Here is a 288358-nt window from a genome sequence, read left to right as displayed (position 1 = left end):
GTTTGTCTGTGTATTCTTTTGCATTTTGTATGCAAACAATGATACCATCTGCAAATAACAATTGTGTCTCTTTCTTTCCAATAATTATATCATTTATTTCTTTTTATTGCATTTTTGAATTGATGAGAGTGTCCAATAATTGCTATAGAGAAGTGATTTGAGTCAAGTTTCTTGTCTGGAGTTTAACGTGACTGCTTCTAAAATCTGACTATAAAGTATGGGTTGGGGAGATTGCTCCTTATTAGGTTAAGGAAGTTGCTTTCTATGGCTATTGCACTGTTTTTTTCCCTTAATTTATGAATGGATATTGACTTTTGCAAAATGTTTTTCTATGTCCATTGAGAGATGCTCACATGTTGTTTTCCATTTTTGTGCTAATGTGCTGAATTATATAAATAGGTTTTTGAATGTTGTTTGGGATAAACTGTTTTATCATGACTTAATCTAAATGCAATTCTGGGTTTGCTAATGTCATAATTTGTTTATCTGTGTCATAGAGAGGAAATAAATTTTATTTCATATATTCTCCTTGTCTAATTTTGACATTGTATGATGGGTAGTTTGCTCTCTTTGTCTATTCACTGAAACAGATTATATCACAGAAGAACTTTGAGTTTCTGATTTTTATTAAAAATTTCTCTATAAAATTGGGTAAGACTCATGTTTTTTGTGGAGAGAAAGTTTTTTTTTTTATTACTGAGTCTTCTTTTTAATAGAACATATATTTGGGAAGACACAATAATATTAATTTTGTTATACTATGGTAAGATATAATGTTCTGTTATCAATTATTTGGAAGTTTTTGAGATCTTCTGTAAAGTAGTATATAATGAACTTTAAAAATGAGACAATAAATCATGCATTCCTCATACTGTGAATATCTGGATATCGGAATACATGTAATGTTGTATTGTGATAGTATGTTATATTGTATTACATTACCTTGTTACCTAAGAGATGTCAACTATGTTAGTAAAATCTTCTTCATCCTTATTTATTTATTTATTTATTTATTTACCACTGGGCCACATCTCCAGACTTTTTTTTTTTAAGTTTTTATTTTGAACCAGGGTCTTGCTAAGTTGCTTAGGACCTCATCAAGTTGCTGAGGCTGGCCTTGAATATGCAATCCTCCTGTTTTTGCCTCTCGGGTGCTGGGAGTACAGGTATGTGCTATCGTGTCCCACCCTCTTTTTCTGTGCTAATTTTGACTTCTTCATCTCTCAGTTTCTAAAATGTGTTAAAATCTTTACAGGAGTATGATATAATTCCAGGATTTTTTTTCCTCATAGATCAGGATTTATGTTATACAAGTTATAGACACACATTTTTTTTTGATAGCTGTGCTTTCAATTGTATTATCAGTATACAGGACTTGCTATGGTTTGGGGTCTCTGGGAAGCAAACAGTAAGATGATGATTGACAGGTAATTGGTAAAGACCGGTGGTGACTCTAAGAGCTCTGGAGCTGGCACAGTCCTTCAGTGTTGCCCTCAGTTAAGGCAAGGGGCCCAGAATTTCTACCCCTGGGCAAATCAACTACTGCACCTGAGCTGCCCTGAAAGGAAGTATGTTTGGGATCAGACAGGTTTTTCTCAGTAAAGACAATCACCCCAGAAGTTCACAGCTGAGGACTGTCATCTGTCAGCACCCCAAGAAGCCAGAAGGTGAGTCCTTCATTAGTGAAGAGGGATCTGTTAGCACATGAAGTATTTATCACAAACCACACTTTCAATTGCTTAAATTTACTTCTTCCTGTAGATTTTGAGAGTGACTTCTATCATTCCAGTCTTAAACTAGATGAAGAAAAAATTATTGTGATAAACTATAGTCCCCACCGTAGCTGATTATCATAAGGGCGTAACTATCCTTATTATCTCCCTTCTCTACTACCCATCATAAATTTCCCTCATCCTGTGGTAGCACTTCTGGTGGCCTTCAAGACTTAGGTGTTGATGTGAATTAGATCTTTATCCCTCCCTGGTTATCATGACCTTTTCAAACCAGTTATTATACTGTCCTATTTACTGTATATTTTAGTATGGGAGTACTAAAAGATATTCAAATGTATCATCTGGCTGCTAAATACATTTCTCTGTCCTCAATGTATAACAGTGTCCTATTCTACTCCTGCCAAGGTCATGGTACATTTTCTTATCTGCCAACCTCTTGGATTGAGTTGTCCAAAGTGCCAAACAGGATCTATAGTTGGGCCCCATTCAAGTCTGGCAGCCTTTTGTATCATCCAGCGTAGGGGTCAGACTAACATCCCCAGACACAGTTTCCAGATACGGAATATGCTGCCCATAGAACCCAAAGAAGTCTACCAGGCATCTCGCCATTTTTTCATGCTGAGAATACAAGTTTCAAGGATTTGTTTTTCACTTGGGAAAGAGAGGTGATTCTCATTATATCATCAAGGCTGGACACTTATAATTTTACTGATGTAGTAGGCCTTGAATCTTCATAGAACTTTTATTTCCAACTATCTAAAGCATATACTTCTTAACAGACTCCAACCAGCATCTACCCTTTGTTCATCTGATTCTATTAGCATGATGTCATCAACACAGTGAACAAAACAAATGTGGTATTCTGTGCGGATGTCTAGATGGTCTACATTTCTTCATACTATATTCTAGTAAAGGGCAAAGGGGTTAACACAGCCCTGAAGCAAACTTGTAATATATCTTGTGGTCTGTTTTAAATAAATGAAAATTCTCACATTTCCTATTATCCTGTGGATGGAAAAATGCATTTTCCAGATCAATGATACATGCCACTTATCTGGTACCATATAAATCTGCTCTAGCAAGGATACCACATCTGCCATTGGTTCTAATATAAGACTGTGTTTTCAGTAGTCCATTCTAATATATATGTCTGGGTTTTGCAAGAAGTAGATTACTGAGTTAAATAGAGACTGGTGGGGACCTGTATCCTTTAACAGACTTTAAAAGTGGCCCTAATTTCACCCATTCATATTGGACAATGATTTCTTTTAAAGTTTGTTATCCAGAGGCAGTGGATGGTAGGGATGAGGCAATCTTACAGGTTTCCACTTGTCCTTTTCCAATAGGAAGTTCTTATTCTATATGCTGAAGACATGCAGAGGATGTGCCACATCACAAGAAGGTCTATTATAACTTACAAATTAGAGGGGTTTGTGGATACAGTGGAACACTTGTGAGCTGGTCTTGGTTATCCCATTCTCTACTCTGGATAGGGACCAGGATGGCCATTTTGATATCAATATCAACTTGGACCCTACATCCAACATTCTTCAAAATGTTTCTATACCTCTTTCTCTTAAAGTATCATTATCCAATAAATGGCAGTATGTCTTCCGTGGTCTGAGTGAAGCCAGAATTGGGGACAGGCAGTTAGCATAGAAACAGGGAATCGATCGGATCAAATTGAGGAAATGGAGGCCATGAAAGTCATCTGCCTCTGGAAGTTGGAGACCGCCCCTGGGAGAATGGAATGTCAAGGATGTCTGCAGCCCACTGATTACCAAATTTTCCTGTTCTCCTCAAGGAGACAAGGAGCTGCTAATTAAAGCCCCCTGGGCCCTTACCTGCCTGAATTACTGTGGCCCTCCCCCTGCCATCTGCTGCTCACCTTTTTGCTATGTCACCAGGAAACACCTGGGCCTAGGCAGAAAGGAGAGATAAGGGTGGGACAACAGAACTAAGGAGACCCTAATCTATAAGAGTTGCAGGGCACAGCTCACTTCTCTGGGATTCTAGAACATCAGTCATGGCCCCCTTCTCCCTCCCGGGAGAAGAGAAAAGTCTGTATTATTATCTTTAAATAAAACCTGCTTAATATGCTTGCCTTGGTGTGCTTCTCTAATGTTCAAACTTCAACATTTGAGGAAGCAGAACTCGTCACCAGTAAACGACGGTATCATGAGGGAGCCATAGCGAGGTACACTCACTGTGATACTGAGGGTTCCTTTGAAATGGTATCTTCTTCAGTCATTGGATTCTGAGTCTGAAAATTAAATATTGAACAAAGGGTTATAATTTATTGTAATGATTTTCTTCCAACATCTGATCATCATCCTCGATTCCTTTTAATTTTATGAATGGACTGGCATTCCAGTTCTCTGCCCAAATTGTTTGTCCACAAAGATGCCAAGTTCTATTAACTATCCCCATAACTTTCTGAAAGTCAAGGCCCCTGAATTTCCCTCCACTATTGTCCCTTATAATAATTATGCTCATAAGGCTTCAGTAAAAAATGCTACCACCTTGCCTCCATTGCTTGGGGTCATGGTGTCCTAGAATTCCCTCTTCTATGTATTAGTGAATCTACTTTTGCAATGGCTTCTTCTACCATCAACTCTGACTTATAAAAGACAGCCTCTGCTGAACTTCATAGTGATACTGATACTTTTCCTACCAGTACATCGCTATTTTGGTAAATGATGTATCCTCCTGGCCCTCCTGAGACACAGTCATCTAATAGTTTTTCTGGTCTTGTCATCTATCCACTCTAACTTGTCTACTTCTCCGGAACTTTTAAATTTTTTCCACCTCATGTCACCAGTCTGGCTATTATTCTTCACTTAACATAGAGCATCATTTTTTCCACGTTGCTAGGAACCACCATACCCATATGTTCACATCTTCTCCTAGGTCCTGGCCAGGATGTTAATACCTATAGCCTAAGAATGCACTCCCATATTGAAAAACTTTCTTTTATATGATTTGTGTACCTTTTTCTTGGTCCAGCAGACTCGGAATCCAGACCTAACTGTACTCCTGAGTTTCTACTGGTACATGCTAGTGGGTTCTGGCAGTTTCATTGAGAGTTAGTCCCTGTCCCCTTCCTAGTAGACCCAGGGATATTAGAACTTAATATGGCCAGATTATGCTCTGACTTAAACCCAGTTATTGGCCTACTTACCTGGTGGGGAGGTAGGCACAGAACCTGGGGAGGTAGGGACAAAACCTAGGGGTGAAGGGGAAGATACATACGTTATCTCTGCATTTTCCCCAAGCAAAGAGGAGTGTGAGCTCTTCACAGGAGGAAATGGGTGGCTTCTGAAGGCTTACAGGGTTTAGAGGAGTCTGGAAATTCAAGATTTTCAGATGTATTCACCTGAATGCCCACAAGTCACCTATCCCAACAAGGGCCCTGACACTTTGGCAGAGCAGACTGCCCTGAGTGAGGAGTTTAGGTTTAGTCTTCTTGGGAGTTTGACTACCCTCACAGTGAAGTGCTGCTCTTGTCCTCATGTACGGGACTAAGGTGGCCTTCTAGCTTTCATATTTTGTTTTTAGTTGCTAATTAGTTGCTCAGCTTTTTGTTATTTTTTTCCAGAGCCGTCAACAGAGTATAACAATAGCTACTGAATTCCACTTTCCTTATACTTGCATTTTCCCATATTTTTAAAACCTGATACATCCCACTAAGGCATCAAATATTGCTTCTTTTGATAAGTATTTTTTTGCATCTGGTATATCTGTTCCTGACTTATAAAACTTTTTTTTTTCTTAAATGTTATATTGTAGGAGTGCTTGCATAGACCAGGAATTATTTCCAATCTTTCTTTTAATGGGTGAATATAATGCATTTGATTTTCCTGCAATTTCTGAGGTGTTTATACTTGGGTCTCTCATCTTGACAGTCTGTCTCCATTTACCCAGTTTTTTTTTTTGTTTGTTTGTTTGCTTATTTTTTATTGGAATTGGTCACATTTTTTTGTTTTGTTTTGCTTTCTCCACCCCATTTTTATTGTTTTGAATGTTAAGCATTCCATTTCTTTTTTCTTTTTGTATTTATAATTTAAAGTAAAAATACAAAGTTACTGTAGTATGCAGTCACATCAATGTTTATAGCAGCTCAATTCTCAATAGCTAGATTGTGGAACCAACCTAGATGCCCTTCGACAATTGACTTGATAAAGAAACTGGGGTATATATACACAATGGAATATTATTCAGCCATAATAGAATAATATTACAGCATTTGCATATAAATGGATGGAATGGAAGAATATCATGCTAAGTGAAATAAGCCAATTCCAAAAAACCAAAGACCGAATGTTTTCCCTGATAAGTAGATGATGATATATAATAGGGGTGGGTGGTGGGGGGTGAGAGAAGAATGGAGGAACTTTCGATTATGTAGAGGGAAATGAGAAGGAGGGGGTAGGAAAAATGGTGGAATGAGACAGACATCATTACCCTATGTACATGTATGATTACACGAATGGTATGAATCGTGTACAACCATAGAAATGAAATGATGTACCCCATTTGTGTACAATGAATCAAAATGCAGTCTGTAAAAAATAAAAAAAAAATAAATAATTTTTAAAATGTAAAGTTAAAACAAATCTAAGACTAATCAATGTCTCTATCATACTACTTGACAAGAGCAATTTACAAAGATTTAATTCTCAATTCTCCCCTCATTGCACCCATTATATCATCACATCATAGTTTGGTGTGACTTTGGTTTGATATAGATCCCCAGCCTTACGTGCATGCTGGGCTCAACCCCACAAACATTTTCCATTCTAACATCCTGGCTTTGAATTTCCTTTTTATTTCTAGGACTTTTTGATTTTTTTCTCTTTATTGCTTTCAATTTCATTCATATGTTTTAAGGAAACGTTTATTTCCTGGCTAATTCAGCATTTAGAGCAGAATGAGGAGTTTCTTATTTCTGCTTGGTCCTCCATATTGATTGAAGGTGCCTCTTAATCTTTGTTCATTTTAATCCTTGAAAGACCATAGAGGATGATCCATGCTGTTCTTCCATTCAATAGTCACTTATTGAACATCTACTGAAGGCTGATGCTAAATCTTGAAATTTGATGCAAAACTCACTTAAGTAAGTCTAGGCAATGTTTATTCTGTGGTTGAGAGGGTGATAAAAGGGTATGCTTTTCCTAAGGGATTTTATAATCATCCAGTTTACTTAAACATTCCTGGGGACAAATGCTGTCCTAAAATGAGTTAGAATTTTCACTCCGTTAGCAATGATAGTAAAGTTTTGATTCTAGTAAGAGGCCTCAGGGAAAGCCTGCATAACTGAAATTCACCAAGAAATTGAAAATTCACTTTAGCCAAGAGACTTCACCTCCCTCTCTACACACCCTCCCCTCTCTTCCACCCTGGTATGCACCAAGCCTTTCAGTAGGTCCTCTTCTCTCTTTCCTCCTTCCTCCACTAGGGATCAGAGGGAGTGACTGTGTTGGAGAAGCCCAGGCTCTGGAAGCTCCCCTGAAGCCCAGTGAGTTGACCCAGCCTGTGAAAAGGCCCGTTCCCCTAGGGCTTTGGTGCAGCCCCACGTGGCCCTCAGGGACCTGTGTTTGATCTGGAATGAAATCAGCTCAGGTGTTGCTTCACTGGCATTTTCTATTTCTCATTGCTCATCATGTTTGTCTCTTTCTCCCAGAGGCCCTCCAGCACTAAGGACCGGCAGGAAATCCCTCTGTCTTGAGTAATACTCTAAGCCTCTCTGGGAACTGCAGCAAGGCAGTAGTAGGAAAACAAAAGACGGTTTCCCAAGGTCTCCTGTCTTCATTCCTTGCACCAGATGCACTTGACCTCTATCAGATTTCCAGAGCTGGCCTTCCACTCCCTGGACACCCTGTCAGGTCTCAGGTGGTGAAACTCATCCGCTTCTCCTTAGAATCTGCTCCAACTGAGCAGGTCTTAGGAAGAGTCTCTGAGAGCTTGTTTTCCATCAGCTCGGTGGCACTACCATCTCCTTCACAGAGCCCAGTAATTGGGGCCTCTTGGGTCCTGAGCTATGAACACTTCTCCACTTATTCTACAAAGATTTTCTTTTTTTCTTTTATAAAACAGATTTGTAGCCCAACTGTTCCTTTGCCATACCCAAGACAGGTGTAAAAAAACTCCATCTCAATTTCCTTCTGGTCTTTGACTAAAGCTTGAAGTTCTTCCTTTGGAGTAGCTCTGACCCAGGTGGCCTAAAGAGATTTAAATTGACCAAGTTAATTACTCCCACATGCCAAGTTGTTTGAAAAAAAGAATGTACATTTTAAACTACGAAATGAAAGGTCATTCTAACTCTCTTTCCACACTTAAATTTGATACTGTGATTAATAATGATGATGATGATGATGATGATATAACAATAGGATAGTAATAGCTAAATATTAACTCTCTGTGTGCCAGACACTTATCAAAGCTTCACCGGCAATCCATCCTCCCAGCAATTATATGAAGTCATTGCTATTAATTTCACCTTTTTATAGATGGGAAAAATGAGACCTAGAGAAGCAAATTATTTTAGCAGAAGCCACACACCTAATGAAGATTGAGACTATAATTTGAGTCCCATAACCTGAATTTGGAACTTACCTTTTGAAAATCCAGCAAATATTTCTTCAGGTCCTGGTCCAGAGTCACCTCGATTCATAAGATGCCATCATTTCTGGCAAGGAGTTCACACAAAAGCAGAACATGAGTCTGACGAGGAGAAGCAGTTAACCCGGCAGAAGTTGTTAAAATATGTCTGGAAGAAGAGGCCGAATGAGCAAAATCAAGGACAAAGAAAACAGTAGAGATCATTCTGGGAATTACAAGAAGTTCCCTGTCATGTGGCTGACTTTCAGCTGCAGGGACAGATAGGAGCAACACAATGCAGGTCCCAGCATGTCAGGATGGTCCCCTGGGAATCTTTGAATATCATCAAGGTATAGAAGTCATCCTTGCAGGCATGGTGGTGTACACCTGTAATCCCAGTGGCTCGGGAGGCTGAGGTAGGAGGTTTACAAGTTCCAAGCCAGCCTCAGCAAGTGAGGCCCTAAGCAACTTGGCAAGATCAAAATACTTGATTCTGTTTCTAAATAAAATATTTTAAAAAAATGGCTTGGTATATAACTCAGTGGGTTCAATTCCCAGTACCTGCCCTCCACAAAGAAAAAGAAAAAGTCATCCTAATTTGTGTCCTATAGAAGAAAGAACTATAGACAGAGTAAATGCAATTAAATCCTGATAGACTTCCACTGTTACTGTTATAGCTTCTACAGGTCAGAAGTTCAAAGTCCTGCCCAGAGATGAATCCTCCTGAAGTCTGAAGACTTTTGAGGGTTCCTTATGTTTCATGGGACACTAAATGGCATTAAGGATAGAATTTTGGATGGCAGCAAAAATTGGAAGAATTTTCACTCAGCAGACTTCTCTTAAAAATGTTATTATAATATGTCATGCTCTATGACAGTTACTAAGGACACTAAGTCAAATGAAAATGGAAGCTACCACTCGAGCAGTGGAAAGATTAATAAGGGATGAAAATATGATACCAAACAAAAGACCATAGTACAATACGTACGGTGGCAAAGAGCACACGTAAAAAGCAAAGAAGCACAGAGTTGGAGGGTAGCAGATCTCTGGGGCTCAAGTTCTGATTCTGCCAGTAATTACTAGGCAAGGAATGTAATTTCTGGGGGCCTCATTTTCCCTATCAGCAAAATGAGAACATTGGATGATATCCAAGTAAGCTCTCAGTTGTAAAATTAAGTGATTAAAAATGCAATCATTTAATGACACCACTGACTTAAAAATACTTGATTTACAAAGTTCAGCATATAGAAATGTAAGCTAAGAGTTGGTTTCTTCTCTGCGACCCCCACTCCCTCTAGAGGACAACTTCCTTTAGTATACTTAAGGAAAAGCTCTCTACCGTGTTTTGAAAGTTCAGAGTTTAAGTCTTAAAATTCCAAGTGGCAGTTTCCTAGGCTAGCCTATGTAATATAATGCTTTTGAGCAAAACTCTTAAGTCTGAATCATCTTGTTCTGACCATGAAAAATAATTTGACCACAAGAAATGATGTCAATGCTTCGCTTTCTTCATCCATAAATGGGAATTGCAATTGGATCCACTTTTTAGTGCTGCTAAGAGCAATTAGTCAGTTAATTCATGTTAAGTGTTTAGAGTAATATTTGGCAAATGACAGACTTTCAATGAAGATGATTTATATCATTTTATAATGAAGTTCAGTGACTCCTCACCCTTTCTCTCCCCTTTTTTTTTTAGGTGTTTATGCAATTAAAGTTGTATCTTGGAAGCCCTAGGGCAACCATTGACAAGATTTTTTAAGTGATATAAATAATAAGTCAACAGAGGAAACAAAATGGAATCATAAAAATGCTCAATTAACCCAAGGGAAGGCTGAAAAAGAGGTAAAAAGAAATAAAGAACAGATGGAAGAAATAGAAAACAGTTAGCAAGATGGTAGATTCTAATCCAACCATATCAATAATCACATTAAAAATGAATGCCTGAGTGCGTCAATTAAATGAGGGAGGCTGTCAGATTGGATCAAAAAGCAAGCCTTAACTATATGCTTCTATCAGAAATCAACTTTAAATGTGAAGACATATCTATAGAAATGCAGACTCACACAGAGGCCCTGTTGCTTCATTACCAACAGGTTTCCACCAAAACTGCAGCCTGTACATGAGTGCACGTGAGATGGATTTCCACGTGCCAAAAACAACATAGAATATATCACAGAAGATGTGTTTTAATAGGGAATGCTTCTGTGGGTGTGTACAGATCATAGAAGAATTTCAAAATGAGCAGCACCACACAGAAAATGAATATGAATTATTCTGTAGGAAAGTCATGCTCTAATGGAAAAAAACAATTGTTCATCACAATACAAAACTTCAGAATATGTAATTGTGAAAGTCATCAGTTTTTGTGGCCCTTCTCCTTGCAATTGCCCATACTCTATCCCTAAACATGCTTTTTCGTATGTTGGATTTACTTTCTTTTTTTATGTTTAGGGGGTTTCCCCACTATTTTAAATTGCCACCATTATTTTTTTTATCTTTTCTTTATTTATTTTTAATCTCTTATTTGCTCTAGTTATCCATGACAGTAGAATTCATTTTTTTTATAATTCTCTATGCTATGTATTTTATCTTCACATCATTTCCAATACTGAAGTTAGAAATCATATAAAGACATTTAGAAATTTCTAATTTATGAATTTTGTTTTTAAAAATGGACCCAATGAAAGTGCACTATCAACACTAATTTTGTGTGCATGTCTTGTGCATGTATGTAAACATGTTTACACCTCCTCAATAGATGAAGAGATGTCCTTTTTGTGCATCTGCATTTGTGAAAGAAAATTTTTCAAGATCCTGAAAAAAAAATATGAAGGCATAGCTAAATTAAAAGTAAAAAGGGAGAGCTAAATTAAAACTAAAAAGGGAGAAATATTCCAGGCAAAAACTAACCCAAAACAAAAGCTGAAATAGTTATTTTGATAATGCTTTTGAGCAAACAAAACAGATTTCAGAAAAAGAAAAATTCTCAAGGATAAAGAGAGACACTATATAATGACAAAGGAATCAATTTTCCAAGAAGGCACAACAATCCCAAATGCTTAAGGGACATAGCATTAGACTGCAAAATGCGTGTTGCAAAACCAAATAGAACTATAAGGAAACCCAAACAGATCTGTAATTATAGCTGGAGACTTCAGCACTCTTCTGTCTGTAGTTAATAGACTATGTAGAGAGAAAAATAAGTGAGGATATAGGGATCCTGAGCAACATTATCAATCAATTAGACCTAATTGACATTTATGGAACATTCTACCTGAAAAAGCAAAATAGACTTTCTTTTTAAAAATGTGTATAGTCATGTGCCAAGATATGTATACCAAGATATACCATATTCAGGATTGCAAACTAAACCTCAACAAATTTAAAAGAATAAGAGTCATGCAAAGTATAGTCTCAGACCATAAAATAATTAAACTAGAAATAAATAAATGGAAGCCACTTAGAAAATCTCAGAATATTTGGAGAAATTTACAAAGAATAAAAACCATATAATCATTAATTGATGTAGAAAATCATTTGATATAATTCAACCTACATTTATGGTGAAAAATCTCAGCAAAGTAGAAACAAGAGAACTTCATGGCAAAATGTAATGGAACATCCACCAAGCTACAAATGTATCACACTTAATGATGAAAAGCTGAATACTTCCCCAATCATCTCTTGACATCATTCTGGAAGTCCTAGCCAGTGCAATAAAGCAAGAAAAAAATATATAAAACACTTACATATCATAGAGAGAAATAAAACATCTGTCTTTACAAATGCCATGTTTGCCTAAACAGAAAATCCCAAAAGAAGTCTCCAAAATATATTTTTTGGATAAAGAAAAGAGATTTTCAAGGTCATGGACTACAAAGTTAATAATTGGAATCCAAAGTTAAAAAGAATATTATTTACCATAACACCAAACAGAACAATATTGAGATTATAAATCTTTAAAAAAAATTGGTATGGGTCAGATTTGTATCCTAAAATCTACAGAACACAGATGAAAGAAAAAGTCCTGAATACATTTAGAGACACCCCATGCTAATAGACTTTAAGGCTCAATATTGTAAAACAATCAATTCTTCCCAATTTAATCAAGATTCAACAAAATCCCAGCATACTCTTTTGTAAACACTACAAAAGTAATTCTATAGTCTATGTGGAAAGGCAAAGGAACTGGAAGAGCCAGAACAATTTTGACACAGAATAGGAAGGTGGAGGATACATTTTCTTTAATAAGGACTTACTATAAAGGTACAGTACATGAAATATAAACAAACAAATCAATGGACAGGCAAAGAAAGGAAATAAGTTGACACAAATAAAATATAGTTGGTGAACTTTTTGTAAAAGTGCAAATGCAATTGAAGGAGAAACTGAAGTGTTTTCAACAAATGGTGTTGAAACAGTTGTAAATCCACAAACACACACACACACACACACACACACAAGTCCTTTCCATATACTGCATCTCTTATACAAAAATTAACCCTAAATAGATTATCTATATAAATATGAAATGAAGAACTATAAAATTTTTAGGAAACACAAGAGAAAATCTGTGTGAATTTGGATTAGCCTAAAGATTTACATTATCAAAAGCATAATAAATTATACCTCAAAATTAAAATGTTTGTTTTGCAAAGGACTGAGCCATAAGTTAGAGAAAACATTTGCAAATCATATTTTTGGCAAAGAACTTCTAACCAGGACAAATAAAGAACTCTCAGAACTCGACAATAAGGAATCAAGCGACCAAACTTAAAAATGGGTAAACTATCTGAACGATATTTAACCAAAAGAAGATACATTGATTGCAAATAAGTCAACCAAGAGATAGTCAATGTGATTAATCACAGGGAAATACAAATTAAGACAACTAGGGGATACTACTACATACCCATTATAATGTATAAGTTAAAAGTGGCCATGGCAAGTGTTGACAAGGATATAAACCACCTGGAACTCTAATACATAGCTACTGGGAATGCAGAATACTACAATTTCATTGGAAAACATTTTGGCAGTTTCTGCAAAGTTAAACATGTATCTGCCATATGATCCATCAATCCCACTTCTGATTATCAACCCAAGAATATGAAAACTTATGTTCCTATAAAAGCACGTATATAAGACTTTAGAGCAGCTTTATTCACAGTCATCAAAACTTGAAAACAATGTATATTTCCAATGAACAGCAACTATAAAAACAAGTGTGGTGCATTCAGACAATGGAATACTATACAACATTCTAAGTAAGAATATAGCATTGATTCACAAACAACGTGGATGAAACCTAAATGCATTTTACTAAATAGAAGAAACTAGACTCTGGGCTGGAGGTGTAGCTCAGTGATAGAGCACATGCCAAGCTCACACAAGGGCCCAGGCTTGATTCCCTGCACTACACACACATGAACACACACACACACACACACACACACACACACACACACATGAAGAAAAACGGTGAACTCCAAATATTACATGTTGAATGATTCCATCTATATAATGCTCTGGGAGTAGGAAAACTCTAAGGAAAATAGAATGGTGGCTTCCATGGGTTACATGGTGAGAGGGGCCATTGTCTATGAAGAGGGAGCCCAAGAAAATTTGGGGGCAGATGGAACTATTCTGTATGCAACTGTGGTGAGAGATACATGGATTTATACATTAGTCCAAAGTCACTAAGTCATTCACCAAAAGTAATGAACTTTACCATATTAACTTTGCTTATTTGTTTGAGGTTGTTGCTTTTTTTCCCCAGGAAATCCATCAAGAAGATGAAGAGGAAAAATAGATTCTAGATCATGACAGATGAATTTAACTTATGAAAAGAGAATTAGATAGCATATATCCTCACAAAAGGAATTGGAAAAAGAGTCAATGACCTAAATAAAGTGTTTTGAATGGGGATACATAAAGAAGGACAAAAGAATATAGAGAAACATTATACTCTAGTTGGTAAATCTGCTTTTTCAGGAGGGTATGAGTTAATAGATCTGCATATATTTTATTAATATCCTGGGGTTGAATAAATGACTAAACACATTTTAGCTAGTGAGAGCTAGGCCTCTTAAAAGCAAAGAAATAAGTTGCAATTTAGAAGAGGTGGAGGACTAGAATGGAACTCATGGTGTTGGATTGATGTCAGATAGCAATAGAAATGAACCAACTTTAAAAATTAGATAAATAAAGGTTAAGAAGATAGGTGATAATGTGAAGAAAAGATAGATGGCTATCTAGATAGATGATAGATGATAATGATGATGAAAACATATATATGCATATATATATATAGAGAGAGAGAGAGAGAAATAGATGGTAAATGGATAAAAAAGAGATGTATATATGCATGTTAGTGTCCAAACATGTATTTCCCAACTTCATACTCTAGAATAAAAGCAGTAATACTCAATATCAATAAGCATACCTAGAACTCAGATCTTACTTTCTTAGTTCCATTTTCTAATAAAAGGAATAAGGACTTCTTAAAGAACTGACTGATTCCAGGTCTAGACAGGAAAAATACAAGATAAACCTATATAACATTCATGTAGTGTCACAAAGTAAGCAATTACTTTTTACAGATGAGGGGCAAAAAAAATTAACATTACAAAATGAAAATAATAATTACTTCAGGCAAGGTCCTGTCAGATGCTACAATTAGCAGCAAAAGCTTACAAAACAACAGGATATTTGCATAGTATCAAATGATCATTCCACAAATATTTAGTATACGGCAAAGGGAAAAATATTCCATTATGGTGGAGAATGCTAGCAGACATGATCTCAACCAAGTGATCAGGGTTGGCATTAGCAGTAATAAAGTACAAGAACATCATATACCACTGATAGGTTGATTTAATAAGAAGGGCACATTATCCCTGCTCTATCGTTCCCAAGAATGCAGAACTTCAATTTAATCAGGAGAAAACATCAAACAAAACCAAGCTAAGAACTTTTCTACCAAGTAACTTATGCATGCTCTCCAAAAGTGTCAAGGCCATGAAAGACAAGGAGGGAAAGGCAGAAGGGCTGTCAAACCTTGGAAGAGACTAAAAATACCTAAATGGAAAATGGTATCCTGGATTACAACCTTGGATAGAAAAGATAATAGGGGGGAGAATGGTTATACTTATGTTGTACTGGTTCTGCTTTTCTGTCTGATAGAGAGGTCCAATCAGCTATTTCTGCATCATTCATCCCACAGATGCATCTCTATACCTCCTGTTCCTCCCTGCTTACTAGGTCCCACTAAGCACCTATCTGCTGAGTGATGCCTACAACTCCCATGCTCTGATCCCTCTCAAAATGATGCTGTTCCCCTACAGAGGTCTCACTGGAAAGGTGAATGTGGGACAAGTCACACTTCTCTGTATTTTCTTTTTATTTATTTAGCGCAAATAATTCTACCAAAAGGGAACACTACTTCTGTTTACCTGGATATTGTTTCATCAGATATGACATGTTTATAGAGTCCTAAGAAGGAATTATGTTTTAAATTATGTTAAGCAGAACTATGCCATTCGTCCCTTGAACAACCCCAACTCACAGCTGCCCTATAAGAACCTCTACTTAAGTTAAATTTATTTATTTTCTGTTTCTAAAATTTATCCCCAAGTCTTTAGGAATATAAGAGAAAGGCTTTATTAGTGAACCTTTTTCAAGGTCCCCAGTCATCTGTCTCCTGAAAACTGTCCAGTGAAAATTGAAAATCATGGTACCTATACCTTGATCCGGGTTTCATTCTTAGTGAAAGTAAGTACTGGAGTTTGTTTTCCTCACATCCAACATTCCAAGAGGTGGGAAATGTGGGAGAGGAAGCAACTATTACCATTTATTTTTTATTCTTCTTGAAACAATAGTTGAAGTCACCAATATTGCTCCCTTGGAAATTTGAGGAGTGAACATGGGATTAAAGCCTGATGTTTTTAGATCATTTTCAGTTCAGTGGCAAAGTGTCCATAATACCAATTTACAGAAAATGATCTGTGACAAACTTAATATGTGATACTAAACCCACCAACAATTCTCAACAACCTGAAATCCTGTACTTCCATTGGATTTCCACGGGAAGCTCATAAAGTAGACATCTATATAAAACATGTACAGTACTGCTCAGCTAGGCCTCTCTTGAAATGTGACTTTGTTCCAAAAGATACTCTTCCCCACCCTGAAGAATAAATGAAAGTGATATTTAAAGGGTGCTAAATAAATGAAAGTGATATTTAAAGGGTGGTTTGAAAATGGGGGCAGGATATCCTCAAACAGGAAAAGTGGAATGATTCTGGAGTTTCAAGCACTCTAAGAAGATGTCCAGAATGCATCTGAGGCTCGCTTGGTGTAGCATGAATACAGGGCTTGTCAATGGACAAAACAATAGGTGTTGGAAAGAAAAACGTCAACAATGGCACCAATGCCAAAATTAACATTTATCATTTTCAAAGTTGTACTTTGGACCTACTACTCTGAACCCCAAAGAGGATGGAGTGAATGCTAGGGTTATTTTATAGAGTGAGCTCCTATTTCTCCCCTCTACTCAGAGGAGAGCTACTAGTACCAGAATTCAAATATTCAGATATTTGTAGATCACGTCTGTAGAACCAGGCTTTGGCTGTTACTTCTCCTGCCCCTTTGTTGTAGCAACAGACACTTCTGTCTGCTTCACTCAGTGGACTTTTGCACACCATTTGTTTAAAAAAAAAAAAAAGAATCCTATTTAAAATACTATATTTATAGCTATCTGTATAGATAGATAGCAAGATCAAAAAAGAGAGATGGGTAGACAGATGGATATGTAGATATAGATAGACAGTATATGTGAGAGAGAGAAAGAGAGTTATTTCTGAATGACTTTCCAATGATCCCCAACTCCTGGAAGTCACAGTTTTTTTGTACTCCCCTCTCCTGTGTTTAAAATGGAATATATTATATATATATATATATATATATATATATATCTTACCATATATATATTATAAAATGGACCTGTTCTTCTTTAAAATAAATAGAATATAGAAAAATTAATGGGGCATCACTTTGTAGATTAGATTAAATAAAAAAGTGACTTCCATCTTGCTTTTACTTTCTCTCTAGCTCTTCTCACTTGCTCACTGAGGGAAGCCAGCTGCCATGTTGTGAGGTGTCCCATAGAGAAACACATGGCAAGGATTTGAGGGTGGCCTCCAGCCAACAGCCATCAAAGGACTGAGACCCTCAGCACAACAACTCATGGAGAGCCAAATCTTGCCAACAGCCATGTGAGTGAGATGGGAAGCAGATCCCTCCCAGTTAAGTCCACAAATGAGACTAGAGCCCCCGCTGATATCTTGACTACAAATTTACAAGAGACCTCTGAGCTAAACTGTGCCTAGATTCCAGATCCATGGAAACCGGAGCTGTTTGTTTTAAGTCACTAAGTTTTGAGGTAATTTATTAACCAGCAGTAAATAATTAGTAAAATAACCTAGAAATTGCATAAATATGTATATATATTTAAATTATATATTTGTTTATTTATTTGTATAAACTATTACAGTCTGGCCTAGAAATCTGGAATCCTGTCATAATATTGTTCTTCTAGGAAAATATGCTGTACGTTCTCCACCTTTTCCTTAAGAACTATTAAAACATCAAAACAATACATTTGTAAGTTTAGAACTTTCTATACTTTAAAAATTTTTGTTATTTTTATTGTTATTCATAGGACCTCAGTTGAAGAATTGTGTGTAATTTGATATCTTTTACATTTTTTATGTATTTTCTAAACTTTCCACAATAAATATATTCCACTTTTTATTTTCCTGGTAAACTCAGATTAATCATTTTATGGACTAACCCAAGTAACTTCTTCACCTGAGCCTTTCCCTCTTCCTAGGCAGGATTTAGCCCTATTCAGATCCCTTTTGACCTTCCCTTTCTCTCAGCCTTGATCCTCTGTATCATAACTTACACTTTTAATCTGTCTTTCCTACTGGACCGTGTGTATATTAATTGTCTTCATGTGCTAGCAAAGTGTTCTCACAGAGCAGGTGTTCAGTAATGGCTGATGAAAGAAGGAATGCATAAACAGAGGAACTTGAGAAAGTACATTAGGCATTAATAGTCATTTCAATGCCTGTAATGAAGACTGGATTATGAGAGACAGAAAAATTTGTTAATAAAAATATCCTACATGTCGTCTTTGCTTAAACCCTTTGGGTGGTTCCTATTCCTTTCGGGAAAGGAGTGAAATCTTTATGGCCTGGCTTCTGCCTATTTCCACAGTGTCTCATCTTTCCCAAACTTCCCCATCTCTTGGTCTCTTTCTGCACTTCACCTACACTGGCCACCAGACACATATTTGCCATATGTCCTCTGCCATTTTGCCAAGGCTGCTGTTTTTCCCAGCCTATAACATTTCCCTCGCCTGCTATAATTTTATTGTGTTCTGCTCACAGCATCTGTAGCCTTCCCCCTATCTGCATGATCAACTTAGTAGTCCGTCTGCTAGTTGACAGCAAACTTCATGAGAGGAGAAAGTGTTGTGTTTCTGCTCACCAGTACTCATGAGTGGATGAATAGCCTTTATAGAAATTTACCTCTGAAATATATTCTCCAGTTGTACGGTGAAAGGCACAGTTCTCCATTACAGGATTTAACATGTAAGTAAGCTATTTGCATGGTTTTTGAGGACAAGTACGGTCTGAAGATAAATGTGATTAATGAGAGTAGCCATGCAGGAATGATTCCACCAAAGCTCTATCTATTGTGCCCCACCATCTGTCTAAGACTCTTGCTTCTCCAATTCTGGGGAACACAAAAGAAGACATTTTGGTTGATAGATTAAGCTCACCTAGAGGACTTAATAAATAATTGTAAATCATACTAAAACACAGAGATTGAGCACTAAGCACTATTCTAAGAGGGTTATGTGCATTGAGTCAATCCTTCCCACAAAATTTTGAGGTAGAAACTGTCACCTGCATTTGACGGGGAAGATGGAGGCATGCACATAAGAGCCAAGGTGACAAAACTAGAAAGCTGCCGACCAGGAATTGGGATTCAAGCAGGCCTGCTTAGTGCCTGTGCTCCTATGCATTGCTAGACACAGGCTTTCTTCTGGGAGAAACCAAGGAGCTTAAAGTTGCAGCAAACTTCTTCCAAGGATAGGAGTCACTCTGTGTGAAAGATTAAGATTTCTGAATGCCTTTCTGACACTCCTATATTTATCTATTCCCTTCTCTCACCCCAAGTACCCTGAGGAGTATATTTTATATTCTGTCATGATTCAGAACACATAGTATGAATTCCAAGTCTTGGTTGAAACACCAGTTCTACCCCTTACTTGTTGTATAAACTTGTGAAAGACTTTCAAACACTCTGTGTGTGTCTGAAAAGGACATCAGTAGTTGTTCCATGTTAGGAGTATTAAATTAATGCATATGTAGGTAGGGTTTAGCACAGAACCTGTCCATAACAGGCACTAAATTAGTGACAACTATTACCGCTGAATAGTTAGCTTTCTGTGGCCTTTATTTTTTCATTCTATAAACCCACTGGTCTGGTTTCTAACACATATCTTTCTAATTTCCATATCCAGTGACAAGATTTTGGTGACATCACACTTTTGAGGACATATCTCTTTCATGAGCATCAGGTTCACTGTGAAGGAATAGATATGTGTTTAATAACAAATAATTTTCACTCACAGTTGTTGGGTTCATATGGCCATTGGTCAACAGGTTTACTGAAAAACAAAGCATAACCCTGGTTTCACAATTTTTTATTTTGAATTTTCAGAAGTACCATTACAATTTAGCAGTAGGATGCTTTCCTCCATCACTGGTGTTGAGTGGTGCAACCCAAATGCCTATGTTCTCACCTCTTCACCACAGCTAGTTGGAGAGGATGCCTGGACCAGTCTTTTTCTGTCCATCATTTTCCAGTTTTCTGATGCATGAACCCTTCCTGGAGCTGGGAAACAGCATCAAAGAAAGGTTGTGCAGCTTATTACTGTGTGTAAAGTACCTTGCCAACCCGGAGTGAAAGAAGCTATACAAATGCAAAGGATTCAGTGTGATTTTATCTGCGGAGTAAGTTCAGGTCAGAACATCAGGCGGGATTTAAGCCATATCTCTTGCTTCCTTTGCTATTGTGGATTAAAGTCTGTCCATTTTAATGTTCCTTAAATGTAATTTTTTTTTTTTCTGGGGATAGCTAGACATGCGATGCTGAGAAGGATTTAATTCATTGTGCTGCCACAGGGATGATGATGTTGGCTCAATTTGGGATGCTAGGAGAAAGCCAGAGGATGCTAAACCCTCCCACGGTTGCAATCCTCACAATGCAATATAATTAAGGGGAAACAGGAGGGCACCTAAGCAAAATGTGAGGCTGCTGGACAGTTTGAGAGAGGGGTCAAAGAAGGTTGAACTTGCAGAACGGCTCCCTAGTGTGGGGCGTTATCTGGCCAGAATGGATGAGGAAGAGAAGAGAGACACAATCATCCAGAGGATTGCCGAGTGCGGTGAACTGCTGGAGGGCAATTCCGAACAAACCACCAAGTATTAAGAAAAAAAAATAAAAGAAAGGAAAAAGGCACCCTGGGATTAATTGTCATTCCACTGGCCTGTGAGGAAACTGATACCAAATATAATTGAATTACTTTGTAATTATTTCTTTTGGAGTATTTAACCTAAGCTAGTCTTTGGAGATGGATTTTCTCTCTCTCTCTCTCTCTCTCCCTTTCTTTTTTCGCTTTGCACTGCAAATGGTTTTGCATTACGGATATTTTTTCTGCTTTACTGTATTATCTTGTGCAAACTACTCTGGTTTGTTTTCCCCCCTCTTCCTTGCCAATGGGGTTGTTTACTTATCGGAATTAAAGTCAGAAGTGAGCGTCTCTTGCCAGCAGGACAGAATTTCTAATAAATATGTAAATAACGCCTCTCTCGGCTGTGGCTGCGGGCGCTGGTGCTGCTCTCACGTGGCCCACCCAGGCCACAGTCTGGAGCTCAGGCAGGCTTGGAGAGGAGGAGAGATTTCCATCAATCTGCAGATCAGAAAGAAATGAAATTAAATTGAACCAGAGAGGGCAAAGGAATAAAGGTGAGGTGGTAAGAAAGGGCATCTGTCCTTGTGGTTGAAGAGACAGGTCATTTTCTTTGGCCTGTGGGTGAAAGCGTCTGAAGGTTGACAAAGCCCATCATAAGAAAGGGGACTTGGAACATTCAGAGTGGATCTAGATAGAGAAAAATAAATGTTTCCATGGCAGGCAGTCCATGATCATTTCAATAATAATCATGGCAACACGGTTATCAATCACCAGCTACACCTATCTAGTGCCCCATTCTGTGTCAGGAGTAATTAACACCATGTGCCAACATTATACCTTGAACTCAAAAAATATTTTGAGTGCATTTATTATCCTTCTGCACAGAAAGAAATAAAATCAAGCTTCTACAGAGGTTAAGGACACACTATTGAATGATGTTTAAGAGCAAGAACTCTAGGATCAGATTGTAAGAGATATTAAATTTTCCTGTGGCACTTACTAGCTCTGGGCCTCATTCTTCTCATTTGTTCATTCAGTAAACATTGAGTAAGCACATACTCTGTGCCATATAGGTTTTAGGATATGGAGATACAGTAGGGAACAAAACTATAGGAACATCCACTATAGTTAACAATAGCAGTACCTATCCCAGTGAGTTGCTCTGAGTATTAAATCAATTGATAATTCCTGCTATGTCCTATTCTTATTCCCGCTATCATTCATCAAAAAGGGCAGACTACGGATTAGAGGACTCTGCAGCTCAGTCTCCAATTGTGAAACAATGTTGTTGTCTCTGGTTATATAGGGCTCCATTCAGATTGTGGGAAAGACCCTGTGTGATGTTCTAATAGTCTTGGATCCACTTGGATCTGGTCAGCAGACTCCAAGAGAGAGCAGTGGTTAAGGTCCGGCATGGCCAACCCAGTGATGAACTGGGGAGGTGTGGAATAGGCAGAGACGTGCGAGCCACTTGTCTTCCTGACACCCTTCCTTTGCTTCTTGGGGTCCTATCTCAAATTCTTAGGAGTCTAGAATTTGTTTTTGGTGATAGTGCCCTGGCTGCAGTTACACGTCATTTATTCTCAGGCCCAAACCGATTCTCTTGAAGAAGATGTAGCTTCAGTTAAATGGCAAAGTCAGCTGTGTTTTCTGTTAGTCTGTCTCTTCATTGATAAAGGAAAATGAACGGGGGTGGGGGGCAGTGGTGGATGTGCCTCCCTTTCTAGTGCTCTGGATCTTCTCCCAGCTTAATGGTTTTTGCAAAATGAGTTCCTGGAAAGGAAATCCAGGAGTTGAGTGGACCAGGGTATCCAAGCACTGTCAGAGTGGCACGCTTGGGTGAGTCTCTCTTCATGATAAAGGAAAGAATTAATTAGAGCCATAAATTATGGATTACTAATCACTGCCACATACTAAGGAAAAGACAGGCAGCTAGGTTTGGTGTCTTAAGGTTTGGTGGTATTTGCATATCTTAGTATAGACTTCTCAGGGGATTCTTGCCTTCCCCCCTTCCCTAAACTTGGGGGTATCTGACTTAAAGGCATTATTGGCTTATCCACTAGAAAACTAAGTGTGCATCAGCTTTAGGCGCCTCAAGGTGTAAATGGTAGGAAGTGCTGGAATCACCAAGCAGAGTGGTTGCTACCATTTGGACTGAGGCCAGAGCTAGAGAGAAAGACAATTTCATTACATATTAAACAGCAACCTCCAAGTGTCAGGAAGCCATGGAAATAAATAACCCATACCCTCTCAAAAGTAAAATTATTCATTTTGATATTAGGCAAGAAGACAAATTTCAGAATGAAATTTCTAATATCATAGAATGTTAAACAGCTATTAAGATGATATTTACATAGAGTTTTTAATGATATGGAAAAATTGTATAACCTTAAGCAGAAAAAGTGGAATAAAAAATTACATTAATATACAAAATGGTCTTAAAAAGGTTTTAAAAGCACAGGGGGCAAGTTTGAAGGAAATAAGCCCAAATTTCAGGATGATAGAGTTAGAAATGTTTTTCTTGCTCTTTCAAAATGTATGCATTTTCCAAATTTTTAAAACATAAGCATGTATTACATTTTAAAGTAATATGAGGGTATGAAAATTTAAACCTCTACCCGCAATAATACTCACATTGATCAAAGGCCACTGATCCTTTCCAAAATACTGGCCATTGAGATTGCTCAGGGCAGAGGTAATGGGCAACTTGGAGAAGACACTTCGTGATCAGTGAATTTTCTTTATTGTTTCTGCTTTCCAGAGTGTTCTTGCTCTTTGGGGATCCAAGTCAGGACATTTAGCTTAGAATTGATGATTAGTGGGAGATTAGCTTTTGAAAAGCTCGTCCTGAGAGCAATGTAAAGAGTATATCAACAGAGTTCCAGATTCAGGAGGTTGGTACAAGCTTATTCGGGCAAGAAAAACTGGTGGTTTAGATGAGTGTGGAGGCAAAGAAACTGAGAGAGACTGGGGAGCTAATCAGGAGCTTAAATCAATAGGTCTTAAGAATGGGTTTCAAAAGGGGAAATGAACAAGAGGGTTAGTTGTCAATGACCCCTCCTTTTCTTCTTGGTTAATGGATAGATACCTTGTAATTTACTAAAAGAAGAATCAGTAGCCTATGACCTTCATTTAGGAGTGGGGTAAAATATTAACTATATCACTGCATACCAGAGTGTCACACACTTAGTGGATTAAAATAACATTTATTATCTCAGTTTGAAAGAATTAGGAATTCAGAAGTGACTGTGCCACTCTGGCTCAGGGTGTCCCATTAGGTAACAATCAAGGGACTGGAGAATCTACTTCCTAACGTTCTCCTGTGACTGTTGGCTGGAGGTCTCACTTCCTTCCCACGTGGGCTTCTCCATAAGAAGCCATTGCCCCTGCTTCATTCAGAGTAAATGATCCAAGAGAGAAGCAGCAGCAAACTGAAATGCTTCTCATACCTAGTCTCCGAATTAATACACTGTCACTAAAAGTGAGTACTTTTATTAAAAGTCACTAAATGCAACCCATAGCAGGTAGAATTAGGCCCCACCTTTAAGGTGTATCAAATAACTTGCAAACATATTTTTAATCACCAAAGAAGGGGGTGCTAGATCAAGCTTAGTTTTTGACCTACTATGTGTGAGGGATCATTGAGAAATGCCAATCTCATGTAAAGATAGGTAGAGAGCTTAAATAAGGAATTAGAAATATGGTTGTGAATCTTCTAGATTTTATGGTGGTGGGAGATTTGAGTATGGATAAGATTGCTTAAGAAAAGTATATACAGTAAGGGAGAAGACAAGAAAAATCATCCAAGGTTAAGAACTCTGTCACTGAATATCTGGATTGAGGAGGATGCCTTTGCAAAGGGGACAAAAAAGGAAAGATGAAAGACAAGAAGGAAAAGCAGAAGGGCATGTCATGAAAGCCAACCATGACCAGGAAGAGCATGAACTGAATGAAGTTTCACCTACTCTGGTACAATACAAGGCTAGAGGTCAAAATGTGGTTGCTGAGTGTTTAGATATAGTTAGATTTTTAAAATCATTTTATTTTGAACTGAACTGACAATTACAGAAAATTTGTACAGCCCCACCCCTGCCAGTATGGAACCAATGTCCTTAACTGGTGGCTTACCCTCCATTCATTTCTTTGGCACAAATGAGCAGCTATGTGTATACTTTTTCACATGAAGGGTAGACGACTATAGATATTATTTTGGACTTTGAGCTTCCATTTGCCAGCAAGCCCTGGAAATCACCATGTATGGGCTTATAGGAATGTTCCTCACTCTCTATTTTTTTTCTCCCAATGTCTGGGTAGCACTCTGTTGAGTGGATTTAGTAGTGAATACAACCACTCTCCTATAAAAAGGGTTGTTTTTTTTTTTTCATTATTTTGCAATTTCAAACAATGCTGCAATGAATAACCTCATGCATTGCGTATGTATTTTTGTATTATTGGAGGTAAATCTTCAGAGTAAATTGCTAGCTTTGGGATTGTAGGTTGAAAAGCAAGCACATAGGTAGTTTCATTAGATATTGAGAAATTATCTTCGAGAGGATATAAGAGGGCCTGTTTTTCCACAAACTTACTAACAGTACATGTTATTATATTTTTAAATGCTTGCCAATCTGGAGGTGATAAAGAACATCTCAGAGCTGTTTTAATTGGTAAATCACTTATTATGAACAACACTGAACATTTTTTCCTTGTTTGAGAAACTTTGTGAATATGTAGTCTAATTCACTAATTTTTCTTTTTGTTTCTTTGGAACAAAAAGAAACCAGAATTTTAGCCACTCATTATAGATTTATTGACTTAGATTATGCCCCTTGTGCCAATGCAAAGTAAATTTCCCATTGATCACTTCTAATCACCCAAAATAGAAATAGCCTGTATTTAGTTCCCAAAGTCCTTCTCCTACCCAAACAGAAATAATCTAGACTTTTCCTAGTTTCTAAGCAGAAGTTCTATCAGTTTGCTAACTTCTACCCAACCATTTCTCACTTGCTAACTAACCTTGGATTTCTGCTCAAATAGATTTCTTGGCTCCACTTAATATGTTATTTTACTTGTGACTCAGAGACATTCTGTTTCCTAGAACAGAATCTCTTAGCAGTCAACTTCCACCTACTACCTACCTAAGAGTTGGCAAAACAAATGTTTAACACAAAATGTGGCCAATAGATTCCATATATGTGTGCGAGCACATGTTTTACAGCAGACCATAGTGTCAGCAACAACCATTGAATTCCAGCTGGACTAATTTCCTGCTGAGAAGTTCTGTGCCAGGTGCTGTGGGTCTTATCAGAGAATTATAACACAGAGCCCCTTCCCTTATGAAACTCATAGTCTCATCAAAAAGCAAATGTAAACACATAAGAGAAGTAGATTACAATAGAAAATTGTCTATAATTAAGGGCCTGTCTCTGGATGGCAGAACACTGACCCTAGGCACAGCTGTCATTCATTCAGAGAAGGGAGGAATCAGTGTGGGCTGGTCATGTGAGGAGTTTTGAGCAAAGCCTGGAAGAAAAGGATGTGGATGTGTAAAGAAAAAGAGAGTAAGGAGAAAGGGAGTCCTTCACTCATTTCACTGAATTGTATTGAACTTAGAACCTACTATGTGCAAAATACTAAATACTGGCTACATACAAAGTGCAAAATTGTTACAACCCTTGACTTTCTCATAAGAAAGTGCATACACACACACACACACACACACACACACACACACACACATTTCTTCATTATTTTAATAAAATACATTTTGGTGCAATATTTACAACCAGATTTATCCAAACAAAGCTTCTCAAATGTTAGAAGTGTTATTACTGGAATATCTATAAAACCTATAGAAAACAATTCCTTTCAATTGTTTACTCTTCAAGAAAACTATTCACAGTTCTCTACTCGTCTTTCCTTTTTTTTCTGTAACAATGCCATTGACTAGTGAATACATTAATTCCTATTTCACTGGTGAAGAACTGAGCTCTAAAAAGTGGGGAAAAAAATTCTTTAACACATGAGGTAGAGAGGGGCACAAACCAGAGTGATAAATCCCTAGCTCATGTTCATTCACCTTTTTGTGATCTGAGAAGTTGACTTTCAAACTTGGATGAGTAGGAAGAGTCTAGAGAATAATTCCCAAGCACCAGTCCTGGTGTCTACAAGCTAGAGCAGGCACAGTCCTGGTTTGGTGGTTCCCCACCTCTGTGATGTAAGCAAGTTCTTTTGCCTATCCGGATCTCCAGCTGCATCTGGCGAATGAGGGGCTTGGACTGGATATTCTCTGATGCCTCTTGGGTGCTGAAAGTCTCTACTCCTAAGCTCCCAGCCAGCTCATGCTCCATTCTGCTCTGCTGAGTCTCAGAATGTTCAGAGGGGCCAAACCCAACAAGGGGAATGCACGTGGGCCAGCTGACCTCTACAAGTATTGTCCACCTCCATACTGGGGACAACAAGTCCCCCCAAGCATGCTTCATTCTCATTTATTCAAGAGCCTTTGATGTAGTCAACGAGGACCGTGAACTGTAGAAAGAATGGTAAGAACATAGTAGAAGCAAGAGTTTAGACCTGTAATGTGGATGTCTTAGGTTGGAAGATTTTGTACTCAAGTAGCAAGAAATGTTATAAAAGAATCACTGGGGAAAGCAAGGTCTCCTAGCCCCTGCTCTGAGCAGCACTGTGAAAACTGAAGTGGAAAAAGTCAAATTTACAGATCATCTAGGGAAGCTGAAATCCGAAGCTGAAATCCAGCAGTAGGATATTAAACACAAAAGAGCTGAAGTTAACATGAAGCGTTATTGGTTTGGGGAGATGGGCTATTTCCCCAAGGTCCATAATTAGAACCAGGAACCTTTTGCATGTAATTAAGAGTAAGAGATTGGTTTAACAACCACAGCTGAACAAGTCTGAAACACTTTTTTTCTAACTAACATTTGGGATTAGGATTTTTTTCTCTCTCTCTCAATTGTGAAATATGAGCATTTCCTGACTATTTAGGAAATTGAGGCTAATTCTACTTCCACAAGCATTTTTGTTGCTAATAATAATAGGATATGTTTTGCATATGTGATGTGAAATCAACAAGGTGCCCTACAGAAGCAAGATGGCCTTTGAGGCACTTTTTCTCCCGTAAGGAAGCTGTCACTGAGCAGCTGATTAATTACTGTAATAATCATAATTTTTAAAAATTAAAAAAAATTCCTCTTCCCATTCATTAAGTACACTGCAAATAGGTGCCAGAGGTAATTATTGTCTAGAAGTACTTCCAAATTATCTTTTCTAATCCAGCCATGCTGACATTTTTGAGAGAAAAAAAGTGTTTTGTCTTTCCTCTTATGATCAGGGTGACATTTGAATATGCAAACAGTGTCAAAGCCTGCCCTGTGGATGTTTGCTGGAGGTATGATTTATGAGGCCAGCCTATTGTATTTGCTATTGCACTATGAGAAAGGTCATTAGGCAAAGAAGCTAGGTCTAGAGCTCATCTTGTGATATTTTAATTGTTGCTCTTGTGCTGACTTCCAGGTATGCTTCATGCTCTGAGCTGTGTGGACACTAGTTCGTCTGTGTTTTGCATATATTCTTTAAAGATGGTGGTGTGGTTTGTGCCAACTTTCAGTCACTCCTAGAAAAGTTCAAGATATTGAGTTTAGGAAAGCCCATGGAAAATCCAAAAATCTCACTTTTTAGTCAACTGATTCAACTTTCTCTCTACAGGAAATAATCACTTCTGAAGTACACAATATATTAGCAGCTCTAAATTTGATGTCATGAAGAAGAGGAACTGTCTTTGGGCAGTCCATCTTGGAGACTGCCTAGATGCCGTGCCCTGGCATAGGATCTAAGTTAAGTGCGACTGGAGTTGAATCACGCAAATGTTTTGGAAAGCCCTCAGCTACCATCTTCTTGAAGTCAGCCTTCCCACAACATGACTCTCCTCTGCAACATCCCCAAAGTAGCTATTCCATCTCTGTGTAAGTATCTCCATTGGCAAGGATTTGCTTCCTGATCTACAAGAAGTCCCACCCTCATCTTGAACAGCTCTACTAAACACTGAAACCTCCCTTCATATAAGCTGAACCTGTCTTATCCCAGCCACACGCTCTACAACCATGTAGAAGAAACTTTCTCCCATATTTCAAAGAGTGCTCAAAGAAAATCCTTTAAGCTCTTAGCTAAACATGTTCTCAGATACAGCATGACTTTGTATCCTCAAATTTATTTATTTAATCATTTTGTTTTGTTTTGTTTTGTTTACCACATAGTGGATATAATGGGACATGGTTACATGGATGTGACTGGTACTGCATACACTTTCTAATGTCTTAGATATTTATCTACCCCTTTAGGGAAGTTTATTGTAAAGGAAAAAACGTAGCATCATTATAGATATAACCATGAATATATTTGTATCTATTATAGTGATTTCAGCTGCAAGGTACAAAAAAGACCAGTTCAAATCAAATCAGTTTAAAAATAAGAAAATGTATTAGTTTACATGATAAGAAATGTAGGGGTGGGGTGGGATTTGGGGATTGTTTGATTTGGTGGTCCACTGATTTCAGAGAGGACCCTGTTTTGTTCTAGATCTGACTATGTAAACTGATAGTTTTAAATCTGATTCCTTTCAGGCTTTTAGAATAGATTCCAGTAGCAAGCATGGTCATTTGCTTTTTCAGACGTGACTGGCAGGAAGAGAAACACTGGCATCTCATCAGTCTCTTAAAAGAATGAGAAAGAATTTCCCCTGGCAACATTTTCATGTAGTATCATTAACCAGAATGGGTTACATACCCACTCAGAGACCTATTGTTGGTAAAATTAATCCAATAACCAGGTTTGAATTCATCAGAGTCTACCCCAGAGCTGGAAATGGAGTTGTGCCTGAGTCTCCTGCACATGGGTGTCTGAGTCAATTCAGACTGCTATGACAAAATAATTTTATACTAGATCATACATAAATAATATGCATTTATTTGTCACATTTCTGAAGACTGGGAAGTCCAAGACCAAGATGCCAGCAGATTTGATTTCTGGTAAGTACTCATTCTGACTTCCATAGTAGTACCTTGTTGCTACATTCTCCAGAAGGGAGGAATGTTGTGCTCACACGTGGAGGAAGAAAGGAAGGGCCAGGAAGCTCTCTGAAGCCTCTTTCATGAGGGTATTAATCTCATTCATGAGGGTAGAGCCTTCATGATTTAATCCCTTCACAAAAGGCCCTACCTCTTAATACTACCACCATGGGGATTAAGCTTCAACATATGAATTTTGGAGGAACATGCATTCAATCCATACCAATGGGTGATTATATAACCGAGACAAGATTAGCATTTTAAGTAGGAGATAGGCACCCAGCATTATATGGTAGACTACTATAATAAAAAAAAACTAAACATTCATGAAGATCAATATTTTATAACTAATAACACCTTTCAATAAAGGACTTCTCAATGAAAGTTCTATTAATTCACATTTGTTGGTATTTAGCCTTATTTTCCTTCTATTTTGATAACAGGAAGGCTTTTTCTCCCAGGGCAGTGAATTTCCACTTATGGGTCTCTGCTGAGCCAAAATCAATTGGGAAGTATATAAGTCATTATCCAACAAGAAAAACAAACTAATTTAGACATTTAAAGGAGAGGGAATTTAATACAGGAAATTGGTCACAAAATTATTGGAGTGGCTTAGTCCTTAGGGAAGATGTTAGCACAAGGATCTCTGTTGACTTCTCTGAACTAGTCATCTTAAATTGTCAGCAGCAGAGCACCAGGCACTGGTTGTGCTACTGAAAAATATGTCATGGGGGTTTGGGGTGTAGAGTGCTTGCATGGCACAGGAGACTCTGGGTTTGATTTCACAAGAAAGGAAAGAAAAGAGTGTTTTTCATGATTTAGATATTAGTTGTCTCCCAAAACCTCATGTGTGAGACAATGCAAGGATTGGAGGTGAAATGATTGGGTTATGAGAGCCTTAACCTAATCAGCACGTTACTTCCCCATAGGGATTAAATGGGTGGTGACTGTAGGTAGGTAGGGTGTAGCTGGAGGAGGTGGGTCATTGGGGGCGTGCCTTTGTGTTATATATTTTGTGAGTTGAGCTTGGTCTCCCTCTGCTTCTTGGTGGCCATGTCCTGACCTGCTTTCTTCCACCACACCCTTCCTCCATTATTTTCATCAGCTGTTTTGCTGCTATGACTAAAAGAATCTTACCAGAATAATTTTAGGAGGAAAAGTTTATTTGAGGGCTCAGGATCTTAGTCCATAGAAGACCAGCTGTATTCTTTGGGGCTCCAAGTGAGGCTAAACATCATGGCAGGAGAATGGCAGAGGGAAACAGCTCACACTGTGATCAGGAAGCCAAGAGAGAGTATTTACTCTCCAGATACAAAATATATACCCCAAAGCCACACTCCAATTCCCACCTCCTCCAGCCACACCCTACACTTCAGTTACCACTCAGTGAATCCCTATCAGGGGATTAAATTACTGATCTGGTTAAGATTCTTACAACCCAATCATTTCTCCTCTGAACCTTACTGCATTGTCTCACACGTGAGCTTTTGGGGAACATCTCACACCCAAACCATAACAACCATGATGTTCTGCCTCACCTTGAGCCACGAGGAACGGAGTTGGTTATCTGTGGATTGAGATCTCTGAAACCATGAGCCCCTAATAAACTTTTCCTCCTCTAATTGTTCTTGTCAAGTCTGTTGGTCACAGCAGTGAAAAAGCTGACTAAAACAAATGTCATGGAAAACAAATTTGATAGGTAGATTCTCAGTGACAGCCATGCATTTTGAGTCCCACAGATTGTTGCCAGAGGTTCTAATTCAGCAACTTCAATGACCAGCATGCTTGGGTACTAGGTAACATGATATTCCATTTTGATCCTTCAGCCCAAGGTGTAACAATGACTTCCTACAATTACTCCCGACAATTATAGGCAATCTTTTTTACACCATTTTTCACTTCTTCAATCTTTGCAATATCTTTTTTATAACTGAGTCCCTGAATTAAATTTCCTCTATTTGACATACCTAGAATGGTTTCTGCTTTTCTGCTTGGATGCTGATACAACTTATAACCATCAGTAAATTAAAACTAAGGATCTACCACCCCAGAAATTCATCTTGCTATCACAAAGCATGCTTAAAATATGGGGCCTAAATTTCCTGCTTTGTAGAAAGTAACTTCTGACTTCTGTCCTTACCACCTCCGTTTTATTTTGGGTTAACTTTGGGGGCCTTGGGGGTGGTTATAAGAAACAGAAATTCACAGAAAACACTTTAACATAGTAAGAAAGGGATTATGCGAGACATTTCTGTCTGTGTGAACTGGAATTGGGTCTAGTAGTTCTATCAGAAGAAATGCGGTTCTAGAAATCAGTTGTTCTTTCTCTTCAAGGGTCACATGATCACTCCCTCGTCCTCTCTTTTCTTCTGTGCATTTATTCTATCCTCCTCCTATTGACTTGCTTATTCTTTTATGTAGTTCTTCATGCTTTTTCTTAATTCATGACTTCTACATTTCCTTTTTCATCTTAGATTAGGTTCCACCTGACCTCTGTTACCCTCAACTCTTTGGGATCCCATAATATTTACCAAACTCTGGAAAGAATGAATCTGATTGGCCCACCATCTCTCTCTGGCAAGAAATGACCTAATTCTTTGACTACCTTGGATACTGTTTGTCTGTGAGTCAGATTCTACCTATGACCAGAGCAGCTACTGTCTGGAGTGAGAGGTAAGGTACTTGTTACATGACCTAAATAAAATCTAATATCTTGTGTCACATTGAGGAGCAGAAACAATGTTGACATGTGCACGACAAACCTCAGAACAGATGGACTCTGACTTTCCCGGCCTCACACTCCCCCGCCACACAGAACCCAGGTTGAATGCTGTGCTTTTGTGATATTTCTTTTCCTTTAATGTTGGCATGTTAACATGTATAAAATGTTATAAAATGGAGGCACATGGGGATTACTTTCTCTGAGCCATTAAACATGATAGGAAGTATCCTGGACCTCATCCCAATAAACATGACCCCGACTGCTGGTATTGGATTTTTATTAGGTAGGTGAAAAAAATAGAACAAAGCAAACAAAAACAAAAACCAGCTAGGAGTGGTGCATGCCCGTGATCTCAGCAGCTGAAGAAGGAGAATGCCAAGTTCAAAGCCAGCCTCAGCAACTTAGTGAGACTCTGTCTCAAAATAAAAACAAACAAACCAAAAAAAAAAAAAAAAAACAACAACATAAAAAGGGTTGGGGATGTGGCTCAGTGGTTAAGTGCCCCTGGGTTCAATCCAGAAGAAGAAGGAGGAGGAGGAGGAGAAGGAGGAAGGAGAAGAGAAGGAGAAGTCACAGGAGGAAGAGGAGGGGGAGTTGTGAGGAGGGAGAGGAAGAGGAGGAGGAGGAAGGAGAAGAGAAAGAGAAGCCTCAGGAGGAGGAGGAGGGGAAGGGGAAGGAGACCTCTTAAATGAAACAGAAAAAAATAACTGATTCTATTTATCCCATTATTTTCAAAAAGTTTCAAAGGACAAAAAGAAATTTAGATTAGCAGGATTGTCCCTTGTCAAATCATCTGGGCCTCCTGCACTCCTTTTCAAGTCTGTTTTTCCTGCCACCTGCTTATTCTCCCAGGGTCCCTCCCTGTCTTCATCCACGTCCCTACCCGCCCCATGCACTGATGGCTCCTTCTTTCCTGATGCCCTTTACTTAACTCTGGTGCCACTGTCTCATCTCCACTCTCGCCTCCCAGTTGCCTTAGCCTTTCTCTCTTTTCCTCTCATTTTATTTTTTCTGCACTTGTCCCCACCCAGTGGTTGGTTTGTGATACAAAGCATTGGTGGGATGCCTAAGAGACCAAGAGTTGTTTCAGTGGATGTGGAGACAATCAACCTGACCCCAAGTCACATTTAAAATACAGTTCCTGGGCCAGGTCAGAGGGGACCCATTTAAAGATACCAGCTGAGACAATGAACTTAAAATTCAAAACCTTGCAGTGCTTGGCTCCCACTTCATATGTTGATTAAGAGGGTCTATGATTTGCTCTTCTCCACACACTCCAAGAATTTTACTTACACAAGTAAAATCAAGTAAAGTTCAAAATCCAAATAAACATCACTAGGCTATTTTCCAGTTCTGCAATCTCTTTCCCTCCAACTCAAGGCTACCCTTAAAAAAAAAAAGCAAAAAAAAAAAAAAAAAAAAACTTCTTGTTTTTCTTTTTCCTACTCAGAAAAATAAAGGCTCTTAGGCTGTTTTCAATATTTGTCTTTGATTTTAATCAATATTTGATTTTTTTTTCTCCCTTAACTTTCTCTCTCTCCTTGCACATTGACATGTCTTGTTCATTATCTCTCTTTCTCTTTTTTTTTTAATCTGAAGAGAAAAGGTGGCTGTTTTTGCCAGTAATGTAAATCCCACTTCCTGGTTATTCAATTGAGATCAATTTCTGCCTGGGAGATTGAACATGCTATATCCACGAGCTGTGCAACATCTGTCAATAGGGATGAGATCTGCAGTCTGTAAAGCAGCAAGCAGCAGCACATGGACCAGCATCCCAGAGAGGCCCACAGGGAAGCCAGCCCTCCCTGCAGCTTCCTAGTCTCCCTCCCAGAGGTACAACTGTTTACATGTTCTGTAGGCCCCAGAAACTGCTCCCAAAATCCCAACATAAAAAGCTGTTAAGTAAATAAAACAAAATGGCTCTGGAAAGGACTCTTGCAGGAGTGACTGTTTACTCAGTTGACTCTGGACTCTGTCACTCCTAAAATGGCAGGTTGGAGCTAAGAGGAAGGACACTGATGGGTGAGGACAAGGTTTGGATCAAGAGTCTCCTCACAGATGGCAAAAATTCTGGACAGTTACAGTTCCATGGACAGAGTAAAGCAGGTCATCCAGCAGACTTGCTTTTGGGTATGTACCCCCGGGGAGCTCTCGACTGGGATTCATGGACAAGTTACTGAAAAGGGAAGCAGACAACTTAAGCACTTAGGCATGTGCTCTTTGTGTCCAAAGATCTCATGTTCATTTATGTCTTCATTCAATTTTATTCATTTAGCACCTACTATGTGCAGACATTCTTCTAGACACTAGAACAATGAACAAAATAGAGATAATCCCTTCCCATATGGCAATTGTATTCTAGTAGAGAAGACAGAAAAATAAATAAATATAAAATATAAATGTGTAATTTCACATGAAAGAGAAAAAAGAAATGAAAGTAAATAGACAATGACAAGGTAGGGCAATTACTGGAGGTGAGTGGAGGAAACGGGCACCTATAGAGAAAAAGCATTATACAAGTAGGAGAAGGAAAGGCAGAGGGCAGAAAGATACTTATTGTGTGCAGAAGCCAGAAGAAATGAATGTAGGTGAGCATGGAGAAGAGTGAGAAAAAAAAAAAAAGCTAGGGAATAGATAAGGCAGAGTCTTAAAGACCCTGGCAAAGAGTTTGGATTTTATATTAGTCAACTTCGTGTTACTATAACAGAATACCTGAGATATCTAACTTATAAAGAAAAAAAAGATTTATTTGGGTCCTCTGGTTTTAGAGTTTTTAATCAAGGATCAAGTGAACCCACGACTTTTGGCTTCTGGCAAGACAGCACATCATGGTAGAAACATGTGGTAAAGTCAAACTACTTTCCTCATGATCCAGAAAGCAAGAACAAGAACAGAGGAGGGTCTTATGATTTCCTTTGAGGGCATGTCCACAGTGATCTAATGACCTCCCACAAGGCCCACCTCTTGAAGATTCCATCAACTCCCAATAGACCACCCTGGGGACCAAACCTTTAACACAAGTAGATAAAGTATGTATAAGATGTCAGCACAGAGCTCTGGGACAATGAGAATGGCAAAGATGATAGTGATGATAGTAAAGGTGATCATGGTGAATATAATTTTCAGATGTGGTCCCAGCTCTGTGACATGCATGGCACCCTATGACAGTGCTGCCCCTGGGCTTCTTTGATGATTAAGTGATAGCATATAAACACTTGAAAGAGTGTTGGGTCGGAGTTATTACAGTCATTATTATGCTCACCAGGGACCAGACTCTTTATGCTCACCATTTCAACCCCTTATTGACCTCTGACTGTATTTTAAATACAAATATTTTAAGCAAAATTATGCTAGCATTAATAAATTTTTGTGGAGAAAGTACTTTTTTCCAGTGAACTCCATTAAACCAATTTAATTCCTTGATCAATGTTCCATATTGCCCAATTTAATCATTTGTAATTTTTCCCATTTTCATTAGCATTATTTCTTTTCCATTTCAATTTTATGGTGAGATTGAAACATCTCTGAAGTTTAAATGATGGAGTCAAAAGGGAGTTTCAATTTGGTGTGGTTAAAATATCCTCTTATGGATCCTGAGGCTCGGGGAGGTTAACTGACTTTTTCAAAGACATGAAGCTAGTAATTGACAGAGGCAAGAGCTCAACCTAAGTCCATCTCATTCTACTACCATAATCTTTCACCATGGTACTTTTCTGGAAAAAAAAAAAAAATAACAAAGACATATATAATATTACCACTACCTACCTACCAGAGTTAGCTTGAGGTTTAACTGATAAAATATGTGAGAAATCACTTTTGTAAATTGTGAAGCACTGTGGCTTTGCTAGTAAGACCAATAAAAATCAGACCCATCTCTGACTTTAGAAAAGCCCAATGAAGGAGTGTACTGCAAGCTAAGTGCATTCAGCTAGATCAATGGGTTTCACTTCTTAGAAATCTTGATTTGTCCAATGTATCACAGGCCTACTACAGCTTATCCCGGAAGCCTCAGAGGACAGAACTGAGATTTGGCCCAAGCGAGGCCTAAGAACCACGATGGACTACAGGGGCAGAGGTGGTCTTTGAGAGGATCTGGGATGTCTGAAACAACTTCAATTAGTCTGTGAAGGCCAATAGAGGCTCACTATCCATAAAAGAGGGTCTACTTCAAAGAATTCAGTATCAAGTCTTCAGGAAGTTGATGGTTCTTGGCATAAGTGCTATTCAGTAGTCTTCTGTGAGTACTTCACATCTTGAGGCCCTCTGCTGGAGGCTAATGGAGGCTTCAGCACAATGAGAAGACAGTATATGAGCCTGGAGAAGCTCATAGCTTCTAAGAGGAAGTAGACATGCCAACAAACAAACAAATAATCCAAAAAACAAGAAACAAAACCAAGCATGACCACACAGTATAGAAGTCCTAGTGGAGGCACAGGGGAGGGACATCTACCCCAACATGAGACTACTTCCTACAGAAAGAAGACCTTGATGTTAATTTTCAAGGACAGGTAGGAGCAATTAAATATACGAAGTGGAGAGGGCACTGAAGTTGCACATGCAAAGATATAGATATGGAAGAATGGTGCTTTCAAAAGAATATCAGTCAAGCTGCTACATTCAAGGACGCAAAACACTGGCAGAAAGGGTATGTTGAAAAGATTCTGATAGCAGCAAGACCTGGGTCCAATCGTCAGAAATTAGACCAGCTGTCAATCATCAGAAATTGAACCTTGAGTCAATTATTTAACTTTCTTCTCCCTTGGTTTTAACCACATAGGGGGATAATACCTCCCTTTAAGGGTTATTGTGAGGAAAATAAAAAATGGTAATAGCAGGGAAAATAAAATAGTCATTACATGCCAGGAATATTCTGAGCATGCTACCTGTGCTAACTCAGTCAATCCTTACAACCATCTTATGGCGGCGGTGGGAGTACCATTATCTTCCCCTGGAAGAAACTGAAGTACACAGAAGTTAGGGAATTTGATCAAGTTTATACAATCAGTAAACAACAGAGCTGAGATTTAAAGTGAGGCATTTGAAATCTGGAATCTATGCTTCAAATTGCCTTGTGTGAGACCAGGAGACAGTTGCTATTGTTGTTCTGAAGAACATCCATGAGATTTGAGGACACTGACATACTAACTTGCCCCACGTGTTCAATTTATTGTTAAGAGAGACACTGAAACATAGAGTCTAACTTTTTAAAGTATTTATTCAACATTTACATAGAGAAGAATAGGAACGCCCTGTTGGGGAGCGTGCAGAAGTAGAACTGAAGGCAGACGCACTCAGCCTCTCTGTAATTGTCCAGGACAACTCAGCTCTGACCCCTAGCTCGCATGATCCACAAAGCAAAAGAAAAGCCAGCTAGTGGAGTGAATCCATTCTTCTCAGAGGATGCGGGTTAACAGGTTGCTGTTGACTGTGATCATCAGTTAGTCATCTTCCTTCCATCCGCATTTGTCACTATCCCAGAAAGGTGTTTGGTTAAATATCATTTTTCCATCTGGTCACATTTCCAGGAGATTCTGAATGCCCCTTAGACACCTGTTGCTGAGGCAGCTGCCCAACTGGCCTACCCGCTAGTACACCCCATAGTTGATTCCCAGCCTGGAAAAGGACAGACAGCATTTGAATCCTGTCCTATCCTATGTCCATGGCACCACATACATCTCCAGTGAGCTGAGAAGTCATCGGATTATATGAAGGAACAGAGTCAAAAGTTGGGAAGTTGGATCAGGGAAAGCAAAGAAGGAAAGATGGAAGTTTGGGACAAAATTCTTTCCTTTTAAACCCTCTGATTATTTTTGGCAGGGCTGTTACAAGCCATTATTTCATATCTCTTTTAGAGTTTTTGAAAGCTTCATATCTGCCTGTCCCACTTGCCCAAAGACAGGCATGCTTGAAGCAACCAGATGACAGAGACCGCTTATGTCCTTCTCAAGGACTGAATGGCAACAATGTCACAGATGTCAGCAAAGCCTAATTGAGTCTGTCTTTCATAATGTGGACTTGACAGCAGCTCCGTCATGGTAGTCAACATGCGTGTGATCGGATTGAGGACAATCGCTTGAATCATGTCTCTCTCTGAATGAAAGGGGATTCAACCTAAAATTAGAAACCTTTGTGTACTGAACAGGCCATAAATTAAAGATTTCTTTTACTTCTGGGCATCAAGAAATTAATTCTCATGTGCACCAGTATTTTCATGCTTATGCTACATTATTAAATAAAAAACCCTATTTTGACTAACTTAACTTATTTAGTTTATTAGTATCAATTTTCTACTAACAAGCATTAGACTGCATATTCGCTGGGGGCAGGGAGTGCTTTGAATTCTCTGTATCCTGAGGGAATGACACATAGTAGATGCTCATTAAATGTTCATTGACTGAGAGGAGGAGTGATTTCTGTTTCTTATTTTACATGCAAGATATTTTTCAAGTGGTTAAGTTGTAATCTTTATAAAATATTGCTATTCAGATTTTTTCCACAAAGCCCTATTTTGCTGTTAGCTGTACTCCACCCTTTTCAATATTTCTGAACGGTAAACAGTCAGAATTTACACGACTGCTTCAAAACTTAGCAATTAAAATCATATTTACTTCCATGGCAACAAAAGCATGTAGACTAAAAGAATTTGGTGATGTAGTCAAAAGGACCTCCTGGGTTGGTTCCACTATCAGCACTTTATAAGTCCACTGAGCATCTTCAGGTGTGAATTCTTCCCGTGTAATTGTCCACTCACGGGCCTGCACACCTGCTGCCCACTGCTCCTTAGCAAAGGGTTAAGGCAGCGTTAGTTCTTGGAGCATTTTGTTTTCCCCAAGATTTCCATTACTGCTATAAATTTTTCATTGTGGCTTTTATGTAAATGTCGCAAGAAAGGCAAGACAGAGAAATTTATTTGTAAGCTTTAGGGGGAAAAATGAGGAATCTGAAACTGTTTATTGAAAATAAATGAATATGGAATGTAGCATGGAGGCCAAAGAAGAAATGAATATTTTGTCTTAAGTACCACACGAATAAACCCCCAGAGTGTCAGGTGGAGGCTAATGGGGACTGTTTCAGGGGTAACCAAGCATGCTCTCTTTCCCCTGGCTGCAAATGGACCAGTTTAAAATCCAAAGTCTCTTCACTGTAAGAAGTCACGGATCCCCATGAAAGTCAATCCTGGCCAGTTGATCAGTAAACTGAATGTGATTCCTGGTTTGCTCCATCATCTAAAGTCTTCACTGTTCTCCTCTTGTCATAGAGGAATGTCGTCATCCTCCTACTTTCAGTCCTCTAGTAAGGTTCCTTGGAAAAGGGGACCAGGTACAATTTACGTCTGTATAACCAAGGATATCACATGTAGGAGGTCATTAATACATAAGGCCCTAGGGAGGAATTTACTGGGAATCTTTGCATCTGAGGTGCTTTGTCAAGCAGTCTGTGATTTAAACTGTAGTTATATTATTACTCAGGTGAGGTGTGAGGCCAAAAGATCAGCTGCCAATGAAAAGACAGCTGGTGACTCACAGATACCAAGAGGAGGGACACACTGTACTATGGAGAGAAACACGGAGAAGGAACAAGGCTGATCAGGAGGCAGAGGAGGAAATGTGAGCAAGAGTTTTAGTTGTGATTTTCTTGGGAAGGCAGGGTAAGGAGGCTAGTTTGAATAACTTCATGGGTTCTGGGCAGATGGTCTGTCCCTAGTTGTCTGGTACCTGGCCCTAGGGTGATGAGGACAGGGGACTAGTGATCAGGAATGTGAGACAGCCTGATAGAAAAGGTGACTGGAGAGTGGCTGTGGGGTAGGGTCACAGGAAGGGGCAGTCCCTCAGGGTCAGATAAGCCCCAAGGTGTCAAAGCATAAGAAAACAAGAGACCTGGTTTGTATTTGGGACATATTCAATCAAAGGTAGACATTAAGCATATTGTATTTTTATATGAAAAAGGTAACTCTCAATATGATTATGAAACTGAGCCATGGTGATATGGAAGAACCAGGAATGGTAACCAGGTCCATATGACTCTAGAGCATAGAGGTTCTAAATCTGACAAGCTATCTCCCACATTTATAGTTCCCAGTTTTGATTGCAATGTATCTTTCTTAACTGTATGCACACAGTTAACATAGTTAACACACACGCACACACACACAGTCACTCACACTCACTCACAAATCAGTACAGAATTTCTAGACAGCAAAAGAGCTATGGCCATAACCTAAACTTCAAATTTTTTGGTGGAATGAAGACTTGAATGAGAGTAAAGGCATTTATCTTTTAACTGATTGTTACCAATACGTTGTGGGTCTTTGAAGAAGTCATGTGGTCCAATATGCAATACAATCCTTTATACCTAGGAAAGGTCAATAAATCCTTGTCAAATTGATTTAGGTCTCAGTTTTCTTACCTGTAACAAGAAGGAGTTAAAATAGGTAAGTTTCAAAGTAATTTTTCATTCTTAAAAATAATGGTCCTCTGATATGTTATAATGCCAAAGCAGTCTAATATTTAGCTTATCTAAAAGATGATTCAACCTAAAATGCATTATTTTGCTAGTTTATCTTCCCTCTCCTGCTCAAAAATCAGCAAAATCTAAACAGCTTGAGTTCACCAGGCCAGAATTCAGAACTACGGTCCTGTCAGGCACCCTGGGCTGTTAGGAATAAGCCTCATGAACAGGTAGGCAACCCAGAGAGCAACCTCATCATGCCCACCCCCAGCCTGCTTCTGCAAGAAACACGGCTACAGATGCGATTACAGAAAATCATTTGGCACTGAGCAGTCCTGTTGAGTCATCACTCTTGTTCTTATGCAAGACTGATATTTTTCTCCTTTTAATTAAAAAAAGAAACATACTGGCATTCCATAAATAACATCATTGGTATTGCAAAGAAAAGCACAGAGGAAGGAGAAACTAGAACAACCTAACCCTCGCATAGCTTGTCCTCAAACTTCCAAGTCCTCTGCTCAACACCCCCATACATTACTGCTGCTGAATGGTCTCCTCTGCCCTCCTCTTGGGGCCCAAGAGGGAGAAAGGAGGGCAAAAGAGGGACTTCTTTCACATCTTGTACTAACAGAAACAGTGGAAAGAAAAGGCCCTTAAAGAAAAGGCACTTAAATGGGAATTTGAACTTTCTCTGTGTTACCACCTTAAGATGGGTATGGAGGGACAGGAAGTGAAATGTTGAGTGTGGACATTATTATTGCTGTTGGGGAGTCAACATGACATAACCCAGTGTAAAAAGTCCTGGAGTTTCCTCTTAACTTTGTCTTGGCTTTTACTGTGTGACCTTGAGTCAAAACCATCACCATGCTGGGCCTTGTTTTCCATACCCACTACACAGAAGACTCATCCTAATTCCTTCCTTTGTTCATTCTAAAACACTCTTTGATCAACTACTGTTTGCAAAGCATTGGGATAAATGCTTTCTTTGAGGAGCACGAGGTCTAGAGGAGATGAAGTCTAGTCTGAGATTTTGTGCACTTTCCAAATGACATAGTGAACCATAGACTGAAACTACTCTCTCCAAAGACTCTGAATGACCTCAAGTCCCTTCCAAATTTCAAAGTCTGGAATTTCTTAGGGCAGTGATTTGCTAATTCTTTTGGGTTTCCAGTAATGCTTTGAAATAGCAACTCCTTAGGTTACCTAACTTTTTTTAAAGGAGTGAACTCTTTCTAATGATAGAGTCATATGCTTAATTCTAGTACTTAAATCAGTCAAAAGTGAAGCTGTCTGTTTGAATCTAAAGCAGAGGACCTGGAGATTCTTGCTGGGGCTATCTCTGGAGCACCTTTCTCTTAATCCTGGGGCACCATAGGACACGGCTAAGGAGCAAACATGCTGTTATCTTTCAAAGAGGCTTGCAGGTTGAACAAAGTTTCCAAAAATACACAGAGCCTGAGAATTTGAAGTAGGGTAATCAGAACATTACTTTCTGTCCTTGCCCCTGCCTTTTGTCTCTCTGGAGGCCAATGTTCTGCATAGGTTGATTACATCACCTCAAAATGAGCCAACAGCTAAGGACCAAATGGTATAGGGCCAGTAGGGAAGCTCGCCAGTTACCTTAGGGAGCAGGTAGCCATTCTTCCAGTTTATCACTCGACTCTCACATGTTAAGAGCAAAGTGACAAAATGAAATATCTGCATTAGTTTTACTGAGAACGTGATCAGGGAGATATTTAATCGTGATGGTCTGAGGTATGAGAACAAACACTTCCTTTATTCTGAGTTCTTTGAGGACAGGATCCACGTCAACTTTATCTTTGCATTTCCCTCAGCTCCCAGGATAAATATATGTACTAAATAGATACTTGGTAAATATTATTGATAGAAGTAAATAAGTGAGTTAATAGACATGTACTCTTTGTTTCAAAAATATTACAGAAAATCACCAAATCCAGAGAACACCCACTCAAAATTTAGAAGAAAAATGATTGTGAATTTATAAAATTGAAACTATGACATATTTATCTTTAAATATCAACATTTAGCATAGAGTCTAGCACGCAGCAGCTCATTTTAGATCAGTGAGATGGCAAGGTGGTTTTTAATGGTACTCTGCATCCTAGCCATCCAACTTGCAGACACACGGTACATTATAATTCCTAGCTTTGACTGGGGCCATATGACCACATCTGACCAATGAGTTGTGGTTTGGAGCAATGTGTATAACTCTTTGGCTGACCAAAGTGGTTGATGTAGAACTCTCTTAAGACTCTTTTCTCTCTGTTAGCCTGACCAGTAATTAACCAGACAGTGACTGCTTCACAAAGCTGGGACCCAGAAAAGGGGTAAGAGTGAACACAAGTGGGAGAAGATTCTTCAGACATTCCTCAACAATCAAGTAGCATGAGTAAGAAATAAACATTTATGGTTTAGACAGCAGTCTTTTTTTTTAATCATGCTATAACCTAGTGTATACTAATGTATGTATTTCTAGGCTACTCTAATAATAAAGCAGAACACCATGGCTTAATAAAACAGAAGTTTACTTTGTGCCCACTTATGGTGGCAAGATGGTGAGGTGGGGTGAAGGCTCACGGGTTCTCAGTGGTTCATCATCCAGGATGATGATCACTTTGACATATTAAACCCATAGTTTTCAAGGTATCTCAGGTGCTTTTCCATCCCCATCACAGTAGAGTCTGATCTCATGAAGGTACCTAATTGCAAAGGGAACAGAGAAATGTATAGCTATGCCCGAGAACAAGAAATGTCTTTTAGTAAACATCAGTCTCTGTCAAAAAGGTGTTCAATAAGTATTTGTTGAATAACTAAATGGTGAACAAATATGAATACAAAAGAATTGCTACCTTGGTAACAAGGTTGTTTTGACTTTGCAGGATTCATTTTATCTCAGTAGACCTGTCTTAAAACAGTAGATGGTACTATTCTACCCTTTGACGTTTCTGTTCCCTAACTTTGTATATGTCTCTCTTTTTCTGAACCCAATCTAAATTGCCATGATTGCCCTATACCAATATTCAATATTCAAAATACTTAAAAACTTATAGACTCTTTACAGTCAGAGTAGACTTTGGCCAGTCACTCAGAATGGAAGCCAATTTAAATATTGGTATACCAATCCTCTCAGCTGAACCTGAGCTCTGTTTCTGAATCTAGCCACAATGCCCACGTGATCTAAATCAAAGGACAGGAGAACATGAAACCTAACATGTGGCCATACTAAATCACACAATTTTAAATTGATTCTATCAAAAATATAAACAATTATAGTTCATTCCCTGCACTCTCCAAGGACAACCTGATTGGTACTCGTGTGGTGCTTACTGGGCCAATGGAGGAAATCTTTCCAGGAAAAGACTTTGGGATGCAGTGTGCAGCAAAAAGGCAGCCATGTGGTGTCATTGGGTGAGGAATTCCTACCTGGAGAGACACTGTATGATGGGGACAATTTTCAAGAAATGTTGTCATAAATCACTAATGAGAACATCGTGCTCAATATTTTTGTGGATAAAGTATATGCAGGTGGATGTGAACAAACTTTACAGTAAACAGAGTGGGTTTTTACAGAAGCTCCTTCAAGAAGACTCAGCATGTGATTATGAGCTCACTGTCAGTGGTGGTAGCTCTGGTGTGGCCTCTTCTATGGAAAAGTATGAACACAGATAGAAAACTCAGAGGTGATTTTCTTGGAAGCTGTCATTTTGGGAAAGTTATGGTGCTAGACTTCCAGGTTCTATTGCCTCAGGGCATATCCTGGGGCAGGTCTTGGTTGTACTTGCATGAGGTAGGTTGAATTACTATGAAATTGATAAATCAACCTGCCTTTTAGCACAAGCCTACATGACTCAAGGAAATTTAACTGGGAGTATAATGAATAAGTCTGAAAGCAAAAGCTTCTGGAGTTGCATGTATGTGTTACATTCACTATGGCCATGTGTTTGTCCTGGGAGAGGTGACCTTCGTGAAAGCATGTGCTTTGATCTTTGATTTCTTCTTGATGGGTCTTCTATCTTGCCTGGTCACTCCTCTGGGTCCTGGACTTCTGCCCCAAAGCACTTGGTGTGTTCTTCAAGAGCATGCTTCTACTTGACTTAGAGATTCTCACATCACCAATTTAGGGGTTGCCCCTAAGTGTCGGGGTCTTAAGCCCCCTTGCCCTTCTCGACCAGCCACAAGGGAAGGGGAGACTCCCCAACAAGGTCAGACCGGGATAGGTAGGGCCGGCTGACCGCCCGCTCCCAGCCCTCCCTCCGGAGGACAATCAGACATGTCAGGGAGACCCGTCACAGCAGGAACTCCTTTATTGAGGAAGTCACACAGCTTTTATGTAGGGTGGGGACTAGGCGGGAACCAATCAGCTTAAAGGTCAGCAAGGCAGGAGGGTTCATGCAGGCGAGAGTCCCATTGGACTATATGGCAAGCACAAGCTGATCACGTTCGTGGAACTGTTGTTAACCAATCCCTGACGGTGGTCCGGTTTATGGTCATTAACTATTGAAACCGCCTTTGAGGCCTTGATCCTGCTCACTCACTAGGAAGTAAGGGGCCAGCCTGAGTTAGTTAACGTGTCATTAGATCCAACACCTAAGGATTCTGGGGCACTGCCACGCACTACCTGGTATCCCAGGACTTCCTTTGAAATGTTGGTGGAAGCCTCCATGACCCTGTAACACTTGCTTTTTGTATGCCTACAAAACATGGGAAGATGTCAGGGTTCACCACTAGTCAGGCCCACTTGAGTGCTTGGTTGAATCGAGGGAAAGAAACCCTGCTGAAACAATTCCCTAAGCAGCCTTGTGGCATCAGGGTTTCCTGGGACTCTCTTCTCAAAACAAAATCTTTCCAATGAGTTTATACTCATTGAGTCTGGAATGGGTGGGATATTGCCAGTTCCTTAGAAGTACTAGTGCAAAGTACTTGGCTTCTTTTTAAAGGTCCTAATCTCTTCAGCAACCACATATGTACTCCTTGGTCCCAAATTTATATTTTCTACTTTTCTGACCAAGCTGAACATTTAAAAAAATCTTCCTGCTCTGCTTTTTGCTCTCCACTATCACCGTAAACCTGGTGAAAAAGAGCCAGGAATACCCACACCAGAGCTTGGAAGGCTATACTACCTTGAAATTGCCCTCATCAGACTAACTATTCTGTTACCTTGAAACACAATCTCACACGATGTCTCAGGGTATAAACAAAATACAGACAAAATATTTCCCAGAATATAAAATGAATGGTCTCTATCTAGTCCAATTTCCAACAGTCATCATTTCTCTCAGAAACTTCAGCAGTCCTACCTCACATTCCTACCAATAGTCTTGTCTTCTGAGCTACCATGAGAGTCATTTATTAAGCTCCACTTAGGGTGGACTAACCTTCTTCTAGCCTACTTCTCCATTTTTTTCCACATTCTTCCTGTAAACTCATTGCAAAGACCTCTAAACCATGTGTTAGGTATAGTCATGGCAATGATTTCATTTCTTGGTAGTTTTTTGTGTTAGTCAACTTTCTGTTATTATGGCAAAATACCTGAGGAAAGCAAATTAAAAGGAAGAAATATTTATTTGGATCATGATTTCAGAGTCCTCAATCCATGACCACTTGTCCTCATTTATTTCAGTCTCTGACAAGGCTGTGGGGAATGCAAGGTGGCAGAAAGCAGTTCACTTTATGGAGGCCAGAAAGCAGAAAGTGGGGATTGGAAGGTGCCACAAACAAAATATACTCCTCATGTGAATACCCCCAATGATCTATTTCCTCCCTATTGGTCCCACTTCCTAAATTTTCAAAATCTTACCAACAACTGATTAAGCTATAAATTCATCAATTCATTAATCACTTTAGGAGGTCAAAGTCCTTATAATCCAATCACCTACAAAGACCTCACCTCTGAACAGTGCTTCATTGGGGGTCAAGTCTTCAACATATGAACTTTGGGGGAACATTTAAGATCCAGACCATAACAGAAGGCAAATAGACATTGCTTAGCACAATGAAATCAGTATAAGAACTGAACAAAATGATTCTAAATTCAGATTCATTCACTTCCTCTTACTCTGTTTCACTGTTGACCTGACACTGAACTCTGCAAGTTTCAGAGTTTATGCATATTCAACAGTCTTTCTTTAGCACCTCTTCTGTGTGTGTTTGTGTTAACCACTGAGGACACACAAATCAGACATAGTGAATCTCTGCTCCATGACAAAATAGGAGCAAAAATTTCAACTCTGAAGTGGATGGACTGATTAAGTAACATAGATCATAGGGCAGTATGTGACAATTAGAAGCATTCAATTAACATTCATTTCCTTCTTCTTTCCTTTATTCTCATCACCACTGTCTCTGGAGACTCAGTTTTTTGAACACTGAGAGTGTCTGAGGAAGACCATGTTGTCTCAAAAAGGATATGCTAGTCCTGGCTTGGAGAGTGCTCCATGTTTTTTTCTTTTGCATGCTTCTTTCTCTCCCCCTTCAGATTACTATTGGCTTCTGAACCTCTTTGGAATTTCAGAGTCTGTTTTCTATTTTTCATCTTCTTTTTTCTCTATTTCATCATGAACAATTTCCTCAGGATGATTTTCCAGTTTACTCATGCTCCCTTCAGCTTCATCTAGTCTGCTCTTTGACCAACACACCGTGTGTCCCTGTTACTCTAAGACTGGCTCTGTTGTTTTCAGCCTGATTCTGGAGGATCCTTGTTTCTTTCCTTAAGCAGGAAGTATAAAAGTCAGACTCAAGTCCAAATTAAGTAGAACAAAACACCCATCTGACTAGATGTTTTAAAAAAATTCTTTGATGATAGTTTAGAAGATGGACCAGAGATATTTGGGGAATCCTACTGATGTACTTGATGAGGGACTGGACTAAATTATTAAATATGTTTAGTTAGCATCTCTGAATATCTATCTGTTGCACTCATATCTTAAATGTATACCTAGGAGGGTGGGTAACTCAACACATGTGAGTCTGATCCAGGTACAATGTTTTGAAGAAATGAGAACTTTGGAACCAACATGTGAGAGAAGGACTTCAGCAGGCTAGCTTAACTTCCCTGAGTGCCAGTTTACTCATCTGCAAAATGGAAATAAGTATATCCAGTTCCTAGTGTGTCCTTGACCTATGTCTAGCTTTCCATTTGCTCCCCCTTTATCATGGTGGAAACACAATCTTGCACCTCCATCCCCTTAAACTCATTTATATCTTAGACTTTTGTCCTTGCCATACACTCTGCCTAGAAGATGCTTTCCAGATTCTGCCAGGGCTGGACGCTCTTCCTCAGTTCTTGTAGACAACAAGTTAGATCCTGTTTTCTATTCATTCTGCCACTCTCTGTCTTATCATTGGACTTTTCAATGTATTGTCACTTAAATTCCTAATAAGGTTTCTTTTTGTCATTTGCTTCTTATATGTCTTATAGCTTTCTTGTCTATTTCCTTCATGATTATATTCTTTTTTATTTGTTGAATTTTATAGCAAAATATTTTAATTCACATCCCTTTAATTTGAGGCTTTTAAATATCATTACTTCTTTGTGGGTCACACAGGTGTTACATTTGACATGCAAAATTGATGCTACTCTGGTGTGAATCTAGAACAACCTAACTTCAATAACATACAGAATGCTGCTCCTGGGGTTGGGGAGTTTACTCAGTGGTAGAGCACTTGCCTAGCACACACAAGGCCCTGGGATCAATCCTTGACTCTGAAGGAAAAAAAAAAAAAGTGAAAGAATCTCCTCTAAGAAAAACAAGGAAACAAAATGTTGCTCCTATATAACACCAATCCCATCCCTCCTCAGTTACTGATGTCACAAAGTTACACATGCACATATTGTGTGTTCAATAACATATATAAACAATTGGAAGTTTTTACTAAGTTAGTCTCTTAAATAATGTAGAAAACAGAAGTAGCACTAGTTTTTAGAATTCTCAAGGATCTACCTTTCCAGAGGTCTGTCTATCTTTATTCAGTTATGAGTTCCTATTTAATGTCCTTCAATTTGCTCTGAAGGACTCCCTTAAAAAGGTCAGGACCAGTGATGACCAACACCCTCTATGTTTGTTTACCTGGTACTTTTTTTTTTGCATATGTGTGTCCCTCCAAAATTCCTGTTGAAATTTCAATACCAATGCAATGATATTGAGAGGTAGGGCCTTCAGGAGATGGTTAGACCATGAAATTGACTTTCTGCATAGGATGTGTGCCATTAGAGAATAGCCCCTGGCTAGCATGCACAAGTCCCTGGTTCCATCCTCAGCAACACATCTCACACACACACACACACACAAACACAGTATATTTATTATGCTGGGTTTAGTGGTGCATGCCTATAATCCTTGCGACTTGTGAGACTGAGGAAGGAGATTCACAAGTTCAAGATCAGCCTATGTAAACTTAGTGAGTTCATCTGTCAAATTAAAACAAAAAGTGGTGAGGATATACCTGAGTGGTATAGCACTTGTCTAGCATGTGTAATAGGCTGGTTTCAATAGCAGGTACAAAAAAAAAAAAATCCAAGAAAGGAAGGAAGGCAGGGTAAGTAGGCGTGAGAGAGTGAGTTCAAGTCTTCTGTCCTTTTACCATAAGAGGGTATGTGAGTCAGTTACATGTTAGAAGGAGAAAGCAAGCCCTCTCCATACACAAAATCTTCTGACATCTTGACCTTGGACTTGACAGATCCAGAACTGTGAGAAGTCAATGTCTGTTGTTAAAAGTCATTCAGTCTAAGGCATTTTAATATAGCAGCATGAAGGGATAGCTACATCTGGGAATGCCACCATTTGTCTCTCTTGGACACTTTGCTGGCCATAGGATTCTTGGCTGACAGGTTTGTCCTTTATCACTTTGAGTGTATCAACCCACTGCCTTCCAGGTTCCAGGGTGTTTGATGAGAAATCTGATAAGGACCTTAAGGGGAAATTATGAGGAAAGCTCCCTTCCTCTCAGTCCCATAGATATTAATAACATGCCCAGTGGTGTCCTGGGGAACAGAGCATTTTGTTATAGTGTCACAATATGTGTAAAGTGCTACCATCCTTTTGACACAAGTCATTCTGAGTTGAAAGGAAAAGGAATTGAATAGCTTGAGTGTAGACATAATGAGTTCTTTAAAAACCAAAAGTTATTATAGATTTTCAGACTCAAAATGAAAAGCCCATTGAAGCATCCTAAGGGTTTTAATTTCTAAACAAGTAAATATCAGTCTCCATAAACCACTGGAGCAAAAAACTTCTGGAGCCCTTTCTTATTATTAAAGTAGAAAATGACCTAAAGGCCAAAAAGTGAGACAACCACTGTGAGTTCCACCCAGCTGTGACTAAGCCATTTGTTGCTCTGACCTCACAAGGAGTCAGTGTGAGGGAATTTCAAACACCACTTATATAAAGCCCTGGGTTTTTATCCATAAGCACAGGGAGCACTTAGTGGTGACCCATTGAATGCACAGTTAACTTGTTGGTGGTTTGGTGGTTCTGGTTTTGGTCTTCTGATATTGGTTTTTGATTTGGGGTTTTTATTGCTGTTGTTATAGAGGTTATTTATTTGTTTGTCTTTTATTTCTTCTTTCTTTATTTTTTTGGCTAACATCCCTAGCTGGTATTGCTGCTTAGGATGTGGAGTGAGAGTAGTCCAAGCAGTGAGGCTATGAAAAGGTGGCAGGGTCTCTTGGAGAGCTCTTCCACTGAGAATTCCCTCACATGCAAACACAGGGTTGTGAGGGACATCTAGGAGGGCAACTATACCTAGCTGAAACTGGCCTGCCATATCCTCATGGGAATAGAGGTGGTCATAAAAGTCCTGAAAAAGATAGAGCTGAACTGATATCCAAAGTGGATATAATGAAGGCTGTGGAAAACCCAAATATGATTTGACTATTTCATGTTGTTGCAACCTTTTAAAAAGTCTACCTTGTAATGGAGCATAGAGATGGGGGAGAGCTAGTGTACCAAATCCCAGAGGCCATTGGTATGTAGGAGGAGGAGGGTTGGCAGAGCATATGAACTGTGTACTACTGCCATGAGAAGGGCATCGTGTACAAAGACCTGAAGCCCAAGAACATCCTGGAAGATGCTGGAGAAACATCAAACTCTGCCATTTTGTCCTGGGTGGCAAGTTTACAGCTGGGCAGAAATTGGACACAATCTGCAGTACTCTCCCATACTGTGCCCCAGAACTCTATTGGTGGGAAGAATATGAGCTTCATGGTGGATGTCTGCAGCCTAGGTGTCCTTCTGTATTTCACGGTCATAGGGTATCCCCATTCAATGGAATCACTTTTATGCTGCTGAAGGAGCAAGGTATGACATTCCCTCTCATATTTCTTCCAAAGTGGGCAGCATTATCAATCAGCTATTGACCATCTACCCCATGCAGGTGCACATGGTAGACCAAATCATGGGGTACCCATGGCTGAACCAGAAAAAGTATTCACCAACTCATTCTAGCAAGCCACTTCCCAACCAACCAGATCCCTCAATAATGAGGCTCATATTTGACATGGGTTATAGACCAAGCAATACCTAGGTAACTTTGATAACCAGAAAATTTGATGAGGTGACGGCTATGTATCTGATGGTCTAGCACCAGAAAACCAGGGGGCAGGCTGCATAGTCTTAAGTTAAGTCTGTGTATCTGGAGGTTGTCCTTGCTCATCCCCCTCAGATTCTTCCAATCTCACACTCTACTCAAAGAGGAATGCCAATGAACCTACCTTTCATGCCTTCCCTTTTTTCCCCATGAGCATCAACTCCCTTTGGAAGACAAGCAGTCTTGGCAGAAGGACAGAAGAAAAGCCAGTCTGCCTGCCATTTCCCTCTGCAGCCTGCAAGCAAGGACTCCTGCTCCCAGCATAGGTCCTCAGCATGTCTTTGCACCCACTGCCTAGACCCTGGAAGAACAGCAGTGGATGGAAGGCAGAGAGCACCAAGTCCTCCCAGAGTACATTAGAAGAAAACTCCCTCTCCACCGAGCAACTCCATGGTGGGACAGCAGCCTGTACCTGTGAAACAGCAAGGATTGGAAGCGGGTGACTAGGAGGATTGTCATCAGTATTCTCTGAATATGTTTTGTATGCTGGTCCAAAAGACGGACAGAAGTAGGTTCAAAAGTGAATTGGCTGAAATGAAAGGAGGGCAGACATGTCTTCCCTCCTTTCATTTCTGGAATGAGAAACAAAGTGGCTTAAATAAAAGCGGACAAGTAAGACACAAGCAAAACTGAAAAGGCAGGTCAACAGTTCATGCAGGCCTCACTTATGTGGAACAGCTGATGCAGAGAGTGCCACCCACTGAGGACTTCCCCACATGGATTCCAGGTAGGAGGGCATCCTGAACCACCTGGAGAAGGGACCCCACTGCCCCACCAGGAAGAAATATTAGAGGTGTTTTACCTGGGACACTCTCCTCTGCCCTGCTCTTCTCAGTCCTTTCTCCCATGTTTCTGGTATAGAAGAGATGATTCTTAATAAATTTTTATTTCTCACAAATCATATGATAAAAATGATGCATGTGTATGTATGCACATACAATTACATAAAATTGGAACTGTCCAAAAATACTGAGGATGAATGGAAGTTGGAATCCTTGTAGTTGCCCAGGACATAGCCAGCCACAAGGAAGGTAGACACAAAAGGCTACAGAGGGAGGTAAGCAGAGAAGACTTCAAAGAACAGGTGCCATTTGAGCTGGTAGAGAAAGTTAAACTATGCATTGACAGTCAGAAATAGTAATAATGGGAAGGAGTGTCTAAACAGTAATGCCAAAACAGAAGATTATTTTTATGCCTTTCTTGTGGCATTTATTCTCTTCTTATACTCAGCTTTCAGAGTTGTCTTATCCACTCCGCTAGATTGTGCAATCCTTAAGGACAGGGAAGAACTTCATTCTCCCCATTCCTTTTGTTCTCTGCAAGGACCTATAAATTATAGGTATCTAGTATATTGGTTGGATAATAAAAGGTGGAATCACTCAACAGTGAATGAAGCAAATTTAAAATACGATAGCACAGTTACAGCAGGGGAAGAACCATACTTAAAAAATCTATACTTTCAGAAGTCAACCTTAGAAATCTATGCACCTAAGGCAGATGCAGGCTTTGAAAAATGAAGTCCTAGCTCTTACAAGTAACCACTATTGAAGGAGCTTCCTTCCTACCACCTGTAACTACTTCTTATCCTTTGGATATCCAACCCCATCATACTGGTCCCATGAACACTTGTCTTCCTGGGACATTTGCCTACCTTATGTGTCTCTGGTCAATTCTATTCCCCATCTCTATTCCTACAAATGCTAGGCCTCACTGCTCTGTCTTCTCCTGTCCTTTTTCTTCTTTTTTCTGAACTTCCTACTGATCCATTTATTTTTGGCTACTTCCGGTAGCTAGATCTACTCTTTATTCAACTTGGCCCAGCTACCTGATTCTTATGGTATTTCTAAAAGAATAAATTAGAACTTAGTAAAATAGGATTAAGAGGTTGCAATTATTTCTTCTCTCAAAAAGTCTTTGACTAAATTATACACTAAGTGACTTTTTTTTCTTTCTAAAAACATTGCAGAACCAAAGAAAATTTTTTTCTTCAAAGCTAGGAAAATGGCATAGATCCAGGAATGAAAGGACTGAAATAAATCTGTGATGGAATGTTAATAGTAGGATCATCAAGATATTAGTCTCTTTATGATTCTTATTTAAAATTTTAGCCCATGAAGTAGAAGAGGAAATATCTAGTTAAATCTCCAAGTTTGCAGATAATGAAAAATTTCTTCATATGGGGAAATATTACTTCTATGATGTACTTTGGAACATTAGAAGAAGCCAAAAGGAAGTCAGAAAGTGGAGGTACATTTCAACATAACCAAGAGTAAGGTAATTAATTACTTTAAGGGGAAAATCCATGTATATTTAAAGGACACTGGGATCTGAGTGATCATAAGAACTTGATGAATGGATCCAAGTGACAATAGTTTCCATTCCCAGAAGAGACCCTATGTCCACTAGAGGCAAGAAGATGTAATAAGGAAACATAGTCACACCCTTGTACAAACCATAAATCTTCCCCCATAGAATCGTGGATTCAGCTCAGGCTCCCTAACCTGTCCTCATTTTTATAAACCATGAAGTAACACTGCAAAACTCCAGAGAAAACAACTAAGATTACCTAACAGGGTGCAATATATGAAAATGAATCAGAAAGGTTAGAACCATCTGGAAAGAAAAGAGTTGAGAGGGGATGTGTTCTGAATCCTTTAAATGATTACAGTGTGAAAAATGGTGTGTCACATAAAGTACCCACTGACTGTAAAGTACATATATGTACAGTAGGAACTAACGCCTGAATCTTAAAAAGTGAAATTGGAACCAATAAAAGAGTCAGTACTTGTCAATATTTGATTCTTCATTATTTATATTCCTAGAAACTTACTGGGTACTCGCCATATGCCAAGCATTCACCTAGGCTCTCAGGGTATTCAGATAATTAAGATGAGACTCTGTCCTTGATGGCACTTATGCTGAAGAGAGAGGGTTATAGAAAAATAGGCATAACATGGTATTAGGAGCATGTGGTGGTAAGAGAGAGGTCAGTAGGTTTCATAGTGAAGGTGATACTTGACCTGAACTTTGAAGAGTATGATTACATCATCAGGGAAGGAGCACAGGAACACTTCAGACACAGAAGAAAAGCATAAGAAAAAAGGAGATAGAGACTGGTGATCTGTTAATGGACATGGAATTAAAGTTGGACCTGCAAGCAGCCTCCAGTCCAGGCCTGAGGAGTCTCTGGAAACAACACCAAAGGATTGATAAATGAAAGAGCTGTTGGTGTTTATAAGCAGTGAATAGCATGATTGGTTTGGCGTTTTAGAAATGAAGCTCAGCATTGGTTACCCTGTGGGAGTAATGCAGTCTAGAATAAGAAATACCTATGTTCAAAACATTTTTATGAATTAATAAATAATAGAAAATTAGAAGAATCTAGGAGAGTCCGACTCTTTTGAGGTCAACAACATCAGAACACTAGGACAGAATAACAAATGGGTCGATTTTATTATTGCACACACCAGTCAGGGTCTGAGCATTTGTAAGGGCCCAGTTGTCTACATCACTTGGCCACCTAGAAAAAAGCCTGCTTGGGCTGAGTGTGGGACTAGAAGCCCACATACAAAGGAAAAGCATTGCCTTTTTCGCATTGAACCTCTGTGAGCCTGAGTGACCTTTGCCCTGACAATGTTACCTATGAGATTTCACATGGGTATGTGGAAACTCTTCAGAACCTGTCAGAGCTGTGGCAAATATAAAAGCAACAGAACAAAGTTAGTGAGAAAGAATCTACCATGTGACAGAAAGGCTGGCACAGGGGTCCAGAGTAAAATCATTTGGCTATGAACTCAGCACCAATGTTGAACCAATCCATGTGGTCAGGGTTCAGTGTATCCTAGGTCTATGTTTGCTAATGTTTACAAAAACAGGTAGTTCACATGCATGGTAAGATGGAAGCCAAAGAAAACCCAAGGACTTTCATTCTGCTGAAGAAGAGAAGAACATTTAAGTGTGTTTACACTCAGACGGGGGGTGGGAAGTAGAAGTGAGATGATTTGAGAGGAAAATGTAATATAAGAAGTAGAGCCAAGATCAATGATGGATTGTGGAACACAAATGAGATCCAGGTGGAATGAGTGGGAAACTCTTTCCAAAGATAAAATATTTGCTTGTGACTAACCTACCTTGTGAGTAATTTTTTTTCTGTACATAGCTCACAAAATGTTTTCACCTTGTGTATTTCATTTTTAACATTTTATTATAATTCCTATTTTACAGATAGAAAAACTTGAACTCTGGGACATCTAGATTAGTCAGTTTTTCTATTGCTATAACAATATACCTGTACTTGGGTAATTTCTAAACAGGTTTACTTAGCTCATGTTTCCAGAGGTTCAAGGGTATGACACAATCACCAGCTCGCTCCAGTTAAGACCTCATGACAGGTGGTGTCGCTATGGTGGGGGCATGTGAAAGAGCAAAAGATCACATTAGAAGACAGAAAGTCAAAGAGTGACTGGGATCCTCTCAAAGACAATACCCACAAAGACCTAAGGACCTCCCACTAGGCTCCACTCTTCAAGGTCAATCACCTATTAACATTGCAACGCTGAGGACCCAGCTCCTAACACAGGAAACCCTGGGAGCAAACAAAACAATATCCAGAACATACCAAGGTCAATGGCTTGGCCAAGTTTACATAACTAATTAGCAGGGGCCTAACCTTTAAAGAGCAGATCTTCTGAATCCTGTTTTTGTACTCTTTCCTCTGCACTCACTCTGTTGTGGTACAAAGTAAGTACCTTTGAATTCTCATGTTACTGGGAACTTCAGAATTCAGACTTCAATGGGTATCACTGTTAAGATGTCTGAGCATGAATAAGGGCCCTGTAATTGAAGGGGCCTCCTGTTCCTTGAGCTGAGAGCAGTTGGAAGACGTCAGTTGGTTTTCAGGTGGCAGAAAGTCAGAACGAATTGCTTCATAGCACCTTGAAATTTCTGAAGGATAAAAGTATTATTTCAATGTCCTAAAAATTGTGGGTTTAGACCTACAATTCAAAGTGAGTTGTCTCACTTGGAAAAAGTATATTACTAATCTCCGAGAACATTGATTAGTCACTTTTCTACTACCCTGGAGACAGGGAAAAGACATTTTATCAGTGGAGGAACTGGAGCAAGCAGAAAAGGTAGGTGATCCAGCGTCCCTTAGAAGGTCTTTGGCAGGAATAACAATTTATCATTTAATCTCACATAATACCTGAATCTTTGTCTGTAGAGTCTATTCACATCACTTCTCATGCTATGTATGAGCAGTTTGGAATACTACCTATCATTGAGTGTATGTAGATAGGGAACAATGACTAACAGTTTGTGATGATTGTCCCTTTAGAGGACCAGGGGTAGCCCTACAATGATAGCCAATGAATAAAAAAATCAATTGTTATCAGCAGATGCATCTTAATGGGGCTATAAAATGATACTGTTTTAAGCAAAGGCAGCACTAATTTCCTCTTATTTTGCTATAATAGACTCAATGATACCATCTGCCCTACTAAGGGGTATCCTTTACTGCTGATGGCTCTCCACATTGAGAAAGGGGACATTTAGAAATCACTTTGACCAGTCACTGCTCTGTCCACACATACATACTTAAAGCTTTTGGTGCATTTAAATTGCTTTTTGCAGCAGTCGAAGGGATCAATAGCTCTTAGACTCTTTAAGGGACGAATAATATACAAGATGGACATTTTAAGCTCTTTAGAAAATATATTCATGAGGTCATCCAGGTTCCCTTGGTATCCAACTTTGCTAGTGACATTTATTAATGTTTTTGCAGCAAACAGGAGGTAGAGTTCTCCAAAGGCTCTCATCTCTGCTCTTCCAGAAAATATTGATTTTTTTTTTACAAGAATTGCAGTATGGTTGGGGGGGGTTGGTAAAAAAAGAAATGCTCAAAGCAAAAAAGAAATCTTACAAAAGAATAACTTAGCTCAAAGCCGGCTTGACAAAGTAATTCTATCTAAATAGCTTTGTGCCACTTGATAGAGACAATTTCTCCTGATTTTCTCTTTGAACAATTTCACAGTCTTCGGGAGAGTTTGCTTTAAGAATATTATGTTCTTAATGGTAATGCAGGACTTTCCACTACATCTTTGCCATGGTGAGAGAGGAGAGCTTTACATTAATGTGGATTTGGAAAGCGATTTAAAATTCCAATTAATTAAGGTTAATTAATTAGATGTTTGGTAAAACACTCTGAGATACTAGACTGGGGGAAAATAACTGCTTCTTGATGACTGCTTTAAAAAAAAAAAAGCCTGAATCCATTAGAAAACTTAGTCTGACTCACAGAGGTCTAAAAATATTTGGGTATGTGATTCAGTTTGAACAAAGTCAGATACTGGAATTTCTTTCTCCAAAAGAGAAAAAATAATTAATTAATTATGTTCCTTTTTTGTTAAACAATTATCTCATAAGGCTTCAGAAAATACAATGCTGAGTATGTTTGGATGATTCAGGTATGAGATATGGAGGATTAAAGAAGGGGTGCACACGTATGCAATGATCTATGCATCTTAAAGACAACTAAGTTGCAGGCCCTGTGTGGGGTGAGGAAACAGCAGAGGAAAAAATAGGCCCTTTTCTCAATTCCACTTGGCTTATAGACCTGAACTGATACTGCAACAGGTGGCTTACACAGTCCACAAAGTGGCAGTCACTGTCATTATCAGAGCCCACACAGATTGGGAAAATGTGTGTGTCCAGTACACCACGTGAAGACTGGGTAAGCTTGTGCCTGGAGTATTTGGAAGTCCTTGGTTAAACTGTTGTGACTGCTCCCTTCACTCTCTACCTTCCACCTGATCTTTTGCTGATATTGTATCCGTGCTATGGAAGATCTTCTTTCTCCTCAAGGAAACTCTACACCTCTAAATCTTTTAAAGCCACCATCCATTATTCATAATAACCCCTCAGTGAGGGTCCCTCTCTGCTTCAACCCTGGAAGTTCTATCCATCTGCAAGAGAAGGCAATGGTCCCACCCACAGACACACACCTGTGTTAGCCAGTGCTCAGGGAAAGGGGTGGAGGAGCAGTGTTGCCTAGGTACACCAGTGAGTCTTCTGTTTCTGAACTATTTGTATCCATTAAGTTCCAGTTTAAATGCCAGCTGTCTAGGTATCCATCTATGGTCCAGTTGCTCAAAGAAGACCCTCACAGTTTCTCATTATCACATATCTTTGCTAACTGGTCTCATACTCCTTGATACAGGGTAGAATATTTTTTTCTATTTTATTTAAGACTTTATTCCCAATTGGAATATGGGCTCAGTAAATATAGACACTATAATTGTCTTGCTCCTTACTCTATCCTCTCTGCCTGGCATAATGCTTTGTACCTAGAGGTCAATTAATAATACATACCAAATTAATAAAACTCTAGTATATTGCAAAGATAAAGACTTTTCTGGCAAATATGGGGGAAAAGCCAAAGAGTGCTTATAGATATCTCAACCCACAGAAACTTAACCCGAACCAAAATGTATCAGGGCCATTCCAGTCCTGTGAAAATGATACTCCAAACCCAAGTCGGGGTCACAGTTGTGACCCATATTCTTCCCACTTGCCATTGAGAATATACTTTTTCTAGAAAGATTGAGAAGTTCTGTGCAGAATACACCAACTATAAAAATGCCACCTAGTTTCAAATGATCATTCCCAGCCTGCCCCATTATTTTTCCTGTGGTGCCAGCTTTGAGATTATTTTGTACTTTGTAAATCATGTAGAATGATCCAAGGATTTGACCACCTCCCTGACTCCCCACCCCTGCTGCCACCCCAGGCAGAACGTTCGAATAATAGATTTTCTTCCTTGGACTCAACTTGTGAAAGAATTATCACACAGTACTTTCTTACCACATTCTGTACTCTCTTGGAAAAATGGTGAGAGGATTGAGTTGCTATTTTGTGATCAATAGAAATAAACCAGTTTCCCATTGCCCCCAACTACAATTTCTCCAAAGGGAAATAATCATGTTTTTTCATTTTGTTTTATTGGCGGGGGGAGGGGGTGCTGTTTCTTTTACCCAGCTAAAAAGAAGGAAGAAGAGTACAAGGAAGAATTATGAATTTTTACTTTCAAAAAAGATTTCTTTGCATTGTTCTAGACCAAAAGCTACTCTCTCTACTTTTAAAAGTTCTAGAGAGAGGAACCATAAAATTCTCTGATGTGTTATTCCTTTCATTGTTCAAGGCACTTTCCTTTTCTCTAGTTTGAAATCCTAATTAGGAATCTGCTACATTTCTTCCATTCAATGTGTATTTTGAGGTGATTGATGTTCTGGTGCTGGACACCAACAAACTTCAGCGTGGAATTATAAGAACTGCTAGTATCCAAAGGAAGACAAAAACCCCTGGACAGGGTGCTGCAGGATGGTGGCTTTCCATGAGGATCTAGAAAGCTCCAGGGAGGAACAACATGAAAGAATGTAAGACATCAGAGAACCTATTTTCACCCAAAGCCTTCAAATTTCCTGCACAGGCAAAGAAGATGGGAAAACTCAGGAGGGAGGCTTGCTCAAAGCTCTAAGAGAGGAAGGTTTATATTGCTTCTAAGAATTAAAGATTCTGTCAAATATCTCTGCTGGGCAAAGAAAACCCCTTGGTAAGAGGCAAGGATTCAGAAAGACAGCCACCACAGACATCAAACAAAAGAGCCAGCCTTCCTTTGGGCTAAGATGGAGCCCCACTTGGGTATCATTATCCCCTTCCTGCCTGTAGGGCCCTCTCTCTTTGATACCATTCCACTGACTCAAAGGCAAGCTGGGAAAGTAAAAATCTTCCTGTAGAAAGGACAGTTTTTAGAACATGAAATGTTGATCACAGTCTCCCCTCTTCTTGATTGATTTCCTCCTGAATAATCTGGCATTCTTATTTCTTGGACACAGATTGTATATCTGCTCAAAACCAATATAAGTCTTACTTTTGAAATTGCCACAAAATTCCAATACCTGTAGACCCTTGACCACCTGTTATCCTCACCCAATAGAAGAAATGATTCTTGGGGAGGAGTCTTTGTCTTGCAGTGGGTCAGTAAACAGATGCAACTGCAAGATAAGCAGCAACATTTTATGCACTGTGCAGCATTCGGAGCCAGTTCAATATGCGTCTGCCTCTAAAGAGCTTATAATCTAATTATCACCACAAAATAAATAGATAAGCAAAATACTCCAAGGGGTGGCACATGGCTATATGAAAGGGGTATCCGACAAGTCATAGAAGCATAAGTACCTCTGAGATTTGAGGGAAAGTGATAACAAAGTTTGGAGGTCAAGAAAGCCCACATCAAAAAGAGAACTGAGCTGGTCATTAGAGTATGGTGGGTTGGATTTGTGCAAGTTGAAGTCCAGGCAGGTGTAGTCAGGGGGTGGCACCCCAGGGGTGAGGGAAGGGAGCAGAGACAGAATGGAGTTAAAGTAACACAGCCAAGGTACAGATCCATTCCTTTGTGGAATGTCCCTGGGAGGCCCTGGTTCTGCCTGTTTATTACCATCCCTTGAAGTACTCCTTTATTTTATTAGTTCCCATATAAATTATTTATTTGAGAGATCACTGATGCTGACCAGCTCTGATTAGTAATGTCTTCTCTGGGAAGTGCTGCTGGAGGGACTTGAGTCTCCGGAGGCTGCCAAAACATTGAAAATCAATTTTCATTCCTTTTGTGTGCGCGCGCCTGTGTGTGCAGGTCTTAGAGAATGGGGGCTGCTCAGATGGTGGCTGCCCTTTCTAGTGGGTCTCCATCAGATCTACAAATTAGATTTCTGGGGGCAACATTAGGGAAGTCGCCTGGGGACACTACTACTGGTGTTGTTTGTTATAAAGCAAGTCATAATAACTTGACTGGGAGCAGAACATTAAAAGGTCGCCTCATTTTATCTCTAATATGCTTCTTTTGAAAAAAGTCACCTTGCAGCCACATTTGGAGAACAATTTGTTAGTGTATTTACCTTCTCCTGGTCATTCAGGCTGAGCTTAGCAGTCAAGAGAGCATCACTTTGCAGGGAGTTTCAAAAAGCTCATAAAAGCTTCCCACAATTGCTTTTACTTCCTTTACCAACAAATGCCTCCCTTAACTACTCAACTTCTGGTGTTTTCTTTGGTGTTCCAAGGGGCTGCTCTGCCTATAATTGATGATAACCAACAGTTTCTAATGACTCAGTCCTTTTAAGGAAATCAGAACTGTAATAGTTAAAAAGGTGCAAAGCAGATATGTAACTTGATGGGAGGAAAATAGACATTAAATGAAGCTGGGAGAGGATTTTATTCACTTTGCTAAATATTCTTCCATGTATTTGGCATGCTTCCTTTGTGCTTTTTCAAATATGACTCAATTTACAAAATTAAACATTAGTCACCAGCTCTCGTGTCGAGGTTGAGATACCACGTCAAATTCACCAATCCAGTGGCAGATTTGCCCACTTGGAAAATAGTTAATATCAATACATGTGCAGCAATTGACCCTCTGGAATGAAGACTCAGCTCATAATTATTTAATAATCAGGTATCCTTGAGCCTTCGGTGTCCTGGATTCATGTATAGGTATCCATAGCTTGACAATTCATCTGAACAATTCTACTGTCTTCTGAATTCCATTTCATCTCACAAAATTTTGTGGAGCACCCGCTACATGCTTAGCATGAAAATACCTAATAATGCTTAGGAAGCTGCCATCAGAAAGGTTTAACTCTTTTTCTAGAGTTTTCTCTACAGATGATGGGCAGGGATCCAGCTTGGGGTTTTAACAGAAACTTGAATTCTCTCCCGTGTTACAGACTGCACCACCCTAGAGGTGAATCTGGAGATCTACAGTTCACTTGGTTCTCTGATTCCAGTGAGACCTAGAGTCAAGATCCAAGAGAAGGCAGTCTCTCCTCACCCCACACAGAGGTGTGGCTGCCTTGAACTGAGTTGCTCAGGGACAACAAGAATACCAGTGCCCAGTGCACTTCCACCTGTCCCTCCTCTGAGTTCGCCTTGATGAACCTGCTGGATTAGGTACTTCTTCTAACTTCCCTCCATATGAACCTTGAAACTAAAAACTACCACTGTTTCAGTTGGAATTACTTTTGATTTCAGCAAATTCACAAAAACCGAAGGGGGTTATAATTTTTCTTGTGTAAAAACAAGTGCAGAGAGGGATCCGATGACTCAAAGACACAGCAAGGACCGAATGCTATGTGCTCCTGCACCATCACCTCAGTGAGTATTTGCCATCTTCATGGTTGCAAAGTACCTCTCCACTTCCCAGATGCAATTCCTAGAACAGGGCAGACGCACAGGAGCCGGTCCAAAATACATAAGAGCCAGATGAATCCGTCCCTCTCCCTAAGACCTTTCCCAGAAGTTTCATCTGGGGATTTCCATTTACATCGCAAAGCTGTTCCATTTGGATACTCCTGAGTGCAAGAAGGAGCTGGGAAATAAGGGGACTCACTTGCATCCTAAACAAAGTCAAGGTTGCATTACTAAAGAAAATGGAGAGAAGTATTGGCAGACAACATACTGTATCAGCCATATGCAGCAAGAATCCTTTTCTTTCTTTGGATAGAAACTACAGCATGAAAATTAATATATATTGCATAGGCTACAAATGAGAAATAATCACGTTTCTTATAATGCCATCTACCAGCCTCCCCTCCCTTGCTTTGCCTCTGCTGGCCTTGCAAAAATTGTACAGTTGGTATTTACTGTGGCCAAACCTAATTCATTCATTTATGAAGCTATCTCAGGCACCAGCAGAAGTCATAAACTATTCATCTCCAGAATGTTTATACTGGAGAAGGTCACAGTATTGAGTGTGTGTATACCCCAAGGCCCCTGCTCTCTGTTTGGACCCCTTGTGGCCTGGGCCTGCTATTTTCCTTTAAACAGTGAAACGAGATGTACACAGCTCAAAATACATATTGGTGTTTTCCCACAAGCTCCAGAGAACCCCAATCAGAGGTTTGCACCCCTTCTGATTCCTGGTTTTCCTCTCCATCTTTCTACTGCTTTTGATTATATGCCAGTTTCCAGTGATTAAAACAGTTTTGCTTTCCTTCACCATTTTCTACACTGTGGAAATCTCTGAGATCTTAACTTCAAAATGCAGAAGAGAAATTTCAGTTCCTCAGTCTTTCATTCTGAAATCCTCAATGGGGAGGAAGACCAAAGAAGAGAAGTGCCAGTTTTTTTGAGGAAAAGTGGACCTGAATCCCCTCCGTAACCCATGCCTTTGCTCATCTGCTCTTTGGAATGATTTGCAGCTGAAAGATAGGTATGGGGTCCAGAACTCAAAGGTAACTAAGTTATTACACTCATGCTGTCAGGTGGGCTTGGGGGTGGAGATTGCCCATGCAGCAAAAATATTAACAGAGCAAAAATAATAATAGATTCTTTCTGTGGAAGTTTAAAGTATTATCACATAGAAATGGCATGTAGCTCAATCGTAGAGTGCTTGCTTGTCTAGCATGCCTAAGACACTGCTTCTGATCCCCAGCACTGCAAAAGGAAGTAAATTTTAAAAATAATTAATAAAGAATAAAATATTAGCATATTAAATCAGAGCAATACCTTTCATAAATATAACTGAACCAATGTAACCAGAGGACAGTGAAGTTTAATACAGTTAACTGACTATCCCAAGCACCCAAAACCAGGTCACAGCTGATATTTACTCTCCACTCAGTCTCTAGTTTCCTAAAGCAGAATCTACTTTCTCCTGCTTTCCACTCCCCAGCCCAATAGGTTTGGTCTCCTGTCATGTCTGTCCCTCCTGGCTCCCCCTGCTGCCCTTCCTCTGCTGCTGCTGGCTTTGGTCATCCCTCCCCATGCTCCCTAGTGCTTCCAGCTGCCCCCCCATCCTGCTACAACTTCCGGGCCTCCACTTCCTGGAGGAAGAGGGTGAGAGGGAGGCCTCTCTCCTCTTCACTGCACAGAGGCCCACTTGCTTGACCTGTAATCACTCAGTACCATCAATGTCATGCTGTGCTACAAAACAGACCGTTTTACCCAAGGTTGACGGGAATCCTGGCAGAGCAAGTTCAGATATTCTGCCTAGTATAGGTCTGCAGTTACCTCCAAAGCAAGGGGTTTGCTGCTGTCCTCCTTATGGGGACCTGCAGACCCCATAGCCCTCCTCACCCAATCTAGTCCATCCTCCATTCCAGTCACAAGCAAAGAAGCCAACAGAACTCTACTCCTGAGGAAATCTCTCAGCACTCTCCTCAGCCTGAACACATAGGGACAATCTCTCTGGCCCCAGGAAGAATACACTTTTACTTGATGTAGTTTTATGCAGACAACTGAATGTCCACATTTTTAGATGCAATCCAAGGCTGTGCCTTTTATAACAAAACAAACAAACAAACAAACAAAAAAATGGAAGCTGTGTTTCTAAACAAAATGGTGAATTTTCCCCTGAGGTAAGTGCTGTGATCCCTAGAATGGGGGGGTGGAAAGCATCTATATTTAGTTCCTTATTTAATAGTAAGTTCCCCTTCACTGCATCTGCCTGGGAGTGGTGACTGCATTCAGAGTCCTAGATTCCAATTCAAGCACTGTCACCAGTAGTGTGATTTGGAACAAATGTTCCCCTATCTCTGGCTCTTGTTTGTGAGAGTAGAAAAATATGGGTAGTGATTTCTATGGCTACTTGTAGCATTCAAATTCTACAATTTTATTCAAAACTTGGTCATAATTGAAAAATCAAAAATAAAAATGATCAAGATTCCTGGGTTTCAAAGAATATTCCTGGCTTGGGAATAAAGCTGAATTTGCCTATGAGTCCCCTCAGGCAGAAGGGCAGGATTAGAGGGTTGCTACTCAGTTGAACACAGAGCTATTTCAGCAACCTTGGACTCCAGCGGAGAAGCCCAGCAAGCGGGCTTCTAATGTCCTCTGCTGACCCCATGGAGAGTTGGCTTTGCTCCCCGGGGGATGGGTGGGGGGATATTGAAGAGCTGACACCTTATGGGTCGCACAAGCAGGAATTTTATTATTATTGGTTTTGCAATTTGTTCTCATTTTGCTGTCATTTGCCTTAGTGGCTGAGGATCTCTACATTAAGATTTCCATTCCGTTCCCTGGGGCTCCCATGTTTTATGAAGATCGCTGGTGTTTGCCGTCTTTATTGAAGTTAGTGTACAGCCCCTGGCTGCTGTGTTGAGCATAATCAAATGTCATTTATGAAGTCCTCCTGCCACCGAGGAATGAGGGAGAGCTGTGCAGCCCGTGCCCGAGCAACTCGAAGAGACAGACAGCTGCAGCCGCGGATGGGCAGGTGCTGATAAATTACGAGGCTGAGGCTTGATTATGTCTGACCCTGGCCTGCCTGTTGTGAGTTATAGGTCACTTACGTCTGTTCTAATGAGTTTCTTCTGGGTGGGAGCGTCAGGTGCTGCCTGACAACTGAGCCACACTGCTCTTCCCGTGTCTTTCGCCTACAATAAGCTGACCAAGGGAGGCCGCGCAGACGGGAGGAAGGAGGCAGATTCTGAACAGAGCTTGGTCACTCTTTCGCTGTGGTACCCTGACAATCTCATTTCTAGTTAAGTTTTGATTAAATGATCACTAAGAATCTTCTCTTCTTTGTTTCCTTGATGTAACATTTTGCTCTGCTGCACTCTGAGCGCCTGGTTCCTGACTTATGTGACGCCCTTCTTTTAAACTCACTTTTTGACTCTAGTATGGTGAATTCTGTAATTTCAGTATTTGATCTTGGAATGATTGCTACCTACTTAGTAATGTTTCCTCCAAGCTCCTTCCCCTCTGGCTTCTGATACTCCTGTTCCCTTAAATGTTCTTACTGGGGTTACTAATGGCTTTCATATTGCAAAATCCGACAGGCACAGTTTGGTTCCTTCCCTTCCTTGATATCTCAGCAGAGCCTGGGACAGATAACCACCCTGTTTTCTTGGGTATATTTGCTCTGATAATGCCACATGCTCCTTTCTTTCCTCTCACTTCACTGGCTGCTCCTTCTCTGTGCGACCTTTAAATGACAACTGCATCCCACCAACTCCCACACTTATCCCATTCATATCTTCTCTGAACTTCAGATCCTTACAGACAACAATCTGTGCTAACATCTCCGTTTACATGTCCCACAGATTCCTCAATTTTTTAAATTTTTTATGGTCCTTCCACCTAAAATTCGCTCCTTTCCAGAGTACCCCTAATAGGCAAATGACATCTTTATTCACCCTTTGCCCACACTAGAAACCTGGGGCCATACTTAACATCTCCTTTTCCCTCATGCAATACAATTCAAGTCCTTTTGTTCGTATCTCCAAGATGTATTCCAAATAAACCACCTACTTCCCCTCTATCCTTATATACACACCTAGTCCAATGCACACTTCTGAAGTTCCATTAAGGTGTGCCTGATTGTCTACTTATTCCTGACCCTAATCCCTTCTCTTTACAGTAATTAATGTCATTTCTAAGCACAAATCCCTCACTCTCTTAAAGTCTCTTAATGGGTTTCCACTGCTGTAAGGATGAAAATCCCCAATATTCTACATAGCTACCAAGGCTGTGCAGGATGTGGTGATTTCCTTTGGGAACACCTCTGATCTTCTTTAAATTCTTCAAATTTGCTATGCTATTCGTAGCCTCACAGACTTGAAAGAAGATCTTCTCTCTACCCAGAACATTCTTCTGACAAATTTTGTTCCACTTCCAAATGAGTTTTCCTTGCAAACCCTCCATCTATAGCACGTGTTTGTTTCCCTTATTCTCCTTTGTAACACCCTGTAATGTTCCTCCCCCTAAAATTATACATTACTATGCTTATTTAATTAATATTAGTCTTCCTATCTAGACTGTAAGCTCCATGAAGGCAGCTTCTCTCATCCACTTCTGATACGTTTTTCTATAGCTGTTATTTTAACAGGCTCAATGTTTGTCAAATGAGTTAACCAATCCCAATTTCTGTTCCTTGTTTCACTAGCTCCCTACTTGCTAAGACTCAGAAACTCTTGCTCTCATTTGTGTTGAATGAACTTAATTCACATCTTTTAGCAGGATGCTAAATTGGAAGTTTTATCTGAGTTACAATGACATTGGACACCAGGTTCAAGTTCATAATCAAGATGCAAACTTTCAGAGGAAAGATAAGAACCATTGTTGTGATCTTTGACCACCCCCTACCCCCTGCTCACATTAAGGATATAGAAGTCTCAACAGAATAGAGATGGGGAAGAGCTCTGTGTGAGGCTATCTGGGGACAGTGGTGCTATGAGTATCTCCTCTCAACCATCACCTAACTTCATGAGAAAGGGGAGATGTGAGAATGCTCCATGGGCTCGATATGTGGGTGTGGCTCTGGGGCTCTGCAGTGGACCTGTGGAGCTTACTTTCATTTGGAAATCTGGAGAACAAAAGATAAGGTGACTAGATGTTCTGGTGATACGACTAAGAATGATTCTCCCCTGTTGACATGCTCCAAGTTTGGCAGATCAAAGGATACCAATGAGAGAATCAGAATGAGCATTAATAAAATGCTTTTACAAATAGTTCACCTGAAAATGCTCGAGACCTCAGTAGAATGTGCAGGTGGGTGGTGGATTTTTAAGGATAGGGAGGAATAAAGTCGGGACAAAGACATCCATCCAGATTAAGGAAATGGAAGACAAGAGATCATCAATGATGAGAAATCTCTAAACAACATTTAAAAGAGCCTCTTGAAAGGAGGACATGGATATAAACACCTCTCAGGCTGTCAAGCCCAACAGCACCTGTGGAGGAAGAACTTCTCTGCTCCTTTGCCCATCCCCATGTCCCTGCCCCCTCCCATGTCATATACTCCGTTTCAACCCAGGAGGGTCAGACAGAAATAGAGAAGAAACCAACCACTCCATCCTTCCTCATGACTCATCTGCACCATGCCCCTAGCAGTAGAGGAAGTAGAAAAGAAAACGTACCCTTCTGATGAATCTGGAGACTGTGGTTATTACACAGGAATGGTTATTTTTGATTCCCATAATGAGTCTGTATTTGCAATTATAAGTAAGAATGAGGCTTTGTCTTTCCTGGAATTGGCCAGAAAAGATGTGCAGTTTACCCAAGTTTGTACACATGGGAGGGGAAGGGTCACTACCACTGAGAGGATATGAAAGGATGTGAAAGATAAATATGAAAGTGCTTTCTGATCAAATCCCATGAGTCCTGTTTATTCACAGTAACAGTTATATCTATGATGTTGTGAAGAAATGGGGGAAAAGGTATTTTATGCTTAAGAGAGGCTTATGATATTTGAAGTATATTAAGTTAACCGCTGCAGCAAATAATCTTTCAAGAATGTGCAACACAAATGCACACAAAAGTTTTATTTCTTGCTAGCTGGATGAACAGCTGGCATTTATCTACGACCCAGACTAAAGGAAGTTCGCCATTTTTAAAACATGGATGCTACTTATGGATGTTCTCCTTGCTGCCACCTAGAAGATGACATGCACAAGCCATGGGAAGTTTTCAGAGGCCAAGCCTGAAAGTGGCACACATTGCCTCTGTCACCTTTCCCTGGCTGGACCTCCATCAAATAGATACATGTCCCAGCAAAAGAGGTTTGTTACACAGGCTGTCTGCCCAGGAAGAAGAGGAAGACGCTGACTTCGGTGAGCAGTTTCTGCTGCATGGAGTTTCATAAAACTGTAATTATATGTTACACTGATGCTCATAGCCCTCATCAGCCTATGGATATGAACGAGATTACATTAATATTTATGTCCAAATTTGCAAAGACGTCTGTATCAACTGATTGACTACAGTCCTCAATGCTCCCCATTAAATCTTATGCAGGTTATTTGGGGGAGCTCCAGCAAATAAATAATAATACATAATTCCAATAAATTCATCCTACTCTGGCTTCCTTATAGCAGCAACAAAACTAATACCAATAACCTACAAAGACTTGCTGAGAATTTTCTACATGCTAGCCACTGTTCTTAGCACTTTATGCATGCTTGCTAACTTAATCTTCAATTATTAGACCTGTTTTTCAGATGAGATAAGGCCAGAGAGGTCAGGTAACTTGCCTAAGGTTGCAGAGCAAAGGAGTGGGAGAGAAGAATTAAAGTCCACTTATCTGACTCCGAAGCCTATCTGCTGAGCCTCTATATTCTCCATCCTGCCAGTCCTTGGTTGCCAATATATTTTTTTAAAGAAGTCAGATGTGTATAATAAGATGCCACACTGTTCTGGGGCAGCCACAACAAAAATAACACCTACTGGGTCATCAAAAATTTCTTTCTCACAGTTTGGGAAGCTAGGAAGTCCAAGATCAAGGTTCTGACAAGATTCAGTTTCTGGTGAGGGCTTTCTTCCTCGCTTTCAGACAGATACCTCCTAGTCATTCCTGCACATGGCACAGAGCGCAAGATCTCCAGGATGCCTCCCTCCCTCTTTTATAAAGACAGCTGGTTCTATCAGATCCGGGCCCAGCTTATGACTTCACTTAACCTCCATGGCCTCTTTAAAGGTTGAGTCTCCAAACCGGTCACATGTGGGTTAAGGCTGCAGCATATAACTTGGGGGGAGACACAATTCAGTCCCTAAGCAGGTATTCTCTTCTGATCTTTCCCAAGGCATATATCCTAGAGGTGTCTGAGATCCAGAAATAAAAAGAGAGCCCCTCTTCTAAATTCGGCTCTCTCCTTTACTGCCTGGACCCTAGAAACAAACCTCATGCCCAAAAGTTTACAAAGTTTCCCATGAAAGCAATCCCTGCAGTTCTCTCTACTCCAAAGATCAATTCCAATTCAGTATCTCCATGTTAAGACAGGAAAAGCAAGCACCCCTCTCCCTGGTTTTGTTCTCATCTTTTCCCGTCTTTCCCCAGCTGTTATCTCCCAAATAGAGTCCCCATCCCCACTCCAGGTATGTTAATTCATGCAAAGAGGACAAAGGAGAGATGGCCAGTCTTTCTATACTCCTAGTTTTCCCTGTGGCTGGGTTGGTTCCGTCAGCCACCAGAGGTTCCAGAGGACCTCTCTTCCACGTACAGCCAGGCTGACCCGGAGAAGTGGGTGGAGTTAGGTATACAGCTTGTCAGTCATCCCAGGGCTACAAATAAGCTGAACACTGGATTCATCCCTTGGAGAGGAAATGGGGATTTACTAACTGGGTGACCCAAAACAGAAAGAGACAGGCTATCTCCGACCATCAAATGAAGCTGTCATGATGCAGACAGGCTTCAGGGAAAATGGTGTGTGTTATCTAGGCCGCATAGCCATTATGTATGACAGCTGCATGTCCTGAATTTTCTAGGTCAGCCCCAATTTCAAACGTTCTATCACCTTGTCAGACCATGTATCCCAATTTCACGTCTGGAAAATGTGGCCACCAAATCTTTAGGACACTAGATCAGCATATTAACTCAGAGGGTGGAACCAACCCTAATAGTATTGATGAATATGTTTCAGAAAAATAAATTTGTGTTCAGAGGCAAAATTGAAGCTTATAAACTGAAACCACCAAAGCCTCTAGAAAGAGGAAAATAACGATTTGAGAGTCAGTCTGAGTTTGTTGTAAAGCCAGATATGGTGGGATGCTCTTCCCCAGAAAAGGGTGTGAGGAAGCTCAGGGAAGAACAGCTTCCGAGCCTGTGGTGGGCACAGGAGGGGCTACCTGAGGGACTGGGCAGGGCAACTGGCTCTAGATACAGATCCTGGAAGGGAGACAAGGGCTCCATTATCACTCAAAGCTGCACTAATTGAAATCTAAGAGAGGCCAGATATCAGAACATCATGATTTAGTAGCCGTCCCAGGGAGAGGTGAACAGAAATAAAGAAATTGGTCTCTAAAGCACTCAGAATAATATGCCATTGTTGTCTGCCTGACCTGTATGAGATTATGCTTGAATGTCTGTGGTTTATAAAACACCCCTGTACTTGTTTGTCAAGTCTGGTTTTGTTTTATTTTCCTAATCAACTTCAAATTTTATTTTTGCTGAGTAAAAGGAGATCCTCTTGTTCTTCTGATTGGTCAGAATGTAGACAGGGCTTGGACCCCGAAAAAGAAAGTTTGTGGTGTGCCAGTGAGTGTGACAGACACGGGGATGGGGGTAGCAGAACTTAGGTGGAGCAAGTTTGTGTATGCGTGTGTGTGTGGGGGGGGTGTATGTTGCACACTGGAGACAGGGACCCAGGATGGGACTACGTGTGGAAAAGGGCCAAGGACATTGGGGATGCTAATCCCTTCCAGTTCCATCCCCACCCCCATTCTCCTCCAACTTTTCTGAGCAATGCATCTTAAAGCTCTTTAAAATTAAGTGATTTACTAGAATCAGCGATCTTTGGGCACATTGATCAATCTTGTGTTTAGGTAAATATAAACATAAAGTTCTCAGAGGACATGATCATTTTCTTTGATGTTAAATTTTCCATACAAGGAAAAATCACCACCAAGGACAATGTCTCGATTTCTGAGTAAGAATCTGCTTCATGTTGTCCACTACCAGTACTTCCTGCTTTAGGCAAAACCCATGGCCAGGCCTGTATAAGTCTGTAGAAAGCATTTATGCAATTTAGAAAAAAATGCCTTTAGCTCCAGGTGCACAGTCCGGTGCCAGGGTGGCAGACTCAGGAGTGAAGTGCAGACCCCGTGTGCAGCACTGCCTTGCCAGGCCCCTTGGTAGCCATGTGCCTCAGCTCTGCTCTCTGCCTCATTGTGGTCGGGACTGTCAACTGCTCACCATGCCTTAGGCATTTGTAACAAAATTTGCCATATCTGAAGTAATTTAAAACAGAATTAGAAAACCACCTCCTTAGAGATATATGCTTTCCAGGCAGAGCACCCACAGGTTGAAATGTGTCACACAAAGGTCAGCTGTTTATTACAACCTCAGAGCCATGAAGATGGTTGACAATTTTAGAGTGACTACGGGCAAGCCATTTCACATGGATGCTACAGGGACATCAGGGATAAGCAGGGAAATTTTTGCCTTCTAGAATCAGAGCAGTTTTGTACAGGTGATAAGGGATCCATGCTTAAAAAGCCAATAAAAATGCAAAGCTGTAGAAGTTTAAGTGCCAAATGAGTGGAGCTGAGATATGCTGCAGAAGTTCAGAGAAGGAAAAGAACATTATGAGCCAGAGGAATCACAGAAGTATTCATAGAGAATTAAAATATGTAAAACAGAGAAAGGGAGGGAAAGAGTGATGTGTTTGTGACAACAGAGCAAACACTGTCTAGTTCCAGGTGCGGGGGCAGTGAAGTGCAAGGAAGATGATAGGAACAGAGCCTGAAGGTCCAAGTGAAGACCTGGGACCATGTCAGTGTGCTCAGAGAAAAAAGAAAGTGATGAATATTGCATATGCACATCTCAGAAGTAAATATTTAAAAGACAATGCTTGTTTAGAAAGCCAGCTTGATGAACTGAGAAGATCAGAAACAGTAAGAGAGCAAACCCAAGTTCAAGTTCAAAGTCTGACTCCACTCCTGATTCATTACATGACCATGGGCAGGTCATTTAATGCCTGTAAAACTTCATTTTCTCATTTGTAAAAACAGAAATTAAAACACCAGTTCTTCAAGATAATTACCAAGATTGAATGACATAGAGAATATGTGTACATAGTAGGCATTCGATAACCAGGACCTCACGGGACTATCAGTTTCAGATACTTCTAAGCATGAATGACATGAAATTAAAATAATGCATTTTACCTTGACTCATAAGACTATTGCAAAAATCAATGACTTGTATGTGCATAACCAATTATGAATTGTAATGCAAGATGAACTCTTGCCAGTGTTCTTGGTTATAGACAACAGACAGAAATTCTGGTTATCCTAGGCAGAAACAAAGCTCATTATAAGGGTATCAGGTCCCTTTGTATGGGACCGCTGTGTCCCAGCACACTCACCAGCATGCCACTGAAGGAGACTTTGGCCTTTAAGCAGCTGCTACACCAAAAGTCTCTCACTGGTCCTTTGCATTTTTCTCTAAACACTTAAAAGTCCCTGGTAGTAGCATTTCATTGAATAAACTTAAATTATATGTCCATTCCCTAACTGCAAGGGGTGGGAATATAAAATATCCTCCTACTTTATCTTTTGTACTAAGAGGCAGATAGAAAACAGAGCTCCTCTCCCCATACCTTGAGATTCCTCCAAAATAGAAAAGGAATACAGATGACAAAATAATGAAGTACAAGTGTCCAAGATGCAATATCAATAAAAATCTATTAAATGCATGTGCACAAGTCTAATAAGAAATTTGCAAGACCTGAAGAAGAAAACTACAGAACTTCCCTCAGGGAAGTAAAGGAAGTTGAAAATAAATGATGAGGCCTATCATGATTCTGAAAGAGAAGCATCAATATTGTGAAGGTGTCAGTCCTCTCCAGATCTACAAATTCACTGAAGTTCCTATCAGAATCAGAGTTTTGTTTGTGCATTTGTTTAAAGTTTGGACAAAGTGAGATAAGTCATCCCTCTATATCCATGATGGATGGATTCCTGGACCCCCTGTGGGTACCAAAATCTTCAGATGCTCAAGTTCCTTTTAAAAATGATGTAGTCTTTGCTTATAACATAAACACATCCTCCCATATACATTAAATCAACTCTAGATTACTTATAATAACTACTATACTATAAATAGTTGTTATACTCTATTATATAAATTTATTATCTATTATATATATTTATTATATATATTGTTTAGGTAATGAGAACAAGGAAAAAAGTGCATACATGTTCAATACAGATGCATTCAAAATTTTTTTCACTTATAACTGGCTGAATTCACAAATGTATAATCCACAAACATGGATGACTGTATATAAAATAAAACTATATATGCAAAAAAGCAAAGAAATTTCTGAAGAAAGGAAACCATTGGGTATATATGCCACATCAGATATCAAAACATACTATAAACCTAAGATCACATGAGATGGCATTGACCCGGAAGTAGAAAGGCATTCAATGGAACAAAATACAACTCAGAATTACTATACAAAATGACATTCAGTATAAATAAGAAGGTGTTTCAGATCAGCAAGGAAACAGGGATCAGGGAACTTTTTCTTCTCAGGACTAGGTTACAAATGTTTCAGGCTTTGTGGTCCAAATAGTCTCTATTGCAACTACTCAACTCTGCCTTTGTATTATGAGTGCAGGCACAGAACACACTAAACAAATAACTGTTCCAATAAAACTTTATTCACTAAAACAGGTACTGAGCAGAATTTGCCCTGTGGATCACAGTTTCCCAGCACTTTGTATAGACTATTCAATAAATGGAGTTGAAATCAATAGCTATTCCTTGGTAAAAATATAAATCTAGACTCTTATACCAGGCACAAAAATAGAATCCATTTAGATCAAAACACTAAATGTAGAAATGAAAACTACCAAAGTATCAGAAAAATGTAGGAAACAAAGAAATATGAAAAAATGATAGATGTGACTAAATAATACTCTAAATTTCTATATTCAAAAGATAATGCACAATGACAAAACACCAGGAAACATTAAGAGAAAATAATTTGCAATGATCATATAAAACAAAAGGTTAATATCCAAAACACATGGCTTACAACTACATATTGATAAGAAAAAGCTAAATGAAACAATAAACATGTAAAAATATGAAAATAGCGAATTCACACACGTCAAATAATGGAGAAAGGTAAAAAAATGTCATCCAACCCCAGCAGTAATAAGAGAAAGGCAAAAAGAAAAGATGTGATTCTTCTTATCAGATTAAAAAAAAATAAAACTATCAATGTGGATAGGGACACAAAAATATGGACCCTCGTGTGCCCTGTTTGTGAAAGAATGAGTTGCTGAACAAATTTCCATAGGCGATGGTATCTAATACGATTTTAAATGCATACCCTTTAACATAATAACACTGCTCTTGAGGATCAGTTCTAAAAAAATACTTACATATGTGTACCAAGATTTCTTTTTGTATGTTTGCTAACTGATGTTTGTTTGCATTGGTGAAACAATTGGAAACACCAATTGGCAGATCAAAAGGGGAATGACTAAGGATGAAATAGATCTTTATTTGCTGATATAAGATAGGCCTTATTTATAAGATATAAACCTAAGAAAAGTAGCAAAGTGAAAAACAATACAAATAAGCGTATTTTAACATAGAATGAATCCATTAGAAAAGTTTTCACATATGTAGAAATAGAGGAAATCAACTCTTAAACAACATTCCTGTGGTAGTGGTTACCTGGGGGAAAGATGGCACACCAGGAGGTGGACAGTAGGGTTTCATCTCTGTGTGTCTGTCAGTGATGCTACTTCCAGGAACCTGCCATGGAGCGGGACTCATCTCTAGAAGGCAGATGTGCATGCAAGCCCCTTGCTTCTTCACATTCCCAGATACCTCTTCCTCACATTAACCAATGTGTCTTCTCTTTTATAGCTGAATTCGCAGGCATTTTAAGGAAATATTTTCATGTTTTAATTTTGCTCATCACTGGTGCCAGTTGAATTGTTTCACCCCAAAATGATGTGACCTCTGAAAATAGGGATCCTGCCATTGGAATCAAGTTATGATGAGGTCATAGATAATTAGGGTTAGCACTACAGGAAAAAGGAGGACACTTAACACACAGACACAGAGAAGACACATCGATAGAAGGGGAACACTAATGCTGCCACAAGTCAGGGAGTTCCTAGGATTGCCAGCACCTACCAGAAGCCTTGAGGGTCAGTGGACAGATTCTTCCTCAGAGCCCTACAAGGAATCAACTCTGCTGACACCTTGATTTCAGAAGAAATATGAGTGGTCGAAAAAAATATATGAAAAAATGTTCAACACCTGTAGCAATTAGAGAAATGCCAATCAAAACTGCACTAAGCATGATATTTTCTAGCTCTATCCATTTACCAACAAATGTCATAATTTCATTCTTCTTTAAGGCTGAGCAATATTCCATCATATGTACATGCAACATTTTTATAACTAATTTAAAAAAATACACTGAGATTTCATCTTACCCCAGTCAGAATGGCAATTATCAAGAACACAAGTAACAATAAATGTTGGTGAGGATGTGGGGGAAAAGGTACACTCATACATTGCTGGTAGGACTGCAATTTGGTGCAACCACTCTGGAAGGCAGTATGGAGATTTCTTAGACAAATTGGAATGGAACCACCATTTGACCCAGTTATCTCACTCCTCAGTTTTTAACCAAAGGACTTAAAATCAGCATACTACAGTGACACAGCCACATCAATGTTTATAGCGGCTCAATTTACAATAGCCAAGTTATGGAACCAACACAAGTGACCTACAACAGATAAATGGATAAAGAAAATGTGGTATATATACACAACGGAATAACACTCAACCTTAAAGAACAATTAAATATGGCATTTGCCAGTTAATGGATAGTGGAAGAATATCATGCTAAGTGAAATAAGCCAATCCTAAAAAAGCACATGCAGAATGTCCTCTTTGATATGTGGATGCTAGTCCACAAAAAGGGAGAAGAAAATTAGAAGTTCATTGAACTAGACAAAGGGGAATGAAGGGAAGGGAGGGGAGTTGGGAATTTAAAAGAAAGTAGAATGAACTGGACCTATCTTTCCTATCATTTTATTGAATATGCAACCAATGTAATTCTGCATTATCTAGAACCGCAATAATGGGATCCGAATTGGAAAAAGTAATTCTTATTCTATATATGTATAATATGTCAAAATACACTCTGTTGTCATGTTTATATTTATAAAGAACAAATAAAAAGATTTCTGACCTCACAAGCTGTGAGAGTAAAATGTCCATATTTTGTGATGACTTGGTATAGCAGTCCTGGGAAATTAATACAACAGTGTTTACTGACAGCTTTGTGTGTGTGTGTGTGTGTGTGTGTGTGTGAGCGCGTGTGTATGTATATGTATGTGTGTGTAGGAAGATAATGGTAGAGGGTAGTGAAGGGAGGGTAACGGGTATGGGGGAAGGAATGTTAGTAGAGTGAAACAGACATTACCTCATATATGTATGACTGCATGACTGATGTGATCCTGTAATATGTATAATCAGAAAAATGAGAGATTATATTCCATTTATGTACAATCTATCAAAATGAATAAATGCATTCTACTGTCAAAAAATTTAAATTAAATATAAAAAAGAAGATAAAGGCAACCAAAAAGGTGTGACAATTGACAAAAATTAAAGTGTAGCACTTCCCTATCATGAGCAGGGTTCAAACAGGTGGTGACCACCAGTTAGGGTATTATATGGGAGATTCCTGTGCTAAAGGGTGGCCCCAAATGACTGACTCAAACCATAGTAGTCTCTGAGTCTCTGTGTCAACATAACATTGTGCTTAAGAGCAACGATTTGGAATGGGGGAAAAAAAATTGGAATAGAATCCTAGTTTCACTGTATATTAGATACTTGACCTTGAACAATTCCTTAATTGCTAAGAGACAAAAATAATAATGCTTCTTTAATGAGTCAGCATTCTTCAATGGAAGCAATTGATAATTGCTGAAATTTTAAAGATAAAGGAAATATATTAAACTATTGAGTAGCTTACAGGAAGCACCAGTGCTGTCGCTAATGTCTCTAGAAATTACTCGTAGTTGCTTTTGCTGCTGTTAGGACCACATCATACTAAAAATGTTTTTTTGCTCACTTTTTCTTTTTCTTGTCAATATATGATGTGAACTTGTCTGATTGGTGGAACCTAGGACATGAGACCATACCCAAGTTGCTAGAAAAACTAGAAAACTAACAAATAATAATAACTATAAGTTTTTAGCATTTACTATATGTCAGACACTTTTCTGCATTTCTATATATTAACTCACGTAATTCTCACAAGACCTCTGAAGTTAGCCTATATCCCACATATTCACTGTTGAGGAAATGGAGGCAAAGAAAATTCAAGGAATTTAGCCCAAGTACCCAGACAGAGGTACAGAGCTGGAATGAAACCCTAAATTGTCTGGTTCCAGATTGTGACATCTTTGGGAATGTTTTCTGCTCAGCACCTGGTATTTTCAGTGGGTACAGAAAAGATCAGGTCCACTAGAAAGAGCAATGGATTCTTCAAATATAACAAGGGGATTCAGATTCTGAATGACCATATTTAAAACAAGAAGACAGAAACTGTCCATTAGTACCTACCACCTTATAGATCTGTCATGTGTTAAAACAAAGTAATGCACAGATGATGACAAGTTGAAGTAAAACCTCCATCAGTGGGAATTACATCACTATGCCATTTGTTTGGGGGGGTGGGCTATGGGGAAGTGAATCCAGGGGTGCTTAACCGCTGTACCACATCCCCAGCCCTGGTGTTTTTTTGTTCATTTGTTTTTGTATTTTATTTAGAGATAAGGTCTCACTGAGTTACTTGGGGTCTCGCTAAGTTGCTGAGGCTGGCTTTGAACTCACGATCCTCCTGCCTCAGTCTCCCAAGCCTCTGGGATTACAGGCATGCACCACCGCACCTACCTACCATGTCATTCTAGACTTTAACCTCCCACCTCTGACCTGCTTGTGCCCATTTTTTCTTGTCCTAGTTCTATTCTACCATTCACACACTCTGTGACCCCAGGTAAGTGACTTCCCCTGTCAGAGTCTCAGTCTCCCCACCTGTAAAATGGAGTTGAGTTTAAAAAGGGGGAATGATTTTGAATTATATTATTTTTGAAGTCCTTACAATTTTTCCAGCTCAGATCCTCCAGTCCTTGATGCCCCACCCCTTCCTGGGGATTTCTGGAAGTCTTATGATCTGAACTTACAATTTCACTCCAGGTTACATGCTACCTTGTATTGTTCTATAATTGTTTCTCATTGTTTTCTCCCCAAAATGGGTTGCATGAAACAGCATTCCAGAACATACAGTGTTTATATGGAAGGTAGATTGATTTTATATATAGATTAGGTGCAGCAGCCCCTATATGTACACACACACATCTGATGTGATGTTCTGATGCTCAGTCTAGGTGGTGCAGTAGCAGACTATTTGGTTGTGAGAGAGAAGTATCTACCCTCAGTTGCCTCAGAAAAGTCCTGGAGATCCTGCAAGATGGCAGACCCCTTGCCCTTCATCACCATATGGGACCTGCATTCTGGCCTCTGAAGTAGCTTCTGAGAGCTCTGTCCCAGCATCCTCCTCCAAGTTGGTCAACCACAAGAGGTCCTTTAGTCCTTTCCAGACGTGATCCTCGTAGTGATTATATTTTACACCTTGGTCACTACAACTTATAACTTTAAAGATGTTACTTCAAAGACAAACAAAAAGGAAAAAGGAACTTTCCTATGCCTTCATCTTGAATCCCAAAGGTTTCTGTTCAGCACCTTTCAACTTGCATTTCAACTACATCCACTTGCATTTACTTTCATTCTGTGTTGCATAGAGAGATCTTCAAAGGCTCTGTATTCACTTTTCATATTCGGAAAAATATCCATCTTTTTTACATATCATTAAATAATTATCAGGGTGAATTCTCGCACCTAGTCACTACCCTCTAGATCCACAATGATAGCCCTTTTACCCATAAGAAAAAGGAGGTTCAGAGAGTAACACTGTTAGCCTTCTAAGTAGGATGTGGTCTGATCAGGTTAAGAGGCTGGATTTTCAGTCTCCCTACACAGTGCATCACCTGCCCTCCCCATCTGCTGTCTGACATGGTGGAAGGGTAGGGACAGGTCCTTGCGGCTGACCAATGTGTGGTCTGTACTCAGTTGGTTACTCTGCAAGACACCTGGTTTCAACCAGCTCTAAGGTCTGCCTCACAGCTGGTTCCTCAGTGCTGCCCCATAATCCTGTAATGGCCTCTAGATCCAGGTGTCCCCTCAGTGGTACCTCCCCAGTCTCAAATGGGACCTTATGTTATTCTGATGAAAACCCAAGCCACCAGCCAACTAGTGCCCTTTCTTCCCATTTGCTTGCTTCCTCTGTGCCTAGTAGCTCCTCATTCCTTCTGGTATGCTGTCTAAGCACAGTTCATTAATGTATCAGGCCTCACCTCCTTTTACCTCATACATGTCGCTCCATCAGTTTCCTCTCTCTCTTGTTCATTCAGTTCCTCTTTTATAATGGTTCTTTCTTCTCAGTACATTAACACCCTCAGGTCTCCTGCATTAGGACAGGAACAAAAAATAAAATAAAACAGCACAAATATAAATAAATATATATATACTTTCTTGCCCAATCTTCCTTCCTCCCTTTCCCTTTATAACCTTAAAAGTGTTATCTATACCTTTTGTTTCTAATTTCTTATAATTTGACATTTCTCCCATTCATCATTCATCTTCTTATAATATGGGTTTCATCTGTACCCCCTGATATGGATCTTTCATCAGACACCAAAGCCTTCCATGTCACTAAACACTCCCTCCATTCTTGGAGGCACTAAGCCCTACAGAATCCTTCCTCACTAAAACTCTCTCCCCCTTTGACTTCTGCTGACATCACTTTTTCCTTCTACCCTCTGGCACTCTGGTCTCCTGTGAACTTCATCCTCATCCATCCTTCTTCTTTCTTTACACTCATTAAGTGGTCTTATCTACAACCATCTAGGATGGATGAATCCAAAATCTGTATTTGCAGTTCAGATTTCTTCCCTGAGACCCCTATAGCCACCTGCTATTCTGGTATCTCCACTTGAAAATTCTTCAAACATTATATTCAAAATATCCTAGAAAGAATGAATTAGTTTGTCTTTGTTACTGCCCTGGTCAAGTGCTGCTCTGATTACACTCACAATCTTGGTGAATGGCACTGCCTTATGAAGAATTTCCTAAAGCAGGATCTTTGAATTCTTCTTTCCTTTCATCCCTGCATATAAACAATTGAAGTCTTATGTCCTACCTCTTAAATATCTTTTTAATATATCTGCCTTCCTGTCTCAAACATCTGTTACTGCTTTATTCTGGATCCCATATGGATTATAGAAATAGCCTCCTAACTCATCTTCCAACCTCCTGTTTGGCCCCTTTCCAATACACCCTCCTCCCTGTGGACAGAGTAATCTGTCCAAAACGTAAATCTGATTCTGTCATTCACCCCTATTAAAATTGTTCAATTGCTCCCCTTAGTTTTTAAGATAAAGTTCAAACTCCTTAGCTTAGCACATAAAGTTCTTTGTGATCTGGCCTCTGAATAATTCTCTAGTGTCTTCCTTCCCTACCACTACTAATACTCCTCTACTTTCAAATCCCTTATGCTAGCAATATTGAAGTACATGCAATTCCTGAAACTTATCATCTTAGTTCATTTAGGCCGCTGTACTAGAATGCATGTGTTGGGGTAATATGTAAAGAACAGAAATTTATTTCCCACATCTCTGGAGTCTGAGATAGTTTTCTGGTGAGGGATACTGTTCACTTCCAAGATGGCCCCTTGATGCTGCTTCTTCTGGAGAGGATGAATGTGATGTCTTCAGATGACTGAAGACACAGGCAAGCAAAACCTAACCCTGCATGAAAACTCTCTTGTAAGTACCTTAATTCCTTTCATAAAAGAGGAGATCTCATAACCTGTCTCTTAAAGGCCTCATCTCTTATTTCCATCACATTGGCCATTATTCAACAACTGAATTTTTTGAAAGGGATGCATTCAAACCACTGCACCTATCATGCTAATTAGTGTTTCCATGATGATGAACCTCTGTCTCCCATGGGTGAAAGGAAGGCCTTTTCATCCTGCCCCAATCTTTCATTTACTCGGGATGCTCCACTCCATTTTTTAATTCCACTTAATGGCCACTTCCTCTAAGCTGTTCTACCTGATGCTTCAATGATACTTACATTTACTTTTTCTCTATTCTTATAGAACCCCTAGACTATTTTTACCTGAAAGAATGGGTCGATCAATGATTGAATAAATTTCTTTACTCTTATTCATCTTATATTTCCATCACCTAATATAATCATAGGCACATACTCAATGTTTGTCAAACTGATTTTTACCTGAGAACTGCTTTTGTGTAATTAATCAAAATTATAGTGTACCTTCACACATTTCCGTTGAATCTAGACTAACAGCAAATGTAATCCATCTTAAAGAGTATTGTGGTCGAACCTGGCATGGATCTACAGTTATACATGGTATGGATTTCTTCTGCCTACCTCTAATAAAAATACAGAATTGTCGGAATAAGCACCAGAGCTCTTGAAGATGATATTCCAATATGGTAAGGAGTCAACTAATGTAGAATAGTGGAAGTTTATTGACAGGGCCCTCATGTTACCTCTCTACGCATGCTGAGATTCTTGACTGCATGGATTTGGGGATCCAGGCAATGTGGGACAGTAAAGCCTTTCAATAAAAACACAATATGCCAGGCAGCTGAAAATCCTACCTGCAATTTCTTCTCTTCCTTCTTCGATCCCTGGGAAATATGTCAGTGGATGCTGTCAGATAAGAACAAGCCATTGATCTACAAGGCGTGAGGGAAGGCTAGAATATTGATGTCACAGATTCTCTCTATGTATAAACTGCTCCTTAGTAAATGAGGTGCCTTGGGAATTCAGGCTTCTTGGACTAATAAACACCTAAAGGAGTAAAAGTCACCTGCATACTCTACCTTCTCTCTACAGGCCAGCACCTTCACAACCAACAGTAACTTGAACCCAGAAATCAATGTTTATATTAATAAAGCCTTTTCCTTCCCTCACCTTAAATTTAATTCTTTTCCTCTACATGTGTGTTTTCTTAGTGCACAATTGAATGTGAGACATTATTGGGTAGTAAAATAAAACTAGACTGATTTGAAAGACAGCCCAGGTGACTAAATATTCCCTTCCCTTTTTTCTTCATGTTGGTTTATCCATAAATTAACTGATGATTGGAACCAAGTCAGGAATTCCACCTTTTTTTTAGGGGAGGGTGGATAAGAAATTAGTGGGTTTTTTTTCATTTTTGGTTGGTATATGATAATTGCACATATCTACTGAGTGGACTAGATTGGGAATTCTTAACCACTGGCCCATGAATGGGACCCAGGGTTCTATTAAGTCCTAGATATTCAGTGCAAACTTTCATACATCCATTCATTTTTTCCACCAAGAAGAACCATAGATTTTGCCAGATTCACAAATAAGCACAGGATTCCACAAAGTTATAAAAATAAGAGTTGCTCTAGATCTCAGCACTTATGTTTATTTGGGGCAAAGTATGCCTCAATAATAAGATTATAGTTTGATCTGAAATATTCTCCAAGGAATCATATGTTGAAGCCCTGGTCTTCAATGCATCAATTTTCAGAGTTGGGTTCTTGGAAAGTGATTGAATCATGAGGGCTCTGACCTCATCAATGGATTAATCCATTGGTGGGTTCACAGTCTATGTATGGAGTTATTGGGAGACGGTGGAAACCCTGGGAGGTAGAACCTATTTGGAGGAAGTAGTTTACCATGGGCATGCCCTAAAGGGTATATCTTATCTGTGGCCTTTCCTCTCTTTCTGCTTCCTGACCAATACAGGGTGAGCAGCTTTGCTCTGCTACACCCTTTTACCATGATTGTCTGCCTTCTTATAGGCCCAGAAACAATACAGCAAGTCATTCAGGCACTGAAATCTCTAAAACCATGAGCCAAAATAAAACTTTCCTCCTATAGGTTGTCTTTCTCAGGTATTTTGTCACTGAGAAGTCAAGTTGACTAACTGACTAACATATATAGAAAATGCTAAAATTGAGGGAAAGAAGCTGAAGTTAACAGTTTTAGATTCAAATCCTAACTCTTCTACTAACTCCCTGATCTATTTCTTCATCTACGGAAATGGCATTAATAAAACCTATTACACATGTTATGGAGATAAAGAGAAATAGTGCACATAAATAAATGTAGCTAGTATGTAAGAAATGCTCAAGGACCACTTGTTCCATGCTTATCTAAAGAAGCAGAACAGAGAGACACTACTACTTCATCTTCCATCCCAGACCTGTTGCCATCTAAATTGATACTTCCTCTAGCTTGGTCATGGACTGGCAGTATTTGGCACTGTTTTTCTTCAGGAAAGTGAGTCATAAAATAAACCTCTGTGATTAATATGTTTCTGTACAAATGGAGATTTACTTGAGCTAATAGAAACATTATGTCTCATAAGAAAGGGAATGGGTATAGCTAATATGGTCTAAGCTTTGACTTGAATGAAAAGAGAGACTATCTCCCCAAACCTCATGCTGACACCTCAAAGACATGGAAATCCCAGGGAATTATTCAGGACAGTGCACTGGAGGGTGTAGTGGATAAAGCTATCACAGAAGAAGCAGCGTGAGACTGACAAGAAGCTTCTTGCACACTTAGCTTGCATGATGAAAGACTTGGCAGACCTAGACATTTAGCATCAGCCCATAACAAAACCAAGACCTGTTGTGTGCATGTCACTAGAAGGCAGTCAACTTCATAGCCACACCCTCCTCTTTCTTACATCTCTTTCAACCTGTGTACGACTTTTTTGTGTGTGAAATATCTTCTCCTTCAAAGAGGTTCTTGATATTCAGCCAATATTCATTCAATAAAAAATAAGCCTCCATAATGTATTAAGGAATATATACTTTTAAATATATGCATTTTAAATTACATCAGTCTTTAAGGCTTTAGTACCTTCCATTTGTAGATGAGGAAATGAAGGTCATGAAGACAGTAAAAAATGGAACGAGTTTGAATCTAGATGTCCCCGAATCAAAAACTTTTAAACTAAATCATGAGCCCTCAAGACATGGTAATGAATGAAATATGGTCTTTGCTTTCTTGGAGCAAGGTGAGACACAATCCTGTGATGACAACACACGTTGAATGTGCTTTCCATGTTGAAGGGAAGCATGGGAGGCTTTGAGAGAATCCATGTAGCTAGAATTGGTGGATGGAGGAAGGGTGCGTGCAAAGTATAAAGTTTACAAAAGAATTTTTTGAGGAGTGAGTCTTTGAGGATGGAGAGGAATTAGTCCAGAGGAAGCAGACTATTCCACATAGAATGATGAGCATACAGAAAGGCACAGAGGCAAGAACAAGACATCAGGAAACCCAGAAGCATATGTCACTTAGACGTAAATGTTCCTGACAGTGTGAATTGTGAAAAGCCCTATGTTCTCTGAGGAGTCCTGAGAGATGGGAGGCTGCCCTTCTGCCAAGAATGAACTTGTGATCTCAGCTCTAGTGCTCTGGAAAGAGATAAGGGCTTTGGGGACCCCAGAAACTGTTTTTTTCTCTCCCCTTCTCTAACCCAGACATCCCAATCTCAGCACAAAAGGTTATAATTTCCCTGGGAAGAAATTGTACTGACCTCGGGTTTTCACAAAGAGTGTGATATTTCTGCTTGGCTGCACAGCTTGCTGGAGCACGGCTAAAATATCCAATGAGCAAGATGTCCCCAAAGCAAGCAGCTGAATAGGAGGGCCAAACAGAAGTTTGCCTGTAGTGTATTCACTTTAAGTAAGAAAGGTAAGGTAACTGTTTGGGAGAAGTTACATATGCTCCAGAGTCTGGTTGCATATGGCGACTCAACTCCAGTGATGGCCACTCTCCCACTGTGCTCCCAGCAGGAGGGAGCAGTCACTACACAGCTGATAACAGAAACAAGGAGTGATTCTACGGCCCGAAACATCACTCAGGGAAAGGGTCCAGGTTTTCATTCTATCTCATCAATTAGATTGGCCAAGAATTGGCAGGCTTTCACTTACCCCCTTTTAAAAAAAAGAAAATATTTCTCATTTCAATGCTGCAAATTTAACTGTCGTGACTTTTAAGTTTTTGATTGCTGATGGTTATCAACAAAAAATAATGCACAGACATGGTCCTTGACTTACAGGAGTTGTAGAAATTAAACTTGACATTAACATTATTGATTAGACTTATTCAGAGCTTGAACTGATAAATCCAAATAAGCCAGAAAAAGTATTTTGCACTACATGTTTTGGTCTGAATATTCATGGAAGAGATGCCCCTAACCAAACCCATATTTACTGAAGACATAGTTATTTAAGTTAACTCCTTGGGTTTAATGAATGCTTCTTTTAAAAACAAAAATTTTATAAGAAGAGAGACACAGATTACCAATTCCTCTTAAGAATATCTTACTCAATTTACTGCTCCCTCAAAAAAATTGATGGCATAGTAACAAAGGGGACCTCCTAATGCAAAATGGGAAATACTTCAAAGCAATTTTGGAGCCTGGGATTTACTTAAGTGAGGAACCAATCATGAAGAGAATAGAAAAATGATACCCAACTACTATTAAGAACTTCCTATGCACAGACACTGGGTTTGGGGAATCTGGATAAAGGATCCCACTTCAATCTCATTGCTGTTCTGTGAAGCAAATGAGAAATGAAGCACTTAGCTGGCAGGAGATAAGATGCTATAGAAAATGAAACACCTTATTTCCTTCAACAATAAAAGATGTGTTCTACCTGGCAATGTCCAATTTCTGATTAAGTGAAAAAGGGGAAAAGAGAAGAAGGAAGAAAAGAGGCAGAGAAGACATAGATGAAAGCATATAGGAGGTTTAGTCAAGAGCTCATTCACTCAGAGTAGAATAGATTTCTTATTTAGTCAATCCACTCATTCAACAAAAATTTATTTAACATCTATGCACTGTATAGACAATACAAAATGTCTGACGTTTGTGTTTGTCCCTTCTGGAATGTCTCATAGTGCCAGCAAACATTCAGAATGCTTCTAAACGGTTCCTTAGTTTGGTAATACATACTCTCACCACGTGGTTACAAATTATTAGAACAGGAATGGAAACTTATTCCAAGCATCCATCTGATGAGCAACCTATGCTACAACTCAGAATGAAAGTTCAACCAAATCAGAATGCAGAAATATTAAACAGAAAGATCAGAAGCTATGATGCAGTAAAGCCATAAATAAGCAGAAGCCATGAGTAAGAGAGAAGATGCAATCAATCCATAGAGAGGAGTAAAGACAGAGGTAGGCTGAGGCACACAGTGATCATTACAGCAGAGTAGAGAGTAGGGAACAGCAGAGGATTCTCTGGCTATCAAGGGTGTGATACCTGGTTGTCTTAGCTACAGCATATCCTAAAGTATGTTCTTGTTCTTGGTGTTTAGCTAAGTGGCTCTTGATATGATTTTCTGTCTTCCTACCTTTCTTAATACAGAGACTAAAATCCCTATAAATTATCATAATTAAAGGTAACAAAGATCTGCTTTTCTTGTAATCATAATGAACCAAAATAGTACAATCTGCAATGCAGAAGAAACTATCTGAAGTACATATGTAAATAAGACATACACATAAAGCAACTCACTAACTAATGGATTAGATCAGAAATGTATTCATAGGCAAGAAGGATCAAATATTTTATGAAACAATTAGGAGCATAAAGAAAGATGAAAAATTCAAGCTTGCAATTAATAAATGTTTGCATTCTTCAAAAAGAATTGATGAACCTCCCTAATAGGAATAATTCACCTCTTTGTCTACTTTTGTATTGAATCCTAAAAATGAAAAAGAACACCATAAGCCTGAGCCTCCTTTATTTATTTATTTCTCTATTGTCCCTCTGTTCCGAAACTTAGAACAGATCAAAATAATTTTAAATGAAAAAGTTAACAGCACCAGCTCAACTCTGAAGCAAACTTTTCTGTAATAAAAGTGCATTCAGATGTTCTAGTCTGGCTTCTAGATGTGGGTGAGGAGACTCCTCACCTGTCACACTAGTGTATCCTCTCATCCTAAAACATCAATGCTGGAGTATTGCAAAGCGGAAATCCTAGAGTGCTCAGACCTCCTGACGGGTGAAGATAAAATGTCCCCACTTATGTAGTGATGCCTGTCTCAACTCTTCCACAAGCACAGCTGCCCTGCCCTAAGGACTCTGCATGAAGACCACCACCCCTCAGCCCAGCCCTTCTGGACTACTGATGGACTTATGACCACACAGAATTATGTGGTTATGTGCATAAAACCACAAAGTCAATGTACTCTCCCTATGTCTATTTCCCTAAGGTTTTTACCCAGTTCCTGCCACTTCCTTCAATGGCAGCTTTTTATTGGCAACAAGAAAATGATTAATAACCTAATAGGAAAAACTGATTATTCAAAAACTGTTTATCAAGGACTTCTGTTTCTGGCAACCATGGGAAAACTGGAATCATATTTAAACTTCTGCCTTAACCAACAGAAAAATAGACAAAGTGTATGAAAAAAATGAATGTCAGTCATTGAAACAAAAGGAACATCATAATTTATAAATATGTAAGGTGAAAGATATAAGGTGGTCCCTATGTCTGCACAAGATTACTGCACCAAAGCAACTTGCAGACTACTACATGGGCAAAGGGAATGCAGTCAGAATCAAAAGTTTCCCAAATTTGAAGAATGATACAAGCACAAATATAACTAGTTTAAAGAAACTCAAGTGGAAAAAAAAAAAAAAGAATCACACCAAGTTGTATCATGATGAAATTTCTGAAGAGTGATGAAGAATTCACAAGAAGTTGGAGAGAAAAAAACATTGCATTATCCTCGAATTAACAAAGATGAGAGTTACAATAGACTCATCATCAGAAACTATATATAAAAAAGGTGATGGGATAACATGTGTTACATTTTGGGAGAAATAAACTCTTTACCTAGAGTTCTATATCCAGGAAAATGTGCTTCAAAATCAAAGTGAAATAAACACTATAGACAATCAAAAGCTGATGCAATTTAATGTCAGCTGACTTGCACCATAATAAAAAGGAGGTTTTTAAGCAGGAAGAAAATTATATCAGAAGCAAATTTCAATCTACAGAAAAAAATGAATAGCACCGATATGTGAAAATATGGGACTAAATATGAAAATATTTCATTTTATTTTCTGATCTAACAGATAATTTGTAATTTAAAGAAAATATAATAATAATGTTATATGAGGCTTTTATCATAAATAAAAGTAAAATGAATAAAAAAAATAGTAGAAAATACAGGAAGGAAAGGAAAGGCAACTACATTTCTAAAAATTTCTTAGACCATACATGTGTTATTTAACATTCCTTAAGTATAGATTGTGATGTGGTGTTAAAACTGTATATTGAAACTCCAAAGTGATCAATAAAATATTAAGGATAACAAGCTCAAAGTGGTCATAAAATGAAACTATTTTTTAATTCAATTATCCAAAGGGGAAGAAAAGAAGAAAAAAAGGAACAGAGAACAAATAGAAAAGGAACAGCAATATGGTAGATTGACGGTCAATTATAATGATAATTACACTAAATATAAATGAGTCAAACACTTCAATTAAGAGGCAGAAATTGTAAGAATTGGTCAAAAAGCAGTACCCAATTATATGCTGTCTATAATTAACCTGCCTGATGTATAGACATAGAATAAAATTAGAAGGATTGGGCTATGGGTGCTGAGCATGCCCAATGTGTATGAGGCCCTGAGATCAATCCACAATACAGCACACACAACAAAAAATTAAGGAAAAGGATGAAAAAGGTATATTGTACAAACACAAATGAAAAGAAATTTGGGCTACCGCATTAATTCAGATACATAGATTTCAGAACCAGAATATAACCAGGGAAAAGAAAGGATAGTAATAATGATAACAGGGTCAAGTTCATCATAAAGGCATAATTTTTCTAACTGTTCATATGTATAACAACCAGCAATTCATAAAATATAAAGCAAAAATTGAGAGTGCTGAAAGAAGAACTACATAAATTCACAATTATTATTAGAAATTTCAGCACTCTTCTTCCCATAATTGATAAAAAAAAAGGCTGGTTACACACACACAAACAAACACACAATATAATAAGGAAAGAGGAGGCTTAAAATACAATGTCAACAAACATGATCAAGCCTAGCATGGTGGCACACACCTGTAATTTCAGCAGCTTGGGAGACTGAGGCAGGAGGGTCATGAATTCAAAGCCAGCCTCAGCAACTTAGTGATGCCCTAAGCAACTTAACAAGACCCTGTCTCAAAAATTAAAAAGGGCTTGGGATGTGGTTCAGTGGTTGAGTAACTGTGTATTCAATTCTTGGTTATTAAAACAAAACAAAACAACCAAATATGACCAATTGGCATTTATGGTGTTTTCCCCTCAATTACTGTAAAATTATTCTTTTTTTCCAAATATGCATGAAACATACACCAAATTGATTATATTTTGATCCATGAAACAATCATTGTACAATTTAAGAAAATTAAAATCTTCAACTACAGTAGAATACAAGTGGAAGTGAATAAAAAAGAGTGACCTAGATAGTCATAAAATATTTGGAAACAAAAATTACAGTTCTAAATAACACATGGGTAAAGGAAGAGATCAAAGGAAAAATTGTAATATATCTTGGATTATGAAAAATGAAAGGGAAATATCAAAATTTGTGGGTGAAACTTTGTGCAAAAGAAAAATAATTCTCAACCTTCTGGAACATACTTTCTGCTAGATTAACACAAATTCATTTTTCATTTGATCATCTTTTTCCATGTCTATCTATGGTAAATCACAATTAACTAGAATGTTTTATCAGTGGACTATTAATTAGCTTAATGATCAAATTGACTAAAAAGAAAAAAAATAAAAAGAATTCTCAAATCTATTATTGAAATTTCTATGTTAAAAACTAGACAAAGAAGAAAGCATTGAATCCAAAGTATCAGAATATTAAAAATAAAAACAATGAGAGCAAAAATAAGGGAAATCAAAAACAGGACAGCAATAGAGAAAATCAAAGGATTATAGGCTAATTCTTTGAAAAGATCCATAATATTGATACATCTCAAGTCTTAAACTATCCAATAGGATAGCCACTCACCACATGGGGTTATTGAGCAATTAATGTAGTCAGTAGAAAATAAAATATGCTGTAGGTGTAAAGTACATGCAACATTTTAAAGATTTCTAGAAAAAAAAAGACAGGAGAAAACTTTAGTTAAACAAAGATATCTTGGAACACAAAAGACACATACCACTATGAGAAAAAATGATAAATAGGACATTAACCAAATTTTAAAAGTTTCCTCTTCAAATTTTTGCTGTTAAAAGAAAATTTCTAAAAATATATAAAAATGTAAAGGTAGGAGAAATATTTGCAAACTATAACTGATAAAAGAGTTAAATTCAAAACAATAATAAAAGACAACCCAAGGTTAAAATGGACAGAAAAAAAAATCATTTCACCAAAAAAGATATATGAGTACATGTAAGCACATTAAAAGATGCTTAGTACTATTAGTGAAGAAAAGAAATGGAAGTTAAAACCACAATGAACTACCATAGCACATCCACTGGAAAGGCCAAACTGAAAAGATGGAAAACACAAAGTGCCAGGGAGGATATAGACCAACTAAAGCATTCACACATTGGCCATGGGCATACATTCCAGGGCAGCCTCCTTAAAGACAATTCATTAGTGTCCTGTAAAGTCAAGAACACACTTATGAACCCAGTCAACCACTCCATTCCTTGATTCATCCCAAAGGAAGGGATATAGCTACAGTTGAAAAGGTTGGGTTTATTACTCTTTGCAGTAAGGGGGAGCACATACCTTGGGAACCTTGGGGTGTCTCAGAAAAAGAGCATTAGACTGGAACTACTATGGGATTTGGGTGTTTGATGTGACAGTTAGCCTAAGGAAGTATCAGTTATCTCTAGATTGGGGCTGTCAAACAGTGACAGCATTTTATGACTAGATATTTTAATAGATCTTCTCTTTAGGGAGGATAGGCATGCAGGCAGCTGTAATTAGTAAATAAATTGTAGAGTCATTCATTATTATCAAGAGGTGCCATTTAGTATTTTGTGACACACTGACATTATTTTTGTGTTTAGACAGCATTATGAAGTGGATTTGCTTTATCTCATTATATCATGGTCTCAGAATAGCTTTATCTGAGGTGTATATTTTGAGAGATTGTTTACATCTAGTAGGATAATCATACAAACAGAAGCCATGAGTGCAGGCCAACTTTCAAATGTCAGGGGATGCTCTGTTTTGTTTTGTTCTTTGGGTATTTGTTTTTTTCTTTTCCACTTCAGTCAAAAACTGGAAGCAACTCAAATGCCCATCAACTGGAGAAAGAATAAAAATATCATGGTGTGGGAGTGAATTTGGAGGTGTGTGCAGAGAGTCAGCATCATGATTGTGACAACAGGTATGACCATAAACATTGGTATGTAGTCATCGGTCACCAACTTGGACTCTTAAAGTTCATGAGTCTTACTATATGTAAAGTTGACCTCTATCATCCTGATTTTTTTAACGAATTTTACCCTTGTTTTGGATTAGGAACAGTCTAGTTTTGAGAAACATTACCACCTCCTCTCTCTAGAGTCAAATAAAAACACTTTCACCTTTTCTAATTAGTTAGTGAACCTTCCCCAAGAGTAGACAGAAGTTTTCTAAAATGCAGAAGTGGGGTATAATTTCTTAGTAGATCATCACAATTAGCCACTGGGTAAGTGCATGCCTCGCTACTTTTTTCTCCCCAGTATTGACCCTGTCTGAGGTTCTACCATTCCTACATCATACTCACACTGAATGCTATCCTGGGAAATGACTTCCCCTCCCTTGACCTCAGTTCTTACCACCCAGGGAAATGGTGGATATGAGGGTTTCTCAGGAACTGTGCATGACTGCACCTACCTGTACTCCCAGAAACTCAGGAGGCTGAGGCAGAAGGGTCGAAAGTTCAAAGTCAGCCTTGGTAATTTAGTGAGACCCTGTCTCAAAATTAAAAAATACAAAGGACTGGAGAGGGAGCTCAACTATAGAACACACCCTGTGTTCAATTCCCAGTACAAAAAAAAAAAAAACAAGGATTTCTTGGGTATTCCCAATTCAGAAATGTTTACTAGGTGAGTTATACTTCCAAAGTTCACTTAGGGTTAGAATCTGCCTCTGGCTCTCAGAGTGGTTGGGGTGTATGAGTGCCTGAAGCTATTGCTGGTGATGAGGACAGAGCAAGAACAAAGGTGGATGCTACAGAACTGGCAAATTATTTTGTCTATTTAAAGCAGCAACAGTCTGAATGATTTATGAGGATTCTTGAAAGCATATAATGCTTATTAATTTAATAAAAATGGTTATTGCTTATAATGGAATCTACCTAATAAAAATAAGATGGAAATATCCCCAAAGTAATAATTTGATGTCAGCTATGATTCTTCTAATATTAACTTCTCTGCCCCAAGCTCCACTGAGTTTCTAACACTAGTGCTACATTTTGACCTCACAGAGCTCCACACTTTGGAGGGTCCCTCTCTGTACCACACCTCTGACTGTTCCCCAGTCATGGGGGACAACGGGACAGATCCACCCATAATCTGTGTGTCCTTCTACCCAATTCATCTACACCACATGCAGAGCACTCACCCTACCCTGCCCAGTAAGCTTGGCGGTCACCTCTAGCACCTGGTTACGCCTCTTCCCAGGTCTTTCTATTCCACACACTTCAAGTTGAAGGGAAGAAAGGGGTTTGGTGGCAAAGATTAGACAGAGCTTGGCTGGGCATGGTATGGCATTCACATGAACGCTCCTAAAGGCCCTGAGGGGTAAGTCAAAGTCAAAATGATGAGCATGATAGGCCAGGGGTCAGACCTCCCCATGACCCATGCTACCACTCAGGACAATAGTCTGAGAATTCTGAGTCTCAGAAACCTAAACGTCAACCTGATCATCAGGTTACTACTTTAGTATAGTTGTCAATATAAACATTTAGAACCACATTACTTAACAGGTTGTTAGCTCACTTTAGAATGTTTAAACAAATGGACATGATGAGCCTCCGTTTCTTACTTTTGCCCTGGGGTTCCTGAATGCTAGGAGCAGGCTTGTCCAGAACCCACCAACAGGTTGAAGCGTGCTGGTTCCCTAGGAGGCAGTCTCCCTCCCACTGTGCTAAGGAGGGATTGTCTGAGTGCATTTTGTGCACTGAATCCTTCCCTGTTCTTGGCTGGAAGAATTTAGATCATGGTCCTCCATGCTCTGAGTCCCTCCCATTTATCATTCCACTTAATTTAAAACAAACTAATAAGTGGAAGGATTCTCATTATAAACTCCGATTGGTGGTATATTTAATATATGTTGACCTTAATTTGCTACCACAGAGATTAGTTTAGGAGAAAGCCAAGTCTGGCATGAAGGGGAGGTACTTTTAAATGAGTTTAAAGAAACTGTTAAAAGTAATTTTGAACTGAACTAGTAAAATTGCTAGCCAGGGAAGGGGGCAAATCAAACAGAAAATAAGCAGATAATGAAGTACTTGGAGAACTTACCAGATAAAACATTACCCAGAAATAGAAAAAATGTGAGGAAAAAAATGAAGGCAAGGCTAATTTATCCATATAAGGCCAGTCTTGATCAGTTCTCAGGCTTTCTGCTGGGGGTGGTGTGTGTGTGTACGCATGCAAAGGAAGAAAGTCCCATCGTAAGCTCCTTGCACTTTGTAACCAGGCACTTTGTCCCAGTGGTCATCATATTTTCATTCATTTTTCTCCCTGGGAAAAAATATCTCAGAAGACACTCACAAACTTCCTTGAACTTGAGGTATCATCCATTTTCCTTTGAAATCCATGAGGTTAAGCAGGGAGTGTAGAAAAGTCTCACTACAGCAGGGAGAGTTTATGATTAACTTTGAGGTTGACAGGTGTTCAGAAAGCCCCATAATCTTGACATTTTAAGGTCAAAATACACTTATTGGAAGGAGGTATGTGGAATTTAAGAAAGTATCCATAGTGAGTCACCTTATTTCCCCTGAGTCATTTACAAGATCCACGGTGGGTTTCTAAAACACTTAAGCCTTCCACAGAGACCCACTTAGCCTGAGAAGACCAGTGTGGGAAGCCCACAGACTGAGGCAGAACCCAGTGAGGTGGATCAGAGAGAGTATAAATAAAGCCTCAATGGCTGCAAAACCTTGTGTTCAACTCACCTCATGGTACATTTAAAAATTAAAACACATTTCATCAAAATCAACTTTAGCTTAATGGATGTAAGATTCTGTGGATGGTACCAATCCATTCAATATTGAGGAAGAGCACCAGGCTGGGATGGGGAGATTCTATCCCAGTCAGTTGAGAAGATCCCTCCTCTTCAGACTGTTAAAGATGAGCATGGAAACACAGAACATAAAGAGATAGAATGACCCATGATCCATATCAACACCATCCAGGGGAAAAGGAGCTCTGGAGGGTGAAAGAAGAATTTGATCCATCTGGCAGGTTGTTATACTTTGGATCTGGAATGTCCCCAAAAGTTCAAGTGTTGGAAGCAAGGTCTCCAATGCAGCAAGATTCAGAGGTGGGGTTTTTAGGCAATGGTTGGATTATGAGAACTCTGACCTCATCCATTTGGTGAGGTCATTGCTCCATGGATTAATCTATTGATAACTGAATAGATTCCTGGAAGACAGGACCTAGTGGGAGGATGTAGGTCATTAGGGCGTGTGCCCTGTAAGGGTTTATCTTCTCCCCAGCTCCTTCCTCACTCTTTCTCTTTTCTGGCTACCATGAGCTGAGAAATTTTCTTCTACTCTGTCACTTCATCATGATTTTCTGCCTCACCTCAGCCCAGAGCAATGGAGTTGGCAAACCATGAACTGAGACCTTTGAAACCATGAGCCCCAAATAAACTTTTCCTCCTCTAAGTTATTCATCAGGTATTTTGCTCAAAGTAATAAAAAGGGTACATCCCTGTGGTGGGTATGTACAGAAGCACTAGACAATGTTAAACCTTTAAGCCACATAGACATATCATCATTCTGAGTCTAAGTGCCATGATAACACTTCTGGTTACTGGTGGCTTCCCATCTTCCAGCTGGTCTAGAGAAAGAGATTGCTAGCCAGAAAACGCAAGTGTAGCATCCTACTCCTCACTGTGTGCTAATAAAAATTCTACTCTTAGGCCTTATTCTCTTGTAAATTTACTCTGACTCTACCATTTACTAACTGGGTATCCTTGGACCTGTTACTTTCCTCTAAATATCAGTTTGTTCATTTGTAAAATGGAAAATACAACCCCACCCTTCTCCTGTGCTTGTTGTGAGGGTTTAGCCATTAGTACTTAGTGCAGTGCTGAATATCTAGTGCCATCCAATAAATGTCAAGTAGTATTATTGCTATATTCCTTTCCTTACATTCTCTCTTCTGCCTGCCCCTCATTTCTCCACCCATCTGCACTCTTTCCCATTTATTTTCATCTACCCAGAGAGCCAGCCAGTCGGCTAATCATTCAGTTTCTTAGTGGTCATTTACCATAAAGAAAAGAAGCATCAGGGACCAGGCACAGAGCAGAACACTGACACTTCGAAGACCATTTCCCCAAGAGTCCACTGTCTCGCCAGCACTAGACGCCCCCATCCTCTATCATTGTGAAGGACACAGCACAGGTAGAGCTGGATTGACACTTTGATATTACTATTGATATTGATATGGGACTTCCTGAAGAACTCAAGGATGCTGACAAAATTAAGTCTCTGAACCTGTAAAGCTGAGAGATAATCTCTAAACCTTGATGAATTTACCAAAGTCTCATTAGTCTCCTAGTGGTCAGGCTTCCCTTGTTAACATGGTCTCCCTTGTAGACACCACTCCACAGTTAATGAGTTCTGGGTATTCCAACTATGCACAATGATTCAATGTGTTCACACATGATAAGATTCTAGATATACTAAAATATTTGGTGTTGGTACCCTTGAGTCAGTCTGTACAAATCCTATAGTGCCATATTTAAATGGGTCTCATAATATACTGTATTATTCCCCTTGAGTAAATTAGTCCTTAGAAATATTTTTGTTCCTCTCTCCCAAGAGTATTGAAACCTTAAAACAGCAGATATTCATTAAAATGTATCATTGGGATAGAGTGAGAGCACTTGCCTTCCTACAAAAATATTAGCATATTTCCTTGAAGAAAAGTTTCCACTGGTCACCACCTTTACTCTTATTCCTAGAACCTCTGAAGAAGGGTTTTCCATGACTACAAATGGATTTGAAAAACTCACAAAATAAAACTGTCTGTCTCTATGGAGAACCAGGATGACATGACAGATAATTAGGATGACCTGCTTCTCTGAGATGGGATGCTTAGCCATATTGAGGACTTAAAGGCCCCAGCCCTTCTTTATCCTCTAGTGAATTTCTTCTCTGCAAATAACCAGCACTGTCAGCTGACAGTGACTTTCACCTTGAATCCTTCAAAGTCACCTTTCTTTGAAAATTCCTTTGCTCTGATGCAGAATAGCAATAGCTTTGCCATCTTGGCTGCAGTTTGCAGGGTATGTTTAGGTGGAGGTGACTTGAACCCCAGAAGAACTGACCTGTCCAACAAGACCAAGCTTTTGAATATGGATGTGCCTCACCTAATGTCTTTCCTGGTGTGCAATTTCTCATTTCCCACTTTATAGTAGATTCTGAGATATTTGAGGGAAGAGAGTCTAGAGCAAAGTGAGAAAAATGCCTCTTTCCTGGTATGTTACACTGAAATATTTTTGTGTTGATGTGCAATGATGTTTCGTGTAAGAGGAAAAAAGGGCTGAACAGAGAAATGGTCTAGCAAAGAGGCAAGTTACCCAATCTATTTCCTGAGACTTGAGCTGATGGCTACTGAATTTCAAGAGTATTATAACTTGTAATCCACAAATGCTCCCTTTGAATAGTTTCAGAAGTCTGTTTTAAAATGTGCCTTTCAGAGTGAATATAGGAAATTCTCCCTTAATTTTCCTTCCCAAGAAGTAATAATTTACTCAACCTTCCCATAGTTTTTATTTACATATTTACTAGTTACCAAATTGCAGGAGTTATAGGAAAAGAAAAACAGTTTCCCAAGAATGTCAACAAAGACCTCAGGATATCTTCTGAAAGACAGAGGAGCATAAAAGAACAACACCTGCAGCTGATGCGGCCAAAGTATCTGCCCCTGGGGTCTGTTCCTAAAATTGGATTTAAGATGATCCCCTGACCAGTTTCCCAATCCTTTTTCTCACTCGCTCAGCCTCCCTCTGTAAGTGACAAACAAGAGATTGCCAGCGTGTCATTTCCTATCTTAGTATGTGTTAGAGTACCTCACTCCACCAAAATAGCACTGGACTCATGGAGCTTAGATGACTAAAAGTGGCATGCAGCAAATCAAGCAAAGAATTGGCATTATTCAGGCATCCATTCCATGGACAAGCCATCAGCACGAAGGGCTTAGTGCGCCAAGAGAGGCGCTAGGTGCTATAAATAGGGCCAGTCATCAGTTCCCTTCATTCTTTTCTCCTTACCTTTTCTTTTTCTTCCTACTCTTTTGTCCCAATCATGGTCACAATAGCTCACAATTGCTAAATATAGTGTGTGTTGAACACATGCTGAACCCTGAATGTACTATCTTATCTAGCTCTTCTCTATCCTTATAAACACTACCATTTTCTTCATTGTTATGATTTGGATGTGAAGTGTCCCCTGAAAAGCTCATGTGTTGGAAACATAATATCCAATGAAGAAATAATCAGAAGTAAGATAATTAGATTATGAGAGCTATGAGCTCATCTGTGGATTCATCCATTTAATAGGTTAATAATTCGAATGGACTACGAGGTAAAAAGTATAGGTAGGTGGGGCATTGCTGGAGGAAGTAGATCACTGGGGTGTGCCCTGGGATACTATACCTTGTCCCTGGCTCCATGCCCTTTCTTTCTTTCTCTCTCCTTCCTGGCTGACTTGAACTGAACAGCTTTCCATCACCATGCCCTTCCACTATGATGTTCTGCCTCACCCCAGACCCAGAACAAGGCAGTCAACCGACCATGGACTGAGACCTTTGAAACCATGAGCCAAAATAAACTTTTTCTCCTCCAACTTGTTCTTGTTAGGTATTTTGATCATAGCAAGGACAAACTGACTAGCACTCTCATCAGCAGCAGCAAAACTCATTGAGAGGTTTATTAGCTCATGCATTTAGGTGGAAGAGTTAGAATTTGAAACCAGGTGGTCTGGTGCAAAGGTCAGACACTGAACCACCCTTCTGTGCCTCAGCTTCATTCAGCATGTTTGGTCATGAGCAAACTGGAGCATTTTGATTATTCCAGAAGATGCAGTCTGGTTTAAAGCATCAGGTTTTGCTGTTATAAGCTGGAGGGAAAGAAGTTGCAACTTGAAAAAAATGTGATTTAGCAATAAAGGCTTCTTGAAGGCAAAGCTTACTTAAACTTACCATTCTCTTATCTTTTGGATCAGAATAAATTATGAGAAACGAAACATTTATATTTACATTTTCAGAGTTATTTGGGCCGTCATTCCTAAAGTAGAAAATAGATTACTGGAACTTTCTAGACACATTAAATTAGTGGTGAATGAATTCCTGGTGTTAGCTGTCTCCAGCTCTCTCCTTCCACAGGCCACACAGGGAATTACTCCCTTGGCCCATTAATCCACCACTTTTCCTCATTCATCTTCTTGCACTTTGTTGACTGAAAATTCTTTAAAAAATAGTATGGCTTCCTCTAAGTGCCAGCTCACAGATCAGTTGTTAGAGGCTGCCTCTAATGCTGGTCCAAGAAGAACTGGCAAGGCAAAAGAACGCAGGGCTCCATTCCCCATGTCAGTTATGGGTGGAGGAGGTGTGCATTTGCTGACTGCACAGAGGATAAGCTGCCTCCCCAGAACGAAGAGAGAGCAGAAAGTAGGGCAATAAACACAGGCTTGAAAAGGTAGGCTGGGTGGCATGGGGTGAGTAGCTTTGGGAGTCAGACCAACATGGGTTGAACTCTCTCTAAATCATAAATTAGCTCTGTGACTTTGGATAAATAAATGATTGGAGCTTTCTGAGGCTTAGTTTTTCATAATTAAAAAGAGTCACTTTATATCTACAAAGGAAGGCATGCAACAAAAGTGGCTATTTTTAATTTTATTTTAAACCCCATTGCCTGATTTTTTAAACTTATAATCTCATTTTATTTTTCTCTATGGAACACTAAACTACTCCCTCTGTTGTAGTCAAACTGGACCACTCGAGGTCTTTACTATATTTTTGCTTTCTCTAGAACATTCTTTCACCACATGAAATTCACAACTACTGTCATGTAAATCCCAGATAGTCTAAGAAACTTTCCCTCAAATATTCAAGCCCACCTCCTCTGTAAGCCTCAAAAGCACACAAGATTCTTTGTACTCCAGCCCCTGTCCACTTCCTAGCCTCATCTTCTGCCATAGAATCTCCCAATTTAGGTTTCTGAGATGCCCACTTATAATCCCAAAAGTCACCATATTGCTCTATGTCTAATTTTTTAAATAGATTTCTTTGTATAAATTGCTTGTCCACCTGGTGAATTCCTGCTCATTCTATAAAATCCTACAGTGGCATCACTCGCTTGACATGAAGTGTCCCCTATCCTCTTCTCTGATCCACCAACATTCCTCAGCCGTATCTCTGTATTAATTTGGCAATTTCTACATTTGTCATGGTTGCCCCTATCATGCAATTTATCCACATATGTCCACATAGCCACATGTCCCTAAGGTAGGAACTATGTGGTGTATATTTTGCATACCTGGCTCCAGCACAATGGTTGGCAGGTACAAAGGTGCTTGAAAACATTTGAAGTCTTAAGCTATCTTAACATATCTGAAACACTATTTTGCATTCGATTATACATTCTGTTAATCTGTTGTTCCTATCTGTCTAGACTGCTCAACAGATTGTAAGTACTTTGGAGACAGAAGGGGCCTTGGTTTCCTTTTGTATCTCCTAGAGCGCTGAGCATTTACTCGATAATTATCTGTCGGATGGGATGATGCAATATTGAAGAGAGTGGGAATAGATTTGCATCAAGAAATGAGTGGATCCCTACAAGCTCACAGTCATGGGTGACCCTTATAAATTCTGAAAAAGCACATAGGGTTGACCACACCTGTCCTTCCAAGAGGACCTAGAGATTATTGATAAGGTATAATTCAAACTCACAGGTAAATCAGGAATAGAGAGAAAACCTAAGTTCTACAGTTTAATTCAATTGCTCTAAACCTCTCCCTAGCTTCCTCATAAAGGCCATTGTGTCCTCCGCTATGGGAAAGTATTTGACTTTCAGCAATTACACATGTTTTGCAAGTGCTAATAGTTCTGTGGTGGAAAAAGAAGGCAGAAGGGGAAAAAGAAAAACAAAGAAAAGTGAGAGAGAAAGGGGGGAGGTGCTTTGAAGGGATTTTATCTAATTTCATTTTAATTAGATCCTTTTTCTAACTGAGTTTCTAATTTTTCAATTAGCAATTAGCAGCTGCAACTCATTCTGAGCATCACGAGGTGCCAAAGACACTAATTACACCACAGGAGTAGGAGGCTGGAAATGAGAAATAAAATTATCCATGAATGTTATTAGAAGAAAGGAATGATTACTCTCCGTAATAATATACTGATGTGAGCCTAATTAGATTGAAGGATTCAGAGGGAAAAAAATGAGATTTAAAAATGGATCACATTTAGATGCCTTGGGGTCATAATTTTGCTATAAATATTGCTTTAGAACATCTCACTTGAAAACAGGTTTGCAAGCCTGATAATGTTTATGTCGGGTTGTTCGGCAATGACCCACGTCCCTGCCACACAATAACCCAAAACATCAATGACTTCTGAAATACCAATAGTCTTCCCGTAAAACGTGTATCTGAGGTTGCAAAAATAAACACACCCACATGCACAGATATAAACAAGGCAGTGAAAATCGTACCCAGGCACAGGGAAATACCAAAGCAAAGATGCCATTTTTGGCATTGTCTGTCAGAGGTGGAGTTTTGAGCCATGTAAGGGAAAGCAGTGTAACTGTGGCTTCCAATCTGTTGGTTCAATTATTTTCCTCCCTCCTATGACAGTGCTAAGCCTGTGATTCGGTTTCAGGATAGAGAGATGCAAGCTCATGGCTCCTCTGTATTGAGAAGCTACTGTTCTTTGAAAAACACTCCAGTCCAGAAGAGGATCGCTTTCTATTAATTAGAGCAGCCACACAGACCATCCATATTTTTTTCAGAGAAAGGCTAATTTTCTGGCTCTAGACCCACGGAATCAAAACTATTGCATTGATCCCCAAGAGTGATTCCTAATTAGTTGCAGAGTAATCTCCTAGATTCTTGGGAAGCCAGAGTGCTCACCTTGGCTTTAGTGAACTCTGACAGAGCCCCAGCCCTGCCCCTCCTCAAGTGCCACCTAGTGATTCAACCATTCGGAACATTCTCAGAACCTCTGCGACAGTAGAATATTATTGCCCTCCTTCCGGTCCTTAGGGAAAATGTAAGAAGCTTTTGAAGGCGAGCAGAAACTTCACTGAGCAAGTTAATATCCAAGTATCCACCTCTTCTTCTAATAAACTTCCTGAAGATCTTCCCTCAGTTCTCTTGTCTCTTCTCATTTTCTCCACAGAGTTCTCCTCAGCTCTAATGGCTTTCCTCTTTCTTAATGATTTCAACATGCCTTGATCCATCTCTTGAACTCTAACCTAGCAATTTCTACCACATAAAAGGCATTTTTACCATAGGTCTCATCAGCACCTCAAAATCAACCTAAGCAGTATCATATTTATCATGCATCCCATCAGCGCCCCAAAGTGCCCTCAGCTGGTGTTCTAGATGTCCGTTGATGGCTTACCCACCCTCTTAGGAACACTCACTCCAATCCTCAATGAAGTCTTCAGGTCTTCCCTCTTTCTTTCATCCTATTCATCTCTTGGCATTTCAACCAGTCCTGCTACTTCTGCCCCATTCTCCCCAGTGCCTCCTTTACCACATCCAATTCACCAGTGTAGGCATCTCTATTTTTCACCTTACCTTACTAAACGGTTTCCCCTGTGACCGATGTCTTTTACCTGATACCTGCAGCTTTGCATTTCCTCAAAACTGCAGCATCTTTTCCTTCCCCACTGGAATTAGTCAGCCTCCATGTTGTTTTTTCAGCCCATACTTTGTATATAATTTCCTCTTCTGGGTTACTATCATTTGCTATAGTCAGACTAATTTGGGGGATGGATGCTTTGCTTGTGCTGTACCTTTGAATTAATGTCTTTCATATCTATTTCCAGAAAGTCAAATCCTACCTGTTCTGAAAGATCCAATCCAAATGAGAGTAATATTCCAAATCTTACTCTCCATGCATATAAGGCTGTTAATTTTCAAGGAAAGTTCACATCCATATGGTTTATATAAGCCTCAGGATAACTCAAGGGAGGCAACAAGGATGGACATTATTAGTCGTCTTTTGCAGAGGAGGAAACTGAGACCTAAGTGGCATTGTTGAATTGCATGATATTCATGGTGGATCCAATGGACAAAGACCTGCTGATTAGTTCTTCCCCTTGGCTCTAGCAGTTCTCAGAGCGAACTTGCTTGTGCTCTCTGTTCACTTGGATAGAGCCTTGCAGTCAAACAACTGCTCTCCTGATGGAAACTGGAAAAATTGATGAGTTCCCGTTCCTTGGGTAGCCTATCTGTCTTTATATATCTCAGCACATTTGCCACTAATTATATTTCTCTTTATAATCTAGGCTCTCCAGTTAAGTAACATAATTGATCACTCTTGAAAAATATCACTAATTCCAAAATGGCCCAGAAGTATTTTGTCATGCTGTTTCCTTCTTCATTTCTCCACCCCTGGTGTTATAATTATTAAGGTGCCACATGCATTAGAGAAAAAAAAAAAAAACACAGAATGTAGGGTCTAGAAATGCATGCTTGTGTTAAAGGAAAGGAGTTAAGGAATAAATTGGGCATTTTCTTTTCTTTGTAAGAAAAAAGCAAAAACTAATTTCAAATATGAAATAACAAAAAGATAGAAATTCTTATTATTTTGAAGTTTTCAAAGGATTGCATGGTATCTGCAAAGAAGAGAAAATGGGGTGCAGCCCTTACTCTGCAGACTAATCACTGTCTTTGGTTGTCTCTATCATTGCCAAAAGATGATGACAACTCTGCTAACAGACAGTAAGTCAGGTTCATGTTGGACTTTCTCCCAGCCCAGAATATTCTGCTATAGCTCATCTCTTCTGTTTCACTCAGGAAGGCAACATTAAGGAAGAAACACCCCTGACACTCAAAGCAGGGGGACTGCAGGTAGGGGAAGACATGAAGGTCACTGTCCTGTGAGGCTGGGAAGAATGCAAAACAACACTGCAAGTTGATGTGTGCTGCTCTGTCATTTTGTCCCCACTCATTTGGGCAGAGAGTTGCATACAGTAGAGAGGAAAGAACCAAGAATGAAAACCCTCAGGATCTCTCTGCCATGATGTTCTCCTTTTCTTCCCTTAGATCTTAGTCTTTTTCTCAAAAGTTCTCTTCTGGATCTCTATGTCCTGTTCTTGGAGATGATCTTTTTTAAATCCAATTTGGGATTCTGAATGACTCCTATATTTGAATTTCCATTCCCAAGATTTGGAAAATTTTCTAATATCATTTCACTGAAAGAGTCATACACACCTTTATCTTGTTTCTCGCTGCCTACCTAAATGCCAATAATCCTTAGATTTGTTATCTTAATATTGTCCCAGCTTTCTTGAATAATCTGTCTCTTATTGTCTTTATTACCGACTGAATTTTAGGAACTATATTTCTTGTCTTTGAGGCTTGACAATCTTTCTTCTGCATGGTCTAATCTATTAGTGATACTTGTCATTGATTTTTTAATTTGATTTATTGATTCTTTTGTTTCCAGGTTATCTGTCTGGTTCTTATTCTGAATATCTACCTCTTTATCAAAATGATCCTTCACCTCCTATATTTTCCAAGTTCATCCTTCAGATCTTCCTTTAGTTCCTTGATGAATTTAATCATCAACTTCTAAAATTTTTGGCATTTTGTCTACTTCAACAACTGAACTATCAGTTTTAGGGAAGTTAGATAGAATTTTGAAGGCATTTGATTTTCTTGCTTTCTCATGTTTCCTGTATGTCTATGTTCAGATTTGCCAGTTTGCTGGAATCTTTCTCCCAGTGTTGTCTGGAGGACTCTTTAGTAGGCTGCTTTTACTTTACAATTTGTTCCAAGCCAGGGGGCTATCTCTGTGTCAAAGCATCCAGACACCATTCTCTTGGTGTTCTGATCAATCTCTTACCCACCTTTAAGGGGAGTTGATATTACTTGTAACTGCAAATACATCTACAGCAGGGAGTGCAGATCTGGTCCCAAGACACACCAGTTTGCTATGCTGTATTTAATTCTGTTTTCTGCTCAAATTACAGATCTGTCTGATGGTGAAATCTGAAGTTCTTGAGATCTTTATGATTCCTCTTTTTCTTTGTTTCCCCAAAATTCTGGGAGGGAGTTTCCCTTTCCCCACTGATTAGCTATACACCTGGTATTGTTGTACAATACTACTCTTTATTTTTTTCCCCAGACTCTTATTTTTCTAAAAACCACCATTCCCGTGCTTCTGTTGATTGCTGCTTCTCTGAGTTGGAATCCAAGCTCTGCTTGTCCAGAAACTGGACAAGTGTTGATCCAATTCAAATGGGAAGCAGTCCATATGCAGTGGCTGTTATGCATCTGCTATCTTTCTACCTAAATGTCCTGTTCTTACTTAGATGTCTTGATCTACATGAGCTATTAGGTCTAAGTGAGAACTAGGGAATCACACTCAAATCAGCAATATTAATAGAACACAGTCAAAATAAAGACAGAAATATAGGCAGAATGCCTATGGTGCCTACCATGTGTCAAGACATGCTATAGGCCCACCTTTCATCCTTCACTCAACCATCTCAGCACAAATTAGGAATCTTCTTGTTGATCCCATTGTCATAGCTGAGAAATTGAGGACCTTGCTAATAAATGACAGATCTAGAGTTCAAACCCAAGTCTGTTTGATGACAAAGCTTACAGATTTCCATTGGACTTCCCTGTCCCCACTCCTCTGCACTGTCACCTTGTCCATTCCCCCAGAGTCATGGAAAGAGCAAGGCTCTGCAGTCATACAGAACGTGGTTCCATCCTAGCTCTACCACTTACACACAAGGGATCACACATTTCTATCTTGATCTTAAGAAACAAGTTAAATAAAATAGTCTTTAGTGCATTACAGTGAAAAGATGAGGAAATTGCTTTTACTAACAGACTGCCCCACCCCCATTCTTCCACCTTGTATCTGAAAGGAAGAGCCACCCAATGGAAAGAACATGAAATTTTACATTAAAAAATAAATAAATAAATAAAAATTTAAAAACTAGGCCTGAATTCCACTTATGCCACTCAGTAGCTATATGCTATGGAACTATTTTATTTTTAAAATTTGAAGCATCATGAAAATATTTGAAGTATTGTATAAATATTTCATTTGTACCTAGACACATATGCCTGTGTATATAGACACAATGGATATGTGTGGAGCTGTGTTTTGCATGACATGCCTGAGAGAGAACCTGACTCTTTCCCATGCTGGGACGCTCTGCTCTTCTTTCAAGCCCTGTCTGTTTTCATCCAAGTAGGAAAATGCCTTGGAAGCCTCTAGTAAGATCAAGAGACAATCGCTAGTTAATGCAAAAAAAAAAAAAAAAAGCTAAATGGCTCTTCATGTTCCTCTGGTTTCTGGGCAGGGGTAGAGGAGGAAGAAGTCTTTAATCTTCTGAGCTGTGCCATAATAGGCAGCCTGGAGGAGCTCTCTGACTTGGAGCATGTTCTGTGATCTTGTAGGATAAAAAGTCCTGTCAGAATGGGAGCAGGGATGATTTGGTAAGTCAGGAATGGAGCAGAGCAAGGGGTATACCCAACAGGACAGGGAAAACCAGGTTGAGTTCTTCCCCCTGCTATTAATTTCTATGTCTATTCAATATTCTGAAATTGGGAAAGTCTGTAACCCTCCAGAAAGCCTATTCAACTGCTGGAGGAGAGTTAGCATCCCAGGGTGAGGGTAGTTCTGGAACTCAGGATCTTCCTCCTCCTCCTCCTCTCTCTGCCTCTTATTTTCTCGATGTCAATTGCTTAAGGGGAGGGATATTGGCCCTATGTCTCAAGTCACCAGAGAAGGACAGGAAAGGCTAAAAGAAGGGGGAGGTAGGAGGAAGCCTGAGGTCTCTCTGTCTCATCAGTCTTTCCTAGTCCTGGGCTAAGGCAGAAGGCAGGGCTTGCTGGGCTTGTGACGGCACTCCAGGCCCGGAGCTCGGGTGGCAGCTGTCCCTGGCAGACCAGACTTTTGAACATCTCATCAGAGCCTTCCTCCTCTCACAGCCTCCACCCCGAAGCTAACACCCTTTTGTCTCCAGCTGGTTCTTGGCCCCCTGCTGTTCTCATTTGTGATTTTATTTTCCCCCAATGAGGGGGGAGCTGCTCAGGGCTGGGCTCTTGTCCAACTAGTCCAGCACGATCTCTCTCTTCCTGGGCCTCTGCTTCTCTTCTGAGGCCTCTCTCTGGGTCTGCCTTTCCTCTCTCCATCTGTGCTGTACGCCTGCTGCGTGGGCCCTGCAGGGCTGGAGCTGGCCAGGCAGGGCAGCCAGCAAGCCGGCAAAGCCTCCGCAGTGGAGAGCTGGGAATCCAGACTGCCCCGGTTTCTCTGCCAGTCCATGTTGAAGAGACAAAACACCTAGAGAGGTTTACAAACATTCAAGAGAGGAAACAGCGAATGCACAGCAAGAAAGAGCTTTGTCCAGCCAGCACTTTTACCAGCAATAAATCTGCTTTAAAAATGTATAAGGGAATAATGAAAAAAAATCGGGCAAATTGCTCTGGTGGAAACCCATTTCTCCCATGTTCAGCCATTTCCCTGCATCAGCTCTTCGCCCTCCCACGGAGAGCCGCCAGCCATGTAAGACAACAGTGTGAACAAAACTCATCCCAGGCCCAAACCCACATCTCCTGCAGGGCACAGACGGCTGCAGGCCTGGCTGGCAGATTGGCTAATGTGGCCGGCAGGGTCCACTGGGTTTCGGGTTTTCTGCTGACTCTTGCAAATGTGTTTCAGCTGGAAAAATCTCAGCCCTATATGCCTCCATGTTGAGCCTACAGGGGAGACTATGACAGATGAACCCCAAGAGTCTCTTCCTCCCTGATTCTGAGGATAGTGGAGGGTCCAGAGTGAACAGTCAGGTTGCCAGGAAATGTCCACTGATCCACAAGGAACAGAGCCTGGCATGTTCTTTCTGCCACTGGATGCACAAAGGTTAAAAGAGTCTACTTTTGAAAATAGCCCTGCATTGTTCTCCAGATGTCTTATCACTAGCTATGCAATTGTGGAGTTTCAGGTCCTTATAAAATAAAGGAGGCATACAATGGCCAACGCTTTTCACTTGTCTCTGACTACAGAGCCCTGGGGCTAATTTCCCTAGACAGGGGTCCTGCTCATCTGCTTCATGGGAAGCCATTTTCCCACTTTGTGATCATTTGGACATCTCTAAGAAGTTCAAGAAAGCCTCCAGAGAAGATTCAGCATCTCAGCTTCCTCATACATCCCTTTGGGGATCAGGACCCACCACCATCTGTGGGAAATTCTTGCTGATTGTTTTGGGAGTTTGCGTCTCAGTGACCATGCTTGGCCCTGGCCCTGATCTCAAGGCCACACAAGCACACAGCAGCCTGGAGGCAAATGTGTGACCCCAAAGAGAGTAATTATGTCCTCGCCAATAAATACACAATCACTGGAACAATTAGTGCTCACCTCTCTGGAATGTGCATCTCACCTCAGGACAGTCTTGCTTTCCCACTTTGTCAATACATTGACAGGTTATAAATAAGTGGTTTTACAGGATGAGATTCGAACTATCTTGAACTAACTATGCGTGACAAGAATACACCATCCCTTGCCTGCCAGGAGGTTGCTTCCATTCTGATGCAAAAGATGCTCAACCTCACAGCGGCCTCAGAGTAATAGGGACCACTGATATTGGGAAATACATATTTGGTCTTCAGGACCCTCCTGTTTTCCCAACCCACAGCTCCTCATACCCACAGAATGTCTACAGCGAAGAGTGTCATTCTGTATGCTAATGATTGACAGATGGTTGGTAGAACCTAGGTCACTTTAGGACAAATGCTGCTCATCAGAAAGACCAAGGCTTTATTAGAGGTTGTGAATTCCAACCTCACCCCCCCACATCTCCAGGGAGGGGAGAGGGGCTGAAGGTTAAGTTGATCACCAGTAGGCAATGATGTAACCAAGCATTCCTAATGCAGTCCTAAGATTCCTTCATAAGGGGAGGGGAAGGTAGGGTTTGGGGTGTTTCGGATCACAGAGCACATGGAGGTGCCTAGAGGGTGGCCCATGGAAGGACAGGGCATGGAAGCTTCCTCCTCTTTCCCACCTGCCTCCTCCTAGCATCTCTTCCATCTGGCTGTTCACCTGTATCCTTTGTAATATCCTTTATGATAAATTGGTAGATACAAGAATGCATTTCCCTGAGTCTTATGAGATACTGCAGCAAATTAGTGGAATCTGAGCTGTCTTAAAATCCAATTTATAGCCAGTGAATTTGAAGTTTAGGACATGATACGGTGGCTAATGTCTGAAGAGGAAGGAAGTCTGTGGAACTGAGCCCTTGTAGAAGGAAGAGGAATCCCCTTTACTTTTCCTCAGTTCTTAACTGAGCTCTTGGGCTACACACACCTAATTAATATGATGGTGATGAACCAGAGAAAAACATACACATTTTATTAAATTTACATGTACATGAGGATCTTCCTAAGAAAGCGAAATCTGAAGAAGTTACCAAAGCACACTCCTTTTATAGTAGTTAGACACAGTATAATTTTGTGAAGGAATGACATGGTAGATGGCTCGGTGGACTGAGGAGTCAATTCTAGTGATGTGACTAAAAGATATGTGGGGAAGGGAGTAGAAACTGGTGGAAGACAAGGGTTAATTCAGAGTGTTTATTCAGGTTTATTGTTATCCCAATCACCAGTCTCTGGTAATCAAGGCTATTTTCCAGTCTTAGTATGTGAAGGACATCCCCCTTGAAAGAATCTTCCTGGCTTGCTCTAGGTAAGGAAGACAGGACAAACTGGCCCTTCTGGAAGCTTCAGCTCCTCAAGTGATTTCAGCTTTGAATAATTAATACACCATTTCAGCATATTTTGAGACAGCACATCTTAACTTCTTCACCCTCAATCTGTGTAATCTGATGCTTTCTCCAGGTAGTGTAAGAACTGAATTGAATTATCGGACACCCAGTTGGTGTCTGCTACAGATCATGTGTAGGGGGAACCTACCCACATCTTGATGAGCAGAAGCTAAATAAGCTTTAGGAGAGTAGGGGAAAGACAGTATGCTTTTTTCCTATAACTCATAGACCTACTTAAGGGCTAAGGACATTCCTACTGGTGACTCTTGACAAGGAAAACAAATAAGGAAAAGAAACAGATAAAAGAAGAAAATGATGAGAAATTATTGGGAGCCAGTAATGATTCTGTGGGGAGGAAAGGGATTTTACATTAGGTAAAGAAAGAAGTGGCAAGAGACAAAAAGAGGGAATGTGACACAATGCTACTTTAGATGGTCCCTCTTTGTGGCGCTTGTTGCCCACTCATTAAATCAATACAAATAGATTGAACATCAATTATAGTAAGGCCCTCTAGAAATCCTCAGGGGTAAAATATGGAGATGAAAAAGACACAAAGTTTCTGCTCTCAAGTTGTATACAGTTGCACTGGGACTAAATTATGGCACAAATACTGATAATGTAAATTGGACATTACTGTGGTACTGACTTGGTCAGGATGAGAAGTTTCACGGTAGAGCTAGAATTTGAACACCATCTAAGCCAAATGTGGGTGCCCCTTCCTGACACCATGCACTTTTTCCTTTCTAGGGATTCAGGGTAACACATGATTCTTGATCTCAGAGGATTTGTGATACAAAATGAAAGATGATTTGATAAAACGTAAAAGTGCTTCCAGAGCTTCTAGGTGCAAAGCATGTCCCATAGCAGGGCCACCATGATACATTTCATTCATCCCCACAGAGTATTCAACATCTATTTCTGGCCTCTCCCTCAACTGTTCTATGTTTAAAGCATTCCCTTTCCCAGGAAAAGCCATAGATTATATCTATGACTGTGTGTTTATCTCTGCAATAAATTCTATTGCTCTCTGGGTTATGCCTCAGAGCCTCCCAGTTAGGCACACAGCAGGGTATTACTGTTGAAGGACTGTTAATTACTGATGATGCACATGCCACATCATCAAGTGAGGAAATAGAAGAAGGTACCGCCCAAGGAACTGAGGAGTGAATACAACAAAAGGACCCAGCATAGAATAAGTAAATCCCATCAGATGTGACTCTGGGACCAAATCCCAGGCCTGTCACTTCTTAGCTGTGTTGTCTTAGGCAAGTCAATTTACATCCTAGGAAACTAACTCCTTTTCTACAATAACAATGCTGATGGATTTCATTTAGTTCTCAATGTGGGGGTCTCCAAGTCTGTTATAATACAGAGGAATTGGCCCTCTCCTCAGCTAACCAAATCAGGACCACATATGAACCGGGACTTCTATATTTACAGCAGGACCACTGAATGAACCTAACAAAGAGTGGCATCTGTGAACCACAGACCCAATCCTCGTGCTGCAAAATGCTCCTGCCTGTTACAATGAGAACATTAAAATTTCCTGATGACAGTGTGGAAACATGATGAGGTCTCCCTTCTGAAAGGCAGCACATAATGATGACAGGGAATCTTGCACTTGTGAACTTGGTCATTTCATGACCTTCTTGGAGAAGGAGTTGGGAGGTGGGGCAGGACCAGAAGTGGCACTAGGATTTCTTTGTCCAGCTTGGCTGCAAAGCCACCTGTGACCTGGATTGAATGTCAGTGCACCAGGCCACCCAATTAGTCTCCACCAGCCCCATAAACTTGGGACTGCCAAGTCTCAGGTGAAAGGTTTCTGAGAAAGAGAGCGGAAAAAATATCTTCTTTGCTCCTGCAAGGAATTCTCCATCTCCAGGATGATATTCCTTCCCAAGAAACAAGAATTACTAGCTGCCACTAATGACCTCCAGACCAACACAAACCCATTTCCCCTTGAAATTAACCTTCTATTCTGAATCTAAACAATGTCTAATTAGCCCCAAAAGCTGGTGAGCTAACTGGAAGAGAAGTCTGTAGGAAATTAAAACAAGGGGATAGCTTTACCCATGAAAAGAGAAAAAAAGAAGAAATAGCAAAAGCCATCCTCCAATTATCCTCCTCCTAACCTCCGCCCCCTGGTTCTTTATCCTGAATCTTCATCTGTCTTCCTCACCACAAACCTTGTAAAGGAGACCACTTTTCAGACAAATATTTTCCCCATCTCATTTGACACTGAGAAGGCAGGGAAAATATTGCCCATCACGATAAATATCAGTATAATATTCCAATTTTCCAGCATTTGACAGCAATCAAGGGAAGAGTAATGTGTTCCCTCTGTGACTAAATCATTTAGAGACCAAGGTATTCTGTCTCATTCTCATTAGGAAAAAAAATATTCCAATAATCTCATTATCCCAGTGTGAATAACAGTAAAAGGCACCAAGACTAATGACTTCCTCCTCGCTTGCCTCCACGAATGCCAGCCTGGCTGTGCTTTTATGGGATCTGCTCTGGTAATAGGGTTTCCTTCAGCAGTGACCCAGCAGCATCTGCCACACTGGAAGCCCTGCTTAACACATCCTGCTTTGTCTGAAGCCAGGTTTACATACACCCCTGGACTCCAAAGATTCTTTTTATAGTTTAAAAAAAAAAAAAAAAAAAAAAACCCTAACTCCAATGGAACAAGAATGTGTCATGGCATGTTAAACTTTATGGAAATTCTTCTGGAGAATAACATAATTTCATGGTACATTACCCTGAAATGACCTAGTACTTGAACAATTAATTTTTAAGGTGTAGCATTGACTTCCCCTTGCTGTATTTAACCCGGATCTGAAATTGTCAACAATGCCAAGGGTGGGACAATGAGTTGGAAGAAGAGCAAGAGCCTGAAAATTATTCCCCATCTACTGTGTTTTCTTTTATCACACATAATGTTCCCCTCTTTGGTTCAAAATGAAAAGAGAAATGAACAGTTACTTTAATTAGGAACACTTCACAGGCAGCACAGCCCAGCAGGGAAACGGTACAGTCCTGGAGAAATAAACTCTACTTCTTACCACTGCCACTGATTTTCTGTATAATCTTGGACAAACTTCTTTTCCTCTCTGGGCCTAAGGTGGGGAAAAGAGGAATTTGACTTATTATGTACTTAAAAGGAATTCCGCAGTGGTAAATGAATAGACTTAAAATATGTCCTCTGACCTCTTTAAAATAAAAGCACAGGATTTCTTCTAATTTTTTCCCTGTCCTTTCTATCCTATTTTTCTTTCTACCTACTTGCTTTGTACACCCTTCCCCCTCCTCATATGCACAGATAAGTGGAGAATTTGTATGCAAGAGCACCTTCTCACAGCTCCCATGAGACACTTTAAATCCATAGGAAATGGCCATAGAATGGTTAAGTTGGAAGGAATCTTATAAAACATCTATGTGAATTCTTTCCATTTTGGGAAAAATAAGACTCAAAAAGGAAAGGTTTTTCCCAAGGTCACAGAGTTGTTTATTGGTAGAACCACCAATTCCTGGTCAGGCACGCTTTTCTCCATACCAAGCTGTGCCCCCACCATTACGCTCTGAAAGCAATGCTGGACGTAACATACACAAACATCAGAATAAAAGGGTTTTAGGATTGGAAAAGCTTTACGAGTCACTGAGACTATCCTGCTGGGTGAGTGACCACCTGTCCATGTTGCCTGGGACTGAGGAGGTGTTAGAGACACAAAACCTAAAACCAGGAGAACCCTGGGCAAACAGGTGATCATCCCAACCCACGCCCAAGGGATGCTTAAATTTATTCTCCAACCCTCAGCATCCTAAAATGAATCTCTTTAGCATAAGAGCATTTATGACATTCTCATTTAGTAAATTGCATTGCTGGAACTGTCAAATATAACTATGGGCCTTTACTCTGTCCTTTGGGGTCACACTGAACAATACAGATGGATAGATCTGTCGAAACCGACTAGACCACAGCCATTGTAAGATAAGTCCTCTCTCCCAGAATCTGAGAATTCAGCAGAGTTGCATGCTGTACAGACATAGCAAAACATTTTAAAAATATTTTTCTCTCTCCTAGACTTTGATGAGAATGATCTCTCTTCCTGGCTACTTATAAAAAGCATTAAGTGACTGCAGAGCAAGGTTTGACTTTGTTTTGCTTTTTACTTATCTGAGATCTCAGTGTCCCAGATCCCATTCTAGGACAGAATACCTTTTAGGAACTGGTCTCAGGGTGATCAGATAGCACAGGGAAAGATTTCCGAGGACACAGAACAACTAGAACTGTAACATTCTGTGCAAACTTTCTGGGACCCAAATGACATTTCCAGGCACATATAACTGATAAAACAGCAACTCCTCCTGGATAAGAATGATGTGCCTTAGCACTCTGATTGGATGACTGACTATTGCAACTTCACCATTGATTCCCTTGGAAACCGTCTTGATTGGCTATTAGGTCTAAGCAAGGGATTGATGATTATCTTCTTCCCATAGGATAAAAGGTGACTTTCCAGGGCATGAAGGTAGAAAACCAAGTACACACACACACACACACACACACACAGAATTCCAAGAAGGCAAAATTTTGATCGGGTCTTTTCTCCTTCCAATTCTCAACTTTTCCCCCACCTTGCTCACTTTTGCAGGGAACGGTATCTTTCGGCTACCCAAAGCTTCCCTGTTCTCTGATTAGATACTCTTTCTTCTAAATGCCACAGGTTCCAAGTCAGCACCACCATCAATAAGTAAATAAATAATTCAATTTGAAGGGAAAACAATTCAGACTGATTCTGTGATGGTGGTTCCAAAGAAAGCAATTCAATGGTCTGATTTAAGAAATTTATACTAAGGCGATAATATAAGATTTAACTTTCCTCAGTGTTTTTCTTCCTAAAGGAGGAGCTCATTAATTGATGTTAAAAGTGTATGAAGAGAAAAGGAGCCTTATGAAACCCTGCCTGCTCTGGTTCACTGTTCCCCTTTCATCTTGTTCCCTTATTGATTTTTCATTTTGGTACTGAACTGGAATACAGGCACATATAAAACTGGCAGCACACATGGATACTTCTTTTTAAAAAAATCTTTGTCACATATAGCCAGTTACCTTGTAGGTGAATCCTCAATTTGCATGATTGAAGTTTTCTTAATCTGAATATATATGTATATGCATACATACACATATATATTTTTGCAGTAATACCACAAAGTGATGCTGTGTTCTTCTCAGTGAAGTATGTCAGGAAGTCCAAAATGTCTATTTATACTATTATAGATGTTAACTTTTTTCTTTTGATTAAAATGAAACTTACCAGGTATCTCCACTGCAAAGTTAATTAGTATATATTTTGTGCTTTTTAATTAACAAGTAATGTGTGGGGAGATACTTTGAGAGTACATAAGTATCTTATTCCTATTCAAATTTTAACTTAATGGTTTTAATATCCATTGATGATTATTACCTGAATCATTAATATTGTGGTGGCTGAGAAATGAAATGGTGATTTTTTTTTTTTTTTTTTTTCTGTTACTGGGAATTGAACTTAGGAGCACTTAATTACTGAGTCACATTCCCAGCCCTTTTTATATTTTATTTTGAGACAGGATCTCACTAAGGGCCTTGCTAAATTGCCGAGGCTGGCTTTAAACTTGCAATCCTCCTGCCTCAGTCTCCCAAGCCCCTGGGATTACAGGCATGCTCCACCACACCCAGCTTAATGATGATTTTTTAATGCCTATAATTACTTCCACATTTACTCTACTACTCTAAGGTAAAATTGCTCACTTTTGCTCACTTTTGCAGGGAACGGTATCTTTCAGCTACCCAAAGCTTCCCTGTTCTCTGATTAGATACGCTGCTACTCTAAGATAAAATTTTCCTTTCTCTCTCGTTTATCCCTTCATTTATATTAATATGGAATCATGAATTCTTGTTTTATTGAATGGTTCAGAACCCACTATTTATTTTTATGTTCAAATTGCCCTAGATTTGGCCAGTAGAAGTTCAGTCTCAGATCTGTTTTTTATATCCAGATCAATATTTGTCCTCTTATGTTCCAGCACATGAAGATATTATAGACTAATCTTGTAATTTGCAAGATCCAACTTTAGTATCAAAAATTTCTTTAAAACTTCCTGGTATCTTTTAGTGTATAACAACACCATTTAGAAAGCAAGGTCTGGGTGTGTCCACTACTCCTGGCATGTCATTGAGTGGGCAAAGCTAGGAAATGTATGTGTGTGTGCATGCACACACACATATTTACCTAATTCTATATCTGTATATGTGTATTTTTAGATAGATATATAGGTAGGTAGATGGATAGACAGACATAAAATCATGAGTGGCAACCAATACCTCAAATTCCAAGACAAAATGATAGAATTTATTATAGCCTCCCCTCTTCTCATGTTTGTACCTCTCTTCTTTAACAGTGAAAAACTGTGAACTTATTTGTTCACTGTTATGGTTTAGATATTAGGTGTCCCTCAAAAGCTCACGTGTGAGACAATGCAAGAACATTCAAAGGTGGAATGATTGAGTTATGAGAATCTTAACACAGTCAGTGAATTAATCCCCTCATGGGTATTAACTGAGTGGTAACTAAAGGCAGGTAAGGTGTGGTTGGAGGAGGTAAACATTGGGGGCATGCCTTTGGGGATACATGTTTTGTATATATTTATATATTTTATGTATTTTTATGTATTTATACATTTTGTAACTGGCAAGTGAAGTCTTCCTTTTTCTGCTTCCTGGTATGATGTCCTGGGTTGCTTTCCTCTGCCACACTCTTCCATCATGATGGTCTGCCTCACCTTGAGCCCTGAGGAATGGAGTCAACTGTCTATGGACTGAGACTTCTGAAACTATGATCCTCTGAAACCATTAACCTCCTCTAAAATTGTTCTTGTAAGGTCCTTTGATCCCAGCAGCAAAAAAGCTGACTAAAACATTCACTCTTCCTTCATTTAACGAATCTCAGATTCTCTCTTGACTACAGCAAAATCGGTCCTAACCCTACAAATTGCCTACATGGCCATATCTCTGACTGAATTCTAGGCTATAATCCCATAAGACACATCAAACAGCTGGTCAGTTCCTCACACAAACACTACATTGCTATCCCTTTTGTGTTAACAGTGAATAGTCCTTCAGAGAAAATTAAATGTAAAGATATTTTATATTTACTCAGTTTGGTTCTATGTAGTGCTTTTCATTTCTTCTTGAAAATTGGGCTTCCCTGTGATAGCCAAGTAAATATCCTACATCATTTCTGTAGTTCAGGTTTGCTAAAGAGGAATTATCTCTGTTCTTATGTATATTAAAAAAAATAGAAAAGACAATTTTACTCAATATAGAATTTTAGGTTGAAATTTGGGGGCTATTTTCTTTTGCAGGATTTAAAAGATTTTGTTCCATTGTCTTTTCCCTTCATTATTTCTGATACGAAGTCAGTCATCCCTCTTGTGGTTACACAGGTCATGCTGTGCCATGTTGATTTGACTGCTTTTAAGGTTTAATTTTATATATGTTACTCATTAGTTTGATTATTAGATATTTGTCTCATTTTATTTATTCTACTGGGGTTTTTCTGAACTTTTAGGATCCATGAATTGATAACTTCTATCAATTTTGAAAAATTCTAGGCCATTAATTATTTTAAATATTTCTTTCACCCTATTATCTTTTTCTCTTCTCATTTTAAGACACCAAGTATATACATCCTTCACCTTTTGATGAAGGTCTCAGACACTGTTTGTAGTTAGTTTTTTCTCCATTTTGTTATTTTTGATATTTAACTTGGATAAGTTTCTTGATCTATATTCCAATTCACTGAAAATTTCTTCTTATGTTTCCAGACAGCTATTCAGGTCAATGAATGACTTCTTTACTTCTCTTGCTATATCTCTCATTTCTAACATTTCCATGTGGTTCCTTTTTACACTTCTCATTTATCTACTGAAATATTTAACATATTTATAATAGTTCACTTAAAGCCCTTGTCTGCTAATTCCAATATCTGAACCATCTGTGGTTCTATTTTTTTTAAATAGAGTTTACATTTTCTAGCTTGTTCCTATATTTTATAATTTTTATTGTATGCTAGGCATTAGATGTAAAAAGACAATTACAACTAAAGGTGATGATATTTATCCCCAAGAAAAGACATACCTCTTCTATGCAAGACTGATAAGAGTTTGGGAACAGAGTGAATATATTCTCCACTTGAGCTGGACCTGGGATTTGGGGAAGTTTTAGTTTTACTCAGATTTCCAATTATTTCAATAATTCTGATGGTAGAATTAGGTCTTTTCCTTTAGCAGGTTTCAGAATCTGTGTACTTCTTATAATCTATCGATGTCAGTAGGCACTATATTTCCAAGTGACAGAATATCTCTCTCCTTACAGTTTTTTGAGTCACTGGAGACTTTGGGATATTTTGCTTTTGTTTTTGTCTTCTCTTTAACTCTGCTGTTGTTTCCCAGTATCTTGGAAGAACTATCCATGCTACAGTTCTGTCCTCAGACTTCACTGGACCACTCCACTGAAAGTGGCAGAAGTCCATTTCAAAGTAAGGATATTCATGTCACCTCTAAGTCCCTGTGCCCAGCTAAGCCCTGATCTGCTAAGAGGGAAATCTCTGTCAGTTTTTCTGCCTTGCTCCCAACTTCTAGAATACTGCCCTGATGCATTCAGTTAAGGTCCATGGGCTCATGTTAGTGAGTGTGTGTACAAACTGCTTCTATCATTGAGATTCTTCAAAACTCTGACCTGTCATGTCAGACCACACGCAGTCATGGAAAGTTCATTAAGAGTCAGATCAGTTTCTCATTATAGTGGGTTTATTCCTTTTTCCAACATGCCTCTAGCAATTAATTCAGTCATGAGATTCTTCTCTCCTAGAAAGGACTCATTTTTTTCCAGATTTTGTTCATTTAGTTTACATCAAAGTCACAAATCTCTGATGGGTTTGAAAAATAGACAAAAACACTATCATTTCACAGGTTACCCAGTTTTTCCTCATTGTTAAGATGAAAACATTTGTCTCCTTTACCAGTCCTATTTTGTTACTCTTACCTCCCTTGGCTTCTACAGCTCTAATCTCATTGTCTTCTCTGGTTTTTAGGTTTCTTTTCTTTTTTTTTTTTTTTTTACTAAATCCCCTTCATATCAAAACTTCAAAGTTTACAACTTGTGAGATGCATATTTAGTCTTGATATTTCACTGTCCATTTGTACTTTTTTTAATTTGAAGATGCCTTTCCCATGTTCCTGAATAAAAATTTTGGCAGTCTCTTGGAAAATAAATAGAACAAAAGAATAATGAAAGTCATAGAAGTCTCAATTTGGAAATTTCTTTATTTTCCCCCTTTAAAGGGGAGAAAAAACATTTTAATACGAAAATAGTACAAAAGTTGTTTACTGGTGTTTTATACTGTAAAGCTCTTCTACAAATCAAAATGGAAAAAGCAATTATATATGTGACAGTGATCATAGACTACAGCACAGACATTTCATCCAGCATTTGACTGACAAATTTTAATATAACAGTATGACAATATTTATTGCACAGTTATGATCTAATGCATAACTGAAAATAGAAAGACATATATTCCATGTCCGTATACTCTTAAAAGCAATATCTGAGTTTAGATGAGTCTGTAGGAAGTATCTTCTCTTAAACTAGCAGAAAAAAATGGGTATTGACAGCTGTTAGATTGGCTTTTTTTTCCAACTTACCACTATGAATTTCAACGTGAAATTCTCATGAGTATGCCAATACATTAACATTTAATAGTATGGCTGTACACATATACATTCCATTAAATAAATAGGGGGAATTAAAAATATACTTTCAAGTTAAAATAAATTTTATAAAAAATGCATTTAAAAATCCAAAAGGTATAAAATAATGAAATTTTAAAATTTTAAGATATATAACTGAAATTCCATAGAAATATGCCTGCAAATGTGAATCAGTGACAGTCCACACTTGTGATAGTTGGGTGGGAAGACATTCCCCAGTGAGAGCACCTAGCCTGACTCCTATAAATGGAGAATTTCTGAATATAAAATATAATAATCTGTTATAATGTCTGTTAAGTCACCATCTTTATCACACTTAGGGCTAATGGAAATGTCCTAATTTCAATCTTCATTTAAATGTATACTTCCTCAAAGGTGTAAGACCCCTTTTTCCTCCTTACACCCCAAAAAGGGCATGACTGAAAGATGCTGATTATCTTTAAGACAGGAAGTGTATTTCTTTTCCCTCTTTCTCTTTCTCTCTCTCCCTCTCTCTCTCCTGCCTCCTAATTGTCATGATTAGACCTACTATAGTTGAATTGGGGCAGGAGGAAAGAAAAGAATAATGTAAAAGGTATCTCCTGATTGGCCACAAGTTATTTCAGTTATTCAGAATTTAAAGCTGAGTCTTCCTCTCATGAGTAAATTAGTGGGGTTTTATTTGGAACCTTCAACTAGGACTCTCTGTCATAAGGTTTTACTTTAGTTTGTATCTGGAATGTTCCTCAAAGGCCCATGTGTTAAAGGCTTAGTCCCCAGGTTGGTGCTATTGAGAAGTGGAACTTTAAGAAGTAGGGTCTCATGGGAGGTTTTTAGGTCACTGGGGATGTATCCTCAAAGCAGACTGTGGGACCCCCATCCCTTTCTCTTTCTCTCTTGCTCCTCACCATGAGCTCAACAGTTTGGCTCTACCACACTCTCACCATGCTATCGTACCATAGGCCCAAAGCAATGGGCCCAACTGATCGTGAACTGAAACTTCCAAAACTGTGAGCCAAAATAAACCTTTCTTTTTATAAGTGGATTATCTTAAGTATTGGTGTCAATAAAGGAAAGATGACTAACCCTGTTGTCTTGGTCAAGATAACTTTTTAGATAACATCATGCTAATGTCTCACCACGGGTGCCATATCCCTTCTCCAGAACCATGTACCTTGGATACACCATCAGGAGGGAATACAGTTTTCTCCCACACTATTTCCACAGACCAGTTCAGCCAGCCTCTTTCACTTAATGATTCCTCAGGCATGTGTTGGCAACCAGTCAATAGTTCTCCCACTCTAAGTACAAGGTTTCCATATCAAGCTCTTCAAGCAATCTCCTTTGAAGCTCCTCCCGTGAGAGTTGTATGAGAAATAATATAAATCACAGAACCAATTTTTCCCAAAGAAGTCCTCATCATAAATTTTTCTATCAATCTCTACAGATCGTTTCATATTTTCCTTGTTGACATAAGAGCTAGCAAAATATTCTCAGACACTAACATTTAAATTTCTGCCTGGTGATCTATCTGCTACTTTATTTGTAATTTTTTTTATATCTATTGTATCTTGATGTTTCAGAGAAAATTTTTAATTTGGCATGCTATTTCATCTTCCTTTCCCTGCCCATTAAATATTGGTATTCCACAGGTTTCTGTCCTCAGGTCAATTATTTCTTCACTGAACACACTTGCTTTCTCTGAGCACTTTTTCCATTCTCATGGCAACAATTATGTACATGCAAATTGCTTCTAAATCCTTATGTCCAGTTCCATTCCCTCACCTGAGTCCCTGACTTCTAATTGCAACTACTCACTGAATAACAACCCTCTGGGAGCTCACCGAACTTTGAATTTAACAAATCCCAAGTAAGCTTACAATTTTCTTCATTCTCTCTTTCTAACTTGCACACTATATGCCTTTAACTCTGCTCTTATCACTTCTTGGAATGTCCTTGCCTTCCCCTCACATTTCATTTCTTACTGTGCCTGAACAAACCTACTCATCTTCTAGCTTAGATGGCAACTTATCATTTCCCACACCAAGAAAATTGATTTGTTTCCAACTCTGGATCACTCAGACTTTCCTTCCCTCCACTCCTTCATTGCCTTCTACATATTCATCCAAGCACCTATCTATGTCTGTATCACCTGAGAGGTCCCCAAAAGCAAGGATCACATTATACTCATCTCTGTATTCCCAGTGCCCAGGAAAGTCCTGGTACATAGTATGATCTCACTACATGTCTGTTATATGTTCATTTGGGTGTATATACATTATATCATTTGATTCTTATGACATAATGAAACAAAAAATTATTATTGTCCCCTAATTCCAGATAAGGTGCTAGAGACAAGTTCTTAGGTAGGAAAGAAGTGGAGCCAGTACTTTATAAATATATATTTTACTCAGCCTGGTCCTCTTCTAATGTTTCTCATTCCTGGGGTGTTCATTTCTATAGAAGCCTTATGTTGCCTGGCTTTTCAAACACCCCTAAAGAGCTTCCATTCAAGTTCCTACTGTACAGGTCTTTCTGTTGCAGTACTAGGGGTCAAATCCAGGACCTCACACATGCTAGGCAAGCATCCTAGCACTAAACTGTATCCACAACCCCACCAGCTTTTTAGATTAAAGCTGTATGAGGATTCTCCCTCTATTCCTCTTGCCTCCTCCCAATTTCCTTCTAAAAAAAAAAAAAAAAAAAAAGGCCTAAAATGCAGCAATTAATTCCTTTAACAAATAGTTATATCATGGCTTTCTACTTCGTTTCCTCAAGATATCCACATAAGCTGTTTACAACACCAGTACAATGCCAGCTCTATGCTTCTCTGCCTCCTTTATTTACACAAGCAAGTCATCTACCACTTGGCCTGCTGTTAAAAGGGCATTACAGAGCCATGCATCTCCCCAAGAGTCAAGTGTTGTGATGAGAGATGCCACAGGCTTTCTCCCAGGCCTGGCCTCTGACTCATAGCTCAGACATTGAGCTTTGTCTTATTAAAATTTTTTGATCCCAACTGGGGATTTCCTCAGCTTCATCTGCTAATATATTTGGCACATGCCTTACAGAAGCTGAGACAGAGCTTGCAGGCAGGTAATTTATCCTAGGAAGTGATTTCAGGAAACAGGAGAAAGGGAACAGGAAAAGTAAAATTGGGAAGGGTGAAAAGCCAGAACAAGGAAGTATTACTGTCCTGGTCACTCCTTTAAATAATTGGGCATCCATTTCCTGGACACCCGCTTAAGAGCTGGTAGAGAACACACTTCAGAAATGCCCACCTCAGGGAAAGAAGTAGAGACCATTTATCTCATGCCCCCATTTCTTACTGGTCAAAGATAGTTCCAGAAGTGACTTCCGCCTGCTTCTAAGCTGTCTATGTGGATGACAATGAATTTCTGCAGCATCCTCACAATGGTGTTGGATGCCTGAGGCAGAAAGCAAACAAGGAGATGATAGGTTGCACCTCTGTGAAACTGGCTGCCCTAGTAGGGGTGAGAGCGGGCTGAGCGGATGTGAGACGGTGCATAAGAAAAGTCCCGAGAGGAACCATTTGCACATGTGGAGTGATGTGGGGAGAAAATATAAGGTTCTGAGACATGGGAACTCATGGCAAAGGAGGCCTGTCCTTCACTGGAACTTAACCCATGAAATTCCCATCATCAGCACAAAAGTAAAGAGCAAAAGAGGGATTTGCAGGCCATAGGATTAGCATCACCTCTACTGACAGCCTCTCCACTCTCCACCCTGTTGCTTGGAATCCTGTGAGAAGTCTTAGGGGAGCTCCAGTCAAAGGCATGCGCCCTTCTCCAGAGGCTCCCGTGCTATTTTCCTGTTCTGAAGACCTGGACTGGGAAGATCTATATTCCTTCCTTCCCTATTACTTTATTTCCTTGTTCTGCTTACTTTCTCCTAGTCCCTCTAAAGCTCTCTAAATCATACAGGGTACTTTGCTCAGTAGAGGACAGGGCCTGCTCCAACGTCCATTCTAACAGAGGAGCCAGGAAGCAATGAGAAACACTGTCACAACTCCTTCACCACTCATCAAAAGATTCCCTGCCTCCAGATAAAAAATAGAAAGGGCTAGGGTGTAGCTCAGTGGTAGAGTGTCTCTGAGTTCAATGCCCAGAACAAAAAAAAAAAAAAAAAAAAAAAAAAAAATCCCTATCTTATCCAAAGAGGTAAAAGAGAAATTATTCCGTTTCATTCCCTGTGTTCATGACCCTTATAAAAGTTCCTCTATGAAATCAGGAAGGAAAAAGAAGAGAGGGAAAAAAATAACGGATGTGACCAATATAAGCAAAGCAAGAACATTGACAACTGGGCGCCAGTTATTCATCTCTTAATGGATACAACATAATCACTATCCTCCATGAATAATTATAATATCTGCTTAAATTGACTGCTACTGTATTATTACAAAATCTTCTGTGAATTGGCTGAAATGAACCTCTGCCAAAACCCCTGCACAGTCCTTCTCCTTCTCAATCATGTTTCCCTCTTAGCACACTATTCATAGCATTAGGGAGCCCCAGTCACTTTCTGACATTTCCCCTTCAACCTACATACTCAATGAATTGTTTTTATCATTCCATTTGCCTTTGAGTCATTTATCTTATTCAAGTTTTATCTATTTCTCCACTAATGCACTATGCTGGTCTTAACTCTGAATGTCAGTAGCATCTGGGTTTCATCTATACTTTTGATTCATGTTTCCAGGTTAAGCTCTATCTTGACACTATACTTTTCTTCACTGGTTCAACTCATATATCAAATCTCCCTTCTGATTTCAACCTAAACTACCTCATGTCATCACCTGGTCCCTCAGGAAGAATATGAAAATCAGACACCATTCTCTCTCTGCAGAGAGGTATACCTCATAAAAAGGTAAAATACAAAGAGAGCAACCAGTGGACACTACTGAGATTAGTGGGTAAAACTTTTTTGAAATAGAGGATACCTGCAAAGTCTGAAATAGCTCTTGTTAAATGTGGATTATTTACAAAGAAAAATAACACCTTTACAACAGAAAAGCATGGTCAACATGACCCTAACCAAGAGACCAAGGTCAAGTTCACCAGTTAAAAGGTATATTAACATCACAGGTTCTTGTCATGATCAACTAAGAATGGCATACCATGTCTGTGGTGCTTTTCCCCAAAATGAGTCTCAATCTAATGATGAGAAAATGTCAAACAAAATAAGGAATATTTTACAAAATGTGATTTTGCTTAGAAAGTAGAACAGCTTTATTTTGGATCCGGGCCATCCAGATTTCTAATGCAGTGAAGAGAGGAGGAGTAAATTAGTGAATAGAATGCAAATAAGAATTAACATCTTAAGAGAGACAATTTTAATGTGAGAGAGAAGAGAGCTGGAATATCAATGAGGATCCAAGAATCAAAAAATCCTTATCCCAGCTACTAAGGAATCTAAGGCAGGAGGATCAGAAGTTCAAGGCCAGCTTGGGCAATTTAGCAAGACCCTGTCTCAAAAGTTAAAAAGAATTAAAAATGGCTGAGGATGTAATTCAGTGTGAAGTGCTTGCCTCATGAGTTTGATCCCCAGAACTTCAAAGAAAGAAAAAAGAAAAAGGAGAAGGAGGAGGAGGTGGTGGAGAAGGAAAGAAGAAGGAAAGAAAAGAAAAAAAGAGAGCCAACAATAAAGAAAGCTCCCCAATGGAACAAAATCTGAGGGTTGAGTATGATCTTAATGTAGGAGAAACAGTTCCAAGTCCCACACCCCCAGGACCATACATCTAAAGAGAACAGGGCAAGCAAGATTGGGGTCACAGTACCAAACCCATTCCACCCTCTGTCTAGGGCAAAAACCATTTGACTGGTTTTTTGAGATGGCTTAGACTTGACTCCAAAGAATTTCATCTTCCAATGATTTTGGAAATGTACTTTTTGAATTGGTAGAAAGTTATACTGACATATCTATGAATAGAAGTCCAAAAGAGTAATCAAGACACAATTTGGAAACATATCAGGGACATCTGCTTCTCATAATGGCAGACTAGGTTATTTGGACTAATGTTCTAACATAAAACAAATAAAATGTTGATTAAAATATTTTGAAAATATTTTTTAAAGTGTGAAAGTACTGAAATGATATGGACTTAATACCAGGCTTGAATAGAGGAAAAGTTGATAACACAGAGCATTAAGTTGGCATTCCATGCCGTTTTCACCCTGAATATATCAAGAGGAAATGATTACAAATCTGATCTAAGGTTTTGATGGATTCTCTAAGAGAAACTGAAAATTCAAATCTTAACCAAGTAAAGAGTCCTGTAGAGCAGACTCCTTTTAATACATATGCAAACACAAACACACAGGAAGACATACATTCACATATAAGAACACACACACATACATGCAATACACGCATGTACACACATACATATCAAATCCAGGAAAGCACTATTCCCACCCCTTCACAGTACAGGCTCCTTAAAAATAAATCCTGCACATCCTGATGGGGAAAGTGGGAAGAGGACAAAATGGCAATGAGAAAGAGATAGAAAGTTGCCATAAAACAAATTCTGACAGTCCAATGGAAAAGGCTCAGATTTGCAAGATCAGAGTAGTGCACAAAGTGTCAAGTTTGATCATAGTCCCCCGGGTACCTGAAATGACAAACTCAGGTCAACTCTGAAGGAAGGCATCTTTGTTCTGGGCTTTAAGAAGCTACACATATCCTAGGGTCACAGGTAGCACAGGAAAGTTTTCCCATTACTTAAGGAAACAGGTAATGGACATGAGAACCAATGGGAACAACAGGAGCAGAAAATGATAGCCGATGATTGCAAATGCCAAAACCATTAGAAATGAAAACTTAAACCCTTCTAATTATTCTTTAAATAAAATAAAAATGACAGCATTTGAGGAGAGTGGTTTAAATCTAGCATGAAGGAACTTGGAAGTCTTCATAAGAAGGTGAACAATCTGGAAAACATCAATTCTTCTTGATCACTCTAAGAATTTAGGGCACAGAGCAAATGGATGACCCCTGTATTGAAAATACACACTGGCAGACACAAATAACTGTACCTTACCACAGCAGAAGCCCCTAGGGATGAAACCCTCCACAGGAACTCATGCTAGAGTAGAAAAACCTAAACTCTATTTTATTGATGGCTGGAGACTCAGTGTGGATAAGGTTGAAGGTTTAAAACTCCTGAGGGGCTCCATTTTAGGGGTATACTCACACCGTTGTGAGTTTTACCTCTAAAAGGTCTACCAGGCTCTCACGGTGAAAATCAGAGAAAAGTCCTTATGTTTCCGTGGAATGGAAGAAGCACAATTTTGAAATATGCCCAGAGCATTCTGTTCTTAACAAGGGCTGCCCTCAGAAGACACGATTTTATCAGATCCTGACCGACCAATCTGATACAGTCAGAAGAAACAGAGCAAGCCTCAGACACATGTCAAAATGGCAGAAATGTTAGAATTATTAGAATTTGATACCCTGGTTCTTGAATTATCTAAAAGATAATTAAAGATATTAATCAATTTTAGCTTTAGCTAGTATGTATGTTGTAAATTCTAAGATCCCTAATTAAAAAAAAAAAAACACCTAAGTGATGTTTTTAACACCTAGACTTACAGAAGAGAAAAAATACGATGATGTTCAATGCAAGATTCAGCAAAAAAAAAAAAATTAAAATTAAAAAATAAAAGGGCAGGGGTGATGAACCAGAATAAGTATAGCACATAGAAACACAAAATAAGATGCTGAATTTAAATGTATATGCTCCAGGAATGATGTTAGGCATAAATGAACAGAATATTTTAAATTAAAAAACCTTCAAAAAGTCTAGGGCTTTGTGTTAGTTTAAAAAATGTCTAAAGCATAAAAATACAAAAATAATTTTTAGAAAGTATTGAAAACTTTGAAAATAGAAAGCTCATAAGAAAAAAGAAAGCTCATGCTATCATATTAAATCTCAGTGATAATGGACTTTCAGGTGAAAACTATTGCTGGAAATAAACATGGATACATTATACTGGTAAAAGTTATACTTAGGCAGGAAATTATTAAGATTTACATTGCACTCACCTAATACCTTGGTCTCCAAATAAATAAAGCAGAAATTTACAACTATAAGGAATTAATAGAATAAGAACAAAACAATGAAAAAAATTAACAAAATTATAAAATAGATATATGATGAAAACTCCACACAACAACTACAGAATATATGTTATTTTTAATATACATAGAACAATTTTAAGTTAATTATATACTGGGGCATATAGTAAAATGAGGAAGTTTTAAAGAAACAATCTTTGCACCGTATGCTCTCTGATCATGATAAAATTAAGCCAAAAATCAATAACGAAAAGCTCTGTTTTTGAAAACTAAGAAATACACTTCAAGCAGATCAAAAACTAAAACATAAAAGAAAATGTTAAGTATTTTAAGTGAAAAATAATTGTATTATGACCTGGGATGAAACTAATGGAATATACATAAAAATTTGTAATCATAGTTACTTACATTAGAAAAGTAAAAGGACTGAAAATCAATAACTAAGTAAGCATCCTTCATAAGTTAGCATAAAAATGCCAAAATAAACCCAAACAGCATAGACCAAAAGAATTAATAAAAACAGTGCTACCATTTAATTTTAAAAATATAAAAGACTGAAGAAACTCTTTGTACATTCTTGTAAGAGGATGTCTGAGACATATTATTTAGAAAGAATTAGAAATAGTGCATGCATTCTGCTACTGTTTGTGCAAAAAATAATGTATATGGAGAGACAGAAAGGAAGACAGAGATATGGTCATAGAGAAGAGAGACTAAGAAATTAAGTGAAGCTGCTTTCTGTGATAGGTGATGGAGATCATGAATGGGAGGGAATTTTCACTGCTATACTTTTGCAATTTCTTAAGTCATAAACAAATGGATCACATCTTTACAAACTAAATAAAACTTTTTTCAAATATCAAATCAGTTTCCCAAAATAAAAAGTAACACAGTAGGCTCATCCCCGAATGTTGGATCAAAATGCAAGAAGATACCTTTGCCTCCTGGTTTACTGATCTCATGTAGATAAAGCAGTAGCTTATGGTGATGGAAAGGGAGGTGATAATGATAGAGGTGGTGGTGATGGTGGGAGTTGGGTGATAGTGGCAGTGGTGGTGGTCCTGGAGTGGTGGTGGTGGTGGATTGGCAGGGATTGCGATAATGCTCTTGGGACTGCTCTCATAAGGTATAAAAGTTCTACTGGGCATATTTGCTGGGCACAAATGAGCTGATTTATTAATATAGGCCAAAAATATGAGAACATATAATGCATCACTCCAATTTAAGTCACCAATGATGTTCTCCCATCTTCCCTTTGCATTCTTTTAAAATTTTTACCCATATTTTTATTGTGGTTTTTTAAAAAATGATATCTACCATCTTAAAATTTTTAAGTGTAGAGAACATTAGTTTCAACTACAAGCACAATGTTGTACTGCAGATCTGTAGAACTTTTCATCATGCATAACTGAAACTATATGCACTGCAAGCAACTCTTCATTCTGCTTTTCTCCTAGCCCCTGGAAGCCACCACACTATTTTCTGCTTCTGAGTTTAACAACTTTAGATATCTCATATGAGTGGAATCATGCAGTATTTGTCCCTTTGTGACAGGCTTATTTCACTTAGCGTAATGTCCTTAAGTTTCATCCATGTTGTTGCATATGACAAGATACCTCGTTTTCAAGGCTGAATAATATTTCATTGTGTGTATATGCCATATTTTCTTTAGTCATTCATCTTTAGATGGACATCTGAGTTGCTTCCACATCTTGGTTATTGTGAATAATGCTGCAATGAATATAGGACTGCAAATACCTCTCAGGCCCTGATTTCAATTCTTTTGGATAAATACTCATAGGTAAGAACACTGGGCCATCTCATAGTTACATTTTTCATTTTTTGAGGCACCTCCATACTGTTTTCCATCGCAACTACACCATTTCACATTCCCATCAACAATGCACAAGTTTTCCATTTCTTCACATCCTCACCTGCACTTGTTACTTTTTCCCCCCAATAATAACCATCCTAACATGTGTGAGAAGATATAGAATTATGCTTTTGATCTGAACTTCCCTGATGATTAGTAATGTTGAGTATTTTTTCCTATACCTGTTGGCCACTTATATGTCTTCTTTGGAGGAATTTCTATACAAATCCTTTATCCTTTTTTGCTATTGAGTTTTGGAAAGTTCTTTATATATTTTTGGATACCCCTTACCAGATTCATAGTCTGCAAATATTTTCTCCCATTCTGTAGACTGCATTTTAACTTGGCTGATTGTATCCTTTGCTATGCAGATGGCTTCATGGTCAATTTAGACCCACAAAATTCAGTCTGCTCATTAGTTCCCACCTGGGATTGTATTGACTATCAAAGGGTTAAAGAATAACCAATCCCTCAGGAAGTGGTCACATAATTTAAAAGGTCTGAGAAGATATTAGCTCTAAGACACTACTTGCAATTGTTATTTGGACCATAGAATCTCAGAGCAGTTACCAAAAGGGAAGTTAGTCCTTTTATGCCTTAAGAAACATCTACTACGTGTTTGCAAAAGACCAAGTATATTTTGTTGTTAAAGGCATCCTGAATATATGCTTTAGTCAGCTTTTTTGCTGCTGTGCCTAAAGGATGGCAAGAACAATTTTAAAGGAGGAAAAGTTTATTTGAGGGCTCACAGTTTCAGAGTTCTTAGTCCACAGAAGGCTGGTTCAAGGTGAGGCAAGACGTCATGGCAGAAGAATGTGGCAGAGGGAAACAGCTCACATAATGATCAGAAAGCTGAGAGAGAGACTCCACTCTCCAGATACAAAATATATACCCCAAAGCCTTGCCCCCAATTCCCACCTCCTCCAGCCACAGCCCACCACTCAATTAATCTCATCAGGTGATTAACTCACTGATTGGGTTAAGGCTGTCACAAGGCAATCATTTCTCCTCTGAACCTTCTTGCATGGTCTCACACATGAGCTTTTGGGGGACACCTCACAGCCAAACCATAACAACATAGGACGCTAGAGATGAAGGTCCTGATGATTCTGCAGTGAGGACATGGTGATCACATTGCCATGGAGTGAAATACTTAGTAACCTCAAGAGAAAAGCCAAGAACCTTGCCTAGGCCACTGGGCTTTGCTGTTCCTTCTCCCCCTGCATGTCCACTGGCTCCGGGTCAGAGGTGAGGTGACTGATTGAATTTGCATCTCCAGAGAAGAGATTACCTCCTGAAGAGAAGCATTACCCCTGCATCACCAGCCAGCAGCTTCAGTCTCCCTCTAATCATGCTCCTTAGTTGATTCAAACCGAGGGGGCTGATTACTCAAAGGCTCTAAAAATGGCGGGTGAAAAACAGAGCCCTTCAGATCACATTATCCACATTCAATCAATTGTTTTTGCTCTACATTTCCCACAATTTCCATTTAGGCAACAACATGGGGGCTCTCTGATTATCTTGCTGAATTCTATGGTAAACTCAAAAGATTCTCAGAATCAGTTTGTCTTAATTCACTTTATTTAAAGAGGAATGCTGAGCCTGCACTCCAAGTGATGGTTTCAAGGGGGAAAAAACAACCATAAGTACTGAACAAACAATCAGAAGCAAAGAAGAAAGAGAAGGGAGGAAGGAAGAAAGAAGAGAGGTAGGACAGGACAGGACACGGAAAGTTGAAGCCCTGGGACTCACTGCCTTTAAACAAGTGTTGGTCAGAAGAAATCGTAATGCCCTTCTCTAATTTGAAGGCAAAATGAGCACCCTGTGAAAAAGCAAAACTGAAGAGGTCCTGTCTGCTGAGGTCTAAGTTCTCTCAAAACTAATGGTAAGTGACATTCACTGCTCCAGGAGAACCTTTTTATTATTAATAACATTATTGTTATTCCAACTTACGCCAGGTCCCTTTTTTAACATCACAAGACTCTCTGAAAGTGACTTCTGTCTGCTTAAATCCTTTCTGTCCCCTTTCCATTTCCTTTGCATTATAATACGCAAGCTAACAATACTCTAATTTTCCCCAATTGAAATGTACCATCTCCCCTCTCCAAAAAATAGCCTATTGTGATTATTGAGTAGGCCTGGGTACTTTGTGCTTCATCTTTTCTGTAACTAGACAGGCTTTTTTAGTCTTATGATAACTGAAACATTTGAACAATCATTGTCCTACAGAGGAGCTGATCTTGGAGCAATTGTGCTTTGTACCACTCCATCCCCTTTGGGAGCAAGATCATTTTTAAAATAATGACTTCTCCAGCAGTTTATTACCAGCCTGGAGTCATTTTCACACCTCAGAAGTGAAGGCTTAATGAGCAGAGAAATTAAAGAGTAAAACTCTGCTAGTATCTTCTTAAATGGCAGCATTTTGGCAGCTGGGTAGAAGATGCACTTCCAAAGAGGAGAGGCATCACATTCCTCTTGTTCTCCAAGTGACCTTTAGGTAATGAACTTCTAAGTGTCCTCCCCCCTGTGCCACAATGCCACCTCCTTCTTTTCCACCCTGGAGGAGACATCTGGCTAGAAGATAATAGCAAATAATAATCAGGTTGGCAAGTTACATTCTGCTAGTGGCCCCAAACACAGTAATTGCTCAGTAAAATCTTCCCGATTGAGTGGTATCCTCACAGCCCGAGACCCCCACCATCACAGAAACTCCCTAGCAAAAGTTGCCCATTCCTAAGGATCCTTTTGTTCTTTCAACCCTTTCCTAACTCTCTTTTGTGTTCCTAGGATTCTTGGTTCTTATGTTTGTTATTTACATATGTTATTGTGAATATTGGGGTCTATGTAGGTGTCTATCTTTCCAGTAGGTCAGAGTTCTATGAGGACAATGACCAAGCAGTATCCATGTTCTATATACTGCTTAACAAAAGTAAAAATTTCATAAATACCTGATAAGTAAAAAATATGATTATAATAATTACAATAATTCTTTTTTAAATAAGTGAGAACATCAGAGTTCATATCATTTGATCAAAGTAGAGTGGTAAAAACCAACAAGTAGATTCAAAGATTGACTGAATTCTGCACATGGTTAGCTTAAGGAAGAGTTGTAATCCACATTCGAACTCTTGACTAAAACTTTCCACATCCTTATTGCAATCCAGGTTCCCTGGAGAGCTTTCATACAAGTCCCTTCATTTTCCTACCTGGAAGGATCAAAGATCTCATGTTTGGATGCTCTTTCCTTCATAACTACTGTACTGTTTTTGGCTAAGAAATATACTGAGAGTGTGATCAGATTTGCCCAGAGCAAGCAAGTCAAATGAATGACATAGTAGAAATCAGTCTCTTTCAGTTGCTGCCGAGCCAGCATCTGCCAACCTGACTGTATATTTTGCTTGGTTGGATTTTGGACTCTTATTGATGTTCGGAATGTTTTTCTCTATTGTTGTTAATATTGATAGTGAGAGTGCTAGATTTTGATTTCCAATGTTTTTATTCCTTGTTTCTTTGTGATTAGAAAAAAACACAGAGGAAAGAAGGAGGAAACAAGGAGAAAGTGGCCAATAGGAGGTGAGTAGGCACAAGAGGTAAGGAGAGGAAATAGAGATAGATGCATCCTGCCAGAAAAGCCTTCGGAGAGGAGATCACAACAAGATGACCAGTACCCAATACTATTAACAGACCCAGGGAGCATTTTTAACCAATCTCAGGTTCCACAAGTTGTTTGTTGAATGGAACTTATTGTCATCAGAGGTAGGAGATTCACTCCTTCTCTGCAGTAGATATGAGAGATGAGGCAATTTGCTTTAGAAAAGCCAATGGAATTAAGCTGGTGTTTACTGCTTCATAAAAAAATAGTGGACAAATTACCTAGCTAGGCCATATTGGGTAGAATTGTTAGTTAAAAGTGACAAGCAGGCCTGTAATTTACACTGCACTTTGGAAATTTAAGCTGGGAGGCTCAGAGCTCTCAGACGGGCATTGTAAAGCTGCTTTTGTACTTCTGGCTCATTCTGTGCTGGGAATCATTTAGCCATTGACTTTAACTGCTAATACAGTTCCATCAAATACGAAGTATAAATCAAAATTACTGGATCATTCAAAATCTGTCCTCAGAGTTGTTTATATGTATTTTTTCCACCATTACTTCAGTATAGTTACAAGAGAAGCTGCTAAATTATGATATATTGTGCATGCTTTGTTGCCATCTTACTAGAGCCTCTTGCAAATAAGATGTAATCCATGACAAATTATTTTTCTAGTTATACAAAACATAAATAATGATAATAAAAAGGGAATCAAACTGATGAAGGATAGAGAGAGAGGGGAGAGATGTTTCAAATAAATAAATAGCTCTGCTTCTGGTCCTGGCTGTCCAAAATAGGTCAGAAGATAAAAGAGGAATTTTAAAACTAACTTCACCATATAGGGACCTAAACTCCTTTCTGTCTAGTCTCACCTACTAGTGAAAAATAGAAGGCCCTCACTAGTCACATACATAACCTCTCATTTAAAACTGTTAACCCATGCTTGACCTTGTTTTTATTTATATTTTTAACCTCTTTTATACTTTTCAATTGTTTTAATTTGTCCTTTTTAGTTATGCATGACAGTAGAATGTATTTTGATAATCATATATGTATATATACACATATATATATACATATATATATCATACATGGAGTATCATTTCCCATTCTTGTGGTTGAACATGATGTGGAGTTACACTGGTCATATATTCATATATGATTATAGAATAATTAGTTTCAATTCATCCTACTGTCTTTACCATTCCCATCCCTCCTTGGTCTTGTTTTTAAAATCTGCATTCATTCTTTGTAAAAATCATTCTACCCAAAGAAATATTCAGTATATACGAATCATCATGGATCAAGCAAACAACAGTGGGAGAAGCCCAACTCCTTGAACTCCTTGGTATCCATAGTATGTCAATAGGCCTCAGGTAGTTTTTAAAAAAAAAGTCACTGGAATATTCAATCTGAGCAAATCTGCTATCCTGTCTGAATCTTTGTTTTATGACTTTTTAAATTGTGGTTCAATGAGTAAATAAATTATCATTAAATTTATTCACAGTAGAATAAGAAATATGGCATGGCGAAATTGCTTATGTCCCATCAATGCCTCTCTGCCTGCCTTTATTTTGCCTTCTAAAATGTCCAGCCATCCAGCCTATAGAATTATGAAAGTCACCTGCAAACATTAACAGCATCTTGTTAATTGAAGGCCCTATTTATCCCCTACTTCAGTTGTTATTTTCTCCATGTATCATTTTTTGCAACTCTCTGTGATCTTGAAAGATAAAGAAAGCAACAAATCCAAAAAACTCCCATCTCAAGTCATCACAGTCATTAATCTTGCATTAACACACCAAATCAAAAAATTTGAGAAGAGGCACTTTTCAAATTATACTTTGCATCATACTATAATGCAAACATAAAGCTAATAGATGAGGTATTAACTGAACTCTCTAATAGTAGCATCCGCAAGGACCATTAAAATTATATCACAATAACAAGATATGTTGTTTTACAGATTCCAAAACTCAGGAACATCTTTTTTTGAAAGAAGTTTCATAAACCATTACAAGTGTTGTAAATTTGGAATGTCACTGCTGTATCCTCTTAGGCATCAATAATCAGCCACTAACACAAGATGTTGGCTCTCCAGGGCCCCAGATCAAATCAGCAAAGCAGTTTAGAAATCTACAGAGAGAAAAGAGGCTTTGCAATTAAGAGTCTTCTGCCCATTTATAGAATCAAATTTTCCAGGAACACAGCTTAGTATAAACTACGTTTCATGAACATTTCAACATAATATAACGAACACAAGCATTTCAATGAAGCAGAGAGCAGAGCAATTTGTACTAGCAGATGGTTCACCCTGGGATCAGAGCAATTATCTTCTTACTCCACACACAGGGGTAGCCAAGATTCAACAGTTGACTCTTCAAAACAACTTAGCGATAGAAGCAAATTTCTGAAATATTGAAACAAGCTGGGTTTGTATCCTCCCCTCTCCACAAGGAAGTTCTAGAGAATGTTTCTAAGAGTACAAGATTATTTCTGAGTTGGTCACCCTGCTGAGTTATCTCAGAAAACTGATCTCAGAAGATGTGGGGACTTAGACTCCTCTCCAGTATGCTACCCTGGAACATTTAGACCTCTGTTTCTTTGATTATTTACCTAAGAATATGATATCTTCCCTCACTACTGTATCATACTGGATCTATGGACAGATCAAAGATCTACTAAAATAACAATTACCAAATCAAAGTTTCAACTTCAGATGGTAAGAAGAAACAAATTTTGATATTATTTTCTGATTTGCAACTACAGACCATGGAACCAGCATACCTAAACCTTGAATGATGCTGAATATAGTCTTCTCGGGGAAAAGGGTTGAATGAAGAAAGTCAATTTATAACCTTCGTCTAAATTAAAATACTAGTTCAAGTCACCTGGGTTATGAATACTTCCATCAGTTTCCTTGAGTTGTGGTGTAAACATTCAGAAACTTTGGATATTTGCTTGACTGAGGCAGAAGTAACAATAATGTTAATATGGAATTAAACATATTATGTTATGGGCTCGCTACATGCCTAAGTTTTTTTGTTTTTTGTTTTTTGTTTTTTTAAGTTAGAAGTAAAATAAAACAAGTAAAAATAGTTGGTGGTAGAAGATTGGACATGGGGGGGAAATTATAAATCAGGCCACATACAATTTGACATTCATAAGGAGACACCCACCTTGAAAACACTTGAAACAAAGTTGTTTTCATAGAATTTATAGCTAGGGAAGAACAAAATAAATTTAAGAAGATAAGAAACAGAAAACCAAGTAGAAGGACGTGTAGCATGAAAGCTGCCTAGATTGCATGGAAGATTCATACAATCCAGTTAAAAACTAGACATGCAAGCTTCCTCCATTAGAAGAATGTTTTAGTCAACTTTTTTGTTGCTGTGACTAAAACCCCCAACCAGAACAATTGTAGAGAAATGGTAAGAAGAAACAAATTTTGATATTATTTTCTGATTTGCAACCACAGACCACAGATCAGACAGAGAGATCATTTGACCTTTTCACATATAACTTTCATTTAAGTTGTAGTAACTTAGTCCAAGATTATAAGGACATTATAAGTTTATTTACGGGCTCACAGTTTCAGAGTTCTCAGTCCATAGATCGCCAGCTCCATTCCTTCGGCAGCTCTCTTCCTCAGGGCCTGAGGTGAGGCAGAACATCATGGTAGAAGAGTGTGGTGGAAGAAGCAGCTCACTTGATGATCAGGAAGCAAAGAGAGAGAGCAATTCCACTTGCTAGGTGCAAATACATACCCCAAAACCACACCTCCAATGCCTACCTCCTCCAGCCACACCCCACCTGCCTTCAGTTACCCCCAAAATAATTCCATCAGGTGATTTATTTATTGGGTTGAGGCTGTCATAATCCAAATCATTTCTTCTCTGAACCTTCTTGCATTGTCTCACATATGAGCTTTTGGGGAACACCTCAAATCCAAACCATAACAAAGAGAAAGAGGTGGTCTATAGTTTGGAGCAGAGAGGAAAAAGTCATGGAAGAATAAAGAGAAAAAACAGAGACTACCCAGAAACCTCTTTATTTTTTTTCACACTAGGGTTTAAAACTAGGTTCTTGAGTGTGCTAACCACACACTCTTGAGTTACATCCCCAGCCTTACCCTGACATTTGGAGCGTTATATTTAGCAGAGTCTTTTTGGATGTAATGACTCCTGAAGTCTATAAATCACTACCAGGTATGAACTTCTGCCCTGGGATGAGCATAGTAGCTTCGCATGCACCATGGATGACTGAGCAAGCTGTAAGTGCAATGGCTATTAGGAAGAAGGTATCAGAGAAGTACTCAGGGAAAAGTTTACACAGGGATGAAGAGGGTCCTGGCTTCAGAACTCTCTGGCCTTGTAGATTGAATGACTTTTATCACCCAGACAGGATAGATTGCTGAAGCAGTTTTACCCTCTGATGTCTACCTAAAGATCAACTGCAGAATCTGAGATCTCTAAGTTCATTCTGGTCCTACCAAGAAAAATAAGAAAAAGAATAAGAGCAATAATTAAAAGCAAATGATTATTTAAAAACACTTAAACACAAAATGTCAAGCATTGTGCTAATCATTTTGAAGAATTTTAATTTAATTCTCATCACATTCTTTCAGAGAGGTCTCATTAGTCCCACTACCATGTGAGGAAATAGGGTATTACTTTATCCTTTGGATTGTAGATTAAAAACCTGACTATCCTTTTGATACATTTTTATTATTTGAGTCAAAGATCACTCTGTTGCTATTAGATCAGACAGAGATCATTTGACCTTTTCACGTATAACTTTCATTTAAGCTGTAGTAACTTAGTTCAAGATTATAAGGACAAGAAACTACACACTGAGAAATAGGGGTGAAGTAATGGAATGAAGAAGAGAAGGAAAAAGAGGAAAGAGGCTGTCCAAACAGCTCTGATAATTGTAACTAACTGATAAATTAAGTGTGTCCCCTGGAGGGTGAGCTTTTTGATCCTATCAGTTGTAATGACAATAATAAAGAAAACAACATCGGCAATGACAAAGACACATTTGTAGTAGAGGGTTTGCTATGGCTTTGTTCTAAGAGCTCAATGTATATCATTTAATAAATTAACTCATTCAAGAGAATTAGTGAACCACTGTCATATGGATATCACTTGTTTTCCACTTTTTAAAATTTTGATTCATTGTACACAAATGGGGTACAACTATCATTTCTCTGGTTGTACATGAAGTAGAGTCATACCATTTGTGTAATCATACATGTACATAGGGTAATGATGTTTGTCTCATTCTAGTATCTTTCCTTCCCCCGGCCCCTCCCCAACCCCTCATTTAACCTCTACAAAATCCATCATTTCTATGTTGTTTTATCTGGATGGTCACAGCCATGAAGAATTTATAATCAAATACTAGTAATTTAGGCTTTAGAACAAATATTTTAGTGGTTATAGGTATCTGAAATATATTTGAAATATCTTTCACATTAGAATTTTATCAATTTTGTTTATTTTTTCGAAGAACCAACTATTTATTTTGTCAATTTTTTGTATTGTTTCCTTTGTTTCAATTTCGTTGATTTCAGCTCTGAGTTTAACTATTTCCTGTCTTCTACTACTTTTGGTGTTGGTCTGTTCTTCTTTTTCTAGGGCTTTGAGCTGTAGTGTTAGGTCGTTTATTTGTTGAGTTTTACTTCTTTTATTAAATGCGCTCCATGAAATAAATTTTCCTCTAAGTACTGCTTTCATAGTGTCCCAGAGATTTTGATATGATGTTTCTTTGTTCTCATTTACCTCTAAGAATTTTTAAATTTCCTTCCTAATATCTTTTGTTATCCATTCATCATATAATAGCATATTGTTTAATCTCCAGGTGTTGGAGTAGTTTCTGTTTTTTACTCTTTCATTTATTCTAACTTCAATCCATTATGATCTGATAGAATACAAGGTAGTGTCTCTATCTTCTTGTATTTGCTAACATTAGCTTTGTGGCATAATATGTGATCTATTTTAGAGAAGGATCCATGTGCTGCTGAGAAGAAAGTGTATTCGCTCTTGGTTGGATGGTATATTCTATAAATGTCTGTTAAGTCTAAATTATTGATTGTGTTATTGAGATCTATGGTTTCTTTGTTCAATTTTTGTTTGGAAGATCTGTCCAGTGGTGAGAGAGGCGTGTTAAAATCACCTAGTATTATTGTGTTATGGTCTATTTGGTTTCTAAAATTGAGAAGGATTTGTTTGACATACATGGATGAGCCACTGTTTGGGGCATAGATGTTTATGATTGTTATATCTTGCTGATTTATGCTTCCCTTAAGCAGTATGAAATGTCCTTTTTTATCCCTTCTGACTAACTTTGGTTTGAAGTCCACATTATCTGAAATGAGGATGGATACTCCAGCTTTTTTGCAGAGTCCATGTGCATGGTATGTTTTTCCCCATCCTTTCACCTTTAGTCTATGGGTATCTGTTTCTATGAGGTGAGTCTCTTGCAGGCAACATATTGTTGGATCTTTCTTTTTAATCCAACCTGCCAGTCTATGTCTTTTGATTGATGAATTCAGGCCATTAACATTCAGGGTTATTATTGAGATATGTTTTGTATTCTCGGTCATTTGGTTAATTTTTTAAATTTTATTTATTTATTTTTTTCACAACTTGGTTCCTCCTTTATTTGACAGTTCCTTTAGGATAATTCCTCCCTTTGCTGATTTGCTTCTTTGTTTTTTATCTCTTCCTCATGGAATATTTTGCTGAGAATGTTCTGTAATGCTGGCTTTCTTTTTGTAAATTCTTTTAGCTTTTGTTTATCATGGAATGATTTTATTTCATCATCAAATTTGAAGATAAGTTTTGCTGGGTATAAGATTCTTGGTTGGCATCCATTTTCTTTCAGAGCTTGAAAAATGTTGTTCCAGGCCCTTCTAGCTTTTAGGGTCTGGATTGAAAAATCTGCTGATATCCGTATTGGTTTCCCGCTGAATGTAATTTGGTTCTTTTCTCTCACAGCCTTTAAAATTCTGTCTTTATTTTGTATGTTAGGTATTTTCATTATAATGTGACTTGGTGTGGGTCTGTTGTAATTTTGTGTATTTGGAGTCCTATAAGCCTCTTGAACTTGATTTTCCATTTCATTCTTCAGATTTGGGAAAATTTCTGATATTATTTCATTGAATAGATTGCTCACTCCTTTGGTTTGTTTCTCTAAGCCTTCCTCAATCCCAATAATTCTTAAATTTGGTCTTTTCATGATATCCCATAGTTCTTGGAGATTCTGTTCATGATTTCTTACCATCTTCTCTGTTTGTTCAACTTTGTGTTCAAGGTTAAATATTTTGTCTTCAATGTCTGAGGTTCTGTCTTCCAGGTGTTCTATCCTATTGGTTATGCTTTCTATGGAGTTCTTAATTTGGTTTATTGTTTCCTTTATTTCAAGGATTTTTGTTTGTTTTTTTTTTCAATATCTCTAACTCTTTATTGAAATGATCTTTTGCTTCCTGTATTTGTTCTTTTAACTGTCGATTGGTGTGATCATTCAATGCCTGCATTTGCTCTTTCATCTCATCATTCAATGCCTGCATTTGCTCTTTCATCTCATCGTTTGCTTCCCTGATCATTTTAATTATGTACATTCTGAACTCCTTTCTTTCATTGCTTCTGCCATGCTGTCGTTGGGTTTTAGATTTTTTGGCTACTCCACTAAAAAAAAAAAAAAAAAAAAATCTGTCCTTTCATTTCTCAGTTGAGCTAGAGATACACAAATCACTTTAATGATACAAGACCAGAAATCTTGAATTTGGACCTGCCCTGTGTTTTACTCAATTCATTATTTAAAGAAATCCCTATAGCTAGTCTAAAAGTGTTCAGGTGGGTCTGGTATAAAATGAAGTAATGTCATCTTACTTAATGTTTTCAAAAGCGTCAAGCATTGGGTTTTATATTTTCAATTCACTAACCCTCATCCTCATAATGATATTGGTAAAAAGTACAACAGATGCATCACAGCTGGTCTACAAACTTCAACATCTCAGCCACTTCTTGGCACTGCTGCCAGTGTTTTCTGCTGAATACCAATCCTGACTGGTTAGTGCTGTACAACTCAGGCTCGAAGTCTTTAATTCACTACCTGGTTCTCAATTTTCAAATTATAATTCCACACAGTAGTGGATAGTTAGGCATTTAAAGTTCATTATTGTCTTATTTTCCAGGAGCATAACTTGTAGGTTATAAGACTTTCCCCTAATTAGTTAGCCTGCAAAGAGTCATTTCTTTCCTAAGTTTTATCCAACAGTATCATTTTTTTATGATTGAGTCGTAAAATCTTTGGAAGAAGATTTTATAATAGGAAACGACAAATCGTAGTTCCAGTTCAACCATCTGCCTTTAATAAATACATGTTGCTTTCCCCTTGCAGACTCTGGCATTTTCTTCCTGTGACCCAATGCCAATCAAGAAAGAGAAAAAAAAAAAAAAGAGGAAGGGAGGATGATAATTAAAGAGAGACTTTGTAAATTGGCACTGTGAAAAACAGTCATCAATGAAGCACAATTATGTCTGAGAAATGACGCTAAGTCAGAACGCTGCTTTCAGGCATGTTTTTTCTAATATTTACTACTGTCATTATTAATGACTGTCACATCTGAAGTCAAGGTAGCCTTTTTGGGATCATGGACAGGGACACACACATTCTCTTGAACAAGGAGGAGACTCCTCATTTCTTATGGCAACATGGAATATTGAGAGTTTTGAATGACAGTTTCATGCCTTCATCTTCATTTGAGGGGGGCATCTGACTTGTTCCTGCTTCTGGGATTTCAAAACTCATTGAAGATTGATATTGGGCCCAGGACACTCGACGCCTTCAGGCACACCAAGGACAAATGGTTCGGGAGGGCCATACTGTAAGCCAGAAGAGGAAATAAAGGGGCAAGAGCTGAAATGTGCCAAGCAGGCAAGTTAGAAGATAAAATATAGACTAGGTTATGAAAGAACTTAGTTTGGCTACACTGTTCCTGAGGAAATTTAAATTGAGGGATGGAGAGAAAGATATAAATAAAGATATGGATATATAGAGAAAATTATTATTTTTATGTCAAATAGAAAAGCTTAATGGATATGAGAATGAGTCGAGGAAACACACTTCTTGCTTTTCAGATTTCATCTCTTTATGTCTATCTATTAAAATTTTGTCTCTAATCATCTTCTAATTTTGAAAAATGGATCACAATGTTATGCTTGTTGGATAGAAGTAAGTGAAGCATTGTGACTTGAAGATATTTGTTCGGAAATTGCTATTACTTCTCACCATAAAGTTTAGAATTTTTTCATCCAAAATCAAAGAACATTCATTCAAATGTTCCTGGTTCCACCAAGTAAAGCAATTCATCTGCTTTGCTCCCTGCTGAATCTCTACCACATAAAGAGTATCTGCCAGATATTCAATACATATTTGTTAAATAAATGAACCTTTCTTTCTTGGAACAAAGGAAGCTGTGTAGATTTCTTATTTCTATTACTTGAATACAGTCTATAGTAAAACATTGAATCCATAACTTGGACCTCATAGATGCTCAGTTAATATATTTTCAATGGAATTCAAAATTTAGACTCAATTCTCTGCAATGACCAGGTGCACCAAAGAATTTTTAGTCCATAGCTTTTTTCTTGCTTTCACATAGCTCACTTCTAGAATGGCCCAGGCGTCTGTCACCCACTTTTCTAAATAATAACAGTCAATATTTATTATTGAGCACTGAACTAACAGCTTTCTTTTCCTTATCAATTTTATTATTGCTTTAGGGACTAATATTACTATCCCCATTGTGCAACTAACAAAACCCAAGCTTGCCCCAGATCACATACACCGAAACACCAAAGTGGGGCCTGAAACCAGCTCTGCCAATTGGGGACAAAAAGAATTTTGAAATCAGCATCTGAACTAAATATATATTTATATATATATATGTATATATCCTCAATGAACATGAGAGAACTTTAAATTGTCAAAATTTAAAGCAAATATCTTTAGTTTTCCAAACTCACATGTGCTCAGGACATTTTTCAGAAAAGTTTTGGTTTTTTTTTTTTTGTCCCAGTCAATTTAACTTATTCAGATAATTTCATTACATAAAAAGAGGAGAGCTACCTTACACATTTCTCAATTAAATGGTATTTATTTGTTCTTCACATTGTTCTAGGTTTTATTTATTCACAAGCATGCATCTCACACAACCCAAGTAATAATTTTACCTACTGTCACCTGTTTGGAGCTCCGATTTCCAATGGAGGAAAAAGAAATAAATCTTTAAAGCCTTCTGAAATGAGATCTTTATTTACAAAGTTATGTTGCTGCATAACTGCTTCAGACAGATTTGTATTCAATGTATTTGGAGCCTTACATGCAATTCTTACTCCTGCCTTTGATCCCTCTTCTCCTAAAATGTATACACTTATTCTCTGCTTACTTTAAGATTTCAATTCTGCCTTGGAGATACTGTCCTGATAGTCTGAGTCATTGGTCCTTTTCTCAATAAAGTATAGAAGATGGATAGCTTTAGCACTTTGCTTCGGTTCTTATAAATCTAATAAATGGTTTCATCCATATTGCCTCTCCCGGAATCCTTCACATCGCCTTGGTTGGTTTTTGTTACAGATAAGAAAGGGGAACATTTGCCAGCCTTGATATTGATGAGCTGAAGCAGCTACTCTAATAATTCTACATCTATACAACTTTATTCTTATTGTTCAACAAGCAATGAGTGGCATTCCCTAAGTGAAAAACAATGTGGCCAAAGCAATAAAGAACCAGATATTGTCAGGCCACTTGGTGGCTAAGTTATGCTGGGCCAACCAATTCTGGGTGGTTCCTGAGGGTTAGAAGTGAGCTCCTGGCAAGTACTTCAGAATCCTGGGGGCAGCTATTTTCTTCAGTCAGATAAGGAGATTAGATAAACTTTCTGAACTTGTCCAGTTTCTTTGTTGAAAAACAAGGAGACAGCTTCATCAGAATGAGCTTCCTATAAATAACCAAGTTTCTAAAATTAGGAGCTGCAGTATGTTTCAAAAGAATAAAGAAATCACAAGAACTAGACCTCGGGCAGGAAATATTTGCTTCGCTTTAGCCTAGATCTCACTCATTTTATATTTTGTTTCAGTATACATTTTGGAAAACTAATTTCTTTTACCAAGCTCCCCATCAGGACTCTTCACAGATGAAACCAACAACAACCAAAAAAACAAAAAGAAAGAAAGAAAGAAAGAAAAAAAGCCACTATTTTTCAGTACGCAAGATTGAGTTAGGTCACTTTAAACCTGAAAGTTTGGGTTTTATTTATTTATTTACTAAGGGCGATTGAGAAAAAAAAAAAAAGCAAAAAGAAAATAAAAGAAAACTATTTGTCACCCTGCCTGGATTGGTTTAATTATCCTGAGATAATTTACAAATTGAATTGTGTTAGAAAATGCAGTCCTGCCAGGGGTTCAACAGAACTCTCACTGCTAATGTGGTTGCTATTTGTGTTGGTACTTTTTCTGATCATGACCTCTGAGATTTTCAGAGTCCTCAAAGACATTTCTTATATCCCTTATGTTAAAAAATAAAATAAAATAAACCTTATCAGGGTCCACCCGGTACACAGTGAGGACAGTATCTTTTTGCTGTACTGAATTATCAGGTCAGCTTACTCTTTATGGGAGCCCTGTACGCTCACATTTGCCACTTGGTTTCTCACTGACAACAGTGGTGCAGGCCCAGCTGTTCCCAGCAGCTGTTCAGTGTAGAACTGCCTGAGCTGAAATGCCTTCCAGCTGATGCTGGTCCCCGGGAGCACCCAGAGACAATCACCAAGTCTGGGAATGGAGGGAGGGCAGTTCCAAAGGGAAAAACACCTAAAGCCAAAGCCCCAGAGAAGTCAGGAAACCACTTCCATCCTGCCTCTGCCTCCTCTCCTAGAGGAAAAAATAACTCTGTAAACCTGTTCATTTCCAGCCTGCCCTCCCGAGGGCTTCACCTTTATAATGAGCTAGACTAGAGGAGGAGATTCCATTCCGCTCCAAATGAATTATCATTATAATAGGCATCTAGGCTGCCCATCAAAGATCCCAGAACTGGGGTAGCACAAAAGTGGAGGGGGTAGGAAGGAGGAGGGGGAGGAAAAATTTACATACAGAGATAAGCATGGACACTCATTAAGAGAACAGGCCTTCACTTCAAAAAGACATGAACTCGGCACAGGTCTCCTGCCTGTTAAATATGTACAGTGTGTGCTTATTTGATGATGAAAATCAGAGGATGGCTATTTGAATGGAAATGAATTTTAATAAGTGTTTGAGGCAGAAGAAGCAGCAACCCTCCATTCTCCCCTCTATCACCAGGCACCTTCTTGACCATCATTACCACCGAGGAAAGAATGCGGGCATGCTAATCATCCGGAGAGGAATGCTCTCTCTCCTCCTCAGTCTTTGTGGGTGTTCATTAACCTTGTGGGCTCCTCAGCCAGCGCAGCACTGCTGTCCCAGGAAAATTTCCATATCCCCTAAGAAAAGCAGGGTGTGAGTTAGTGCTCAGGGATCCTCCTTTTGAAAAAAGTAGGAGAAAGCTCCCTTAGGAATGAAAGGCGAAGACTATTAGCGTTTAGTACTTGCATTGCACTATTTAAAAATTTGCAAAATTTTGCACTTAGTTTGCACTTTTATAAAATTAAGTTTAATATGGTTATTTAGTACTCATTATTCATCCTGACAGAGAGACAAAAGAATTGTTCTCATATTGTAAATCCTAATCTCCACCTCCAGTGTGAAATAAAAACCTCAACAAAAACCCTTGGATTATTTATCCCTTCTTGTCATTTCAGTATACCTGAGAACTCAAACATTTTGGTGACCTTAAAAGAGATCATGAAATCTGTCCCTTTATTCCAAACCAAGCTGACCTGGAAATGACAACAGAATAATTTTTTTTTAATATTTTTTTAGTTGTCAAAGGATATTTTATTTTATTGATTTATATACGTGCTGCTGAGTATCAAACCCAGGGCCCCACACATGCCAGGCAAGCACTCGACCACTGAACCACATCCCCAGTCCTGACAATAGAATAATTTTTAAAATGCTTTCAAAGAAGTGCGGCTTGAAAATGGCAGGGTACATTCTGGAAACCACAGATTCTCTAGCAACTCTCTTTTCCCAGCCTCCACACTAATTCGTGTGGCTGGCTTTTTCCCTGCCCTCTGTGCACAAGTCCTAAGTTTGTGAGGTTACTGACCCTAAGCTAGTCTGTGCTCATTAAACCTGACCTTACAGAAGCTGCCATCCCACACAAACCTTGTGGCAAAAACCCCGGAACAGATTGTTTTTATCCCACTGCCATCTCTAACGGGCCATTAAAGTCAGTAAATCTCTTATAGTTTATTTTATACTAAACCAGGTTTTTGGTTTTTTTTTTTTTTTTCATTTTTAGAATGGAAAGAAAGCAAATGCTCCTATTGCCTAGTAATAGAATATCTAATAGCTTTAATATCAACAAATAACTATTGTCTTCAGCAGGACCTTTGACCTCTGTGTAACCTACATGTCATGGTGTTAGAGATAATGTCACTACACCCCCCACCGCTGCCGGCCACTCTCAACTGAGCATTGGAGAGAGAAGGGATCAAGGATATTCTAGCAAGATTTTCCCTCTCTAAATCCTAAAGTAAGTATTGCATTCTTAAAATCATTTGCAAATGAATGTCTATGGATATGCATGTCGACCCTATCTTTTATAGTTGAGGTTTTTCATAGGTGGATTAAGACTTAATCACTGAGATTTTACATTGCAGTTCTTATCCTGTTTTTACTAAACCTCAAATTAATATGTAATGAAACAGAAATTAACAAGCACATAGGGATACACACACACACACACACACACACACACACACACACACAAATCCATTGTCCCCCCCCACGCTGGGTAACATAAATTAACTTCTGTATTCCTTTTTTGCCAGAAGGGTATGTTTTTTTTTTTTTTTTTTTTTTCCTTAATTTAGGAGTTTAATTAAGTTGTTCTCTCCTACCTTCCCTTTCTCTTGAGCAACTCTTACCAGCAGCCCTGCCCTTTGAGTTTCAGTGGTGGGTAGAACAGAATACCAAGAAGCTGGGGGTAGACAGGAAAAGGTCTCTCAGCCTTTTCCTCCCATTATGCCCCTGTTCAGCCGCCCAGGCAGTGACAGCCTAACAAGGTGCTAATGGGCCATACGTTCTAGCCCAGTTCACAGCAGGTTGTTCCAAATGGGTTGAGGAGGTTGATTTGCATTCGAAATCTTCCCTCTCTCACTTGCTTTTTTGTTTGGCCCCTTGATTTCTACTCCCCAGACACCCTTCCAGGTTGACTTAGAGTGGAACAAAATCACATCGGTTCAGAATTTGAATTGCCTGAGTTTGGATTTTCAATGTGTCCCATTATTTCATCAAGTTGTGGTGGGGGAGGAGCCGAGGGAAAGAATAGAGAGCAAAGAGATTTTAAAATGAAAGGGAGAGATGATGACAGATGGATGCAAATGTTCCTTTTAAGTGGAGAGCAGCAGCTGATGTCAGGGCATGAAATTAAATTAGTACATCTGTGGCTGGATGCGTGTCATTCAGCTTCGCATTTCCTACTGCAGAGGAGTTTGGTTACCTCCTCATTAAGTGGCTCCCTTTCACAAGCCAAGGAATCCTTCGCTGCGCTCATGGGAGGCCCTCGTCACAAAGCAGGATTGCTGGAGAAACAAGGTGCACAGGGGCAGCCCCGGAACCCGGTGAACCCCTCACCTGGGAGGGAGGAGTGGCTCTTCCCTGAAACTCCAGGTCCTAAGGTCAAAGGGGGCGAAGGGAAGTGCAGTGGAAGTCAGCACCCCGTTTTCCAAGGAGACAGTGTTTACCAGTGGCCTGCGGTGTGCTGGCAAGTGACCAATCTGCCTCTGAAAACCCTAACCCACCGTGTGCCCAGAGTTCTAGGGACTCATAAATATTTACAGTCATTTCCACAGAGTAACAGGACGGGGCTGTCTCTTCAGAATCAGTCTTGAGGGGTGTTCCCCATAAAGAACCAGGAGCAAGCTTCCACTTCTTAGAAAGTCGCTGTCCTCCAGCTTCGTGCCATGGCAGGTTGGTTCACAGCTCTGTCAAGCCCTGTCTCTCCCCTTCACTTTGCCCTCTCCCCTCTCACTGCCCAAAAGCCCAAGGCCTTGGCCAGTTGTCCCCCAATCAGGAAGGCCTGAGTCACTGGCTCAATGGTCATAGCTTTGCTTTATAGAAGCCACATGGACTGGGGAACATAATTATTCAGAAACAATTACTTGAAACTTAAAAAAGAATGTTAAAAGCTAAACTTAATTCCTTAATATTTGCAAGGGATCCAGGATTCACCCCTGCCCATCAGTTGTGGCAGGATTCTGAGAGTGGTTCCCTCCACAAAATGTCTGAGAATCCATGGGTGGGATCACTGTCATGGCCAGATGTTTGTGTCCCTATCAAAATTCATATGTAGGGCTGGGGTTGTGGTTCAGTGGTAGGTAGTGTGCTTGCCTAGTACGTGTGAGGCCCTGGGTTCCACCCTCAGCACCACATAAAAATAAAATAAAAGAATTATGTCCACCTGCAATTAAAAAATATATTTTAAAAAATTAATATGTGAAGTTGGACGAGGTGATGCATGACTATAATCCCAGCTGCTCAGGAGGCTGAGGCGGGGCAATGACTAGTTGGAGATGCCAGTCTCACCAACTTAGGGAGACTCTGTCTCAAAATAAAAGAATAAAAAGGGGTGGGGGCTTAGTTCAGTGGTAGAGTGTTCCTGGGTTTAATTTTTTAAAATCATATATTGAAATCCTAACCCCCAAGGTGATGTTATTAGGAGGTGGAGTCATGGAATGTGATTAGGTCATGAGGGTGGAGCCCACATGAATAGGTTTAGTGCCCTTATAAAAGGGACCTGAGAGATGTTCACTCTCTTTCTGCTACATGTGATTCAGGAGGTCAGCAGTTTAGAGCTCAGAAGAGGGTCCTCACTAGCCCTGACCACACTGGCACCCTGATCTCAGACTTCATATAACTGCTTGTGGAGTTTAAGCCACCCAGTTTATGGCACTTTTACAGAGCAGCCCAAGTTAAGACAATCACAAAGTTGAGTTGTGTTGCTGTTTTTAAAAGAAATTACCCATTGTAAACTTAAATCCACCTTTTTTTTTTTTTTTTTTTAAGGAAAAACAGTATCATCATGTTCATGATTCCTTATCAAGGTGAAAGAGCTAGCAAAGTCACTCTAAACTCTATGGACCTTGAAAGTAAAGCTAGAAAAGCCCACAGCAAGCAGACGTATGATGAGGAAAAAGTCATGTCGCTTCCTACAGACTCTAGCATTTTATGAAAAAGACCTTCTTCAAGGAGTGTTCACCTATGCAGTTACATAAGCTTGGGAGGAGGAAGCCATTGTGGTAGCACACATCTGTAATCCCAGCGACTCAAAGGATCCCAAGTTCAAGGCCAGCCTCAGCAACTTATGGAGACCTTGCCTAAAAATAAGATAAAAAGTTCTGGAGAGGTACCTACAGGGTAGAGTGCCCTTTGGTTCAATCCCCAGTACCAAGGAAAACCTTGGGAGGAGGCCTAGGTGTTGCTGTTCACATCATCTGCTTAGATTAGCACACACTGCAATGTGGTCTTTCTTCAGGCAGTTTTCAAGTTGTCTTTTTAGATTTTTTTTTTTTTTTTTTTTTGCACTAGAAATACAGGACAAAGGTGAGGAATGCATAATGTCCAGACAAGGAAAAGAAGAGAGAGAATATGTCTCCTGAAAATCCGTCAGTGTGAGATATTCTTCCCAGAGACTCCTTCACCTTACATTTGTTTCATATTATCCCTCACAGTCCAGGCAAACTCCTCATAGCATTTTGCCCACAAAATCAGCACCACACTGCTTGGTTTCCCCTTCAGACATGATTAGGCAGCCAGTCCACATTTAACTCCTGTTGTTAATCCTTTTCCAGCCAACTCCTTCATTCCCTAAAGCATTTCTGATGTGGTTCTTGGAACCGTCTCCAATATGCTAGGATGGAAGGAGCTGCCCCAAGCAAAATGCACTATCTGTGCCAGGAAGGTGTTTGCATTATTCTCCATCAATCCCTCTCTCTAAAGAAATTGGATAAGAAAGCTTGTCTTATTCCATTGTTGCCACTGTCCCATAACAAGAATCTCTGGAGTGCTTCTCAGCATGGAAAAATCAAGCCCGAGTTAGAAAAGTAAAATTGCATTGTTTCAGTAGTCAAGCCTAGATGGACATAACACTGAAGAGTATGTAAGGTGAGTCTTTGGTTCTTTCTCATTTCCCCTTCTTGCTAGCAATGCCAGTATGGTGATTGCTTTTAGGGTCAACTTGACTGGGTTAAGGGTTACCCAGATAGCTAGAAAAATATTATTTCTGGGAATGTCTGAAAGAGCATTTCCAGAAGAGAGTGGCATTTTAATCAATGGACTTAGTAAGAAATACCCACACACATCTATGGAAGGAAACACCATCCAATCAGTTAAGGGTCAAGATAGAACAAAAAAGGAGAGGAAAGAGAAATTCAATCTTTCTTCTGGAACTGGGACACTTCTTCTCTTCCCCTTAACATTGGAACTCCAGGTTCTCCAACCTTCAGACCCCATGACTTGCACCTCTGTCCCCAGTGTCTCAATCTTTTGGTCTGGACTGATATTCCCCAACTTGCATACAATGTATTTTGGGACTTCTGAGACTCCACATCTTCTTAAACCAACTCACATAATAATGTCTCTCCTATCTATCAATCTGTCTATCTATCTATCTCTAATTGGTCTGTTTCTCTGGGGAACCCTGTACCCATAGACTCCCATAAGTAAGCCCCACCTCTTTTACCATCTCTTCCTTCTGGGAGTATTTTTTCTGGATTTCTCCCCCATTAGAGTAGAACTTTCCTCTAGTTGATGTCCATATTTCTTAATTCACAAAACAACAGTTTATATCATTGCCCCACTTGATGTGACAAAGAAATTAGAGTTTAATAGGTAACTGTGATAGAACTATTAAGTTGTATTTTAGAAGTAGTAACTTTGTTGATTCATCTTTTTACAGTACATAAAGAAACCCTACTCCCCACCCTGCCCCAATAGGGCTTAGATAACTATTTGCTGGTTTCATTTTGTTAATATGAGATGGACCCCTCTAATTTCCTTTATCTCAAGTCAAACTATACCTATAGACATCAAGATTCATTTAAAAGCAAAACATCTCTGGGATGGACATTGGGCAACACTTTAGATTACTATTTCTCAAACTTTATTATATATATGAATATTGCCAACAATGTAGGTTTTGGTTAACTAGGACTGAGAAGGAGATTGAGATTCTCCTCTGAGGTGATATGCTTTTGTTTTGTGTTTCTATACTCAAATACCTGAGGCTGTGTACTTTACACAGAAAAGAGGTTTATTTATCTCAGAGTTCTAGAGATGGCAGGAGTGCACACAAGAACAAGAGGTCATATTCTCAGGGAAGAAGCAAGAGGGTAAGAAGAGATCAGGCTCACTATTTTATAAGTATCAGATCATGTTGGCACTAATCCATTCTGGCAAGAGTTAACCTACTCCATGAGACCTGCATGAATTCCTTCCCAAGGATAGTCTTGACCCAGTTACCTCCCCACTGCCTCCAACTTTTTAAATGTCCCACCATTTTTCAATACTGCTACATTTGAGACCAAACTTCTAGGATGTGAACCTTGAAGCAACAAACTATATCTAATTCATAGCACCTATACCTTTGGCACATGGACTCTCTTGAATAGACTGATCCTAGAGGGCAAGGGTGCAATTTGGGATGGGAGAAAGATAAGATGGGATTATTTCTAGAAAATCCTCTATAAAAAAGTAAGGTTGACATTAACTCAAACATAAAATGGGGCAGATTATTCAAATCCCCTTAGATAGGGCCTATGTCATTGATTTCTTTTTTTATTATGCATCCTTCATTCAGTGTATATTTCTAGTTCATTTGTTTATTCAACAAATATTTATCACATCCTTCCTGTGCTCCATGGGCATCATAAGTAACTGAGGAAGAACATGATCAAGGTTGGCATCATTCTTGTAAACACAGAGTTGAGAGGATACATAAAAAAGCTGTGTAACAGAATAATAATGATTACTTCCCATCTCACAACCAGATATACGCAAAACAGTGATCATATTAAGTATTCTTAAAGAAAAACCACCTGGTTTCTGGATTAAATTGCTGTTTTCATTTCAGATCAATCTGAATGATCACTAGGTGGAATTTCATCATTAGTTTCATCCTCATAACTGCTCCCAGATCAAAGCTATAGAAAATACCCTCCAAAGAAGCTGAGTCTACTTTAGAATTTATTTACGTATGTACGAATTCATTCATTCAAAACCAATTGTTGCATGCCTACTATGTACTAGATGGTGCTCGGGTCTTGGGTCCAGAGAGGAAAGAACATAATTACTGTGTTCAAAGAGTTCACATAGAGGATTTTAATTTGAATACAATCTGGCAATAAAGTAGGACTGTTTTCATACTTAACCACGGTGTGAAACTATAAGCTCCACCAACTCTAAGGAGAGTTTCTGGATCAACTGAGGTTAGAGTTCATGGTTGGAGAAGATCTCAAGAATTTTGCAGGCATTTTACATCATGGCCAGACAGGTTTATCCCAGGAATGCAGAGTTAGCTTACCAAATGAAAATCAATGTAAGACATTATATTAATAAAATACCTGGGAAAATACCATATGACCATGATAATAGGTGTAAAATCATTAGACAAACTCTAACACCCTTTTATAATTCAAGTGAATTCTTAACAAACTAAAAATAGAAGAGAAATTTCTCCATCTGATAATGGGCATCAGAGGAAAATACACAAGTGATATAATAATGACAAAAGATTGAATGTTTTGTTTCCTAATATCAAGCACAAGAAAACGATGTCCACTCTTGCTATTTCTAGTCAACATTGTACTGAAGATTATAGTCATAGAAATCAGACAATTAAAAGGAATAAAACTATACAGATCAGGCAGGAAAAATAATCTATGTAGAAAACATTAAGGAACACACATACACATATACATACACACAGTATTTATCAAAAATTTATAAAGTTTGCAAGATACGCATTAAAAAACCATAAAACATAATTGAAAGAAGTTAAAGAAGACAAAGATAAATGGAAAGACAGCCCATGTTTATGGATTAGAGACATAAATTATTAACATGGCAAGTTTCTTAATTAATCTGCAGACTCTATGCAATTCCTATCCAAATCTCACTTTTTTTTTTTTTTTACAAAAATTGACAAACTGACCCTAAAATCTTCAAGAGACCCAGAATAGGCAAAACAATCTTGAAAAAGAAAATTGAAGTTGGAGGTCTCATATCTTCTGATTTCAACACTATAAACAAAACCACAAAATAAAACAAAGCTATAATAACCAAGACATTGCGGTACTGACATAAGAGAAAAAGAAACATGTTTAGCAATAGGATAAAATTGAGAGCCAAAAATAAAACCTTCAATTTATGGTAAACTGATTTGTTATAAGAAAGCCAAGACAATTCAGTGGGAAAAGAACAATCTTTCAAAGAATGGTGCTAAGACAGTTGCATATCCACATGCAGAAGAAGGAAGCTGAACCTCTGCCTCACCTGGTGTACAAAAATTATCTCCAAATGGATCAAACACCTAAGTGCAAAAGCCAAAATTATAAATCTATTGGAGGAAAACAAACATAAACTCTCCTGACTTTGGATTAGGCAATGATTTATTGAACATGATACCAAAACACAATAAAAAAAATTATAAAAAAAATAAATAAATTGGACTTCATCAAAACTGAAAATTTTGTGTTTTATAGAACAGGCTCAAGAAAGTGGAAAGCCAGCCCACAGAATGAGAGAAAATATTTGCAAATCATATATCTATTAAGGGACTTGTATCTAGAACATATAAAGAATTCACAACTAGCAATAAAAGGCAAATAACACCATTTTAAAGTGGGCAATGAATTAGAATAGAAATTTCTGTAAAGAAGGTATACAAGTTGACAATAAGCACTTAAACTATGTTCAGTGCCATTAAGTATTATGGAAATAAAATCAAAACTATAGTCAGATACCACATAACTCCCATTGGGATGGCTAAATCATAAAAAGGTAAGAGTTGCAAAAATATAGAGAAACTGGAACCCTAAGATATTACTAGTAAAAATGTAAAAGAGTACAACTACTTTGAAAAATAGTTCATTAGGTCCTGAGTTAAACAAAGAGTTATATGTTCAAAAAGCACATATCCACGATCCAGCATTTATCCAAGAGAATTGAAAATATATGTCTACGGAAAATCTTGTACATGAATGTTCATAATAGCACTGCAGTCCACCCTCCATACATGCAAATTCTGAAAGCATGAATTCAACCTATCATGGTTCAAGTATATTTGGAAAAGATTTTCCAAAAATTTTCAAAAGGCCACATTTGAATTTTTCATGTTCTGAACAGTACTTTGAATCCATGTGAATGAAGTAGTGTGTAGGCATACCATGCTGTAGCCTCCTACCATGTCACAGATCCTAAGATTCTCTCCAGAAACCATTGTGGTAGTTTTTTTGCTTTTTTTCTCTCCAATCTCATTCATGTACTACTTACAGTGGTTGCATCTGTACTGAATACATGCAAAGTTTTCCTGTCATTATTCCCTTAACAATACAGTATAACAACTATTTACATAGCATTTACATTGTATTAGGTATTATATATACAGATGATTTAAAGTACATGGGAGGATGTATATAGATTATATGCAAATATTATATCTTTTTATATAGGAGACTTGAGCATCTGTGGATTTGGGTATCCTGGTCAGAGGTGGGAGGGGGACCAATGCCCTGTGGATATTGAGAGGTGGCTCTATTCTTAATAGCCAAAAAAAGTAGAAACAACCCAAATGTTCATCAACTAATGAGCAGATAAATAAAACATGGTAAATCCCTACAATGGAATATTAATCCACTACGAACGGGAGAGAATTAGTGATACAAGCTACAACATCAATGAGCTTTTATGTTGTACGGAATTTAAATTCACCTCAAGGAAGGAGCAGAAGCAACAAGCAGAAGCCAACAAACCTGGACTCCTTTCTCACCCACACTCTCTGGATAGGCAGAAAAATTCAACGTCAATTTCCCCACAAAAAAAATCTCTGTTTAAAAAAACACTTTTTCTGCTTTTGTTTCTAATTAAAATGCCACTTTTGAGTCATTTAGAAAGGGTCAGGTTGGATGTTGGCTCTTAAACCTTTGACAGCTACTGTAATTGCCCAGAGAGATTCAATAACAGTGATGGCCCTCCCAAATTTAATTTTGAAGTTTCTGCCAGGCCATTATTAACATGTAACCAGAGTACAGAAATCAAAGGACATAAGAGATGAGGAGAAAACCAATCTTATCTACCTCTGGACTGTCATCTCTCCCCTGGGCCAGGACAGTTCCTTCTAAGTGGCTATTCCCCAGTGCAGAGGGATGAACTCTGAGATCTGACCCCTAGTTCTGCCACTAACTAATTACATGGTCTCAGGCAAGTTATTAAGCATGTTTGCCATTCAAAAAAGTGGGGATACAGGCATCTTTCTTTCTCTGTCCTGGCAACATTTAGACAAAATTGTTTTATGGATAATTACTGTAGAATGAGGCAGGTCTAGGACAGACATGAGCACAGGTTGTACCAGGGTGAGGTAGGTTAGTTAGCTAGGAACAGGTGGGCAGAAGGAAAGGACAATGAAGGACAGACATTAGTCCTGTACACCAAGAAAAATCCAGGAACCATAAAAATGAAACTGTAGGGAATCTTATCTCAACAGGCAAGCATTGGGAAATGAGATCCGGAATGCCTAGCCTTCCCCAGGCTGCAGAGAACTATAATCCCTCGAGGGAATTATTACTTAAAATCCTGGGACCCTAACTAAAACAGATAAGTATCAGAAAAGCGGGGTCTGGTACATCCAGGCCCCCAGCTACAGCTAATTATAACCCCTCAAGGGGCACTGTGGTTTCCAGATAAGTGCCACCATTTATCTCTTGCCACCAACTATGTCACAACCACCCTGTCAACAAGGATATCCAGGCCCTCATAAAGGAAGTTGCTGGGGGCTACCCAAAGGGTAATAAACCAATTTAGGAGAGACAGGGAAATCAAGGCAAGAACAAAGGACACAGTTTCCTTCAAAACTCCAGCCCTGTAAGCACCACACTGTCCTCTCTTCAAAGCGGTGTGTGTCATCCCTATGCCGTTCAGCACCCTCTCCCCTAACTCTATTAAACTTTGCTTCCTACTCTGTGTTTCACTCGAATTCTGTATGACAAAATCACAAGGATCAGCACCCCAGGGCTGTGGTAGCTAGCCCAGCTCAACCTGGCAGGCTCCCCAGCTCCATAACACCAGTAGCACCCTGAAAGAGCAGGGTGCTCAATGGAGCTCAGGGTGAGGTCAGAAAAGCTTCCTGCACACAGATAAATATGGACTCAAATAAAATGATTCATCACCTAGAGTTGTTCACTTTTTAAAAATCTAGAAGCATGTTTAGACAGTGCTTTTAATTGTTTGAGTCGCAACTATCACGGTGGCAATGGAACCTCTTCCGTAGTCATTTAAACACAGTTGGTCCCTTCTTTTAACCCTTATTACAAACACTCTTCATTCCACAGATGAGACTACTGAGGCTACCATGCTCAGGTAACTAGCTTAAACTTGACTTGATTGATCAGTAAGAGAGATAGACCTAAAAATATTGCTGTCCAACTACGTGTCCACATTCTGTCTACCAGAGCAGTGCCTCTGAGATCTGATGATGATCAAAATTTGAGTGCCTCAAAGTTTTGAGGATCAACAGATATATTACGCACTGCTTCATCCTACTATCCCTCTATTCCATTATTAGGAACTTTTGAAAATTTTATCTTTCTCGTATTTTTACAGGTACATTATAATTATACGGAATGGTGGGATTCATTATTACATATTCATACATGCACATGATATAACAAATTCACTTGGCCAATATTACCCAGTATTCACTGTTGCATCTTGAAGGCTTTCTCCAGCTCTTCTTTTCCTAGGGAATCCCCTGGATCAAGCCCAGAAAGCAGCGTGAATAGTGGGTAAGCACTTGAGTTTGGAGCCATTTTGGAGCTGAAATCTTTGTTGACTATATGACCTTAAACAACTTACTTTACTTGTTGTGCCTTTATTTACTCAACTATGCAATGGAAATAATGTCTCCTTTAAAGGATTGTTATAAAGATGAAATAAGCAAGTAATGTAAGACAATTACCAAAGGTTAGGCACAGGACAAGGGTGCAAAAAGTTTTATTTTATATTACACTACCCAATCCTCTTAGAAGAAAAACAAAAGAAATCAAAGGAGACAAAAATCCAAACCATTTGAACTGTCGCCCATAAGGATCTCATTTAGTGGCTGCTCTTCCCTCATGACCTTCCATCCAGCACTTGAACACTGCCTTTAATGATCCCTATGTCTTCTGTGACTTTCATTTCCAAAGGAACCCAGAACTGCAAGTGAAAGCCTACGCTACTTCAAAACTGGAAATCCAGATGCTAATGAGAATCCAATTTGATGGTCTTTTATTATTTAATGATCACCTACTATATGTTACTCACTGAGAAATAAAGCAATGTAGGCAGGCCCACAGTGCCTGCCCTGGAGGAACTCATGTTTCATCAGAGAGGGTTAGATAAAGCCATAAGTGATTATAATACAAGGTGCAATAGGAGAGTCCCCTAAGATCGAAGGAAAGTGCTCTAAAGGTCCAGGATTAGAAAAGATACTTCCATTTTGATAAAGACTTTATGAAGGAAGAGAATTCACAAGACTTTAAAAGTTGGGTAGAGCAAGAGGAGATGTCAAGAGAACATTCCACGTGCACGGAATAAGGAAGAAATGGGATGGAGAGGTGAGATCCTGATGGGAGAACATCAAGGAATCAACTTCAATTCCACTAAAGCAGGAGATAGAAATAGTCACATAGTGGAAGGTAAAGCAAGAGGCGGTTTGTGTGGAAGTTTAAATGCTGGGAGTGTAGTAAGGGTGAAAGCTAACTCAATTTGAACATAAAGAGCCCATGAAGCATTTTGTTAGGGATAATATCTTTGGAGTTTTGATCAGAGTCCATTAATCAAGGGCTAAATAATAATGCTCATGGCTTGGGGAGGTGACAAGGTTTAAATTAGTCCAAATCAGTAAACATCAAACTAAATTTAGTAGACGCAAGATTCATTCTAGTTCTCCTCTCCTTTCAATCAGAAAATCTATTGTTCCTGAATCTGAGTGTCTCTAACCTGCAAAAATGGGCCTAGAGTCTTGTGCAGACTCAGCCAACTGTGAATCTGTCAATTTCCTTTTCCTTCCCAAAGTCCAGCAAAAGGAGTCACCTTGTGACCGGGGTGGAGGAAGTCCCCCAGGTGGAGACCAGAGGACAAGGGCTTCTGACCACTAGCTATTTACTTGCACCTGGGAAACTTAGAATTCCATAGCTTATGCCAGCCAACCTGACACTCCCTGCTAACAGCCGCCTAAGGACCCCCCTCCCTCTCATCTTTTTTAATACCTCTCTTTAGAGGCTCATTTTCTCATTTGGACTGACCAGCCACCATTACTTGGCATTCAGGAAGCGTGCTTCTCCCTCATCACCTCCGCTGTGTGGAGCCTGGAGGGACGCAGGGTGTTGAAGCCTTTTAATTTTTTCCTCTCTCCCCTTCTCCTACTGCTGGGCTTTTCTTCTTGATAAGACCCTTCTAGCAGCTTCATCAGAGCCATTGTTAACAGAAGAGGAGACTTCTCACAATGGCCACCTGACGACCTTCCCCTTTCTGCAGACAAATCAGTCCTTACAAAAAGGCCTCATTATTGCTCTTGCCTCGTTATTCTGAATGTACTGGCTTAAGGTCCCATATTCAGTCCCCTCAGGGAAGGGAGAAAGGAAGAAGGAAAGAAAAATCTGGTTTCTTGTCTTCAGTTTTTTAAAACTATGAAATTCCACCTTTATGTCTACCTATAAAGTACCAATTTACAAAAACAATAAATGAGGGTGGGAGGCCAGTGGAGTAGAGGAGAGGGAGGCTACAGGAGGTGAGGGAGAAGGAAGTGCTAGGGAACAGACTGGAACTAATTGTATTTCATGAATGTGTGGTTATCAAATTGAACCGCTCTCTTATGTATAGCTATCATGCACTAATAAAGCACACACACAAAAATAAAAGCAGTTATCAGAAAATTTTACCAAAGAGAAAGTTTTCAGAAAAAAAATTTTTTAAATAAAATAAAAAACTATGCTGGGTGGAAAAAAGACTCTCATTCTTCACTAATGGGATTAGAGAGACAAAACTTCTGTACCTCTTACCCTCACACACCATCTTGCAAAGTCCTTTATAGACCCAGAGGTTAACTGTGCTTCTCTGGGGGTCCTCCCTCATCCAACTCAGGGTGTTTCATCTCCTCAGAAATCAAAATGCACTGACCTCTGCTTCCCTCCAGCATCTTACTACATCTCAAAATCGAAGAACCCTCCTTTCTGCTCTGCGCTCCTCCCGTCTAATTTCCCTTCTCTTCTGTTCTCACACCTGCAGGTTAGCTGCCATCATTCCATGGGTTCATTCACAAATTCATGGGTTAGGTGTCCCTTGTGGTTTGGCACTGTCATAAGCAAGGTGGGGAATGAATTCTCTCTCGACCTGCTCTGGCTCACATTCCTATAGATCAGAAATCCACTTCATGGCTAAAGACTGACTCCTGCACAAACCCTGAGTCTCTCAGGCAGCAGTAACCCCACCTGATTTGCTGTGATGTTCCCCAGACACTGTCAGAGGAAGTATTCAATCTAAAGCTGCTCATTAGGGAAGATTTAATTCTGGATTTCCTAACCTGACTCCCCCGCAAATTTTAAGACTATAATGTCCAATGAATTCATTTCTTACTCTATCTTTGGCTGCCTCTCGGAAAAGGAAATAAACCGTTTGAAGTCAAAGTGAGAAGTGAACATACAGATCCTAACCTGTCAAAGTGACCCCACCACTCCCCAACACACACACACACACACACACACACACACACACACACACAACCACACTGCCTTGGGAATAAAAAAGGTGTGGGGAGAGAAAGGGAGACAGATTTACTGTTATAACTGAATAATATTTTGGAGGAAGACCAATTACTGCAGGTTTTGCTAATCTTGATGTCTCAAGCAGAAGATCTGAAGGACAACCAGATCAATTTAAATGCAAGCTTAAAGGCACTAGTTTTAGTAAATGAGCAGGGAAAGCCAACAAAACCTTGACAGTGAAGTCACACCCCTCTTTTTGCTTCCCTTCCTCCCAGGCATCTAGAGAAGGAAGCAGAGCTAATGCTCAAGCGCCTGCTCCACCATGGAAAGAGGAGGCTCTGTGTACCTGAGACCCTCTCTGTAGGAACTGGTTCTCTTCCTGGTTTCTCTCCTTTCTAAACTTTGAGTTCTGTTAATAGCCTTTTTTTCATAGTGAGGGGTCAACCTCACGAACTTCCTTCATCTTGGCTCATTTCAGGGTGTTGGAGTCATTGAGCAGGTGATACTTTGCTTTGGTCTACTGAAGACTAATACCCAAATGCTAAAGGAAGAATTAATAGCAGGGATTTCTCTTAAATCAAATGGGTCTCTTATGGTTTGAGTCTAAAAATGGACCCCCTAAAGCTCACATGTTGGGCACTGAAGCAATGTTAATATATAAGTTATATATTAAAAACAAAAGTGAACATTTTTTTCTCATTCATATTAATATTGGTTATCAATAGGGTAATGGAGTAGCAGAGATCTGGTGAGATGCTGATATTCTCTGACTGTGTGCTTTACATAGACAGAGGGTCTCCACAGAGAAGGTGGTGGTGACATTTACAGCCCAACTGTGACTGGCAGCCCAACTGGTACATGTATAGTGGACACGGAAATGACTTAACTGTAGCTAACTCTCTAACTCTGTGTTATAAGAATCACAGTTCAAGAACCACCCATCTGTACAGCTAGTAGTGATGGTTATACCACCTTGTGGATGTACTTAAGGACAGTGAGCTATTCGCTTGCAAAAGATTAAAATAAAATATATTGTGTATATTTTACCACACACACACACAAAAAAGAATCACTCACCTTTAACCCAGAAGGTATATCAGCAGCACAACGCAACACCAGAGGGTAGGATGAAACTGATAGTAAATCCAGGGGTGGGAACATGGACTGGAAAGAAAGGAGGCTGGCCTGTGAGTCATGTCAAATTTTTAAAAGTATCAACTGCTCTTCAGATTACATGTAGCCCCTTGTATGACTTAGATATGAGGTGTCCCCTAAAACTCATATGTGAGACAATGCAAGACAGTTCAGAGATAAAAGATTGGGTTATGAGAGCCTTAACCTAAACAGTGAATTAATCCAGTTGAATGGATTAACTGGGCGGTATAGGCAGGTAGGACATGGTTGGTGGAGGTAGTCATTGGGGACGTGCCTTTGGAGTGTATTGTCCCTGGTGAGGAGTCTCTCTCTGCTTCCTGATTATCCTGTTCTGAGCTGCTTTCCTTTGCCATATCCTTCTTCCTGGATGTTCTGTCTCACCTCAGGCCCCAAGGAATGGAGTCTGTTGTCTATGGACAACTACCTTTGAAACTGTGAGCCCTGAATGAATAAACTTTTCTTCCTCTAAAATTGCTCTTGCCAAGTATTTTGGTCACAGTGGCAAAAAGCTGACTAAAACACCCCTCTTATATATGGGGAATAGAAAACTAACAAGCAGGAGAAAAGATGTCGCTACAGTTTAGGAAGGTAATGAAGGAGATAAAATAGAGTCTGCCTGTAATCTGTGAGCAGTCAACCCAACTAAGACAACCTTCCCTATGAGGTCCCATCTCTTGGACCACATTTCTCATTACCTGGTTGAAGTTGAGTGGGACTTCCAGTCCCAGCTTTTGGCTATGAATCCTTCTTTCCAGGAGACCAGCCTCACCAGGAAGAACAAGAACTCCTGGGTGCCTCTCCTCTTTGGCAGCCCTCCCATTACCACTAACTGCTGCTGTGTTGCTGGCACCCCTAGGGGTAATTCCCTGCCCAGCACCTGCAGAGTCTCTGGCGACAGCTTGTGGAGGAAAGCAGTTCTTTGAGGGAGAGCAAAACAGGCCCAGCACAATTCTGGGCCTACCCTCCAGTGATTTTCCTTATTCCACTGCTCCTTGATTCAGAAAGTGGGGGAAGTGGGAAGGGTGGGAGGGAAAGTACTAGCTCTCAGAGGTCATTGCAGAGTAGGGTCCTTTGTGTCCTGTACATTGGTGTGTATGCCCAGGAATTCAGTGTGCTTAACAAGAGCTTCCTAATCCTCTTCATTTATTTTCCAGTGAAGCTCAAGAGTGCACAATCAATAGACATTCTAGAAACTAATCTGGACATACAAGTCTCCAGGGTGCAGAGGCAAACTAGATGCTAACAGCAACAGTGGTAGGAGCTGCTTGTAGCTCATTGATGCTGTTTCTTCTTCCCAAGTCTGTGATGGGACTGTACTTCCTGTCAGCCTTGTACTTAGGTGTGACCAGCAATCGAGTTCTGACATATGTGATGTATGAAGAAATGACAGTTGCCACTTTTTAGGCCCATAAAATCTTCCACTTTTTCACCCTTCATATGCCAGGTGAATAAAAATTTCAAGACTCTGGAGGAACTATAAAATGGGACACTATACAGAGAAAAAAAAGTGCTCATTGGTCTGTGGCATGAATGAGAAATAAACTTTCATTGTATTAAGGTGCTGTGATTTTGGATTTGTTTATTAGAACAGCAAGTCTGACTTGGTCTTACTAGTGCAGTGACCTTTGTTGTTCTCTTTCCAACACAGCATACCCATAAAAGAAGCAGTGATGCATGTAATAAATAAAAAGAAGAAAATAAGGAGTAAAAGTCATATTTTTTCATATAAAAGCTATCCCCTGCTTAATGATACAAAACTCTTCTAGGAAGCTGACCATACCTGGAATGATTGCTAAGCAAATCCCACCTCTGTAATGATCGCCATTGTAACACCAGTTAGATTTTCTTCTGAAGAAGCTTAAGGACATAAGGAATATTTTATGAATCAAAATTATAAAAACAAAACTGAATAATTTATCATAATGAAAAACTATTATAAATCATATATATGGAAATTATCAGTAACATTATGCATGATTCTCCATTGCAAAAAGAAGTATCTGAATTACATCCACTGTTAAACATTATTCCACTGCCAGAATTTCACAGTAACAGCCTAATCAGGAAGGGTCTGCCTTTTTGTCCGATGGGGGCAATAGGGCAATATGCTAGTAGGTCATTCTGATGGGTATGCTTGCTATGGGTTGGTGTGGCCTAGAGGACTTCTGAGACCTCTTTAAACACTGAGTTCATGTTGTAAGAAAAGAGTCACATGATTTTGCATAATCTCCAAATTCTTTTAAGTTTAGAAGTGTCACTTTTGGGGTCCTTGGAGTGATTGTGTCACTTATTTTGTGAAAATTCCCAATTCTAAATAATAATTTTTTAAAAAGCACACTCACCAAAAAAAAAAAAAAAAAAAAAAGAACCATATTTGCATTTGATAAGGTCTTCTTTGCAGTTCCCTGATGCTCTTTTGGAAAATAAAATTATATTGACTTTGCATTACCCATGTTCTTACTAACTCAGGGATAAATGGAGGATGGAAAGAATCTGAATTCTTTCATGCTAAAAAGCTATCAGCATTTCAAAAGCAGGAAGGTCATTCTGCAACTTCCCTGGATATCTGGGAGGGAAAAATGTATTTGAAATAAAGTAAGTGGTTAAGAACTAGTGTTAATTGAAGATCAATCAGAAGTTAACCTACATTACATCTGAAATTATAGTGCTAATTGATAGAAAGCTAGATTCAATTTAAAAGCAGATGGTTCACATGCAGATTTTCACAACTCAAATAATATAAAAGAATATTTACCCTGCCATATTTGTTTATTCCTTTAATAGCCAGAAATGGACCCCTTCAAAGATATACACATAAAGAAGGAACCTTTCTCCTTAGTTTTATTGGTTTAATTTCAGTGAGCACCTTTGCTTGGGATAGAGGTAGGCTAGAGGAAGGCTTTAAGCTGTGAGTAGAAGCATACATATTACCAAACATAAATTGCCAGCAGGCTCTCTGTTTAACTGCTGTTGCACATAAAATCTCTGGTCCCAGCAAGGAGAAATTTGCAGGCTGGTTGCATTCATCACCAGGAAAAGCCCTGGATTTTCTGCTGCTGTTGTATTTGGTGACTTGTTTTAATTAGGGACTAGGACATTGATCAGATTTAGCCTACCAAGCATGAATTCAGGCTTAAGGTCTTATTTCTATCACCATCACTTAAAAAAAATAATTTCTGCAATTCTTCAGTTGCATGAAAACTTTGACACAGAGTTCAGTGAATCCAAAATACCTGATTGGGTTTGTCCATGTAAACCCAAGATATTTGATAAAATCAAGAAAATTATTGTTCTAGTGAAAAAGTAGATCTAAATGTAGTTAGAATGTAACCAGAATCCTAGGCCAGGAGGGACTGAGTTTGGAGGGTCCCAACAGACCATGACTGGCCCACTCACCACAATCAGAAAAAGTAATGGTGAAGGAAGAAAAATTATTTTGGTCTACCTCTATCAATAAGATAGGGAAACCAAGGGGTCCTCAGATCTATCTTTAGGAAGCAAACAAGAGGTTTGTTGTTAAATAGGACAAGTAACAACAAAACAAGGAGGCAAGAAATATGCATAATCAAGCAATCTTGGTCAGACTATAGTCAGGTTATTATCTCAGGATAGCTGTATGGAGACTTTTTGATAAGAAAGTTGCTGCCGCCTGGGGGTATTTTTACCCCTTGTCACAGGACATTTATCAATAATCCCTGTTGTTGCTGGAATCTAAGGTGACAGCAGAAGAGAATGACTCAGAGAAAAGGACAAGTCAGAACAGCAAGCTGGAGCTAGGGCAGGTTTAGGGCAATAACTGGAGATTTGTAAGTGCTGTTACCATGGTCTGGAACATGATGCTATAAAAGCTGGCAGCTGACAATCTATTGATTATGATGTCCCTGCAATTCTTGAAAATATTCTAGTTACTTTCATCTTGGTGTCTTCAGTCTTTGAAAGGCAGGGGAATGGAATTCCCAGCTTTGGATGGACACTCCTTTAATGATCAACATGTCCACATCCAGAGCTGAGCAGGAATGGGACTCAAAGGTAGTGAGGGAGGCAGATACAAAATGGAGACAGAGATGCCAAGTTTCTATCTCCCTTTTAGTTATCCATTGGATATCTGCAGGACTAAGGGGAGAGTCTGTGCACTTAACCAAAGCAACTTCTAAGTCTCTATTTAAAAAAGAGCCCAAAGTCCATCCTTTAGCTGAAGCAAAGGGCTATGAAGAATTTATTCTGAAGGCACCTTATCTACAGCAAAACTTGAGATAAGACAGTGTTTTTTGAAATGTCACTATTCAACAACCTAAAGAGCCTGTGGCATAATTCCTAGGTGCATCTTTCTAATAGTGACTAAATTTAGTGTCCTCTAAACAGTTGCTGTGTTTCTGCTCTCCATCCCAAAACACACACAAAAAATGAGGAAAAGTCACAAATTTTAGATGCAAAGATTGAACCCTTCCCTTAACAGATACATCCACTGTTTAATGGAACCTATTATTTTGGAAGCAAATCCTTTAGTTCTTAAGATGGTATTAAGGATAACAGACTTGCATTTCAGAAAACCCTGGGTCCACGTGTGGTCTCGAATTGAAAACAAGAAGAAGGTGTGGAAAAACAAGGAGGCTTTAAAAAGAAAGGGTCTTACTAGATGATGAAAGGAATATTCTGCAATGAATGGACAATGAGAAATAAAACCTGCACTACCTATAAAGCACAGCTGAACACTGCCTGCTCTTTATGAAGTCCTTCTGAGTGTTGAAATATGTGATTTCAGATGGCAGAGCCTGGGTTGATCCTGGCATACTAAAGAACAGTGGAGGGGTCTTGAGGACATAGGACCTGGTCTTGGTCCCCAATAACCAGCCACATGTGACATTGACCAAGGTCCTCTTTCTCTCTGGGCCTTACTCCTTCATCTATAGAATAAGAAAATTATTCAGGTCAGAGTTGCCCAAAACAAGTTGGCCAGAACTTTATCCACAGGGTGGTGAGAGTATGCAGTGAAAAAAAAAAAAAAAAAAAAATTAAAAAAGGATTAAATTAAAGATTCTAGAGTCAAAGAACCTAGAAAACCACTCGGTGAAAGAAAGTCAGACAGGTGTTTTTGCTGTGGGAACTTGCAGGTCTCCTGACACTCAGGGTCATATAACACTGGCTTTTTCTGATTGGTGCATTTATTTACTTTGTTATGTCCTACCTGCCTGCCTTCTCCAATTTCTCATCTCTAGGAAAACTGGGACCTGGCTGCCTTTGTTAGAGTTCAGGAAATGGTAGCACAAAGCATGGCGTGTTGGGGTGCTGAGTCCTATGAAGGAGACTGGATGGCCCCCGAAGCAAGTCCTCTGACCTTCCATAACTTTTTCCTCCCAAATTGCGTCACAGAAACCAGGATTCCTCTTCCCCGAGGTGGGTAACAGACATTAGAACCCCACTCTCCCGAACTGAGCCTAGAAAGTTCACTGTCTCTTCTTCAAAGACCCTCATTCTGGACAGAACCTGCCCAGAACCTTCCCAGAGGAAGAAAGGCTACACAGAGAGGCCAAAAAGAATCTAAATAGACAGGACTTCCTGGGTCCCCCTCAGTCTATTAACATTGGATCATACCATTTTCTCCCAACATTTCTACCCAGTTGTCTGTTCTCCCTCAAACCTAAGCACAAACAGAGTTTTCCCTCAGTCTTTGGTCTTTGTTTCTGAAGGCTCTGTGCAAGTAAAACTTTGATTTAAAATTTTGCTATGCTTCTCTCTTGTTAATCTGTCTTTTGTTACAGGAGTGTGGGCTGTGATCCTTCCAATGAATGAGGAATGGTATCACCCCTTTCCATCGCTACTCCTTGAAAAGGCAGTCGAATGTTAACCAGACTGGCTTCCTGTGTGTGTGGCCTCTACAATTGCTCAGGTTCCCATGTTGAAAAGGGTCCTACACTGGGCTTAATGCTCTGTTCTTGCCATCTTGATTTCCCTAATAATTTTTGAACAAGGGTTTCCAGGGTTTCATTTCTCACTGGGGTCCACAAATTGTGTAGCCTGTCCTGATGCTATCCAAGAGCACAGAATCTAGAGACAGATTGCCTGACTTTAAAATCCAGTTCAGTCACTTACAACCTGTTGGTTGTCGGTTTCCACCTGTGCTTAGTGGGAATGATAATAATAATACAAGTTCATAGAGTTCTTGCAAAGTTTAAATGAATTATATAAGCAGAACAATTTGAATATGTTCTGGTACATTGGAAGTACCTAGATATCAGGGACCATCACCCAACACCGGAATAATGTTTTGTATGGAATAGCACTCCATAAATATTTATCAAATTAATGAGTACATGTCACAAAGTTTATGAAAACCTTTCCAAAAGAAAAATATAATATATACTTGACAGACATTATGTCATTTTGACTGCAGAAATTGTGCCTTCGCCAAATCCAAAACACATGTAGACAATGAAGTTGTCTTTTCCAGACCTTTGTACTAACCATCCTGTATTTCCCCCTGGAAATAGCTAATACAACCAGTTCCTTTCCTTTCCTTTCCTTTCCTTGCCTTTCCTCTCCTCTCCTCTCCTCTCCTCTCCTCTCATCTCCTTTTCTCTTCTCTTCTTATCCTTCCTTTCTTCTCTTTCTCTTTCTTTTTCTTTAAATAATAGAAATGTTTTTTCTCACAATTGTGAAGCTAGATACTCATGATCAAGGTGTTGGCAGGGCTGCTTTCTTCTGTGACTTCCTCTTTGGCTATGGCTACCCTCTCCTATTGTTTCCTCACGTGATCTTCTGCAGGTGTGAGTCTGGGTCCTAACTTCCTCTTCTTAAAGGGACACCAGTCAGATTGGTTTAGGTCTCTCCCGTGATCTCACTTAATGTTTCAGTCAACTTTTTTCATTGCTGCGACCAAAAGACCTGACAAGAATAATTCTAAGGAGGAAAGTTTATTTGGGGCCTCATCATTTCAGAGGTCTTGGTTTGTAGATGGTAGACTCCATTCATCAGGGCTCAGGTAAGGCTGAACATCATGGAAGAAGAGTGTGTCAGAGGAAAGCAGCTCACATGATGATCAGTAAGCACAGGGAGAAAGATTTATTCAACAAGGACAAAATACAAAGTAAAACTTGTATTTTACTTTGTGGCTGGAAAGGTGGGCCCCCAAGGACCCACCTTTCCAACCAAAGCATATCCACCTTCAGTTACCACTCAGTTAATCCCTATTAGGGGACTAATTCACTGATTGGGTTAAGGTTCTCATAACCTTACATCCAAACCATAACACTTAACAAAATCACCTCTTTAAAGACCCTTCTTCTAATTACAGTCATGTTCTGGGGTTCTGGGGATAGGACTTCAATATTTGCTTTTGCAGGGACACAATTTAAGCCGCAGTAGTCACTACACTCTTTGAAAGCTTCCTGGTCTGAACTGGACAATCCAGAGTGAATAAAGATTTAACCTGAAGTCTGAAGAGACCTTGGCTTTGCACATCTACCCAAAATTGAGCTACAATTAGATGTGCTTGCATGTCTTCCCCTTAGAGAGATCAGAAAGGACTCCCAGAATGGGTATCCTTCTTCCCCAAATCTGAGGTGTGATGGTGTGCTAGACCGACACAAGCAAGGACTCGGTAGATAGCTCCCCCTCAGAATCAAGACAAGAAAACTCTGTGCTCCATCTCTTAGCAACTGATTTCCAAGAGAATGCAAGCGCTACTGATGATATCCATAGCCAACCATCATGAAGCACAGGCTTTCTGTCAGGGATAAGACAATACAAGGATTTGGGGAATACATCTCAACTGTACCATTTGACAGTATTCCATCAATAGCCTCTACCCTAGAAGAGAGTCAAGAAAAAACCTGCTGCATGAATCTGTGCTCATCAGAGGTTGGGCTGGACAACATCCTCCCTGCTCTCCTCAGTGTACATGGCTGAGCAAGTCACTGCTATACACCCTGTAGATATGAAGGAACTGAGGCCAGCCCTGTACACACCTGCAGGCTCGCTGTGTGCCTGGCCCTGGGCTGCAGAGGGGAGAAGAAGAAGAAAACAGAGCTGAAGAACAGACATAAAAGATGGATTACAGGGTTCCCAAACATTGGAACTTTCACAGGGCTTGGTCATAGCTGTTTTTGCCCAGACTATCTTGGCTAGATTTTGGGGAACAGTGATTATCTCTTTTTCCCCCCAGATTTCATTTTTCATCCTTGCCCAACACTTTCCCAACATGCTACAGACTAACAGTAGAGACATTAAAAGTCAGATGGTCAAGGTTTTGTCAAGACACACCTGGCGATAGGTTAAGGGAGATCCAAAACCTGCTGTGTGAGTCCAAAGTTAATAGTCAACCCAAGGGCTAAATGGTTAATCCATTTAACCCATTAGTGTTGCTCTGGAGGGATAACTAACCTCTCTGAGACTTCTTCTCATCATGTGCAAACTGTACAACCAGTTTCTTAAGTGTATTTAGATATTGTATGTAAAATGAGAAAATAAACTTATTCTTCTATTTTTGCACAAATGGTAATACATATTTAGCAAAAGGTAAACAGTTGCCCTTCGGCATCCTCAAGGGATGAATTCCTGGATGCTTAAGTTCTGGATATAAAATGGCACATAGTTTCGCATAGATAGAGCCTATGCGCATCCTCCTGTATACCTAAAATCAGTTCTAGATTAAGAGATCAAGTGCAATGTGAATGTTGCGAACTAGTCACCAGACTATAATTTTAGTGAAAACCGACAGAACAAGAAAACCTCTCTATATATTCAGTACAGACGCAACCATCATAGGCCTAACAACAAGGCATGTGAACCACATAGACACAAGGCAAATAGGGCACAAATAACAAGTACTGTAAAGACTTAGAATGTGTGAAAAAGTCAGAGGCTACAGCAGGTGTCTGCAGGTTACACCATTCACGAGGCCTCAGCACAGTGTTCAGCACAAGGGAAATTCAAATTCTGCTTTTTTGGAATTTTCTGGAATTTTTCCCCTAAATATTTTCAATCCATGGTTGGTTAGATCACATATGTAAAACCCAAGAATATGGATGACCAATTACAGATAGTATGTACATTTCTATACTATATACACACATGTATAATATATATGTATACACAAACGTATACATATATATCCATATATATGTATGTATGGTGTTTTTGGTTAGTATATCTTAAAGATAGTTGTAAGACCCTTGATAATCTATTTTGTAGGTATTGTACAACATTATTCAAGTGGACCACAATTCACTTAAGAAGTTCCCACTAAAGGATATTCATATTATTTCCAATCTTTCATTATGGATAATGTGGCCACATAAATGTATCATTAGTATGAATACAACTATAGAATAAATTTCAAGAAATGGAATTGCAGAGTCAAGGATATACTGTGTATTTGTTATTTTTATATATTGTCAAATTACTTACCACACTATGACGGAGATATCTAACATACCTCTACCAATTCAGCATATCCTCAAATTCTCAAATAATATTTAAAACACACATTAATGCACTTTTAACTTGGATTTATCTCATTTTGAATAAAATAGAGTATCATTTCCTATGTTTAAGGGAGTCACCTGTATTTCTTTTTATTTTCTGTGTGTGCGTGTATGTGTGTGTGTGTGTGTGTGTGTGTGAGGAAGAGGGAGAAAGAATTCCCTGTTCATATCAGTTTTGTATTGAGTTGAACTACTTAAAGATAAATTGTGACTTTATTATTAAGTTATAGGAATTCTTTATATACTTGGGAAACAAGCCTTTGTGAAATCAATTGAGAATAGCTTACCAGTTTATTGCCTGTTTTGTTTTTTTTTTTTTTTACTTATTTGTAATAGTATATTACAAGCACAAGTTTTCATTTTCATGAAGTCAAATTAAGTGTCCACTCACATAACCATTTTGCTACACTGTTTACTTGAGCTTGTCATGTTGACTGTACTAATAGCTCTCATGAGATTTCACTGTACTCTTCTGAATAAGAAAGATACTTATTACCCAGTTTACAGAAGAGAAAACTGAAGTTGAGAGTGTAGAAGTAACTAGTCGTTCAATTATTAAGGGCATTTCTATGATCTAAACCCAGATCCTTTTTATTACAGCCTACATTTTTATCCTCTTTGCTTTTTGCCTACTCAAATACCTGTGCAGTTCACAAGAGTTAAGCCAGTTTGTATTTTTGTTTTATTACAGCACCTTACACAGGGCTATGCACAGACTTTCACTGATTAATGAATTGTTCTCTCTCTCTCTCCTCTCTCTCTCCCTCTCCCTCTCTCTCTCCCTCTTCCTCTCCCTCTCTCTCTCCCTCTTGCTCTCTCTCTCTTCCTCTCCCTCTCTCTCTCCCTCTTGCTCTCTCTCTCACTTCTTCTCTCTCTCTTTCCCTGTCCCTCTCCCTCTCTCTCTCCCTCTCTCTCCCTCTTTCCTCTCCCTGTTTAATGTAGCTTTTATGGGCAACTTGTGCTAACTTCCTTTCAAGCCTCTTATATTGATTTTTTAGAAAATCCACAAAGTCCCCAGATAAGAGAGAATACACAGGAAGACAAACATCAGACACAAAATAGCTAAAGGACATTTGCTTTTAGAATAGTCTGGAGTGGCTTCATTTGGCCAGATAAATGTTTTCACTTTAAAAGGGGAAGTAAAGACTCTAGCTGAACACAGACCCCCAGGTCCTCCGGTAATCAGGAGCTCACCTCTAGAACGCCAGGGGCCAAGCAGGGAGCCAGCGTCATTTCCCCCTGCAAGCAAGCCGGTGTGGCGCGGGATCAGGAGGCCTCCCTTCCCTGCTAGTCCATTTCTGGGATAGCAAGCATGGGGTTTCCCATCTGCCCTTCACAGAGCCACCCTGCCCCCACATACTTGGGCACTTCCCGCTGCTGCTGCCGCCGCCTGTAGCTCTCTGACATGCCACCAAGCCTCCCAGAAGCAGATGCGGCTCACTGTGCCTGTGAAATTAGCAAGCGGGTAAAGGGCGCTACAGCAAGCCACCGCTGCTGCGCTGCTCCCTGCCATCCATTAAAAAACGGAAGCCCCAAAATCAGATCGGTTAAGGTTTCACTTAACTTTGGCCTGCACAATAAACCTATTGACTGAGGCCACCTACAAGAGAGAAGGAGGGTCGGTTTTCGGAGCATCTACGCTCAGTGCTTCATTTAAAAATAAAAGATGGTTGTCAACATCCTGCACTCCCTTAAAAAAATGGGCCTGACAGTTACCAAAAGCCACTCTGTCATAAAATCCTGTGTTCTCTCCAAGGCCAACTCCCTCTTCCCCATGCCCTTTGTCGCTCTTCCCTCCTTCCTGGTGCCATTGAGATGCTGTGGAGCACAGAAAACCCACCTGGTTGGGCTTCAGAAACACCTGGGGAGCTCTTTATGTGAATCCTCCAACCTCAGAGCAAAGCCACTCACTGAAGCAGAATGTTATGACGGGGGGCAGTGCTGGGGTTTGCGGGGTGATGGCAGCAGTACTTCATGATTTGTTATTTTCCTAATTTGGGTATGGTTTTGGTTTGGTCTGGGTTTTTAAATGATTTTAATACAAATCAATGAAGAAGAGTCAAAAACAAGGAATCGCTGCTGTAGAAAACTCTTTGATGCTAGAATGAACAAGTGCATTCGGTGATTTTAAAAGTTCTCTACACTGAAAAGCTGGTATTTGGTGGTTAGTACAAAATAGACAAAGCCCATAAGGTACAGAGATTGAAGTGTGTTCAGTCTGGGTTTGGATCTTTTTTCCATCACCAAACCTCTCAACCTCTCAAATCCTCTCCTTCTCCAACTGCAAAATGGGCATAGCAACTGTCCTGACCTTATAAGGTCATTTTTTTTTTTTTTTTTTTTTTTTTTGGCGGTGCTGGGGATTTGAACCCAGGGCCTTGTGCTTGCAAGGCAAGCAGTCTACCAACTGAGCTATATCCCCAGCCCTCATAAGGTCATTTTGAGCTTTACCTGATACAGCACATACAGAGGGCCCAGAATATAGTAAGCAGTCAACAAATATTAGTTCTTGTCAAATGACATCAAATTGACTAACTCACTGCTTAAATTGCTAATTTAAAAGGATTTTAAAACAGGTAAGCAAGTGCCACATCTGTACTGGTTGTTTTTGTCTTTCACCAGTGATCTGTTTTCACTCACAGCACTTCTGACATCAAATATGCAAGACTTTTATCTTAGACCAATCAGTTCTCTCCCTCTCTGGACACCAGCTGGGTCTCATTCAAGCCAATTCAATTCAAACACTACCAGGAGTTGGTACAGACAGCACAGGTTGAGGCTCCAATCTCATAAGACAGCCCCACCTCGGGTGCCAGTTTCAAGTCCCAGGTTGCCACCTGGAGTTTTGACCAACTGGATATAAACGGGGGAGGGTGGTCCACAGTCCCTCTGCAGGTTCCATAATTTGTAGAATGGCTCCCCAAACCCAGGAAAACATTTACTTAACTAGTTTATTAAGAAGAATATCATAAAGGATAGAAATGAACAGCTAAATGAAGAGAGATGCACAGGGTGAATTCTGGCAGGGTCCCAAGCTCAGGAGCTTCTCTCCCCTTGGAGTTGGGGCAACACCCTCCCAGCACATGGAAATGTTCTCCAACCCAAAGACTACTGAAGGTGGTCATTTAGGGTTTTAGGGAGGCATATCCAAGTGAATCATTGGCTACAAGTGATTGAATGCCATCTCCAGCTCCCTCTCCTCTCTGGAAGTTAAAGAGTAGGGCTGAAACTACATGGTTATTTCCTCTGGCAACCAGTCCCCAAGCGAAAGCTATGGAGGAGGGGCCCTGAAGAGTCACCTCAGTAGCATAAAGTCAGATGATCAGAGGGGCCTTGTTATGAATAATGAAAGATACTCTTATTACCCCTATCACTCAGGGAATTACAGAAGTTTTAAGAGCTCTGTGCCAAGAACCCTGGACAAAGACCAAACATTTGCTTCTTACCATATTACAAGTGATTACCCAGACTTTCCATTGGAAGCTCATATGCTGCTCTTCCTGATCCATCTCAAGGGAGAGAGGGCAGTGTCTGGCCAGCAGTGGCCAGCTAGATGGGGCAACTTGCAGCTAATGTTCCGGATAGATCACTAAAGGTAGGTCCCCAGTCCTCTGGAGCTGTAAGCACTCCAAATGCAGAACTGTAATTCAGCACACGCTGGAATGAAGAGTTAAGGGTAGAGAGGATTTTATATTCTGTTTGTAACCTCCTGGGCATCCTCCTTCTCCCTCTTCAGCCCTTTGTATGTTTACTAATCAGAGCCCAAAAAGGAACAGGGGAAGCAATTTGGTATTATGATTATAACTGTTTATGCTTCTTAATATTATCATCATCATCCGGATCATTTCTGTTGTTATTCTTACTTAATGTCTAAATGGCCCACGGGGCTCTCAAGATTTACACAGTGGAGATGCCAGTTAAAGCTGTGCCTGTGCCTGAGGTCGGGCCTCTGGGCTGGCAGAGGCGGCACTGACAGACACCCTCCTTTACTCCCTGCACTGTCAGCTTCTGCAGACAGCTACTCATTCTTCATGCCAGCCCTTCCCAGAGACAATCTCTAAGTCATTTTTCCAGGGACTTGAGGGAATTGCAAATTTATCCTCCTGCCACTAGATGGCAGGCAACACGACATGCATTTTCCAAGTAAGATATTAACGGCAGTCATAAAAGATCCCCCTCTGTCTCCAAGCATTTATTCCCTATAATAAAATCAGTAAATCTCAAGCTCATTTTCGATTTCGAGCCCAGCTTCCTCTGTCTGAGAGCACCCCAGGTTTGACTGCTACAATGTCTGCCCTTCAGGGATTCATAATCACAACGCTGATAATGGCAAACCCATGTGTCTACAGCATGTGATGGTTTACAAAGCTGTAGGGTAGGTAAAGCTCTTTTGCATGCAGGATCTTATTTGACAAGTGAATGTACATACATACCAAACCCAGCCATAATGCGACTTCATTATATTGATGAACAATGCATACACAATTTCCTGCTGATCCAATTGCATCCTCTTTGTATGGAAACAGTTGCTACATAAGATCTTGGAGCCAATGGCAGTATTTTAAGGTACTCAACAAGTGCTAGGCATCACTTTAGCTCAGTCTCTCTGGAATGTGAAGCTGCTTCACCATGGAGAAGCAGGCAGCTGAAAGGCCAAAGAGATCACTGCTGGGCACCATGGGTACAGCATCTCAGGGTTTGACCCACACCACAGGGGTCCAGACTGTTCTGTGCTCAAAAAAAAAAAAAAGCTACATTTTGTCATTTGCATACAGCCAGCATGAGTTAAGTCACCCTTGCACTTGAAGAATAAATTAGTTCATTCAAGAAGAGAATTAATCAGCCCAGCATGATAGCACACACCTGTGATCCCAGCTATTCAGGAGGCTGAGGTTAAAGGATCACAAGTTTGCGGCCAGCCTAAACAACACAGGGAGACCCTGTCTCAAAATAAAATTAATTTTTAAAAAACGACTGGGGATGTAACTTGGTGATGGAGTGCTTGCCTAGCGTGTGCAAAGCCCTGGGTTCAAGTCTGAGCACTGCAAAAAAAAAAAAAAAATTAATTAAATTAATTTTTAAAAAATTTTAAAGAAAGAGAACTAATCCTATATATAGGTAAGTGTGTGGTGTTGCAGAGGTATTATTTTAAGGGACTGAGAATGGGTAAGAGAACTGAAAATCCACATGTCCGAGAGTATTTTTCCTTTGTCTCACAGTTTTATGACTCCATTTGCACAGGACTGATTCCCTTTAATAACCACTGAGGGTTTTTTACCCAGTCTGAAGTTCAAAGCCTACCTCCACATAGGCAGAAAATGATATACTGCAGAACTCATTGTTTTCTGGTGTGAACTGCAAATGACACACGTTTGTATTTCACGCAATCAACACACAAGCTGAAAACATATTGGCTAGGAGAGCGAGTATGTCCATCAGTGGAATATTCCCATTAGTGCAGCTTATTTAACTGTGGAAAAGAATCATTGTATTCTAATAATTAAATACAGCCAGTGAATGTTATGACTTCCACATTAGAAACCCTGCTATTTATAAATTGCATATGTTTTACTATAAGGCTGGAGGAAAATGAATTGTGCATGATTTTCCCCCCCAAAAAAAAAAATTCTAATTGCAGGTGGAGGTTTTTGAAATCCATGACTGCTCCTCTAGAATGATCCTCAATCAAGTTCCTTTTTCTCCAACTAGCCACTGAGATGACCCTGTTCAATCTCCTCAGGTCACCCTCTGTCCTGGACCTCCCCATCCTGGCCTCAGGTATCTTTGGCAATGTGATTTGCTGCTTCAGAATGCAAGTTGCATTTGCAGAATGGACAGAGCAAAATCTCACCAGTTTCATTTCATCTGCGCCCGGAGCAGACTTTATAAAGCAATAAAGACTGAATGTCTAAGGACTTAAAAGAAATGTGCTATGTTATCATCATCAATTTATGAAACTCCCACAAGGAAGCAGACATGATACAAAACATACAAATTGTACGGTTGCTGCCTCCGGAAGTTTCAATGGCAAAGAACAAAAGGTTGAAATTGGATATTACTTTCTCTCTTACCTCCTCTTCCCTCGCCCTCTTTATTCTTTCTCTTTTCTCTTTTGCCTTGGAGTTGATGGGTCCCCCCTGGCGATGAGAGCTGGGAGGAGGCTCTGAATGCAATCTTTTGGAAGCTACTGAGGTGTAACCCAGTAGGGAACACTGGGAAGAGGCTAGGACAGCAAGAGGCAAGTGGTAAGGAGTGTGTGTGTGTGTGTGTGTGTGTGTGTGTGTGTGTTTTGGAGAAAAAGGTAAAAGTTAAGTAAAAGTTTTTGTTTTTGTTTTTTTTTAAAGGAAAAAGGTAGAAATATAAACTAGTGATGTGCACTGTGGTATGATGCACCTTCCTCCTACCACCTTGTCACCAGCCCATCCATCACATGACCATCCCATCCTTTGGTCACAAGGATGCTGTCAGGATCTACCCGCCTGCTTCCAGGCAGGACTGACAGCCTATTCCCTGCATGAACACTACTCTGTAATGTGTGCCAGGCACTATGGAATGAGGCTAACTGGGACGTGTTCTCAGAGGACTGAGCAAAGTGCACTGGGAACAAAGCACTCTGTCCTGACTATTGGGAACAGCGTTGGAAGTAAGGAGACATCTTACAAGAGTCTGAAGGAGAAAAAAGGAATCTGGCAGAACTGGGGGCAGAAAAGGACATGCACACAGGACAGAAGCAGACAACGGCATAGCCGTGATGGTAGATTGTGATGGAGAACACCCGAAGTTGGAGTTGTGGAGTTGGTCACTTTATGTCCTACAACTAGCTAAGTCATTTTGATTGCAGGTGATGATAACCAGACTGGGGCTTGAATTGGGAGACAGTGTATTGTTTTCAAGGAAAATCATTGTAGAGGTACTGAGATATTGCAGGGAATACATGAACAGAGATGAAGCAAGGCTTCAGGAGCAACAGGAAGCAGGGACCACATAGTGTCAGCAATTCAGGAATCCACATGTCAGAGGTTTTTGCTCCCTCTCTCTCTGCATATTCTCTCTCCTCTCTCTGCATGGTGTGTATGTATGTTGTTTAGAGACCTTCTCCTTTGCTTTTCATGTCCATAAGATGAAAAATATGACTGCCAAGAATACCTCAGCTTTCAATCTTAGATCCAGGAACCCAAAAAAGGACTGACTTCTTCCCAATTTCAGTGTCAAAGTGCCCAGGGAAGAATTCAGATTGACCCAGGTTGCCTCAGGTGTCTACTGAGGAACAATCTGCTATGACCATGGGGTATTGAGATGTTCGAACCAGCTTGATTCAGATGCCAGTTCATCGCCAGTATATCTGGGCACCGAAGGACAGGTATTTTAATGTGACTGCCCTGAGGCATCCTGAAGACAGATAAGGGAAAAGTGCTGAGCAGACAGTTTCAAGATGCCTACTACACCAGACTCCACTCAAAGCAATAGAGAAATATTGCCATCTCTAAGGAGGCAATGACATGGTCTGACCCAATCTGTTCCCAAGAGAAAAGCGATAATCCTGCTTGGAATTCATTATCGCGTCTAATAACTTTATTGTCAGAAAGTGTTTCTTTATATCTGACCTGCTGTAATCTAAACTCCCTTTAGAGAACATGAAATATTCACCTCATGACTACAGACTCAAAGACAACCACTAAGTGTTCCTAAAATTTGTCCCCTTTAATCAAACACTGACAACAGAACTGCCGCTAGCAAGCGTTCTGATGGTTCTAGGGTTTTAATAGTGAATAAGATCAAGTTTATGCTGACAAGGAGTTTGAAGTCTGGAATCTAGGAAGACAGGAAGGAAAAATCAAACTCCTTCCAATTAGCATCAGAGAATTTGACTACGTCGATCTGCTCACGTTTAAAGATTTAGTTCTGAGAGGATGAAAAAGCCACACCTTCCATCCTGTCCCCATCCCCAACCTCCAGTAGCTTATGTGCTATAGGGTTAAGGCCAAAGTGCTGGTGCTGGACCTGAGGACCCCTCTCCCACCCACGGGCTGGTTCGGGTTTCACTAGGAAGCTCTCTTCAGCTCAGACTGCTCAGTCCTGCAGAGGGGGAAGCAGAGGGTTGCAGTAGGAGTTAGTCCACCAGACTCGGTGATGTCCTCTGTGATTGTTCCTGGGTCCAGAAGAAGATGGTACCGAGTCTACACTGCCACATTTCAGCAGCCCGAAAACCAGGATAGGTTGGTTCCCAGCCACAGGAAGGGAAAGAGACTGTAAGTACTCCTGGGAACTGGACACGGGCTTCGAACTTCCATGACAGATCAGGTCACAGGAATTAGGCTGAAGCTACCATTGCCGAAAGCCAGAAGAGCCTTGAGTGTATACGGGTGGCACATGCATGAGCATCTGGTGCCTCCGCTGATGCTGATGACTCTGCCATCCCTAGGGGTGACACAGGCCCTGGAGAGACAAGGAGAAACGGCCCTCAGCACCGCACCCCCACCGCCAACCCCAAACTCCCAGCAGCGTTGAAATCAAAATCTGCACGCTTTGGAGGGGTGGGGAATGGAAGCAGCGGTTGGCATTATTTTCCCACGCTAATCGGAGTCTGGAAGCTTGGCTCCCAGGAGGCGGAGGCGGAGGCCACTCGGGCCTCGGCGTGGGTTTGGGCGCCGCCCCCTGCCCTTGGCCTCGCTCAAAATGAGCGGCGCGCGCCCTCTTGTGGCCCCAGGGCCGCCGCCGTCTCAGGAAGCAGCTGGACACCACGTACAAATGGACTCCGCGTAGTTAAGCTGTCAGGTCTAATGTATTTATTTGACTCTCAGCTGTTAAAATGATTTCTCTACAGCAGCGCGGTTATTTACGACTATTGTCAGTACAAGGCGATGAGAAGGCAGCCGCAGAACAAAACAACAACCGCTGAAGGGAAGGTCCTGTGTGGGAGGGCCGGGGGCTCGGTCTCAGCCTTCCCCCGGCTGCAGCCGCTCTGTATTTACTTAGTCTGCCCTGGTGGCTTCAGAGCTCACTCATCCATAATGCAAAACCGACTGCCCTCAGCCCTCAGCCCACAGGCAGCCCCTACCAGTGCCCATGTGTGCCAGGGAGCTCTGCCCAAGGACGCCCCCAGCTCCCTTGAACACTGACCATTTTCCTTCCGATTTTCTAGGGGTCAGGCTGGTGTCTTCCTGAATCTGATACAGGTAAATCCCTAGACAGGTGGACTTGAGACTCAGGATGCCCTGTGGTTTTTTCTTTTCCTTCTTTCTAGGGTCATGTTTCCCAAAGCAGGGCTTCTGGAGACCAGTATCCACATCTCCTGGAAATTTGTCAAAATTGTATATTCTTAGCTCCCACCCCAGACTTCAAAATGGAAATGCTGATGGTGGGACCCTGTGCTCTGTGCTAGAGGAAGCTCCCTAAGGAATTCTGAGTCCCTGCTCTAAGGATTGGAGCATCAGGATAGACCTTGAAGTACATTTCCAGAGGGAAATGGCCCCAAGCTCCCTGTCCCTGGTTCCTCCACTTTCTTCTTTTAAAGGCTCCTGGAGGCCAGCTGCATCACAACCTCCCCTGGAGCTGATTTGGACAAAGGTCTGCTGTGACCTGCACACCCCTGGAACAGGTACAATTGAGAGTCAGGATGGGGTTAATGGCACAAGTGTTACAATCCATCTGTGTGTAGGTTCAGGTAACTCCACTTTCTGGCCATGTGACCTTGGGGAAATGACTTAATCTCTATAAAATCAATGTGACAATGATGGTTTTATGGGTTATTGTAAGGATTCGATGAGTTCATACAGTGGAGTCCTAAGAAGAATAGCCAGGTAGTGTTAATAAATTCTGTTTTTATATTTTGTAAGATTGGCTTTCATGTCCATTTGTCCAAGTCTCAGGCATCCCTTGGAGCCATGGGTCATGGATAGATCACCTGTTGTCAGTAGCTCTGTGTTTATATATGGCCTCTACTGTTTATAACCTATAGCACTTGGAGCAAACCACTTAGCTTCTCTGTGTCTCATCTAAAAATCAATATCTACCTCAAGTTTTCATATAAATTATCCTACTTACTCCCTACACAAGCTTTTGTGCTAGGAAGAACAGATCTATTATGATGCCCTTTGTAGCAAAGAAACAACCAGGACTCAGAGAGACCAAGTCATGTGCCAAAGGTCACACAGCAAAGAGGTGGTGGAATCAAGACAGGAATCCATTTCCTCTGAGTCCAGCTCTCTAATGAATTTTTATGAGATAATTCATGTGTGAACACTAGACAAATGATGGTTATTATTGTTGTAATTTTGGAAGAGCAATCAGAAGAAAAGCATCCCATTTTCTGAATATGAATACAGGAAATTAAAATAACAAACCATAAAGTCCTTCTGGAAAAAAAGAAATCAATAATACCAGAAAGAAAGAAAACAACAATAAAAAAAAAAAAAAAAACAGTACAACATTCTGCTACCAAGATTGAGAGTAAATCGCAAAAATAAATGGAGAAGCGACACCAACATTTTCCCCTTCTTGGGAGACGTGTCTGTGTTCATGAAAGGCATAGAATTGACAGCAGGAACTGACTGTCTATTTATCCCAGGGACAGGCGCAGCCTCGTCTGTTTAGCATTTATATAGTGCTTGTCTCCTCACTGCGCCAAGATGCCAGTGAGAAACACCCGGTCAGCACAGTTCAGCCCGGCTGAGAGGCAGCGAGGGTCCCTGACCACAACACTAGGGTCTCCCAGCCCCTTCCTACCTGTTCCTGAGTGAGGAAGAGACCTGGGGTCTTTGGAACCCCTGAAGGTTTGCCTCTGCTGCTCATTAACAGAGGACTCACAGGGAAGGAGCCCAAAGGGGGAACCCTGCTCAAAACACTGCTACTGAGGAGTTTTTCAACAGGTAGTTTCGCCTGGGTGGCGACTGAAAGAAACCTACAACCTTGCTCCGGTGAACTGCCCTTAAGCTTTGCTTCTGCCCTGCCCATTTTTTCCCCACAGACCTTCCATAGACTCCCATCCTCCTTAGATATTCTCAATTTCTCTGCCTAACTTCCAGCCCTCCTCTTCCTATCTACTTTTATTTCCCTGGGCTCCCAACTGTGTTCCTCATGATGGATTGGGGAGACCAGGAGATGGAGATGAAGACCTGGACCTGAGTTCCACATCTATCGTATGAAGTGTACAGTCGTGACTGAGCAAGTCTCCCAACTTTTCTACAACTTAGTTGCATCATGGTGCAGGGGTCTTGTGAAGCTGGAAACTTGTCAAACACCTGTAATGTGCTTTCACTGGAATGTTTTTCTTTTCTTTTTTTTTTTTTTTTTTTGTTTTTTTTTAAACCTTTCTCAGGAGCTTCTGGAATCCATTTGCCCTGGAGGAGGATGAGACTTGTTTTGTTTTGTTTTATTTTGTTTAAACAGAGGAAATGCAGAGAGAGTTACCAGTCAGCTATTGGCTAGAGAAAAGAATTTGCATCCAAATAAGTGATGTTGTCTTGCAATGTGATTTTCTGAATCTTTTGATGTTGCCTTTTTGCCTAGCTGCAATTAGGCCCGAAGTTCCAGCTCATGGAATTCTCCTGTTGCCTGGAGAAGGCAGCCCACTGGCCCATGGTAGCTAAGCCCTGAGTCTCAGTGAGGAAGGGAGTTTTAGAGAGGAGCAGAAGTGATGGGGGGAAAGAAAGCTCAGAGAGGGACCAAGATGGAGAGGGAAGGCAGGCTTAACTCAGAAGGAATCTGTGCCTTTGCCCTGGTTTTCTCACTTAGCAGTGGGAGCTCTGTCCTTGCAGATGACTCACGGTCTCCCCCTGGTTATATCCACATCAGTGCAGACTCATCACCACAATGTCATAGGCTCAATCACACCTGTGGTTCAGCTTCTCTAGTCCTGCTTTGAGCTTCAGTGACTTAAATGCCACCCAGAAGTTATCACAGCACTGCTCTCAGTGTGACCAGTGAAACAGGAAAGGCCACTGAGCCAACTCCACAGGTCTGCCATGGGGCTCACTGTGACAAGGAGATGGGAAGACATGGCACAGACAGAGACAGAGGGCTCTGCCAGGCAAGCAGGCCAGGATGGGTAGGGGGGGGAGTTGGCTAGCAAGGGCTGCTGACCTTCATGAAACCAAGAATGTGACACTCGCTGAAGGCTTCATCACCAGGAGCCACCAAAGCATCCAGAAACAGAGGGACTTGAGGACATTATAAATGCTTCTTCACTGTGCCATCCTAAAACCCAGTAAATCCCCCAATTCCCACCTGCCATACCCCAGGCACCATCTCAGAAAAGAACAGGAAAGAATAGGAGAGAGAGAATATTATCCCCAAATTCTGAGCATTACCTCAGGGAATGTTGAAATTAACAGAATGAACCAAGTTTTAAACCATGGTAGATTAAACATTAATCTCTTCGCCACCACTCAGGGGATATGGGAGCTTGTAAGGAAGATCAGATAAGACATAGACCACATTTGCTGAATATATGAGTCATAGATAAGAAGTCAGGATTCATCAGGCAGCTCCGCCTGTCCCCTCCAGGGGCTAAATTTATCCTCACCTCTCTGCTCCTGCAGCTCTACTGCACCTGGAGAATTTCCATCCCGTCTGTCAAACTCTCCCTCATACTCATGTCCTCCAAGAGGTGTCCCTAAGTCCTCAGGCCCTCAAGTGCCCCTCTTCATTTATTCAGCCTATGTGTCCATTTGTGGATCCCAGATCAAATGCTCCTACGGATCAACACTAGAGCTACAAATGTGGCTAAGGGACAAGGCAGATGTCAGAATGTGCAGATTAAGAGACAGGTCTGTAGAGTCTCAAAGCACCCAGAGACTTCGGTCACTAGCCCTTGGGTACATACAGTTGCTGCTCCTTTGCATGGAGTTGATTCTTGCTAACCCTGGCTGAATGAGTGAGAGACAATTTAGTCTTAGATTCCTGTCCATTCTCTTTCCCTGTTTGCTCTCCAGACACAGGAAAACCAGGCTGCAGCAGCAGGTGCTTCCACCAGGGCAGGAGACACGAGCCTGGCAGCTGTCTCTCAGGTTCCACTGGGCACCCCTAAGCGAACACCTGCAGATACTTCTCTTTGCTTCCTACGGTCACACAGTATGTGATGCTGTTGTACAGGGAGATGTCAGAGCATAAAATAACAGGTTCGGTGTTTGGAGCCTCTCCTTCTGCCTTTCAGCCAAGGACTTTTTTTTTTTCCCCAGCCCTAATGAGAATGATCCCTTTCACATGCTGACTCATCCTTAGGGGGAAAAAAATCTTTTATTTTCTGTTCTTCTTTATTCCTGTAGTCACTCAGTAGGTCTCTTGTGATTCTCCAGCCTGCTGTTTGAATAAGATTCTATCCTCCTCAGTGTGTACTCTATCTTCCAGTTCATGAACATTCCAGTTATTCCACTAGACAGTGCCTGGCATTGAGTAAGCCCATAATGAATATTTATTGAATAATCAGGCACACTTTGCCTGTATTTAATATGTCAGGTCTAAATTATCCCACCTAGAATCCAAATAACTTCACGCTCAACCCCCTAATCTCTTCTGTACTTTCTTTTTCTTTGTACCAGGGATTGAACTCAGGGGCACTGGACCACTGAGCCACATCCCCAGCCCTATTTTGTATTTTATTTAGACACAGGGTCTCACTGAGTTGCTTAGTGCCTCACTTTTGTTCAGGCTGGCTTTGAACTCGCAGTCCTCCAGCCTTGCCTGGGATTACAGGTGAGCACCACGGCACCTGACTTTCTCTTTTTTTCTGGAGTCAATACTTTCAATCCAGGGCTCCAGGAACTTTGTTGCTGTCCGTCAAGGCCAGCATGATTCTGATCTCAGGTGGGGACTCTCCTGCCCTGGCATCCTCTGTATTTGCCCCATTCCACTGCCTTCTTCAACCCGGAGCCACTTGATGAGTGTCCACTTTCAGCCCATCCATCCCATAGTATTTCATGTATTATTTGCTTGCCATTTCATGTCCTTCTCAAATCCTCTCACTCCTGCCATAGTGAAAGTCCCCTGAAGCCGGACACTTTTTTTTTTTTTTTGGTACTGGAGATTTAACCCAGGGGACACTTTTCCACTACTACATATCAGGGAAATTTTTAGCCTCTCTTTTAATTCTCTTTTAAACCCCTATCCCCCTCCTGCCGTCATTCTGCAGTACAGGAGAACCAACATTCACTGACACCTAATAACTAGCACAGCATCAGGTCCACGACTCGTGCTCAAGAAACACTGCCAGATCAGTGACTTCTTTCTCTTGCTAACACCTGTGGCCAGTTCCGAGTGAATTTTCCAAGTATCTCCTTCCTCTCTGGGCTGGACCGGGACGTTTAGGGATTATAAGTGGCAGAGGGATAAGTTTAACAGACCATTTAGAAAGACTTCTCCATCTACTCTGACCTAATCGGATTACCCTCCAAACACCAGTAGAAAAAGCCTAGGGAAGGAAGAGGAAAAGAGGACTGTGCTGGGGACTCTGATCTGATGACACCAAAGCAGACAGTGTCCTTTGCTTCTTGCAGTGCTCATTTTTTGGCATTTCTAGCACCAACCTGCACAGGAGGAAGTGAGCATTTAGCAGAAAGGCTGTCGTTCTGACAAAGAACTTGCGGTCAGGGCCAACTCTGTCTGTGCTCCATGCCAGGCGCACCAGGGCGGTCAGTGGTGTGGACGAGGGGGCTGGGGATGAAAGAAACTGACTTGGCCCTGACACTCAATCTTTAAGCTGGAGGGAAAAAACTGCCCTGTGTTAAAATGACCTAAGAATATTCTTAACATAAAGTCTCAACTCCATTTACATTGTTGGCATTTACATTTTTTTCACAATTCCAGAGATTTAATTTAAAACTCCTACTCTGAAACTGGGGGAGAGAATGTGGACATGCACAGTCAAGTGACACATTCCTGAAATTCAGTGAAATTGGTCTTCAGGACCCTTAACTTCATTCTCCCTCTCTCTCTCTCTCTCTCTCTCTCTCTCTTTCTCTCTGTCCATCATCAGTTCACATCCTTCCTGTCACATCACATGCAGGGGCAAATGCCTGGTAATGCATCGCCCCTCTGGGGAATTTTTCTTTAACAGAGCTCATGTTTCCTACATGAAAGAAAGGAACTGGTGGTGGGAGTTGAGGCATCAGCCAGGCAGACAGAGGCAGACTCTTTGGAGATATGAAGTTCTTCTATGAACCTTAAATCTCAGGTCCCTTCAGTCACCTTCTTTCCTGCCCAACAGCAGGATTGCAAGAGACTCATGGGGTAGGACAGCTCTTAGGGCTCAGATTTGGAACTTGCTGGATATTTTCATTCCTCGTGTCCTAAATCTACAGATGTCCACATGCAAAGCTAGGTGAGTCATATAGAATGCTCAACAAGGAGGGTGGTGCAGATATCAAAAGACGGAGAAATAACAGACATGTTAAGAACAGTTATAGCAGCTTTACATCCACAGATCAGTCAGGTGCTCTCTGTATTACTCTTTAAGCAGATGTTGCTAACCTAATTCTCTTAAATCCAGTAGAAAGGTATCATTAGTCTCCATTCACAAATGAGGAAACTGAGGCTCAGAAAGCTTATATAACTTGCCCAAGTTCACATCCAGCAGTCAGTAGGTGCACTATAATTGTTACTGGTCTACTGCTTAGAAATTCTCCATTGTAGACTATGTCCAAAGGGATTATAAGACAGAAACTCTGCTGAAGGCTCCATTCTGCCTCGATGGTGCCATTCCACCCAGAGGGCTCCATTCTACCTACAGGATGCCATTCTGCCTAGATGGTACCATTCTACCCAGAGTGTACCATTCTACCCAGAGGGCTCCATTCTACCCAGAGGGCTCCATTCTTCCCAGAAGGCTCCATTCCACCCAAAAGACTCCATTCCACCCAGAGGGCTCCATTCTACGCAGAAGTCTCCATTCTACCCAGAGGGCTCCATTCTACCCAGAAGGCTCCATTCTACACAGAAGGCTCCATTCTACCCAGAGGGCTCCATTCTACCCAGAAGGCTCCATTCTACCCAGAGGGCTCCATTCTTCCCCAAAGGCTCCATTCTACCCAGAAGGCTCCATTCTACCCAGAGGGCTCCATTCTACCCAGAGGGCTCCATTCTACCCAGAAGGCTCCATTCTACCCAGAGGGCTCCATTCTTCCCCAAAGGCTCCATTCTACCCAGAGGGCTCCATTCTACCCAGAAGGCTCCATTCTACCCAGAGGGCTCCATTCTACCCAGAAGGCTCCATTCCACACAGAGGGCTCCATTTTTCCTGGAAGGGTCCATTATACCTAGAGGGCTCCTTCCCCGCCCCGCCCAAGGCTCCATTCTACCCAGAGGGCTCCATTCTTCCCAGAAGGTTCCATTCTACCCAGAGGGCTCCATTCTTCCCAGAAGGTGCCATTCTGTCCAGAGGGTGCCATTCTGCCTCAATGGTGCCATTCTACACAGAGGGCTCCATTCTTCCCAAAAGGTTCCGTTCTACCCAGAGGGCACCATTATACCTAGAGGGCTCTTTTCCACCTAGAGGGCTCCATTCTGCCAAGGGTGTGTGTTGCAAGAACTGGAAAGTGGGAGATTGGTACCCACCCTGGCAACCTGTGGCTTTGTTCCCCTCCTGCATTCCTCTCCTAGAAGCTAGAGGATTGGAACACATACACAGCTTCTTCCCACCAAGGGAACAGTGTCACAGATGACTTTTTGTTAAAGTGGGTATATATTTTTAGAAATGTTCTGGAGTATCAGTGCATCAAAGACTGGGTCAGACAGAGCCTGGGGCTGTGGGAGGAGAGGAGTCCCGGCACTCCAAAGAAAGCTGGAGCAGCAGCTTCAAAAAGTGTTTTGATATTTTTCCCCTGATTTTGATCTTAAAAATGTCTGGAGCCCCAGACAGCACGGCAGCTTTGGCCATCAGGGCCTCTCACCACCAGGACCTCACTGCGATGCTGCAAAGGCTTCTTCTACTTAACAGAACTCTTTTGTGTGATGGAAGCGAGTGAGAGCCTGAGAGACGGGAAGTGCTGGGGTTGACAGAGACAGCCGCTGCTGTGGCAAGGCTTCTGAAGTGTCAGCAGTAAAACATAGTGGAGACAGGAGAAAGGCTGAGGCACCCGTGTCATCCGGGAAGCTTGCTCCTTCGGCTGGCCCTGACACCTAAGGGGTTCCAGCCTGATGTCAGAGCCATTTTTTTGTTGTTGTTGTTGTTTTTGTTTTTTCTTTTTCTTGTCCTGAACCAAGAAAGCAGACAACACAGTCACTCAGCTAGCTCCTGATCTCTCAATCCTCCATCTTTGACCAGTGACAAGATGGCATTGACGAGTTCCCAAAGGCATCAGACTCCTCTTGGGTGACATGTTTTGTTTCTATTTCTTGCTTCCTCTTTTCTGAGCAGTGTTTTGAGTGGAGACAACAGAAATAGACATTGTGATTATCCAGCCATTATTTGATCATGTGGCCCCCATCTGAGTGACACCAAAAAGACATGATACTAAGTGTGTGGGCTTGCTGGTTATCCCTTGCCAAGGAGAACACAGCCTGGGATCTCAGTCAGCCATGTCAGTCACCCCACCATGCAGTTTCCCAGGTGGTGGCTTAGGTGTACCACCATCCCCAATCTCTCCTGCCCTGCCTGTCCCTCCCGCCCCAAGACAAACCCACATACATATGCCTGAAATATCAGATCTAAACTCTTATTCAAATGGTTTTGTAGTGCAACAGGAAAATAAAGTTGTATTTAGAAGAGACTGAAAAGGAAACTCTCACTAAAATATTAAAAACGAATAGATCTGGATGGAAAATAGAAAATGATTTTCTCTTCTATTAATTTTATGTTTGTTCTAAATTTTTTTATCATGAGACTATATTACTTTTAAATGGAGATACTTAGTTTTTTTTTTTTTAATATGGAAAATCTAATAAGAGTACCACATTAAGACCTTATCAAATGTCTCCTATTTGAGAACTACCAGAAAAATTCTCTGGTGATAAGGGTCATGTGCCCCTGGGTGAGTGGAAATGTACAGAGATTTGTAGAAGGACCACAATACTGGATTTGTTTTTCAAAACAAATTTCCTGGACTTCAGTTTCTTTATCTGTGAAATGAAAGTGTTGCCTTAACTCATTGTGAAGATCGGTTGCAATGTATCTAACTACAGTTCCATCAGCTTTCCATGTCCTGGGCATTTTTCCCTCTATCTCCCCTGTTCTGTCTCCTCTGCTTGGAGCTCCCATACATACTAGCTAAGACCACTAGGTTAAAACATCACAGCTTTATCAGAACTATGAGCAAGGGAAGGGAACCTAGGGCCCACTGGAAAGGGTGCTATAGATCTAAAGGAGGTACCCAGAACTCATCCAGGCTATTTGTCTGCCTCTCTTTAACAATCAGTCCATAACATGCCAACACCTATATTTCCCCTCCTCCCACCACTCAAGTATCCAAGCAGGAGGATAGTTCACAAAATTGTTATAAACAGACCTTTTAATAATCTAGGAAGACGAGCGGGTAGTGATAAAATCATGGTCTTTGGAATTAGTCAGACCTGGCTTTGAATCCCAACTTCACCTGTTCTGAGCAGTATGATATTCAGGATATTATGCAACCTCTCTTGTCCTTTGTTTTCTTTAACTGAAAATATAGAGACTGAACCTCACTTCTTTGTTGTGGGCGTATTTGAAAAAATAAAGCGTTTGGCACGTGCCAAGTGTTAGACATCGTCCCTCCTCCTGATAATGTAATTCCCTCTTGGTTCCTCAAAATACCATTTCATTTTCTCCTAACTTCAGGAAATATTGATAAACAATGCACAGTCTCCCAGGAAAAAGACCTTTATTTTTCCCAAGTTCAAGTCCCATAGATCAATATCAACTATCAGAATTGACATTCAACTTGTGCAACCCCAGAGCTCCTGATCTGCTACTTAGTTTCTTCTCTCTCTAAACTGTACACACACACACACACACACACACACACACACACACACCCTTCAATGATATCCACTCCTCACTAGCACAAGGTGGACTAAATATCTAACGATATGCCCTGACCTTTTACCACCAGCTAAATGTCTTCAGATGTTGCCACTTTGATTATAATCCCTGCCTTCTCTTCCTATTATCTCAGATGCCAACCCCAGGAGACACATTAAATACATAATGCATTTTGACTTGCATCTGGGCTATGCTGTCTGGTGTGGGGAGGTTACAGCAGAAGCATATGCCTGCTTCTTAAAATTCAATTATTCAAATTCAATTTCTTCTCTTGCTCCCAGTCCTCACCAGCGTGTAGTCTGGGACTTTTCATCAGATCACTCAAACTGCCAGCACTGGGGCCAGAAGTTTTTCACTTCTGTTCAATTTGATTCTGCAGACATCTGCTGCTGCTGGTGGTGGTTATTGTGGTTGTTGTCATTATGCACTTTCCAGGGTTCTGGAAGGCCAAAGACGTAGATGACAGAGTAGTAACTCTAAGGAAGTTTATGTTTGGGTAGATAAAGAGACTTATATGTATTTAACCCCAATAGTGTGTGACAAAGGCAATTTTAGCATAACTGATAAAGCAATACAAGAGTGCAAAGGAGAAAGCAATTAATTATTTCTGCTATGGGAGTAAGGGATCAGTTAGATAAGATCTGCTATCTACAATTTGGGTGGCAAAGCACTGTATACTCACAGGAACTAGAGATTAGAGTCAACCAAACTGAAGCATTGTGAAACTCAGGAGGTGCCCAGGTTTGGTAAGAATAGAACCACTGCCCACATATATCTGCTGCCCTTTCTCAGTGGTGCTCCTCAGTTCGTGCTGGCCCCTTTACCTCTGTGCACGTCGTCCCCACTCCTCTTCACCATCTGAAACTGTCTCCATCCTTCAAAGCTCCAATAACATCTCCTTGGTGGAGTCCTCATCCCTAACAGAATTAATTATGCCTCCCTCATCATTTGGGATTTCATTTTTGCTACTTGCTCCAATACCATTTTTTGGCTCCACACTAATACTTTCTATCACCGACAGCTTTGTGTTTTAGTGTATGTAATCTTAATGTGAAAAGCCCATTTGACTCACATTTGTAGCCCTTTTCAGCAACTCACAAGTGCATAGTGTGTAATAGACAGTAGATAAATGTTCTTTGCATTGAAAAATCAGTGACAAATACAAACCCAATAGAAAATATATAAGAGATACTAAGCATGTTTTGGGCCAAATTACAATAGGGAAATATTTACTGCCTTTCTGAACTATAAAGCCTTTATCCAATTGCTTGTTCAAAATCCCCTTGGGTGTATCAGAGGCAGCTCACATGAGCTTCTCAGGATCTGCCAAATGTCCTGACAGGTCTCTTCTAGCCTTTTCTATGCTACAAAATGCACCCCAATCCATGAGAATGTGCTACAGAAACCTAGAAGTTATTTGTGAAGCCACTGTCCCTCACTCATCCCCTTACATTCTCTTCTTTTGACTTTCCAAATGTCTCCCAGTCTCCATCTCTAAAGCCACTACCCCATTCCACAGGGCCATCCTCTCTTACCTGGAGTACCATGATAGTCCGCCAGGAGTCTTGCATCCCTACTGGCCCCTCCAATCCATTCCAAAGTACAGGATGCTTCTCATGGCCCACTCCTTACAATCCTTCAGTGATGCCCCAAAACTCAGGGGTAAAGACTGAACCTTTGCCACTAATTTCAAGGTCTTGCATGGTCTTGTTTAGCCATTGGCAAATTTCCTCTGTGAAAGGATAATGTTCAGTATTTTAGGCTTTGAGCTGCCTTTGGTAGAGTGTCTGTTGCAAAAACTCAACTCTGCCATTGGAGCTCAAAATCAGCTATAGACAATACAAAAATAAACATGCATGCCTGTATTCCAATACAACTTTATTCATAAAAAGTCAGCAGGTGGAATCTGGCTCAGGGGCCACAGTTTGCTGTTCCCTGATCTAGACTATGATGACCACTCCTACTTCATCTCTTCCCATGTTCCCTCTGTTCTCTGTACTCCAGCCACAGTGTCTTCAGGTTCCAGGATTTTGCCATGCCCACTATTGCCACAGGACTTTGTTCAGGCTGATCCTCCTCTGTATGCAAAGCTTCTACTCTCTTTCTCCTTTCCTTCTTCATTTTTTCTCTTTCTTCAAATCTCCCCTAGATATGACTTCTTTTGGGGAATCTTTCTTGATGCTGCAGCTGATTCAAGTCCTCAGCTCAGTACTCTACAAATGTCCTTCCCTTGTCCTTCACAAGACTCATAGCACTTTGCAAATCCTTATGCATTATGGGATTCCTTAACCCCTCCCACTGAGCTGGAAGTTCCAGGAAGGCAGGTCCTACTTTACTCACCATTCAGACCCAGTGCCTTCCTGACATGGTGTCTGCACACAGAGGGCATTGTTGGTGGATGAATAAAGGGATGAAAGAATTCCAAAGACAGAACGCATGGATACTAATAGGAATGGGAAGGCTAGATGGGAGTCTGACTATCCTTGCCATATTAAGTGAAAAATTATAAGTTGTTACAAACTTTTCCTGAAACAAGCTGTCACTATATCTCCAAACTCTAAAAAGTGTACATACCATTTTGTTGTTTGTTGGTTATTTTGTTTTTGTGGTGCTGGGGATTGAACCTGGGGCCTTGGACTTCTGAGGCAAGTGCTCCACTACTGAGTTGTCTCCCCAGCCCTGGACATAACATTTGTCTTAACAGTCATACTTTTTGGAATTTCCTCTATTTCCACATTATGTATATAAAGACTTATGATCTGAGATTTTCATCATATCACAATAACGAATTAATTGTAAAAGACATTGTAAGCCATCCAAAAGTCCCAAAAGTTATAGGAGTAAAGTTAAATAAATTTATCCATTGAAGGCATTTACTATAGAGATGTTAGTAATACTCATTTTTTTTTCTGTTGCTGTTTATTTGCTTTGTTTTGTTTTGTGATGCTGAGAATCAAACCCAGGGATTCCTGCATGCTAGGCAAGTGGTCTACCACTGAACTACATCCCAACTCAGCAGCAATAATCTTTTAAAATCATGTTTATGCAGCAGAGAGGATCTGTGGGGCAGTGGAACTATTCTGCAAGATGCTATAATAGTGAATCCATGTTACTATAAATTCGTTGGAACCTATGGAATGTATGCCACCAAGAGGGAATCATAATGAATGATAATGACGCATCAATGCAGGTTTATCAACTGCAACAAACATAGCACTCTGTGGGGGACGCTGAAAGTGGAGGAAGCCATACACATGTGTAAGCAGGGCTCGTACTGGGAATCTCTGTACCTCGAACGGCTCTTAAAAATCTATTATATATATATATAAATAAATAATGTATTTGATGACTTGAAAAAAATGATCACAACATATCATTCAGTAAAGGCTGGCTCCATAATTTGCAAGATACAATGGAAAATGAACATGTGGAAACCCTAAGGAGGATAAAAATACCTTTCCTTTCTTCAAAGGCCTTTCATTCGACTTGGCATGGCATTTTTCTTTGCTATTTAATGTTGTTCGAAGTAAACAAAAGTTGAAAATTTAAATTATTAGTATGAATTGTACCATTCGTCTCTCTATTGTGCAATGCAAGCTTTAAATGCAAATAAAACCATTTAACTCGTTTGCAGAACCAGCAAAATTATGCAGTTTCTATTTTGAAGTTCTTACACATATATGTATTTCTCTCTGGCTAGAACTATGGAAATGATGTACAAAATGAACTCAACTGTTTTTATTTAACTTCCTGATACACACACAATCTAGCAGCACATTCTACTTTGGGCCCACTGATGCATAAGGAAGAACCGAAGGCAGAAGGAACAGCAGGTTGCCATTCTTTCCCTGTCCTTCTATGTCTTCATTTCCCGTGACTAGCTAACACAGGGGAGCACCATGAGTAAGAAAAGGTAGGATAAGTTCCCTCTGTATTTCATATTTTTGAAAACACCACTGTCTTTCTGCATTAGGAGCAAGTTCTAGTTCAAAGGGAAAATGTGTCCTCTTGGGGTTTCAGCTTTCAGATGTGGATGTAAACTGCCTATATTGTACTCACTCTCAGCCTCAGGAAAGTGCCTTCACTGTGAACCCAACAGAATCCCATGCTCCCGGAGCACTGTGAATACCCTATGCAAACAGGACAGTGAGAACAAGTCACTCATACTGCATATACCACCTGTGCTCACACATGTCCCCTTGGACTTCACTTAGAAAATGCAAGTTCAAAGATAAAACATAATAATAATAATAACAACTTCAGGTTGGCAACAACAGAGTATTAAACCCAGCACACAGGGTGCATGCTCATGAAGCCAGCCCTGCATTAAGTGAAAAATAATGACAGCTGATTTCGGCTTTACTTTGAAAACACACACACACACACACACACACACACACACACACACACACAGGAATCTAAAAATGATTGGAAGGATATACATTGAAATATCATTATGGGCTATTTCCAAGTTTTATGAATGGCTTCTATTTTTTGATTGATGTTCTTCTGTGTTTTCTACAGAAAAACTGTCTATTCATAATAATACAAAATAGTACGTTTGCTGGGTGCAGTGGTGCACGCCTGTAATCCCAGCGGCTCAGGAGTCTGAGGCAGGAGGATCGCAAGTTCAAAGCCAGCCTCAGCAATTTAGCAAGGCACTAAGCAACTCAGTGAGACCCTGTTTCTAAATAGAATACAAAATAGGACTAGAGATGTGACTCAGTGGTTAAGTGCCCCTGAGTTCAATTCCCAATACCAAAAAGTATGTTTATATGACTCTTGCTTAGGAAGTCATCCCTTTTTGCAGTCAGGGTGAGAAGAATGTCAGATGGGATGGCATTGCGGCCCTCCTCAGCTGCATCCTCAAGGAGGGAATGGATTCCATTCGACTGTTGGAAGTGCTCCTTTTCCCTGTCCCCACCAGGAGGGGGAGACAGAGTGCCAGATGGCAGAATGGCTTTGTAGTCTGTTGACGATAGCTTCATCTATTGTTGGGACAGTTGAAGCACTCAAAATTGTGTCACCTTCTAGTCTTTGCCAATAATGTCATCATTTGATATGGGAACGATGCATACTATTAAAATGGTAATTTGATTTTTAAATAGGCTTCAGCAGCCAGCTTACTTGACTGAAGTATTTATCTTGCTTTCCCAAAACCTTTCTTCTGGAGCCACGGTGAGAGAGCTGCATGGATTAAGTTCAAGTGTGTGTTACATCTTCCCCATCTTTCTAGTTTTTTTTCTTCTTCTGTTTTGATGGATGGAATGGGTTTGGCATATATTGCTGGCCTAGAGGAAGTCAGGAAGTGAATCCTGGGTGTTCAGATTTTTCTACCTGTCACGCTGCCGTATTCATCATTTGTGTCTGAGGCACTTCACATAGACTGCAATATAGTAGGTGCTCAGTAAACACCTGCTCCATGAATGAACAATGGTAATGGGCTGCACAAGTGAATGAAGTGCATAATTCACTCAGGTACCTGTTCAGAATTTCTCTCTCACTGACCCAGAGCTAGAACTGAATTTTTAAAAGGACACAACAAAAAATTATGTGTATGATGGTATTGAACAATCAGAACAAATACTTAGCTCAAAAATTTTCTATGAAGGTGCTTAGAACTCTATCAAAAGAGATTCATGCCTTTGGGTTAAATCCTTTCTGGAGTCTCCTTTGAAATTTCAGAAATCCACAGGAGAAAACAACATCTTAATCCTTCCTTGTCCAGCACTTTTTAGCTTATTATTAAACTAGTGTTTGTGTGGGAAATGAAAACCAGGGGTCGGTGACTCTGCCTGGGTGAGGGGGGGTCAGGTAACCTCCCAGATAGAGCCACACTGAACACACACACACACACACACACACACACACACACACATCTAGAAGGATCATAGGGCCATGTAATGTGTGCTAAGGGAGACAGAAAAGAGAAAGGGAAAGTTAATAAGGAGCCAAGCAAGGGAAGAGAAATGTGGAAGAAAAGGGAGATTAAATAAATGTAAATGAATTTTGCCAATTTCAATTTTTTTCCTTGTGCTGCTCTACTTCCTGCTAGTTGCCTCTGGTGATGCCCCTGCTGCGGGTCATTCAACCAGACCTGGGCTGTGTTAGTCAGCTTTTTAGTTGCTATGATTAAAAGATCTAACCAGAACAATTTTAGTGGGGGAAAGTTTATTTGAGGGCTCATGGTTTCAGAGGTCTCAGTCTATAGATGGTCAGCTCCATTCCTCGAGACTTGAGGTGAGACTGAGTATCATGGTGGGAGAGTGTCATAGAGGGAAGCAGCTCACAGACTGATCAGACAGCAGAGAGAGAGAGACCCCACTCATCAGATACAAAATATGTCCCCGAAAGGCATGCCTCCAATGCCCACCTCCTCTATCCACACCCTGCCCACCTTCAGTTATCACTCAATCCCGTCAGGGGATTAATTCACTGCTTGGGTTAAGGCTCTTATAACCCAATCATTTCTCCTCTAAAGCTTCTTGTCTTGTCTCACACATAAGCTTTAGGTGGACATCCAAACCATAACACTGGCTTCTTTTTTTTTTTTTTTAATTCATTTTTATTGTAAACAAATGGGATACATCTTGTTTCTCTGTTTGTACATGAAGTAGAGGCATACCATTTGTGCAATCATACATTTACCTAGGGTAATAGTTTTTGATTCATTCTGTTATTTTTTTTCTCCCCCCTCTACCCCTCTCACCCCTCTTATCCTGCATCCCAGTTACTCCATGTTTAGTGTCTGGGAGGATGGAGAAGGAGTTAATAATGGGGTGGTTAAGAGATTTAAACACTTGTAGAGATCAAACCCAGACCATCAAACTGGAGCTGTGGCAAATGGGCAAGGCATTCAAAGAGGTTACCATGTTCCAGATGTGTGACTCAGAATGAAATGGGGGAGAAGGGCACAGGATAGAACTGAACAGCATGAAATGGATTGGAGTCAAAGGGTGTTGTTGAATTTTTCAAGGAGAAGGTATAATTTCAGCCCTGTCACTGTGATCCCTTCCACTAGTTGAAACAGTCAAGCATCTCTGAGAATAAATCTGAGAGAAGAATCAAACATTTAAAGGGGGAAAAAGATGAATGAACTGTCTATAAGATTTAGGTTCAGGAAACTTTAGATTATTAATGGATATTGGCTATGTGGAGATTCAGTAATGTTTCTGTCCTTTAATTTGTGTTTGTTTAATGCAGAAATTGGCTAGGCAGCCTTACCAAGGCTTTGTGATAAAGAGAAGTTTGAATTCCAAGAAACAGGTCACCCATCTCTTCTTGCTCGCGTCCTGCCAAGCCTTGTTCAGATTCCAAAGTTGTAAGAGATGGGGAAAAATTTAAAAAGGAGGATTAAAAAAATGATGTCATTTTCTTCCTTGTTTAATCATGAAAAAGCTGTGTTACTATTCTTCCTTTGTACATTGTGAGTCTTCAGGGAGGAGTAAGGAATTTTCGACTTGCTTACCCAAGTCATTATCAGAGTAGATTAGAGCGAGGCACCTTGCATGCAAATGGACCGACTTGACTAAAAAAAATAAATTGGAGTTTAGATGGCAACAAACAAACCAGATTGAAGGCTATTTTCAATGCCCTGTCCTTGCACCAATGGAGCTGAAACTAGGACAGGGTGGTTGAATTGTTTAGTTCCATTCTCTATCCTTCAGGACTTACTATGCACCTCTCTTCCCTCCCCTTCCCCCCTCCAACAGACATGTGTGCCCAACACACACACTCTGGCTACATAAAGCTAATGGTTACCATTACTCCAAAGACATCCTGTGATCAAATAACTCTGCCTGTGTCTTCAGAGCACAGGCATGCATCATAGGATACTTGCTGGAACAAGACATCTCTTAATCACAGATTTTTTACCTGTGTGTCTTTCAGAAAATACCCTTGGGTGTTAGTTTTCTGGATGCATTATTTCAGTCTCACCAACTGCTTTCTCTATCCCCCTAACCCTAACTCGTCCATTTCTCTGAAATTGCTGATGGCAAAGACATAAAGTTAATGAAGTTCTCCTGTGAGTTTTCCTGCCTTGTCTCTCTACCATTTTCCCATTCTTAGTGTCCCCCTTCAGTTGGGTGCCTCCCATCAAAGCCTGCTCTGGAAAGGACTCATGCTTCTTGCTTATATTTTAGTGTGATTGTGTTTCATCTCAAACATTGGGGCTTTGAGCCTAGTGAGAAGTCTTCTCTGTGTACACCACAAGGGCCTCTGATGTGCCAGTGGTGAGATGGAGGGTGAGGTTCTCTGCGACTCTGAATCCTACCTCCCCAGAGAGTGCTTCTCAAAGTGTGTCAGTGGACTCTGCATGTCAACCTCCCCAAGGGCGCTGATGAGCATGCAGTTGGCTCAACTGCTTCTCTCAAAAGCCACCAAGTAAGATAGGTCAGGGTGAGCCCAGGAATCTGTCCTTACATAAAGTACCCCAATGATTCTGAAGCCCAAAATAATCCTATGGAGCTGATTCTAAGGACAATAAGCTAAATCTGTGCTAGTCCAGCTCCTTAACTTCCTCCAAGGTCATCCAGCCCCACTTTCACATTTTCTAAATACGAAACCAGCTCTGAGTCACTGCATGACTCACCAAAGATCACACAAGTGGTAGTCCAAGAGAGAGCATTTGAAAGCACACTTTTGATTCCCAAACCTGGACTTGGCCCCCTGCACCTCAAAATGAGTTTAGGAAAAGGTTGATACAAACCAAGAACCTACTTATAATAAGGAGCTGAAAATTGCCTAAAAACAGAACATCCTCAGACACACTTCAAATGACATGTCCAAGTGATGTTCACACAAAGATTTCTTAGACCTGACCTGGAGACTTCAAGCAAAAAGTCTAACTTTCCACCCACTGTTGAGAAACTCTACAGAAGTCCTCCAACTCCTGTTCTGATTTCTTTGGTTGAGCATATTACATCAGGACTAAATCCTTGAGTCTCTTGATTTCTTTTGAGAGGTAGGGAGTAAGTATAGTGGAGATTGAACCCAGGACACTTTACCACTGAGCTACATCCCCAGCCCTTTTTTTTAAATTTATTTATTTAAATTTTGAGACAGATTCTCCCTAAGCTGCTGAGGCTGGCCTTAAACTTGAAACCTCCTACCTCAGCCCTCCCCAGTCACTGGGATTGCAGGCATGTGCCACTGCACCTAGCTAAGCCTCCTGACTTTTAAAAAATCTTTACCTTCATCTCTGTAAATATATATGATCAAGAAAGTGGAAAATAGCTACTAAAACATAATCAAGACTGGGTAAAGAAGCAACATGAGCTTCCTAGGTACAGAGTCAATGTTACAGACCTCAAAGTCCCTGAAAGAGACTTGTTTCAAACCAGGAAGAAATAGAAGAGAAGAAGATATTGGGAACAAAAGTCACTTCTGTGACAACTTGTGATGGGATGACCTGCATATAGACACCAGGATGCTGGCCTCTTATGGGAAGGAAGTCAACCCCTTTCTGAGGTCAACTTGCCGATCTACCCCTCTGAAGGACTTCACAGGAACTTCCAGTGACTCTGGTGTGAGGAAATGCATTTTAAATCCGGGTCTTCCAACTTGAAGAAAGTCAACCCTTTTATGAAACTGGAACCCGACCTGGGGAAAATCCACCTAAGGAGAATGGGAAACAGGAACAGGAGAGCAGAAACCAAACTGAAATGACACTCACAGAGGGCAAGTTGAGAAAAATCAAAGGCCATCTCATTTACCAACGTGAAACTGTATTAGGGAGCAGGTTTATGGGTTTTGTTTTGTTTTGTGTAACATGTAGAGAGTGTTTTCCACCTCAAAAGATTTTACTCCTTGCTAGTTCTAACCATTCCCCAGGGAGCACCTTCCTTTGACTTAATAAGTTTCCTCAGTTGTAATGAACTGTAAAAGAGACTTACGGACTCTTCCCCACTTATAAAACCATCACAGATTAAAAGCCATTGGACGCCTCTTGGATTCTTTAGCCAGAAAAAAGTGGACCAAGATTTCCAGCATGGAGCAGACTTTAACGTTCAACTCAGGAGCACTGGTCTTCTGGGTAGCAGGAAGGATTAAAATCAGACCAGACGAACACCTCACTGATGTTGCTCCTGTATATGAGAAATTCTGACATAGCCCACGAACCCTTGGGAAAAAACCTTGCAATCATTAAAAAAGTTCTCATCTCAAGGATGGGTTCTCTTTGAGATAATATTAGCTTACCCAATCTGTCCTTTCAAAGACAAAAAATGTGGCCCATTTATACATGTTGAGTTAGAAATTTCATACAGGTTTTAGTAAGCTCTGGAAGTTGTCTACCAGAGTGTGGGTTCCACAGATATTTCTTCAAAGACCACAAAGGCTTATTTCTCTTCAAAAATCTCAGCTGATCTCTCACAGCTGGCCTCAGGAGCAGGCAGAACGCTCTGGATCTTTCATCTGGGTAAGGCTGGCAGAAGGAAGAACATTCATTCTTTGTAGGCAGATTGTGAGAATCAGTTCCTTCTGGTCCCAAAAAACCTATATAGTGCACAATAGATATCTGCTATTGAAAGGAGTTGAGTATTTATTACAGGACTTCATGAGTTTGGGAGACAATGCAATTTCTTGAATCAATGGAAGCTATGAGAAAATACTACTTAAGCTGAAAATGTATTCGCATTCACAGACTCACCCTCCATGTTTAAATTATTCTAAAAAACAAGAACAATCGCCACCCATCCTACCACTTCATATTGATTCTAACAGGTGATTACTGGTGTCCCCATAATATTAAGTATTTAGGAGAAGGTCAAATGATTTAACTGAACATCTGAATGCCCAGTATACCATATGTTGCCCCAATTCCAGATATTTACAATGATCTGGATAAGAAGCTACATTTCTTTTTCCATTTTTCTCCCCAAATTCCATAAAATGACACATAGTGAAAGTATATTTAAAAACTTACAAATATAAAATGAAGTCATTTTTGGGATCTCCTGGCCCTTAAAACTTGATGTGAACCCTTTTAGAAATACTTTGAGTAAGAAACATCTTTTTGACTATAAATCAGTAAAGCTGTATATTTCCCCACCACCACCTTTTCCACTTTGAATGCTACAGAAGCAGCTTAGGAAAACACGTGTGTATAACAATAAATGATATTACAATGTGGCTTTGAAATGAGAATTGGTAGTGTGGGGCAGGGGAGAAACAGATGGAAAAGAAATATACCCAGAGAGAATGATTTTTGTTTAAATAAGTTCATAATATGTGAATTGCAGGATGGGAACTGACAGGGGAAGTAGAGGATCATTGTTTGAAAAGCATCAATATAAACACAGATGCAAAAGAAATCGGCTTGGGAGACCGAAAAGCCTAGCTTGAATAATGTTGCTATACCAATAAAAATCATAAAAAGAGGAAAATATATGGAGTGGGTGATTATTTCTGTGATGCTTGAAGATGTACATATCCACTGACATCCAGGGGAAAGGAAAATGTGCCTTAGCTATTCCTTAGTTGGCTATTTTTGCTACAGTTCATAATTCTTCCAGGTTTCACCAAATCACGACCTGTCTATCTACCCAGCTGTATGCTAAGCAAACCTCTCCTAGAATGAAAGGAGCTGTATATGAGTCAGCCTTGGGAAATATAAAATATGGAGATGTGAAGCACGCACAGGTTCAACCCAGCTCCCAGCCCTTGCTGACATTCATGCTACTTAATGAGAACTAGGAAATGTTTAGGGCAGACACAGGATGGGAAGTTGTCCTGGATCACACTCACTGACCAGCCTGTCCTATGGTGCTCTGGGGAGCTGCTCACTTTCCCATCCCTCTCTTGCTTCACTACTAGAAAGACTGTTATCCTGAGGGCGGGGGGGGGGGTATTTGTGGTTACATAGTAATATTTATCAAATATATCAATAGATACACATAGTCACTTTTTATTATTCCACTGGCCTATCTGAAAGTATTTTGATTGAATCCATAAAAGGTAACCATGGATGATGATAATAGCCAGGTGGTATGAAGAATAATATATCTGCCAGGAATTGCAGAAATTGCATTATCTACATCATCTTGTTGGTTTCTCACAATGGCCTATGAAGGGGGCCAATTACCACCATTTTGCAGATAGGGAAAATGAGGCTCAGAGAAGTTTAATAAACTGACCAGAGTGGCAAGACTCTTAAGGAGAGTCCAACATAGGTCTCCCAAAGTTCATGCTGGTGGTCTTGATTCTGTAGAAATGATTGATCTTACATACACGACATTATTTGAGAGTTGTAGGCAAAGTTCATTCTAATCTCAATCTCCCTTTCAGAAATTCCTGAAATGTCATCGTTAATAATTTAACATTTTGTATTAAGCATTTCTCTCTCCTTATAGGGCTTATCTTGCAAGGAACTAATGTCTTAGGAAAAAATTAAAATATGTCCATCTACTTTCCTCTGTGACAATTAAGACCCCAAAAGCCTGGGAGATGGAAAGAATGGTGGATGCATTAAAGAGGGAGAGGAGGCAAGAGAAGGGACCCAAAGCAACCTTTACCTCCTTGTGATCTTGTTATGGGTAAGCCAGGTAAGGAGGAAAGCTAAGTGCACTGGGAAAGATTATAATTATATATAAAGCATTTCAAATATAAGACATTGTCATGACCAATAGCAGGGAGCTAAGTGTTCCTCCCTGGAGGCTTTCAAGGTGAGGGAGGGACCTGTCTTCATTGAATTGAAGAGCATCTTGCCAGAGGACAGAAGATGGACAAGATGATCTCTAGAAGGGGCCTCCCAGGCTGCTATCCAACGCCCTGGTGCTGAACTGATTGGCAATCCATTTGTAGCTTTCTGAGATAGATGCATCATGTTTCATCTCCCATCTGTTATCCGGGACAGAGGAAGCAGCTCTTCTCTGTGAGAAGGGTCACTGTGGAAAAGCAATTCTCCTGTGATAAGAGCCAGGAGCAAGAACAAGCAGGAATGCAGGGGTAAGCTCCTTGTGTTGATAATCAAAAGGGGGAGACACTTCATAAAAAAATGACAGGCGATCATCTTTTCAGTGGGGTGATAACACATCTGGTTGATCTGATGTGTGGCCATCCTGGCAGTGTTATCTGAAGAGAATCAACTGTACTCAGAGACTCACATGGTGCTTGGGTGAAGCTGCTTTCTTCTTCTGGATCAAAATATTTTATTTACCAGTTGCCATTTGTAGTTTAAACAAAATGATGGAATTTTATTTTAAATCATTTTTGGGGGGTCAGCTTGTGTAAAAACCCTTAGAATGTGCTATTCTCAGTCCCAAACACATAGACTTATTTTTTTAAGTGAAGCCAGAGAATTGCAATGAAAAACAAACCAGAGAAACATTTTTCCTCCATTATACAGGAAACTTGCTGGAAATCGAAAGTCCCTCTGAGGGGTCCACTCATTCCTGACAATAGACAAGATGACTAAGCTCCACAGCTGACTGCCATTTGTAGTTTAAACAAAATGATGGAATTTTATTTTAAATCATTTTTGGGGGGTCAGCTTGTGTAAAAACCCTTAGAATGTGCTATTCTCAGTCCCAAACACATAGACTTATTTTTTTAAGTGAAGCCAGAGAATTGCAATGAAAAACAAACCAGAGAAACATTTTTCCTCCATTATACAGGAAACTTGCTGGAAATCGAAAGTCCCTCTGAGGGGTCCACTCATTCCTGACAATAGACAAGATGACTAAGCTCCACAGCTGACTGCATTTCACTTCATGGAAACCTCAGGAACTTCCTTTTGCCTCCCTGCCTCTATGTCATTGGTCCAGGCTACCCTCCTTTGGGGTGAACATCAGATGACTCCATATTTCCTGGCATGCCCAACCTTGGTTCTGACATGATGATAGTGGCAGAGTAACACTTTGAGATGTTACCTGGCTTATTATTTTCTTCATTCTCTTGTGATCAGCCATATTCCAGCTGTTGACAAGAGACCACCTTAAACTCTGGAGCGAGAGAACAAAGATGTCAAACTGCCAGCTTCTAAGATAAAGGGTTGAGGTGTCCAGTGTAAATAGAAAATATAATAGAAGGAATTTGCTTATATGGAACCCTCTCTGCCTTGGAGGAGAGTGGTAGGGGAATCTAGGAAATGGAGATGTGGTTCCATGATGTTTTGTGCACTTACCATACTCAGACAATTTGCAAGAGAGAAACAGAACAAGAACCACTGATTTTCTGAGGTCAGATAGAAATGATCTATGACTTTCTGGGCCCACCTGGAGCTACAGTCTCCAGCATTCCTTCAGTGACTGCTGCATCTCTGGGCAGGTAAACAACAAAGTGGGTATGTTGGGGCAGAGTGAGGATCCCTGACTGCCTCATAATATTTTCAAGGTCACAGAAAGACTCACATCTAAGTGATCTCCAAGCACATGGGCAGGGTGAGAAAGGGTGAGGAAGGTCTGATGGATGCACAGGAGCTTGAGGGTTAGAACAAAGAGGATGAAAAGTGACCCTATGATCCTGGATGATAGAGGTTACAGCAAATCCAGAAATACATCAGTGATACAGTTGATAGAGAATGGGATGATTGAACACCTTGTGATGGCGGAGACATTCATGTTACATCTCTAAGAATTACAGTCTAGGACCAAACCAGGAGAATCCTGAGAAATGGATGGTTCCTCTCCAGAAGACACCATGGTGGCGGACCATTGTAAAACCACCCTCTTCCCCAGCTTAAAAAAAAAAAAATCATTCAGAACATAACCGAATCCTAATCATATTTGCCTACGAAGATATTGCTTAGAACTAAATATTCCTGAAAATGACTAGTTACTCTCATCAAGTGGAATGAGGGTTTCAATTCAGGAAATTCCTTCTCCTTTTAGGAAAAGGAAGAAACTTAATTTTGTTCACCTGAACCCGTGTTGGTGTAAATTCATATCCCATGGATATGCTCCATTCCATGGAGACACTAATGCTACATTTTGTTAAGAAACAACATAAATAAGGATTTCCCTTCAGAATCATTTGTACATCCATCATTAGTGCTAAGCTCAGCACTTTTCTGTGCCCTGAAGGAATCTGTTGCTCAAATAAACTCTTCCATTCTGAGCTGGGATTGCTGCAGGAGATGAAAATTCCAACCTGAGTTTGGCTAGCTGCAAGGCACCATTCCATTAGGATTCTTTCCCCAATTAATTATGCAAATGGTTATTGATTATTAATTAGAACATTTAGTGATGTTATTAAGAACTTGGAAGATAAATCTTTTTGACTTATATTTAACTGGTAGATTGTATAAGCAATAAAGAGTACATGAGCAATAGCTGCATAATTACATTTTATGAATAGCAGAAACCTGTAAGGGATGTGGAGAGATTTAATTGACATTTAACAAGATAACTTCAGCAAATTAATTAGGAATTATCTGCTAAAATATGAATTAACTTCTAATAATATTTTAACCAGCAATTCTAGGATGTCAGTGCCTTCTTATGGTTGCTAAAATACCTAAATAAAATATCCTGCTAGTTAAGACGATAGCACTAATTTGTCTCCCAAAAAAATCAATCAAGTTTTATTGAGATATGTTGTGTACCCAGGATATATTGGAGGATGAAAAGAAATATAGCAAACAGCTCCAGCCATGATGAGAGTCACAGCAGTTAGGAAAAACTCAGCATGAGAAACTGGTAGGAGCAGGAACTTTAGTCTGATTGAAAAACCTGATTCCTTTTACCTAAGTCTCAATTTCCTCATCTGTAAATTGGGGAATGATAAGATATAGCTCAAAGTTTGTTGTACGAATAAATGCCTACCTTAGTGCTTGGTGCTTAAGATCCTTCAATAAATATCATTTTTGTTTTCATCTTACTGTGTGCATCTGAGAAGAAAATGGAATCAGCAAATGCAGTTTATACCATGCCAAAAGAGATATTCTCTGTGGTGTTGTGTTGTGGGAAGCAATCATAACAATCTAATGCCCATTAGAGAAGCAATGGTCAGATACCCAAAGATGGTATAGAGTAGCGTGCACTGTTAACCAGAGCAAGGCTCATTCTAGGGGGTTAATACAAAGAGGTGCCTGGGGATTTTACAAAAGATCCGCTATGATCCACATACATTACAGATGGATGCATACAATATAAACACTACATGCTGCCCGTGTATATTTATAAATGTCAAAAAGTCTTAGACAATTACTCCTTAAGCACTTACCCACACTACCAGGGCACCTGGGAAGGGCCAGGATTGACCTTCCTGACTGTTCAAAGGGGACCTTAGCTTTGTCCAAGTTTGCTTTTAAAGGAGCTGTCAATTATACCACCTGTGTAATTAACCTTTAAACTATAGAAAATAAATGGGATGAGAGTGCAGATTAGCACAAGGGCGGTTTGCAGTGCTGTCAAGGATGGTAGATCGCCAGCAGGGAGCAGGAGAGGTCAAGAGCAAGAACGTGCATTGAGTCCTGTGCCTGCCACACCCGCCCTTACCATACACCTGCTGGGTGTGCCAAGAGAGGCAGGAAGCCAAGGAAACCCAGTACAAATGCAGGACAGAGAGCATGGGAAAATGATTGACTAGGCCAAAAGGGGACATAACACAGAGAGCAGACAGAGGAATTTGCATCTGGGGAGGAGGCAGTGAGAGGTCTCTGTGTGGTCTGTGGCAGGGGAAGGATAAGACCTAAGGAGCATTTTTAAAGATTGATTTGACAGAAGAGAAATGGAAATCTTCAGAAGGTGGTTGAAGGCATCAGATATGCAGTATTAATACCAGAACTGTGGAAACCGAGAAAGGTAAATCTGAGAGCCATTTGGAAGTACACCATGGTAGGAGCTGATGAGGGGAGGGGTGAGTTCAACGTGATTTCAGACTGTCTAACAGAGGAACCTGGAGGGTCAGGGAGTCCTGCCTCAGACAGAAACATGTTTCAAGGCAGTCAGCAACTTCAGTGATTAAAATAAAAGTATTTGCCTTTAACATGTCACGTTCTATACATCTTGGTGGAAATATCCTGTTGTTGAGTTGTGTGCATGTGGAGGATACTCTGTTTGCTTTCTGAGAGACCTCAGCCCAAACCAGAGAACTGGAGAGACTGTACAAACTCCCCAGTGACAAGAAAGAAATGAGATTGAAGAAGAGTCCAGAACTGCAGGAGGGACACTCACTGACTTCATTCACTCAACCTCCACATCCCAGGCTCCACCATCAGATGCTATTAACCAGGTCCACATGCTTCTAAAAGAACATATACACACATTAGAGAGGACTTTTTTTTTTTAAGAAATAACTTTTTTTGTTAATTACTAACTTGTTTATTGCAGTGCTGAGGACCAAACCCAGGGTCGTGTGCATGCTAAGCAAACCACATCCGTAGTATGAGAAATGACTTTTAAAACTGAAAGGAGGCTGAAAGGACTGCTGGTCAGTCAAGAAACATAGCCATGGACATTATCAATGAAAAATGACTCTGCCTAGCAATCTGCATTCCACTCTGCTTTTCTGTTTAAATACACCAAGAACTCTGACCCAGAAATAGCTGCTGTCCCCACTGTCCCGGCTCCTGTGGGAAAGTCCTTCTCCTCTGCCTCTGAAGTTTGCTGACCAAATGGCCATGGTTTAAATCTAAAGCTGCCCAGTGTGTTCACTCACTGGCTCAGCATGGTCGCCCAGCTCAGAAATAATGACCTCCACCAGTTCTGGGCATTTCTATTCAACAAAGCATTCTCTCTCTTTTTTTATCCATTTTGATTTCACACATTTATAACAAAAAATAATCTTTTCCCCTCCAGTTTTTTTTTTTTTTTCATTTATGAAGAAGGTAGAAAGTATATGATTGACAGGAAGCAACAGATGCCTAATGAAAGTAACGGACCCTTAACTAGTCGCCCACCACTGTGCTAAGAATTGTATCTGCATCATTTACCATTTATAACTATCCCCATTATAATTACTTATAATTATTCCTATTGTGGAGATAAGGACATAGAAGCTTTCAAATGAAACAAACAACCAGGATAGAGCAGGAGCAGTACGGAAGTGAGGTCACGTGACACCTGCATCCACCCTCAATCACTGCACTAGATCTAAGAAGGATTGGGGTTTCATTATTTTTTTAATTTAGATCAGGGGTTTTCCCAAATAAACGAAGATGATAGGATGATATACCAGATACCTATGAGGAGATTTACTGTAAGGAATTGGCTCATGCAACTACGGAGGCTGAGAAGTTCCCAGACCTGCAGTTGAAGAGCGATGGAGTAAGTTCCAGGATGAATGCCAGCTGGTTCAAGAGCTGGGGAAAGTCAGTGTTTAGTTTGAACTGGAAGGCAGGAAATGGACAACGCCCCATCCCAAAGGCAGGCTGGCAGGAGACCAGAAAGGGTCGGCCCCTTTGTTCTGTTCAGGCCTTCACCTGATTGCAAGAGTCCCACACACATGAGGGAGGGCAATCTGCTTTACTGGGTCTCCAAATTCAAGTATTAATCTCATTCAGAAACACCCAGAATAAAGCATGACCAAATGTCTAGGCTCCCCCATGGCCTAATCAAGTTGACACAGTAAAATTAATCATCCCACCTGCTAGTTCTCTAGAATTGCCTTCATGGATAGAGGTTGTGAAGGGCTGTTTTGCTTTGTTTGGTTTCCTTCCTTTGAATTTCTCTTTGTGAAAAGGAAGGTGGTCAGGGGACAATAGAGAAGAAACACATGCTGCCCACAATTGGTCACCTGGTCCCAAAGCAGTCTGGCAGATTTCACAGGATCTTCTCTCAGGCTGGTGCAGGGCAGATTTCTTTATTAGATGGGAAACTGGGTTTAGAGAGTCAAGAATTTTTCAACTCTTAGATTCTGCACGCTGAAGTAAGTTTGCTCTCTCTGGGCCCTTTTCTCTCTCATGGTGTTGAAGAAAGCTTCAGAGCTCAGTGAGGATGAGGCATTAGTTATGGCCATTCAATTTTTCCTCCACACTAAAAGGGTGTTGTCTTAAGGGTAAAATAGAGAGCAGCATCTAAGAACATAGTCTTTTAGGCTGAGAATGTAGCTCAGTGGTAGAGTGCTTGCCTAGCAATGCAAGACCCTGGCTTCAAGATCCAGTGGGGGGAAAAAATACTGGTGGGGGGAAAAAATCAGTCTTTGTTATCAGTCATAACTGGAGCTAAATTTCAGCTCTGTCAAATACTAGGTATATTTTCTTGGTCATCCCTGAGAGACTCACAGGATGGTTGAAAAGATAAATACATTAATGTATAAACAGTACTTACAATTGTGCCTTCCAGGAGGTTAGCATCCATTCAGTGTGTTCTTACTGATGCTGTTTTAGCAGAAGGCAAACCCATTTCACCTGTATCAGTCATTGTCCACATTCAATTATCAGGCCAGGAGGTCCTTTGTCGCCACCTAGTGGCCTTTAATCACACTACATTACATAGGCAGCTTACCCAAATTCAATGTAAATACTGGCAAACTTTAGTGCCTAAATGAAAGAGGAGGCAGAGAACCACCGCAACTACCACATCACTCCCTGAAGTTTAATTTTCAGCTTCCTGCTCCTTGGTGACAGGAGCTGCTTCATCAAAAAAGCATCAGTGCATTCACGCCGATATAAAGAACATCTTTTGTTATAAATTGGAAAGTTTATTGTATTTTAAGAATCTACAAGGGTATTAAAATGTACGGAAAGGTGAGTAGAGGGTTAACCATGTGTTCTGATTAAATGGAGCACAGGGCAGTGCAGTGCAGTAGAAAAAACTTCAGTGACTCTGATTATCTGGAGCCCCATACAGGGTTCCCAATAAAATCCAGGTCAAAGTGCCTTAGGCACATTGTGTTGAAGGTTTCAGCAAACTCGAGCAGAGAGCAAGCTTCAAACTCACCTCACCTCCCTTCCTCCCTGGCTCCAAAACTCCACAGAGACATCGTTTAGGAAAAAATGGTTAGGCAGTCTCCTTCCATTTCTCCAAATGTCAAAGTGAAGTCCAACAGAAAGCAATTAACAGATGTCTACCCAGCAGAGAGTGTGGGAGTTCCAGGCAGAAATGAGTGCAGGCATATCTTAGCATATCACAGGGTGGCCCCATTTACTCCCCATTACCCAGCTAAAAATAGCCTCTCTGCTTCCTTAGCTTTCTGTCTTTATTAGCATCAGTCCCAACAGGTTAGCTCTTTCCCCTTGAAAGCTTCCTTAAACAAGTGGCAAGTGAGAAAAACTAAATTCGGACTCTGCTCAGGTGCACATTCCTCCAGGGAATTTCTAGCTACTCCCTGCAGGTGAACTACCACCAAATATTCCCCAAAATTTTACCCCAGAACCCACCCAGACCGTCCCAATCCCAGTGGCAGAAAAGCAATCAAACTGTTCCTGGGGACAGATGGGGATGGGATGGGGGTTGTAGAGAAGAGATTATATGTGGTTAGTTAGCCAGATCTTATTTGTGACATTAAATGAGCAAATCATAAAGCATTTAAAATGATTAATTTCTCACTGGGTCTGTCAGTGAACTGTCACCAACTGACAGTTCTGTCATAAGTGTCATTTATAATGTCACAAGTCTATCCCCCATCAATGTCATTAAACAATTATACTTGGTTTAGAAAAAGAAAGGGGGAGGACAGGGGAGGCTTGCAAAGCCATGTGCAATGTTGAAGCAATTATATACTTTGCTGTTCCTGGGTGGTAATCCCCACCAACAATTAAATCTTACTTGATTTGTTCATTTAGGCAAATTATCAATTATTTGGAGGCGTCAGCCTGGGTAATTTTTTCCTCTCCGCTGGCAGCAGCCACCGTACCCTGCCAGGATTGTTATCAATGGGATGGAGACAGAGTTTTGATAATTAGCCCTCTCTGCACCCGAGCCCACAGTTCTACTCTCCCTTTCTGTGCTTGATCTGGGGTGTTTTCTTTGTCAGCACTTGGCATACGGGTGAGACCACTAATTCTGTGAGCTGTTTAAATAAAGATTGCTCTTCTAATGAGTGTGCCTTTTTTTCCTCCCTTCCTTTTTAAGATTTGAATAAATGCAACCTGTTATGGCATTTTTCCCTCCCTCCCTCCCGTCCTCTCTTGGTTTTACCTTCCGTTTTCTTCTTGTCGTGCTGGGCCACTTTGTTAGACTCCCACTCATTCCCCCAGGTATCCTGTCCATGAGAGGAGAGCTGTTTCAACGGATATGTTCACCAGAGTGCAAGTGATCTTTTTGGATTACTCTGTAGGACAAGAGGAAAACATGCATAGGGGTCTAGGGAGGAGGGTAGAGAAAGTGAGGAGATACCCAGAGCTTATGAGGTGAGAACAGGAAGAACTGGGTTCTCTTGAAGCCTAAGAAGTGATTCCCTTCTGGATTAGGGGTCTACAATCAGACTTGGGAAAGAGAATTTTTTTTTTTTTTTCAAAAGCATCAGGGAGTAAAGCCAGGGAAGGCCTGAGCATTTATCCAAAAAATAGTCTGTCCTAGAGAATGTGGTCTAAGCTATTGTCATTAGGCCTTGAATCCTCCTATGGATCTGACCCATTCTGGTGCAAACTGTACTCAGTTCATTTTTATGACTTTGGCTTCTTGATGGGTGGACCTCTGTTGTTTTTGCCTGCCAGTATCTTTCCTCTGTTAAAGAAGATGCCTATCTTTCCTAACAGAAAGAGCGGGAGGAACAGGTGAGGAGAGGAGGCAGCGGAATGCTCTCAGATTGTGTTCTTTGGGTGGAGCCGACCCCACTTCTGGCTCCAGGGATAAGCACCTGGCCAAGGCATGGTCAGTGAGCACATTCTGTCCCCCTGGACATGGTCATTAGTCCAGAGAAGGAAGTTGACCCAAAGTGAGGCAGTGACAGCTCACCCTGAACTTTTCATGGTACTGAAGAGATAAAGCCTGAGTCTAGAAGTAGGAGACTCTCTTGCCATCCTGGGGGGAAAGGGTCCCTAAGAAAGAAGACAGGTCCCACAAAAGCAGGGCAAGAGACAGGAGTCACTGACACACCTGCTCCAGGGTGACTTAGCAAGTGTGACCCTGGACTCTTCACTTAGATTCACTGATAAACATCATTTGCACCCATACTTAGTAAAGATGAATTTAAATTACCTGCTACTGGAAGAAGCCTGACTAATCCAGAGTCTTCTCTTTTCTCAGCTCTTCAGTTCTTCCAGTTGGTCTAAGTCTGTTTCCATCTTCTGATTAGTCCTACAGTGTGATGGTTTCTAATTTGTTGCTTTGTTGTAGCATAACTGTGGTTGGTAAACTGTCCAAACTCTCTCTGCACCTCCACCTATTTATTGACCCAATGGCAGTGAAGATTCAGGATGAGGAACTGCCATTCAGCTTTTATAAATCCTACACTGGCATTTAACACTTTCTCACTAACTGGCTGCACTGAAGCCAACTCTGAATTTAATTCTGAGAGTGACTGAGGCACATGTATATATTACACAAATGTGCCTAAGGATTTTAGCAAATAATTACATGAAGGAAGGAAGTGAGGAAGGAGAGATAAAGAAAAAGGGGGGGGAGAAGAAAGATGGCAGAACAGGGCATGGGAACACCTGTCCCTTGCTTCCACATCCTATGTGAACACAATATCATGATGTCGTGATGTCACATTGTCCCTTCCTAGAACCACAAGTGCTCAAAAGTTTTTGAGCTGGTATGTTAAAGACGATGGGAATCTGACCTACTCTACCATCTTCAGCACCACTCAGCTTGAAGTTACCTTGTTCTCAAGTTCTCACTCTTATTTTTTCAAATATTCTTTCCCTGCTTAGCACCGTTGATTAACTCTCCATCTCTATCCCTGCTTCCCCCACTTCTCGAACTTTCTGTCTCTGTCCACACCACATCACCTCCTTCCCTTCCCACCAGTGTCTCTTCTGCTCTGCCTCAGGCTCCAGGGATCAACAAGATGGCATTATAAAACCTCTCACTGATACTCAGCATAGAGAGGCTTGCTGGTGCACACTCAAAGGGGAGCGGAAGCAAGCACCCAGGGCTGGAGTGGGTTGTTTATCACACCTGGCATAGCATTTGGACAGAGTCTATTTGCTGCCAAAGAGAAGCCTGGCAAAGGAGGAGAACGGAGTCCATTAGGTGCCTGCTTTGTCCACAGCACCACTGCTGCCAATAGTGTTCCGCTGAATTGACAGGCTTTCTGGCTGAATTGATTGGTTCTTCTTGTCATCTGGTACATTCAGAAACAGTTTTCCCTTGAGCTTTTTAGCTTGCAAAAGATAAATACACACTGACCTGAAATAATGGACCAGAATAAACAAATGTGTTTTCTGGCCACTTTTGTCAAAAAGAATTAGAGAGAGAGGGTAAAAAATGTAAGGATAAAATGGGAGATCTCACACACACACACACACACACACACACACAGAGAGAGAGAGAGAGAGAGAGAGAGAGAGATTGCTTGGAGAGAGATGGCACCCAGTGGAAAACCTGCCTGGACCACTCCAGCCGTGATGTGCTAAGAGCCAGGTTTACCCAGCCCAGGCAGCTAGAGTGGGGACCAGGTGTTTCTGGAACATTGAAATGATTCTGTGTTTGATATCAGAACTAATGCTGGGGATGGGAGAATCTAAATTACATTTAAAAGGAATCTACCTTTTTATCTTTTAACCTTAGGCCTTCCCCAGCCATGCAGAAAAATCAATCTTGGCTAATCCACTGACCAAGAAAAAGGGAAGAGAACAGGTGAAAGTGTTGCATTAAACATTCACTTTATGTTTAAAGAGGTATCTGAGAGAAGGTGATGTCAGACCTCACCAGCTCAATGGACGGAATTTAGAGACTTCTTATCCACATTCCAGGGCTGGTCATTAGCCAGGAAGACAGAAGATAGAGTTCCATTACATTTTCCCACACAGATCTTAAACCAACCACATAGCAAGGTTTTGCTGAGGTTTTGGTTTCCCGCCATCTCTTTGCTGAGAACTGGAAAAGATGATTTCTTCTCTATCCTTGATAAAATAAAGCCAACCACATGAACATTATGTAAGCATTAGATGGAAAAGTTGAGATGGGTTTATTGCCACCTATTAAAGAATAAAGAATATGCATAGTCATTGCCCCTAGTTATGTCACAGAGCTACAAAAACCCTTGGAATTTTATAAGTGACAGGAGTGTCCTATTATTCACATGATTCCCCTTTTGACCTCATCTGAGTTTATGCTAACAGGACAACCATCATGGGCACTCAGAAAGTCTCAAAGGAGGGGCTGGCATGCCAGAAAGAAGAAACGCAAGATTTAGAGTATAGATCCGCTACCCCAAATGCCAGAGAGAGAGGAGGGACTGGATATTGAGTTTAACTTCATGACCAATGCTGTAATCAGTCATGCAACCTGATGAAACCCCACAAGTGAACAATCATTGACAGTGAACATATCAATGACCAGGAGGGTAGTGTACCCTGACTCCACAGATGGATGCTCCTGTCTTGGTGACCATCCTAGACCATATTCCATGTATCTCTTTGCTTGGCTTTCCATTTTCATCCTTTATAATAAGAGTAATTATAAGCATGGGCTTTTTTAAGATCTGTGTGATTCTAGTAAATAATCAAACCCTGAAAGTGTAGGAAACTCTGAATTCGTTGTTGATGAAGAAGAAATGTGGTAGCTTGGAACCTTACTTGTGACTGGCATCTGTAGATAGGGCAGCCTTGTTGGGGACCTTACCCTTTACCTTCTCCAATCTAAGAGTAACTCTAGGCAGTTGGTGTCAGGATTGAACTGAATTCCAGGATGCCCAACTGGTGTTAGAGAATTGGTGCTGGAATGTGCTACCTATTGAGCATTCTCAAGTAGAGAAACCACATGCAGGGTAGTGACATGTGATCTCTGAGCTCTACAGAGACTGTCATCACCTTATATTTCCATAGCAATAGGATAATCAGTAGACAATCATTTGAGCTAAGAAATGAAATTTCTACAACTGGAGATTAAAAGTGCCAGGGATGAAGTTCACACTATCATTCTACAGTAGGGTGACTCTTCAAACATCTCAAAAGCATAGTTTTCTTTGCAATTACCTCTTTATAGTGTGACTAATACCCCTCCAACACACACACATCTGGCAATTACTCCAACCTCAAATTTATTTTCGGTCAGAGCACTTATTACCACTTAGCATGAGCTGTATTTTCTGAGACCTCAGGAAGTAAAGAATGACAGAGCCTCCCAGATACAAAGAAAACAGCAGATGTGACTGTAGCAATCAATGAGGATGACCACAAATACTTCGTACCTTTCTTTTTTTATTGTAGTAAAATATAAGTAGTACCCTATGCCTGTAATTGTAGCTTCTCAGGAGGCTGAGGCAGGAAGATCATATGTTCTAGGCCATGGTGAGCAAGTTAGTGAGAACCTGCTTCAAAATAAAATACAAAAAGGTCTGGGAGTGTTGCTTAGTGGTAGAGCACACCTGGATTCAATTCCCACTACGCTCCCCCCACACCACCACACACTAACACACTCATAGCATAAAATTTATTATTCTAACCATTTTTAAGAGTACAGTTCTATAGCATTAAATGCATTGATATTATTCTGGCACCACCATCTGTATCCTGAACTTCTTCATCTTCCCAAACTGAAACTCTGTATCCATTAAACACTAACTCCCTATTCCTCCGGCAACCATCATTCTGTTTTCTGTATCTAAGGATCTGACTTCTCTAGATGTCTCATAAGTAGAATCACATGTCTTTTTGTGATCAGCTTCTTTCACTTAACGTGATGCCTTCAAGGTATATTCATGCTGTAATATGTATCAGAATTTCCTTCCTCTCCAAGGCTGGGTCAGGTTCCATCATATGTATATATATACCACACTTGGTTTTCCCGTTCATCTGCCAATGGACATTCCAGTTGCTTCCCCTTTTTGGCTATTGTAATTAATGCTATGAATGTGGGTGTGGCATACAAATGTCTGAGACGCTTTTAAATCTGCTGGGTATATACCCAGAAGCAGAATGACTAGATCACCTGGTAATTATATTCTGTTTAATTTTTTGAGAAATGGCCATACTATTTCCCCGGAGTTACATCTTTTTTTTCCTTTTTAAAAAAAAGTATACATTTTTTTTGTGTGTTTCAAATTGGTAATGCATTCACACAGTAAAAATATTAAGATTAATAGCAGAATACCTACCTTCTACTCCTGTCTGTAAGTCATTTGTTTCCCCTCCTGGAGGCGACCAGCATTATTACTTAACACTGTTCTACTGTAGCACCCAAGTCACCCAAACAACAAAACAAGTTCAAAATCCAGGCTGAGCCTGGCTTTCCTAACAAAAAGGCCTTCAAACTATCCACTGTCTGCTCAGACAAAGGGTTAATGGCAAGCAGAATTCCGAAATGCACTGTATACATTGAATAACAAATACCCTTTTAAGACAAGCATTATAAAAGCACCAACAAGTTATTATCCAAAATGCATGAAGTATCTTTTTTTTTTTTTTTTTTTTTTTAGCCCTTAATACTCCACTGAAAGCATTACCTAATGCCCACTCCAAAAGATTAGATCCCTTTGAAAGAAAAGAGTCAACATGCATAACACATCACAGTACCATCCTGCACTTTTCCATTTGGGTTCGCAGTTAGACATTCCCTCGTTTAAGGGAAAGAACATTTACAAAATGGCTCTTGGGGCTTAATTGGTATTTCTTTCTTTTGCCTGCCGGTATAATCCAGGAGAGGAGACTGCTAAGCAATTTAAGAACATTAGCATTGTTCCTAAATACCTACGACCAAGGTTAGTGAATGCAACTGGAAAAGCCCAAAGAGCACCTACGGAGATAAGCCAGTATTTGAAGCAGAACACATGATTCTAATGAACTTGGGCCCGCCTCACAGAAGAAGAATCTAGCTAAGTACATTAGGGCCAACAGAGCAGACAGCAGACGCGAGGCAGTTACCTAAACGCAAGATGCTGTTCTTGGTAAGTTGTGAAATGCTACAAATAGATCCGGGTGGGTTTGAAGCCCTAAGTCACAACAGGGTGCTAATTATGATTTCCATACTGTTGATGGCAGAGAGATTCCCCAGCAGATGCACTCCAGCTGTCCTCCTGAATGTCCCCCTTGTCCCTCTCATGGTGGAGACCCTTGCTTGGTTTCCTCCTCTTGCTGTGCAACTGAATTAATTTGTTTGGAGATTGGAGAAGGAATTTTGGTAAGAAAAGAGTGTATGACAGGTGAGTACCAGACAGAAATAATTTTGCATGTTTTTTTTTTTTAACTTCAATATGATTGTTACCTAAAGGATGACATGTATAGGGTTGGGGTGATTCCATTTTACATCTACATTCAAAATGAACACTAGGAAATATAAATATTATAGATTTTAAGCAAATCATATTTGTGACTCTGAGGTGTGTACTCAAACTACCTGATTTCCCTGGCAATGTTCTGTAGGGAAGAGGACTACAGTGACCATCCACCCAGAGCTGGGCTGAACTTCACAGGCTAGGGACAAAGTTCTTTATAAAACTGCCCTCACTTCAGATACCCGTTTCAAATTCTGGAGTTCCCAGGCTTTCCTCGCTTCTGGACAACTGGCTATGAATTCAGAAGTCTGCACTCTCCATTCATGTTCCATAATTGGTTAGAACAAATCAATAAACTCAGTAAAACACTATACTTATGATTGTAGTTGTATTCTAGCAAAAGAATAGGAATCAATCAGAACCAACCAAAGGGAGAAACACACACAGCCATGTGGGAGAAGGTCCCAAATGCCAAGCTTCCTTTGTCCTCTCCCTGTGGAATCAGGAGGCATCATGGGTGACAAGACAGAGTATTGCCGAACCAGAAGCTCAGCTGAGCTTCTGTGCCTACAGATTTTACTAGGCCTTCATTATATAAGCATGATTGATTAAACCATGAGCCACATGCCTCAACCTGCAGCTCCCTCCCTTCCCTAGAGACTGAGCTGATAATCAAGGTGACTCGAAGCCCCAACAGTCTAAGCTCATGGTTGATCTTTCTGGCAAGGCCAGACTCCATTCTGAGATCTTCCTTAATATTAACTACTTAGGGTCCCAACAAGAGTCACCCTATAACTACACCCTATCAGGGAGTAAGTACCACAAATGGCAAAGATGCTTCTACTCCATAGGAAGTTTGAAGGGTCTAGACTACATCCCAGGAACTGGAGACAAAACCCTGCTTTTTTTTTTTTTTTTTTTTTTTTTTTTTTTTTTAATTATACAGGGTCTAAGATGGATAGAGGACAGTAAAGGGCGAATAGACTAGGATAGAAGATGATAAGGTCACCAGGAAGTAAAAATTCAAGAACTAGTTGGATTTCGTTATACCATTTCAAGCAAATTACATAATCATCTTGGGTTTCATGTTTTCTCTTTAATTCTCTTCATTACTATTTATAATAATAATTGCTGGTACCATTTAATGAGTGTTTACTATGCACAGAAGCTGCACCAAGATCTTTACCTATTTCATCTCATTTATTCTTTACGATACACTCATGGATTTTGTCATTTTATCATCTCTATTTTATAAAAATGGAGAGGTGGCTGAGATGGCAGGAGATTAAATAAGCGGAGGAGCTGGCTCCCCATGTAGCCGTGAGTCCAAGGTTCCCATTCTTTTTTTTTTTTTTGTGGTGCTGGTGATCGAACCCAGGGCCTTGTGCTTGCAAGGCAAACACTCTACCGACTGAGCTATCTCCCCAGCCCAAGATTCCCATTCTCAACGCTACGCTGACAACCTTTTGCTTGGTTTAGAGGCATATTGGGGAAAATAAAGGAGACTGAAACAAATTCTTATAATCTGAAAGGGAAGAGCCTTATAATTCAAGGTTATAAGACGACCATTATTATTATGTCACTGATTATTACTGTTAATAGCATTATTTTTATACTTCACATGAATCTGCCTACTTATTACAAAAACGGTTTCTACTTACCATACGAATCCCTTTTATAAGAGCTCTTGCAGGGAGAAGGCAAGTCTTCAAATTAGATTAAGCAAAATCGTTCCCCAAGCATTTATTGTTATACCTGGTCCTATGTGCCATGGTACTTGCAACTTGGAAGAGACAGAAAGATGAGTGAGATACAGACCCTGCCGTAAGACAAGTATGCACAGAATAACTCCACACCACATGGCCTGAAATGCTGAGGTCAGGGGAAGGATGGCTTATAAGCCTCAAGGGACCAAGAAGAATTTTGTATTTAGAAGTAGTTGGATGGAAAGAAGATGGGGTTTCCTCCAGACAGGAGTCTAGTAGCAAGATCAAGAGGTTCAATTCAGAATTTCCAAAGGACAGAGAACGTGTCCATGTCCTAGTGGCAGCACGTTATCGTAGCATGAGCTCAGAATTCAAAATCAAAATTGGGGCCTCATTAATTAGCTTGATGATGTTGTGCAGAATTCTAGCTCCTCCAGCACCACTTGACCCTTTTAAAGTAAAGAAGGTAAACATCTGTAGCCCTGATGGTTTTATTGGGGTTGAGTGAGGAATCTACTGAAACACTTTTTCCAAGAACTAAGCAACATTAAACAAATATGAGTCTTTCTAATTTTTTTCTTGTTTGTCCAGATTACAGGAAATCTGCAGAGTTATGATAGATAATACTGATGAGAAAGGAATATTGGAACCACCCCCAGGAGGGAAAGACATTAAAGCCAGGAGCCAGGGGGAGAAGGCTGGGCTTTGTCCAGAGAAGCTGGAAGCCTTGCTTTGTGTTGTCTTGCCTTTATTTATTTTATCAAAGGTGATGATGGTATCCTTGGTACTTCATATTTCAAGAACAGCAAACTTAAAAGTAAAATTGTTCTTCTGGATGGAAGTGTCAGTGAGGATAAGAATGGAATGTGATCTGAATTTGTCTTCAAAGAAGATTATTTGAGTAGGTTTATCTTTTCTGTAGTAACATCTTGGAAAATGAACAAAATCTAAAGACACCTCAGTTCTCCACTGCCCCATCTAGAAGCCAGAGCCGGTGCAGAACGGTCTGGGAAGGTCCCCACCCTCCTGGAACATTGAAGCATGTCTGTCAATAATCCTGGCCGTCTGCTGTGTCATCTCTCCAACCTCGACTTACCTTCTATGATCCTCAGAAACCGAAAGGAGGAGAAATGGGACTCTCGTTTGACATCAGCCAAAGTTGGAGAGAGAGTGGAGAAGAACAGCTGTCACTTTAAAGTGTCCAAAATATTCTTGTACAATTAATTTTCCAATAAACAGAGATTTCTAAGAGATTTACCTTAACTAAGTTTGAAGAAATTTAATCAAACCATTGTAATTAGCTCTATAATAATTTAGGTATGCTTTGATATTATGAAGCTAAAACCTTAATACCTTTATTTTTAATACCAGGATTAAATATTTTAAATTAGTTCATTATAAAATTTTCAAACATACCAAAACATAGAGAAAATAGCATAATGAATTTTTGTGCACTCCTCACTTAAATTCAACAATTGTGAAGATTTCACCATACTGACTACATCTATCCTTTTTTTCCTCACGTTTTCTGATGACATAGCTTTCAATTTATGTATATATACTTCAGTAGCTTTTAGAAATTTTAGGAAGACTTTCTGGATATGAGTTCTGCACATTTTCTTAAGTTTATATAGAGGTACATTTTTGTAGTTCTTACAAAGAAAGTTGTCTCCGCCTTTAAAACCTTGAACGAGTTATTACTGATTTCTTCCAGTTCATTTTGTATGCTTCTGTCTCACTAAGTTCTATTATTGTTTGTAGCAGTTTCTTTCACTGGTCGAGTTCTCCAAATAGGTAATATCTTCATTATTGTTGCACTTGTACAAATTCTGCAATTTTGTTTTTGCATTTTTCTTTTGTCCCAAGTATCTCTAAAAAAGGGTTTTCATCATTTGTTCACTATTTCTGGTTTAAATGCTATTTTTAGGCTCAACAGTATTGATTTATTACTTCTATTTTCTAAAATAAACTGAGACTTTACTGTGTTTTAGTATACAGAAAAAGTTAGTAAATGACCCAATCGTGCTTGAAAAGGAAGAATATGCTTTACTATTGGAATTCAGTGTTCAGTATACAGCTCTACAGACTACCTTCTGTTTTTTTTTAGCACTTTTATATTCTTGATACTTTAATCTTGAAAGAGGTATGTTTAAACTCCTTATTCATGGCTGCCCGTCCCATAATTTCATTTTATAAAAGTTGCAGTTTTAACTTCTGCATAGTTATTAGTGATTATTGTATCTTTACTGTGAGTTGTACTCTTTAGATTTATAAAGTGGCCTTTATCGCTTTCAATATTTGTTGGCCTAAATCTGTATTTTTCTGTTATTCAGATCCTGTCCTCTGCTTTCTCTCTCTGTTTTTTCTTTGCATTGGTACATCATTAGATATATCTTTCTTCTTAGCCTTTCTGACTCACTTCCCTCTTGGTGTGTTGTACATAAGAGTATAGAGTTGGGTTTTCATTAAAATCAAAAAGATTTTTCTTTTATAGGTACATAATAAAGACTATTGACACTCATGGATATAATTTTTCCTCAGTTTTGTCATGTTGTTTTATTGTTGTTTTTTAATTAAAACATGTAAAATGACTGATAGTCTATTGTTTGATGCACAGGAAAATATCAATTTCATGTTTTAATTAAGTATGTACATACTTCCATATATATGACTTTTTATGTCCGTAAACATACCCAATGCACATGCAAAGTCCTTTACTTTGTGATTTGTTTTATTTTTGTTTCTTTTGACATTGAGAAAGGTTTCTGTTTGGGTTCTAGAGGTCATCACTATTTAATACCTTAATCTCTCTATTTAATGCTCCTCATATAATATCTCAACTAACATTTCTTCTCTCCTCTTTTCCTCCTGCCATTTAGGCTGATGCTAGTATCGCCTTAGTGATGCAGTTGAGGAGGGCCCAAGCTCGCCACTTCTATTGTCAGCCTAAGCAGTGTGGTCTAACCTTCACCTTGAATACACCTGGCAACCTGTCAAAATTACTGCTCTTTCTGTTACCTTTCCCTCTTGCTTTCCAAGCTGAAGTCATTATTAGACTCTTTTCTATCCTTGCCTCCAATCTTAAGTTTTTGGTGTGTGTGTGTGTGTGTGTGTGTGTGTGTGTGTGTGTTACACGTGGTCTTGAGAACACCTACCAGCACTCAAGGGTTTAGAGATGTTTCCACTTACTATTTAAAAATATATGTCGTACACATTTTCCAACATTATTCTAATTTCTATTTGATTTCAGGAGGAGTTTTAGAAAGATTCATAAACTGCACTGTCACCAGGATCTCACCGGTAGCAGAATTCAGAATCAATTATATTTTGATAGAATGTGAAAGAATGAAGCTTCCACAAATCCCTCATAAATTCTTACAGTCGTAGAACATCAGTTCTCTAAGAATCTTAAAGATCACAGAATCCAATAATAGGAAAGACAATTAAAAATGACCTTTGCAAAGCCAGTTTGGAAAGTAGCAGAACCAAGCAATAAATACAGCTTTCACAGAGTCTTGGCATTAGATGGGGGTCCCAAGGTCATGTGGTTCATCTTCCTACCCAGTGCAGAAGTCTCCAGAGAGGCAGCACAGATACCCCCTTGAATACCTTAAAGGCCTGAGATGCCACACTTAACCAGTGCCATGTATGGGGAACACAGGCTCACCTTTCACTTTTTTCACCTTGAAAAGTGCAGGCTTAGAAAGACAAAGATGAACGGTCACAAGCACCCTAGCTTTAGTTTTTGCTTTCTTGGAACCACCTCGAGGTTGACTCACAGTCTGAGCTGGAAACAATCTGCAAGTTCATCTAGTCTCATGTGATTCATTAGTCTCTGCTTAAACATGCCTGGCAGCTCATTCTATCATTAATTATTCTGGAGTTCTTCCTTAAGTTAGATGATGCACATGAGAATATTTGTGAATTCTGCCATATTAGATAAATCTAAGAGACTGGTAGATTTTTTTATATTGAATGAAATTTCCTCCCCTGTAACTTCTCGACATTTTTCTTGGTTCTGCCTTCTGAAACTATGCAGAGTAAGTCTTGTCACTCTAGTACTTTATAGTCCTTGAAGTGTTGGAAGACAGCTCTTGGGCCCCTGCCTCCCGGGGAGGGCTTGAGGCATTGTCTCCAGTACAATCTTTTTAATCTCCTTGGAGTAGTACTCGAGCTTATCAATGTTTCTCTTCAAATGCCAGAAATAAACAGAATGGAACTGCATATTCTTTGTCTCAGCATCACCCTCTGTCAGCACAGCGTAAGATGACATTAGTCATTTTGATGTCTATTATTATGTCTGATTTATATTCAACTCGGAGTCAACTAATAACATTTAATTTTTCTCACAAACCCCTAGTAAGCGGTTTTCACACTTTGCAAGAGCGAGTGGTTGACATTTTTGGTCCCAGATGAAGCAGTGACATCAACTGGCTCAGCGCTCCCCTGGCCTGTTGAACCTGGACGCTTCCGGTCATCAAGGTTCTCCCTGATGTGCTCTGTAGCTCTCTCGGGATTTCATCCTACCTGCCTACATTTGTTCTATTTCCCTTGGATAGAGAGGTCAAAAGAAAAATCTGGGTTAAACACTCCTCTTTCCTTACTCTTAACAGTTTCCTGTCATTTGGTACCACGGCTGTTTCTTCTACCTCTGAGCAGGAGAACATCTAGTGCTACCCAGGTAGTGCTACACGCCCTCCTTGGGCTTCTGTTTACTTTTAAGGAGAAGGGAGTGGGGGTGAATTAGAAAAAAACGTAAGCTCAGATGATCTGTATCAACCAGAAGATATCTGCTATCAGCAAATGTTGGCCTACTTCCCCCTCCCATTTATTAAGCAGAGCAATATCCTCTAACACCCTGCATTTCCTTATCTATGACATAGAAATATTTAGTAACAACCTGCATTTCCCTGGACGCTTCTAATAACATAACGGATTTTTTTCACTCCCCTTATTTTTTTTAAATTTTTCTTTTAATTTTTTACAGACTGCATTTTGATTCATTGTACACAAATGGGGTACATCATTTTGTTTCTATGGTTGTACACGATGTAGATTCATACCATTTGTGTAATCATACATGTACATAGGGTAAAGATGTCTGTCTCATTCCACCATTTTTTATATCCCCCTCCCTCTCATTTCCTTCTACATAATCTAAAGTTCCCCCATTCTTCTCTCCCTCCCAACCCCCCCAACCCCCATTATATACCACTTACCAGGGAAAACATTTGACCTTTGGCTTTTGGGATTGACTTATTTCACTCAGCATGCTATTCTCCGATTCCATCCACTTATTTGCAAATGCCATAATATTATTATTCTTTATGGCTGAATATTCCATTGTGTATATATACCACATACAGGCAATTAATAAATATATGAAAAAGTGTTCAACATCTCTAGAATTAGAGAAATGCAAATTAAAACAACTCTAAGATTTCATCTTACTCCAATTAGAATGGCTATTATCAAGAACACAAACAATAATAGATGTTGGCGTGGATGTGGGGGAAAAGGCACACTATCACATTGCTGGTGGGGTTGCAAATTGGTGCAGCCACTCTGGAAAGCAGTGTGGAGAATCCTCAGAAAACTTGGAATGAACCCACTATTTGACCCAGAAATCCCACTCCTCCGTTTATACCCAAAGGACTTAAAATCAGCAGACTACAGTAACACAGCCCCTTATTTATTATGTAGACCTCCTCTGTTGAGGCTATGCATTCAAGAAAATATTTGTGGTGCTATAGCTTGAGGCCAAGAGGTGGAAACCCTCAGCCCCAGTGTGCATTTTCAAAGGCTGACTGGCCAGTTTGCATCGAGGGTCAACACCACCTCTGGTGAGAGGCTGGAAAATAAGCATACCTCAAAACAAACCCTTGGAAAGAAAAGGTTGATTTTTAAGTTCACACTATGATTTTTCCTGAAAATGCCCAAGTCCTTGGTCATAGCATGTTGATAGGGGAGAATAAGGGCTGCGAGGTGGAAAAGAAGAACCGAGGCTCAGAGATGAGAAGGAGGTTGTAACATGTACGGGTCTGTTAAGCTGTTCTTATGGCTCCCATTCAATGTCAGCATTGTGGTGAATTTCATAAGGCCACCAACTGTTACCAAGCACTATAGGAAGGTGTTTTCATTTCACAGAGCCATCTCTGTGCCCATCACCAATCTCATCCATTCCCCTATTCTCTTAGATACCATTTCCCTGGGTTTTATCAATCCCTTCTTTTTCAATATTATTTTATGACATCTATTCTATTTCTAAACACTATTCTCTCTCTGCATGTGTTTAATGTTACACATATAGAATTACATTTTATGGTTCTCTTTCACTGCTTTGTGTATCCAGTTTTACATTATTAGATTTATCTATGTTGCTGTATTTTGTAATAGTTTATTTATTTTTATTGATATATAGTATTCCATTCATTCAACAATATATTTACTCATTCTATTATGGCTGGACATTTGGGTTCTTTCTAGTACTTTGTTATCACAAAGATCACCAAGAATGCTAGTGTGAGTCTTCTTAGGCAAGTCTGATGGTGGTAGGTACCAAAGTTTATTTAGGTATACATTAAGTAATAGGATTGCTATTTTAAAAGCAATATGGATTTTTACTTAAATAAGAAAATATCGTTTAAAAAATATGGGGACCAATCTTCATTTACATGCTGTGTTTGAGAGTTCTGGCTGATTTACAGTCTTATCAAGCTTGATATGGTTAGACCTTTTAATTTTTGTCCATCTATTGAATGTAAATAATTTAATTATGATTTTGATTAGTATTTTTCCAGTAAAGAGGTTGAATCTTTTTTTCTAATTTGGTACTTCTGAGAAGTGATTGCCCATTTTCCAATTGGAATTTTTTGTCTTCTTGCAATTTACTCATTTTTATAGATATTTGGGTTGTCCTTAAGATGTTCTTTATAGATTCTAGATACTAATGGCTTGACAAATTATGTATTTTACAAACATCTTCACCCAATTTTTATCTTCTCTCCTTAATTACCCTTATGGTTCACTTTGGAGTTGAAATATTTGAATTTTATTCTAGTTTCATTGGTTTGTCTGTGAATGAGATATCCCCTAAGTCTGTGCCTTGCCTATTCATTTACATAACAACTTTTCTTCCTCCTCCTCCTCCTCCTCCTCCTCCTCCTCCTCCTCTTCTTCTTCTTCTTCTTCTTCTTCTTCTCCTCCTCCTTCTCCTCCTCTGTCTCCTTCTCCTTCTCTTTCTTCTCCTCCTTGGTATTGGACATTGAACACAGGGGTGCTTTACCACTAAACTACATCCTCAACCCTTTTCATTTTTTTAATTTGAGTCAAGTTCTCCCTAATTTGCTGAGGGTCTCACTGAGTTGCTGAGGCTGTCCTTGAGTTAGAATTCCTCCTGTTTCAGCTTCCTGGGTCTCTGGATAGTCTCTGTGTAGGTGTGTGCCACCACACCCAGTCATAACAGCTTATTTTTAATGAGCAATTTTTAAAACTTTAATATCTGATTTGTCAGTTACTTTATTTCACAATTATTTTAAATGTCTAAGAAATATGTTAATCTCAAACAGCAAGGATCTCTTCCTAGAGTTTCTCAAAAATCCTTATAATTTTAGCTTTAAAAGTGAAATGTTTTGTATGGTAAGGTAAGAGTTTCAAGTTTATTTATTTATTTTTTTCCCATAAAGATATCCAGTTGTCCTGGGCAATAATTGAAGAAAATTGCCTTTCCCATTAAATTGCCTTGGTTGAGCCAGGCCCAGTGCCTCAGACCTCTAATCCCAGGTGTTTGGGAGGCTGAGGCAAGAGGATCACAAGTTCAAGGCCAGACTCAGCAACTTAGTGAGACCATAAGTAACTTAGTGAGACCCTGTCTCAAAATAAAAAAAATAAAAAGGGCTGGGGATGTGGTTCAGTGGCTAAGCACCCCTGAGTTCAATCCCAGGGGGCAGGGAACTCAGTTGACTCCATAATTGCCAACCACAGGTATCTTTTTGTTTATTTTTCCCCCATTTTTGAAAATTTATTTTTAAGTGACACATAAAAACACAAAAACCATAGCATATTTATGGAGCATGATGGACTTTTTAAATATATATGTTGTATAATGTTTAAATAAACATATCTATCTCCTAAAATGTTAATCGTTTGTTTAAGATGAAAACATTGAAAATTCTTTCTTCTACCTTTTTGAAATGTGTTGTGCATTGTTATTTTCCATAGTCACCCTGCTGTGTGCCAGCACACCAGGACTTCTGGCTCCTGTCTGACTGTGACTTAGTAGTATTGACTCCTTCCTTCTCTCCCAGCCTCTGGCAACCACCATTGTACTCTCAGCTTCTACCAGATCGACGTTTTCATATTCCACCTATGAGTAAGTGGGTATATTTTTGAATTCTCTATTTTGTGCTGGTAGTTTTCATCCAATATATCTTCAAACATTTTTTTCTGCTCTACTTTCTGTCTCTTCTTCTGAGTGTCCAATTACATGTATATTAGATTGCTTAACACTGCCAAACAGGTCTCTGAAGTTCTGTTCCTTTTTATTCAATATTTTTCATCTAATTGTTGAGTTGTGTAATTTCTGTTGTTCTTGCTTTATGTTTACTGACTCTCTTCTGCCATCTCAAATCTGCTGTTAAACTCATTCAGTGAGTTTTTCACTTCAGTTATGGCTCTTTGTAGCTTCTGATTTTCCATTTTGTTTTTTTTTTAAATTTTCCTGATTATATCTCCCATCTGTTCATTATAACTATATCTTCTTCTAAGTCCCTGGATGTGTTCAAAATAGCTACTTTAAAATCTCAGTCTCCTAATTGCAACATCTGCATTACCATGAAGTTGAGATCTATCAACTTATTTCATTCCTAGTTATGATTCACATTTTTCTATTTTTAGCATGCCTATTGATCACTGATTGATAATGGGCATTATGAAAGATGTACAAAGGCTGAATTCTATTATTTTCCCTGAAGAATGATTTTCATTAGCAAAGCTGAACTAAAACCAAATTTTGATTCTTCTGCATGGGACAAAAGCTTAAATCTCTCTTCACTTCTTCCATCTTCCACTGTTTATTTGTGTGTGTGTATGTGTGTGTGTGTGTATGTGTGTGTGTGCATGTCTGTGTGCATTCCACATGTTGCTTCACATTCTGAGGTTTTCCTTATGCAAAGACAACTAAGGGTCAGCCAAGGATTTGGGTAGATTTTTTTGTGCAGATTTTGAGGTTCACCCCTCCATGGATCCCTACCTTCTAGGATTTCTTGCCTAATTTTCCACCATTTTTCTCAGTCCCAAACCCTGTTCTTTAGCACATCAAGGCAATAAGACCCTAGGATTCTGCCCAATGGGACCTGCCACAGTGGAGAGTACCACAGACCAAAATGTACCCTTCACAGTTCACCTTTCAAGTGTTGACTCCCCATTAGTCTCTTTCTGCTTTCAGCAATTCCCCCAAAAGTTGGATAACTCTAAAAATATTTTACACATTTTGTAATTATCTTAGGCAAGAATAGGTTAGCCAAGCTACTCTGCTATTACCAGAAACCAGAACAAATGATGTATTTTTGAAATTACATTTTCTCAGTGTTTGTGACTGGGTACAGGAATACAATTAATGTCTATTGATTTGGGTCCCATATCTTTGCTTAATGCTCTTCTTTATTTGAATAAATTGGAACATCACAGGTTTTCTACATAACAATAATTGTGAAAATCACATTTCTCTTTGTTTCTTTCTAATTTTTCTACCTTTTATTATGTTTTCCTACCTTTCAGCTCTGGCTAGGGCATTCAGAGCAATGTTATATAGAAATAATAAGAATGAACACCTTAGTCTTATCCATTTAATTAAGAATACTTTCAACAATTCACCAGTAAATATCATAGTTACTTTAAGTTTCCTGTGGATTTCACTGAATTGCTAAAGAAATTGCCTTCTTTTTCTAGTTTTATTCTAAGAGTTTTGTTTAAAAATAGATATGTGTACAACTCCATAAAACACTTCTGTATCTATTTAAATAACTATATGATTTTCAATTTATTCTATGTCTATGTGTTGAATTATTGTAACTGATAGTCTAGTGTTGACCAATCTTTCATTACAGTGATCTAACCAAAGATCTGGTCACTGTATCTTTTTTAATGTATCACTGGAAGTTTTTTGCTAATATCTTATTCAGAAATTTTGCAACTATGTCCCTAACAGATATTAACCTACAATAATAATTTCTCTTATTTTTATCCAGTTTTTGGTATCAACATTTCGGTAATATCAGCTAGGTATAGTAACACACACATATCCCAGTTATTCAGAAGCTAGGGTGGGAGGATCACTTGAGTCCAGGACTTTGAGACCAGCCTGAGAAACATAGTGAGACCCCATCTCAAACAGAATAAAAACCCACTAACAAATGACAACAATATAAACACACAAAATTTTTTGATAATATCAGAAATAAGTTGAAGCATTGTTCCCTTTTTACTCTGTTCTCTAATACTTTAGGTAAATATCAATGTTTATTTCTTCTTTGAATGATGCAATTTAGCAGAAAAGTAAGAAAAAACTTCAGGGACTTGAAGAATTTTTTATGGGTAGATCTTATTATCTATCCAAAATTTTTCCTGTTATAGAACTAATCAACTTTTTGTTTCTTTTTGATGATTCAGATTCTATAACTTATTTGGGTTCTTTTTTTTTTTTTTTTTTTTTTGTCCATTTCATCTATTTTCAACTTTACTGGCATAAAGTTGATCATAACATCCTTTATTTCCTTTTTATCTCTGTGACATTCATAGACTTGCCTTCTTTTCTATTTTTAATATTGATGATTTCAGTCTCTCTCTAGGATTGGTGAAACCTGCCATAGGTTTGTCAATTGTATTAGTCTTTTTAAGGAACACATTTTTAATGACTGTATCCTTATTACTTGTTTTACTGATATCTGTGCTTATCATTATCATTTTCCTTAGTCTTTCCTTTGGGCCTATTTTGTTGCCTTTTTTCTAACTTCTCAAATTGGATGCTGATTTTATTAATTTAATTTCTGATCATGTTTTTCTTCTCTAACATAAGCATTAAAGATTTAAGGTTTTCTTCTAAGTACATTTTTAGATGAATTCTATGAATATTCTCAAACCCCATACTCACTCTCCTGGTCTTTACTTCACCGATCCCTTCTCCCTGTCTTCTTTCTTAATGCCTCTTTTTCTCAATCTCTGCAGGTTGGAGTTCCCCCAGTACTCAGTCCTGGGATTGCTTCTTTATCTTCACATACTCCCTTAGCGGTTCAACCATGCACCTTGGTCTTATATCACCAATATGCTGGGAATTCCAAAACCTTTGTCTCTAGCCTAGACCCCTGTCTTGAAATCCAAGTCATATATACACCCAAGTTTTTTCTACTTAGATATCTAAAAGAACTTCCCTAAATTAGTATACTGATGCTAGTTCACTTGTCATTCAGAAAATAGCAACTCCACTTCTTTCAAGGCTGAGAGGGTATGTTTTCCCTCTCCATTATGTTGGTTGGATTTTACCACAATACTTGATTTCCCAATGGAGTGTTCTAGAATGTCACATGAGCAAATCTTAAAATGTGTCCATGCGATGTGCCTGTTTGCTTGGCATTTGTCATTGCCTTGGGTAGCTCACTGGTTCCACAATAAAAGTGGTACATGGAACAAAACTACCCTGGCTGGAGCTTGACACAGAGTCATCAAGACAAACCTATAGGCACAGTCTGCAGCAGAGCAGCCAGGCTGTCCTACAGATTTGTGACCAAGATCATAATGTTTATTATTATATGCCACTGAATTTGGTGGTGGTTTATTATGCAGTGATAGCTGACTGTTACAGAAATTTATACCCAGAAATGAGTGCTTATGTTAGCAAAATCCTAAAATATATGGGCCTGGCTCAAGGAATCTGTTAAATGAAGCTGAAGAGATGTCCGGCTGTGCTGTGTGATGGCAAAACATTTGGTAAAATGTCTCTTGTGATACTCTGGAGGAAAGAAAATGTACCTAATGAACAGGTCAAGTTGAGTAAGGGATTTTGAAACAAGATGTAGTAATGTGAACTGGTTCCTGCTGAATATATGTAATAAGATATTACAAGAGAGGGAATGAATTCTGAAAAGAACTGGCATGAGTACAAACAGAATTAAGAGAAAATACAGAGTCAAAAAATTCCAGAACTTACAAATGAAACATTTTCTAACATTCCAGAAGGCTAAGGATCATTGGTTTCCCTATCCCCTATTCTTCCCTTTTTAAAATAGAAGTGGGTATTGTGGTTGTGTTGTCCTTGATCAATGTTGGATTAATGTTGGGTGTATAATGGACAATGAACTTGTTACTTTTAATATATAGGTCTCTAGATCAAAGGGTACATATATGAGGTTTTGGAATTTGAGCTATGTTATAACTTATGAAATTTGGGGAGATCATGGGAAGGTGTGAGTACATTTCACATATGGGAGGGATCTTAATATTTATAATAACAGATCAGACTGGAAGAGTTTGGATTACTGGTTAGCAGAGACTCTACCCTCTCTCTTCTCATCTTGGTGTGAAATATGCCAGGATGGTAGAACTTGACAGCTCGCACTTCTCCCATCATCATAAGAACAAGTCCTGGGTTCACCCTAGGTGAACAAGACACATGAAGAAGAGCTGAAGAAGGTGCATTGGTGAACACAGTGGGTTGTATGGGGGCTGAGCTACTTGCTCTTCAACTTATTTGCCCTTTGGTGATGCTTGGACTCAATCTTGGCTACACTATTTTCTTTTTGTGATTATTTCTGCTAGGCCCACCCAACACTACGACTTGGTCTGATTGAAATCAACTAATTATGAGCAGTTCTATACATATGGCCATTTGGTATTTCATGTTCCAGTGGTGCATATCAACTAGGGCCCAGTGACATGCCAGGAACTAATTTTTCTTTTCAAAAGGTATATAATGCTTTCTGTAGATAGCATTGCCCACTTTCATAATCTCTGGGATATGTATCATGATTCTCTCCTTGAACTTACCATAAACCCCAAACTGCATCTTTTCCTATCACTGACACATCCAACACCAAGGTCTGCTAGATCATAGGGTCAAGAGGCAACACTATTCACATAAAGCATGGCTCTACCTTCTCCAGCCTGTGTCCAGAGTTGACATCCTTCTACATCTCCTGGACCTGTCATAAAGAGGTATTCCTAAGTGTAGAATGTATATATGCAATTCTAGATATCAGATAATCCTACGAAGAATTGTGCTTCCTTATTTGCAGTTGATGTGCAAGATACAGAATTTTTTTTTTTTTTTTACTTTGAGGAAGACTCCTGATGCACTCCTGATCACTGACCCCCTAAAACTTCTTGTGAAGTGGTAGTCTCTTTATCTTCATAGAGGTTATCTCCTATCCCCTGAAGCACATTGTCTAATTAAGACCTCCAGCAGGGTAGTCACTTTTGCTTACATTGTCTAATCAGCATGATGTCACAGATGTATGGGATCAATATGATATCCTGTGATGTGTACAGATGGTACAGATCTCTTCAGATTATATTATCAGCAAGCATGGAAGAGTTAATATATCCCAAGATAAAACTGAAAGGATTTTTTTTTTCATTTTGTGTGAATGTAGATAATTCCTGGTCCTCTTTCCTGATTAGTAAAAATGAATTTGCCAAGTTAGTGGCTATAATACCATATCAAGCATGACAGATGCCACCAGGGCTATTACTTGGTGGAGCTTGAGGTAGTCTACAGTTGTTTTCAGGAATTCGTCTGGTTTCTTAAGGATCTATAAGCAAATTAAATGGAAGTAAAATACAAGTCACCAGTCCTGTGTCCTTTAGATCTTTAAGGATGGTACTAAATCTCTGCCACTCCAATCTAGAATGTGATCTTGTTCTTGGCTGTGGGTGAGGGACAGTTTCCAAACCTTTTATTTGGCATTCTACACAACAGAAGCTCTTACCCTACAGGTCAAGGAGACAGTGTGTTGGTAGCTCCAACTCCCAAGTACTTCCATCCCAGTTATTCACTTAGGGACTCAAGAAATGGACACATGGTAAGCCATATTTAATCCTGTGTTCATTTATTTCCTGGTCCCTGTGTGCCCTCATTTTTATATGAGGGTCAGGATAATACTCTGTATCTCTGAATATCAATGTTGCCTCAGACTCTGTCCAATGTTATAAAAATGTTTGGGTGTTCCCCTTTTCTCCCTGTATAGTCATTCAAATAAATGGACAAATGTCCCTTTTGAAAAAAATTCCAAGAAGAATATTCAATATGTTATACTTATGCAGGAACCATACTCCAGCAGACTTGGCCAATCCTTCACTCAATAACTTCTGGTCTAAAAATTAGCTCAGGTCTAGACACCAAGCAAGGGATCATGGCATTTTATCTGTGAATTGACCTCAGCCTCCTACTTTTCCATTCTTGCCCCATTTTGGTTGTATTCATTCAGAAACATCTACTTTGACATCCTATCTATCTTGCCCACCAGATTCCAGGTACAATTAACCCTTTCCTTAACTAACCATAAGTCAATGCCCAGTGGCTGCCCCTCTAATCTCACCAGTCTTTATAGAATCAAGGCTCTCAAACTCTCAATGTTAAGAACTTGAATCTTATTTTCATTACTTTTGCCCATTATTTCTATCACATCAATATGTCAAGTTTTGTAATAGCCACTCTTATAAAGGAGTGCTATATTTGAAATTGTCGATGATACTACCCCCACATTGGATCACATTCTTGATGACCTTCATGAACAGTGTTCTCTTGGTCTTTCCATGAAACCTTCTGGTTGGGCTGCTGTCTTCTAATAATACATCCAATCCATCATAGTCACTTCCCTGAGCCTGAGCTTGAGCCTTCTAATTATTCCTGCTCTGTTAGTCAACTTTCTATAGCTGTGACAAAATACCTGAGAAACTCAACTTATAAGGAGGAAAGACTTCTTTTGTCTCACAATTTCAGAGGTTTCAGTACAAGGCCAGTTGGCCCTGTCACTCTGGGCCCATGAGGGGCACAGCATCATGGTGGTAAGTGCAAGGTGATGCAAAGCTCCTCACCTCATGGCCACCAGGCAGAGAGAGAGAGAGAGAGAGAGAGAGAGAGAGAGAGAGAGAGAGAGAGAGGAAGAGCAGCTGGGTTGAGATATTGCTATCCCTTTCAAAGGCACACTCCCAGTGACCTAACATCCTTCCACTGGGCCCTATTTCCTAAAAGTTATACCACCTCCCAAGAGCTCCATCAGCTGAACATCAAGCCTTCAATGCATGGTAGGGGACATTTAAGAGTCAAAACATAACACCATCATTTACAGCAACTCAGTCATTTTTATTTTGCTCAGAATGGACTTTGCTTTCTATAGGTTTCTAGGATTTATTCTAGCAATGAGCTTTTCCCAAAATCTAAAATCTTTTCAAGAGTATAAAACTATATCCTGATTCAGTACACCAAGTCAGTGAATGCTTCCTGTCCCTGAAACACCTTCAATATTCATTTTCCTGTGGACTCCTCTGATTTCCATAGAGGCTGACTAATTCTTGCATTTCCTATGGAATGTGGTCTCTTTCTTTCCTTCTGAGGTTCAATACTTCCTCTTATGGGTTATTTTGAAATTTAACTCATCTGGCAACTGGAAAAAGAGGCACATAAAATATACGTTATGACACAGTGTTGAAATTAGTGCAAGTATGTATAAAGGTGGGCATGTATTGCCTTGTGGGATGAATCCTCTATGGTGTCTTCCCAAATAAGGGAAATGTTAACTCTTATTAGAGAGGGGTGGGCAACCTCTGCAGAGTATAAGAATTCAAAGGAGTCTACAGAAAAACAATCCATGTGAATGCACCCAATTGTTTCTGAAATCATATTTCAGGATTCAAAGTTTTCCCAGGAAGGGCCAAGTTTTAATACTACACCTTTGGCTGAGCACTTGCTATTGGAAGCTCTGAGCACTCGCTATTAGAAGATCCAAGACACTAACTATCAGTTCCTGTGTTTATTCTTCAGCTATATCTAAGCATCCATCAATTTCAGGAGAAAATGAGCTATTTTTAAGCAAACAAAACAGCACTCTGGCCAACACATTTAATTTTTAGTTATTTGTTAACTACCCTCAGTTTCTCCTTGTCTCACTGGTGGAGGTCAAGGGCACTTGTGTGTATTGTTCCCTTATATCTTTCCAGTTTCCAAGTCATCACACAAGGAAGGGCATCCCCATTCACTGAGATGTTTTCCAAAGTCACAATGAGTGAAAGTTTTATCAGCTGGGATGCCATCTTATGCTAACAATTGTCTGTGAACCACATACCATAGCCAGATGGTGGTCAGGAATTCATTCTCTAAATCCCATCTTATCAATTGCTTTCTTGAACCACTTCCAGCAACAACCACGTCACTTTGGCATTTCAAAGAAACAAATGTCAAGACAGTGTTAAGAAAAGCAAGAGATTCGTTGAGAGATAATAACTAGGAAAGGAAAAGGAGCAAAGAAGCAGGAGTAAACAGGGTGGGCTTTGGATCATAATGCAAGTCAATTAGCCCTGAAAATAGAGAGGGAAAGAAAACAGGCGGGAAGAAGGAAGGAGTGGATAGGAAGAACTGCAGGGACTGAAGTATAGTTCCTTAAAAGTTTTGGTCTGCCCCAATGTTATGGTTTGGACCTGAAATGTCCCTCAAAAGCTTATGACTTGAAGGCTTGGTTCCTAGTGCATTGATGTTCAGAAGTTGAATTTTGTGAAGTTATTGAATCATGAGGGATACGATTTCATCAGTAGAGTAATCCACTCAATAGATTAATAATTTGAATTTACTATAAGAAGAGGTAGAAATTGCAAGCAGGTGAGGATGGCTGATGGAAGTAGGTCACCAGATGAATACCTTTGGGGACTACATCTTGTCCCTGGTCCCTTCCCCTGTCCTTGCTCTCTTGCGGTCCCTCTCTCTCTCTCTCTCTCTCTCTGTCTCTCTCTCCCTCCTCCTAGATGCCATGAGTTGAGCGGCTTTCCTCCATAGCACTATTCGTCATGATGTTCTGCCTTACCCCTGGCCCAGAGCAAGGGAGCCTGCCAACCATGGACTGAAACCTCCAAAACCATGAGCCAAAACAAACCTTTCTTTATTTAAGTTGTTTGCGTCAGAGATTTTGTTTACAGTAATGAAAAGCTGACTAACATACCCATGTTAGGCAGAAATGGCTGTTTCGTTTTGTCCCCCAACATATATACCCTTGTGCTTAGTAATGGGCTGCAGTTGCTGGAGGAGTGGGGTTTCTAACTTAATACTATGTAAGAACCCCAAAACACTGAGGCTGGAGACCATCAACTTAGGTCACTCATGGGAGATTTTCTTTCTTGATCTAAGTTATGTGCCTTCATGACTACCACAATCCTCTAACCCAGAACAGGCCAAGAGGGCTTTCCAGCTCATTAAAGTCAGTGAAATAAAAAATACATCAAGCTTGCTACTTTTATTAAAGGCCTACTGTGTGTCAAACAGTCTATTAGTTTAATGATACAAAAAAAGTGGAGGATATAGGTCACTGGGGCATGACCTTGGGTACCATATCTTCCTCTTCCTTACTCTCTCTCTCTCTCTCTCTCTCTCTCTCTCTCTCTCTCTCTCCTCTTTCACCATGATTAATACATTATCTGTCTTGCTGCTCAAATTCTACAGAGGACTAAGACACACATAAAACATGAATTATGGCACAATGTCGAAATTAGTACAAGTATGTTTAAAGGTCTCCAGGAGCACAGATGAGGTATCCATTCCTTCTGCCTTGGCCAGTCAGGGAAATTTTCATAGAGATGAGGCCATTAAAGGAAGAGCAGAAGTTTGACTGGCAGTTCACAGGGCCAGGACACTCTGGGCAGAGGGAACTGTGTTCTGGGAGTGCCTAGCACAGTCAGTTGGGCATGGTAGAAGTCTGCTAGGTATTGATATAATCATGGTACTTAAAGTGGAAATCCTTAAGTTGCCAAGCATAAAAACTAACTTAAATAAAAGGAGAGTCTTTAAGGGATCCCAGGAATCTCATTTTATCCAAAACTATATCTATCTATATCTATCTATATATATATATATATATATATATATATATATATATATATATATATATACTGGGATCTCATTAGAATTACAAGTGAGTGTTGAAAAAGTTTCCTAATTGAGGCACTTGTTCTCTGCAACCCGATGACTCACAGCAGTTACACACTTCTGCCTTCCACTGTGCATCCACTTCCTCCTCTTTGCAAATTAGACCCACCACTTATCCACTGTCCATTTCTCAGTTGCAGTCACCTCCCTCTCCTATTCTACACAAGCTTGTTGCGCCAGCACCAGATTCTACATGCCTATGTCTCTCAGGGATGTCTGCAACTTCACTTTGACATGCATTAAAAAATAAGACATATTGATGGGTCCTAGAAAGATGGCTAGGTGGATAGATATGTACTAAAAGAAAAGAAGTGCAATGTTAACTACAGAATCTAGCCCGTGGGTTTGTAGATATTTAAGCTGTGACTCTTTCAATTGTTCTAAGTGTTTGAATTTTTTTCATCATGAAATGTTGGTAAAAGAACAAATTGTCAAAAGGGAGAATCTGATTGGCGCAGGTTATCTCTATACCGGGCTAGGTGAGACTGAGGTTAGGTGAAGAGTTGTGGACTACCCTTCTGTTGGAGGTATGTTCCTGGATCAATCAGCCATGGCCATAGTGACTAGAAGTCATGTGATACATAAGGTTGCTTCCTCAAGGGAACTGTATAGAAGGTTGATGCTGAAACACACCTCCATACCAGGTTTAATGGTAATAAGGGAGCAATAAACAGTGGAATTAGATTTTTACCATACTCAGGATGAGAATGCTGTGTTTGTGTATGTAGAACTTTGGGAGCCAAGGGAAGAAGAAAGACTATTCAGTCATTCTAAGTGCCTTCCCCTCCTTTTGATTACCAATTCTGCCTTTCTCTCCACCACAAATTCCATCACCCAGAGGGAATGCAGCCCGGGTCTCAGCAACAGGCAGATTGCTTTTATCTGCCAGGACGTAGTGAACCTTGATTTAAGGATCCCTTAGGTAAGGGATGGAGTGAGATAGAAGCAAGGCCAGGGTGAGGAGAGAGGGTGGCAAGAGGAAAGGGAAACATGTAGGGGAAAACAATTTCCATCCACTGACAAAATATAGATGGTGAACTCAGAAGTTTTCCACCATAATAAACAAGAAGAAGATGTGCAAGAAGTGGACATATAACTTTATGACCTGTGAAATTGAATTGCCTCTTACGGATTTTTACCTTTTGGTGGACAATGAGGAACTTTGTCATCTCAGGCAAGGATGGGTCATAAAAGCCACTGGAAAGGCGAGGAATCAGGCCTGTCTGATTAGAGTCCAGGAGGCCTTGGTTTCCAAGCCAGGCTTTATATATTTGAGCTTTATCCACTGTAAGTCGTGAGCTTTGTGAATTACGGTGCTTTTCAGTGGCGTCTCACTCAGTGCCATAAACACCAGGGAGAGGCAAGGCCACCCTCTTAAATCAGTATCTTGGGAGAGAAAGCAAGCCAGACACAGAAGCTGGGCAAAGAAGACAGCTGGGGAGTTCCCCCCAGCCATGGCAGCAGCCCCCAGGACTTTAATATTTGAGGTCCCACTGAACAGAGGGTCCTTCACTCACCTATAACCTGCCATGGGCTATATTTGGTAATGCAGCTTACCAAATGAACCCAGCTGACCTTATCAAAAAAGGAAGCATATCATCCCCTTCCCATCTTCTATCATAACTAGGAAAAGGATGAGGTGAGGCGAGGTAGTCAGGTAAGACGGGTCCTAGGCAGTGACTGTGATGAGAATTTCAGGCTCTGAGTTATTCTGTTCACTTACTCTCATGCCTACATATTTTTGAAGGCTTCACCTCTTCCACATGCCCTTGACCTCATCTCTCTCCCTGCCAAGACTTGTCCTAGTCTCTCACTTAGATTAATAACTATTCAACTATCTTTCCTGGATCCAAAATGGCTTCCTCAGACCATATCCTGTGAGTGAGCTGTTAGCAGGAGATGTTTGAAAGGAAACTCTGGAGAAGGCTTTGCCCTGCTCAGTCTCCTTCAGTGGATTCCTTGTTCCTAAACACAGAGTCCTGACTGGCTGACTTGGCAATCCTGGTGTTCTGTGACCTCTTCCTGGAAACCACCCCCAATCCTTAGGGTGAGCCAAGTTCCCTTCCTCATGCTCTCAGACCCCCCAAGAAGAAACTCTATTGCAATGACACAACAGAGCTGCTTTGCCCTCACGTGAGGTAGGATTGCAAAATTTGGTAAAGAGAAAAAATGATGTTTTCTGTATTCAGGTGGAAGGAACTGATCTATGACTAATGATACGGATGAAATCAAGACAAGGATGTGACTGGAACGAAAGCTTTGTAACTGTCTAAACCTCTCCTCCCATTCTGACCAGACAACCTGATCCACTCTATATAAACTCTACCCCCATGCCATCGCGTTCAGGTAGAAGTTGGGTTCCTCAGTCTGAGAATCCAACAGGGAATTTTTACTGGAGTCTTTGAGGAGATTATGACAATTCAATCCAGACTAGAAAGGGAGAAATTGGAAAGGATAGGACTTGAGGACAAATGGAAGGGAAGGTCAAAACTGACGGACCAGAAGCTGGAACCAAAATCATGAGTCAGAAACAAATGTTAACTGGAGTTGGAGGCAAGTTGGGGGAGTAGTTCCTGTAAATAGAATAGAGGAAGGGGACCAGTAGGACAGTGGAGGGAAAGGGGAGTTTTAGGAACAAAATTCTATTTTTTATATTATGTGCATGTCCAATAAGTCTCAGGATTTTATATAATTATAATGTACAATAAAAATATGACAACTTTAATAAGAAAGAAAAAATAACAAAGAATGTGATAGGAGGGCTAAAAGTGTGGATTACCAATAGACAGTGGGCTCAGGAACTGAATGACTGTTGTGTCTTATCTTTGGGTGTAAATGAATGCATGACGGAAGTGTGCTTAAGTGCATCTTAAAGAACGATGGCAAAGCAGGTAATACTTTAGAGCTACAAACTATCTCAAGGTCTTGCAACAAGGTCATCACTGTCAAAGAAATCAATTTATCATGAAATTAGTGAAAAATTCAGTTTGGGGGCTCTTGACTTTCCCGTGTCCCTTTTAAGGCCCAAAATAGAAATTTTTATTTATAATTTTATATTCTTTTTCTTATATTAGTTTCAGGACCCACAAAATCTAAATTCTCTCTACATTTTCACATTGCCAAGCTAAAACAATTTGAAAAGGTTAAACAAAATTTTCACTCTCAAGTGTATACAAGTGGTCAACCCTCCATTAGAATTACCTCCAAAATAGGAGTCAATAAATTCCTAAATGAAACTGCCGAGGCACAAAGGAACTTGAAGTCTAAGCAAAGAAAATGAAATAGAAAAAAAAAAAAATCTCAGGATGTAGAACTGGCCTTACCAACCATAGATAGCATTTAGCTCCCATGAGGTCATAGTGATCATGTACCTCATCAAGGGCAAGACTTGAGCTTCAGAGCTTCTAGAGCAGGGTAGGAGGAATTATGTACATGAAGACCAAAGAGATTTAACTAATGAAGAAATATGTGTGTGTGCGGTACATGTGTGTGTGTGTGTGTTTACTCATGTGTGCCCGCAAGAGAGAGAAACAGAGAAAGAGAGAGAGAGCGCGCGCAGAAGTGGAGGATGTGAGAGGAAGAAGGGAGAAGGAAGATGAAAGTCTGAAAGTCATGTAAGAGACACAATGAAAATATATGTAAATAGATGATTCAGAGGGAAAGACAAAAGGGTAAAGTCAATTTAATTTTAAAACAATGAACTGCACCTGTCAAATTCCTCCTTTCCTTCAGTGAAGAGCTGAGTAGAATAAAAACCAATCTCTCAAAAATTCAAAGGGAAGAAAAACAAAGCTTAGTAACAATTCAGTAATAGAACCACAAGCTCCTATCAGTCTAGGTCACTGCGGCTTCAGTCCGATCACACTAGGCAGGGGCAAGCTGGGACAATTAACCCACCCAAGGCCCGTGTACAGGTGTGTGTGTGCATGTGTGCGTGAACAATCAGGTTGAAATATAATTAGAGTCTCGTGGCTACCTCACATGCGTGATATGAGGAACACCAGGGAGACACTTCAGAGCAAATTTATTTTCCTCAATCAGTTAATAGCCTGCCTGAAATTCCATCACTAGAGCAATGTATTAGAGATTAAACACACTTTTCATGTGGTCTTCACTCAAATGGTAAATGCCCTTGGTAGGGTCAACACCATAAATTATTATCAACTTTCCATAAATTAGGACATCATTAGGATCACAATCTTACAGTGATTGGAAAACTGACTAATCATTATTCTGAAAGCACAGGGAAGCCAGAGAGGAGATGGAAATTCAAATCCAGCTCCCAAAGTTCTTGCCTTCCACATATACATACACTGCCACATGCTCTTTAGAATAGTTTAGCCCCCAGACTGCCTCCCCGACTTTGCTGTTCTAAAAGCTATTTAGTCAAACCAGTCCTGGGGCATTAGTAAAACTGGCACTGAGAGAACACCCAAGCAGCCCGTCTGCCTGGTGACAGAGCTGCCACCATCACATTCTCACCCATGCAGAGTTGCTGAAGCTCGTCCCCATTGCTCCTGGGTTGGCAGCCACTGGAAAATTGACAAAGGAGTAAAAATCAAAAGGCAAAGTCTCGTTTTCATTTGAGCATTAGGAGAGCAAATGGAAAAGATGAGAATCAAAAGGGTTTTTATTTAAGATGCCTGATTTTGAGGAGGAGGGAAATAAGGGCTATCTCAGTCCTCTTTCCAGCTCAGTGATGGTGAAAATAAAGCTCCAGGATGATCTATAATGTAAAACTTGGGAGATAACTTTGTTTCAGGGGGAAAAACAGCTCTGGAACTTATGAATGTCAGGCAGTCTCGCAGATTGCTCACAGGAGAGGAAGGGTTGGCAACACCATTGCTCAGTGCTTGGCGGGATTAATGGGCAGGGAGGAGGAGGGCGTACACTCATAGAGCTGACAGGATCCTTCATCAAACACAGGACCACCATGTGGGAGTCAGTGGCTTGCCAGGAGCCCCATCCTATGGGAAAGAGGAAAGTCAGCAACATACCAATGGGTCTCAGGCTAGAGGAGATTATGGCGACCCCATGAGGAAGGAGAAAAGAGACAAGATAGAACAGACGTCACTACAGAAAAAGTAACAAATGACTCAGACTCAGAAAGCTAACTATGACCTTCTATCTTCACCAAGTCTCCTCATCCTACAAATAATAAAACTACATTAACAACAATATCTAATAGGTAGTGGGCACCTACCAAGTGATTGAATATACAATATGCATAAAGTATCCCACTTAATCTTCACAATGCTTCTATTAAGTAGGCATTGTTATCAAAATTTTACAGAAGGTTAACCTGAAACAGTTTAAAAGGTTTGAGAAGTTTAAGCAAGGTCACCCAGTTAATAAATGAAATGCCGGCATCTGCACCCCAAACCTCTCTGCCATGCAGTCCAAGAAGGCACAGAAGCTGGTTGAGAGGACATCGTTAGGATCACAATCATACAGTGATTGGAAAACCAGGCCCAAATTCCATATTCCTGTTTGTAAAGTCCTGAAAGAACTGATACCTGTTGCTCCCTTCTGAGCCAGAAAGAACACAGATTTCGCCTCAGTTATTTCTCATGGTCCTGTAATACCTAAGCAGAACCTCTTGACTCATTCAGAGTTGCCTGGGAATCACCTAAATGTCCCAGAGAAATGGACATTGGCTTGTACTGATTTCAGAAATTTCTAGTTTTGAAAAGAAGGTGTTTTTGGTTCTTAATAAGGAATAGCAACATAACACTGAAATTTGAATACCTATCCAGAAGCAGGGTTTTGGAGTTCTCACTTGGAAGTGGGCAGCTAGCTGGTTTTTACCCAGAGAGTACATTTTTTGGATGAGTGGTTATAAAAATCCTTATGTTAAGAAAGACCTTGAGGAGTCATTTAGACCATTGCCCTTCCTCGAGGCAGCATAACATTTAAACTATCTTTGGAAAGTGATTTATTTTCTTTCCTTTAAAAAATAAAAATATCAACAAGGACTGCCACAATCACCTGTGTTCAAAAGTTTCACTCTTCTTCAGGGTCAAAGAGTTTTCCCAAGTGTATAACCCAGGACATTCGAAGGAAATACAAAACTATTCCCTGTCCTCTGTTTTACTGAGTTCTACCCCAGAATTAACAGTAATTATGTGCAGAGCACAGTTCCAAGTCTGGGGATTTACCTGACCCTAATCTTCCTTTGGGGTAACAAAATATATTCAGCCACCTCTGATATATGAGATTCTGTGTGAGTGGGATGAATAGCCTAATTAGTGTTTTACAAGAGTCTGAAATGTAAGCTAAAAAAAATTGCTCAGCTAGAAGCTTGTTACCAACCCCAAACCAATACAGAATGAATCTAGGCCTCCCATAGGGATACCTAAGAGGGAGAATCTTCAAAAATTCTAAAACTGGAATTGAAGTGGGTCTTGGCAAACAGTATTGAGAAAGAACAAGCATGGGTTTGGGGACAGACTTTGTAAGGAGTTACTGGTTTTGATACCAAACCCAGTCAAAGACACATCAAGGAAACTTCAGACCAATATCCCTGATGAGCATATATGCAAAAATTCTCAATAAAATTCTGGCAAATTGCATACAAAAACATACTAAAAAAATAGTGCACCATGATCATCCCAGGGATGCAAATTTGACTCAACACATGGAAATCAATAAACGTAATTCATCACATCAATAGACTTATAAGAATCATATGATCATCTCAATAGATTCAGAAAAAGCATTTGACAAAATACAGCACTACCCCTTCATGTTCAAAACATTAGGAAAATTAGGGATAATAGGAACATACCCCAACACTGTAAACTAAGTCCAAGACCAGCATCATTCTAAATGCAGAAAAATTGAAAGCATTCCCTCTAAAAACTGGAGCAAGACAGGGATGCCCTCTTTCACCACTTCTATTCAACATAGTTCTGGAAACTCTAGTCAGAGCAATTAGGCAGATGAAAGAAATTAAAGAGATACAAATAGGAAAAGAAAAACTCAAACTATCACTATTTGCTGATGACATGATTCTAGAGTTAGAAGATTCAAAAAATTCAACCTCTAGAGCTAATAAGTGAATTCAGCAAAGCAGCAGGATATAAAATCAACACCCATAAATCAAATGCATTTCTATACATCAGTGATGAATCATCTGAAAGAGAAATTAGGAAAACTACCTCATTCACAGTAGCCTCAAAAAAAATAAGATACTTGGATATCAATTTAACAAAAGAGGTGAAAGATCTCTACAATAAAAATTACAGAACCCTAAAGAAAGAAATTGAAGAAGACCTTAGAAGATGGAAAGATCTCCCTTGTTCTTAGATAAGCAAAATTAATATTGTCAAAATGGCCATACTTCCAAAAATGTTATATAGATTTAATGTAATTCCTATTAAAATCCCAATGGCATTCTTCATAGAAACAGAAAAAGCAATCATGAAATTCATTTGGAAAAATAAGAGACTAGTAATAGCCAAAACAATTCTTAGCAAGAAAAGCGAGGAAAAGAGTCATCACAATGCCAGTCCTTAAACTATACTACAGAGCTACAGTAACAAAAACAGCAGGGTATTGACACCAAAATAGACATGTAGACCAATGGTACAGAATAGAAGATACAGAGACAAACCCACATAAATACAGTTATCTCATGTTAGACAAATGCACCAAAAACATATATTGGAGAAAAGATAGCCTCTTAAAAAAATGGTGCTGAAAAACTGGAAATCCATATGTACCAAAATGAAATTAAATCTCTATCTCTTATCCTGCATAAAACTCAACTCAAAGTGGATCAAGGATCTAGGAATTAAACCAGAGACCCTTCAACTAATAGAAGAAAAAGTAGGCCCAAATCTTTATCATGTCGGCTTAGAACCTGACTTCCTTAACATGATTCCTAAAACACAAGAAATAAAATCAAGAATCAATAAATGGGGTGGATTCAAACTAAAAACCTTCCTCTCAGTAAAGCTTCCTCTCAATAACATGAAGAGAGAGCCTACAGAATGGGATAAAATCTTTACCACATCCACCTCAGACAGAGCACTAATCTCCAGGATATATAAAAAACTCAAAAAACTTAACACCAAAAAACCAAATAACCCAATCAACAAATGGACTAAGGAAGTAAATAAACACTTCACAGAATAAGATATAAAACTGGAGTCACCGAGCGAGCTGGCTGGTGAGTCAGGCTGCCTGCACCGCAGAGGTAGCAGGCGGGCACTCAACCTGCCTGCCTTGCGGAGCTAAGCGGCAGGCAGCCAACCCTCCCAACCACCAGGCCAAAGACAGACACCATCACTGAGCGACCCCACCTGACCACCACGCCAAGGTCTGTTGCCATCACGGAGCAAGTCAGCGGACGAGCCAGCCCGCCTGCATGGCAGAGCAGGTCAGAGGCTTCTTTATAGGCTGGTGCAGGCATTTTGAATTACTCTTGAGGGTGTGGCCATCATTATTGGAAGGACAACTTCCTTCCTGAGACACCTACAGGAGGTTAGAGGACCTTTGACAAGACCCAGGAGCCACAAACAGGAGGTATTGAGAGACTCGGGACAACTCAGAGCCACCGGGGAATATGCCCCACCTGAAGGCCACCACCCGTAGAAGGCCAGCTTCCTAGTGGAGCACCGCATTACTGAGTTTCTCCAAGACTTCAGGCTACTGAAGGCTAAGAGGTGAGTTATTGGAAAACTACAGAGACCATATTAGTCAATAGAGGAAATCTGCAATATTCCAGAGTTTCACTACTAGAGGGGTAGATACCTGAGCAATATGAGAAAACAAGGGAAGAAAATGTCCCAAACAAACCTAGATGGTATAGCAATAAAATCCAATGACAGCATGGCAGAAGAAATGTCAGAAAGGGAGTTCAGAATGTACACAATTAAAACGATCAGGGAATCAAACAAGGAGATGAAAGAGCAAATGCAGGCATTGAAGGATGAGATGAAACAGCAAATGCAGGTATTGAATGATGAGATGAAAGAGCAAATGCAGGCATTGAATGATCACACCAATCGACAGTTAAAAGACCAAATACAGGAAACAAAAGATCATTTCAATAAGAGTTAGAGATATTGAAAAAAAAAAAAAAAAACAGAAATCCTTGAAATGAAGGAAACAATAAACCAAATTAAAAGCTCCAGAGAAAGCATAACCAACAGGATAGAACACCTGGAAGACAGAACCTCAGATATCGAAGACAAAATATTTAATCTTGAAAACAAAGTTGACCAAACAGAGAAGACGGTAAGAAATCATAAACAGAATCTACAAGAACTGTGGGATATCATGAAAAGACCCAATTTAAGAATTATTGGGATTAAGGAAGGCTTAGAGAAACAAACCAAAGGAATGAATAATCTATTCAATGAAATAATATCAGAAAATTTCCCAAATCTGAAGAATGAAATGAAAAGTCAAGTACAAGAGGCTTATAGGACTCCAAATACACGAAATTACAACAGACCCACACCAAGGCACATTATAATGAAAATACCTAACATACAAAATAAAGACAGAATTTCAAAGGCTGCAAGAGAAAAGAATCAAATAACATTTAGGGGGAAACCAATACGGATATCAGCAGGTTTTTCAATCCAGACCCTAAAAGCTAGAAAGGCCTGGAATAACATTTTTCAAGTCCTGAAAGAAATTGGGTGCCGACCAAGAATCTTACACCCAGCAAAACTTACCTTCAGATTTGACGATGAAATAAAATCCTTCCATGATCAACAAATCTAAAAGAATTTACAAAAAGAAAGCCGACATTATACAACATTCTCAGCAAAATATTCCAGGAGGAAGAGATGAAAAACAACAATGTAAATCAGCAAAGGGAGAAACTACCCTAAAGGAACAGCCAAATAAAGGAGAAACCAAGTCATGTAAAAAAAAAAAAAAAAAGAGTCAAATGACCTGGAATACAAATCATATCTCAATAATAACCCTGAATGTTAGTGGCCTGAACTCATCAATCAAAAGATAGAGACTGGCAGATTGGATTAAAAAGAAAGATCCAACAATTTGCTGCCTGCAAAAGACTCATCTCATAAAAAGAGATAAACACAGACTAAAGGTGAAAGGATGTGGAAAAACATACCATGCACATGGACTCAGCAAAAAAGCTGGAGTATCCATCCTCATATCAGATAATGTGAACTTCAAGCCAAAGTTAGTCAGAAGGGATAAAGAAGGACATTTCATACTGCTTAAGGGAACCATAAATCAGGAAGAAATAACAATCATAAATATCTATGCCCCAAACAGTGGCTCATCCATATACATCAAACAAATCCTTCTCAATTCCATGAATCAAATAGACCACAACACAATAATACTAGGTGATTTTAACACACCTCTCTGACGACTGGACAGATCCTTCAATCAAAAATTGAACAAAGAAACCATAGATCTCAATAACACAATCAATAATTTAGACTTAATGGACACTTATAGAATATACCATCCAACAAAGAGCGAATACACTTTCTTCTCAGCAGCACATGGATCCTTCTCTAAAATAGACCATATATTATGCCACAAAGCTAATGTTAGCAAATACAAGAAGATAGAGACACTACCTTGTATTCTATCAGATCATAATGGATTGAAGTTAGAAATAAATGAAAGAGTAAAAAACAGAAACTACTCCAACACCTGGAGAGTAAACAATATGCTTTTATATGATGAATGGATAACAGAAGACATCAGGAAGGAAATTTAAAAATTCTTAGAGGTAAATGAGAACAAAGCAACATCATATCAAAATCTCTGGGACACTATGAAAGCAGTACTTAGAGAAAAATTTATTTCATGGAGTGCATTCAATAAAAGAAGAAAAAAATCAACAAATAAGCAACCTAACACTACAGCTCAAAGCCCTAGAAAAAGAAGAACAGAGCAACACCAAAAGTAGTAGAAGACAGGAAATAGTTAAAATCAGAGCTGAAATCAACGAAATTGAAACAAAAGAAATTATCGAAAAAATTGACAAAATAAATAGTTGGTTCTTTGAAAAAATAAACAAAATTGATAAACCCTTAGCCACGTTAACAAAGAGAAGGAGAGAGAAAACCCAAATTACTAAAATTCAGAATGAACAAGGAAATATCACAACAGAATTGATTGAAATGCAAAACATAATTAGAAGCTATTTTGAAAATCTATACTCCAACAAAAATAGAAAATCTCGAAGACATCAACAGCTTTCTAGTGACATATGAATTACATAAACTGAACGAGGAAGACATACACAACTTAAATAAATCAATTTCAAGTAATGAAATAGAAGAAGTCATCAAAAGCCTATCAACCAAGAAAAGTCCAGGACCAGATGGGTTCTCAGCCGAGTTCTACATAACCTCCTTTAAAGAAGAGCTCATTCCAATACTTCTCAAAGTATTTCATGAAATAGAAGAGGAGGGAACCCTCCCAAACTCATTCTATGAAGCCAATATCATCCTAATACATAAACCAGACAGAGACACATCCAGGAAAGAAAATTTCAGACCAATATCCTTAATGAACATTGATGCAAAAATTCTCAACAAAATCTTAGCAAATCGCACACAAAATATATTAAAAAGATAGTGCACCACAATCAAGTGGGTTTTATCCCAGGGATGCAAGGTTGGTTCAACATTTGAAAATCAATAAATGTAATTCACCATATCAACAGACTTAAAGTCAAGAATCACATGATTATTTTGATAGATGCAGAAAAAGCATTTGATAAAATACAGCATCCCTTCATGCTCAAAACACTAGAAAAAATAGGGATAGTGGGAACATTCCTTAACATTGTAAAGGCCATCTATGCTAAGCACATGGCCAATATCATTCTAAATGGTAAACAACTGAAAGTTTTCCCCCTAAAAACTGTCCTCTTTCACCACTTCTATTCAACATTGTCCTCGAAACTCTAGCCAGAGTAATTAGACAGACCAAGGAAATTAAAGGGATACAAATAGGAAAATAAGAACTCAAACTATCCCTATTTGCTGATTATATATTTAGAGGAACCAGGAATTTCCACCAGAAAACTTTTAGAACTCATAAGTGAATTCATTAAGGTAGCGGGATATAAGATCAATGCTCATAAATCCAATGCATTTTTATACATAAGTGATGAATCTTCAGAAAGAGAAGTTAGGAAAACTATCCCATTCACAATAGCCTTGAAAAAAATAAATACTTGGGAATCAATCTCACAAAAGAGGTGAAAGACCTCTACAATGAGAACTACAGAACACTAAAGAAAGAAATTAAAGAAAACCTTAGAAGAAGGAAAGATCTCCCATGTTCTTGGATAGGCAGAATTAATATTGTCAAAATGGCCATACTACCATGAGTGCTATACAGATTCAATGCAATTCCAATTAAAATCCCAATGATGTACCTTACAGAAATAGAGCAAGCAATTATGAAATTCATCTGGAAGAATAAAAACCCAGAATAGCTAAAGCAATCCTCAGTAGAAAGAGTGAAGCAGGGAGTATCACAATACCAGATCTTCAATTCTATTACAAAGCAATAGTAACAAAAACGGCATGGTATTGGTACCAAAATAGACAGGTAGATCAATGGTACAGAACAGAGGACATGGACACAAACCCAAATAAATACAATTTTCTCATACTAGACAAAGGGTCCAAAAATATGCAATGGAGAAAAGATAGCCTCTTCAACAAATGGTGCTGGGAAAACTGGAAAACCATATGCAACAGAATGAAATTAAACCCCTATCTCTCACCCTGCACAAAACTCAACTCAAAATGGATCAATGACCTTGGAATCAAACCAGAGACCCTGCATCTTATAGAAGGAAAAGTAGGTCCAAATCTTCAACATGTCAGTTGAGGATCAGACTTCCTTAACAGGACTCCCATAGCACAAGAAATAAAAGCAAGAATCAATAACTGGGATAGATTCAAACTAAATAGCTTTCTCTCAGCAAAGGAAACTATCAGCAATGCGAAGAGAGAACCTACAGAGTGGGAGAAAATCTTTGCCACTCATACTTCATATAGAGCACTAATTTTCAGAATATATAAAGAACTCAAAAAAACTCTACACCAAGAATACAAATAACCCAATCAACAAATGGGCTAAGGAAATGAACAGACACTTCACAGAAGATCTACAAGCAATCAACAGATATATGAAAAAATGTTCAACATCTTTAGTAATAAGAGAAATTCAAATCAAAACTATCCTAAGATTCCATCTCATCCCAATTAGAATGGTGATTATCAAGAATACTAGCAACAACAGGTGTTGGCGAGGACGTGGGGAAAAAGGTATACTCATACATTTCTGGTGGGGTTGCAAATTAGTGCAGCCGCTCTGGAAAGCAGTGTGGAGATTCCTTAGAACACTTGGAATGGAACCACCATTTGACCCAGCTATCCTACTCCTTGGCCTATACCCAAAGGACTTAAAACCAGCATACTACAGAGATAGACACAACAATGTTCATAGCTGCTCAATTCACAGTAGCCACATTGTGGAACCAACCTAATGCCCATCAATTGTGAATGGATAAAGAAACTATGGTATATATATACAATGGAATATTACTCAGTCATAAAGAATAATAAAATTATGGGATTTTGCAGGCAAATGAATGAAATTGGAGAATATCATGCTAAGTGAGATAAGCCAATCTCAAAAAAAACAAAGGATGAATGATCTCACTGATAAGCGGATGATGACACATAATGGGGTGTGGGAGAGGGGCAAGAATGGAAGAAGGAGGGACTGTATAGAGGGATAAGAGGGGTGGGGGTGGAAGGAAAAAATACAAGAATGAATCAAAAACTATTACCCTAGGTAAATGTATGATTACACAAATGGTATGCCTCTACTTCATGTACAAACAGAGAAACAAAATGTATCCCATTTGTTTACAATAAAAATAAATTTTAAAAAATAAGATATAAAATTGATCAACAAATATATGAAAAAATGTTCAATATCTCTAGCAATTACAGAAATGCAAATCCAAACTTTAAGATTTCATCTCACTCCAGTCAGAATGACAATAAGCAAGAATTCAAGCAACAATTAATGTTGGTGAGGATGTGGGGAAAAAGGTACACTCATACATTACTGGTGGAACTGCAAATTGGTGCAACCACTCTGGAAGGCAGTATGGAGATTCCTTAGAAAACTTGGAATGAGACTACCATTTGACCCAGCTAGCCCACTCCTCAGTTTACACTCAAAGGACTTAAAGTCAGCATATTACAGTGACACAGCCACATCAATGTTTATAACAGCTCATTTCACAATAGCTAAACTGTGGAACTAATGTAGATGCCCTTCAAGAGATGAATGGATAAGGAAAATGTGGTACATATGCACAATGGAATATTACTCAGCCTTAAAGAAGAATAAAGTTATGGCATTTGCAGGTCAATGGATGAAGTTAGAGAATATCATACTAAGCAAAATAAGCCAATCCCAACAAACCAAAGATCAAATATTTTCTCTGATGTGTGGATACTGATCTATAATGGGGAGGGCAGTCTAGGAGGAACTTTGGATAAGGCAGAAGGGAGTAAGAGGAGGGGAGGGATGTGGGGGCAGAAAGGACAATAGAATGAGACAGACATCATTACCCTATGTACATGTATGAGTATACAAACAGTGTGACTCTGCATCGTGTACAACCAGAGAAATGAGAAGTTGTGCTCCATTTGTGTACAATGAGTTGAAATGAATTCTGCCATCATGTACAACTAATTAGAACAAATTTTTTAAAAAGAATGTATCATCTTTTGGACAGCACAATTTTCCTAAACTGCTAAGATCTGTGACACTTGATTCCCTTTATTGGCTAGGAAAAGTTCGGACATAAATGGAAGAATTGGAAAGCCAACTAAGAACAGTCATAGCAAGGATGGAGAGGGGATCAAGCCAGTGAGTGAGTCTTTGCCTAAGATATCTGCCATCTGTGAAGATGGTATACATCAATGGCAGATGCAGATGGCAAATGTGGCCCTTAGCTGAGAGAAAATGCTCAGAGACACAACTGGAACATCAGACCTATAAGCCCTCTGAAGTCCAAACTTTGAACACATCACTCAGTTTAATTGTTGAAATAAAATTCCCCCTAAAGTGTTATACCATAGAAATCTGTAAGTGTGAAACATATGGTATTTCCAAGGACTTTATTCACCTCTAAACTTTGCAGAGAAAGGAAACTTTGTAGAGTGAAGAACCTGATCTGTCTTTATTAAAGTGGTGGTTTACACAACTGTATCTGATTTTAAAAATCCACCAAGCTGTTTTCTAAAATTGACAGATTTTATTGCATGTTAACAATACCTTAAAATCAGGAGAAAGATGGAATTATCTACAATTAATTCTGACAAGCTTCAAAGAACTAACAGGCAGGAGACAGGGCACAACAGCTAACACTTTGGAGAAGCTGGAGGATTTCTTGTTTCCTACACAGAATCACATTTACTCACATAAGAAAATAATTGAAAAAATTTTTGAAAAGTTTTCTAAAACTAATAAATTTTAATTCTAGTTAAGTTTGCTCAGCTCTGAATCTCAGAGAGAAACTCCTCAAAGCGTCAGCAAGAGGATCTTTATTTCCTTTCCTGAATGAGGAAGTCTACCTCTGTTCCATAATAAATTAACCCCTTAAGGCTAGTAGTATGGAAGTAGTTTGTACTTTGGGAAAGTCAGACAGCAGACATATTTGGGCTCATTGTGTTTCTTTGGATTGATGATTTCCCCACAACTAAAGAAGCCCTGAAAACACCTGTTTCCACTGTACTGCTAGGGATCATGGTGCAAAGTAGGAACCCCAAGCACAAGAGAGGGTCTGGCTGGCCTCAGAATAGTCAGGTAAATGGAGGGAGAAACTAGCATCCTGTAGACATAGGAGATAATCTGTGCAAAGGAAAGGAAAGAAATGAAATGGAGACATTGTGGAGAAAATCATAATTCCTCACAGGAGGTCTCACTTATTGAGTTTATCCTAGGCAGGATCAAGATTAGACGGTGACTCCTGTAAACTAAACTCACAAGAAACTAAAGTGGAGATCAAATTGCAATTTGTGCATTCAAAATAGGAATACTCTTTGCTAAGTGACCAGAATACTGGAATCCAATATTTAGAGCTCCTTATTTCAGGCAGCAGAAAACTTGGAAACTAAATTACTTACCACAGTGTCGCTTTGATGAGTGTATGGAGTAGAAAATGGGTAGCCTTGCAGGATAACTCCTAGAGGCTGTAGGAAATCTGATGAACCGCACATGTCCTGCTGGAATCCAACTCCCCAGGGACCTGAATACTCATTTCCTTCACATTCAGAGTCTTTGTCCTGAGGATGTTAAATGAGCAATGAAAAATTTGGTCCTTTGGTGCCCTTTTCTCAGCTCCATGCAGATTCTCTTGTTAAATGTGCCACATACTCTACTAACCAGTTCAGAAATTGCCTCATTAATCAGCACACAACTCCAGTGACATACCTATTATCTCCATTTCATTGATGAAGAAACTGATTCCCATAGAGCTTGAATGTTATACAAAATCACCCAAGGCTGGCAGGGATTTAAACCCAGATCTGTATTCCAGAGGTCATGCTTATAAACACCATGCCATGGTCTCTTCGGGAAAGAAAGAATTTATTTCATCAGGTTTCACCCTCTGAACTCAATTGCATTCAAGACCAGCTTACCAAAGCCTCCCTCCATTGTTGTCCCCATATCACTCAGCTGACTGCAGAGTATCTTTCCAGTTTCTTCTACAAGTGGAGATTTATGTATGGATTTTACGACATTAACTCTCAGAGAAGAATATTTTTTAAGACCAAATAGGGAAATAATGAGGATAATAAGATAAAATATCCAGAATGACTAGCAACACCTTTCTTTAATTTGAGGATACATAGGCTAATGATGAGGGTGGTTTCTTGTAGACAGTCAGTAAAGCCTAGGGGACAGGCTTTGGGATGCCCCAGTTTGAAATGCTCCACTCTTTGCAGCTGAGAGTGAACACAAAGCTTTTACCGGATCCAATGCATTCTTCCTGGGTAGGGATGACAATATCTAACCAGGCAGAACAGATCCACAAGGACATAACATGCTTGTTTCTGGATCTAAGGAGCATACAGAATCGGATAAGGGTGAACTGCAACAGGATTAACAACAACAACAGGATTATACCCTGAAGCCCCAGAGAGGCAACAGGACACAAAGACAGAACATGATCTTTCCTCTACTCGATTTTTCCCCTTCTGTGATTTCACAGGTTGGTAGCCATCTCCTCACTGCCACATCTACTTATCATTCCTCCACTAGCTCTTCATCTTGAAAGAGTTGAGCTGATTCTTTGTATTCACTTGTTTGATAATTAAAAAAATTATTCATCAGCTTTATGCCAAATTCCAAGGGAATTGAGTGAATAAACATGGAACTTACACTCATCCATTCTCATCACCTTGCTCAATTGCTTTGTTCTTTTGTTCCTTTATGGTAGTTTCATGGAAGCTTGAGTAAGGAGAAGAGATAAGTGTGTTATCAATTCCCATTCTTAGTCCAATGGTTGGATTGAAGCTTTGGTTTTCTGTTTTGAATATGGAACTAAAAGCAATGTGAGGTCATATGACTAAAAAGTCAGTCAAACATTCTCAAACTAATGGACTAGAAGCAATACTTAATGAAACTTTAAAAGATATGATTTATATATATTAAAAAAAATTCCCAGTGGAAAAGTAGGATGTGATACTCTCACTTATGTGTAAGAAATCTTCCAAACCTTACTTAGAGTTTTTGCCTATTGATTTTATATTTAAGGGGCTGCTCAAAGTTCTCTCTTATGCAAAACAGCATCCCTATTGCCTATAATGTGAAATTCAAACTTGCAAGCATGGTATCTGAAATCCTCTATGAATTTTTGGTAAACAACATTTTAGCCCAACTAAATCCCTCCAAATATTGACAATTATACCTCAGAGCTCCTCACACACCAAACATTTTATTATCTTTATTCTTGCTCATGGTATTTCCTCAACCTGAAATTCACTATCAGTTACTTCCTTTCTGCTGCCTTCCTTGATCCTTGGTCAGAACCATTTCTTCATTCTGACACATACCTGGAACACATCTTCAGATCTCTGTTTAGGATGTTTTTATCTTGGCTTGGCTTGTGGTTAACTATCAATATTCTCATTCCATTGTTTGGAAGTTTCTTGAAAGCAGATAGGAATGTATAGCACAAGGCAGGCAATAAATAAAGGTCTCTATAAATCAATTTCTAAAATAGGCAAACATATCTGCAGTAAAAAATGGGTTAATCATAAATTCAAAGTTGTGAGATAGCAGGTGTTTCTTGTACAGACTTTTACTCCACTCAGAAAATAGCAATGCCAAATTACACAACAAAGTTGTTGAACTTCAGCAACTTAGCAAATGCCCTCTCCTCATCTGGTCTGCCTGGTGAGAATCTATTCATTTTTCTGCACGTGGACGTATCCCCCTGCCTCTGGTGATAGCCCTGGTCAGACTTATCTGTGCCTCCCTTATATCCCCAAGACATTTGGTACAAAACGTCATTTGAGAAACAATTATGCTGTACTATAATGTCTTCTTTGACTATCTCCTGGACAATAGGCTTTATTTTTTCTAATAGGATCTCATGCACAGAATTAGATTAATCAGGATCCTTAATTAATCCTTGAGTATGCATAGTGCCTCCCTTCAATTTTTGTTGTTGTTGTTGTTGTTATTGTTAAACAAAGTCCTGTGTAGCTAGTACTGTGCTAGGGTCTAGGAATCTGAAGTGAATAAAACACACCTCCTGTCCTCAAAGAGCTTACAGTTACTGTTTTGTCTTCTTTTTATCTCCGTACTTAATTTGGTGCCTGGCATATGAGTAAGTTCCTCCTCTGATGAATCGGTTTCCTCTTCTTGAATATTGGAGAGTCCCTATGTTTAGTTTTGGAATGTTTACCTTCTTCATCAACACACTGTTGAAATTCTCACTTGGTCCCAAAGTTTTAAGTACCATCCCAAGCATATGTGATGCTCCATTTCAATCTATACCTCAACTCTAGAATTATACATCCAACTTCCTTCATGACATCTCTACCAGAATATCTCACAGGTCCAAAAAAGAATTCTTGGTCTACTTCTCAGTCACCCTGCCACCAAACCTGTTTCTGCCCTAGTGTTTCTCTTCTCTGTAGATTTATCACAAACTAAATTCCCTACTCTCACATTCCACTCCTTTTTGTCTAACACATAATCTATCAGAAATATTGTTGGTTTTGCCTGATCTTCATTATCTATGTTCTCCACTATGGTACAGTTGAATGAGGCTAGAAATTTTGCCCATTTTGCTTATTCCAGCAATTCCTGGCACTCAGCATACTCAATAAATACTTGTTGAATCAAGTTTAAATACGCATTTTTGAAACAGATGAGTGCATGGGATCTGAGACCTGCCTTCAAGATAAATAAACTTAGAGATCAGTTATTATTATTGCTTTCACTCAGAGTGACTGTATTGGTCAGTTTTGTGTTACTACAACAAGTACCTGAGATAGTTTACTTTATAAAGAGAAAAGTCTTCTTTAGCTCACAGTTTTAGAGGTTCAAATCCAAGACTGGGTGGTCCCATGGTTTTGGCTTCTGGTGAGGATCGCAGGTGGCAATGACAGTAGAGTATGTCAGAAAGCAATTATATCTCAAACGAGCAGAGAAAGAAATGGGGAGCCACAAGGGGCATTCCTCCATGGACCTGAAATCCCCACCACTAGGTCACCTCCTAAAGATCCACACATCTATGAATACTGCCACCCTGGGGGCTAAATCTTTATAGGTGGATCTTTGGGGGCCCCTCAAATTGCACCATAGCTGAAAGCTAACAAGTTTTGTTTTCTGCTAATATTTTAGAACCCAGAAATCAAACGTGCAATACTTCTGTAATAAGAAGGAAAAAAAAAAAAGAAAGTGATTTTTAAATTCTTTCATTTCATAGAGAAGTAAACTATGTCAGAAGCATTCTCTCCAGAAGGATGGGAGAAGTAATGAATGGATAAAACTTCTCTGATTGAATATTCCAATCAAATACTGGCAACTGCTACAAAATAAAAGACTGCCTATTCCAACAAAAATCTTTTTTCTAGAAAAAAAAAAAGGAGTGAAAGAAAAACAAATTGGGACACAGAGTTCAATATATACATCTCTTATTCCATACACATGTTAATAAGTGATAGAATATCAAAAGAGATAGGGAAGCTAAAAGTCATATTATACTTCTAGCATATGAATCCAAATTGTGTTATGTGTGGTAGGTAAAAGGTTAAATGATAGCATTAAAACTTCTGTATATGTAATTGCCCTAAATGGAAGACCTTCTACAGTTACAGGAATCTTGTCCAGGTTATTTCAGCTCTTGACCTAGAGAAGAGTTTTTGATAAATAATGTTGGTCACAGAAACTGGTCCAAGACAATGTTTTCATGACCCTACCGAACTTGTATGAATTTACTGTCCACTTCACCAAAGAAGAAGGGTACAATCTCTTTCCAGCATTTGTAATCTTTTGAAAGGAGTAGGAGAATCATAATTGCACATATAGATAACGTTGCCATTTTAAGTTTCTATCCAGAATCACATCTGAGACAGTTACAGTCTCCCTCAGAGTGATTCAAGAGGCAGGTTTAACAATAAATGTCAACTCCTGTTACCTAGAGTGCCGTACACAGATCACATGGTGAGAAGTGGAAAGGCAACACATTCCTGGAATAAAGTGAATTCTGCACACAGATGGAAGGTTCCAAAATCAAGAGAAAATCTAGAAATTCAACAGGTTCTTCTATTTTATATCTAAGGGCTACCTTTAAATGAAAAATGAATAATGCTATCTGAACTCCTGAAGGAAAGTACAATTTAACCAGTTGAAATCTCATCTTCCAGGAGGTACAGTTCTCTGGCACCTAGGACTCACCTGTTAGTCCAGGTCCTCTGACAAGTAGACATCAGGGTGAGATTAAACATGGTGAATAAGTTTTATTAGGGGAAATGGCTGCATGAGAAAATAGGAAGGGAGCCAGAGAGATTGAGAGAGCCACCAAACCTTAGTAGTGCAAGTGTAAGACTTACAAAGAAGGGAGGCAAGAAGGAAGTTTTTGTCCAAGTGTCCTAGGCCACAGCGAGATCCAGCATGGTTCATCGGGACCATCAGGAGTCAAGGCAAAAATCTGAAGAACCTGGTGCCTCCCAGGACTGGTTCTGCCTTTGGATTCCTTCCAACATCAGTCACTGTGCAGGAGCCACCTGTGGGAGGTGTGACCCTAACATTAATGCTGTGGTAAAGCTAGGAGTCTAGTAACTAGGGTCCTTGGTCAACTATGCTCCCTAGAGTTGGAGGTTGGCATGGGGCATTCTCATACCTGCCGCACTAACGGGCTGGGCAATAGCACCACCCCAGGATAGTAGGGAGTATTTCCTGAGCACATGGCAAATGTTAGTTCCCTTTTTCTGAGCAGAGAATTCAAAACCCCAAAGAGCTAATTAGCGGTGATTGAGAAAAACCTGTGCCCTAACTTCTGGCCCTAGAAGATGTGCTTCTCTTGTGGGGCAACCCATCCCAGAGCCCTTCATGAAGCTAAGCAGCCCACTGCCCTCAAACTCTAAGCACCACCGATGAGCTTCAGCGCCAGATCCTTGAGTGCATTATCTCCAAATCCTCAAAAAAGGTGGCAATTGCATTTCCCAGAGAATTTTTTGATTAATTACTAAATCTTAAATTAAATGGAAGTAAATATCATCTTATTTCTAAAGGCTAGAAGGCCTGGTGCAGCTCTGGCTGTTTGAACGCCCTACCAATGAGAGATGAACAAGACTCGAACGTGCTTTTGCTTGAGAATGGGAAAAGCCACCGGAAGACTGGGATGAGGCATCCCCAAGAGTCCATAAAGTTTCTTTTAGATGGAGGTCCCCCACAGTAAAGTAGAGGGGTGGTAAGGAAGTTACTTGCATGTCCCCTCACAGGGCTGGTCTATAAGACTGGCAAGATTAGGAGCCGAAGTCTTGGCAACATCGTTTTTATTCCATGTGTATTTATAGAGGGAAAAGAGAGACAGCACATGCCTTTCAGTGGAACAGAGGTTGCTTTTCCTTTTACTTACTAGCCCAACTTCTAAGAGGTAAAGGAATTGCCAAGAACACATAGAAAGGGCATCAGTGCCCCTCTGAAGGCCAGTTTTAAGCTGGAGGACCTGGCCAGCATCAAAGACAGGAGAACTAGTGGAACTGGGAAACCAAGGGAAGGAAGGGAGGCCAAAGCCAGGGTCTGTTTCTATTTACCTGAACTTTCTTCACCTGGTTTGGCAGAAACACTTGCAGGGAGGAAGAGCTGGAGACAAGGAGAAGACATTGCAGTCTCCGTAACCAATCTGGGAACAGGATTTCCTTGCTTTTTCCCCCCGTCAGAGATCTGAGACCTAACCCAGAGAGCCTGACTGAAATTTCCTAGATTGGTTCCACCCAGAAAGCAAAAGAGTTCCAGCTTTCCAGAACCAGGGAAAAAACTAAAAATAGTAAACAAAACAGAGACTCAACAGTCGCCACTGATGACAGAAAAGGAAAAAAGAAGGCAAAGTGGTCCCTGCTCACAGGGGAGAGGAAGGATGGAGACAGCTAATACATCACTTGCTACTGCTGAAAGGTTTACAAAAATCCGGTTATATTTTTTAATCATCTTGCATTTTAGACCTTTAAAGTACAAATATGGATTTCAAACATATCAAGGGAACAAATTAACTTAGAAAAATGGTAATGCTTTCCAAGGTTGCACCTGCCATGAAATTGCTCCAAGTTTGCATTTTCCCCAGGTCTCGGGTGTGTCATTAGGCCAGATTGATTGCCCTCCTCCCCTGTACAGCTCCCCCATTAGAGTGTTATTGTATGGAAATTAATGGAAGGTTGGGAACATTTTTTTGCAGCTGCAGTAGTTGGAGTCAGTTTTGATTAAGCGATAGAAACCCAGCAGACGAGGGAGATCTCTTTGCTTTAGCGGCCTACTTTATTATCCAGCTTAGCGCTCGCAGCTTCTCCCTGTGAGGATCTTCTGCCTCCTTTTGGATGGTGCTGTTTACACTGACTCATCTTTGTGTCTCTTTTTTAATGTTTCCCAACTCAATTTCCCCATTAGTGCTGCAATTTGATGTGAAATGTAAAACCAGTCTATTCATTCCTCATTTTCCATTCCTGTGCTTATGCCCCTCTCACCTACTCCACGGCTGCTTTTTGGAGATGCAAGAATAAAGTAGTAATGTTCCTTACCCTCCATCCCTCTATCCTACTTATCCCTTATGAGAAATCATTGAAGGGGCCTAAACCAGCAATCAGAGTCTCAACAGCCCCAGGGGATTTCAAGGTGCAAATTAAGCCTTGGCCCGGCTGTTCAGAGAGCTGACAAGTGAGGGCTGACAGTTTTCCTCTCCGAGGGCTCTGTCAGGGGCTCGCAAACGTCCCAGAAAAACTGGGGCTCTGGCAGATTAGGAGTTGATCTTCTTGTCATGCAGGGTCAACATCAGACTGCAGCAATTGAGGGCAACAAGACATGATGGAACAGAAAAGTAAAGGAGAGTGTAGGTGCGAATTGCCTGCAGAAGTTTGGAGGAGGGACATGGGGGTGGGGAGGGGAAGTTGCCTGAGCTTCTCTCGGCCTTTCCTGTATATCTATTCCAGACTTGTGTTTCTGCGCTCCATTCTTTTCTACATTCATTCTACCTTTCATTCATTGCTTCTTCCTGTGGCATATTGACTGAGCCCCATGCAGGTGTTGCACTAGATGCTGAAGCTAAAAGGGATAAAATAAGCTGGTTGAGGATAGCCTCCCAGTTTGATGGAGAAGATGGACATGCAAACAAAAATTATAATATAATCGTATTACATGGGTAAGAGTTCTAGAAGAAATGATAGAAACACTTTGGAGAAACAGTAGAGGAAGCAACTAAAACTGCCTGGATCAGGAAGGAAGGAGAGAGGGACCAGCTAGAGAAGACATAAGGGGAGGTAACTTTGAAACTGGTTCTTGGGTATCCACCTGCCATAGCAAGGGTGGAAGACATAAGATTCCGGCAAGAGGGATCAACATAAACAAAACTATGAAGGAGAAAAATACACCCACAGAAAAATAAGTGGTTTCTAATGGCTGGAGTAGAACGTTCAATGCAAAAAACCATGGGAGAAAAGGCTGGAAAAGAAAGTTGGAATCAGATTATGAATAAGGTATTAGGCATGCGGAGGAGCTAGGAGCATATCAGTGATAGACACTGGGAGCCCTGCAGGTTTTTAAACGGAGGCATTTCATTATTCTGCTGTTTGAGAAAGTACACACTGACAGCTGTGTGGAGGAGGAACTGATGCAGGGACACTTCGGAGGATGAGGCCAGTCAGGGGTATTATGATTGACCAGGTGAGAGCCCAGGACACCTCTAAATCATCCACGTCCAGCCAAGGGGCTGTGTTAGGGCTTCTCACCTGTCAGGAAACAATCCCAGTATCCTCTCAGAGCTCAGATGCTGAGGACATGTTTTAAAAAGTTAACTTTAAAAAATTGCTATCTAGTACTTTAATAAGTTCCCTGACACATTGAATAACACTTCCTGCCTCCAGCAAGTGAGGATGGGGTCAACCTAAAATAGACATTTGCCAATGGTCAAGTTGGACTCCTGGTCCCCAGACTTGATTGATGCTTCCAGGACAGCCACGGAGTGGGCTGCACAGCCCACACCATTGACCTCATGAATCTCTCCTTAATCCACAGAGAAAATTAGCTCCTGCCTTTGAAGAGTGACGTCTGCCCCAAAGCTATAGTCCCCTCTGCTGAACAAGACCAGGGCCCAATCTTTCTTCCCAAGACTTAGTCTCAGAGAAGCAGCTCTGTCTGGGGGCGGAGGGCATACTTGAATTCACCAAATCTGTTCCACCCCCTGCCAGGCAGCTACCCGCATCACTGCCTAATCATCATGCCCATGTCCAAGGCTACCACCTTTCACATTCTCCATACCTAGGATAAGCGGCTGCTGTTGAGAGTTCCTGCTGTTATCAGGAAAAAAAGCAATAGCCAATTGACCGTTACTATCTCAAATTCCTCCAGCTTAAATCAGCCAGGGGATTAATGCTGGACAGCTCCAAAATGATATACTAGGAACCAATTTTTCTTTCCCCCTATGGGCAGCCACCTTCCACCTGGAAGAATAATCCTCAAAGCTCATTTGGGAATCCAGCTCATCTTGGTCCCTTTAATAGCCTTAAAGGGACACGCTGATTCCCCAGGGCTGGCAATTTATGATCCTGATAGCATCCTCTTAGGAACAAAAGAAGGGAGGCTCCACATCTAAGGGCTCCCACCTGCTGAGCTCTTTGGCTACAATCCTGCTTCTCTTCTTCTCTCTCTTTTTTTTCCATCTATGCCTCCCACAAACAATGAAGCAGTGAAGAGTTCCAGTGACTGCCTAAAGAGTTGTCAGTATTGTTACAAGAGGAAAGTTGTGATTATTTCAGTTCCTGAAGGGCTTAGGGTGCTTACACAGTTTTTAGTTGCTCTAAAAGTAAATTGTCACCTGCTGCTTTGAAAGGGTAGGATGATGTCAGGTCATGATACCCACACATTGAAGAAGTTAGTCCTCATGTAAAGAGCACTATAATTACATCAGTTTAATGAAATGTTCCACAGTGGAAGACCCCATCCCGATTCCTACTTTGAATACTTGACTTGCACAAAATTCTGCCTTAGTGAAAACATTGCAATTTCAGAGTAGCCTATTTTAGAATTTCAGGATATCCACCGGGTAACCTTGAATATGTTTTCAACCTTAGATGTTGTGAACATGGTTTGCCTCTTTTGCTCATGCCCCCTCTAAGTATTTAATTTTGATGGCAAGGATTCAGGCTTGTGTTGGAGGAGCCTTCCATTGATTGCCAAAAAGAGATGGTCTTAGATGATCTGAACAACGGGCACAAACAGCATATTTAAAAAAATGCATAGTGACACTGATCACAGGGGCACAGCCCAGGAAAGAGTCATGAGTCAGTGGGCTGCCCAAAGGACAAGGGACAGCCATCACAAGGGAGATTCAACATCAGAAAGGTCAGACCAAGACAGGAAGGTGCTGAGGAGCAAGTAGGCAAGTTCTGGGTCCTTTCTTATCAAAGAGAAAAACTGCACAACTCTTAAAGGATGCGAAAACATTTTGGATAATTCTTCCTCGTCACCCACTTCCATGTTCTTTCAGACTCAATCAGACTTGAGATACTAAGTGCCACAAAATCTCAACTGAATAAGAGAACCCCTTCAAGACCATTAAGATATACTTTTAAGGAATCTTCAAAGGCAGAGCTCATTTGAGAACCTGGAGCAGAGGGATTCCCTTTCAAAAAAAGCCTCACATACGTAGAATTTTTACTTATAATTTCAGGAGGCTCATGAAATCACTGAACACACACAGCCTCACGACACACAGGCAAATATGAACACACAGCCAAACATGAACACACAGCCAAACATGAACACACAGCCAAACATGAACACTGTGGTGTAAGCTTCAGTGAAGAGGCCTATCAGCAGATTAAAGCCATTCATGCATTCATTAGCCAAAGTTATATTAAATGTCTACAAGGTGCCTACTCCTACACCAGATGATGGCAAAATATTAAACAAAGAGGATATTTCCTACCCCTTAGAAATTTAGAGAGAGGTGTAAAAGTGCAGGGAGAGGTCCTGGTGGAATCTAACTGCTCACGGGAGACTGCCGACTTTACTTCCCTAGTGCTCACTGACTAACTGATTCATGTGGGAATGGGGTCCTCTCCATAGGAAAAAAATCCTCAGTTCTCAGTATTGGCAAGTCAGAGAAAAATAGGCTTCTCTGAAAGACCTGGGCAGATTTGAGAAAGAACCTGATGAAACCCCAACTGCAAGGGGGAATGCTGGGATTCACCCTGAAGGACAAGCTGCTCTGAGGAAGAAGAATCTGGTGTGATGAGCTGGTGTTAGTGTCATGGCGCCCTGGCTAGGGAAGAGAACCGGCACCTGTGGCGCTTTACCTGCTCAGTTCAGCCTCCTGGAAGCCCACACATGTTCCAAGAAAACAAAAACTCACATATGGACATTAACAAACTTCCAGTCCTAGGGGTCCAAGCAACACTGTTATTGGGGCCCTCAAAAAGAACAGAACAGAGAAGAAGGAGTTTTAACCTTTCAGGGAGGAAGAAGTGACAGCTGGGATCATGGAGGGACTCCCAGCAACTCAGAGGGAGCACTGTGAGCAATGCTGCCGACCCAACATGGAACATCTGTATGCAGCCACAGAAGGAAATGCAGTGGTTGAAGAATGGAATGCATTATCTTTATGCATTCCAACCCAAGAAGAATGACAAGATTGTGGATGGAGGTGCTTGACGGCAGCAGCACAGGCAGTTAGCACTGCTCCTGCTTGGTGGAGCAGGGGTGCCGGCTGGGGAATGCACCCACAGTGACAGCTGTTGCAAAGACTCATGAAGCTGTGGCTAAGAAGAGAGTGTGCACTGGCATGAGCAGTAGTGCATGGAGACCAGTTCGTGTGCACGGAGTTCTACTGTGGCAAGAGAAATTTGAATGGAGATTGTAGAAATCTAGTAACTTTCCCAGTAGAGGCCCTCAAGCTGAGTATGCATATTAGTGCCATCTCATTTGCCACACAGGCTGATGAGTCCTGCGGGCATTAAGATGACACACTCGCACCATCATGATGGATATTCAAAATTTCTAACAACCTATCTGATGTGGGTAGTAACCAGTATGAACAAACAAAAAATGTTCAACATCCCTAGTAATAAGGGAAATGCAAATCAAAACTACCCTAAGATTTCATCTCACCCCAATTAGAATGGCGATTATCAAGAACACAAGCAACAATAGGTGTTGGCGAGGATGTGGTGAAAAAGGAACACTCATACATTGCTGGTGGGGTTGCAAATTAGTGCAGCCACTCTGGAAAGCAGTGTGGGGATTCCTCAGAAAGCTTGGAATGGAACCACCATTTGACCCAGCTATCCCACTCCTTGGCCTATACCCAAAGGACTTAAAATCAGCATACTACAGAGATACAGCCACATCAAAGTTCATTGCTGCTCAATTCACCATAGCCAGATTGTGAAACCAACCTAGATGCCCTTCAGTTGATGAATGGATAAAGAAACTGTGGCATATAAATACAATGGAATATTACTCCACAATGAAGAATGATAAAATTATGGCATTTGCAGGCAAATGGATGAAATTGGAGAATATCATGCTAAGTGAGATAAGCCAATCTCAAAAAACTAAAGGACGAATGATCTCGCTGATAAGCGGATGAGGACATATAATGGGGGGTGGGAGGGGTTAGCATTAGGTTTAGGGTTAGGTTTAGGGTTAGGGATAAGGAGAGTGGTAAGAATGAAGGAAAGAAGGACTGTATAGAGGGAAAAGAGGGGTGGGAGGGGTGGGGGAAGGGAAAAAAATAATCAAACATCATTGCTCTATGTAAACGTATGATTACACAAATGGTATGCCTTGACTCTATGTACAAATAGAGAAACAACATGTATTCCATTTGTATACAATAAAAAAAAAAAAGAAATGAACACACACACAAAAAAAATAGGGTTATAGAGTCCCCTTATTGCACCAGTGTTTAGTCTTAATAATTAGATCGCAAGGAGGTCTGCAGCATTCCCAAGGAAGGGACCACCATAGTCAGGAAGATGGTGGGCCAGTTTACTTCAATATTCAGAAAAACAGTTATTTCCTAACCACCAGAGTAGTCTTTTGATATTTTAACAACCTACATAGCTATGTGCCAATACCAGCTGAAAATCAATCCAAGAAAGTTTAGCAAAATTCAAAATATCTACTTGAATAAATATCACTTGAGAGGCATGGTCAATAGATGCTTCAAGAGCAAGAATAATATACCCCCTGGCTAGAGAGAAGGATAAAAGGCACACTGTTTGAGGAATGTTGACCTCATTCTAGAAGTCAGAGACCTGGGTTCTAGACCCAACTCAGTTCTTTGACTTTAGACATCACTGTCCAAATGTGGGAAGGGACACATGGCACACAACAGACCATGGAAGGCTGTGAGTGGCAGACCAAGAAGTGCGAACACTAGAGCCATGCCAAGGAAGAAGGCACTCTCACAGAGGGTGCGAGATAAGAATGACAGAGAGAAGGGAGGCTTCAAGTTCCTCAGTAACATATTTCCCGAGCAGGTGTTTGGCTGGAAATCTGAATATTGTTATTGTCAAGTGGCCAAAAAGAAAATGTCAACAGCAACATTTAATAGCTTTGGTAGGAATAATAGAAGAAAGCTCTGCCCAAGAAGAAATAGCAGTGGTTTAAGCCCTGTCCAAGTGACTGCCACCTGCCATTATGCAGAAAAGGAAAACAAAGAAGGAAAAATTAACAAGGCATCATAGGAAGACAAATCGAGAGCTGGCAATTCATGGGTCCAGAGGCAGCTTGGAAATTGAACAGGGACCAGGAGGAGAAAAAAAAGAATGATCAGATTCTCACAAAGCCACTGCTGCCACACAGGTCACAAGACTACTGGGTAGATGACAGTCACTCCTTTTGGTATTAGATCCAAAAAGGAAATGGCAAGGCATACTAATAACCCTGAAACTTGGTTCCTCTTTTCTGTAGGCTAGAAGGGAAAGATGTGATGTAAATAGCATTGCATGAACATAGAGAATGTTCAAGGGAGAGAAGCTCAGACCTACGTGTCCTCATGCCTGTGCAGCTTTGCCATTGGTCCCCTGAAGCGAATGGCTCCTTCAGAGGTCTCTTTTTTCCTGAAGCCTGCTCCAAATACTCTGACATCAAGTGACATCCTCCTTCTCTGAGTAGAACACAGAGGCTGAAGTCCACTTCCTGACCTTCATCAAAACTACCGACTTGTATTTGCACTTGAATTTTGTCCCACGTGCTAATTTACTTTCTCTGCTAAATTATAAATTACGAACAGCATCAGCTATGACTGGAACTATTCTGTTGTTGATCCTGTGGTTCTTGTTTTGAACAACACAGGAGCTTTGTATTCTACAGGACACATAGATGGGAGGTATTTAATGAATAATTATTGAAATTCAATTAAAGGAAATCTTTCATTCAACAAGCATCTATTGAATGCATTCTATGATTCAGGTGCTAAATCAAAGCAAGGGCAAAAGTAGAGACTCAGGCACACAGTAGCTTCTCAGTTGCGCCATCACTGGAAAGTATAGGGTGCCAATAAAGTCTCTGGAACATTCAAATCCAGATTTCCCTGAAAATAAGTATCAGAAAGAAGTAGTTCTCTATTTAGTTCTTTATTTTTCCAGAGATGGGGCTCAAACCCAGAGCCTCATACATGTCTAGAAAGAGCTCTTACCTCTGAGTTATCCCCACAGCAGGGAAGATACAACTTTTTAAGTTGCCATCACAAGATGTCTTTGTGGGAGGCAGTGATACTAGAAATCATCACATCACAGGGGAAGTATTCAAGACCATGCCATAGAATGATTCCCACCAAATCATCACCAAACCCATTTGACTTCACATCTCTGACTTTCTCCAACCTGGCCAAAAATCTCCAGAAAAAATATGGCACCTTGTCACTGGCTCTTTGCGGTGACAAGTCCACGGGTATTTGTCACCACCTGCAGCAACAATTTGCGCAGGTCTTTATGGGTGGTGGACTGGAAACTGAGCTACTTCTATTTCTGAGCTACTTCCTTATTTGCTTGCTTATTTATAGAGGATAGAGGAAATGAGGTTTGCTTGCTTTGAGAGGAGAAAGAGAAAGAGACTTTGCTTAAGAGAGAAGGACTACACTTTCAGAAATCCATGTCTTCTTAGTTTTGCTACTTCTGCTTAAAGGTGTATTCTCAATTCTCTGCTCTGCGATCTGCCTTCCGCCGCTGCCCCTACTTGCTGCTTCTACTTGCGGCTTCTTCTTCCTTTCTGCTAATCTCTTACTCTGCTTGCTGGTGCTCCTTACTTTCGCTCCTTACTCACTTACTGTCGCGCCTTACTCCTTGCCACTTTTCCCTGTCTGCTGCTGCTCCTTACTGTCACGCCTTACTTACTTTCTTACTCTCGTGCCCCCACCCACTGCCCGCTTATATTCCCTCCAGAAGGCGGAGGGCAGGGCCACGCCAGTTACCCCATCACGGCAAGGGTTAAAACGAGCAGGCCCAAGCAGGCGTGCTCAGGAACACCTGTGCACACGTTGTGGCATGGACTTAACTGAATACAGCCAGTGATAAATCACCTGAGTGCGCTTATGTCAATTAACCTCCTCACTGCCAATGTGATCAGGTGCCGTTCTGGCTGGCACAGCCCCCAACACACCTATAAAACAAGACTGAGATCTGATATTTTTAAAAAGCAAGAAGACAAGTATTAGAAATTGAAGGATTAGACAGTCTTAAAAATGTTAAAAATTAAAAAACAAAAAAGAGGTACAAAAGATAAGAGATACAGCCACTCAACCCAGGAGATTTGGCATTAACTAAGAGGAGTTATAGAAATTTAGCACAAAGAAAAAAAGGAGGAGAAATTCTCAAGTGATTAACAGAAGAATTTTTCAGAACAGATAGTCTCAGAGCCAACAAAATCCTCAGTGGTTTAAATGAAAAATGAAGACCCACACTTAGACAGACCTTTCTGAAGCTTTAGAATACTAAGACTAAAGAGAAGACATGGTTTTTCCCAAGAGGATAGGGGAAGCAAAATAAAATAGGTCATCAATAAAACAAGAAGAACCACAATGACTAAACTTTTCATCAGGAATACTGATGACTAATAGTTTGCATTACCCATTTTATTTTACTCTCACACCAAACCCATGGGATGGCTCCTGGTGCGCCTATCCTCCCCCTTCTGATATTTCCTTCCATGTGGAGGAAAACTCCACAGGTGCCATCTCCTGGACTTTCTCCACCCACTTCCAGAAAGAAGGACTGGCTTAATCTGATTTGTGAGTTTGGAAAAATGCACTGGATATGTGTGCCCCAGCGCCTTGCTTTTGCTTCCCCTTTCTTGGGACCAAAATTCCTGCAGGAAACACCCTTGCACTCTGCCTCTGCAGAGCACTCAGCTCTTGTCTCTTGCCCATGTCTGCTTGGTTCATGGCTTAACAATCAGAAGCCCACTTGTTTCCAGATATGCTGTATTGCATCTCACGAAAGGCACCATCAATCAAAAGTGGCATCATTATTTTATGTACCATGAAGAAAGAAAAAATACTGATAATTAGGCAATGCATTCCATTCTATCACTTTGAATTTTTTCATGCTTATTGAATAAGATGGTTTCTTTTAGACATGCATGTGTATGACATATCACTCTTTTGTATACATGAAAAAGAATATAAATTGACTAATATATGTCTAAAAAATTTACATTCAGAGACTGTTTTGAATCACATTTTGACTCAGAGTTATATGTCTCCATGATTTACAACAAAGCATTTTCCTCTCTGCCATTAAGAGATACCTTTGAACTCATATTGCTCTGGAATTTTCTCCCAAGCTGCCAGGCATCTATTCTGCTAACACTTTATCTTACAGAAGGTGTCAAGGAAGGTTTTTAGACAACAACCAGAACATGGTCCTTAATAATTTAATGACGGAAACATCAAAAGGTACAGTGGCCCGGTTTTGCCACCAAGAATAACCAAAGTCCATGTATGTGCAGGCACTAACAACTATGTCGTGACTGTCACCTGACCAATGGCAATTGTGAAATGCCACGGATTGTGAAATTCATCCTCCATTCAAAGATGGTAAATGTGAAAAGGAAGTACATCTTAGAATCAATAAAATATAGTAGCCATTTTCTTTCCTTTCAGTTTAAGCATTAGTACAAAGGATATTCAGTCTCTTGTTTTATTATCTTGTGTTTTCAATTTGTTCAAAACTTAGGTGGGAAAGAGGACTACCATTTATTGGGTCCCTTCATATCCCAGTGGTAAGTATGATTAGTAAGCCAATTTTGCAAGTTAAAAGATGTGACTCAGTAAGGTTAAATAACTTGCCCAAGGATGCAAAACTCAGGGACAAAATTGGGCTGAGTCCTGGTTTACACTACTCCAGCACTCATCACCAAGCATACTGACCTTTGTAAACCATCTGATTAAAAAAAAATAACTTTAAAGAATTAGTAGGAATTAACTTGTGAGAAGGAACAAAGATGTATATGACCTTTTCAGGAACTCTAATGGTTTCCTTGTGGCTGAAGGGCAGGAGGAGAGGCACAGGGAGTGTGTGGAAAGGGACCAAAAGATGGCATTGCCCTTTACAATGATGACAGGCAATTTGGTAAAATTGTTCCTCTCCCCCCTAGCTCAAACATAGTTGTCCTGGAAAGCATTCTGTGCTCATCCTCCAGGAGAAAAGACTCTGCCATCTGCTCCCATGATAACTCAAATCCTTCATTCTTAGAACTTATTGCCCTTTACCAAAATTATGGATTTAACCATTTCCACCACTAACATAAATAAGCTAGTGAGCAGAAGACTGAGTCTTTCTAGGTAATGTTGTATTCTCAGAACTGAGCATGGGGCCTGGCACAGAGGATGTGCACCCACAGCTAGCTGGCATACGAACACACGACTCAGACAGCGATAGGCATGGGCTAGCCAGAAACATAGGTGTTCACAAGCCCGAGAGGACCCATTAGAGAAATGCAAGGACTGGTCCAACATTACCAGAGAGATGTCACTGGATGAAGGGCCAAGAATAGATTAGAGGAAACAGAGTGGAGGCAGGGAGATAGTTAGAAGACTGCCACAGTGGTCTGGACATGAAGTCCCACAGCAGAAAGATGACACTGAAAGATATCGGTAGCATATTAGTGACAAGTGGTCAAATCCATGAGACACTCAGGTACGGAAAGGGCTAAAGCATAAACCTAGGGAACACAAACATTTAAGAGATGAGTATATAAAAGGTGATAATAGAGGAGGCAAAGAAGAAGTTTCCAGAGAAATATGAAAAACAGGAGAGCAGCTGTGTCAGAGACACCAATGGTGAACAGAATTTTTAGCAGGAGCCAGAGGAGGATGTGATCAACAAGATCAAATTCATATATTTTTTCACCATTTGTATTTCTTTATTCAGTTACTTTGCCCATTTATTGCCCATTTATTGGTTGGGTTACTTGTTTTTTCTTTGTGTGTGTGTGTGTGTGTGTGTGTGTTAAGTTTTTTAAGCTCTTTGTATATCTTAGAGATTAATACTTTATCTGAGGTGCAGATGGTAAAGATTTTCTCCCATTCTGTAGGCTCCCTCTTTACTTTCTTGATTGTTTTCTTTGCTGTGAATAAACTTTTTAGTTTGATACCATGTCATTTATTCTTGATTTTACTTCTTGTGCTTTAGGAAGAATAAATACAAATGTTTAAAAACCATTTGAAAGAATGTTCAACATCTCTAGCAATTATAGAAATGCAAATTAAAACTACACTGAGATTTCATCTCGGTCTGGTTAGAATTGCAATTATCAAGAACAGTAGTAACACTAAATATTGGTGAGGATGAGGGGAAAAAGGTTCACTCGTATGTGGCTGGTAGAACTGCAAATTGGTGCAATCACTCTGGAAAGCACTATGGAGATTCCTCAGAAAACTTGGAATGGAACCATCAATTGACCCACTCCTTGGTTTATACCCAAAGGACTTAAAATCAGAATATTACAACCCAGCTCTGCAATACTGTGTCACATCAATGTTTATAGCAGCTCAATTCACAATAGCCAAGCTATGGAAACAACCTCAATGCCCTTCAACAGATGAATGAGTAAAGACAACATGGTATATATACATGATGGAATATCACTCAGCCATAAAGAAGAATGAAATTATGGCATTTGCCAGTAAATGGATGGAACTGGAGATTATCATGCTAAGTAAAATAAATCAGTCCCAAAATATCAAAGGCCATCTCTCTGATATGTGGATGCTAACCCACAACAAGGGAAGGTGGGGAAGGGCAGAATAGAAGTTCATTGGATCAGACAAAGAGGAATTAAGGGGAGATAGGAATAGGAAAGACATTAGAATTAATCAGACATAACTTTCCTATCCTTGTATATGAATATAAGACCAAGGTAACCCCATATCATGCACAACCACAACAATGGGATCCTAATTAGAATAAGTTATACTCCATGTATGTATAATATGTCAAAATATTCTCTACTGTCATGTATATCTAAAAAGAACAAATTTTTAAAAAAGCAAGTTCAAATAAAATCAAGAGTAGAAATAAGAGTTCCATGGGGATGAGAATTAAGAGTTTGCCTGCACTGGACACAGAAGTATTGCAGAACTGGGGTTGGGAGGTGGGAGCACAGGAGACAACATTTAAAGAAGCTGACTTTTTATTAATTCTTTTAAAGAGTCTTTTAGGGATTCTATCTTTGTGTCCCTTTCACAATGTAGACATTGAATCTCAAAGAATTAAAATTTTCCAAGATCAAAAGGGCGGTAGATTGCAGAGCTGTGACTTGAATCTGTTTCCCTCTATGTTCATTTTCTTAGACCATCAAACCCTTGGCAAAAAAGAACTTGATTTCTTTGCATAGTCCTTTCCTGTCTCCCCTTGAGACCTTTCCTTCAAGGCAAAGAGTAGGGAGTCAAGGAAGTGAACATACGTTGCTGGGAGTGCTGAGGTTGTTGTTTTGTGATTGGATAAAACTAAATACGTAAATAAAATGAGGATGAAAGCCGGTGATGATGTGGGGCAGGGGATGCATTTTCAGTTAGTGAGGTCTCCCAGGACCTGGGAAGGTCTAGGTAGAGCAGCTGGAGGCTTTAAAGTTGAATGACAAGAAACAAGAGAGATCACATGTGCTGACCTCATGGGAATAAAGGCAGAGGGAATGTGCTCTGCTCAAGGGAAGTCGGATGGATAGAAGGAGAGGAGAGGAAGAAGGGAGAAGGTGGGGGTGAGAGGACGACAGAGGAGATGAGAGGAGCGGGAACATGGCTCTCCTCCATCAGGCCAATCACTCCTACTACAAGGAAGTGAAAACGAGGATGAAGCAGAAGGACCAGAAGTATTTCCTCCTGGGATGTGCAAAGAAATCCTCCCTGCTCTGTGGAAATATGAGGTAGAGTCAATGTGAACTTCCCCTACCTGACCCCTACCCCACAGAGCAGTCCCTTGTCCCTCAACCCTCAACCTAGCCAAGGCCACTGGAGAAAATTAACAGAGGAGCCCTGTGCTGTTACTTCCCAAGTCACACCAGAGCTTGACCGTAGAGGGTGGTACCTACCATGGGGAGGGCCCTGGTCCACTCATTTAAACAAGCTCAAAGAGAATATCTCAACTTGATCCATGGCCCTAAAAGCAAAGCCAATGGGATCCATCAGGACCCCAAAATCAATAATCATTAGCCATTCACAGACTATGTATAAGGCCTGATCCTTGAATAATTTCTCAACCCAATCACACACACGACATTTGTGATTCCCAACGCATTTTTGCAAAACATTTGATATCACTTGGAACAGGTTGCTGTCAGGAGGAACATTCTCCAGGTGGGGTGCTCCCCTTTCTTCCACCCTTGGCAGTCCTCCCTGACATTCTCTGGCAGTGTCTGCACCCGTATGCTATGAACCTTTTCCTTCTAACACTTTCCTGGGCTAATGCAGTCCCCTGCGGCAGCAAATCATTCCTTGAGCCCATGTTACTTCTCCTCTTCCCAGGATTTGCTCAATGGGTATAATTGGCTGCATTCAGCTCCCCTCCATCCATAAAACCATAGATCACACAGGCAGACATGGATCCCCAGTGAACCAGAACAGGCTTATGGCTTCAGGAAGGTATTAAGATATGTATATTTTATTTTATCATCTTTTCAGCATAGGAAAGCCAAGGCTTGTTGTCTGTATAGCCTCCCTGGCTAAGTAGTCAATAGCTAAATAATACATTAAATGGGTTATATTTGATAAAAAGCAAAGGTCGCTCAGAGGGGGAAATGAGTTCAAAACCTTCCCTTCTTTTGACCCCTTTCTTCAAATGAAGGATGAAGTCTGTGCTTCTGTTGCAGAACATGAACTCAATTAAAGCAGTTCCTATACATTGCTGCCGGAATCACTTTTGAATGTCCCCATCCTATAAACATATCATATTATAATATTAATGTGAAACCTGCTCACTTTATTGTCTCAGTCCCTTCACAGTTCATTGATTAACCAGATGCCAAGCATGCAGCCCTTCCATTGTGTGTGGGGTGGGTGTTTTATCGTGGGGGATGCATTATCAATCCCACCCAAAGTTCCTCATTGAGGTTTCTCCTATCAATTGTTTCCTTATGGCTCGTAGCATATGGACAGTTTATTCTCTCATCAATCCTCAATGGGCCATTCCTGTCCTTGATAATAATAACAGCATTAATGGATGTGTTCCCATTACAGGGTATACCATTATCTCGAGCTAATTTAATTAAGCAGCTCCACAGCACTGTATCCCTGCTCCCTCTTGCTCATCACGCTGTTCTCCCACTCCCCAAAAGAATGTGTTCCTGAGCTGACGAGGCTCATTTTTCTCCTTTGAGAAGCAAGAGGGTCATGGAGTGAAAGTGAAAGTCCAGGGAGACCTGGCCTAGTTAACAGGAGTGGAGCCCCAAGGAGGAGCCAGAAAAGGACTTGCACAGAAATCAAGTTCTTTTTTTTGCCAAGAATTTGATGGTGTAAGAAAATGAATGTCAATGGAAACAGATTCAATTCATGGCTCTGCAACCCCTTATCTTTTTGATCTTGAAAAATTTTAGTTCTTTGAATTTAGTTTAGTCCTTTGGGCACAAAGATATATTCCCTAAATGACTCTTTAAAATAATTAATAAAATAATATAGGCAGAGCCCTTAGCATATGGTTGGAACTCCACTGATGTTAGCTCTCTCAGTTTCCTCCTCTCTCTCAACTTGAGCTTCTGCAGGGGATGCTGTTGATATGTACTGCAGGTGTGTGACGCTCAACCCAGAAGGCATGTGCCTAAAAAAGAGTGTAAAACAGTTTGGAGAAATGAGTCATATCTGAAATGCAGCAAAGGGGATGCTATTTAAAGTTTCTCTGTTACATTCTCTTGTTGAAGTAAAAGCACCATATTACCCAAAACAAGTGCGCATAAAGGAATAGACTGCTGTACGAAAGAATTTCTAGAGCTGAGTTTTAGACCTCCTCTTCTGGGAGGTCACTGAAATACAGCCAGCCCTCCATACCATGGACTCTGCTTCCACAGATGCAACCAACTACAGACCAAAACTACTGGGAAAATTTTTACACCTGTACTGAACACATACAATCGTTTTTCTCTTGTTATTATTCCCTAAACAGCACAGTGTAATAATTATTTACATAACATTTACATTGTATTAATTATTGTAAGTAAGCCAGAGATGATTTAAAGAAGGATGTGCATAGATTATATGCAATTAGTATGCCACTACTTGTAAGGATTTGAGCATGTGAGGATTCTGGTATAAATGGAACAGGGGGATCCTGAAACCAATTCTCCATGGATGTCAAAGGACAACTTTACTAATAATGTCACTAAATACCATTTACTTACAGTTTACTATGTATACTCTGCTAGTACTTGATGTGTATTCCTCATGTTCACTGTGAAACAGAAACCCTCTTATCCCCATTTTACGGATGAGAAAACTGAGGCATAGAAAGATCATACAACATATTCAAGGTCACATAGTGAGAGGCAAGCCCAGATTTAAGCACAGGCAGTCCAGCTTTCCTGGGTCAGGGGAGGGGACCCAACAGAAGTGCATGAAAAGCCCACCTCCCCTAACCTGAGTTTCTAAAGAACCAGAATTATACTTGTATTCTTAAGTACCTATGTTATACCCTAAATTTAAGGCTATTAAGCACCTAAAGTTTTCTTTAGAGTGGCATTCTCCTCTGGGAGCACAGCTAAAATCTCCCACCTGGTGGTTCATCCTGCAGGAGAAATGAGAGAGATGCTCTTCCTACAGACCTAAGTTTCATTCTCTCCATCCTTACATGAATTTGCACTGACTGGGTCCCTGGTTGTGCGTGCTATCTACAGAAGTAGAATGGGAGCTTGGAAAGATCTGGGATGGCACAGAGAGGAGAAGGTATAAATGGATCTCATCAGTTTAGCCAATTAAGATTAAAGAAAGAAGATGGAAATCTGATTACTGATTATCTGCTTTATGCCAAACCTTGTGCTGGTTATTCTCAACAGGGCTAGGAAAATGATGTATCTAGGAGGATTTCACACTTGAGGATGGGCAAGTGCCATCCCTAATTTTCATCTACTCACTTACTTAACTAAAACATGGAAAATTGATAGATCTGTACTAATGGTTCAACACATATTTAGCTCATTTCAAAACAGAGATAAGAACTCAGCTCCAAAGACAATCTGTATTATGAGACTTGTTGTTAAGTTTGTCTTTTCAGGTACACCCCTGTATGCCCCAGATGAAACTCAGAAATAGTTTAAGAGATGATTCTTGACTTTATAAAGTCATTTATTCCAGGATTCATCTAAATAGCAGAAGCCTGTCTTTCTGTTACTCAAAGTGACACATGCCAGCTCTCCACTTGGTAAGACATGACCTTCTCAGTTTCAAAGGAGAGCAGTGCAAAAGTAACCCAAGGTATTAGGTAGCCCAGTGGGTTGCAAAGATTTACCAGGTTGCACAGCATTATAAATGCTTGGAGAACACAGTCTTAGACTGAGAGTTCCTGTGCTCAGGAGAGGGTGGAGATCCAGTCCTCCATCAATCTTCTATCTCCTGCTCTCCCAGAAAATTAAGGCAAATAAGTGACCTGTGAGAAATCTGAGACTAGGGAAATTCTAGGGCTAAGACCATCACCAGATTATCCCCTCACCTGGACCCAGAGAGAAGGCCTCTCAGACCTGCTTACCTTGGATCTCCCAACTCCACCTGGATCTCTTCCTGGGGAAAGACCAGTGGCAGAGGCAGGAAATGAACAGGCAGTTGGAAAAGTATAACTCCAGCCTTCCAAAGTATAACTCAGTTCCCTACACCTTGAAAATTCCTTCCTACTACTTCTCTCCTCCATTTGATGACTCAAAAAAAAAAAAAAAAGGAAAGAATGAGTGAATGAATGAAAAGAAAAAAAAGTTCAATTTCCTGCAAAGAATCTGTTATTTTTATTTTATTGAAATATTGAAATATGAGATTTGGGGCAAGTCTTCATATCCCTGAAGACCCCAACAGTTTGGATCCTGCCTCCTGCTTGGTGGCTGATACCTTTCTTCCCTGAGAAGAAGCACAGAGTCAGTCTCAGGCAGGTGTCCTTCTCGGGAATGGCAGGTCATGTATTTTAGACAGTTGTCAGCTCTTGTTAGGATTGTTCTCCTTGGCACTGGCAATGACCTGGTTTATGCTTCTCCCAGAAAACTGCCCCAGGTTTGGACAGTGCACCTGGCTGAATGTCCTGAGCCAGCCAGGTCCAAAAGCTCAGCTCTACAACCTGCTTGTAACTCATATTACTTGGTCTTCCACCCACAGACCCAGAGCTCAAGAGACATAATTTAAGAAAGGAAAAGTTGTTCTGTGGCAGAGATGCATATGAAGTTCACAGGAAGGTCTGAGCAGAAAGAGGCTCAGCATCTCTGCTCGGCAGAGCCTGCTATTCTGGGATGGTGAACAGAGTGTATTTCACTCAGGTATTGAATAGGGACAGTAGCTCTGTTTCCGGCCTGGTTCTCCAGAATTGCTACTGGCTGAGCCCTTGTCACAAGAAGTAGGCAGTCGTCTGGGCTAGCCTGTGATGATGTTAGGAGAACCACAGTGGCGGGCAGGGTGAGTCTTCGGGTGAACTTTCCAGAATCACAACTGACAAAAGGATGAAGATGATAACAGCTGTGATGGTAATGGCGATGATGCTGATGATGACTGACGGTGAGAGCTTCTAAAGTTGCACCTTGACAGAAAAGATTTGACTAGGTGGCGAGGACAGAACTTGTTGTGTTCTAAGGGAGGGAAAGGACACACCAGAAGGACACGGAGTTTAGAGCAAGCAAAAGCAAATTCATGGGACAAAAAAGGAACCAGGCAATTAAAGAGGAAACCAAGTTGAATGGGGAGTGTGGTTTGAATGATGGGGGACCTTGGCTGGCAGGTAGAGGATTTTCAAGTTGCTGTAGAATGAAAAAGAGAACAAAGGACTGCCAGTGAAGGCAGTGCCCAAGGAAGATTAAAAGAGGCCAAGGGATGAACAAGAGAGAAGAGATGGAAGAAAGGTGATGGGTTTGTGGAGCTCTTGGGGTGATCTTGAGTGGAAATGAAGAGACCCAACCCAAGACACCAAGAAGTACAGGGAAGTTCATGTCTCTTGGGTCAAATTTTGACCAACAGAAGACACATAACTTCTTCATTTCCTTGCAGAGACATAATATATTAGTCTGTTTCCTGTTGCTATTATAAAATACCTGAGGTTGGGTACTGTGTAAATAAAAGAGGTTTATTTAGCTCACAGTTTTGGAGGCTAAAAATATAAGATTGGGCAGTCCTATCAAGTTGTCCTCTGGCATCACAGAAGATGGTATCACTATGGTAGGAACATGTGCAGAAAAGATCACATGATGAGACAGGGATCCAAAGATTCAAGGGACAGGTTTGCTTTCTTTATAACAACATACTCTTGAGAGGAACAAATTTACTCCTCAAGACCAACATTTATCACTTCCCTCATCACCTAATTACCTTTCAGTAAGCCCCACTTCTTAAAGGTTCAACCACCCCTGAACATGGCCACACTGGGTACCAAGCTCCCAGCCATGAACCACTGGGTCATAACCAAATCATGACCCACAATAATTCATAAGACCTTTTTTTCCCCTTTGTTACTGGGGATTGAACCTAAGGTCACTTAACCACTGAGCCTCATTCCCCAGCCCTTTCTATTCTTTTAATTTTCAGACAGTCTCACTAAGTTGCTTAGGACCTTGTTAAGTTGCTGAGGCTGGCTTTGAACTCACGATTCTCCTGCCTCAGCCTCCCAAGCCTCTGGGATTACAGATGTGTGCCACCGCACCTAGCTCATAAGACCTTCCTAAGACCAAACCATCAGCAGCACTTGTTTCAGACCTTGGGCCAGTCCACCCACACCTCTCCTCGGGTCTGTTCTTCCTCCTTCACTGCCTCAGTTTCCTTTCATCCTGTGTTGTTTCCCTTGAATTGCACAACCAATATTAAGTGCCTAGACAAACAATAAAAGTTATTTACACTGTTAATCAACGGCCACCTTCTAGACTATTCTAGGGATCTGAAAGTGTGCTCAATGAATAAACATAGTCCCTGCTTCATGTTCATGGAGTTTCACCTTCAAAGTATATAATTATAAATGGAGATACGTACTCAGAAGAAAGAGGGCTCAGCTTTCTATAGCGTGTACAGCAAAGCAGCCTGGCTTTGACAAGGTCAGGGAAGTGACACTGGAGGGGAGGCTCGCCTCAAGAGATAGGAGATAAACACCAAAGCAGGAACCGTTTGAAGGGAAAGAAGGAAGGGCAAGGTGTGTGGAATGAAGATCGCAGCACTCACCTGGGCCTTGTTGCTGAGCACTCAGGAATGTCACCCAGAGAGTTATTTAAGTATAAACGCTTAGTCCCTTCCCAGACATCGAAGACCCCTTGTACTAGGGAAAAGGATTTCTAGGAACAGAGTAGCAGGTTTTCTAGCTAACTTTGGTCTGCTAAATCAGAGCCCTGAGCAGTTCAGGGGAAGATTCCTAAGTCTTCCTTCTGAAACTTGGCCAGGTTAGGAAACCACAGGGCCTGTCTGAATGAAAAGGGAAAGGGTGTTTGTCCTCAGCAGGCCCTCAGGCTGCTGTCAGAGCTGCTCTCTCTTCTCCCTCCCCCTTATCCCCCTTCTCTTCCTCAATCCACCTCCAACCCCTGCATGAGCAGGCATTTGTACACATACGTGAGCACATACACATGTTCATGTGTATACACACGTGCACACACACACACACACACACACGCACACACACACACACACATACATATACACAGCCCAGGCCCATTTCTCTGCTTCCTTAGGTTGCTTTTCTCTGAAGCATGTTCCTGAGCTATACGGAAGCTGAGGGCCTTTCCTGATCTTTCTCCAACTCTACTGGCCTGACCCACTTTGCAACCCCTCAGGCCCTTGCTATCTCCTAATCAAGTAAGTTATCAATAGTTACTTATTGATTGATTAAAAAAATTTCCAGGTAATCATAGTGATAATTCACATGTAAGGGTATGGACCTGTGTGATTACCATAGTTTAAAAAGACATTTTCAACGTCACATCTTATTTGGTATTTCTTGAAGAGCCAAATTGGCGTGCAGTATTATCCACAATCAACAGGTAAAGTGTCCTTCTTGACCAAAGTTAAAAAGGAAACTTGCTTCTCTATCCCTAGGGAATAAATCTCCATTTTACAAGGGTCTCCAATCACCTTAAGGCCAGGGAGTGACTAATACTGGATTCATTTTCAGACAAGCCTTGTCTGGAAGGGGGTGGAGATATGAGGATAATTCATCTGGCGGGAGGAATCATTTAGCACTACCATGTATTAGTGTCCCTATGGTTTAGGGTTCAGGGCAACATGTCTGTGCTTTTGTTTTGTTTTGGTACTGGGGATTGAACCCAGGGGTGCTCTACCCCTGATCCACATTCCTAGTCTTTTTCTTTTTTAGTTTGAGACAGGGTCTCCCTAAGTTGCTTAGGTCCTTACTAAGTGACTGAGGCTGGCTTGAACTTGGGGTTCTCCTGCCTCAGCTCCTGGAGTCACTGGGGTAACAGGTGTGTGCCACCGTACCCAGCCTGGGTCTGTGCTTTTGAATAAAAACACTGGAGTTTGAGACTCAGTGCTACAGTGTGTTAACTGTGAGGTCTTGACTCCTCTTCCTTCATTTAAAGTGAGGATAATAGTAGTATATAAGAAAGGAATAAAGATTAAATGAGATGCCACCTCCAAAGCACTTCACAAAGTGTCCAGCATATACAAAACCCACTCTTTAATTGTTGTTATTAAACTGCATAGTCCCCTCCTTCCCTTTTGTGAGATGGGCCTCAGCGAGGACCATCAGTCAAGGCAGGTGAATATGTTTGCTTTGGTGGGAGGTAGGGAGATTAGGAGGGAGAATAGAGGAAACAAAGAGGGGAAAAAAAGACTGCTCAAAGCCCCAGGTCCACCACGTGATGCCCTTCTCGTTCTGGCCCAGGTAGGCAGTTTTCCGACCCTGCCAGAAGGAGTGGAAATTGAACTGTGATCTGGAGAGCCATCCGTTCTGACCATTAGTCAAACACCGGGAGCCAGTTGGACCTAATTGTCTTTGAAACATCTGAAGACTAAACACTTTTTTTGGAGGTCAGGCAGCATAACTGAAAAGGCAGAGTTACCTGAGATGAAAATAAAGGCATAATAGGTTCATATAGTTGATCTGAAAATTAGCTTTAGGGGTCTCCTTATGTTGGTTTCTTAATGATGTGAAACGTAATAATGGCTTAGACCATAATAAAGATGAATTACTTTTTTTTTTTTTTTTCAGAAAAATAATGAAAGTTGGGTAAACATCCCAAGTTTATCACTTAATTTATCCCCAGCTTGTAGGGAAGGAGAGATCGAGGAAGAGAGAGAGAGCGACCTCCCCCCAGCCCAGCCCCCATTTTTAATATTCCAAGCTATTAGATTTCAATAACCCACTCTCCAGCAATGTGTGTCTCATTTCCCTGGACAGACCAAATAGGCAATAACAGCCTCTCGGTTAGAACACTAATGTTGTAATTTAGAACTTCTGTCAAGATGAAAGATCTTTGCTGGGATCCTCTGAGGGCCCACAGCAACACTTCAACCCAGGCCCGGATAATGAAGTTTTCATTATTAAATAAAGATATTTTAGGAATGTCATAAACCATAAATCCACTCTCTTCTAGCATCCTGCCTCTTTATTGTGTTTATTTCTAGGCAAAGGTCCATCCACTTTGGGTTGCCCCTAGCTCCTCCAAACATGGCCTTCCTTACCTTTCAGCCCCCTGAATCCCACTCTGATACACTCAAGTTGCTATGGTGACAGAAGAGCGCGTCTTCTCCCACACTGAGGCCCACAGGCTATAAAAAAGGAGGGTGGGGATAGAGATGAGTCCCTGCTTCCTCTTCCCACCAACTCCTTCTGCCCTACTGTGTCCTGCCAAAGCTGAGAGACTGACTCCAGGCAGCTTTATCTCACCTCATGGAAATGCTAACATGCACCATCAGGTCTGGCTGTTCTTAAAAATTATGGCACAATCAATTTTTAATGTGAATTTAGTGCTGGTTGGAAGCATTAGACTCTTGAGTCCCAGGGAAATGGCTCATCTGTTTATCCACTTGCCAAATGTCAGGGTATAGTTTCCTCAAACCTCACTGCCTTATCCTGATGCCCATCATGACCTCAGGAAGACAGTCTTACTGGACCTGCTCCTACCAAGCTCAGGAAAATCCCTTCTGAAACTCTCCACACTGGAGAGCAAGTGAAAACCCTCTTGTCTTCCCCATTGTTCAGTGACAGGAGCTCTGTCGCATCTCGCTTCTTGGTGGACTCCACAAGTGAGAAAATCAGAGCATCTGAAGTCAGGAACTCATTTAACAATCCCCAGTCCACTGCTGGTCGACCATACCTGATGAGCCAGCTGTCTTAAAGTTTCAGTGGGACTTTCCAGTCTATCACAGTAAAGCAAAGCAACTCTCATTAGTCTATAACCAAATGTCTCCTTGCTGTGCGTTAGGTCCTCTTATAATACTATACAACATAAAGTTCTTAGAAAGAGATGAATTTATAACCTGTATTTTTGTTTACACATAATCAAACAGCTAGAGCAAAACCAGCTATTAGATTAATCAGGAAAAATGGGTAGATACAGCCAACACAGAGATGATGATCCTCTGTGGCTTCCAGATCTCTCTGTGTTGTCTTCCATCCTTGTAAGGTTTGAAGTTGGACAGATTTAGTGCTGAACTACTGCGAGACGTCACTTTGTCATCACCACTGCTGAGTGGACTTAAGGAACAGTTTGTCTCAGCAAAAAGCACTCCTTTCTGAAAACATCTAAGAATACAAATTATGAATTATATATACAGCTAGGTACCTATATTTTAATTCATTTGAAGTCCGTCTAGGAGCATACTTCAGCTTGGGGTAGTTCCTGGGGGAGAGGGCACAACAAACTATAGCATGCTATCAGCACATGAATTAATTGAAAATAAATTTCCCCTCCCAGCACTAAACAAATGAGGAGCTTTTGGTGTGATAACACTCACACCCGCCTGTAATAGGTTGCTAAGATTCTACTAATTAAAAAAATCTCATTTGAAGATAGTTAATGGTTTCTGCATTTCTACAAAGCACTAGTCAGACTACATTTCTCTGAACTTCAGGGTCTGTGCTGATTACTACTCAATTAGTTTTGATTCAATTCACTGAAGAAAAATGTCCATTTCATTAGTGGAGAGAAATAACCATTGGACACAAAATATATTTCCCAGCATTGCTATGGCAACCCGGATGACACAGCTGAGCTCAGAATGTTAATGCCTTCCCCGGGACTATGTTTTTAAGTCAGCATGCGGCCATTAAGTCTTGCTGGGTGGGGGTGGCTGGTGCCACATTGCTGCTGATTGGCAGACAGATGAGTCCATGAGACTCCCAAGAAGGCTGCCTTCCTGCCACTCACCTTCCCTACCACTCCCTTGTGGGTTGGGCATATCAGCAGCAGTATCAATTGCTGCTTTGCAAGTCCCCAGGCCCCTTTCTATGTGACATGCAAAGTCCAGCTGAAAAGTGAAAACTGCAGTCCATCATGCCAACGTGCTTTTTTACACGTTGCCAACTTTGTGGATGTGTGTGGCTGTCGAGATGATGGACTGACTTTTGAGCTCTTCATCAATACATTCCGGGGGGCCCAGGCTGCTCACACTGACAGAGTGAGCTGAGGAGCCAGAGGTCTGTGCAACTCAGTGAACAGGCACCCACCTGGCGTACTCTGCTCCCTTGAGAGGTGCTCCATTCCTACCCTCACCCCCACAGGGCATGTAAGTACTGGGTGGGAAGCAGAGCTCAGGCTACTGAAGCAAAGGAATGGATCTGCTTATATGCAATAGGTGGCAAAAACACCAAAATCAGTCATCAAGAATGATAGATGTAGCCATTATTTAGGCATTAATCAGGGCAGATAACAGAATTAGACCATAACAAAAATTCATTTAAGAGACTACATTTTCTAGGTTAAATAGATAATTGCCCGTATTTTCCCTTAAACTATGTCAGCATAATTTTAGATTATCAATTAACTGTTAATTGCTGTGTACTATGCTAAAAACCCCGTGTCTTGGGGTAAGAGATTAAAGACAGAGAATGTGCCCTCAAGGAACAGTTTAGTTGGGAGACAGTACAGGAACCACTAATGACAGCTGCTATTTACTGGGTACTAAACTGCCTGGAAGTGTACAAAGTACTCTGTATCTCTTATTTTATTTAATCCCCATATTAGCACTATGAAGAAGATATTAACCCCATTTTATAACCAAGTACACTGAGGTTCAAAAATGTATGTGGCTAGACAATCACTAGCTCAGTTACAGCAAGTCATTGACAGAACTGGATTCAAACATGAGTCCGTCTTACACCGAAATTTCTTCAAACCAAGTCCTCTGCCTTTCACGGACACAGGAACAAAAAAGTCGAGTGGTAAATTGCTCAGTGACCGCTGATGGTTAAAAAAGTAAATACCTGAACCATAAAGAAAGCAGTGAAGTCCTACAGTATTTAATTCACTTAACTTCCTTTTTAAAATTCAGCTTCAAGGGAAAGGGCAAAACCAGAGCAACCCGTCTCCTTCGTTAGCCAGGTATTCTACACATCACCTTCCCATTCCTTCTGAGACCAGGGGAGAGGCAGGATGGTCACTGTGAGCGGCCAGAAGCTTGCTCCAGCCCAAGCGCAAGCTCTCTGTCCACCGTCTCACTGCCAGAGTCCCCGTGCCCTGCCCCAACTCCACTCCCTCGGGATCCTGGGCATCAGAGCTTCTCTATTTTGAATCATCATCATGTCACCATTAAAGATATTTATTAAGCCTCCGCATACACATTGTTCTAGTCATCCCATTTATTCTTGCTCCCTTGGCACTTCTGTAATTTTCACTCTATTTGTTTGCCGTTGCTTGACATGATTTTATGTCATCTTTATACATCTTCAGGTACAGTGCCGAAGACATCCAGAACTCTCCGAGCTCACAGAGTGAGCCCCTATCTATTCTCTTTGCTCGCTGGTAACAATACCGGAGGGTCTTGGAGATAGGACATCTCAGTTCAGGAAATGACCTAATGACTGCTTCTCCCAAATACAAGGTGGAACCGAATGAACTGGCATATACAGAAGCATACAATCAAAAATCACGGCAGAAGTAGAGCATGTCATGGGCACAATGCCACTCCATAGACTGGCCTGGGTGCTAAGGTAGCTTTTGTCAAAATGTGTCCAGATAAAATCCGAGTTCCTTAGTATGTTAAAGGATGTTACCAGTGAGAGGGTTCCAGATACACAACACCCAAATATGGCACCTTGCCATTCAAGAAAATGGCAGATGCAGGAAGCTCTCTCTAACCTTCTCTTACTCTTACCTGAAGCAGGCCTTAGAAGGATTCTTTGACCTTTCTCTAAATAAAGTCCTAAGACCCTCATTCCACAAGGCAGACACAGAGACAATCGAGAAGAGTCTGAACACACAGACTTTGCTGAGCTCCCTCCAACTGGGGATCATTAGATGATATCTTTTTGTCCTCCAATCATAGTCCTGAATGCCCACAGGTGTCCCTGTTTCTTTGGGTTTTCATTTCCAAAGGCTCTCCTGTCATATAAAACTTATATTAAATATATTTGTATGGTTTTCTCTCATTACTCTGTTTTTTTACAGGGGTCTCATTCATGAACTTAGCAATGGGAAAAATTACTTCTCCACTACAGGAGAAAAGAGTGAAAGAGGGGATTTTGGTCAATTATATTGAGAAGATGCTGGGTTAAACAAAGTTAATCAAGTTTTTTTTACTTCAGGGGTTCTCAGAGCTCTTAGTATGCTAATGTAGCGTATGATTCTCCAAGTGAGGAGAATGGAAGGCAGCATTATCCACAGAACCATTTTTATCCTGGAGCATTGAGGGACTGGTATTTTACAAGCTCTGGAAAACACAGAGCAGGGGAAAAATCTAGGAACTTGATCTGCACACCTACATCAAGAAGTCTGGAAAATGGCATAGTCAGCTGGGACTTTTTGCATGAAGATTCTTAGGCTTCATGAGAGAAATAATAGAGGACATTGGGACTGATATTTGAGCCCAAAAAACAGGAAGTTAAGGCTACCAAAAAAATATAGTTCAAAAAAAAAAAAAAAAAAAAAAAAAAAAAACCTGGTTCCAAATACAGGAATTGACTCAGATGAGATAGAAACTAAAGAATAGTTGAAGTGGTTTGGACCTATATTAGTATCATGAGTTTTTATTTCTAGAGAAAACCTCTATATAACATGGTATACCATGAGATATGAATGCCTGAAAATCATGATCGAAAAGATTTAAACAATAGATACATTAATCATCTCACCTAATAGGAAGACCAGGACTCAAATTTTTAGAATCTCTGTAATTCTAAAAATAAGCGATAGTTCACATAATACTTCCTGTTTTCTTGTATCTTACATAGTCTCTTGCCTTGATTTTGCTGTTTGCTAAAAATAACTTAGTGTTAAATTACACTGTTTAGCCTGAGGATGACTCCATACTTGAGTTCTTATGTAAGAAACTGCAACTTAATATATAAACTAACAGGAAGCCTGTTTTAGTCAGTTTTTTCACTGCTGTGACTAAAGGACCTGAGCCCAACAGGAGTAAAGGTTTATTTAGGGGCTTATGGGTTCAGAGGCCTCAATCCATAGACAGCAGTCTCCATTCCTTGGGGCTGAAGGTGAGGCAGAACATCATGGTGGAAGAGTGTGGCAGAGGGAACCAGCTCACATGATGATCAGAAAGCAGAGAGAGAGAACTCCACTCGCCAGATACAAATATAAAAAGCTATGCCCCTAATGCCCCACCCCCTCCAGCCACATCCCCATCTGCCTGTAGTTACCATTCAGTTAATCCCACCAGGTGATTAATTCACTGATTGTGTTAAGGCTCTCGTAAACCAATCATTTCTACTCTGAATTTTCTTGCATTGACTCACAACTGAGCTTTTGGGGGACACCTCCCATCCAAACCATAACAAAGCCTAACATAGGAGTATGTGTTTATAACAATAGCTCAGTCTCTGCCAATCACAGTAGCTGAGCTTCTGTCAATCCCAGATGGTCAACTGATCAGACCATGTTCAAATAGGACAAACTTGGAGCCAAAATCCACAGAGCTGTCTGTACCTCACTTCTGCCTCCTATCTATAAAATGCTGCCTG

This window comes from Sciurus carolinensis, chromosome 12, assembly GCF_902686445.1.
Source record: "Sciurus carolinensis chromosome 12, mSciCar1.2, whole genome shotgun sequence".
In the NCBI taxonomy this organism is placed as follows: domain Eukaryota; kingdom Metazoa; phylum Chordata; class Mammalia; order Rodentia; family Sciuridae; genus Sciurus; species Sciurus carolinensis.
Note: the sequence above shows the minus strand (reverse complement) of the source record.